The sequence below is a fragment of the Nipponia nippon genome, unplaced genomic scaffold (assembly GCF_047370975.1).
Source record: "Nipponia nippon isolate SJK-2023a ecotype South Korea unplaced genomic scaffold, ASM4737097v1 scaffold_11, whole genome shotgun sequence".
Taxonomy (NCBI): domain Eukaryota; kingdom Metazoa; phylum Chordata; class Aves; order Pelecaniformes; family Threskiornithidae; genus Nipponia; species Nipponia nippon.
Genome location: NW_028262302.1, coordinates 22,312,422 through 22,600,779, shown reverse-complemented (window position 1 = coordinate 22,600,779; position 288,358 = coordinate 22,312,422). Strand labels below are relative to the sequence as shown.

At 45.0% G+C, this 288,358-nt stretch overlaps 4 protein-coding genes across 19 annotated transcripts; 3 read left to right on the top strand and 1 right to left on the bottom strand.

Moving 5' to 3' along the window:
* The first annotated feature begins 63,834 nt into the window (after nucleotides 1-63,834).
* GPR132 (G protein-coupled receptor 132) lies at nucleotides 63,835-152,038 on the top strand. 2 transcript variants are annotated; one of them, XM_087747019.1, is made up of 2 exons: nucleotides 63,835-64,089; nucleotides 147,946-152,038. In XM_087747019.1, exon 2 carries the CDS (start codon nucleotides 147,970-147,972, stop codon nucleotides 149,068-149,070), a length of 1,101 nt encoding a protein of 366 aa, XP_087603145.1. In that variant the 5' UTR covers nucleotides 63,835-64,089; nucleotides 147,946-147,969; the 3' UTR covers nucleotides 149,071-152,038. The 2 variants fall into 2 exon arrangements, with proteins under 2 accessions (XP_087603145.1, XP_087603144.1); XM_087747018.1 differs by lacking the exon at nucleotides 63,835-64,089 and adding an exon at nucleotides 133,760-133,871.
* A 12,017-nt stretch (nucleotides 152,039-164,055) lies between these two features.
* CDCA4 (cell division cycle associated 4) lies at nucleotides 164,056-172,948 on the top strand. Of its 6 annotated transcripts, none has more exons than XM_087747889.1 (4): nucleotides 164,134-164,191; nucleotides 167,984-168,063; nucleotides 170,540-170,817; nucleotides 170,963-172,948. In XM_087747889.1, the coding sequence occupies exons 3-4, from the start codon at nucleotides 170,773-170,775 to the stop codon at nucleotides 171,716-171,718; spliced, it is 801 nt and encodes a 266-aa protein (XP_087604015.1). In that variant the 5' UTR covers nucleotides 164,134-164,191; nucleotides 167,984-168,063; nucleotides 170,540-170,772; the 3' UTR covers nucleotides 171,719-172,948. The 6 variants fall into 6 exon arrangements, 5 of the variants coding, with proteins under 5 accessions (XP_087604014.1, XP_087604013.1, XP_087604015.1 ...); XM_087747890.1 differs by having other exon boundaries at nucleotides 164,134-164,194; XM_087747891.1 differs by having other exon boundaries at nucleotides 164,166-164,191; nucleotides 170,637-170,817.
* Nucleotides 172,949-175,234: 2,286 nt separating this feature from the next.
* On the top strand, nucleotides 175,235-195,504 carry LOC104015832 (SERTA domain-containing protein 2-like). Of its 8 annotated transcripts, XM_087747896.1 has the most exons (5): nucleotides 180,422-180,620; nucleotides 182,585-182,683; nucleotides 183,708-183,826; nucleotides 186,101-186,192; nucleotides 191,858-195,504. In XM_087747896.1, the coding sequence occupies exon 5, from the start codon at nucleotides 191,862-191,864 to the stop codon at nucleotides 192,711-192,713; it is 852 nt and encodes a 283-aa protein (XP_087604022.1). In that variant the 5' UTR covers nucleotides 180,422-180,620; nucleotides 182,585-182,683; nucleotides 183,708-183,826; nucleotides 186,101-186,192; nucleotides 191,858-191,861; the 3' UTR covers nucleotides 192,714-195,504. The 8 variants fall into 8 exon arrangements, 7 of the variants coding, with proteins under 7 accessions (XP_087604025.1, XP_087604022.1, XP_087604018.1 ...); XM_087747892.1 differs by lacking the exon at nucleotides 186,101-186,192 and having other exon boundaries at nucleotides 180,428-180,620; XR_015702358.1 differs by lacking the exons at nucleotides 182,585-182,683; nucleotides 191,858-195,504 and adding an exon at nucleotides 187,283-190,311 and having other exon boundaries at nucleotides 180,600-180,620; nucleotides 186,098-186,192.
* On the bottom strand, nucleotides 194,265-211,341 carry CLBA1 (clathrin binding box of aftiphilin containing 1). 3 transcript variants are annotated; one of them, XM_087747886.1, is made up of 7 exons: nucleotides 211,248-211,300; nucleotides 210,508-210,596; nucleotides 209,467-210,135; nucleotides 205,347-205,495; nucleotides 203,730-203,859; nucleotides 202,315-202,428; nucleotides 194,265-200,852 (listed from the first exon to the last, which is right to left on the bottom strand). In XM_087747886.1, the coding sequence occupies exons 3-7, from the start codon at nucleotides 209,917-209,919 to the stop codon at nucleotides 200,685-200,687; spliced, it is 1,014 nt and encodes a 337-aa protein (XP_087604012.1). In that variant the 5' UTR covers nucleotides 209,920-210,135; nucleotides 210,508-210,596; nucleotides 211,248-211,300; the 3' UTR covers nucleotides 194,265-200,684. The 3 variants fall into 3 exon arrangements, with proteins under 3 accessions (XP_087604012.1, XP_087604010.1, XP_087604009.1); XM_087747884.1 differs by having other exon boundaries at nucleotides 210,508-210,620; nucleotides 211,248-211,285; XM_087747883.1 differs by lacking the exon at nucleotides 210,508-210,596 and having other exon boundaries at nucleotides 211,248-211,341.
* Nucleotides 211,342-288,358: the final 77,017 nt, after the last annotated feature.

Sequence of the window (288,358 nt, the reverse complement as noted above, 5' to 3'; positions counted from 1 at the left end):
GAGATTTCCCAAGGAAATGTTCTGGCAGGGCAGACCATCCTCACTGCATCAGGCTTGGAAGGGACAGGGAGAGGGGAGTTCAAAGGTACAGTGAAAAGAGAACAGGGTGTGAACCAATGCTGAAAATATGACAAAAAGCAACTAAGAGTGCAGAGAAACAGTCTCTCTTTGCCTAGCTGCGATTTGCAATTGAATGCTATAGGGGAGCTGAGGCTCACAGCAATGGAAATGTTCTTCACTCCATGAGCTCTTCCCAGCTCCACCATAGACGCCACAACTGCTCCAGTGTGGCAGTCCAGCACGCCCCAAGCTAGCCCCAAACCACCGTGGTCTTACCACCTTGTCCAGCAGAAATGTGCATGGAGAAGCTTTCTGTAGCTTTGCATGTGTGGCCTGGGCTTTGCTGGCTTGGCTGCAAGAGAAGAGCCTGACTGGCAGACTGGCTCAAGCCTTGTGGGTGCAGTCCCTACTGTTTCAGGACAAGCAAGGCTGAGGAACTCTCAGCAGTGTTTTCTTGTGGGACTGTTCATTCGTATGGGCATTGAGCTGGGAAAATGCTCACACCCAACATTAGGCACATCGTTGCCAGGCTGGTATTGGTATTTTAGGGTAGACCATGTGCTGACCCATGGTGGGGAGACTTTGCTGAATTGGGACCTCAGCCATGGGGTTTTGCCTGCCTGATTTCCCTAGCCATTGAGGGATTATCACTTTCCTTTTAAGTGAGCTATGGGCTTTCTGGTGCTTCAGTTTGTTTAGCTGCTGTCCCAACAGCAGACAAAAACAGAGAGCTCCAGATCCACTCAGGACTGTGCCTCTCCAATCTCTTCTCTACAGTTACTTGAAGGAAACACACCTGATTTTAGAAGCAGACATATTGCACCACAATTGTGTATTCAAGTCCTACATGTAGACACTTACCATGTGATTCTTACCCTGTTTATATGGCAGTGAAGTCATCGGGGTTATGCCAGTGGAAAACAAGGGCAAATGCAGCCCAAGCAAGGCCCATACCTGTGTGACTTGGTGTACAGCTGAAAGTGGTTTGTGAATCTCTTGTTTTTGCAAGCTCAATGCGTCTGCGCTCATTTAATTTTAGTGCCCAACCTGCAGTCTGGACAAACAGCATAACGTCATGCCAGGGTGTGCATTCAGCATGTACAGTCAGTACAAAGGAGCAAATAACGGCCCATTAGACCACAGTATTTAGCAAAGCCCACAAGAAAGAGCTTTCCAGCTATCTCAGAGGGCTCATTTGCATCAAGAGAGCCAGTTTGCTTCTCTGAACGCTTCCTGGCCTGCCTGAACAGTGCCACCCCAACGGCTCTCGAGAAACATTTTAATAGGTACCACTGGATAAAACTTTGTAGCTGCAAATCAGAAAGGTGACCAGAAAAATTACTCTGAAGTTCTTTTTTTCCCTATTAAGAGTTAATTTGCGTAAATACAGAGGGATCACCAGGAGGTTTTGCTGTTCTTCAAGCTAGTTCCTGCAAAGGACCCATGAGGCAGAGACGATCTCTTCCCCTCACAAGCAGAGAGAGTGCTCTGGTAAATACCTCTGCAGTTGTCCTGAGGTGCAATGGTTCAACATAGCCTTTTTCATGAATCTCCATGGGGCACTCAGTCCTGTGAAGACCTGCTGGGTGAGCTACCTCCTTTCATCCTGAGAGTCGTGTCAATGGTTGCGGTAGACCGTCTCCTGGTGTTTTGCCTCTTGGGAACTGCGTCTTGGCAATGGGCTGGGAGGTCAGACGAAAAGCAAATCACGTATGTCATTTGGCCAGCTCAGACCCAGGAGATGAGAAGGTGTGTGGAAACAAAACGCATTAATGATATACTCAGACGGTGGTAGTGATTTCTACTTTACAAAGGAACAACTGACCAAGTCTCCTGATTTCTACCACTGCTCATCAGATAGGCAACTCTAGTGTCAGAAGAATAGCAATGGTAATTTATCATGTTTAAGGTGCAATAGGTCTCTCTAGATGTAATTAGGTGCTCTCTAAAAGGAAGAGACTATAGCTAAGCCTTGCAGGCACGTTTACTTGACCACAGAGGGCCCTCATCAGAACATCCAGTACTAATATATTATCACTAATGATGACAACCAACAGTTTCTTCTCCACATGAATTACAATTACACATTCTCACTTGGCTGGAGAGTACAATTTTTCACCAGGAAAATTTTTCACTCATACAGGACAAGAAATATTAGCAATACCTACAGGTTGTTCTTTCCTACTTTTTTTTTTTTTTCTCTGTTTTTCACTGCTAATTTCTTTCAAATTATTTCCAACATTATTAGAGCGGTGTGAATGATCACCCACCACTTTTCTCTTTCACCAGCCCCCATGTGTCCTTAGATGCTCCACATTTTTACAGTTAGCCCGAAGGCAATATTTGATCTCTTAAACCAGCCATCACAAGAGGGTTTGCCAATCTTTATTTCACCACTAAACAGTTCTTCAGTATGGCATTTGACATCTGAGCTATATGTTCCTCTCACCTCAAGTTCACCTTTGCAAACGTTCCTTCTCTAACAAGCATATTTTAAGGACCACAGCCCTGATGTCCTATGCTACGTCCTACACTTAACATAACAAATTGCTCTGTAAAGATCATAGAAGGCTGAAGCAGCTTTGGAGGAAGACTGCCTACCTGAATGTAATCCAGTGGTCTGGAGGTGACTACTACCCATGTGTAGCAGTGATACCATGACAGAGCCTCCAAAAGCAGTGCACTTTAGGAGGCTCTGTGAAGCAAAGGTAACAGCATCAGCTCTTCTCACAGCTGGAGATTAAATGTGTTAAGAGGCACTAGCGTGAAGGGAGCCACAGAAGCATTTTGGATAGACCTCAAACCAGGTGAAATGACCCAAGAAGGAAGCATTAGGAAAGCCTGAAACTGTCTGAAGGAGAAAGTCATGGCAATCTCAGCAGCCTCTGCCAGACAACACTAATGGCCTGAGCTGCTGTGATGAGTGGGGAGGTATTGCATTATCCGGGCTGAAACCACTTCCCCAGCTCTGGGGAAGCACAGCGTCTCTGTGAATCATATCCTGAAGTGCACAGAGCAGAGCTCAGCGGTGTCTGCGGCCGCATCCTTCTGGCTGTCTGGCTGGACTGCTGCTGCAGGAGGACAGAGGGCTGGTACCGCCTAGGGAAAGCCCATCAGTACCCAGCACGGCAGCCAGCACCTAGTCCAACCTCACTGTCCCTGCTAATGAAATTCCTTCTAAACAAGATTTGTCTCACTGTATCTGCAAGACAGTCTCCAGGCATAGCAGGCTTGCTTTGGGGCACTGCTCCATCAATCATCTCTCCCCTGAGGGATGAAGACACCAGCCTTTCTCCCAGTGCCAAAGTCATCTGCTGGTGTGATGCAAAGCCTGCGTCTCAGGTTTACTCTCAGAAGTGAACCTGCTCTCAAGCTGTGTGGATGCTAATTCTAGGCCTCTTCTAGTAAACCTCCTCTTTTATTTTTATCTTCCCCACCATCCCCAAATTGTTACTTGGCCACAAAACTGCTTAATTAAAATAAAAAAAAAAAAAAAGGAAAGAAATGTGCCAGTGAGCTCAGGGAACACTTCTTTCTTTGAAATGTCTGGCTAATGACAGCTCTCCAGGCCCCAAGGTGCACACTGGAGAGACCAGGAGGTGCTAGCAGCAGCCAAGGTACTTGGCAATGGGGTCTGAGACCTTGTTCTGCCCCTTGTGTAACATGCTGGCTCCTGCCCAGGATGCCCAGAAATGAGCGGCCCATTTTAAGCAGCCTTTTCTCTGTGGGGCAGGAGGAGATGGCATTCAGTTGCTCTGTCTTGTTAGGTTGAGGGATTGTGCCTCGGGACTGCACATGTATATTCACCACTCAATCAAAGAGCAAGCTGCTGCCTTAACTGAGGCCCAGGACTGTGTCTTTCAGATTCAGGTGTCTGTCCTGTGGAAGAACTGGAGGGGAGCCAGCACTGGACCCATAGCTTGTTTTACCCCGCACCCTATTTTGATGTATTACAGAGAGCTCAGACTCAGCTCTCAGAGCAGACTGAGGTTTCTGAGCCCCCAACATCCCCAGCCATGGCTCCAGTCCTAGCTCCAACTGCAGAACAGTGTTATACTTCTCTACTCTGATGATTTTGCTGCATCCTGCTAAGTACCTGCCTTTCTAACACTTGCTTGATTAACAAACCTCTGCAGCCGCTCCCTACTGTCATTTGCTTTACTCCACTGAAACCTGCTGGTAGCCTGTCACCGATTTCAGCCAGGCAGCTGGATCTGACCCTCAGAAATCAGGGCATTGCAATTAGTAGGTTTCATTGCCTATAAAACGGAGCTGAACTTCACCCACATTTTTATTGGAGTCTTCGCTTGGCTCCAAGGTCCTGCTCCAGCCAGCCACGGAGCCTGTCCTGCACAGCGGTCACCTCCTTCCCGCCTGGAAGGGACGTGGCGCACTGGAATCTCATTCATGCATCTGCTGTTGCACCGCTGCTGCCAATCCAGCCCAGGCTTTAGGAGAGAACATGATCGCTTCGCAGGGCGCTGGTGGAGTCACTGCACAAGCAGAGAAGACCATCTAATCCTCGCATTCCTGCAGGAAAGAAAGCCCTCAGTGAGCTAAACATAAATGGCCAACGGTGTGTGTTATTTTTAAGTCCAAAAGCCTGAAGGCAAGGTTTAAAGGCGAGTCTAATGGCATTTTTTTCATGAGCTGTCTTAAGTCCCCTTGTCTCTTGCCTGGATTGCGTCAGCCAGCAGTGACATATTTTGGTGCGGGAGCTGTCTCTGTCCCTGTTCTCAAGGCGCTTTAAGCCTCTGTACACGGCTGGAGCGGGCAAACTGAGACACGGAGCAAATGCTGGCTTCCATCTACATATCTTGTCATCCGGGATTGACAGAGACCACAAAGTGGCCTCATGAAGGGATAAAGTCAAACGATACGCCTGCCTGATGTTTCACGTTATACCCTGCCTCTCCTCCCCGGAGCCAAGGGGAGGCTCGCCATGCCCCGCGGTGATTTCCCTGCCCGCCAGCTGTCCATCACTGACTGCCGGCGAGAGGCCCCGGGCAGCCCCACTGCGCTGCACCACCTCCTCCCTGCCGCCCTGAGTGGGAGCTGAGGATGCGAAAGCCCAGCGCGCATCCTCCTTCCCCTCGCTGCTCTGCTGGCCATGGAGGGCTGGGGCTGCACCAGCCCTCCTGAGTGCCCGGGAGCATCGTGACTCCTGCTCCTGCACGCTCTGCTCCCACAGCCAGCAGAGCACTGTGTGTGTCCCAGCTGAGACAAAAATCGACGACTTCACACTATGGTTATGTCTGAGTCCCATATTTAGCCACTTTGTTGCTGTGTGGGGCAGTGTCAGGAGATGAAATAAGGGTTGCAAACGCAGAAAGGGGAGCACAGCCTGTGCCCTCCAAGGAGCCCTGGGGAGGCAGCCTCTGGATCAGCACCAGCCAAGGGCACGTACCCAGTGTGCCCAGGCACAGGAACCAGCTCTCACTGTGCTTACTCTGCCATAACTGAGCATCCCGGGTACACACTGATATTGTATGGCATTAAGCAATGGGTTCCTGTTTAACACTTTCTGCATTGGAAGTAACTGTAGAGGCAGATGAATGGTCCCCAAAACTCCACAATATGTGTCACATCACTGATGTTTTCATATTCCAGCAATCATTTCTGACAGCAATATCATTTTTAAGACTGCTCCAGCCAGCTCTGCCATAACTGCAAAATATAACCAGCTTTGATTTTTGCAATGTTTCACACTCTAAAATGAAGATGAATATTTTTGTTACAGTACAGACAGCTCTTGCTGAAAAAGGCAGCCATTCAGTCTGGGATGAAATCCGGAAGGTAGGTAGGGTTTTTTTTTTGGAAGGAAAGATGACTCCTGGGGACAAAGCAGCCCAGGTCTTTCCCCATATAGAAAGGACTGGGGCCAAAGTTGGAAACCATCACACCACGATGCCGATGAATGCGAGAGGGGATAGGAGGCAGCCTCAGGGCTGAAGGCTGAGTGTGGATTGCAGTCCATCTTTCAGGATGGCCTCACCTGCGTACACACTAGCACAGGCTGACACTTGATCCTGGAATCCCGAAATCCCTGGCCTGTGCACCCTGCTGCTCCTATCTGTGCTTCTCAGTATAAAGAAGATACAGAGAGATATGACACAGAAAACCACCACTGTTGCTTTGTTTTCTGAACACAACCTGTTTAAATGAGTTCTCTTTTTTGTTTTGTTTTTTTTTTTTTTAGCTTTGGCTGAGACACCTTCTTGGTTGCTCCTCATTTCAGTGACTTCATGCATTTTTGTTCTTCCTAATCCAGGTTTTTCTGTCCCATCTTCTATCACTTGAAGACCCTAGCTCTCACAAACAACAGAGATAAGGGAAATAAGATATATATCCCTCTATCCACCAGACCAGCTTCCAAAATTCCTTTTCCTCCTCTGCTGTACCAGGCTGGCACCTATGAGGCATATGGCACAAATGGGACTGGTCTGAAAGCAAAGTCCCCTGCACGAACAGGGGAAGGGCCTTATCGTGTGGCCAGTCCCTGCGTCTCTAGAAGTGGGTATCTAGAAGCAGCAGGGGCTCGGGGGCGGCAGCGCAATGTTCATGCAGAAACACTCAGACCTGTAATCGCGGCCTCGTCACCGCTGGGTGAGGGAGTCTGGGCAGACCCCAGTGTCTGGGTATCTATCTTCTTCAGTGTCCCTTGGAACAAAGGACTTCTCCTGACTTGGTGCAGAGAAAACAGAGAGGAAACACCAGCATCAGTTTGGGGATGGAGGTGAGGGGACCTTGTTTCAGAATTTTCTAATTAGTTGGGTCATGACAGCGAAAACAAAATCAGTTTAAAGAAGCCAAACTGATTTTATTAGCAATACGATTATGAATGCATTGCCTTCCCAGGCAGATGAAAGGGTCTCATCTTCAACAGTTTCATTAAAATAATGACTTCTACCACCTCTCCCTCCCCCCAGCCCTCACCACAGGTCCTCCCTCTCCCATGCTGGCGACTGTGCTAGGATATGCCCCTGATAATCTTCTGCTATCCTGGGGGCCTGGGAGGCAGGAGGACCATGGAAAGAATCCCAGCATTTCCATCTGTCAAATTCCCAAGTGGCAGAAACCTGACCCTGCACGGAGCGGGTACGCGCTGCATTATTGCTGCTGTGGCAGAGCAAGCAGCCTGTGCTCCTTGTCATGCATTATTAAGTGAGCTCAGAGAGAGGGAAAGACACCAACGAGAGGGTGAGTGAACCTGAAAAGTGGAAAAGTCAAATCTATCCCCATAATAAAAAAAAAAAAAAAAAAATCCAACTCTGAGCATCCTCAGTAGCCGCTGCAGCAGCTGCTTTCATGGGCAGAGCTGACTGGACATGAGACAGAGACATGACAGCCATGCTGATGGTTTGCTGCAATAGCGTGGGGTTTTTCCATGATTTTAGCAACTTCCTAGAAAGGGAAGGAGCCTGTGTGAAAAACGAGGCAGTAAATGTTAAAGCCTGCAATGCACTTGTTTCTGTCCTAATTAGCTCAGGGCTAAGGGAGTGGGAATACTTTGCCATTGCATGAGCTGCCCCAGAGCCAAACCCCACAGAAGTGGTGCAATCCCATGCAGTGATGTACAGGCTGCAAGCCTGGCCAAGTGCTCCTGGGATGGCATTGCTGGCAGCTGAGGCTGGGGGACACCACGGCTGGTGCAAATCAGCTCAGCTTTGGCTCCCCAGGTAGCACATCCCCTTGGTCCCAAAGCATATTTGGGAGTGGTGGCAGGGCCCCCTGCCCCATGCAGGGCCCTGCCATGGGCACAGCACTCCTAAGCCATGAGCTGAGACTACCCTGGGACCCACATTTAGCTGTGCAAGTGCATCCCTGCAGCCATGCTCGCAGCCAAACTGCTGCACCGTGAAACTGCATGGCATGAAATACAGAGTAAGACAGTGGGTGCAGGGTTTGTCCTCTGGGACTCCATCACCCATAGAGGTGGATGGGATTTGATGCAGGGGGAAGGGGGACCCCAGAAGTCACCTGCCTCTGCCCAACTCACCACCATCACAGCAAGAGCAGGAAGGTTTCAACCAGTAAACAACATTGAGCTCACCTGTGGGGAAAGGCCACGCACCAGTGGAGGTCCTGGACCAGAGACGTAAACTTGACCAGGTATGCGATCCCTTTGCAGTCTTTTCCCGAGCCTCTTTAGAGATGCTTTTATGGATGCTTTTGCCAATTTTCCTGCCCAGTGACAACTATTCCTTATATGGAAAAACAAGACCATAGAGGAACTTAGCTGCTTTCAATGAAATTTAATAACTTTGGCAAGGAAGCAGAATCAGCCCAACTGATTCTTCATGAACCCAGAGACCATAACTAGAAAGCCTGTCTCAAGCAGAGCAAAAATGGCCACTCCTATTATTTGCAGAAGAGACAAAATTGCAAAGGGCCAAGTATTGCAAAACCCCAGGCTCTGCAGAAGGTGATTTATAGTTACCTGCAAAGACGTGACTAAGGAGCTCAGGAATCCCAAGCTGAACAACAGTCCATTGATAAGCCCCAAGACACTGCGGGCCAAACTCTTGGCTACCCCCCAGCTGACCCCTGGCAGTGTCCTGGGCTTGCCCAAAAGGTGAATGTGTGCAGGTGAGAGGCAGCTGGGAGCACAGGAGGGCACTGCTGCAGGCCAGAGGCTTCACGCACCAGGGCTGGCTTGCTTTTGTCAGCAGAGGATGGACCGAGTCCATCGCTTGAGGCAAGTGGCTTCATCGCTGTCAAGGGGCTGAGGGTCAGACCTCTGCTAGTAGGTTTTTTTTTTTCAGGGATGTTTTCTTTCCACTTGTGCTCCTAGAAATACAGAGGCACACAAATAGAAAAGGACAAATCAATAAGCATTTATGAGCCTTGAAAAAGCTTTCTTCTCGCTCAGGTAAAATCTTAGTTGTGCTCTTTATGTGGCTGGGGTGATTCATTATGCTGCCCTCTCCCCCACAGGCAAGCAGAAATAAACAGGAATACTTTCCAAACTCAGGAAGGACACCCTCCCTCCCTCCCTCCCTCCTTCCCTCTTTTCCCCAGTATTAGTATAATTTGCTCCAGACAGCGCAAATTGTTCTCTCTGAATATGTGTAAACTCCTGATCATGCTTGGTTTGCTGCAGCATAGCCTGGCATACAGGTGACTGGTCTTCCAGGCCATGGATATGTTCCCAATCAACAGCTCATTTCCCTGTGTGCCAAAACACTCCTTCTGTCCCCTGAGCTCTGCTTTTGCTGTCATTGGAGCCAGAGGCAAAACTTCCCCTGGCTCAAGCGGGAGCCGGAGCACGTTTCATCCAGCAAATCCACACGTATCGCCATATGTTGCTTTCTCTCCCTGTTCTGTTTTCCTTTCGGCCCTATCTGCTTCATCAAAGAAAGGGAGCTGATCACGGCAGCCACGCGGGGTGTTTGCACAAAGGCAGTAATTCAAGCCCCGGCGCGAGCTGTTTTGGCAGCGTAGCCTAGGCACCGCTTGTTGTTTCAGCTGACCTCTCCAGTGGCGCCTGCCCTGGCCTCCTTGCTGGATGCAGGTGGCTCTCACACCAGCCTTCCCCCTTGTGCATTTTTTAAAACCATTTTCTTGTGACTCTTGTGGATGAAGCAGCTCGTGTCCTGTTTAGCAGGAGACCTGAAGGTCCTCCCACCGGGCAGTTTGCACCCTGTGTTATTTTTAAGAGCCTATGGGGCCAAGAGGTGCTGGGCAAAGGCAACAAATTGATAACAACACTAAGAGTGGGTGCTGCCAGGGATTTGGCTGGTGTGGGTCTTTGCTTGGGCAGGAGAGCCATACGCTGCTCTCCCTCCTGCTGCACATGAGCACACACCATCACGCTCGCGGGACCCAGCTATCAGTGCCTCCACCATCTCATGCTGAGGACAGGCGTTGCAATTCAAAGGAAATCATGACTTTCTTTCATGTAACTGTCCTCTTTGTAGGTGAATCCTCGCATGGAGAGAGGCACCCAAGCCCTTCTGTTCATCCTTTGCAATGGCCTGGGACAGTGCTCTCAGTCTCTTCTTTTGTAGGGACTTTATTCCAAACCTGTTGCCATCATCCAAGGTCTTTGTAGTGAGTTTGCTGGCCCCTGACGGGTTTGGAGAAAGTGCAGGGTGAAATTTCCTTTCACTGCACGCTTCGGTTTGGTTTCTCCCCACTGTGAGAAATTCCAGGATGGAGAACAGTCAGATCAAAGAGAGACAATCCCAGCTGAAACATGCATGATTTGCATATTCCATTAAAAAAAATCAAAGGGGAGGGTGTGTAAAATATTTGCGCCCTGGAGCATATACAATGTATGCCCCAACAAGATGCTCCGTGTAGGGCTTATACTTATTTACTCTGATGCCTAATAACAAAAAAAAAAAAAAGAAAGAAAGAAAGAAAAAGAGGCTGTTGTAATTTTCTCATCCCAAAGGATTCTGGCTCATCTGATACACAGACCATCTCCTTGAAAGAAGTACAGATACCCCTAAAAAGCTTGGGTTGACTTTTGGCAAATTGCTTACTTTTGAAGGTCAAACTAAATACATTCCTTGTGCAGTGGGAGGTCCCCCCTTGATAGAAATCTTTATTGCTCTGGTTCTGCTGTTTCATTTAACATTTGATAGGCCCCAAACACAGGGGAGGTGAGTGGAGGATACATGCGCCTTTCTCTGCCAAATTTTAGAATGGTGCTGTGAAAAGTCAAAATGGCAAAGCTGAGTTTGTTTTAGGCTGAGAAAAGCACGGGTTGTGAATTTAATTCTGCTGCTGGCTCTGCTGCCAGCCAGCTGGATGACAGTGACAAGGTCACCGCTCTGTGCCACTGTTTCTCCATCTATAAAAAAATGTTATTGATCCCTTTTTGGAGTATTTTGAGATTGACTGGTGGAAAAAGAGCTGGCTGAACTGTACACCATTATTGTCAGCATTAATATTCTTATTGCTTTTTATTACTACTGTGGTGGCTATTAACACTGCTAGCCCATGTTGCACCACCCTGATGTCTGAGAAGAAGCACACCCTTTTGCAGAAGCGGGATGATACTATTTGAATGGGGAGATGTGACCTGTGCTGCTTATCCTGAGTCTAATGACTGTGTTCTTCTTTCTGCCTACCATTTTCAGGAGACAAAAAATAAAAGTCCAGCTGGTCTGTGTTCCCCGTGGAGCAGTGGGTGTCCGGTCTGCTCTGCCAACCCTCATCTCTGAAGTCTTTCTTCCAGCAGCAGGTCCGGTTCACACATCAGCAGACCCTGAGGGATGCAGCAAAGGCTGCAGGGCAGCACGCGGAGAGGAGAGGCAGGGGAAGACGATGGGCACACGCCCAGATGGGAAAACACCACTGGCAAGAGCAGAGCATCTCCTCCTGCCCGCGGCTGCCCCAGCCCTTCCCCTTGGGTGTTCTCTGCAGAGCTAAGGGATAGAGGAGCCTTTCTGCTCCTCTTCCCCACAGGGTTTTTCTCGTGGGTAAAGCCCTCCTGTGCCAACGCCCCATGCTCACCTGAAAACCCAACCTGCCGCGTGCCTCATCCCACAGTCCCACGGCCGCTGTGCCTCGCTCCAGCCATCCTCCCCTTCAAAGAGGCCAGGCACAGCAGCCGTGCATGGTAACGCCCTAAGAAAGACGCTGGCTTCTTCCCGTTGAGTTTTCCTGGCTATTGGCACACTGCAGCAGCACTGTATTGATTTGCTTAAAGGCAATGGTCTAGTCCCTCATAATTTATTGAAAACCATCCGGGTGGTTTTTGCTGACTCCCACACCTTATGCAGCTCACATTAATAGCAATTGGGTGCCAGCAACGAGTCGTTTTTGAGAATACAATCCCTCTCACAGAGCATTTTCCAAGAAAAAAATAACACTCAGGAAGAATGCACCTTGAGACATCAAGCGTTTTAGCGTTGGTTTGTTTGCTTTTTCCCAACAGCCTGCCTTTAAGGTACATCATTTCTGGCATCAGGTTTCCTCACGTAGAGACCATTTAAGTACTTAAGGTGCTCTCTATGTACTCAGCCAAATGTTTTGCCAAGAAACCTAGAATTTCTTTGCTTTAAAGGCATAAAGTCTTCCATCTGAGTCTTAATTATAGGGTTGAATACACAATGAAACTGCAGCTAAGCCCCTACATGTATGGAATGTAACACCACTTCACTGTGCCTCACCTGAAAGACAACTTGTAAAAAAGCCACAGATGAGTAATAAACTGGAAGGACACTAATAAGAAAAGAAAAAAGATTTTTTTAAAAAAAAGCCCTCCAGTAAATAATTAGCCTTTTTCAGATTACACTCCTCCTGATAAAAGACAGAGAGCTCTATCAGGAAGTGACTCCATCTGAGATCCTACTTCCAGAAAATATGGTTTTAGTGGTCTAGACCATCTGCTCATGGCCATGGGAAGGGTGGGTCTGAACCTGTCTGCAGTCGAACTGCTCCGACGTGGGCGTTGAAGCTCTCTTGAATCATGCTCTTGGGCTGGGTGTCCCAGGGGAGGCAGCAGGAGTGATGGAGTCCCAAACCACCCCTGGGAGAAGGAAGCCCAAAAGCCATCACTGCTGGGACTTGTCCTTGGTGCTATTAAAGATCCACAGTGCTGTAGTCAATGGGAAATTTGCCCAGGTTTCCGCAGGCTTGAGGTCAAGCCCATCTACAAGGCTTGGTTTGCACCTGGGCAGGGGCCGAGGTGGCTCTGGTGATGTGGCAAACCCGGCTGCTCCTTCAGGGCTGCCCTGGGGCTTTCCGGAGCACAGCAAAGCCATGGGCTGTGGTCTCATGGCCATGCTCAGGCTAGCTCAGACCTCAGCGGCACTGTACTCACTGGACTCTGGCTCCCCACCGCACCTTTTCTGCTGCCGGGGCTGTGCCACGGGGTCTTGGTGGGGCAAAACAGTGTGGATAAAAGGGATTGCCCAGCTCCGGGGAAGAGTAAGGGGTGTATGGGCTCTCCTTCCTGGGACAGAGAGGGGACAGGCTGAGCCGGGATGGTGCATGGGGTGGAAAGCCCTGGAGAGACAAGTTTGCTCTCCACGGCCACGGCAGCCAGCTTTGCCTTTCCCCTCCTCATGCGCGACGTGTCACATCATGCAAAGAGCTGAACACCGGAGCGAAACTCCCCAGATAAATCCCTGGCATGGCCGGGTCATCTGCTTGGGGACAGAGGCAGGAGGATAACAAACAATGAGACCAAGTTAGTGCTGTCTTTACTTTGAAAGAAATGTGCACTGCATTTCTTAGCAGGGGAAGAAGCCTCATCAAAGCATACCTGAAAGGAGGGAGCATGCTTCACCCAGAACACATAATCTTCATTTTTAACCTGTAATTTATTTTTTTTTCCATTGAAGGATCAAATTAGCTGCTTTAGCTCCATCCCTAATTAAATGTTTTTCTTTTTTCCTTTTTCCAAATGGCAAATTCCTGCAAATTCAAACAAGTTATATCACCTGGCAGAATTAATTTTTAGTCAGGACATGCCTGTCATTCCAAACAAATTAGATATCTGAAGGGGTGGGTTTAGCCGCATTTCTGTGCACTAACCAAACCAAGCGGTTATGATCCACACAGGGCCAAAAACGATGTTCTTCAGGCGACAGCAACCCCTATGCATACCAGCACCTCGTTGAATCAAAGAGTAAACACCCATTGTACCCAGGCATATGCCGCTGTGGGTCTCTGAACTGATGTTTAATGACCTTGTCAGGGAATGTGTGTGCTGTACTCTTACATTTTTAAGAAAGCATAATGGTGCTTTTGTCTTCTGTTTTTTCCTGTGTGGCAAGTTGCAGCTAGTCCTCAAACTTAGCTTAAAAACTTCACTTATTACTTCTGGACAGTTCTCTTGCCAATTCTGTGTTGGTTTTTTTTTTTTTTTCCCTCTTCAGCTGGGTGTCTCAGCAGATATCGAACTTTCTTTTTTAGTGCTGTAATTGATAGTTTGCAAACCAGTTGTGTGTCTGTGCATGTGTGTATCTGCAGACTCACAGTCTCCAGTTCATTGAACAACCATACGGCAAGAGCATAACTTCTGCCTGAAGACCTAAAATAAACACTAATGCTCTGTTCAAAGGGCTCTGGTGTTTAGTGTCTCTTTATTCAGGAGGGAAGTTCACTAGGTGGCTGCCTTTTGGCATGTGCCAAAGTCCCACTAAATTAAAGACTCTACAAGCTTTTATAGACACTGAGAACAGTGAAAATGCGGGATTCATGACCAAAGTGAAACTTTCTCTCCTCCCCACGTGGAGGCTTTCAGGAGAACTTAGGGCTCTTTTTGCCCATGTTTGTCTTGGTGTGGGCATGGGTGTGCAAAGCACATGTACAGCTCATCAGCCTGCTCTAAATTCACAGCTACAGAACTGGAAAGTTGCTGTTTCTGGCACCTAAACCTGCAGCTCAGCTACAGAAAGGGAAACTTCATTACATATAAGATAACTAATTGTGCACATACACCCAGAAAGCTGATATAGAAGCTTCATAAAAATTTCTTGGGGCCTCTCATTGGGATTGGAAGGTTCAAGAGGATGTTTGGGATTAGGAGTTAATAGGAACTATTCATCTGAAGCAATTAGAAAGAAGTCAGGACTTTTGATGATTTTCTCAGTGCAGCTGTGGATTTTTCATAATTCCTTACATTCTTCTTTTTAACCAACCTTAATTACTGGAGAACAATGTTTGTGGCACAAGAGTAGGATTCATCTCACAGCATTTTAGACATTTACAACACTGCTGTCTTATCAGAGCTCCCTTCACAGTCATGTAACACATTCTAGAGAAGGATGGATGTAATTGATTTTGGGCATCTATTTTAGCATGAAATAAATCCTGCTTGAAGCCATTGACTCTAAAGAGACAACAGCAGGCAGGATGGTAACCGGCTAGATGGAGGTACCTGGAGCTAGGGAGATGAATTTCACCCTAGGTACAATTTAAGTGTTGAACAGGTCTACCAGCCAACTGTTTTTGCTGCGAAATTTGTAGGAAAATTAGTCAGGGAGCTGGAGGAATCTGGCTCTAGGCAAGGAACATTATCATCTCCTGGCAGGAAGAAAAGGCACTGGGAAGTGAACAATTAGGAAAGTGTATGAATATTAAAATCCTAATGGCTCCTGAGGTGCCTGTTAACTCTGCTAATACCTGAATGCAATGGAAGACGCACATTGGGCCTTCTTAAAGAAGATGAGTATGAGGAGTAAGGGAGCCTTTGATAAGCTGATTTTACTTCATGCCCTCTAATGCCTCTCAGGAGCCAACATCCCTCTGGATAGTAGCTGAAGCAGGGAGACCCAGAGCTCTTAGTCTCAGCCATGGAGGATTGCTCTTCCGAAACCACCTGAGAGCATCATCAAGCATGCTGAAGTGAGGGGGAATCCTGGGAAATCTCCTTAAAGGTTATGAGATTTGGTGCAAGCAATTCTCAAAGAGTCAAGCTCAGATGATTTGCCAGAAGACAGACCCTCTTGCTTTTCCCCCCTTGCCTTAAGGACAGCTGTGCAGGAGACAGGGAGGAACCAGAAAGGTGGGCTGAAGGACCCCTTTCTCTCCTCATTGCTCTACCACATGGGTATTAAACACAACCAGCTCTGCAGGGTGGACACTGGAAGAAGATGAGATGAAGGATGAAGGACGGAAAGACAAACGTAAGGATGGGAGCAGGGCCCTGAAAGGGTGATTTACCCTATGACATGCTGGGAGGGGGGCTGAATTTCATCACTTATGCCTCAGCTGAGTGCTTCAGTCCCAAAGACCCTACTCTTCACTCTGGATCAGGAGCTGCTGACTCCATACACTGCATCCGCATGTTGCTCCATACTGCAAGCCTCCCAAGAGCCTGCTCAGGGGCACCATACCATGCTCCAGGGACGGACACACAACTTAACCCTCATAATAGCCAGGAGATGTTACTGGGGGCAGGATGCGTCCCTTCGCTCAACTGGGATGTGGGCGGTTCAGCAGCCCCAGCATCCAGCCCCATGCCTGTTGATCCCACCCCAACACTTCCCATGTGCTCATGCACCATCTTCCAGGGGTCATGAAATGCCACACCACGCAGTCCACACATGCATGTGAGCATGCACTTAAATATGTACTTACAGTCAGAGCTTTATATGTTTATGAATACGGAAAGCTCCTAAGTCTTTCCACAGTACTATAGGAGACCATTACATATAATGTCAGAGCATTAAGGCCGGCAGCTCGGGCCCTGCACAAGTGCCCCACATGAAGATAATGCTTCAGATAAAGGCTTACAATCGAAACATAAGAGCAGGGGCAACAGGTGGACACAGACAGCCAGGCTGGAGGGAAGCACATGGCAAAAAAGGAAACCAAGAAATGCATGCAGTGCTGATGAAGCTGCATGTCCCTTTTATTGAGATTGGTTTTGCCCATTTCTTACAAAGTATTGCATCAAAAAATTCACATGCTCCATTCTGGGTTCTACAGATAATGCTGGAGACAAAAATGGATCAGCCAATACCATACGCTCTAGTACGGGCAAACGCTGATAACTCATAAGGGCTTGTGTCCTGTACAGGAGATCCCAAATTAGATATTTTTGTTTAAATGACACTTCTGCCCTTACAGCTTTTCTCGCCAGCTGTCCTATGGAGGACTATGTTCTATATCTGTTTGTTTACCTACTCTGCTGTAGGAACCGTTCCTATGACAGCTCCTATTAGAGAGAACACCTGCAAGTCTGAAGCTCCTTGGTTCAGAAATTAATTGTTCATCTTGATGGGCTGAAGCCTGAATCATTTAAAAAAGGGGACAAGCGAGAGTTTCCAAAGAGCCGTTAGAACTGCATACAGGGAGTTGCATCTAGAAGATGGCAGCTTCAGATAACGATTTCCAAAATTCCCCTCTGCCAGCATGTTACATGATGGATTTGAGATGAAAATCTGCAGTTGCCTTCCTTTGTTAATCACCTGTCTGATGATAAGTCTCCAGGACCCCTGGACTTGCTGTAGCAGGCACTATGCAAACATATAGAAAGCACATAGCCCAGAGTTTACAGTAACATCACAGGATGGGCTTTTTATTCTATTCTGCTCATTGTTCTTTTTTATTTTGCTCATAAATTAGAGCTGGGAAAAGGTTACTTGCAGCTTCACACAGCTCAGAATCAGAGGGCAAGGCCAAATCCAGAAAAACAAATCTCCCACACGGACGTTCCTTCTGCATTGCTGAAATTAAACTGAGGTCCAACATGGAGTTCAAATTCTGGTAGCGTTAGATGCCAAACATCCAACAGCAGACATTGTAAAAGCTATCAAAGATTGCTACACCAGCAAACACTCCAGCAGTGGCATCTAATATTGGTGTAACCTTCTTTGGCCAACGGGCAAATGCCCGACTGCACCAAGGAGGCCAACCTGGACTACTGCACCTAGACTGGAAACATGCTGTTCAGCCCTCCTCTGGCAGAGAACTGTTCTTGTGCAACGCTTGTTAGAAGATTGGGCTAAGTGTCTAGCAAGGTTGTTCCTGTCACTTCCCCAAGAGACATTCCCATAATTTCCTAGAGTACAAAAAAGACTTTTTTAATAGGTTAAGTAATAACTTGCCTTATCTGTGGGTCTTTCCACACAGGATGAAGCATGACTGCTGCACTTTAGCACACTGCTAGCACATCTCGAGGAAGGACGCTGTGACACGAGCTTTATCAAGCACAAGTAACAGGAGAGCAAACCTGCTGGTGCCCTAAGTAACAGTCAGGTAAAATCAGGGCCATGGTGCTTTCATTGCCCCTTTCCTCTTGCTAGTTAGATGAAGACAGACTGGGCATGTGACAGTGACCACCTTGCTCTGCAGCCTCATCCAGGCTTTCATCTCTTGGCTAATAACTCCTCCTTACTGGGGCTTTCTGTGCTCCCCAATTTGAAGGCTCTCCTCCACCACCTTGCTTGTCACTCCCCAGGGCTCACAAGTCCCATGGTGGGAGTAAGTGGCAAAGAAAAATACCACTTGTTTAAAATTCTGATTTCTGCCCTTTGGCTCTACACTGGTAGGATTCATGACACGGCTCCTGAGGTTTGTGTCCATGCCCAGGGCTGACCTTCTGCACTTCATGCTGGTGGGTGATAGCAGGCTGAAGAGCAAATGAAACCACTATAAACAAACTCTTCTGTCTTAGAAGCACAAATCTAGGCACATTATTTAACATTTTGGCTCTGAAAGTGATACAGCTGAGTCTCAGGAGCATGAAACACCTTGACAGGGTCTTGTCCCAGAGGCCAGATTTCAAGAATGACCCGAGAGGTCCCTTGAACTCTACTCTTCCACTGCAAAAGCCAACTTGGGAAAATGAGACTCACGTATCAGAGTCAGAACCACCTATCTGGATGTATATGGTGCCCCAGCAAGCTGCTAAAGCAAACAATGCCAGCACTACCCCTTGACTCACCCTGTAACAGAATACAGAGCAGCTCTTAGGACTGATGCTTTGCAGTGCCATCACCCAAGGAACCACTGGACTCTGTTGGTAAACTAATCCTTGAGGTGAGGCTGGGGGGCAAAGGGGAGAGAGGCTCACTGAGAAGGAGAATCCCCATCTCCTTTAAAAATTAAAAGCTGTGTTCCACCACTTGAAGACCAGGTAGCACTTTGCTCTGTGAAACACTCACAAAAGCCAGGAATTTTAGGTGTGCGAGCTGCCCATCTCTAAGCTAGGTGTCACCTGAAGGGGCTTGCCTGGGTCCCTCTGCAGAGGCATAGAGCAGGCACCGTGGAAGTGCTAGCCTCAAAGGGGGCAAGAGAACCCCAGAGATGGAGAGACACCCAAAATTGTATCTCCTGCCCATGGACAGTAAGAGCCTGCTTTGCTCAGATAGCTCTGTATTTTCAATTTCCATTATTTCACTGGCACCTACTCCTTGAGAGACACTTCCCCATCAGGTCTGGGACTTTGAAGCCTGTGCAGCAAGCAGCACTGGAGATCTTTCAGCCCTGTGATGACAGCCAGGGCTCAGATGGGAGCAGAGTTGTATGTACATCCCGGGTAGCTGCACCTCTCCAGCCTTTCACAGGCTGCCACCTCACTGGGGTTATATTTAGTGAGGCATCTGCGGTGACAGTCATTTTTCCAGTATTTAGGAAATGCTAGTGCTGTCTTCTGGTTGGCTGCCAGGTGCTACTGGGAAACATGTGTTGGGATTATTTTCGGCTCTCCCACCACCAGAGTGCCCATCAATCACGCCTGTGGGGCTGCTTCAAGTCTGTCTGGACCACAGCAGCCTTGCAAAGTCCTCCTGCCTCCCTGGGGTGGGGGGCAGTGCAAGCACGAGGAGGCTCAAGGGAGGCATGCAGATCATTTTTTTAAGAAATTCCTGTCACGCCAGGCTCAGCTGAGCCCACCCAAGTCCACTGCAAACCCTGGGGAAAGGGGTGACGTTTCAAAGGAGTGGGCCCGGGCTGGGGGCATGCTCTGGCTGCATGATGAAGGCTTCCTCCGACATGGTTCCCAGGAGGAGAAGCTGAGCAAAACACTGTCCTTCTCCAATGTGCTGGCTCGCAGCAGGGGTTTCAACAATCGGGGTGTTGCTTCACTTCATATTGGCTTCTCCCAAGAAGCAGCTCCGAGTTTGCTTTCTGCAGAGGACTTCTTGCCACTTAGAAAGCAAAATGCACCAAGTAATTGCTCGTAACTAAGCGAGGCACCGAAGGCCAGCAGAGAGAGGAGGGTTTTATAAGTGTTGTTATTACCGAATAGATACGCTCTGTTAAACCCTTTATTTTCTTTTAAATGGGACTTTTTTTTTAAGTGTACTTTGGCCACAGCAGCATCAAAGAAGCGTGGCTTGAACAAACACTTCTGCCAGGTCTTAATGTGATTTTTCCTGGATTGCAACAGTCTTTCCCTGGTGGCGTTTGCAGGATCTGGACCTGCCTCTGCACCTCAGTCCCCACGAATTCCTGCTGGGGCTCTTCCTTCGGGCTCTTGGTGCTCCCAGATTTTCCTTCTCAGCCTCTCTCCTTCCTCACAGCTATGCTTCCCTTCCCTTTCTGCTCTCCGGCACACATCTCCTTACTGTGGGCCGACTGCATGCTGAGGTCAGCCCGGGAATGTACCTCAGGAAGGGCTTTTGCTGTGCTCAGGTCTGGTTTGCCCATGGGCTCAGCACTGCTGGTGGGTCCCTGCAGGCTGGGGCGAGGGGTGAGTGCTCGGTCCCAGACATGGGCAGCCCATTAGCTGGGGAAGGGCTGCAGCGGCGGTGGCTACCTCACCATCATTGCTCCATGGGCTTGCACCTTCCATGCAAACCCCCTGGGAGAATGGATTGCAGTCACAAAGGCTTGTTTCAGGAAAATCCACACCCAGGGAAAAAGAGAGGGTTTCCCAGCTGGCTGAAAACAGCAAAGCTCGTTTCCCAGCCTGGCATCCCCAGAAGGGACCACAGCCATGGACCTGAGCTTTTGCTCCAAAGCGGCCACTGACATTTCTCTCTTTCTCCCACCAAGACTTTCTTCCTTCTCTGTTGTGCCTCAATAGTCTTAAAATGACATTTTAATCTCCACACTTTGGTCTGCTGCTCATTTATTTTTTTCACTGGAATATATACATATATCAAGCTGCTGGTAACTGTAAAAATGTCTTGTAAATAATGTCATTAACAGTTACAAAGTGATGGCTGAGAATTAAAAATGATTTACAGAGGAAATCTGGACACTGTTTAGAACAACTGATAAGATACAGATTTTTGCAATAGGTGTGTGAGACAGAAAAAGACATGAAATTTCCCAAACACGTTGCTGGTGATTGATGGGTTTGTCACTGTGTTGTATCTCTTGCTTCAGCTTCTGGTGTGTGTGGACTCAGAGAAGCATCTTTTTATGAAATCGCTTATGGAAGTGTTTAGGTTTCCCTGATAGTGATGACTTGCTGATCTGCATTACATATTACAGCAACAGCAGATAGGGGATGGCTGATTTAGTTGCTGGGGGTGGGGAGGTCCTGTTTGTGCCAAGAAAGACATTAGATGCAAATCCCCTGCAGCTGATGTTTTTATGATTCAAGTGGGTTTGCGGAGGTCCCTTTAGCTACGTATGGTGTATGCCACTGTCACAAGCCAAACACACTATGCAGCTCCTGGCAGAAATCGCTGAACCACCCAGTTGCTCTCTTTAAAGCATCCATACAAGTGTTGGAGCAGTGTCCACATCACCTTTCCACACCTAACACTGATAAAAACTACCAGCCACCAGCTCTCCATGAAATGCTCCTTCTCCGGCCAGGCAAGCAGAGGTGCATTGCACAATCGGAGACAGCAAGATCAGTAAAAGGGTGAATTTTCTACCTGTCTGCCACATCAGAGCAGCACAAATGTCCATCCCTCAGCTTGCAGGTCAAAGCAGTGGTTCAAAGTAGAAGATACCACCCAACGCAGGATGGGAAGGCATTCGGGGCCATCCAGTCCAGCCCTCTCAGCCTTGTGAGCATCACTCAGCTCTCCAGCGCTGCCTTTCCATGCCCCAGCCATGCAGCACACCATCAGGGCTGTCTTCAACACCTAAAACATGTTTCCAGTGGAAGGCCAGAAACCCCAACATGCCAGAGGAAGGAAGCAAGAGGAAACAAGTTGTAACCTCTGTCCTCGGCCCAGAAAATAGGAGGGCTTTAATAGGTGGATATGTTCCTGCTGAGACATATCCCATTGCCAAACCTCAGACTGCCCAAGCCCCTCCCTAGTTATCATTCCCCCTGGGATCTTTGCTGAACTGGCAAGAAAGCAGTTTCTTATCAGTCTCTTGCTGCCCCTCCCCAAATGCAGAGTTTTAGCGATAGCCAGGTTTCTTCCCAGGGTTTCCAGAAATAGGTGAGAAGGACTCTGCAGCTCATGTGCACTCTCAGAGGCCCACAGCATGCTGACATAATCCCCAGATCCCACAGGCTGGTCTTGGTCACCTTAAAGCTGTCCATGCAGCACATGCTGAATACACTGAGTGCACCCTGGACACTTTGGACCAGCTGTGTACAAATGGTGGAGGAGATTTGTATATGGTCAGGAAGCTCCACGTGTGCTGAAGACATCAGATTTCCTGCACAGTGCTTGCTCCAGGAGCCTGATGCATCCAGAACAGCTGCTGTACCCTCCCTGCATTGCACAGTTTCTCTGCCCATACCCACCATGTCTTGCCCAAACTCCTGCATGTTCTCAGCTAGGGCAAACCTACTGCCCTGCCTGAGCTGCAGATCACCAGTAGACCCAGCTGCAGGACGTTCAAAGTGAATCTTTAAAAACACAAGAGATTTATCCTATTCTTGCAATAGAAGCACTGGCTAACCCAGGAGGGATGCTGAGGAGCTAATGCCTTCAATGTGTGGAAAGGACAGCAACACTCATTAATGCTGTTAAGCTTATCAGCCTTGTCCTTTGAGGACAGCAAAGAGTAAAAGGCCAATGCAGTTGCTAACTACACACCAGGGACTCTGGAGACTGGGGCTTGGCCTGGCTTCCCATGGAGCACAGGCTGGTGGCTGAGACCCATCTGAGCTTGAGCACTTCATGAGGCTCCTAGATGGGAATTTTGCCTCAGGAAACCTTGGAGCTCTGCAGCACGAAGTCCTGCTCAGTTGAGTTTTCCCTTGTCTGCGGAATAGGAGATGGCTCTGGGGTGCCTCCATGGGCCTGGGCACTGCCTCCCTGCTCCCACCCAGCACTGTGCCACAGCAGTCGCTGCACCTATGCTTGCCCCCAGCAATGGTTGCAGGAGGCATCCAGGGAAAATCAGCTTCAAGCAAAAGAAATTATATCTTGAGGATTATTAAAAGGTGACAGCCTTTTCTCCTGGAGCAGGAGCTCCCAACGTTGCATAGCTTACCCAGAGAGGGCTGCCTGCAATTAGGGTGTATTGCTGGTGTGTAGCTCATTCACTGGCAAAATCAGTTCCTGGAAACACTCATGGTGGGTTGAATTTAAGAATGGCGTTGCTCCTTCCCAGAATGGGAAGTATTTTTATTTTATTTTATTTTATTTTATTTTTAGGTTTTGGACATTTCTCAGAGAAACGTTTGAAGTTGACATATCATTTCAGAAATGAACATGACTGACTTTTTATTGGAGTAATAGAAACTGAAATATGACAATTAAACAAAATATTTTGGCTTATAGGGACTGCAATGTTACGTTTAAAGGAAAGTGTTCAGAGTGTCTTTAGAAGTCCTTTCTCAGCCAGGCACCCAGCTTACTCCTGCAGTCCTGGGGGAGGAAGGGGGGGCACAGGGACATGGCAGGCTCCAAACCCCTTTCTCTCAGCCATGGGGAGAGCATTGCCCTTTGCATCATCCCTGTGCAACATGTACATGGGGCTTGTTAGAGCTCATCTTGCAGCTGAGAAACTGGATCACAAATTTTCCTCTGAGCAGATTTTCACATGTCACTGACAAATCTCTCAGCATAAAGTCTATTATTGAAAATATTCAGAAAAAATGTAGAGTATCAGGGAGGAATTTCTTTGTCTTCCTGCATATGATCTCATTTGAATCATGGCTACTTGGTAAAGGCAAAACTTGTGGAGTTGCACAAGTTTCCCTACTCAGGGAAATCTCCCCATAGACTTCAGCACGATTTTCACATGGGTAAAAGTCCAGAATTCATCCATGATGGTGAAAGAGGTGATTCTTGTGTTTAGTTGTCCAGGTTCCATAAGGAAAAGGGGGAATCAAAAGCTGTTCTTTCACATTAAATGGTTTTTATGTGAAATCTACAGAGCTAATTTCAGGAAAACCTCTGTGTGTGTGTGTGTGTGTGTGTGTGTGTGTGTGTGTGTGTGTATGTGTGTATGTTGTGTGTAACCCTGGTGACTGACTGCTCTGGAGCCTATACATACGAAGACTTCAATCAAGATTAGTTAAAATGTAATAAATCTAAGTAGGCAGACGTGGTCTGCCCTGACTATTAATAGTAGGAGTGGGGAACTCAACAACTGCTGGTTGCTCAAAGGGCTTAAATGGATAAAATGAAACAGAATGTATATGTTTTATTATAGGGTGTCACAGTGTTATCAGATGCATGGAAATCATCCTTGCAATGCTACTGCACCACTAGATCTTGCATGCAGGCTGAATGAAGAGGATTATTTCCAATATCCTTTTGCTCATGCTGCTGTCACAGCTTTTCCATATTTGACTTTGGGAAAAGAAGAAAAGAGTTTGCAAACCGAAGAGTCATGGCAACACTGAGTGCTAGCACCAAATCAAATCACCATGTGCTGCTCTCATTGGTACATCAGAAGAAGTTACCAAGCCAGCAGAAATGGCTCAAGATCCTTTGCAGGGGTCCATTGGTATCTGGGTTTATATCCATTTCAAAGGGAAGAAGATGTAGATAAAGCACTTTATGGCAGACTGGCGTATAGCACATATGAATGTAAGGGAGTAGGCAACTTGTTCCAATATGCCAGAGGAAAAGTGCATTTAGACCTGGATTTTATTTTCATCTCTTTATATTGTCTGACTCCAGTTTGGGCACTGCTTCTTAATCCTTGCCCACCTTTAGACTCTCTTGGGCACTAGCACTGCCAGTTGTGTGACACAAGCGTTGTTTCTCAACATAGGCTTATTCAAGGGCTACCCCAATGTGCCCAATCTTATTGTCTGTAGGAGTTATCATAATGCTAATATAACCTGCGGGTTGGCTTGAAATATTTTAAAATATACTTCCAATATGGCTCTCTGTGTGGGTATGTAGCTGGGATTAGCTGGTTTTCTGCAGATATTACTAGAACTGCTAGAAATGAACAATGGAAAATAAAACCTAATCTCCATTACTTTCTCTTGCCTCTTCCAGAAAAATGACAAAATATATTAGAACATTGGAAGTAGGACACATTTGTTTGACTACAGCTATACCACTTCCAGTAATAGCTATTATTGACTTACAAAGTTCCCTATTTTTCTTTCAGCTTCTAAATTCATCGTACTATGAAGGATGGCAAGTCTTAACGCTGATGGGGGATTTTCCCTTTTGTTGGCACAACATGAAATCACATCCATCTTGCTCACATTTTTGCTATGGGCTTAGGAGTTTGCTTTCTACTTAGTCTTCCAGACTTGAATATAGATCTACAAGTTGAACCTTTGGTCCAGTGACCCTTTCAAATGGTGCAACTTCCTGAAAATCGACCACAACCTTAGGAAAACCAAGCAATGGGAACCAATGAAATAGTGGAAAACCCATAAAGGTTACCTTGGAAAATGGAGGTTGGTCTTGAAAAGCTATTTGTTCACTTGATGGGCTCTATTAGATGTGCTTACTCACATGATGGAGAACTCCTGGACTCCTAAGGGACTACGCAAAAAAAGATGTAGGTAAGCCACTGAGGTCCTGATGAACCATGGAGTACCAGTGGTATGGGCACTTCTCTGCAGTGCTATTGATTGTGTAGCCTGTTGCAGAGCAACCCTTACTAAGGCTGCTCCATTCCCATCTATCATGGTCCCTCACTTCTTGGATCAGGGGGAGTTTTCACATAAAGCCTTTGCTGCCCTCCCTCCAGCTACAACTGCTGTCCAGAGCTGCCCATTAAGCGAGGTCATGCAAGGATTAGTGGTTCTGCCTTGAGTTTCCCATCACACAGGAGGCTTAAAAACTAGTATATTGGTCTATAGATGCATGGGCAGATACTGCCACACAGTGCTGCTTCCCAAGGGGAAGCACGGGGCTGGTCCGAATGCACCGATACCTAAAACAGGACAGGGGACCTTTCTGGGACACCGAGTGATACAAATTGATTGTGTCCATGCTCCATAGCATTTAGGACTGGATCTCCTTTGGGCCCCATGTGATGACCCTCCAACACTAATATTTTTTACCTATTTTTTCATCTCAACCTTTCTGCTCTAGCTCTGGGGTCATGCTGTCACCAGTCAGAATGGTTGAAATGGAGGTTATGCATTGCATTCCCTGGCAAGAAGCTGTGGGAAGATGGAAGCATATGGGGCCACGCTCCATGTTGCAAGGACAGGGGATGGCAGAAATAAGGATTTGGACAGGTTTAGCCATATAATCCCTTGTATAAGTGCTGGTACCAGCTACACCATGCCACTGTGTCTTGCATGGTCAGGAAACATGTAACAGGATGATCCCAGAAAGGGAAAAATTGCTTGTCTCTTCTATAGACTGATGGGGATCTCCTGTAGTGCCTGCACTGTGTTGGCTGACTGTCTTCTCTCTGGCTGTCTGGAACTAGGAAAAGCAGCACATAGCATGCATGAAGGCAGATGATAACAGCTGAAGCTGGAAAAGAAAAGCAGAGAAAGACAGAGGAAGCTGTTTCTGTTGCCAGAATCTACTCTGCTAGATACAGAGGTTTCATTTATTTAGCAATAAATGTCAGAGATTGGAAAAAAACTAGAAATGGGCCCCAAAATGATGAAGATAGACCTATGAGAAATATTGAGTTTTGTATTGAAAAAAAAAAAAATCGATCATTTAAAATATTCATATTGATCTATTAAAATGCTTGGAATTACAATTTTCTTCCTTATTTTTCCCCTTTTACTCTTCATTCCAAGTCCCTTTGTTCCTCACTTGTCATTCAGTGTCACATAGATTTTATGATATCCGAGACTGCATTTTCTTTTCAGCTTTCTTACAATCATCTGTTTGCCCGTGTCTCATTTCTCTTCTAGTTGCTCTGGGTGCAAATCATCTGATGCAATTTTAGCCATTTGAGCGTTAGCTACTTACTCGAGATGGTCTTCTGGGCTCATTTTACAGTGGGCAGAGAGAGACCCAGCTGGCAGTTTATCCCATGCTCTCTAGGAAGGGGCAAAAGGCTTAGCTTAGCTTTCACTAGACATCTAACTCTAAGACAGTCAAGAAAGAGGGTGACAAGTCCTGTCATCTGTGACTTTCCAATAACTGCATAGTACTGGACTTAAAAGGACAAAAGGAAGACTAAAACAAAGATAAGCTATAATTTGAAAGAAAAAAAAGTAAACCCTAAATTCTTCACTTGTCAGAAAATGATTTTTTTTGAGAAATATTATATTTAGGAAAATCCAAAACTTATCACATAAATTCCAAATTTGGGGCAGAAAGGGCATTTTAAGCAAAAAAATACAAATCAGATTTAGTAAAATTATAAACTTTATTTCTCTAAAATTTGCCAGGATGTAGCTGAATACTTTATGAAAGGTAAGAGAATGTTTTAAGCAAGAACAACCTCTAAGCAGTTACGAGCGATTTTGTCGTAGACCATGGAGCAGATGTATTCTGTAATGTGGCAGATACAGCGTCACAGGCTGCGCTGCTGCAATGACAACAGGGGAACTGGAGACATGGATCAGAAACACATTTTATCTAGAAACCCAGTGCATTGGCTATAAAAAACAATAAAGTCAAACCAGGTATTAAATTTATCAGAATATTATCTAAAACTTGAAGAAAATTCCAGGTTTTTTTTTTTTTTTTCAAAGAAAAGCAAATCTGTATAACATCATGTGATATTTAAGTGCCTCTGTCTTCACTTCCCTGTCAGCCCCACACCATCACTTGACATCTTTTCATTTCTCCCTATTTGTCTCAATTAAAAGATCAAATGTAATTTTCCAGCTGATTTTCCTTCCTGGAATTTTTAATTGCCTTTTTCCAACATTCTATTAAATGTCTGTCTCTCTACACATGCATATATTACTTCAGAAAGTTGGAAAAAAAAAAAAACAACAACAAGGGAACATTGGGAAAAAACCCAAATAATTCACAAATAACGGCTAATGAATAAATGCTACTAATGCCATGTGCATTTTGATGCCATGGGGATGTTCTGCTACCTAAAACCTGTCCAGTTACTTTGCCTCTTCCAAGGACCTGGCTCCATCACCTCTTTGCACAGATGTTTGTGTATGCCATTGCAGGGAGGTGAAAACCCAGTTGTGCTCAGAGCATCCTGCTGCAGGGTGCTGCTGTGGCCATGAGATGTGGACTGCAGGTGGTTTGGTAAGGGTGTTCAAGCCAGGGTTTCAGGCCACACATCTTTCTGCTTTGTCCTGAGGAGATCTACCTGCAATAATCCTCAAAATTTCGAGAAGTGTCCCCTGAAGTGGTGCTCTGTATAACGCCACTTTGCAGATAGTGGCTCACCAGCGGAGTCCCAGCGTTAGTGTGCAATTGCACTGAATGGGAGCAACCTTCTTTCTTCTCCTTTTAGTAGTAATTTATTCAATTGGAAATTACCCCAGTGGAAAATCAACATGTCCCTGGCTTACAGGGGCATAGGAATGCGCAGCCCCTTCCGCAAACAGAGGTTTAATTTACTTCCCAATTGCTGTGAATTGCAGTGATATTAACTGTGCCAGTGTCCTGTATAATCATGGCTGAGGTCAGGCTTTAAAGTTTGCAAGCTCCTGTCCAACAAACGGGTCTTTTGTTAGTGAATTTGTTGGTAAGGCTGTCAAAAAGAAGCACTTTTTCTTCTAAAAGCACTATCCTTGTGATGTATCTGGGTCACCATTATTCCCTGGAATGTTGCCCCTTGTGAGTATTAACTGAGATGCTCAGGCAGAGTCTGTGAAGAGAGGAATTCTGCAGGTGGGGAAACAGAGGCACGGAGTAGCAGTGTGGCCCAACCCAAAGCCAATGGGGATTTTTCTCCTGGTTGTGCTGCCCTCACATCAGGGTTTGCCAGAATTGGCAGTCAAGCAGTAATTATGACTCCCAGGCCATGCTTTCATGATCCTTTCTCCTGCAAAGAATTCCCTTGGCACTGACGCTGGAGTTCAGGATCGCGTGCTGATGACCAGCAGATCCAGGCAGCAGTTCGGTGAAGCATGTTGGATCCTCCATGACTTCCTTGGTATTCTCAGCTGCCTCCAGCCACTTTGTCCCTCCCTGCTATCTACCCCCAGGTCTTTTTCCTCACCTCTAAGCTGGTAAATCAATGTCTTTCTGTCTCCAAGTGCCTTTGTGCTAAATTCATTGGTGTTCATAAACACACAAAGGCAACTATAAAAGTGCAAAAAAATTACTATATGTTAATGTATTCTGTGACCATAAAACCAGAAAAGGGAGAAAAGAAAGCAGTGGTTTTATCTCTGTAGAAAGAATAATTTAAGAAACATTAACAAACATAGCTATAGGACACGGCCAATGACTCTATTTCAGGTCTTAACCTCCATATCGACCTGCTCATAAATGAGGTATTTTTTCAACCTTATGTACTTCCCAAGCTGCAAATAATCTGCAACATCAGTGATTCCAGTCTCATTTATTTGCACCAATGCGACTTTATTTTTCAAATAAAAAGCACACTGCCACACATTTTGCCTACAGCTGGAATAACATGCAAGCTTGTTAGCTGTTAAATTCACCCAAGGGGAGCAGTTTAAGGTAAAGCAGCGTTAGCCTGGAGCACATGTCACAGCATGACAGAACCCCTTGAAAATGAAAATAAAAAATGCAAATCTGCCCTCTGTGTCATCTGTTACACCGTGTCACCAGTTGAGCCTAGTCTCTAGGCTTCAAATATTAAGAGAACAGCCCTGCTTGATTTTTTACTCCCAGGTTGGTTCTTTAGCTCAGTGCACAGATATTACTCTGACAAATAACTCCTGTGTAATTTGAACTACACTACAAGATTAATCCCTTCTTTTTTTTTAGAGGACAACCTGATGGAAAGAGCTGCAGTTAGTTAGCAGGTGGGCTTGTGGCAAAGAAAAGAGAGCAAGGATCAATTATAACCTTGAACATGGCTGCTCAACTATGTATCAGATAACCACCAATTCCCTTAAAATCTGTCACTACCCAGCAGTTGCTATGCAAGGGTGAGTGTGAGGCTGCTTAGTTCATGTTCACAATCAGGCCAGGTGGGTGATGCCTTTTAAGGAGAAGCGGCAGGAGGAATGCACTGGGACCGAGAATGAACAGCCCTGTCGTTTTTGCCAGAATAAAATGTACCTGATGGCTGGGGAGCTCCGGTTTTGCCTGCAAAGGGTTTTTGCAGGGGGATTACAGAGAAGCGGAGCCCCGTCAATCAGGTTGTGACGGTGCTGAGTAACGTGGCAATGGCCTGCAACAGACAGTGATTTCCTCTTTTAAATTTGTCCTTACACTGGCCTGGATCAAAGCTTTGATGGCATGGATATTTGGAGGACAAAGAATGGGTCTGATCTAAGAAGCGCTTGCTTTCTCCTGGACTCGGTCCCCTTCTGCATATCCTCAGGTTTTTCACTGTATCATATGTTTCCATACATTTCTAAGAAGCAGAAGTGATTTTTCTCCTCCTGCCAGCACAGTTGCATGGATATCCTCATTTCAATGCAGCCCTTAGGGGAGGCCACAAAAGCTGGTGGTTGGTTTAATTGGTCAGACAAGGTTATCGCAGGTAAATGCTTAAAATTGCTCCCTTATCTGTGGGGATACATGCAAAGCTCTTCAATGAGAGCAAGAGCATGCTGGTTCCTCATCTCACCTCTTCAAATGATCCCCTGAACCTGGTTAAACATCTGGCTGATCCAGCTGCCACACTTATCAGATCTTCATGTTCACCAAGACAAACCAAACTCACTGCTTTATACCACCTCCTGCTATCTCACCTGACAGCAGTTTTACTTGCACTGCTGAAACAGACAATGGAAAAGAGACCTGAGAGCATGAGCTAGAGACCCACCAACATTATCAGGTATGGAAATGGCTCTTGGCCACTTCAAACTCAAAGATCAGCTGTACATGCACAGTCTTTCCAACACACCCGGGCCTCATCCAACTTCTTATGATGTGCATTTGCCAGGATTGCCCAAGATTTTTCACTGGGCTATCAAAAAAGTTGATTAGCAGTCAAAGCTGTGCAAGGGTGGATGGGCTTGGAGGTGAGGAGACACATCCTCAGCTATATGAGTTCTCCTCTGTATGGGTCAGAAGTACTAAACCTGGCATGACTGTACCAGTTGGACCTCCTCTGAAGTACTGCAGAGCCAGATAATCTTGTAGAAAAATAAAGAGAAAGCAGCAGGTAGTTGAATGAATGAAGAAAGTTGAGCAACAGGTGAAGAAAGGAAGGGGCAATGGGACACACCCCTTACGAGGTGATCACAGATGAAGCTGTCCCCACAACTGGGTGTTTTTCAAGTGTACTGTAGACCAAAGCTGATTCATAGCTGTCCTCCAGCAAACCTTTTTAAATCATGAAACAAAACTGTAAAGAAGACAAAGTCTTGCTCAGAGGTCAGTAAAGAAGCAAGGCAAAAAAACCCACAACAAAATAAGTACATATTTTAAAGCCAAGAGACCAGTAAATTCTTCAAGAAATGAAGCTATGTTTTCAGAAGTGACTCAAAAGATTTAGATAATGGGAGCTCAGAGACTTGTGGTTGCCACTATATAATGGGATGGCTGAAGTCAGGGACTGCTCCCAGCTGTCCTCTTCATGTTCCCCATCCAAGAGAGGTGCCTCTGCTGCAGAGGGTGAGTAGGACATGTGCTGCCTCAGCCGTTGCGTTTTTAATTCTGCATGAGTCAAGACCCTTAGGTTCCTTCTTTTGAAGATGGGGTGTAGGTCCTTACATCTCTTAGTTGTGTATAAAAATACTTACCAAGAACCAGATGTGGAGTTACAGGGCAGTGACTCACAATTGTCTGTTATTTACTAAATATTTTTATGGTATACTAAGCACTTACTATGTTCTTCAGTGTCCTCCAAGGGGAATTGTTGCAAACACATTTTGAGAGGTGGTCTGTCCCAAAGCACTTGTAGTCTGGACAGACAAGACAGACAAAGTGTGGAAGGATAAACAGTGGGGCAGATAAGTGATTTGCCCAAGGTCATAGCATTAAAACTGGGACTGGCTCTCCTGATGGCCTGTTCCCTGTCTGATAACTTTGTTCACTCAGTTCTGATGTTCTGTTATTCCTGGCTATGGAAAAAGTTAACTGAAAAATATGGCAGAACAGAATATTACTGATGAATGACAGGGCCTTTTACCTGATGCCTATTTACAGGAATAATTATTACAGAGGAACTAATCCTCAGGGTTCTCTGCTCCATGAAAACAGGTTGTTTGTCTTTGATACCATTTTTATTTTCTCTCTTCTGCCACTGAGGAATGGTAGTCCACCTACACAGGATGGGACATTCATTGCAACAGTGCTTGATGTAGATCCTATTGCTGTCCCATAGGTACGAGCGATATATCCATGGTATTCCATCTCATCTGTGGCAGAGTGGAGGCCAGTGACACAGGGATGTCCTTTAACAGCTGAGCAGGGGAGGAAGAGTGAGTCCCCTGGCTGCTCTCCCCAGCAACCAGCTTTGCAATCCTACCCTTAGTTCAGCCAGTGGCTGGTTTTGGGGCAACCACTCATGCCATCCTATGAACTCGGGGTGCCCCGCATGCCTGTTGTGTCTCCATCCCTGCTCTCGTGTTGCAGAGGTGCCATTCGGATGTTTCCCGTTTTACCGGGAGGCGATGGCAATGCATGCTCAGAGCACCATGAGACCTGTGGACAGAAAGGGAAGCAGAAGGTTTCCATCTGCCGCCTGGAAATCTCGAAAGAGGCACTGGAAAAGCTGGAGCTATAAGCTAAATGTTAACACCTGCCTCTGAGAGCTCACTGCTTTATCTATAATTGGAATATTTGTCCTTGAAGCAGCTCAGCTATGCCCGTGAGGAGGAAGAACAGTGAGAGTATCTGAGGGCACTGTAAGAGCCAGAGAGCTCCAGGAAACAAAAATGTGTGTATCTTAGGCTTTTGTGGTTCTTGTGACATCCTGCTAGATGTTGGAAAGGTATTCAAGTTTTAAGAACAGCAAAGGAGCCAGCTACAAAACGAGTAAGAATTCAAGCCCTTTGCAAACCGCTTGCATTTTCATAACATTTATTCCTATAGACAGACAGCAAAGAGAGGAGGCACTGAGGGCTCAGAGATATTTTAGCCACGTGAACATGCTTCCTATGGCATTTACTCCTGATTTCCTAAACCCACAAATAAGTGTGGATGGGGAGAGGGGAGGGGACTTCTTGTGGGAAAGGTAGAAGAGGAGCACCTTCGCCTGGTGGTGATGTGCAACCAGATCTGGGAAAGGTTTCTCATCCTTGGTGCTACTTTGAGGGTATTTTGTGTGGATACAAGTATTTGTGCATGCAGCAGGCTGTGAGTTTAAGCTGTGGTATAGGAGAGGCATCAAACTTCAGAGGAGCTGGTCCTGGCTATGGAGGCCATGGGCAGGGAAGGGGTCTCCCCTGGGGGACTGGAGCCACAGTGTGTAAGGGTAGGACCTCTGCATGGGTAGCAGGTGGGTTCAGTTAAAGGGAAGAGGTGGATCTTGAGGCTTTTCTAAACCAAGGGGAGATGAGCTGAATCTCTCCAGTCAGTGCAGCGGTGGCGGTTGGATGAGCAAAAAGGCAAATCCCTCAAATGCTTTTACCCTCCACAACAACAGCCTGAACCTGCAACATCAAAAGTTGGCCATCCCTAAGGTGAAGAGAAAAATGGCAGCGGTGTCCCTTGGTGCAGAGCACAGTGGGCGTCCCAAACACATGTGCAAGCATCTAAGCAAAGATGCATTTAGAGAAACAGAGCTAAAACCATCATAGATGTTCAGCTGAGCTCTGGGCAAGGTTGGGACCTGAGCACTGAGTGAATCCCTCTCTGTCCCTGGAACATGAGCTCCTTCCCAAGACAGTGGGAGCAGGACCAATGTGAGCAGCAGAGGAGTGGGCACAAGCAGACCTTCCCTGGCTCGCACCTCGTGGTGGCAAGACACCAGCCGAGCTGATCGTCGAGCTGCCGCTGCCGCCAGCAGCATGCCAATGAGCCTGCCCGGCCTTGCAGCTGTTTTATCATTGTAATTAAGCTCTGCAAACCCAGAGCTGCTAGGACAGGATTCATGCCTCTGGTATTTGCTCTTGGCTCTGGTGGGAACATGCTCTCCGCAGCTTTCGAGTGCTGGGGAGGGGCCCTGCACACCACGGTGCTGGAGGGGCACTGGCGCATGCCCGGCAGCTCCGCCGATGTCCTGGTGCCTGATTGCTGCAGGGTTACTCAGCCCGCTGGAGTGCACGGGGCAGGAGGAATGGGGTCCCTCAGGGCACAGGTTTGGCTGCTCTGAGTCAGGTCCAAGCAATGCTGGTAGCAAACCCACACGCTGGTGTGGGGTGATGTGATGGCCAAGGGACGTCCCTTGGTGAGGCAGGGACATGGGCTGCCTCTGTTCTTCTCATTGCAATGGCTGCAATGCCTGGGCTCTGCCCCAGATTCACACTGAACCGGGCAAAAATTTGGGCTTTTGTAAATGGTCACAGCACCATGCAAAGCTGTTGAATGTCCCCCTCCAAGGAGATGTGGGGGTTGAATGTGGGGTTGCTTTGGTCCAGCCTGGTGTGATGTTGTAGCACTTCCTGTGGGGTTTCCCAGCCAGCCCCCGTGGCCCCTGGCGGGCCCCAGCCTGGCAGGGAGGCAGCGTGCCCAGGCCCAGCATGCCGGGCACCTTTCCAGCATCTTTCATGGGGGCCATGCCTTGCCCCCGTGCCGGCCCATGCTGCCTGCCCACGTGGTCTCAAGCACTTCCTGCAAGCACCAGCAATGGTGCCAAACAGAGGGTGCAAACCCCCAGGGGCTCCAGAAAGGTGCATGGTACGTCCCCGAGGAGGCTCGGAGGTATGTACCCAAGGGCAGCCCTCTTGGTGGACGTCTCAGAAGGCTGCAGCTCCAAGCTGTCTCTCCTTCATCCCAGGATGACATAAAGTCACCTCGTTAGTGCCAGAGCAGCCACTTCAGCATTGCCTCTGGGTTTGAATGGGAAGGGATCCTGCTCTGTGTTACAGCCTCCAGCAGATCTTCAGGAGCATATTTCTTTCTGTAGGTGAAAGAATAAGGATTTTGCTTTGTTTCTGCTTTTGAAAGCAAAAGGTGTCAGTGCAAACATTTTAGATCTAATAGCCTGACTGAACTTTGAATTCGTCTGGTCACAAAAAGTGATGTCTTATGAAATCCGTAAAAACTTCAGGCATTAAACAAGTGCAATTTTTCCCTTGCTTCTTTAGAGGCAGCAGGTGATGAGTTACAGCGACGCAGTATGTGCTTCTGCAAGGAAGGGGAAAGGCATGCCTGTGGGGTGGGCTCCAGGACAAAAGGAGCAAACTCTCACCATCCACATGCATGAGAAAATTTGGAGTAGCATTTCTAGCTGAAGTTAGTGGAGCTGCTCCAGCTGTGTGCCACTGTAACTGAGATCACACTTTAGCCTAACACATTTCCAAGCAGCCTCAATAGAAATGCCACAGTGCACCTTGGCACTGGGAAAGGATCATGCATGGCAAATGTGCCTTCTTCCCTCCGGTGTCATCTTCATTCCCCTGCGGCTAAGGGTCTGTTTAGCCTCTGTGGGTTTTCAAGATATTTTGTTTCATTTTTATTACCGATGAAGGATTTATATTGTACTTGATGGTGTGATTCGGCTTTTAATTGTTTTCTCTTCTAGGAAATTACTTCAAACATTTATTGTTGTTGTTTTAAAAGTTAAAACAGTTTCTTTCCCATTGTCTTTCCTCCCTTCCTCAAAAGAAATGTCATTTATAGGACACTGATGTCTGCACCCAAAGTTTTAACCGCCTGTAGAAACTTGTCTGTTTATGTGTGTGTGTCAACTGTTTTATACCAGAATCAGAAGTGTATTTAAAGGAAAAAAAAAAGATAAAAGAAAATGGAGTGTAATAAAAAGTATAGCTGAAGGGTTTTGAGCGGTATCTCCATATCAAGAAAAGTTACATCATCTGTGAAAACATCAGATATACTCTTACAGCTCTGCAGTCATTGCCCTTATTAGCAGTGGTGTTATTATTGCTGGAACAAGCATGAGCTCAGGGCCATGGAAGCAGGAGGGCTCAGGGCAATATCCTCCAGCATGTGCGATGGGGGGCCTGGCCTAGACCAGCAACAGTAAATAAACTCGTACAGAAGGGATGAAGGAGCATTTTTGGTAGCTGCATTTTTGGAAGAAGTGTTTTTTTGGGAAAGAGCATTTTAGAAAATCCTTTTGTTGTTTCTCTCACACGCTGTGCCTGGCCTCTTCTCGCTGCCACCTGTGTCATGGTGCCGGGGCTCAGCCTGGCACTTCTCTGCTCTGCTTCTGGGGACATGCGTCAGGAGGGCAAATCCTGCCCATTCACCTCAGAAATGACCCCAAACACAGTGGAGCAACTGGCATAAAAAATTGGGCAGGTTCCTAGAAAAGAGGGAAGTTTATTTATAAAGCTTTCCCCTAGACAGAAACTGCCTGTAGCCCGGCAGAGGTCTGCCCGCTAATGGGAGAGGCACACGCTGAGTCCACCTTCACCTTCAGCCACCAGCAACCCCCCAAAAATGCCACGCAATCTTCCCTCTCTTCCAGGGACCGTGAAAAACTTAAGTGCTTAGTTTAAAGGAGTTGCTTCGGTCCCATCTGTGGCAGAGGAGAGAGGTGGACACCTCCAGGAGATTTTCTCACCCTAAAGTGAATATTGAGAGGAAAGGGCTGCTTCTTTTCATAGGCTCGTAGCTTGACCCGTCAGTGATAAACAAAGACCAGTCTGACTCAACATGTTCCATTTAAAATGGACTACTCCAGGCAGGCTGGCAGAATTAAATCTGACCAAAGGTGGATATTTTCATAAACAAATTATATTAAAAAAAGCCAACCCTCTTTCCTAGGAAGCCACCCACTTTTTGCATGCCAGCTGCTCTGCTGCCTGGAAGCTTTCCAGACAAAGTGCAAAAAAGTTTCTGGATGGGCTGCAAATTAATTCAGCAGCAGTTCATTTGTTTCCCTTAGCTGCATGTACCAATTGCAAATAAGGTTAACAGATGATATTTGCTACTTAAAGTAGTTTATAAAACACTACAAGAATTATTTATAGCCTGCCTTCTCTGCAGGCATGGAGATTTGATTTGAGGTTCAAGAAATCAAGCTCTCTAGCACAAGTTAAACCCCCTCTTGTGAAAGTTTCATAAATTACCATCAAGGGAGAACACTTTACAGACTTATACCATGCCAGCTGGTATCCTGGAAGACAGGTTTGCCACTTCATCAGAGAGAGGAATCACACCAGTTTTCACAAAGAAACAAGAAAACAGAGGAATTGATGTTCATATTGTTCTGCTTGGGTTGAGTCCTCTGCTGATCTGTGTTGCTGGAACTCCATTGCAATCAGCAGTACCACTACAATCTGGGTGATCAGTACCACTACAGCTGGAGATCCAGATTACAAAAAACAAGAAGTGCATTTAATTTAAATGTCAGCATTTTACAAATAAGCCTTCAGATAACATTGCTGCACTCCTCAGTATGCACTATGTCTCATTCTTAGATAGTACCAACATCTCATTTACAGGCCAATTAGGAGATTAATATATATATGTATCCATAAGTCTGTGTATGAATGCGGATACAATTTTATGGATAGCATGTTGATGGAAGAGGAGTATCATAGGCTCAGACTGCACTACTGGCTCTATCAACTCATCATCAGAAATGTCTCTTCTCCAGATCAATCATGTCCTCTTAAAGCATGTTTAACCCCTCAGACTTCATGGTTATGGGAAAGTGTTGGATTGGATCACTCCAACTTAGCAGCTGGTAACATACAAATCTGTAAAAGTCCTTCTGCATGTACAGTTACCTATTTTGCATTTCAAAATGAGATGGACCACTTATGTGTAAAAATACACGTCTTGAGGTATATGTACAGCACCATAAGAGAGTAAAAAATCAGCCTTTCTTCAGCCTCAGAAAGAGCGTAATTCATGCCTCCAAAGACTGCTGAACAAGGTCTGTGCTGGAGAACCCCTCTGGAAAGAAAACAAAACATAAGTGCCTGTGCTAGCAAGACTGTGATTTTTTTTTCCATGGGGTCTACCAGCACTTGTGATACTGCTGCCAATTTAGCTCTGCTCCTATGAGGAGAACTTGCAAAGGTCTGGAGCTATTGAAGGTAAACCTGGTTCTCCTTTCTCCTCCATCATGCCTGTGAACAATGATGACTCACTTCTGCAGGAAAAGCTTTCAGATGACAGGTGAGGTGACCATGAGGCCTTCAGATAATAGGCTGGAGATGGCTGCAGACATTTCCAAAGGCGTAAGCATCATCTAGCAGTGAGCTCTGTGCAGTGAGCACCGAGTACAAGGCATCCAGTACATGTAAGTGCCAGGAAGTGCCTGGCATTTGAAGAATTTATGTACTCATTGTTCACATAAACATCGAGTCCCAGGGTGCCTGGAGACCCAGAGACAAGACAGGCACTGCCTGCGTTTGCAGACCAGCCATATCGCCATGCTGACTTTGTCAAAGTCAAATACCACTTGGTTTGAACTGAGGGTCTCTTCAACTTGCATGCAGAATCATAGCTTCTCTTTTCCTCAAGTCCTCTCTAGATTTGAACCGGGTGGAGTAATTGGAGGGATCAAGTGGGAGTTAGATATATGGCTATTGACTTCTTTCAAAGTCGGACAAAACAGTGCTTACTTCCTTGCATTCCTTCAGGGAGCTCCTGTCCAGCAGGAGGGATCTAATGACCTAGTCCATATGGAGCCATTGAGATACTGGTTTTGCTTCAAAGACTAAATGCAAATTTTGTGCTTGCACTTTGTGCAGTTGAAGGGCTTGGCATGAGTACAGAGGTGGGAGGTCTGAGGGATCAATAGCAAGTAATGTCAGTCCCTTGCCACAAAAAGGCTAGAAGACAAAAGTCTTGCTGGTTGCCATTCAGGATTTGTCGTTGTGGTGCAGGGGCTGCCTCAGACACTGCAGGGCCTGGAGTGTGGTCCAGAAGTGAGACCCCAAATTATTTTGAAAAAACAATTTTGTTTTCTACCACAAATTCAGAGACCCTCAACTCCTTCCAGGGCATCTTCTCACACTGCGAATCCTCTGCCTCTCCCAATACTCTGCCACTCAACCACTACCTCTTTGGGTGGCATCCTCACTCCTGGAGTGCACAAGGACTGGGCTGAGAGCCATGCCCTCCCTGTGAGCAGGTGGATGTGCTCCATGGCCATCCAGGCATGGGCTGCTAAGGTCACACCACTGAACACTGGTGTGGAGGCATGGAGGCAGAGAGGTGACTGAGAGGGTAAAGAAATTCCATGGGCTGCATCTTTTCCATTTAAAGTATCATCTCTCCCCTTCCCTTTCTGCCCAAGGCCACTGGCCTCCAGAATTTGTCGAAGCCTTAGTCTCAGTGGTGGCAGAGATGAGATGAGCCAGGGCATCCAATTTGTCTCAGCTTCCCCTCATCAAGGCCGTTTTCCTTCTGGTGTTTCTCCCATTTGTTGAGGTGCAGACACCTCTTCTCCTTCCCATCCCATTCATTGGTGGTCTGAAGTCACCACAGCTCTTGCAGGCTGTAGAGTTGAGCCCAGGCAATGGTGCTCAGCCCTGAAACAGGAATCAAATCAAAGGAGGACTCTGACCAAATGCAGTGTTAACTGGCAGTAGGCAGCAGCCCATTTCTGAAGGAAACCTTGCTTGGTGGGAATCAGTGCTAACACATCACCTTGAAAAGCCTCCTCTTGGTCAGAGCTTGCAGAAGTCATGCAGACTAGATGCAATTTCCAGACAAAGACTGCACAACGCCCAGACATTGAAGACTGTTGATGGCTTCTAGAAGGGGTTGAAAACATCATCAGCACAGCATAATTATTCGTAAGACGGGCCAATTTCAACGCTCAGCACAATACAGTTTAAACAATATTTGATGAAAATCAGTTTCCAAGTCTCTTGAGAGGCTGATAACATCCCTGGTTACGTTGCTAGTCCCACTGGCGTGCTCATTCTCAAGCAATCATATTAGAGGCAGATGTCACACAAGAATGTGACTATGCTAACCATTAAGAGACACTGAGCTCCTTTGTCTTCTGAAGCAAGTTTCCATGGGATTATACTGGGTAGAATAATTTAAGATTAAAAAACCAATAACAATCCTGAAATCATTTAATGGGATATTTCTTTAATCTTCCTTGTATGGAAGAATCCAAAGTAATCAGGGGTAAGTGGACACCCCTCCCCAGGGGTAAATCGCCATGAAATGCTAGCTCACATCCAATTTCTGCGGGACCAGGACATTTAGTGGTTGTTGCTATCTTTGCAAATCTCCCTCCTAGGTGAAATTGCACTCTCTCGTTCCCCTGCCAAAAAGCAGTAGTCATTTTTGGTTTTCAGGGGGGCTTTCTTTTCCTAGATGAGAATATACAGATATTCTCATCACTTTAGAGAGGCTTTCAAAACCCAGGTGCAGAGCTTTGGCATCAGCAACTTCCCTGGAGCACTGTACAGCACATAAATCTTGCTCCCGGTTAATCAAACAGTGCTGGAGTGAGCCAAGGAACCATGAGAACATAAACCCCTCTCCTCCTCCCTTCCCACTTATCAGAGGTTGCTGCTGCTTCTTCAGAGGCAGAGTGAGGGGTTTTTTTGCTTTAAATGTTACTTTAACACTGGTAAGGATGCAGACTTTGTTGGACATGGGCATTTTCTGTGCAAAGAAGTTTTTATTTTTTCATTTTTTCCAGAACTGCCCTTGGTGGGCCAGCTGCTCTTCTACCTTCACCCTACTCTGGAACAGGCCCTTCAACTCTCACCTTTGCAATGATTTACGCTGGCTTTAACCCCAGTCTTTAACCCCAGTTTGAGTTCTCAGCAAAGCTGGAACTGCTTTGCAATCGTGGTCAGGGACAATCACACCAAAGACTTAGCTGGGCATGTGGCTGCCTTCCTAACACTGAAGCAGAGCAAAATGCCAATTGTTGTAAATGGGATGATGTGACGACCCTTCTGTTGTGGGTGTTTTGGTCCTCCGTGCTCCCTGTATGCAAAAGGACAACTTAGGGTGCATTGCTTTTTGTTGATGAAGAGCTTTGTGAGGGTGGGAGAGGAGGTAAGACAGCTGAGACCATTCTTTTCCCATCAAAGGCATCTTGGAGCAACACCCCTTTTTGCTCGAAGTTAACACTGCAAGTGCCAGACCGGTTTACAACCAGTGATGTACAGACTCAAGCTGAGCCATGTAGAGCCAGAGGACAAGACTGCACCTCCAACTTGTTAGGAAATCAGGTTTAGCACCTGAAGCAGGGACTGCATTTAGAGGTTTGTTCAACCTTCTGCTTAACTAAAGTCCTTACTTTAATCTATAATGGCATCTTGTTTTGTCTTAATGAAGTTATGCAAAAAGTTCTTCACTGAAAAGGCCAACCCAGGATTTTCTTTCTTGCCTTCATGTTGAGATGAAAAGGACTGCCTGCAGCCTTAAAATTTGTTTCCTTAAGGAAACGGGAAGCAAAGAACTTATATTAATGCTTCATATCAAGCACCTTTGAATTTCAAGGTGTAAAAATTAGCCTCGACCCTACTGCTGTGTCTATGTTTTCATAACCTTTTTCCCACTCCGCTGGCTTCAAGGTCAGTCTGTTGCATTTCTGCTTCAGTCTGTTTTAATTCTGGTCTCTTAGCACTGATTTCTGTGTGCAAGACATGGAAGCCACACCCCAGTGTATGCTACTCCCAGGCATTAACAGCCTTGTGCTAAATAAACACACAAAGATACTTCTGCATCTGGTTTTATTGGCAGCAGAAAGAGACATTATATGTCTCTGGAAATCTGATAAAACACTGACATATAAATCCTGGATTGCAAACATTGCCAGTTTAACTCCACTGGACTAAATTTGCTGCAATGCTTAAGGCTAAGAATAAGATTTCTCACTTTTTCTAAGCACTGTAAACCAGACAATTTTAAAATTAGTATTTGGCAATATCTACAACTTTCTGCCAGCAAATAATAGCCTCTCAATTTCAGTTTCTGCAGTCTGACACGGTACTATAGGGTAATGACTTTTCATTTGTTCTGCCGTATTTGTGGATCATTGCACAAGCCTGTTTTTCTGCCATGAATATTTAAATATTTAAAAAAGCTGGACAGTTGCTTGGTAAAGGCCTGGGCTGGTGCCTGAGTATTGTGCAGCTTATACCATACTCTGCCACAAACTTCCTGCGTGACCTTGATAAGTGCCTGCATTTCTCAATTTTCCATCATTACAATGTGCATATCCTTTCTTCTATACTTTGTCTCTAAATTCCTTGAACTAGGAAATATCCCTCTATGTATGCATCTTTATGCAGGGCTTACCACAGATCTTGTTTAAGTTTTCAGATTCAGAAGCAATATGATTAAATTAAAAAAAAAAATCTACTGTTCGTTTTGTCGCTACAATATTTGAGATTATTTGCGCATGACAGATATATATTTGTTTAGCCCGTGTTTGCAAGAGCCATTCAACTAGCATCAAATATGGAGAAAATATCCAGTGATATGAACTAGTGCTTGGATGCAGGCAGGAGATGCAGCTGAGATGAGGGAAGAAGAGCAACACCCTTGAATCACTTGCAAGTGAGATTTAATACTTGGAACAGGAGAACCTTGCTACAGAAGAGGACTGCTAGACCTCGTCTCTGCTACAAGCTGTGTGTCCTTTCCCAGTGATAGACTGAAATGTGTCCAGTGCCCTATACAGGAGCCCTGAAATGTGCCGATCCCCACGCTCCCTAGCAGCAGCGTGAGCAGCCCCTCGCAGCTCAGCACACCCCATCCTACTGCCATCAAATCCTGTGGGCAATTTCCTGTTCTCCCTCCTCCCATCCCAACCCATCAGCTGTCACCCTTTGAAAGGAGGTGGACAGAAGGGCGTTAGGGAGGAGGTGGCTCTGACAGCATTTTTCACTGTAGAGCAAAGTGAACATGGTTTGGGGAAACCTGCAGCAGGGATGGGCTTTAAGGATGAGTTGACAGAAGAGCAAGAGGGCAGAGTTGGGATTGTATGGGAAAAGTGGAAGGAAACATGGTTAGTAGAGGACTAAGGACAGGGTAGATGCAGCGTTTGCCAAGAGTGGTGGAGGAAGATGGAAAGAGTGTGGACTGGGAGTGAAAACAGGGAGTTTAGCTTTGGCCATTGCTGCTAGTGAGTCCTTGTGAAGAAAAACATGAGCAACCAGCACATGAGAATTTCTTCAGACCCCGCGACCTTCCTGGCCTGGAGAACCCAGAAGTATTTCACAGTTGTTAACAGGGAAACAAAGTCTGCCTCTGTTTAAAATTCAGTCTCTTCCGCTGTAGTCCCTGTCCCTGCCCTTTTTAAGAATTACAAGTGTGAGAGTTCTGGCAAGAAACTTCCCTCCCTACTACCAAAACAGAGCCACCACCTTTCTCAGCAGACAGGGCAGTCTAGTGCAGCAGCAACGGAGAAAGCCATTGCTGAAATACTCAAGTTAGCATGTTTAAAGAGGCTTCATAAAATGTAATCAGAAAGAAGAACCTTGAAAGGGATAATCTTTCCATTTAAGCACACAAAATTCACATTATTAGTGGTATAGCCATTCTCAGTGCATGTATACGGGTTACATTTAAGGAATGTATTATCTATACATTAAAAAGTCACTCAGAGTGTTATGGAAAAAGAATATCTAGTGATAGCATTGACACAAATAAAGCTGTGAGTACTTAACTGCTTATCTTTGCTTAAGTGTCCTCTTAGAAACACACATCTTCATATGCAACTTAATTTACACAGCTTAGGTATGAATGAAATTTGCCCACCAGCTCTTCCATTTGATTATTTCAGAGACTAGACTAGATTCTTTTCTTAGCTCCTTGACTGAAGTGGGCGTGTCTGTCTGTCAAATCTGGACCTCTTCTGAAGAAATGTTGCTAGTGCTCTTGCCCATGTTTTGCTATAACTAAATAGTTTCTATGTTTTGCCTTGATGAAAGTATAGGATTTGTCCTTTGGGATCTATGTTGCATTTACAGTTTCTAAATGGGCCTTTGTAGTTAAATCCTAGAGATGTAATTCATTGTGGAGCAACGGTATACAATTAAGCTTTGTTAAGTACAAAAATATGTACTATAGGTGTGCATAACAAGAATTTGAGGGCAAAATTCTTCTGTCTGAGCCACACAATGGGGGCAGAAGATGTGCTGGAGATGTACCATGGCCAGCTGCTTGGGTGCAATTACGTGATATGTTTGCTTTGATGGTAAAGCTAGCTTCAGATGTTCCAATAAAATAGAAACATTCCAAACACTGTGTTTAATAATTTAATTTTCCACTAAAATATGTGTGTCCTTCAAAAATGCATTCTTGCTGAAACAACTTAATCAGTGACAGGTATTACGACAAGGTATAACATAGATCTTCCATGCACTCTGTGGCTCAGAGGAGAGTTTTGCCAAGCTGGATCGGCTGAGGGGCATGACATGTTCGCAAGAAAAAGATGAAAATAGCTGCAGTGTGTAATTGTCATCCCAGAGTTTGGTGGATTTGACACTTTACACCAGCAGCGCTTCAGAATCGGGGAGGGTTACTGAAGCTGAGTGTTAAGTACATGAACCTGAATAGCACAAATGTCACAGGAATAAGGCCCGTTTGAGAACTGGTGTTTTTTTCATAAACGAGTCTCCTGCCTTTGTTTATAGATGCAATTGATGTCCGTGTACTGGTATGTTCAGGCACTATCTTTTTCCCCTCTCTCTTTCCCTTTTCTTCAGATAAGAGCATAGCACAGGTTATTCTAAGCTTACAGGAAATGACAGTGATATTATCACTGATTAATCAGGATCTCTAACAAAGGCTCTGCTATTTTGAATATTCATATTGCCATGGCATTAGGAATGTCAGAATTGCCATTGTTCTGCTGATAGTGACACATCCCCGCTCTTCCCGCTCAGCATCTCCAGGATGCAGCTCCAACGAGAGTGAACCGTGCTGTTTCTTTTGAAGTGCTGCCCCTGTTCTTCAGATGGGAGGCAGAGGCACAGAGACATGAAATGACTTGGCCAGATCACATGCGATCCCAGGGAGAGCCAGGAAAGGAACGCAAGTCTTCTTAATCCTGGCTCAAGGAGAGAACTTTGTTTCTTATAAACAAAATAATTCGCATACCTGACACGAAAGGATGTATCAAGGTGATCAAAGTATGTGTGAGTAAATGTGCATGTAGATAATACGTATATAATGTGTGTGAGATATATAATATTAGATGTGTAATTCATTCAGACTTGGCCCGAAAGAGCTATTGTAGTGTTGGCTGAACAAATTTATGCAAATCATTCACTGATTAAATTAATAAACTTTACAATAGTCTTCAGGCAAATCAAATGCTTGTGGAACTCTTAGTCCCAGAGCCCCAACCTAGAAAACAGGTTATGATAAAAAAATGAGTCTTAACAGAGGGTGAAGGTGTATGAAGAGGGAGTTATCTGTTGTCCATCTCCCTGCCACCACCCCAAGGCCATTCTTGGCTTAAACCCCTAGGATTAGCCTTTGAGCCAGGACCTTTCTTGCACAGCTGATAGTCAGCTTGGAGAGTTTGTTGCTTTAGGAGGCTGTGGAGGCAAGGAGTGCTAGCAGGGCCAAGAGGGATTAGACAGATTCATAAACAAAAGGAGCAAGCAGGGATGTGCCCTCTGATGTCACAAGTTGGAACATGGAAAATTCCACTTAGATATAAGGCCAAAAAATTTTTTACCATGACGGTGGTCAAATATAGCACAAGTCACCCAGTGAGGCTGTGGGATTTCCCATCCTCAGAGGTATTCAAGGCTGGACTGGACAAGTCCCTGAGCAAGCTGATCTGTTTGGCTGTACTTTGGGTTGGACTGAGTGGTCTCTGGAGGTGCCTCCCAGCCTAAAATTCCTTGGTTCTCTAACTGAGTTACCAGCTCTTCCTTTTACTCCTCTATCTCTTTCCTCTCCTCCCCATTTAGCTTGCTTTCTCCCAAACATGGCTGGTCTTGCAGGAGGATGGGTTTGCTCTCCCCTCTTGCCCAGCCACCCTCAGGCTGTGGCCTTCAGGATTCCCATAATACTGTCAGGTCTCATGTCTTTTAGGGCTAATTTCTTTGCTCTTCTTCCTGGAGATTTTCCAGTCCCAGCTCCTTGAAACAGAAACACTGGTTTCCTCGGGTAGCAGGTCCACGGTGCTCTCACTCCAGTGGGACCCTCTGGGATTTAACTGGCCAGGGAAAGAGCTGGCCCAACCCTGCCACCAAACGGTGGTTTCCATGGTCATGGTACACCAATTTCCTAACATTCATCACACTCTGGCATTTTGCCTGGCCCGTGTCGCCACATTGCCAGCCCTAGTATGGGAAGCCTGCAAAGATCTGGTAGAAATTTTGGCTGAGCATCAAGTAAGCATTCACTCAGAAAAACATCAAACAATCTGGCCCATGGTCTAACACTTAAAAAAGTGGAGGATGTACCCAGCTTAAATTGGTTTTGGTCTCCACACAGCAAATGCCTTGCTCTGGCTGGCCTGTCAATGCTCATTTATGTCGATATGAAGAGGCAATGACAATGCGAAATTAACGGGAAAGAAGACACTGAATTTCAAGTGTCTGTACTAGAACTGGGAGACTGTTCTAACGTTTTGTGCGTCTTCTTGCCCTGAAGTATATCAAACACTCATGTCTTGTTTGCTGAACACTCTGAACAATACATGTGTAGTTACAGATTGATGTCATAAATCACCTAAAGAACAAGGCGATCTTTCAGAACAGAGAGGACAATTTTGAGGAAGTTTATTTTTTAAATGGTAGTATTTATCTGCTTAGTACTTTAGAAAGAAAAAAAATTCCCAGCTGTTGGGCCTGAAAACCACCTGGAAAATATTATGAAAGCCCTATATTCAGTCTTTGACATTGTATGTTTCTGTGTATGTGTGAATGCACATGTATATATGTGTACGTATATAAAAATTAAACAAAATAAAAGTGGCTAGGACCAAATTTCACAAGCCAAGTGAACTGCAAAGGTCAAATTTTATTTTAGATAAAATGCACGTTTTTGAGCCAACGTAGAGATATGAAGCTGAACAGGAACAGACTGGATAAGCAACGACGGTGGGTGAGTTTCTCCTTCAGAGGCTGTGCTGGAATGGCTGCATTGGCAGAGACCCCAGATGTAGATGTGTGTATACTAACGACAGAAGCTCTGTATCTGATACAGTTACGCCGTGTCTCCTGGTAATATCAGCTGGGTCAGCAAAAGAAATCTTGGAAGGTCCTACTGAATGTTGATGTTCTGTCTCAGAAAGATTTCCAGAGTTTGCTTTTGTTCTGAGTGGGGTTGAAAACCTGAAATTTCAAAATTACTATAAGGGAAAATTTTGGGAAAAAACAAACAAACAAACATGAGTTATGGTTGCTTGATTTTAATTCAATCTATTGATCTGATTAATTTTGATTTTTCAATGTTTCCATTTTGCAGTATATTCTATGAAGATTTTCTTACAGTATGATCCATCCTATAGTAGAATATCAAAATGTGAAGATGTTCTATGGTGAAAAATGCAAATTACTTCATTCTCAGAAAGGTAGAATAAGTTGTTTCAACAACTTTTCTGCTTGGTTTTACAAATTTTCCAGATTTTAATAGAACCAGTTAGTATTACTTCCATTGACATTTCTCTGCCTAGCCCAATTTTTAAATATTAAATAATTAGAGTAAAAGACATACCTGATGGCCAGCAGCTCCATGTAGACAAATCCTGCTTCTAAGTTAGGTACAGTTTTTCTCTTGATCAGAGAAGGCAATGTACCACTGTAGGAGGTTGCCTAGGGATGCGACAAACTCCCTTAACACTTGAATTCTGTAAATCAAGATCAGATAATTTTTGAAAGGCATACTTTACATCAGCTAGAAATTATAAGGGCAGCAGCAGGAACTGTGAAGTGAAATTCCATGCCTGCCTGCATGCTGTATTTTTCATTTACTCAGGTGTGTTATTTATATACATTTCTATGGGATCAACTCAATTACCCAAGGAGTGATAACTCCAAATTTTGCAAGTGGGGCTACTAAACACAGCAAGGGTTCAGCAGCTGGAATATGAGGTGGCTTCAACTTAAAGAGGTGTGTGACAGCTCATGCTGTTTCCACAGGCTATCCAGGGAAAGGTGATGTCCTCTCACTTCACACCAGCCTCTGTTTCTGTGCAAGTGGTAAATTGGTACCGTATGTTTGCTCTCTGTAGTGAAGTGAACAGAGGAAGCGATTACCATCGCCCTTCTGTTCCAAATAATAATGAACGCATCCCCTTCATTTTCATGGACTCTTCAGTATTTGATCACCTGCGCCTCTTGAGCAAAGTGTCCTCTTCCCAGGGGCACATGACGGGATCTGCCAGCCCTGTTGAGGGTTCGGCTTGGTTCCAGCTCTTCTGTGCATATGGACAAGTCTCTCTTTGGTACAAAGAGGTCCTGACTTGTGACGTCTCTGCTCTGAAAAGGTTTGTTGCAAAGCAGTTGTTCAGCAATCCCTCAGACACAGCAGAGAAATGATGATGCTCAGTATCCACTGTGGATTGCCACAATTCAGACCAGGAGCAAAAAACAAAAAGAAAGAAATAAAACTAATTGAGGCTGCTGCCTTTCTTAACACAGAAAATGAGAGAGAGAAGTCAGATTTCTCTTATTTTAGCCAGTCACATCTATCTTCACCTCTTTCCAGCCATTGTTAGTGGTCAGTGATGTTCTGAGCTTTTAAACTGGATCCAGCTGTGGTTCTCCTTCAAGCTGCTGGAGTTTTAGTACACAAAATCATGCATGGTTTGGACAGGATTTCTATGCTGATACTTTATAAGGGGACCAACCGCTGCACATGGTGTTTTCCTCAACCCTTTCTATACATCCCTTCATGATGGCTGATTACAACAGGGAAAAAAAAAAGTCAGAAACTGAGGATGGGGAACCACAGAGGTGAGTCCACACTCGTTCCCCCAAAATAACAGACCCCTGAAAATCAGTCTCCTTCCCATTTTTGTACAGAGGATGTACAGCACTGCACCTTGGAATTCATTTCTGTGAAGAGTTAAAGCACTTCTCTTGTATTTGTCTTCACCGCTATCCTGCCTTTTGGACCCTTTCCAGGCACGATATGTCATGACCCGGGTGCAGCAACGCCCTTCCACAACATGCACTTTGGATTAAGAGATTTCAGGACACTTTGGGAGAAGATATTTTCCAGCACAAGACCTGTGCCACTTCTCCGACCTCCACAGCAGGCAGAGCCCGGTCTCCTCAGCTTGCTCTGTGCCAGCAGACCCCCCGGCTGCGTCCTGCCTCTGAGTCACTGCCTGCTGCTGGTTCACACCAAGGGATTGCATCTCCAGCAATCTCCCTGCTTCCTGCCTTGCTCCTGTCATAATTTACTAGGGACCGATGCCAGGAGCAAATTGTCATCTGTCACCAACTCAGCTGCGCTGCTGAGTGGGTGCTGGATGGGAGAGGAGTGCAGCCCTACCACCCGCTCCATGCCCCTCTGTGTGGGGAGGGTACTCCCTGCCCTCTCCAAAAGGCTGTTTTCTGCTCCTGGGAGTTTCCCCAGCCTTTCGGAGGAGGAAGGGGCTCCCATTGCAATCTGGACCCAGGAAAAAATGAGAGGAGGCAAAGAACAACCTGAAAGAAGGAGGAATGAGAAGAGGGCTCAGAGCCACTGAACGGACCCTTGGCATCCAGGCATGCTGCACTTGTGTAGTTACAGCCCCGTGGCCAAATAGCCTTGGCTCTCCCAGGCCTTGGCTGTGATGGGGTTGGGGAAGAGAGGGAGGGGACAGAGGTAATAGTTTCACACGGACATACTGTTCTTGAGCAATTTCTGTGCAGGTATAAACATGATTTCCTGCGGCACTGATTGGTACATAAGTCTCCTTGCTCAAACAGGGCTGAATGCATTTGTTTACTACATCTGATGCAAGGAAAACTTCTGACATATGTTTTATTTATGAGGTGTCCTAATGTAGTGATACTTTTTGTGTGCATGAGGTAGGGAGGGAATTGGTTGCCTCTTCATGGCTTCTAATTTGAATGGCTAAGTACTGGGTTTATAGGCATGTGTGGAGGGATGACTTAAAAGCTATACAGACCTTGGCTGTGTAAGATGATCAGTAAAAGTAAAGTGCCTATTACTGGGTATGTTCACAGACCCTGCAGCTTTCCCTAGGGCTTAGCTGCTTCTTTAGATATGCTGAAAAGAAACCAAAGGTAGTCCTGAAACCAGGAGGAGTGAGTTCAAAAGACATCAATCTTTTCGAGCTGCTGCTGTGGGAAATTTGCAGCAGATGTAAAGACCAGCGTGAGGGGAAATGCCAGTGACCTCCAAAACTAGGAGAGCACAAGGAAAGGAACAGCAGCATGGACAGAACAAGCCCCATGCTCACACTGGTGCTTGGGACAGACTGAGTGCTGGGGGTTGAGAGCTCACTCTGGAAGGGGAGATGTGAAGGAGAAGTTCATGAAAACATAAGAAGGGTTGTACTTATTCAATCAGACCCACCTTGCCCAGAAACCGCTCTCTTGGCCTTGACTTACTGGTCATGGTGCTTGTAAAAAGATAAAAATATGGCAGATATGTATGTTGCTAGAATATTGCTGGAGTATTGTTAGCCTCTGGGTCTATAGGGAACTCTTATTTCCCAGGCCATGTAGCCCACAATAATTTCTTCTGTTGTGATCTTGCATCGACTTCATGAAAATGTCTGACCTCTCCAATACCCTGCAGCAAGGATTTCCAGGAACTGCGTGAGGAGAGGACTGATGTTGCACTGGTAGAGAGACAGGGAGCCCCTGGCAGAGGGAGTTGGAGGACATTTGTCCTGGCTGGGCAAAGGTGCTCTTTCTAGAGGCTGAGGAGCGGTCAAGGAAGCTGGAACAGGCAGTGAAATGGCAGCAGGGGGTGAAGAGGCAAAGCAGGTCTGAAGAAGAGCCCTGGTACAAGGTGGAAGCCAGCAAGACTGACTGTGACCACAAGGTAAGAAAAATACAGAGCCTGGGCAAAGACTCCAAGAAGAATGAAACTCAGACTCATTGTGGACTGGGTCAGGAAATAATGGAAAAGACGTGGAAGAGAGAAGCCATCCAGATGGAGAGCTGGGAGAAGAGCAGCTGGGACTGTTTGGCCAGAGTGCAGGCAAGAACTCGAGACAATGGGATGAGCTTCAAAAAATAGTGTGCATTGAGCAACATGCTGCCCAAAAGTGAGTCATTTAAAGGCAGTTTGGGTGCATCTGCCCTGCAGTTACTTCTGTGAATGCAGTGAATTATTAGATTTGCTGGCATGGGCCGTTCTGCACAGGGCAGGTTACTATAGCAGTGTTTACTTTTATGGCAAACAAACTTATCCAGTGTGAGTTACCTTGGGGACAAGCCTCCCCGCTGAGCAATAGTGATGTTACAGCTCAGCCCATATTTGAGCCTTTCCTTAGGCTCTACTCCCAGGAGGATTTGATGAAAAAAAGAAAGAAAAATAGACCTTTTCTTTCTTGGGAAAGAAAAATGTACCTATAGCTTCCTGCTGACTTAACTGTTAGAGCTGGATGGGGTTTCTGTGCAAACCAGTCCATTTAACAAACTCACAAACAGAGTTTTGAAGAAATGGACCATGACCTGTCATGAAAACAGGTGGAATTTAGCAAGAGTTTTGGCCTAGCCAAATACAAACATGTGCTGTGTAGGGGTGTGGTGTAGGGGAAGGATGCAAGGGGTTGAAGAAGATGATGAAATGGTCAAATAAGATTACAAAAATTTGAATTTTCTTTGGTTTAGCATTTTGTTTGGAAACACCATCTTTTCATACCATTCTCCTCCTCTTTTCATAGTCCCCTCCTTCCAAGTTTTTCTTAAGGGCTTCGGTACCTTGCAAAGAAATTGAACACTTTCTTTTCAGAAGGTCTAAGTGGTCTGGGGTTTCCAAAGTTGTTTTCTCCTCCATCTCACAAAAAAGTAGTAACAAGGAATATCCTATATAATGTAAGTGGTGGAAATTAAGCCTGGTGCATGGTAGTCAGCCTGGAGCTGAGTCCTTGGGGAGTGCTGCCTGGAGTGAGAAATGGTCGTGCTCTTTAGGAAGGAGAAGGAGCAATATATGTACATGCCACTACGGGGGCAGGGTGGGGAAGGAAGAATCTGAGGATCTGGTCCCTCCCTCAGTCACACACAGGTCCATTGTATTACAACTCTTACGTGTTTGAGCGTAATATCCACCCTGACCTGGCCATGAGCATAAAGCATGAGGCACTGGCTGGTCTATATATACTTGCCTGCAGGAAACATCAAAGTCACTTCCCCTGCAGTGTTTCTTCACCGACTTAACTGAAGAAATGTCTGTGGTGACGTGGTGAGGAGGAGAAGCGTCTGGCTGCCACCACAGCCAAGTGCAGGCTACCCAGGCTCCCTAACGGCAAGGGCTAATTGCACCAGCTTCCTTATTGCAAAGACCTTCCTTCTCCCAGCAAGCACACAGCCCACTTTCTTTTCACCCTGAAATATCCCAGTCTCTGAGTCATCCTATCCACAGAATTCAGGGCAAAATTCAGCCCGTCATATCCTGCTTTTTATTTGAAGAAAACAATAAGTGAAAAGTCTGCCAACAGGATCCTAACGCACCGGGGGCTACTGTGGGCCCCAAATGAAGTCCAAGGGCATGTGGCCAACATCTGTCCAGGAATCAAGACAGCTTCTTTGGTCCACATATCTGGATGTATCAGAGGACACAAAGATGCACTTGAGTTTCCAGACAGGCCTCTTGCTTGTAACAGGTCTACTGGTGGTGGTGGGAGTTTGCAAGGCCATTGCAACCAACTTAGGGTATGACGATTCCCCTGGACTTCAGCAGGATGCACTGCAGCTTGCTTTTGGCGTCCAGCTCACGCACTTTGGCTTCCAAATAACTTCTAACTGCCGGGTTTGGATGAGGAGTGGCTGAAGAAACTGGGGTTGTTTAGCCTGGAGAAAAGGACGCTCAGGAGAGACATTATCGCTCTCTGTAACTACCTGAAAGGAGATTGTAGCAAGGTGGGGGTTGGTCTTTTCTGCTAAGTAACAAGCAATAGGACAAGAAGAAGTGGCCCCAAGTTGCACCAGGGGAAGTTTAGATTGGATACTAGTAAAAATTTCTTCACTGAAAGGGTTGTCAAGTACTGGAATGATCTGTGCAGGGAAGTGGTTGAGTCCCCATCCCTGGAGGCATTTAAAAGATGGGTAGATGTGGTGCTCAGGGACATGGTTTAGTGGTTCACTTGACAGTGCTATGTTAACGGTTGGACTTGATGATGTTAAAGGCCTTTTCCAACCTAAACAATTCCATGATTCCATGATTCTATGTTTCTTCAGAACGAGTCACAAGAAAATGTTCTTTGCAGTTATAATCCAAAGCTATTCTCTTTTTACATGCAGAAAGTCCAAGGTAAGGCTGTTTTTCTATGGGTTTGTTTGTTTTTTTTTTTCCCAAAGCACAGTTTGACTCTCGAGAGGGTATGTGAGCCATAGCTAAAATCTCTTTGAGTTGGGTATTGGAGACTGTGGCTCCAGTAGCTGCTCAGGGATTTTGCAGCTGTTCTCCAGCAGAGATGTGCAATAACTGTGCACAATAACGTACACGTATTTTCTTTCATAGTGGATGTTAATTTATGAGCTCGCTTAGAACTTTAACACTTGGTTGGTTTACGCTGCACCTTTTTTGTTACACATAGACAGCATTTCCTGAACCAGGATGGCAATTGGATATGGGATTGCCTCAAACCCTCAGCGAGGTCTGCTGCTCAGAAATTCCACTCTAAACCCAGCCAGGTCTTTTTTCACAGAATATTATTAGTTACCTCTGAAAGGTCCTGAGAGTAATCAAGTACTTCTGTTTTTTTAAAATCCAAACTTAAATGGGAGGGAGAAAAGGCAATGGGAGGCTTATTTCTGATGAGAAGATGCAGACAGAGCATAGGATGCTTTTCTCTGATGTTCTTGTAATATATGTCACGTGCAGGTCTGAAAAGAAGCCTTCTTCCCGTTATATATGGCTCAGCATTACTAACATAAGAAACAACTTATTTGCTTTAGGGTGGAGGTCACATCACATAGATTTCCGACAGTCCCCTTGCAAGCTACAGCCTTCTGAGAGGGACCCTAAAAAACAGGTTTCATGCAAACAGTGCTCTGCAAATGGGTGCTTGGGGCACTCACCCAGAGGGAAGGAAGGAAGAGCCAAGGTTTACGTGGTGCTAAAGTGCAGCAAAAGGGGATTCCCATGCAGTAGGTAGCCATCCTACTCACTGGGCTGCAGCATGCAGGTAGCATCCAGTCATTGCTTCTCTACCCTATGCACACTTCCAAAGACCTCTGTGACTCTGGCCCTTTTCCCCACAGATTATCCTTTTGCTTTCCTGTAAAAGAAGTCTTCAAGTCACCCAGGTGAAATGGATTATTAGGGCTGAAAGAAATGTTTTATTTGATCTGCTTTTTTTGAAGCTTTATTGGTTTTCTCAAACTCCCAGCAAACCAAAAAAAATCAGGTTATTTCAAGCATGGTTTAAGCATGTGGTTAACTTCTGGTTTCTAAAGGTACTTTCTACAGTACTTGGAGGTAAACACATGCCCGAGTGCTTCACTGAATGAATTCTCCCTGTTCTTCAAATGTGGGGAACAGAAAACCATTATAGCACAGTATTGCAGAGACGTGCGAAAGGACCTCTTCTAGAGCTTCAGTTTAGAGCAGCCTTTCAGAGCTTCATGTCTAAACCCAGACAAATCTCTGGAAGTTGTTCTGACATGTATTATAACAATAAATAAATAATCGCATGGCATTTTATTACACCATCAGAAATCTCTTTGCATGGGATACCAGTGGATCTAGATGAAGCCAATTCTAATTACAGATAAAAGGTTTGATGCATGAAAAGAAGCTGGTATTTACACCCAATTATCTGAGGGAGGAGAGATAGGGATGCGCTTCCTTTTATCATTTTCATTAAACTTCTTTTGAAATTAAAAGACTCCTTGAGTTTCTGAAGATTCAACAGTCTTTTCAACTTGCCGTCAGTGAGATACAGGTTGTTTTCCATGATGTGTTGCGTAAGTTCAGACACTGGGATCTCTCCCCCCTCCCCCGACTCCAGTAGAGCATTGCACGGTGCTTGTTCACCCAGTCGTTCTTTATATCCCTTTACTGAAGTTTAATCTCCTGGATTTGCATTTCATGTATTTCAGGTCTGAGGCCAGGCACCCTGTATTTGTAAACTGCTTCTGCCTTAGCATCGCCTAAAGTAAATCACTTTGAATGAATGAAACCTCCATGCCTTTGGGCCTGGTCACAACGGGTCCAGCAGCCTGGGATTGTTAGGCAGGGGTAACACTGGTCCATTGCATGCTAACAGAGGGCAGCTAGACCTACAAATGCCATTTTACCCCAGAGAACCTTCTGAGGGAACACAGAGAGGGGATGAGAAGCAGCCAGGTGGTCGTGTTATCCCAAAGAAAGAAGCTCTCAGGGATGGGGGAGAGCACGACCTTATCAGCTCCATGTGCTGCTCACAGTCTAGAAGACCTGGTCTTTGCCGCTATTCTCCTCCCTCCCTCCTGGGTGCTCTGAGCCCAGCCTCTTTTCTTGATCTCAGAATGAGTTGCTTACTTCTTCTCTTCTTCGTTTCTCCATCTGCAAGTTGGGGATGATATGCGTAAAGCTCCCTGAAATCCTCTGCAGGGAGGTGCCACAGAAGTGGAAAGTATTAGCTATCAGTATCCTTGTTAATATTCTGCTCGACTCTGAGTGAAGTCACATAATCCTGTGTTTGGGTCATCACTGTTTGTTGCTATGGAAATGTGTGTTATCAGATATTACAAATTCAGTGTCTGAGGACATCTGAGGAGGGGGAAAATCCTTTGTTTGAAGAGATACTTGTGTCAGTGGCAGGAAACTTTGCCAAAAAGAAGAGAATTCACCTATTTTTCTTTCGTTCTCTGAAATTTGCTGGAATGAGTCATTATGAGCTCCCCCTGCTCACCCCCCGAAAGCCGGTGTCTCTTACTCGATGCACTATTCCAAAATGACTGCACATGCTGGGTGAATTTCCTGCAGTCATATGTGAATGCATCTGGTAGGATCATTAACACTAGAGCAGAAGACAAATGCAAAGTATGTGCTTGACCATATGGGTGAACGTGAGCTGCTTAAGAGTGTGCACCGTAATAGAGATGGAAAGTCTTACGAGAGAAGATCAGTATCCCGCCATCTCTTTGGTAAGGGATTAAGGCAGTTGGTCTTGCAGGAGTATTCATAGAGCGTAAGGCCAAAGGGGACAGTTAGGTCACCTAGACTGACCTCCTGCATGTTACAGGTCATGGTATTTCATCCAATGACCCCTGAGCTGAGCCCTGTAACTTGCGTTGAGGCTGCAGTAAAGCTTCCAGATAGACCAAAGAGGCAGATGCTAACAACTCCCTGCTCAGTTTGTTCCAGTGAATAAGCACTCTCACTGGTAAGGCACAACTGATAAGGGTGGGTGCAGATTGAATCAAGCTTGCTGCAGTGGGGTCAAACCCAGAAATGAATGTGCTGACCCAGTGCAGGTTCCAGATCCGAACTGGTGGGGTTGCATCACCCTGTGCCTCAGTGCCTTCTGGCTCCAAACCTCTGCCTGAATATACCTTTTCCCTGGGAACATGCAGTCTTCCTTGAGTGAAACAACAGGTTTTTTGGGCAGCTTGCTGCTCATTTCTATGGTTCTCTATTGCACCTGTGTAAAATCTGACAATATTTTTTAAATCTATAGATGCCCAACACGTGTAGGTGCTCACTGTTAGTCCTGTGCATTGACTCCACAGATATAAAAATCCCCTTCTGGTATATATTCAGCATCATTCTCATTTCTAGACCTTAGTCAGGTTCCCTGAACAAAGGCTGCTGTAAGAGAAAACATGGTTCAGGTTTTGATAATGTCTCTATTTGAGGTATTTCATGGCCATGCTCTTATCTCATGCTTAAAGATGAAACACAAGCCACACCTTTATATCCCTTTGGATCTCTGTATTGAGTGCATTCCTCATCCTTTACCGGTTTCTCATTGGGATTTTCCTCCCTGCTTCATAGAAAGATGATTTCAGACTGAAAGCAGGGAGAAAGATGTCTAAGACCAAGCTGCCCAGCTTGAGTTTTCTTAATTAAGGTCTTTATTTTCAGCTGTTCAGGCAGGCAATACTCAGTAATACTTGGGGGGATGCAGCCACTGGCAGGCAGGGCTGATAAGAACTGTTGCCTGAACATCATGCATACACTATTTTTAGCACGCGAACACCTGCACCCAGCACTAACAGAAAGCTCTTGCAGTGAGAAATGTACAACTCATGAAAATACATATGTGTGTTTTTATGTATGTATATATGTGTGCATGTAGAGATATATGCATATGTATTTGCCAAGATTTTTTTCTGTGACAAATATTTAATCCATTTAAACTAGATTTTCCATATCTAATGGAAAGTTCTAGTGAAAGAATTTACTCTTCCTAAAGGAAGAAATATATGTTGTAGGGTAATTGTATATTGTGCTCTATAAATTCCCTGTCTGCTAAGAAAGATGATACAGCTTTTATTTTGCACAAGTTTCAGGTTTACAACTCAGACAGTAAAGATCAGGCTGGCAATCTGAACAGCGGCTTACTATTCCTGCATCTCTACTACCACGGTGATTTTTGCCATTAGAACTGAAACCACCAATTACGGGGCTGAATCATGAAATGAGACAGGATATACTTTGCTTTTCCATCCAAATCAGCAGAACCTGCAAAGCTCTTGGTACTTGTAATTAATATTAACACTCTCCAAATAACATTTAAAAATCAAGAAGACATGCAGAACTGCCTAAGGTGCTGCTCGTCAAGAGCAGATATGGGGAATTTAGATCTTGTTTGGACAAAGCCATTTTTGGAGATTTTCTGTTGCCAGCTCCATGTTATTACAAATTACTCCAGTACCTGGGACATTGTCACTTCCTCTCACAGACTGCCAGTATTCAGAACAGGTATTGCAGACACTCTTAGGAAAAATGCTGGTGTGAAAAAACGGTACCTGTTCTCTCATGTGTGATGGGAGAACGCAGGTGCCACATGTTTTCCAGTCTGACAAGTTGTTCTTCGCAGACCTCAGCTCTTCTCTTCGCTGAAGCACAGACCACAATTCTGACCTTGCAGGACAGTTTAGCAAGAATTACACAGACTTAATTGTTAGAGCTGTTGCAGGTAAAAGCCCCAAATAGACATATAATAACACACAACAGAGTGCCATATAATTTTAGAAATATTTAATACATCCAAATTCTGTGCATGATAACCACAATACACACCACTCCTTAGTAAAACTCTACTTAATTAAAAAAAAGTTACAGTTTTGTAGCTTAGTTTCATGCAGTTTCTCTAGTCAGGATTTGCAAGCGTGTTTGTAATATTCTTTTTCCCTCCAGGTCAACTTTTGATCATTTTGGCCACTTGCAACAAACATTTGGCAGAAGGGGAGGGCTCTCAGATATGCTACACTCCTAATATTTTTGTGAATACTTGTCTCTGCTTTAAGGAGAGAGAAACCTCATTAGCTTGAAGGGAAAAGCTGCAAAATGACCTCAACCACAGCAGGCACAAAGGGTGTCTACAGAAGATGTTGTAATGGCCCAGCCACAGCCGCATCTCATGTTTTATTAGACACCGGAGTCTCCAGTCACAAGACACATAGCCCTGGGCAGCTCGGCTCTGCTTCTTTGGCTGTTCTTGGAGCTACTTGTTTTAAAACCTCACTGGGCACACACGACATGCCAATATGAGAAACTCAGCCCGCAAGCCCACAATTTACAAACCACATCAGCAAGACACGCTTCTTCACTTACACATCCTTTTGCTGAACCCCAGCCAGTCTGAGCCAAACATAGCATTTCTGCAGATCCATCCTGACACTGATGAGCTTTAGCATCAGTCATCTCCCACCTCTGTTTCTGCAAACCCCTTGATGGCAGTGAGTGCCAGGGACCAAGCAGAATAAACCAATAAACCACACATTGGAGAGCAAAGACCCTGGATGCAGCCAGCTGCACTGTAGGCTGTTGCTAAAAGTTGTGCTGCCCTTGGATAAGAACTTTACTCAATCAGTAGTTGATTAGGGTATCTCTAGGATATATTCAAAAGTATATAGGTGTTAGGACCCAACAACAGACAGTTTTGAGTCCTGGGCTGGGCTGGGCAGGAAGCATTTGGGTCTGGTTTAGCAGAAGTGACTACTAAAACCCATACCCAGAAAGCACCATTTTCTGACCCTTTTTTTGGGAGCTATTCTGTGTGGCTACAACATAGCAGTCCTCTTCTCCGGCCCCAGCTCCCTAGAAATCCTGCCCTGGCATTGCCCCATGGCTAGTTGCCAGGATGCCTCTCAGCTCACACGCATTTCAGCCTGGGCCTTTATGGCAGCACTGAATGATGACTTTCAGTCAATAGTCCCTCTCTCCTAGTCCACTTGGTTTTTACCCTTCAGTTCCAGCCACCATTTCCTGCCTTGTTGTCCACTTGGAAGCAGTTCTCCACCTCTCCCAGCTGTGTCTGCCCGACATGTCCCTGCTCCTTCCACTCTCTCCAGCTTGAAACCTCAGCCCTTTCTCCCACATCTCACAAAAGCTGTGTCCTCCTCTCTGTAGGGACAAGCTGTAGGCACAAGCTCCTTTTCCAGCCCTCTCCTCCGCATCTACATCAGCAGTGCACTTTCCAAGCCTCTTCCTTCCGTGCTCTTTTCTTAGGCTGGGCTCCCTTCTCCGGCTCCCCCGCTGCCACCTCCTCTCCTCTGCGGGAAAAACCAGTGCTCGCCCTGCCTCCAGCCTTGGGACGCCAACTTCCTCCTCCGCAAGCAGCCGCAGCGGCTTCCTCTGACCGCGGCTGTCCCAGACACTCTGGCTCCGCGGCACACCCTCCACGTGCACAAAAACACCACAGCAGGGCTTTGCTTTCTTCTTCAAAAATTTGGCTGAGCCGGAGCAGTTGCACCATTGAGGAAACACCTGTAATGCATGCCGGCCACCAAGCCGCCGCCAGCATGGACATCCCGACAGCCATCGTGACCCACCGCCACAGGTGCCACTGGGGACTGCAGCATTAGCTCATGTTGTTATGCATCCATATGTCCTGTAGGACCATCTTGATAGTCCAAAGAAGGATTTTTTTTGGAAACAGGATCTGTTGTTTTACTGCAATGCAGATGCCCTGTGGCTTGCAGAGGGCACGAACATTTTAAGTTGATCTGTAGAAAAGCACCATTCTTGGGAGGAAGTTTGCACAAGAGATGGAGAACATTCAGCTGGGGTTAGTGCCCATGGACAAGATTGACCCAAGGGGCTGCAGGGAACAGGCACGGAGACAGAGAGGTGCATCTCTCCCGGGGGAACCCTGTTTGCTCAGATGCCCTCCCAGGTGTCGTGACTCTCTATCCTGCACCGTCAGCTTGTGTAACAGAGGGCAAATCCCTCCCTGTGAGCTGCTCCTGTTGGAGCTTGCTTGAAGGTAGGCTGCTCTGCATGTGCAGCCACCCTGGGCAAAGCTGTCAGGGATGGAGACAGGACCTGGCCATCTCCATGCAACCTTGCCATTGCTACACAGTGGTGGGGCTGCTATGATGAGTGAAGCCTGGACCATCCCCGGCGGCCTGTGCCTGGTGTGTGCAGATGCCCATGTGGTTGCTGGCAAATCGATAACCGAGCTCTTAGCACAGTTCTTTCCTTTGATGCTGCCAGCTCTCAGCCAGCTGTCTGTTTTGAGGTCTCATGAACTCAGCAGGCTTGGAACAAGCTGCAACTTGGCAGAGACATCCAAAGAAAATCCAGATGTTGCAGGAAATGCTGTCAGGCTGGGTCAACCTAGGACTAATTCAGTGCTAAGTAGGGGCCACGGTGCTGCTGGCCTCCAGCCTCCCAAACAGAAAGCTACTTTTAATTTCCTGGTGGCTTGTGGCCACTAGAACCACCATGATCTCCCATTCCCAGATGTTGAAGTCTGAGTGTCATTGGCCAAGCCCAGTTTTAACCTACTTAATTTTCTGCTGCAATTGAAACCAGAGAAGTTTTGTTGATTTCCTCCTTTCTAGGCAATGGTTGTGTAACACTTCTGGCTTGGGATAGCTGCTGTGTTCCAGTCCAAAGCAGCTGTGTTGCTGCGGTGGATTTTAGTGATCCATATTACTTAGATATAGCGTTTGTAATCTGTCTGAACACCCTTCAGTCTGGGGGGAACTGTATGATGATGAGTTAAATGCCTTGACCTCGTTTGGGAATTTTACTGGGGAACATGTGCAGAACTTGGCTAGCAAAGGGTAGGGATAGTCAGCCTGTTCTTTACATTTCTGTTTGCTTAAACTACTTATGCTCTGACAAATGCTATCTGGAAAGCCTGGCACAGCTGCAAGCTCTCCAACTCAAGTAAACCCCGGGTCTACCTACAGGATGGGAGACTGCTTTGGGAAGCGGTGCCAATGACCGCATCAAGAGATGCCCTCCATGCAGTGGAGTGACAAGAAAAGTCTAGTTCTTTCACAGAGGGATGGAAGGTGGAGTGGCGTGCAATCAGGAAAGCAATCTTACATCTGTTACAAGAATGGCTTGTGCCAGGGCAGCAAAAGGACATGAAGACACTGGAGGGTGTAAAGAAGGATCAGTGAAGTGAGGCTGCAGCTGGAAAATGAGCTTTGTGGACTGAGGACCAGGATGCTTTTTGCTTGTCAGACGACAGGTTAAGAAGTGACTTAATGACTGCAGGTGTGTGATTCCACCTAGAAGAGATGTGACAGGGGGAAACTGGAGGGGCTTTTCAGTCTTGCTAGTGAAGGTTCAACACGATCAAACAACGTGAAGCCTGGCAAACCCAGCCTTGCAGTAAGGAGTCCACTGACATCTCACCTTCCCACTTTGTTGTGGCAAGAAAGGATGTTTTTCTGCATGATGTGCTTTGATCCAGCTACTAGGAATACTCCTCAGTGAAGCGAGTATGTACAATAGGGCAAGATTGCATGGTGTTTGGGGTTACTCTTTTCTCTGCATCCAGCTCCTATTCTCCCTCTTCCTGAACATTATGGAAAAGAGGGCCAGTTGCGATTGTCCTCAATGTGGTTATCACATATGCAGCTCTGCCTTCAGAATATGGCAGTAATACAAGCTCGTGGCTCCTACAGGAGCAAATGCATTCTAAGAGTATATTTTTTGTTCATTTACCACTTTCCTCTGAAGGCTCAGGATGCTTCCAATTCCCAATATGACAGCAAAAGGGACAGACCTGCAGATTGAAGTGTTCCTGAAAATACTCTTCTGTCTGGCTGATACCTGGCTGATTGGCCTTGCCAGCATACCTCACATGCTCTAAGAGGGTGCACAACAGATATTGGTTTCTCCAGAGACAAACAGTAGGAAATGCGTGTACGTCTGCAGAGGGTTGGGTGATTCAGCTGGGAGTTCCCAGAAGCAGCCAGTGAAAGGATGCAGTGCTTACTGGAAATGCTCAGGTGTCATTTCCCCAGGACAGAGTGTTAGCGTAGGCAGCTGAGCTGGCAGGTCACACTCAGTCACACTCACCAAACCAGGGTGCAGAGAGAGAGGATTGTGTTTAGCATTTCTGTCTTGTGGACTCCGTTTGAGCAAGCTGTCCCCCAGGGAAGCTGGACTTCATGGCATGTGTGGGAGGCAAGTAGGGGCCTTTGCCAGCAGCTGAGGGGCAAGGGGAAAGAGGAAAGGAAAGGAAAGGAAAGGAAAGGAAAGGAAAGGAAAGGAAAGGAAAGGAAAGGAAAGGAAAGGAAAGGAAAGGAAAGGAAAGGAAAGGAAAGGAAAGGAAAGGAAAGGAAAGGAAAGGAAAGGAAAGGAAAGGAAAGGAAAGGAAAGGAAAGGAAAGGAAAGGAAAGGAAAGGAAAGGAAAGGAAAGGAAAGGAAAGGAAAGGAAAGGAAAGGAAAGGAAAGGAAAGGAAAGGAAAGGAAAGGAAAGGAAAGGAAAGGAAAGGAAAGGAAAGGAAAGGAAAGGAAAGGAAAGGAAAGGAAAGGAAAGGAAAGGAAAGGAAAGGAAAGGAAAGGAAAGGAAAGGAAAGGAAAGGAAAGGAAAGGAAAGGAAAGGAAAGGAAAGGAAAGGAAAGGAAAGGAAAGGAAAGGAAAGGAAAGGAAAGGAAAGGAAAGGAAAGGAAAGGAAAGGAAAGGAAAGGAAAGGAAAGGAAAGGAAAGGAAAGGAAAGGAAAGGAAAGGAAAGGAAAGGAAAGGAAAGGAAAGGAAAGGAAAGGAAAGGAAAGGAAAGGAAAGGAAAGGAAAGGAAAGGAAAGGAAAGGTAAAAGGGCCCTCCTCTGGACACATTCAAGTACCTTAACATCTTTCTTAAACTGCACGTTGTACTCAAAGTGAGGCTGCACCAATGCTAAATACAGTGGGATAATCACCTCTATTGATTGATTAATTGCTTGTTGGGGAGAGGCTAAGGTGCTGCCATTCCCTCACTCTTGTAAGATGAGGACACTACAGATGGGCTTCATCTCTGAAAGATCTGGAAGGGAATGTGTGTTTACGTACATACATGACAGCAAATCCCCCTCTGAGACTTTATAGTATGCAACAGCATGAAAGCGCCATATAAACGAGTAACACAGAAGAATTTATTGTCTAGGACTCCTAGATTTACTACCTGATAATTGATTTTCTTATAAGCTATTTATAGTATTCAAATGGCATGCACAAGTTTTTGTGTGCATCAAGTCTTTCATTAAGAAATTATGTTCGTTTTACACGTTGTCTGGGAGCTTTTAACAGTTACTAATAAGGATGTTATACACTATCATTCTGAACTTTTAGTCAATATAACACTGGCAAATGCTGGCCGGAAGGGCAGTAAGCCATGCTTGAGCAATAAGTGGAAGTGCAACAAGAAAAGTGGTGCAACAGTTGTACATGGCAGTGTTGCCACATCCCCTTTTGACTCTTGACTCTAACTTGCTGAGGGTCAAAGTGATTACTGTGTTTGAGGTTCAAAACTGTTTTTTCCTCAGATCAGAAAGCAAGGACCTGGATTCTTTTTGCCTTCCTCTACAGTAGTGAGTTGCTGGTTGCCTGCTGGTATCACGGAGGCACAGCTCACCTAAGCCCTTCTCTACCATTGACGAGGCATCAGACAATAGGAGAATCAGTCTATCTCATTCCCAGACTTTTGACCAAGACCCTGTAGTCTTGAGAGGACCAAGATATTTTGCCTAATCAAGTCACCGGACCCAGTACTCGGGTGAAATCTGATGGTCTGTGATTGCCGAGCCAGGTAAGACAAACTAACGGCCCCTCCTGACTTACAGCTGCATCATGTGTTGGGTCCGTTTTGCTGTGTGTGCACAGTGCCCCATGGGGCCTGGAGCATGGTCACTTTTGGGGTGTATGGAGGGGCACCCAGCACTGGGACACTCGGAGGTGGCACAGCCAAGGGGACATGTCTCTGCTGGGGAGGCTGTGGGAAGGCTTGTCACAAGGGGAAGGTGCTGGGCGCAGCTGGAGCGAGTGCCCCGATGCACCTCCAGGAGGGATCCCAAGAGCCTGAGGATGCTGTGCTTTGAAATCTCACCTGAGGTTTCCCCTGGGTGAGCATGACTGGGTTGCAGAGCTGTTCTCAAACTGCTCAAGCGCTCATGTATCTGCAAGGTATGTGATGTACTCTCTCCATGTCTAACTCCTACCAACACCTTTGGTGTTTTTTTATGCAGTTCCTTTTTCCAATGCTGCCTCTCCCTTCTGCCTCCTCTCCCCCACTGCAGCCATGGACCCGGCCCCACCACCCAGCTCCTGCAACGGGCTCCAGCTGAGCTGGTATGGAAGGGGAAGCAGCCCCCCAGGGGCAGCTCTGGGTGTTAGGTAGCGCCCTCCTCAGACATTAGCATGACTGCTGATGTGTATTGCTCGCAGAGCACCACTCACAAGGGAAACTTCTCACGTGTTCTCTTTGGCTCCTCTTTATTCCCAGTCACAGCAATTACCCAGCTGCTTTTGGCCTTCATTTGTCCTAAGCTGTTGTGCCTCAAGTGAGCTCTTATTAGCACTTCCTTCTCTGTAAAGGAGTGACTGCAAAATAAGCCAAGGGTCATTTCCCTTCCCTTGAGACCAGGAGACGTCCTGGCTTTTAAATCAGGCTCCATAAATTTTAAGCCTTAGCATCTCATGCGTTTTGCCTAGAGAGGGGTGGAGGTTCCCCCAGAGAGAGTGAGGAAAAGAAACTCCTTCTGATATGACAGTGCATTGCTTGGGCAAGTGTTTTTAAGACATTTGAGAAAAATGACAGCACAGACCAGTGAAAAAAGCAATCATTAATATATACTAACTGTGTGAAATCAGTCAGAAGAAGAAGTGGAAGAAGAAAGTGACCATTTTCTATTTCTTGCACCATCTTTACTTGCATATCATCCTGCAGGGTTGGGCATCAACAGGTGGAGTTGCTAAACATCAGCCAGCAAAAAAAAACACTGCCGGTAAATAACACGCTGTCATTGAAAATGAACAAGAATAGACCATGCTATGTGTCATGAATATAAATTTTTAAACTGCAATACTCCTGATATCTGCAATGCTCACTATATGCTTGGAAACAAGGATTTGGTCTCACATTAGAAGCTTGAAACTTCTACAGGTCCATAGAAATCTGAAATTTCCCAGCACATAAACGGCCTTCTCAACACTACTCATGGGTTTCTCTAACCCATGCTGATTCTCTCTGCAAGGGATTCCAGCGGGAAAAGCCATCGAGGACAAGGTGGCCCCTAACAAGTGATATCAGGAGTATGTGTTAGTGCAGAAATGCGACAGGGAGGTCAAGAGCTGCAATGGCTGGCTGCTTTCAGTGGTAAGCATATTTGTACCTCAACGTGTTTTGGTCCTTTGCAGGAGTATTCCTCTAATGCCTGTGTTTATATCCTGAGAGCAGAAACAAGGCTGCATCAAGGAGTTCCTCTCTGCCCCTTCCCTTTTAGGATGAGGGTCAGTACTGGTAGCTGGCGGTATTCACCCCCAGGGTGAACACCCTTAACAAGGCAGCACACTGGGCCCAGAAACAACCAGAGGTTGAGTCCCAGGCTCAGCACTGTTTCTTGGTTAAAATCAATAGGTTCCCCATGTCCCCTCACTAACAAGTCCCATGGATGCTAGTACTCACTTTGCTTTTCCCCATGAAGCCAGTACCTTCTCTTGGGCCTCAGTTTTAATTTCTTTTCTACATACACAAAGGTGATATTGTTATAAGTTGCATATTCAGGAGGACTCATGGCCCAAAGAAGTCCAACTTTTCTAAACCCACAAGCTGTTTAGTGCAATTTTCACACAGCCCAGAGCTGCAATACAACCCACCTCCCCCAGAGAAGCAGCTCATGGGTAGGATACAAGTGCGTGTCAAGGGCTCTTTCACTCCATCCCAGGAATGGATGTCCTGCATGACCATGGCAGGACAGTAGCCTGATGGTTTCATCCTCAGGTAGGGATTAGACCACTAACACCCCATCCACCAGTGCAACCCACAAGGTGTGTATGTGGGACGGTCCTAGCATAGGAGCCACACCTGAACACAAGCTGTGTGTGGCATACAAGCCCACTTCTGCCTGAAAATCTAAGCATTGCTCAGGGTATGGAGCAACCTACATATGAAGGAAACCTGTTGTCATCTTCTCTGGCAACTGACAGGGCTATGGGTGAGGGTGCACCAGAGAGAGGGAGAAGGCAGGGAATCAGAAGAATATTATTTCTTGATTTCTATGCTGCAATTAAGAAAGGGTTGTGTTTTTTATTTTCACGTGCCTCAACTCCCACCAGCTGCAGGCACCCACCCACAGCATGTGTGCTGTGTTTTTATTACGGCTGTAGCCTCAGGTAGCATGGAATCGGGGCCAAGCATACATTAGTAAAATTAGAAGAAATATCATCTGACAGGTCTGGACGGTGCTGTGGGCAGAGCATATTTGGCAAGACTCTGCTTCCTTCGCAATCCAGCCCAGAGACATTCCCTGATCGTATCTGAACAGGGACTGAACTTGTAAAACGAGTTGCAGCTTGTGAGCTGTGAGTCAGGGATGTCTTAAACACTGCCTCAGCATCCAACACCAACAAGCTCTTTTTATCTTGTTCATCCTGCTTAAATAAATGCAGCAAGTCCTCATGTTAATAGAGCAACCTTGAGGGCTGCAAGGCATGGGTCTGTTTTTTTCACACCCTCCAGCATTTTTCCCTTTGTATTTGGCCATTTTTGACCCATTATTCTCCTCTTCTCTAGCTCAGCTAACGGGACTCTCAACTGCACTGCTCACAGAGTGGTTTGAAGCTTGCATCTGCTCCATATGGCCATGTTCATGTTCCTCACTGGTGAGCCATGAGGATATTCTCAGTTCAATGGGTTTCTCTATGTAGCAGCCCTTGAAGGATGTGTGTCTGTGCTTAAAATCAAGTATATTTTCTAAATTCCTTCGAGTACCATCCTATAAAAGAAAGCCTCCTTCACAACTCAAGAGATTTCATAAATTGTCTGTCAAGACAGGCAGGAGTCTGTGGAATACCCTTGTGGCATCCCTCCATGATATCTGAGAAAGACTAATTAGAAATGTTGCATTTGGGAATCATTTGCCAAAAAATGGTGATGAAAAACATCAGATCAGAGGAAGACAGGACTTATACCAGTCTCTTCCAGAAAATCCCACCTGGCAATGCTATTGCAATGGCTTGAGCTACCCTTGCCCAAGCTTCTGGAGCTCAGTGAGAAATGCACTAAGGAATAATGACTGCAAAGCTGCATTTGCCTTATTACTAGAAGATGAAAAAAGAAAACATTCACTTGTGAAGCAAAGGAATTTAAGGCAGAAATTTGTAGTGACAGAGAGTAGAAAGCATAGTGTTTTGTTCAAATACAGAGCAATAGACACAAAAGGCTGATATGAAGGGACTACATGAGTTGTGTCTGATGTTTTCATAGTCTTGATTTATCTTACTTCAAAAATGGGCAAAAGTCAGAGAGAATAAATGAGTCCTGGATGATAATAAACAAATTGCAGTACTATATGAAAGAGAGAGGGTCGTGCTCCTGTGTACCACAGATATACCAAGATATACCCACTCTCATGTACCAAGAAAGACGTATTCAAATCTAAATTTCTAAGAAGGGAAGAGAAGGATCAGAGCAGAAGAGAAAATAAAGGCAGCTTGAAACTGGCTTTTATCTTAAATATATGTTGCTCTTCTTCCACATACAGTGCAATGCAGTCTTCATGCCCCTTTTCTCATCTTCCTTTTGTTTTGCAGTATCGTTCATTGCTCTTTAAATGTCAGTACTTCCCACTATCAGCACAACACACATTCCTTCAACAAATAACACCGTTCCCCTCTCGTGGGCTTAGGATGAATTATTTCAGAGATATCATTCAAGGGCCTTAAATATATGGGCTTTAGAGCTATTTTTACTTGCAAGTGCTCGAGCCAGACCTTTGATGTTTCATTTGGGTTCAGGGGAAAGTAGAGAACACATTAAAATAAGCAAGAGCTGGTGGTTTTGTACTAAGAGTTACCAGAAGACAGGGTGAGACCCAGAAGAGGAAGGGAAGGGGATTGCCAAAGATTTCAGTTGGATACTTATTCTCTCCAGGGTTTGTAAATCTGTCCTGTAACACTCTTAATCCCTCCTCCTGCAGGGGAGTACGATATCGCTGAAATCTTCACAATCATCTCCTGCAAACTGAGGTTTTAATGCAGCTCTTTGTTTATTGTCTCTGCAATTCTTTCATTTTTCAGGAGAAAAAAGGGGTCAGTTCTTCTCTGGAGCCTGAAGGCTCAGGGAAGTTGTCCAGCATCCTCTTGTGCTCTGCCTCCCATCCAGCATTTTGACAAGCATGGACTAGTCCATATCCAGACACTGCCTTGCTGGATGTGCCAAGGGAATGGAGTGCTGGAGACCATGGCATAACAATTTTCCAAAGTCAGGGTGAAGGGAAGGCAACCACAACTACTGGGCTTGAAGTTGATGTCCGTATGGCACTGAAAGAAGCCTCTGGAGAGGTCTGAAGGCCATCCAAGCTGTCCGCTGCCCAAGGGTCCCCTCACTAATGTTGTGTACAGGGCCTGGGGGCTCCACGCATCTTTGCCAGGACCCTAAATGTTGGGGCTGAAGAGGTATGCAGGGCTAGTGTGTCCCTCCATGGCACTTCATGGCTATGCTCAGGGTGTGTGCCATGCAGATGGGAGGCAAGCCTGATGCTGACAGCAGCCTTGGGAATATCCTTAGCCAACAGTACCGATGTCGTCAAAGGTGGCAGGGTTCAGGAGGCTGAACTGATCTGCTCCTGCCTCCCCACCCATGCAGGAGCTGAGGAAAGTCAGAAGTGCAGAGCAGGTCCAGCATAGTCCTTTTGGCGAGTCTGACCTGAGACAAGATAGGAGCTTTCTAATCTAGTGCCACCTAAAAGCAAGAAGTAAGGAAACTGTCTCCCTCCTTCCTCAGGGGATTGTACAGGGAATGATTCACATCCAAACTGAAACCATCCTGGGAGCATGCCCTGGTAGATGTGCTGCCTACTTACTGTTTCATCTAGTGAATTTTACTTACCTTTTACTACATCTTTCAGCATGTGGGTAGACCCATCATTGTCTGTAGCTATTTCAAGGAGACCACGTATTAGAGGTAGCCCAGTATAAACCTGTTATGTCTGACATGCATATGTAGAAAGGAGAAATTTTTTGTTTTTTTAAGGAAAGGGAAACCCTACAGAAGTCATTTTAAAGGAAAAATATTCTGGGAAGAATATAGGAGAACAGGAAGTAAAGGTTGGAGAAAAATGAAAGCAAGTCACATATAAGTAAGCAGGGGAAATGCACAGTACAGCAAGATGGTGTTGCTGCTAAAATGGGAGGAGTTTTGAATGTTATTGAACAGAGACATTACCCTGTGGCACCTACAGAGATTAGCAATGTGGCCAGGAAATAACGTAATGAAACTGCAATAATGTAAGCTACAAGCACTCAGGAAAAAATACCCGCAAAGGACACTCAGAAGCAGCCATGTAAGGAAAGTCTGGGAGGTGATATAGGAGGGCAAGCTACATGTCACTTTTGGCAGCCAGCTTGCATTGCAGAAGACCCATGCCATTCTCAGTGGGGATCACACTAACCGGCCTGGCCCAGATACAGCTGGAAGGTTGCTGTTAATTTCTTGGCATCCCAATACCAAACACTGTAAAATCAGAGGCCTCAAAGAAGAGTAGAGACATGATCAGATCATTTGGTGTGGGTTTGATTTATGAAGATTTAGTAATGCTTAGATATAAGTTGGTGAAGAGATAAGAAAATAGCAGACATGAGTCTACAAGTATCTGAAGGATGTAGGCAGGGTCACATAAATGTGCACATAAATGTGAGAGAGAAAATAGGACATGATAGGAAGAAGGGAAAATTACCCACCAGTATTGAGGAGACAAGACTTGGATATAGGGTCTTAGACTAAGAGAAAATTCTCTTGCATGGGATCTTCCAAATAGCAGAAAATGTTCTGTAGATGCAGCCTTGCTTGGATAGGGTAAAAGATAATAGTTGCAGCTCAGACTTTTAAGAGTCGATGCTTCTTGATGAAAGGTGAATTTTAAAAGTGAGTTCATTTCTGCCATGGATACAATGGGCTGAAAAAATCATCATCTATTTCAGTTTTCTAAATTTCCTTTAAAAACATTATGTGCAATGAGCAATCAAAGGAAAGCCAAGAAGCTGAGAGCTAAAAGTTAGCAAAATCATTAAAGAAACAGCAAAGAAATATTAAGAGCATAATGCATTCACATCGGCACAGAGGGCCAGATGGTACATACCCAAGGGTATTAAAGGAATTAGTTGAAAAACTCTTAGGCCCATTATCCATTACATTCAAGTGCTCCTGAAGAACTGAGGAAGCCCTGATGACTGGCAGAGGGAAAACATCACACTTCTTTTCCAAAATGGGAATTACAGATCAATTAACTTAACATCCTTTGCAGGTGAAATTTGGTCTCTAATAATCAGAAACTATTAGTACATGTTCTGCAGGAAGAACAAAACAGAAATGTGTTACACACAAAGACAGGTCACACTGAGAAAAGCAGTTACATTCAAGTGACAGACTCTACAGCCAGATTATACTCACAGCGTTGATGGGAGGAGGGAACCACAGGGTGTGTGTGTGTTGGGTGGGGAGAGTGAAGAATAAGCAGTTGCTTATCCATCATGTGGGATGGAGTATACACCATAGTGGGCCATGATGGTGGGAGGGGAAGGGGGATACAGTCCCTTGAGTTGCTCAGTAAATTTGCCCTTAAGGGTTTCACTCATTGACAAGACAACTGGTTGTACAGAGAGCTCTCCTGCAGCGAGCCCCTCGATTTCAGTAAGTTATTTTATTCAGTTTCTTCAGATACAATATTCCTGTAGATCCTGATCCATCCCTAAAGGATTCCATGCAGACACAGTTGACGTTAACAGTGGTTGGACTGGGCCCAAAGCAGAACAAGAAAGATGTAGGGTGGTTATGGAGAATAACAATGAAAGAGATTAAAATCTGCCCCTACAATAGAAAGTGGAGTATGCTTGTAAATATTGCCATGTTCAGTTGGGCTCCTCAGGGACTCTTGCTGTGTTGGACATTATATTCATCTGCAGTAGCATCGAGGCAGGAGAAGAAAAATACATCAATCAAATTCAAAGATAACACCCAGCTGGAGTGTGAATTGCAAATCATTTATCAGAAGCACCATCCTAAAGGGATTTCAATAAATGAAGAGTGGGACGTAATGGGAATAGCAAGAAATTGAACAAACCTAAGTGCAGAAACATCGACAGGGTAACAATGCTCACTGAAGAGAGGTCAAAACAGTAAGCCAGAGGCTGTGGAGAGCAGTAATCCAGAAAAGACTCTTGGATGCAGATGTTGATAGAAAACTACCACTGATAATTCATTATAAAACCCCAGATCAATCCACTTTTGAAGTGCTAACAGGAATACCACTTGGGGCAGGGCCTACTGAAAAGAGTGTGGGCAAACAGGTAATGTTATAGATTAGCTGGTATAGATAAGAGGGTGGAAGGAATGACCTATTTACTAGGAACATCAAAGGAAATAAACATATACATAGCCTGAAAAAAAAGGGAGGCAGCAAGGTATAGTCTGATATAGAGACAAACCTTACCATGAAAGAATGCTGCTGAGCGGGAGGGAGAACCGGGGCTCATCAGCAGGATTGGCTTGGAAAGGTCTCCATTGTCCAGAAGAACAGGGTTTAAAACCGCCACACACACTGGTCCTGTGTTTGGTTCTCCACCTACATGGAGTCACCAGTTGGCTGCCTCAGAGTTCATAGCATGTTTACAGACAAATTTTCAGCAATGTTCCTTGGACCAGTACCTGTGAAAATGGAAGAAAAATCAACAGAGCGTGAATACTGCGGGAAAAGTGTTATGGCGAATGGAAGAAAAGTCGCTGCAGAAGTGGAAAATCCCAGCTGCATGGGGTTAGATCACTCCCGGTATGTACAGCCAGGAATCGGCAAGGCAAACGTATGGTAGGTAAAGGACAGGACATGAATTATCACATGGAGAAGCCCTGTCCCAGCACGAGGATTGCAGATGTCCTTTGCAGTGGTGCTATTTATTCCCCTTTCTTGGAGACTAATCAACATGGGCCAGAGGAGAGATAAATCTCACCTCCTTCTTGATATCCCTGTGGTAGTACCATGGCTCTCCAATGTGGGAACTAGGAGAAAGCTACGCTACACTACCATACGTCAAGGACTTGACTTAACTCCTGTTAGCTCACAACCTCAACCAGACTTTCACCACAGACAGGAGATTAATGCTACACTTGAATCCTAGTTTTGTCCATCATCTCTCAGTGTCTCTGCTTCCTCTGTGGACAACACCACTCAATATGGGAGAAGATGAGAGGACCTATTAGGAATTTCAGTGGTTACCTTACAAAGCTGCTCAATCACTCATTCCACCAGTGCCCCCATTTCTCTGTGTTGGCTGCCCACCGGCTTCTGGCTGGGATTCACAGTGCCAGTTATGATCCAGAAACTTCAAAACGTGCATGGTCAGCTAGCCGATTCTTCTTCGTTTTCACACATGTCATCTCTGAGCCTTTATTAACATGGGGCTTTCAGGAGCCTACGGCAGGAGGTTTCTGCAGCAGGCCCTCTGCTCTTGAATTTTCACCCAGTAGACACTCCTCATATACTTATCTGATCTTCACCAGAAGTGGCAGCTCTTCACCCCTCTGCTCAGGCAGTGTTGCTCACAGTAGGCTAAGGAATTCCTGGCAATTCTTCTCGGTGGAAAGGCTTTCGCTATACGTAAGCGATATGAAATCCGCCTACATGTTTGGGAGGGTGACAGCATGTTATAATCATACAGCATCACTCGAGTGCCCATAACAGTGACTGTAGCAACACTAACGGAAGCTCTGAAGGAAGGGAATGAGAAATTCACTCCCACCACTTGACTCATGTGGGCTGCTGCTTAGATACAGGTTGAAGCAGCCACTGAAGTCATGGGTGTCTGTGGGCTGCTGAGTTTCTAACTTGATGTTTTATGGGGCTCTGCCTATCAAAATATTTGGGATCTGCTCATCTCTGGTTACCGTGCCGGTTTCAGAAGCATGTTTTGGCTGCACAGAAGCCATAGTAAGGTACCACCTTGCTCAAATGCTGGCTGAGTTAGCTGCATTTTGAGCATGGTTGTCAGTGAAAGGCCATGCGTGTACAGTAACTATGAGCTGTTGAAAATAGTTTTTAAGGGGCTCTAGGCTGCTATTCTGACTGGACAATGTGGTGCTTACATAAGTATTGTTTCAGAGAAACAATCACAAAGGGAATATGCAGATATGTGAACAATTGTTGGATTTGGGACTAGTAATCAAGGACTCAAAATTAATATTATATTTTCAAAGGAAATGTTACATTGTCTAATCTTCAAATAGCACACCACTTTGGTGTTACTAAATGAGAGGAAGTGCAGGCTCGTGGTTGAGACAGTGGGACGAGCGGTCCAGGGTCAGTTCCTAGTTCTAACCCAGACTTCCTGAACCCTAGTTATTTAATCCTCCTACTCTTATGTCCAGCAGTTCCCTAGCAGGAGATAAGGATAATACTACTTTTCTCCATGCTTTTTCTATTTTATCTATTAAAAAATGGGGGGAGATGGAGAGAAGATTTAATATAAAGATTCACAACCCCCCTGCACAGTGGAACACCTCATCTTGATTGAGGACATAGACATTATTGTTATTTATATTAATTTCAGCCGTCCCACCATATTCCCTTATATAAAGGAAGACTATTACAGAAAACAACTGTTATAGAGCATGGCTAACTAGATATTACATGGGTCTGTCTCTCTGGTTTAAGGAGGCATATATACCTGTCTAGGTGTGGGCAATGTGTTAGAGGCTGAGTGGTTGGCAAAAGGGCCAAGTCTTGTGATGGAGAGTTTATTGTGACTAAAAGGCTGAAGACTAACTCTTTATTTGCATGGAATGGCTCCCAAAACTAGCTATTACTCACGATATGTCTATGCCGTGAAAGGGTAACATGTATAATTAAAACTAATATAAGTATTTGATCAGTTTGGGTACAAATTAGGATGCAAGTCTATTTTAATTCATAGTATAATATCTATTCTATGTTTTTCAAGCAAGAGTAAAAGTGTAAGGTATACTGTTTTCCAAATCATGGCAAGTCAATGATAGACTATTTAAAACTTCCTATTCAGGTGAGCGGTTATCCCCTTGTCTTCTTTCAAATTTATGATCTTCCTTCCTGCCTTTAATTGTCCTAGTTTTCCTGAGGAAATCAAAACATAATGGTATAAACCAGTCATTTCTACATAATGCATATGATTTGGCTTTTAGCTTTAATGTTTTTTACCCGTCTAAGGCTAAGAGCGCAGCATTTGTATGCTGTGAGCCTGAGTCAGTGCTGTGATGGTGGTGAGCACGTTCTGCTGCCTGCTTGGGTTTGTTTGGCTTGTTCTCCAAAGTGTCTGAGGACACTCAGGGCCACATCTAGGCCTGAAATCATCTCATACAATCTCAGATGCTTGAAAGTCAGGAGCTTAATCTATGTTAGGCACCATAGTCATTGGACAGAAAATTCTGCAGAGCAGTTCTTCATATGGCTCTTCTATGGTCATTATAAGAGCACAAAGAATCACAGGTGTTGCCAACCAGGCAGGGTAATTAACCCTTCTTGCTGGAGAACTTATCACAACGTGACAATCTGGTAAGAAAAAAAGCTCTGCCAGGGTGCAAAAGGGTTCACACATAACTGCCTCTGCAGCCATCGGGTTCAGGGTGATCAACTGCCCTGGAATTTATACAGTTACAAGGAAACAGCCTGATAGTGATCTAGGTCCTTCCACCCAAACCATCCTCACAAAATCATATACTGCTTCAAGTCCGTAAACAGAAGCCTAAAGTACCTGCTTTGGTATCTGCTGTATTCAGCCTTCTGCAGGGACTGAGTTGTAGACATCTCTCAGATTAATTCTCCTCCATCCCCTCTTGCCAGCTAATAGGGAAGGAAAGTTTAAAATTTCAGTTTCAATGTTTCTTACCCATGCTTGCATGAATTTATTTTAATAAATGGTATGGAAGGGGAGGTGTCAGTGTTTGCAAATCAGGAGTTCTTGGCAGTATTGATGTGCCACTTCCGATTTACATTCAATACATTTCACTTTCTGCTTCTGTTCTTAACAGTTGTAAGTGACTGACACAGAGCACACTGAAATCTGTGGGCTTCAGAGCAGGTCTGTGATGGGCTCAATGTGTAGAAATGCTGAGTATATGGATAAAGCATGAGATTTTCAGTCAAGCTGGGGAAGCTGTGCCAACCTTTGAACTGCCTCAACATTACTTCCATTGATGAAATACCTTTTAACACTATTCCCCATCTGAATTTTTCACCGGGACTAACTTAATCTTCCTTCATAAACCCTGTAGCAATAGCAGGCTCATATTTTATAACAAAAAAACACAGTTTTACTTTGCATTTATAGATGAGACCAAATCTTTACTATAAGGCTTTCATCTCTGCAGCTGCTTTAAAGAAGTAAAAGGACATAAGGGAAACCGAGTTGGAAATATTGATTTATTTTTTTTAGGTAGTCAAATGCTGAATCACTACAAAATATGCACTGTGCTCTTAAACCTGCTGCCAAGGAAGAGTGAGAAAACAGATGCTTTTCCCATGTTTGTCTGTGTCATCCTCTCATAGTGTCTGTTCTACAAACAGCACCGTTTGTGCATTTGAGCATTGACAAGCTTGCAGATTGAACTCTTATGTAAACCAAAGGTGAGACAGACCAGGTTATATTGATGTTCTCTTGAGGTTACTTTGCTGAATATGGGTGTGCTGAACACATTCATAACTTCACTCCCACAGGTAGATGGGACAATTCACAGTGACCAGTCTATTTGCCAAGCATAACCTCCATGGCCATTGAATACTAGTTTCTTCAAATTTGGTAGCTATCTGAATCTCTACATTTTGTACATATTCTTTATGAGCAGTAGCATTTGAGTTGCAAAAGCAAGTCCTGCCAGGGCAAGCATTTCTGTTGGCTCATTTAAAATTTGTTTTCCCTCAACACACATGTGGCAATGCAACATTCACTTTCCACTCATTTGCCCCAAAAGGCCACGACAATGAGAGTTAAGTGAGATGTGAAGTGATATTAATAAGATTTAAATTATAATTACTGTCCATAGGACACAGATAGAAGTTAATACACCTTCTTCCACATTACAGTAGGATATATTTTGTTTTCAAAATATCCTAAATGGAGTGTCTTCCTAGAGTCTCTGCTGCTCCCGTATGTTGCTTTTAAATATCAGATGAGTTTTTCCAATTGGTTTCAACATCTTATGCTGTGGCCAGCTGATGTAAATTGGCATAGGTCCATTATAGCATTGGAAATATGTCAGTCTATACCAGTTGAGATTACAGCACAGTTCTAGATTAAAATATACTTAACATCTTTTTAATGCTTTCTTGAGCAATGCTAGTAAAGTCACCTGTTTTATCTCAGTTTCTGTCCTCAGTAAAGCCTATGGGTAAAAGTTAACATCTTGGGGAAGATGAAAGAGAACAGGACCTGTCCCCACTCAGTCTTTAAGGCAAATATCCTTTACAAAGTCATGATGGGAGGGACTGAGTTTCTGTAAGACCAGTGGGATAGAACATAATTTACCATTTTAAGTGGTTCTGAAAACAGTGCTAAATTCAAAGCACTGAAACAAATCTTTTTGGCTTCAACTCTGGTGCTGCTTAAATTATTCACTGTAAACATATGACCATACTGATTTAACACTTTCACTGTTCTTTGTGATTTTGTTGAATGAGATGACCTTGATTTGCTGCCTGTTCAAAGCACAGTTTTGCCTAATAAATAACCTTCAAATGTCCACCTTGGGCTGCCTAAAGATATTACTGATACGTTCACATAATTCCTCCCCTTGAAGTGCCAGTCTCGTTATATCAAAAAGAAGTACACACACATTGATCTCATGCCCCCATATAAAGTACTGTTTCAGCAGAGCTTTGTACTTGCCTGGAGTCACCACATGCTGGTGGTCCCTTGTGTGGTCTCTCATCTCCGCACCCTGATGTTCCTCATGGGATGTGGCTGGGGGGCCTGTCAGGGTTTAATGATGTTTTGGGATGGAGTGGCTAACTCCTATGTGTTTTCCCCCACCCTGGGTTCATTTTGCCCAAGTGTCTTTGGAATGGATGCTGGTACCATGAGTGAAACCGAGCATCATGAGCAGGGCTCTCAATGGGGACTGCAAGCTGGCCTAAGCAGAGGCTGAAACAGAGCTTTCCTGAATGTGTGCCAGCTGCAGGAGTGGCATTCCAGTACAGCAAAAGCCACTTTCCCAACTGAGGTCACCCCAGCACTAGGCAGTGCAGTGTAAACCCACGGTGAGGTCTATCCTGACATGCCACCAAGCTTGGCACTGCAGAGATTTCCTGTTGCTTTGAAGGGAGAGCCCAGCTCAGCTGTATGGGAGCTGTTCTCATGTGCTGTGGGAGCCTACAGGTATCCATTGCTGCTCTTTGGCCATACAGCCAGCCACAGCCTATATTATAGGGAACATGCTCAGCTGAGTTGTTCCTTAATGTATTTATTGAGTTAACAGGAAACATGGATAGTAACTAGCTACCTCAATAAAACCAGAAGGACTGAACAAGAGCATAAAGCAAATGTGGGGTGATGAAGCTGAAGCATGGATAAAGATGGTGTTGTCAAAGTGGAAAGTGATTTACTTGACTAAATGTACCTCCTCCTGCAAGTTCAGTCATCGCAAGAAGACTGTCGTTTAGGTTGACTGTAATGGATGTCCCTGGGTGGTGTGGTCCCTGAGGTATAGAGCTTTAGCTGTGCAACAGAAGGGATTTATCACAGCTATTGTCCTCCCAGGGTCAACACTGGCTCCTTTCCTGAGGAAAAAGTGCCCCTTTTGGATGTTTTCAGAGAGCTTCAGGAAACTGTGTCTGTCATAGACCCCTCCTCGTGCACCCAGGCATCACCCCAACCTTTCTTGGAGCATCTTGCTTCTTCCTTCTCCCATCTGGAGAAGTGCCTGCCACTTTGGGGCTTTCCTTGCCTTCAGAAGGGAAAATCTGGATTTTTTTTTACGCATTTTTCTTAAGTCAGAAACCTTTAAATCTCTGCCCCATTCTTGATATCTTTAGAAGCCTGTTTTGGACCATTCAGCTCAAGTGTGGGGTTTGTGAGAGTTAACTGTACAACTGAAAGAGAGCTGATACACATTTCTGTCTCTATCTTTCTATACCCTCAGCTTGTCTGCCAGGCAGTGCACTTGCTGCTTTTCAGATTCTCTGGTGATATCTGAAATCCGCTGAAGTGTGAGTGGGAAAGCAAGAAGGATGCCATTTGAGAACTGGTGATTTCAACATGAGCATGTTACTGTGCTGCTTTTATGCAGCAACAAAATAAAGCTTAAAGGTCACCTCTGTGCATGCCATTTTCAGTATGTTGCGGAAAATATATTTTTACATATATAAAGCAAAGCAAGCTCTGGGAGGCTGCCAGCTCCCTCCAGATGATACAAAAAATGCTAGTACCTGGAAAGAATAAGTTAAAACCCCAGAGCTGTGTGAAATAGTAAAATGCAGGGCACGGACTTGAGTAGTAAAACTCTTCTCCAAAGAAGTTTGAGGATGCCTATGTGCAAGGTCATGCTGCTTTTAGCTGCCCCTCTTGTCAGAGTCTACAACATAAAAAAAGTTTTAGTAAGTTTGGGCTGATTGCCATGTCCAGAGGGCATTTAAATATCCCCCTTTTGACCTGAAGGAAGCATTGCTTGCCAAGGGAAGCTAAATGTCAATCCAAACTCAAATGTGAGTGGTAGCATTGGTATCCGTAACCCTGAACACCAATGAAACTTCCAGCACTCACTGCATAAAATGCTCCTCCTCAAGGTCCAAGTCGAGTCCATGAGATGTTTGAACTTGATCCTGTTCTGGTTTAAGACAGTTTGGTTGTGTTGCAGCCCTTGGCAATTCTGCCAGTCTACGCCAGCCGGACACATCTCCCTGGCCATCGGTCTTTGCAGTGTGTTGCACCCAGCAACTGGCAAATATTCAGTGGTTTTTCTGTTGCTTGTGTTTCTCCTAATGGAACTCCTAAGTAACCTAATTGGTAATTCACATTTTAATGAGCTCCTTATTATGGGGTTAATAACCTGCATTATTTTGTTTGGTTCTAACCATTAGCAGCTTGATGTTAAATGGGTTTAATTTGTTTTGATGCACATCTGTTGACTTAGCACCTCAAAAAGTAAATAGTTCAGTGCAGATTTGATCAGGAACGAATTTGGGATATGCCCTTGAGGTCCTAAATGCAAGCAGGAACCCTCCCACTATCTGCTCTCTTTCAATTCACCTTATTAAGACTTTCCCAAGACCCAGCAGGATGCTTTTTTCCAATATGATGCTCCACAAAGTTGTCCCGCCACTGCAGTAATTGGTGGCATGCTATCGTAACCCGATGGACTGTTTTCAAAGCATCTCCCTAGGTGTTCAGCTCAAGGAATGAATTGATACTGGCACCTTGGGAAAAAAAGGAGAGAAAGCTGAAAAGGGACCTGAATGGGTGGGGGAGGAGGAGGAGGACCAGTTCCCAGGGATTTCACACATAACTTCTGTTGCTATGGCAATTGCTCTGTCTGTCTGTACTTGCTCAGAGCAACAGCTTCATGCGGAGCCAGGCAGTCAGGCAATTTAGATAGTTGTCATTTGGGAGTGTGGGGGACAAGCAATGGGGACGTCTTCTCCAAAAAAAGTGGGGTGTGGGGCGGTGATATAGAGAGAAGAAGAGTTTGCAAATATGCATTAGCCTGATCCCTGCTCTCGCCAGAGTGTTATCTGGGGCATATTTGTGTATGGCACCCAGCACAACCACCACCTGAGTTTCAGCTGGAGCTTCTAGGCAGATCCACACTACAGGCAAGCAAAAAGGTTTGGGTCAGGGAAGTGAGAATTCAGCAATCACACCTTCCAGCATGTGGAGGAACTACTAAACGTGTCTTGTATCCAAACGTCTCTTTTACATGCTCTCAAACTAGCAGGATGGGAGAAAGTGTTGAATCACAGATATGGTCCTTGGTAAAACACCGTCTCACCCACAAATTGCTTATAACACTAATAGAAACATGGCACAGACAAGAATCTGTGGGAAGAGTGAATCACTGGAAATGACATATTTATATAGCACCTCTCAGCATCGTATTATGGCAACTCTACTTCCGTGGGATCTGATCCTAGAGGTCTTGCCCCGCTGCAGACCTTGAGGATGTACTCAGCCTTCAAGCTCTGCTTAATCATGGCCTTTCCAAATATAGGAGCCAGTCAAAATGTTCCCTCCAACAGGCTACCAGGTGGCTCACTTCCATTGACCTTGAGACAGGCCAAATTTTAGCTGTGCTTCATGATGCCACGTGCCCACAAGAGGGGTGCAGCATAAGTCTAACCTGCAAGCAAGTAATCTTGCTTCTGCAGAAGGTATGTTTACCAGGGTAGAACTGAAGAAAAACTCTGTACCTTCCCTCACCCTTTTCACCATGTGATTTCAGGAAACTCCTCCCTCGTGATGAAAAGTTCTTGCAATAATGCACCCTGAGGTGTTGGTTTTTAAGTTTTTCCAGCGAACAAGACATGTCCTGCTTAGCGAAGTGTACTCACCAGGGCGCAGCTTGCCAAGTGCTAGGATTCAGACTTAGAGGATTGATTTTTTTTTTTCCCCTACATTGAGCTGGATCAAGCCTGTAAGAAAAGAGTATCTTGGCACAGCCTGGATAGAAAACAGAGATAATGCCAGTTGCGTGTTAACTTTTCAACTGGCATGTATTTTGTTGTTTAGAGGTGGTATTAGTGTGATGTGATCTTCTCTCCGGTGCCAGAGAGGTTAATGTAACTGTCACTACAAGCATTTGAGTTAGGCAACGCATATCTCAGTTTAAATCATGCTTCACATGTGGACTTAGCGTCTTGAAAGCATTTAGGATTTCAATCCACACTTCCTCTTTCAAGTCAAGGCTTCTTTCAGTTTCTCCGAATACTTTTTAATGACTTTTTAAAGAAACTCAACTAAATTGACAGAGTGCTTGATAAAATTCCCAGCATATAGAGCAGTGCAAACTCTGTGCCACGAGCATCACACCCAGCAAGCCTTGCTCTGAGTGTGGACTGCATGGCAGCACCTGCTGTCCTTTCCTGAACCTTCATTGCCACCAGTGATGGTCCAGAGGAGCTTCTGCTCCATTTCCCTGCATCTTCTAGACATGATTCCTGGCCCCATGTGCCCTGGAGTCTACTTTCATCTGGAAAAAAATGTGAGGTGTCCTCTCGTGTTGTGGTTGCTGTTGTGTGTAGCACCACCAGGAAGGGAGCATCTGATCAGGGAAAAGCCCTATCAGAAAGCCTTGCTCAGAATAAACACCAGGCAATGCAGAGAAGGGTCTGTTTTGTTGGGCCACATGGCTCCCCTGGTTTCTGCTGGCTGGAGTCATGTGAATCTCCCACACTTCCAGCAGCAGGATGGGTTTTTTCCCAGCTGTTGAAGTATTCCACTTAAATAAATGGGCTCCTAAGGGGGTTGCCTCTCCACTACAAGAGTGAGAAGTAGTAGGGCCTATCTGAAGTGAACTGCCTGCAATCATGTTTCTCTTTGAGAAAAATCTCACTTTTTCCAGAGGGCTCCCCCAGCCTGGAAGCCTGGAGATAAGGAGGCAAAGATAAAGGCTGTGCTGTGGGGCTGTTTGCATTGGAAGAGACAATAAAGTTGATGATAGTAAATGCTGAGTGTATGAGACTGAACGGATGGATGGAAAATTACTGAGATATTATATGCTGTTTTATCTTGGGAACTCAGCAAGCAAATGTGATTTCTAGCCCAGCATGATATGATACTAGCTGAGCTGCATCCTAAGATACACAGGAGAACGGCTGGCCTCTCCCGCATGCCAGCCTCTGCTCTTCTCAAGGGTCTTTTCCGAGTGCTTCACACCATGGACAGAGGGTGGCATGGGGACCGGCACATCCACCAGGGACCACCAGGCTGTTGGGAGTCATGTCCTACCTGTGCCACCCCTGGGAAAGTCACACAGCCCTGTTCCTTACATCCTTTTGATTTTTATCTAAGTCCTTTTGGGGTTCGGAGCCTTAATCTGCCTGTCAGTCGCTCTACATTAATTTATTTTTTTAAGGGCTAACAGCACTTCCCTTCCCACATCCATGTTGTGTAGATAAATAGGAGGTGTCTGAGGGTGTACACTCCAAGCCTTTCTGACAGAGTAAACCTGAGGCCGGCACTGGGAGTTGGCTGCTGGGGCAGAAAACAAGAGACCGTACTGCTCTTAAAACAACATCCAAACCAACAAACAAATGAGACACTTCCTTACCATCTGAAGCCTTCCTAATCCTTACCCAGTGCTCACATCTGCCACAGAAAGTCTTCGTGGAGCGCTGAGCCAACTGAATGGAGGCACAAGGAGACTTTCTTTCCTCCAGACTGTGGATTGCTGTGTTGCACCAGAAACCTCCACGACAGTGGAAAGAACTCTTAAATTCAAGATCCATAAAAACAGAAGGCTGCTGACATAGCTGAAGTGGAAGTAGGCTCGAGCCCTCATCATTCCTTTATATTTTTCCCTTCCTCCTCCTCTTCCACCCCCACCCCATTTCAGCAAGTCAAAGCAAGGCTGGAGGGCAGGAGTGGGACCAGGCTGCATGTGAGGAAGCATGTGCAAAGTCCAAAGGATGCGCCTGGGACCTTCCCAGAGAACTGACTGCAGCCTGTGGGTCATCTGTACCCAACAACCCAGTTAGCCCCCACGCGAGATCCAGCCTCGTGTATCCAGATCCGAAATGGAGGAATGGTCTGTGACCAGCTCAACAGCAACCTGCACCCTTCTCCTTTCCCAATTTCCTGCAGAAACACACTGGGCACTGCAGGAACTACAGCTTTGTTTTGCTTTACACATTGTGTTTCTAAAGTAAAGATATTAGCCCTTGAAGCACGTAGAGAATGGGAAGGGTGGAAATAAATGCATGGGCTACATTCCTCTTAGATATAAAGCAACTGGGGCCACCAGGAATTAACTTGTCCCATTGCCTTCTAATTTGAATCGCAATCCTTTTTTTTTTTTTTTCTTCACAGAAAGGCACATCCTTTCCAGAGGTAGGTGCAGAGGTTTTCAGATGTGAGCTTCAGAGTTTCAGGTAGGGTTCCCAGTTTAACCTCTGGGGTCTGAGAAGAGAGGCCCTGTTTCCAGGCTGCACTGAGAAATGGAGACAATTTAGCATCTCCCAGCAGCATGCTGGTCCTCTCTTTGCTTTGGTCTATGGTGCAGAGCTTTCCTGCCCAACATGCTGTTTCTTCACAAGCCTGGGATCTGACAGTGCTTTAAAAAGGACAAAAATGATACAGATGTGCATTCCAGGCACCATTCCCACATGAACTGATGAGGCCCAAATTAGCCTGGATTTACACCAGTGCAGTAGGTCAGCCCAAATGTGAGAACTGAGCTCAGTGTACACCCAGGACGCCGGCCCCACTGCGCCAATGTCTCTGCATCTCTTGGGCCAACTCAGTATGAAAGGGATAGGAAAGGGTCCTGGGCAGACCCCGTTGCCATGGTCTTCTCTGCAGCAGCTGCTGCCTCAGTTTCCCCATTCCCAGGGTGGTTTGGAAGGAGGCATTGGCAAAGGTTGGTTAGTCCTGTGATATCTCCATGGGGAGGAGGTTATCCTGTATTTCCACATTTGACAGGTAACTGGAAGGCTGGGAGAGGGTTCCAAAGCCTCAGCTAGTATCCAAGGGGCAGCAGTTGTACTCTAACGTCTCACACCACCATTTCATGACCTACGTGAGGGTGCTTCTCATTATGGGCTGTCCTGCCCTGCAAACTAGAAATCTTCCTAGTAACTTTGTGATTGATATTCATGTACATATATATATATATCTCTTACAGAGATTAGTGACCAGAACCTTAGCTGGCATACATATGTGCAGGTCCAATAGGACCAGCTGGTGTATGCCAGAAAATATGGCTCTGTGTGACTGAGTCTGAAAAATCTGACTGGGAAGGAATTGTCTGTGACATTTTGTCACATGTCACATTGTTAGTAAAGCGGAGCAAATAATTCAAAGTCATCCAGTCAATGAATGCATCCACATTGTTCCTCACAAAGTCAATGTGGGACCGATGCGCCCTCTCCTCCTGAGCCCTAAATCTGTGCCGGGACAAGGGCTAGCCATGCACGATTTCCTCTTCCCTCTCCCCAGTTCACCGGGGGGAAGGACCCCCTCCATGAACCCGGAGAGGAGACAAGCTCTGCCTTGGAGTTCACATCCCTCCTAGTCTGGGCATGGCCAAATTATCCAGGAGCAATGTCCAGCACTCACCGATTAATTTCCCATGACTCACGATATAATAATTCCTGTTGTAATTCGTGGTATGACTCCTAGCGTTGTGCTTCTAGGATCACCATCTGAAATTTGAGGAGAACTGTGAGAGCTTGATTGGATGTGCGGATTACAGGGCATCTCCCAGGGATCTCATGGCCCGAGCGTAGAAAACACACGGTTCTCAGCTACAAATGTTTCCAGCCCAGCAGTGCGGTGGATTTCCTGTTTGCAGAGATCCCAGATGTTTTCTTTAAAATTCACTCCAGCCCAAATGTTCACACTGGTGAACTTGTTCGCTGGACTGTTTCCAGAAAATGAATGCAAAAATGGGGCTGGAATGCCGGGAGGGCACGACATGCGATGGTTTATTAGTTCGCCATGGGTGAACCAAATGCACACAGACACTGTCTGGGATCTGACCAGCCATGATTGGAAAACTCGTAGCAATCAAGTAATGGAGATGGTAGAGGAAATCCTGTCATTCTTTGTTTTAGTCTTACTGATGTCACTTTTATGTCCCTTTTATCCCTTGTCTCATCCAAGGCTTCCAGAGGGAAAGTTGTGACTGACAGTTTTGGTCAGACAACCAGACATGACGTGCAAGAGGTCAATTCATTCTCTGTTTGTCAGAGAGGAAGAGATTTATTTGCTGTAGGTACATCCGGCTTTGACTTCTTTGCGATGCTTTTTTGTTTATGCAAACCAGTCGGCTGGGGGCATGGAGGTCAAGATCTACATCCCAAGTAGGAAATCAGTGCTCAGAAATAGCAGCCCTGGGAGTTCACGAGATGAAGGTCCTTCCAGGCTCCCTCTCAAATGTGCCCTGTGGACGGGAAAACAAAAGCCCTGTATTTCTACAGGAGGGCATATTTAGGGCTTTAAATTGCAAAGCCAAGCTTTATCACAATGTAACCAGATTATTTCAGGGCAGATACACAGAGGAGGTAATCGGGAGCTATTAGCTACCCACATTTTTCAAGTGGAAATTCCAAGTGCTTTAGAACATGTTGTGTTTTGGTAAATTTTGCCATACCAGCCCCTCTTGCAAAAACATTTGGGGATCAAGACGACGAGTCCCTCTTTGCTATTTAAACACAGAATAAAGGTTAGATTTGTGCCCAAAAGAACACAGACTCTTAATAAATCTATTCAGGTGGCTTTCTTCTCTTGATCTGAAGTTATGTGGTAACCATTGGGGTTTTTATGAGCTGAAGGCTATCTCTACATGACACAGGACCTCTCTTTCTTTGCAAGTTACTTTTACTACTTGTTTGCAGCTGTGGCTTCTTTCTTGTTTTCCTAACTCATTGCTGTTAAAAATTGAAAGTGGTTCAAGTCTCAGGTGAAATAACTCCCTCCACTGACCCTGTTAATGACAGACCTATGTACTTGCCTTGCACTGAGTTCACAAAGTTGATTGGTTTCCTTGTGCTGCCATCTACAGAGCAAGCAACAGGTAGTGCCTGGGGATTATTAACAGCTGGATTATTAACAGCCAGATAATTCCAAATCCTCCTCTTTAAATCTTTATGATCGTTACCTTTTCCAGCTCTGATAAGCAGTGGTGGCAGCTGGGAGTGCTGGTTTTCTCTCCCAAGATTGTCCTTGAAGTCATCGCCATAAGACCAGCAATCCACATGGCTTTGCTGCAGGTCTGTGTCATGGGCTGCTGCAATACCAGGAAGATTCAAGTCTCCAACCCTCTGACCAGAGATCAAGAGCCAGGTCTCAGCTCTAGGAGTTTCTGGGCCATTCAGCAAGTGATCTCTTCCCGCCTCATTCTCACTTCATGCTTTGATTCTTCATCCTCATCTGCACAAGACTTTTGTCTCTCCTTCAGCCACGTGAGGCTCTGAAATATTCTTGGGGCATCAGTGGTGACCTGTCTGGGGGAATTTTTCTGCACACCAGTGTTCCCAGTGTGGCACAAGAGAACTGGAGTGTCTGCCACCAAGCTGCTGCATGCCCTTAGTCACATCGCTTCACCCCAGTGGCCCTCTGAGACAGGGCAGAGCTGTGGCATTCTCCCATAAAGAAGGAAAAGATTGCCTGGGGTGAACCTTAATCTTTCTATTTATTTCAGTAGTTCCAGAGTTAGGTGTCCATTGCTCATGCCAGATTGAGTGTTCTCTGTGCACAGGTACACAACGATGAACCTGCAGGGCCCAAGAAGCGGACAAGAAACCCCATGAGACAAGCAGGCTGATGGGAACCCATTTACTTCTGGTGTTTTAGACATTGCAAAAATGTCCTTTAGCAAATCCTGATGGTACTTAAACTGTGTCTGGAACCTCAAGGCGCTGGATGGACCTTGTCTTCTAACAGAAGTGAAGAAAGCAGATGGGGAATGTACTGATTTACAATGTGCTAACATCTTTAAAAATCTGATCCAGCCTGAATGCTCCGAGGGTCTCTGTATGAAACCCTACCCTGGGTGACTCCCTTTAGGTTAAAAATAATGCTGCATTTCTGTATGTGGTGCAAGTGACTACAGTCAGAAAGTCTGGATGCAAAGTGTATGGACAGGCCTGCAGAAGGGATTGCAGTGCAGGGAAGTTTGTCACTGGGATGGGGCTGGTGCTGGGTGTTCCCCTGCAGCAGCAAGAAGGAAGCACTCCAGCATGATGGCCTTCTCTTTCCTGTTGTGTTTGCTCCCTGGGATGGCAGCGGGCAGGAAAGACCAAGGTCTGCTGCAAGGTTATGGGTTCAGCGTGCAGACCAGCGGCAGGGCATACAGTAAAGATGTTTGCAGACGCGGAAAAGTCAGACTCTTGGGAGGCTGCAGCAAGCACGGCCCGTGATTTCTTCAGCCCCATGGGAAATGGGGGAGTTAACAAGTGCCAGCCCTCCTCGGGGTTTGCCTGGGTCTGGAGAGCAACCAGGCACCACAGAGGCAAGGGAAACAAGGTGCTCCCACCAATTTGCTCTGTGCTGGAGGCTCCTGTCCCCCTTCATGACTCTTTCTCCTGCACAAAGTGGCAGCCAGCAGCCTCCCCACACCATGGCCTTGCAGGAACCAAGGAGGGGCGGGGATGAGCTGCGGCTCATGGAGCTGCGTTGGAAAACAAGCCCACACGCTGGCATACACAGACGACCAGGCACTACCTGGGCCAGCTGTAGCTCCCGGGACCTGCTGTGGGGCAGAGCTTTCACCCAGCTAATGGCTGAGCTGAGCTTGCCAAAGCAGGTAAAGATATAACCTGCAGCTCCCTCAACGTGTTTGTGCAGCTCTTTGACTGTGTCTCAGAGAGGAAGGAGGGCACTAGGCAGTAACTCACATACCTGCATTGGATTGTGTAAAATGTGGCTGTGAGCACCCGCCTGCCATGTTGCTGCATGTGCATTGGTTTTATTACTCTCTGCCCCAACAGCGTATACGCTGGTATTTTCAGGGTGGGGTTCATCACAGGTTTCCATGATTTATTTCCCTTCTCTTTGCTCAGGTTTCTGAAGACTCTGAAGAGGCTTTTGAGACTGATAGAGGGAATCATATTTTTGTGCCTCTGCTTGTTTTTCTAGATGAGGCTGTTTCCTAACTGTCTTTGGCTTCAGGGTCACTCTGTAGTATCCACAAGGAAGAGGACTGTAAATAGGGTTTTTTAATGTTGCTAAGGCAAGGTCTGGGTGCTCTGTACTAGATCAGAAACTACCCTTGAATAGGATAGGAATTGTTTTTCTTTCCAAAGACTGACATGCAGGACTCTGCAGAAGCCAGCACTAGCCGAGGACTTATGGTTTTGCTGAAAGCCTTACCTGCACTGTGTAGACAGCCCACTGGCCTCTCATGTGGGATCCAAATCCATTGCAAAGGAGAGCCTAACGAGCGACAACAGCCAGTCTGACTCTTCAGTCTCAGTTCCCAGGATGCTTGCTCCACCCTACACATCCCACACGGTACCTTAATTTCCCCGTGCCACCTCCACCTCCCAGGCTGACGGGGAGGCACCAAGTCACCTGCGGCAGTGAGTCAGCTGCGTGCACCCATTGCTGCCCGTGGGTGCCTTGCAAGAGGCTGGGGGCACAGGCAAGCACTCCTCCTTTCCTGCAGAGGATATTCAGGTTTATTTAAAAAGGCATGATTGATGTTAATAGCATGCGCAACTACCTGGAGGCTGCAAAAATCTGTAGGAAAAGCTGCCGTGAGATGAAAAGAAGTAGTCTGCGGTGGAGGAAGCATCACGTTGAGCTACTGCCCTCTGCTGCTGCGCGGCCCGGACCAAGGCAGATAGTCGGGGTGTGCATCCCTTTCCAGCAAAACTTCTCCCTGGGAGGTTCCTGAGTCTGCCATCCTGACTTGCCTAAGAACTGGGAAGCTTCTCCAGATTTTTGTTCAGGATCAAAATAAACAGATTTGTTCAGCTTTTCCTGAACACTCATTGTCAACGTAGGTAGCCTATAAGGAAGTAACTGTCATTTACCAAGATAAAAGGTTGCAATTTAATCACTAATTATCTCTTATCATGCTTTGCTGGCCTGACATGAGCCAAAATGAATGCAGCGCTGCCAATAGGCGCTGCACTGGTGCCTGGGGAGAGGGAGCCTCTGGGCTCCTCTGCAGAGCACAGACAGACAGGGTCTGGGGTTCAGTGTCCTCTGAGCCTTGTCATATACCTGGAACCCCCTGCACATTACCTGCCATCCCCATCAATCATATATTAATATAACACTACTTTTTAAACAGCTCTTTGATCTACTCTGCTGTACTGATCAGTGTCTCAATGCTGCTTAAAAGCCAGGAGCAGGAGGTAGCTGGGAGAGATAATAGGACAAGGAATGAACTGCTTGATGGGACACACAAAACAGGCACATGAGCTCCTGCTGGGGTGTCTTCAGGCCAAACTATGGTCAAACACATAGGGACAGATGACATCGGGAAGCCATTTCAGGGAGGGCTGCAGGCAGTCCTGAATAATGGCAGGGTCTAGGCAGCAGTATTAAAAGCAAAAGTTTTGGAGGCACCTGAAGCACAATCTGCCTCCTGATTTTGTCCCCTATGATGGTAGGAAGTAGCCTTTGCTGGATCTGGATGCAGGTTATACCCACTTCCAGCTGGGCTGGTTGGCACACAGAAAACAATATCATAAAGTAGGTGGCAATTAGATGTCACATCCCTGCTGCCACAGCTTGTCCTACTGCTGCCCATACCACAAGGTGCGATGGCACTTTATACCCTTCCCTCCCTGAGTGAGTAAACAACATAGGCCATGAGAGCAGCTCAAGAACATAAAGTTAATGCAATCTCTCATATTTGCCAATGTGCATTAAAAGAAACGGTCTCTGCTTTGCTCTGTTCTAAACCCCACATCCACCTCTACAGACAAAAAGGTTTTCAACATGGCTTAGAGTAATCTATAACCCTAGGTTCACCTTTTCTTCTCTTTTTTCAAAGAAATACTTAGGAATTTTAAAAGCCATCTGGAAAAATGTGTCATCTTCTATGAGAATAACCTATTGAATTAGCAAATTGTTTTTGTAGAAAAGAATAGTTCAGTTGGAAGGGACCTACAACAAACATCTAGTCCAACTGCATGTTAGATAAATAAGCAAGTATTTTTACAGAGTTGTGTATAAATTAGACAAAATTTCATAAAATGGGATGGTTCTTTAGTAATACTGGGTGAAATGTCTGTCACTTCATCTTGAGTGGAGTGTATGAAGAACAGCACCCAAAACAAAGATCACAGACTACATCCCTGATGCTGCTGTTCTTTTCACTCCAGAAACACTATGTCCTAGATATACCATAATATTTTTTCAGCAAATTAGCAAAAAAAAGTCTGTTTTAGTTAGCATATGAAATGCATTCTGTGCACTGCTACTGTCAAAATTGTAACTGACTGCATAATGAAATATAATTTGGGATGTAAAAATGGCATTTTAATACGCTCTACTCAGGGAGCAGAATTTGATATGTCATGCTGTCTTACTCGTAATGTACATTTCCCATCGGGCAAACTAAGAGACATGTAGTTTTGCTATCCAGAAAGGTGTCAAGTCATACCCAGTCAAGAATAAATTTTTCTAGGCCATACAGGAAAATGTAAAATTTTGCAATATATATCTTAATTCAGAGAAGATAACTGGAGTCACATGCTTTAGACCAAAATTACAGTAGTCAGGTGATTGCTAGAGGAGGTAGTCACAATCACACCAAACTGGAAATAAGCAGAAATGATCTGGCGTCACACAGCCTAAATCTTGCTCTGCTCTGCTGCTTGGGGTGCTGCAATTCAGGGGTTAGGCTTGGCCCAGGGCTGATGTTGGAGTTGGGTACGATAACTGGAGTTGCCCAGGGTGCAAGGCATTTGGAGCTGCAGTTCTTGACGGATAGCTTTAACCAGTTTTTCCTTTTGGCTAAAAGCTGGGGAAATGGTTTCTCAGATGTCTGACTTAAAACCAGAATTTCTGTTGACCATCACACAGAGGAACTCACCAGTTACATCTCAGAGTAGTTGCCAGAAAAGACCAAGAGACCCGAGCTTGTGACTAAACACCTATTTCCATTAAGAATAGCCTAGTTTCTGTATCATGACCCTACTGCTTTAGAAAAGAGAGACACTGTGCATGGTGGCGGGCATGCAGAGGAGTCTGCAGACCCAGCCACTGCCACCACCATCCATAACAACAGGCTGCAGGGAAGGGGTTTTGTCCCTGGACAGCAGGAATCTCTGAAACTGGGGCTGTTCTGTACCCAAAGGTGCCCCTTCACCTCCTGCAGCGACCCCGAGCCCAGTGGCAGGCTGCCTGAGCCTCCCATCGGCCAAACACTCGGGAAGGTTGAGGTGTGAGTGGGGACTTGTCCACCCCAACAGCAACCACTACAAACCCTGCACCCTGGGCACGGGGAGATGTCCCCTACCCACAGCGCTGGGCGCCTTCTCTGATGGCGTTTCCAACGCCAAAATGCACTGCAGTGCTTGATCCCGACTGTTCCTTGGCCAATTAGTGAGCTTCCTAACAGGATGTCATGTCACATTATCTTTATTTGCACAGTGCTTCAAATGCCAGAGAGCTGGCTGGGCAGCCTGGCAAAGCTGGATGCTGACTTAAAGGAATATTGTCCAGTTTATCATCTGCTCCCTTTATTTCTGATTGCTTGACAGGGAATCCTCTGACCTCTCTCCTCAGACTCAGAGCCTCGCCTCACAGGCAACCCCTCCATGCCTCTGTTTTGGGGGTTTTTTTGTTGTTTTGTTTTGCCTTATTTCTGATTTATTTTGGGGGTGAAGGACAAGAAAAGCTTGGTCCCTCCTACAGCTCTGCGTCAGGCCAAGCTCATCCTGAAGGTCCAAGCAGAAGCACTTCCCAGGCTCTGGGACCCACCCTTCTGCGAGCTGCAGTAGCAGAGGAGACTTCTGCCAAGGGAAAGGAGCTTTCAAATCCCATTGGAACACCTTGCCCAGGAAAAATGAGTCTCTGAGTCACCACAGCTCCTGCTTCCCCTTTGCACAATATCCCACTGAAAACGTTGGTTCTCGCTGCTTGCGCCAAGCAGGGTTGGAGCAGGGGATGGGGAAGGCATAGGAGGCATAAGTACTGCAGTGACCAGCTCCCACCAGTACAAAGCTCTCGGCTGGCAAGTGGGGCTTCTCCATCAACTGTTCACAGAGCCCAGTGTCCAGTGCTGTATGTCCAGTTGGCGTTGAGTGGACCAGGACACCTACTCCCAGGATGAGCCCACCTTGCCTTTGACTTACCCTAGCTACAAACAGACAGTTGCAATAACTTATGAAATAGTATACAACCCACCTTTCGGAAACCGCATGTTAACAGTCAGCCGCTTATTATCCTGATTGGTTTAGCATTGCATTTTGGCTGATGCGCAAAAGCCTTACAGTTGCACAAAGGAGCCAGTGTCACACTAGCTGCAGCTGAACAGTAACATTATATAAGGCTAACGAAGGTAGAAGAAAGCACAGATCCCCACAAAGGCTGTGGCTGTCATGCCAGGGAATCTGTTAATGCTGCAGCTTCGCTTTAGCATTGTGAAGGATTTAGGATCACTTTTTTGGCCCAACAGCCTTCACAAACTAGAGTGTCTGCTGCAGGATGGTCCACACGACTGACAGGGGGTTACAAGCATGGGGAAATGGCATGCACACCAAGTATGTAATGAAATGTGTGTGTGCACGTTCATGTGAGCAAATGATTGAACATGCAGAAATGGAGGTTAGACTCAGAAGTGAGACTAAAATGGAGGAGAGACTCTTGGGACTGGTGACCCTTGGCCACCTATTTCTGCACTGCAGTAGAGTAGAACTACTGCCATAGCCACCTCCAGCTCCATCAGCATCTGAATTACCTGAGATTCCCTGGTGTACCATCTCCACTAAAGCCTTTCCTTATTCTTCCTGCTCCCACTGGCTCGACCTTTTCAAGTCCAATTTAACTGATGACATGTTGAACTTTATCTGCTCCAACAGGACCAGAAACATTATGTTTAGGTGCAGGAAATATGAAGCAGCAGTTTATATTATGTTATTTAGCTCTGCTGGAGAAAGGGACCTGGCTGGTGATTACATGGGGCAAAACCAGGCAGATGAGGCTCTCTAAGATTGCCTCAAGGAGTATAATTTCAGGGAAACTAATTCTGGGCTTGAGTTGGTGTCCAGAGGTGGGAGAAGCAGAGAAGCAGCTTGCAGGCAGCCTGCGCTCCTCTTCCAGGCTCTCTGCAGAGCAGGAGGCTCAGGGTTTCTGTGCAGTTTTCCTGGAGACCAGGTTTGAGCCAACGCATCGGTGCTCAGTGGGAGGATTCCTTCATGAGCATTTGTCTTTGTCCATACTGCAGTTCCTGTGACCTGGCAGGGAATTATGAAACAACTGCATATAAAACAGGTCACCTCTGGGAAGAGGAGGGGAAATGAACTGTCACAAAAGATATGTGAGAAAGGGAAGTCATTGCTCGTAGAAAATGGGGTATGTTGTCCCTCTGCAAGCCCAAATGTGTCCTTTCCAGTTAAGGCACTTTAATAGCAATGGGGAATTGTCCTGTCCCATCTGCAGAGCAGCACCTTTGGACTTCTCCTTTGTTAATGGAGCTGAGATTTCGCCATCCCCCAGTGATGACTGGAGTAGGTGGCCTGAGGAAAAATTCTTTATTCATGTGAAGGCAACCCATCAGGTTCATTAAACTGCAGATTACATAGGCTGATGACAGAAAGAAATTAAATAAGGTTTTGTCTCTTTACTTCCTTATTTTTAATTGAATAATAGACAATTAATTTGATTGAAGCTAGCCATGTTAAACAGTTTCCTAGGATATCATATTGAGAAATGTCTGATCCTGCAGGTTGCTCTTTGACTTGGTTACTTCTTTGGCAGTGATTTTGTGGCAGTGATTTTGAGATGCCCACTGAGGTGTTGCTCCTAGATTGCTACGCCTTTCCTTTTTTTTGAGGGGGTGGTTGAAGGTAGGGTTATTATCATTATTTCATATTTAAACCAGACCCAGGAGTCGTGGAAAAGCAAGCTGCTGTGAAAGTGGGAAAACTCCAGTGAGAACTAGGAGGGAAGAGGGCAAAAGACCCAGGCTGCTGAAATGGAGAAGGTCCAGGCTGGACGTTGGCTGGACAGACACCCCACTCCTGTTCCTTGCGCTTGTGCATCCAGCGGGAAGTTTGCCTGGACACGTGAAAGACCGCTTGAAGGAAAACAGGCTGAGTGCTTTCCAGCCCACATCTGCAAAGCCCACAGGGGTGGGCAGATCCTCAAGGAAGGCTGCCCGATGGTTTATGGACAGGCAAGCCGCTTCTTCACCTCAGTGCTTCTGCCAGCACCCGTGCTGTTGCCCAGGCTGATCAAATCCAGTGTGGAAACGAAGCACAAGCTCGGTGGAGAAGGAGCGTGGTGAGGTAGCTGCCCCTCCACAAGGCTGGCTCCCTCCCCGCCACAGAATGTGGAATACTGTTTTGCTCCGAGCACGCATAGTTTGTGTGGGTGTAGATTTACATTTCGTTAAGGAAAATGAAATAAGGGGCCGGTTTCAACTAGCCTGCAGTTTTATTATTTGCAAGAGCCCTTTCCTTCATGTGATGCTTTACGTAACAGCCTTACACATCTGCAAAGTATGTAAAGCATTTCCACTGTTGGGAAAAAGAAAAAAGGGGAGGAAATTTCTGAAAGGTACTGTATCTCCTGGGAGGACTTTACAAGGAATGTTTAGCTCCCAGCAGGCAAGAAAACAGCAAGGATCGTGAGTCTGCTCTCTAGGGCCAACTTTCCCTAGCTTTATGGGATAGTAGACCACATTTCCAGGGATGATTACAAAGCATGCTTGAGAACATATCCAATAACGGCTTCAGTTCAGAAATAAAATGCTAAAATGAGACAGGCTGAGTGAGAACAAAAGCATCAGGCAACTGGGACGTGCATCCTGATCTCAGGGAGAAACAATGGTACCAGAAAGAACATGAAATTAAGAAATGGACACAGCTTGGGAAGCAGGAGAGATGTTGCTGCGGGCAGTCTCTGAGTGGCTGCAGAGCTAGAGAGCTGAGCTGTGGGCTACATTTCTGTCTTACATCACCTAGAAGACGTGAACAAGCACACTCCTTCTTTAATAGTTATTATTACCCTATCTGATAGTGCAATGTATATACATGTAAGGCTGTGGAAAAAAATAGCAAAAATGTTACGAATGCCTCCAAGGAGGATTGGAATGAATGAAAAATGTCTGAAGCCGTTCAAGTGCAAAGTCTAGTGAATCAGCCCATCCACTTTTCTTTGGCTTCTGAGTCTGGGTGGACCCAAACCACAAAGAAAAGAGGAAACAAAGGTGGAGTAGACATCGAGAAAGATCTTTCTGAAACTTGGCATTAAAATGTAAGAGCTCCCAATCACTTCTCAGCCCACGCAATGTGAAGCAATTGGAAAGGACTGGAAAATCACTGCACAGTGCCCTGAGATGCAGGGGGTGTTTTGTTTGTTTCTTTTCCCCAGGAGCTGCTTAAGAGCTATATGACTTCTGAGGAATTGTCACCAAGTTCGTCTTCCGCTGACGTCTCCCTTAAATGACGTGAAAAAACAGAGGAAATGTGAATGTTCAGTTCGCTTCAGTAGTTCTGCTTCTGCATTGCACTTAGCTGTCCTCAGTTAGAGGTATGTCACCAATTCTAACAGTCTTCCCCATTTTTATAGTCAGGAATAAGTCTCAGGTGGTGACCCTCCTTCAAATATAGAGTTTCTAAGTGCCCATCTTTTGGAGATAATCCTGCAGGTACTGCAGGTACTTCTTATCATCAGCATGGCTTACTCCTGAAAGCAGATCCCCAGCCCAAAGCACCATGGAGTCAGTCTTGGTTCATCAGGTCTCAGGAGCATAAGACCATCCATCTCCTTTCTGCCAGTTCCTAAAATCATACTATAAATGCTAAAAAAACCAGCATTTCTCATGCAATGTATCACATGCACCCACAATCCCACATGCAGCTCAGCCTAGAAAAGTAAGGTAGATGAATATGAAGTCGTAGAGTAGCTTAGACATATTCATGCCTTCAAAAAAGAGTTGAATTGAGTATTGTCCTAGCCCCTTTACCAAATCAACAGAAAGGCAAGAAAAATTGGTACACTATTTCATGTGGGCCCTATGCCTTGGCTCTGCTCCGGTCCCACAAGCCTGTTGTGCACAAGCCAGGAGAGGGGCAAAGGAACCCTGCTCCAGGAGACAGGGGGACAGCCACCAGCCTCTGAAATCCCGACTGGGGTGACCATAAACCCCTCAGACATGGTGCAGATGGAAGAGTTAATTCCCTTGCTCCCTGCCAGGGCTGTAGCCATCTGAGGAGGACAGACATCATATTTTCCAGCAAATTAAGAGGGTGATGATACTTCCTCTGTGGATTTCTTTTGATCTCTAATTCTGTCATATAAAATGCACCTTGAAACACCTTTCACTTTTGCCTGCGTGACCACACATCACTCTCCTCCTTTCTTTGCCTGAATGTTTTCTTGGCTGGGAGCCATTTACCAGGAGCTTTTCCTTCTCCCAGTTGTGTGCTTGATTTGTACTCCTGTTTTATCCTCTCCTCCTTCCTTCTGAAGCATTTACCACTCCGTAGAAATATCTGCATTACTAATTTATCTCAGGTCTTTTTACTGTTGCCCATCTCCACAGCATCTGATCCTCTTCCTTACCAGTTTTCATTACTTATTCATATGTTTATACAATATAGGACTTGGAAATCACTACCAGAAACATGCCTCGATTGTGCCAGGCCCACAAGGAGAAACAGCCCATCATCTGGGGACTTTATACTTGAAATGGCTGAGGCAGATGGAGACCTGGGGTGCAGAGGGACTGACCACCATGCTTGCACCCCTCATCTGGACCACACGAGTGTCCTCCTTGCCCCTGACTGTGGTTTCCTCTGCCTGCCACATTGTAGTGAAGTGTGACATGAACAATGTCTCTTGCTTCACAAGCAAGCACCAAGAAGCTGGAGTCCTCCTCTCCCTCCCCTGACCCACCCCGCAGTGCTGTCCTCCTGGCCTGGAGCTGGGTCAGGTCCTTCTGCATGGGAGCTGCATCCCAGCATGAGCACGGTGCAACTTATTCAGCTTTCAAAAATGATTTGCAGGGCACAGTTTTTACCGTTTGACCCCTGAGTCGCAGCCTTTCCCCATTGTGCACATATACTATTCTTTTGCCAAGCAAACGGCAATTTTTCTTCACTGAAGGGATAAAAGCAAAAATTTGCTCCCAGAGAGAAAGGGGAACTTTTCCTGTCCTTTTTTTTCACCCCTTTTTGTAATACTGGCACCAAGCCAACTCGCTGCGTTTTACTTTCTTTCCTCTGTATGTGTGAATATTTTTTTTTTTGCACAGCTCCAGAGGAAAAGGATTTCTCAGTCTTAACATCCTGTTCACTTCTGCATACTTTTGAATGCTCGTTATTAAAAGCTAGCTATTTATACACAGGAACAAAGTACATTCCACTAACCCCTTGTGGCATAACTCTGCGTGCTGACTGCTAAGCTCTAGAAAGGTGAATCGAATGTATGACAGAGAGCTTTTTATAGGGATTGAATACCCACTGTACATCAACACAGTAATACCCTTTTAAAATTCTCTTTGCAATCATGTCTTTGGAAATACGAAAGGAAAACCTTTCAACAACCTCATTCCTTCTGACTCTTAATCTTGATTGTGTTGAGAGGGATAGGTGCCAGATAACTGTATCGGTGGAAACAAAGATAAGAAGGCTGTGCATACCATGAACAGTTATATTGCTTGAATTATGTTCTTGGACAGCTGCAGTGACAATAACAGGACAGCATTAATAGTGTGAGTGGTTAATTTACCTGCCTGGTATCTTTCAAAGAGATCAAGTTGCATTTCATTACTGGAAAATTCCTAAGGACCTAAAATGAATCAAGAACAAGTGCATTATCTCAAAATCACCCGTCTGACAATACAACACAGTGGGCATCTCACAAGGAGAGGTTAATTTAAGTGATGCCTTTGTGCAGCTCACAAAAGGGACTGGGGTTGAAAACAAGACATTGAAGCAATCTGTCGGCTGAAGAATACAAGGATCCTTCAGAGAGGATTTGGACATTTTGTGTCTTTCTACTCTTGGAATATCTTTAAGACAAAAGACTGGTGTCCAAGGTGTAATTCAACATTTTTGCTTTGATTTTCACCTTTTTTATATTCCCATCAAAGGATACATGATGCCCCCTCCAATTCACAGCTTGTACATCGGTTTCAAAACCCACTGAATTACACTTTTAATTTTGATGGAAGCTTCTTCCACCTGCCTTCTCCAAAAGTGCTTTACTGTATGTGCAGCTGTGACTGCAGTTCCACCTGGCATTCACCCACTTGATTGTTTGTTCTGGGCCTCCAGAAAAAAAAAAAATCTGCCCACACAACAGTGTCTCCACAGAGCACCGTGCCCCAGGTCTCCAGGAGGGGATTCTGGTGAGACCACATCATGACTTCCACCAGTACATTGTGGGAACAGAGCAAGTACAGCACTTCATTCAAAGTCCCAGACTCCCAAGAGGACAGAGGCTGTAATGTCATCCCACCTCATTTGTAGAGGCTCTCTGATCAATGCATCTCCCAGTTTTCGTAGGTCCTCATTCTTCACTGTGCTGGTACAAACTGTTTCAGAAAGCCTTGGCAAAAGAGAGCAGAAAAAGTAGCCCTTCTTAACCCAGTTTACTTGACAGTTTCCATAACAACTTGACATAGCTATTTATATAGCAGGAGAATATCATTTGCGTTTCATCATTTTTAGAACCTTTGTTGCCATATCAACCTCAGCGCCATCTAGCAGAGCACAGCCCCATTCAGTTCTCTCGTTTGCTCAGAAAGAAACTTCTCTCTCAATGAATTGAAATTCAGTTGGTCTCAGAAGGACCCTTGAGAGGCCTACATGTCACTTAAAGTATTGTTCAAGCCCTAATTTAAACGGGCTTGTGCCTATGTGACCTATCTGCACCAGACTGGTGAGACCATCTGCAATGGGAAGCAAAGATGAGGACAGGGTGGACAAGAAGACCAGCAGTGCCAGTAGACTGCTTATCTTTCTTGAGAAGCAAATAATCAGAGGGATATGGCAGCTACTGACTTTCTCTGTGATGGGTGGGGAGGGAAAAACTAATTTTGAAATATCAGGGTGTCAAAGGCTTGGTGTTGGTATTCCTGAGTCAGCGTTTTGGGAGGGAGATTGGGTGTCAAGGAGTTCCAGCAAAGAACAAAGTCAGGACGCAGTGAAAGTCAAGATGGATCGAAAAGTGGCAGAAGACAACTGCCAGGGAAGAGACCTTGTTCCCAGAGGAGGAGGAGAGGAACGGTTCTGGTGTGGGCTCAGGTGCTGCTCAGTCCTAGATTTATTCCCCACAATGCCAAGCACCAAAAGGCAACCCAGAAGGAAACAAACACCCCCAAAGCACAACTTAGGTGGGGATTAGGTGTCTCCCAATACCTCTCTTTAGAGGAAGCTGTGGTGCTTAAGTTCTTACAGCCAGGTGAAATGAATCTGGGCCTCAGGCTTTTTTTCTGGTTCCTATTGGATGCTCCAGCAAGTGCTCATCACTCACATATCTACGGTCTGTCTGGGGAAGTTCAGCCTTGCAGACTATCCAAATCTTCCCTTCCAGGTCAGAATATAATTAATTTTAAAACATTCGTACAACATGCAATCACAAGTATCTGTAATCCACCTGACACCTTCGGCTGACCAAGAGCGTTCAAATAATCCTTTGGCTGTGCTGCATTTTGTCACTCACACTTCCTCCTCCTGTTGGGAGATGGCAGGTCTGTTGTCCATGCCCTGACACCCCACTGTCTCAATCTGCTGTGGTTGCTACTTTCCCAAGACACTCCTGTTCAAAATAGGTGTCCCCCATCTCCCTTCCTTCTGAGATCAGAAGGTGTCTGTGTATTCCCTGGAGCAGGCATCTATTTGGCATAGCAAATTTCATATAAATAAAGCAATCAGTTGACATAGTGCCAGTGATTTAGCCTTCCTTCCACCAGCAGAAACGCACACAACAGCATTTCTAAGAAGCAGTGTCAGCTCCTGGTTTGCATTAGTCATATTGTTCTGTCTTGTCTTAATCGTCTCAGTATTTCTACAGGGTCTCCACTGAGACTGAGAAGCATGTTAGCAGCTCTGGCATGGCTGGGTTTAGCTGTCTGTGTCAGCAGATGAGAACCTCTGCCTCACGGATGTGTTTTGTCATGTAGCGGTGATGAATACAGACTCTGACGGCTTTATTAATAGCAGCCCTATTATTTTAACATGATGTTCCACCAGCCCCTTGGACTGGGGACAATAGGAAACGGCAATTACATGTTTAAATCTGCGGCACACTGAACTGTTTGAATCTGTATGATTCATTGTCAGACAGCACTATGTCAGGCACTGCAGGCAAAACAATAAATAGACTGCATATGCATGATCTATATGCGTTCTACACGTAAGTCGTATGAAATGCATCCTGCCCAACTTCTGCTTGCAGAAGCCATAAATGAATTCCCTGTGTCCTTTAAAGCATTCTTGGTAGGATCTTGGTAAGATCTTGGGAACTGCCAACCTGGTGCTTTTAACCATAACCCCAGATGGTGCTAGGAGCTCACTCTTGTCTTGTCTGCAGGCGCTTGGACGATGTCTGGCTGGCTACTGGAAGAAAATAGCTTTAGGTATGTCCTGGAAGAGATAATTTGATTGCTAAACCCAGCAGTTACTGCCCACACTTCATTCAAAAAACAGAAAGTTTTGGAGTTTTGGGGTGGGGTTTTTTCATACTGACTAGTATCAGTTTAGCCCTGAGAAATGTGGGAAGCCCTGAAAGTTTGAAACTTGCACTGCTCATATTCCTCCAGCATCTGCCTTGACTGATTGGTATTCCTGGATTTTGTTTCTCTCCCCTCTCCCCGTAGCCCCTGCTTGATTTGCAGCATAACTGATGCTATTTAAAGTCACTGAATTAAAGGAGAAATTTCACATTTGAAAAAGTGTATCCTGAAAACACTAGTCTTTGCACCAAAATAATAATTTTGAAAGCTGTGACATAGCCTGAAAGCTTATGGCTCACCATACAAATATGGACCAATGTAACACTTTTCTAGAATTGTTTGCTTTATTCAAACTGCATCTCCAGTCCTGGAACAGAAATGGTCCTAAGCAACATGTATGTGATTCTTCCTTTAGGATCCTCAGCCCAAACACAAATGCCTCTTTCTTGAGAGCAACCTGTCCTAGGAGAAGACTGAGGCAGAGACAAACTACGCAGCTGCTAACACCTCTTTGAAAGACTGAAATTCTCATATCCAAATTAGGATTTCTTCAAAAACTGAACAATGTCTGCAAAATAAAAAAAAGAGATCTGCTAAAACCTTTAAGAGTGTTCCCTGGTAATTCCCAGCCCAGCAACATGCTCGATCTCTATTGCTATTAAAATAGTGTCTTGTTCTCTGCTAGTTGCTTTCAGTATGAAATTAGACCTTACACACAGTACCTCTTTTTGTACTTGTCTGCAGAAAATAATTCTCAATTTACATTCATACGACAGTGATAGTCACCATTTTAAAGAGGAGTCCATTTGTCTGAAAGCTGCTGCAAAATCACTGCCTTTCCCCCATCCCTCAAAGACAGACAGGTTTCTGCTCTGAGCATCTGCATGGTCACCATTTAATCCAGCTTTTCCCTTCTCCCAGCCCTGCTCCAGAAACTGTGTCCAACCTGGCCTGCCTGGCCCTGCTAGGAACTAAAAGACATCCCAGACAGGCTTTTCTCTGGAAAGCAGCAGGGAAATCTAGCAGAACCGTAGCCCTTGTAGCACCACAGACATACACAGCAAGTGGTGTGCCTTCCCTGCTATGATGGTCCACCATGTAGGACCTTCGAGAGACATCAAGCCCTCCACCTGTTGCTGATCAAAAATCTTGTGCATAAACCTCCCAGATCTTGTAACAACCAAGACAATTTCCTCATTGTCCTCCTTGGCCCTTTGGTGTTTGCCCTCCTGCTGCACATCATCCCTGGCTCAGCAATGATTTCAGCAATTGGCAGAGATCTGCAGACATGAGCTCCCAGCGAGAGCTGCACAACACCCCACCTGCCAAAAGCATAACCTGCTCTTTGCCCTTCGTACGTCAGGTGGACTCTGTATCTTTGGTTTTTCTACACCTAAAACAAGGAAAGGGGAAAAAAAAATCCATACTCCAAATGCTAAGCCAGGATCTCGTACACTATAATGTGATCCATCCCATTTATTTTATAGCACTTTAATGCCTCTCTCAGTTGTCTCACTACACAGACTTCAGGCAGAGTGGAGCCATGTTACTTAGCAACTCGCAGTACACATGACAAAATTAACCCAAACAGTTTTGTTTATTAACTCTTAACAAGGAGCAAACAAAACAGCAACCTGAGAGTTTCACAAGAAGAATCTTTTCCATTTTGGGTGCGTTACTAATATTACAGATGACAATGGGTGTTCTGTGGGATATTTCTTTAGCCCTTTTGTGAAGACCTATTTGAAGCACAAAAGTATTCCCCACCCTCCCCAATGTCTGATGTTTCTATAATGGAAAAAGTATATGTAATAATAGAAAAATTAAAAGACTACTGAAGCTAATGAGCTCTAGCTGTTGCCTGCTTTGCCCTGTGAAATCCACGTTTGGAGGCTGGAGTTGTGCATGTTACCCCTAGACTCTCAGAGTTTGGACAAATTGCAGGGGTGGGGTTTTCAAGCTGCTGTTATTTACTCCAGGCTCTTCAGAAAACGTGACCATCAGTTACTCTGTCCCTGTACCCCAACCCTTGAAATACAGTCCTGCTTCATAGAGATTTTATGAGGATACATGTATTAACACATGCAAGGCCGCACAGGCTTGATTTGAAAAGGTATTTAAGCAGCTAACTAAATCACACTGATTTCAGCAACAATTAGGCATCTAAAGATCTGGTCTTCAGGTGCTCTGGAGATGTGAGCCAGACCTGTTCCTAAGAAGAATATCGAGGATGCCACTTGTGGAATATGTTGTTTTATGTCCATCATAAAAAGTGACTAGATGTACTCTTTCTATGGTTCCTGTCATATGGAGTTTAAAAAAAAAATTAATTGCTTTTCAAAAATACCAAAAACTTGCCAGGCTTTACCAAAGGGCAAGACTCTATTCCCTTGCCGTCTCAGGGGATTTGGATGAAAGGTTCCTGCCAGGAATTTCAGCCCTAGGAGAGACTTCTGCAAGATTGTTTCCAGATATTAAACCCTTTTCCTGCTGTGCTGCTGAGCCCTCCCTGTCCAACACTTCATGGCGACTGCTGATAATGAAAGCACAGAGGCCTCCCTCCCAAGCATTAACCACAGCAGCTGATCCAGGCAGTCTTTTCCGGCTTTTATGGAGAAGAATGAGTGACTTGTGCGTTTTTTGTGAGAAACTACTTAGACACCAGATACAGCATCTATAAGTTTTTATGGAAGCAGAATGCAGATTCTTATCAGCCTCCATTTATTTAGCAAGAAATGACAAATGAATTCCTTGGAAACTTACTCCCAGTAATCCCGGAGCAGCGAGTGCTCGGCATTGAAATGGCTCGGAGGCAGGGTGGTCAGAGGCACGTACTCCAAGGGTCATGCTCTGGCTGGTGCCAGCTGGTGGAATGGGTGGCAGGGAGGCAAGAGAAGGAGAGGGACTGGAAGGGGAGCAGGAGGTGAGGGAGAAGGTCCACTTGCACTCTCAGCTCTGCAGCTGGGCTCAGTGTCTTTGATGGGTTTCTGCCCAGATGCAAGTGAGTAGGTACAGGCTGGAAGGATGCCAATATACCCTTGCTCGATGGAACATGGTGTAAGAAAACAGATAGGTTCTGAGAGCCTGACAAGATCACTTATCTTATCCAGGCCATCCTCTGTCCTACACAAGAATTTTTCCTTTTTGTACATTTTCCAGTATGCTAAACCTCAGTGGATGTAAGCATTTCCCTTAGGAAGTCTTTCACAAGTGACTTGCTTTCCCTGCCAGGAGGTCTTGCACAGACTGCAGCTAGAGCCCTGTGGCCAGGTGTTCTCAACAGGAAAAGAAAAGGGGGTAGGTTCAAATATATAGGGGATTCCTGCTAAAACTAGCCTGCAGCCTTGCTCACCTCCCCACCCAAAATTTTGGCTAACATCTTCCAAGGCTCCCTGAGCATAGAATATTTCCCCTTTCGTGAGCACTCAATGTGGAGGACAAACAGTCAGTCTGGGAAGGCACAAAGGCAGTAAGTCAGCCTATTCATGCATACCAAGTGTAAGGCAGATTCCCCTCCTATACTGCCTGCTCAGGTTCATTTCCTACACAGCCCATGGGCTCTTCACGCTCTGTCCCAGCCCTTTCCATGCACCCCCTTATAATCTTATTACTGGCAGCTGTGACATCCCAGAGCATATCAGGAAAAATGGTCCTATCCTGCCACACAGAGTAGGCAAGGGCCTCCCTGTTTCCCTCCAGATTTGCCATCTCTGTACCACTATGGCCTTGGCAGTCTTGTGCTGTGCTTTTTCCTCCATGGAAAGCCAGACCAGCTTTATTCCTACATCTCAGGTAAGAGCCCAACCCTCCTTTCCTGTTGTCTTCTCCTATCCAAGCTCCACAGCCTCTGTGGTCCTTGACATTTGAATGAGGACATCTCTGGGGCACACTAGGGTCAGGTCTGCTGCCTTTCAATAATAAAAAGTTGGTGAAATTGAAGGAACCTCAAAATCAAAACTGAAGAGAATTTCAGCTTCTTCTGTCTAGGACTGACATGACCATGTTGGCACAACATAGCACTGGCCACAATCAAAGGGTACACACTGACTTAGCACATCTACAACTGCAGCATCAAGCAGGTTGAAGTTTTGACTCTTTGCTGAGGACAGCAAGAAATATGACCTGCTCTCCCTGGCCCAGGCTGGCTGCAGCTCTCTTAGCTCAGCTGGATGATTGTCTCAACTGGTAGCTAGTGGGTGTTGATGCTATACGACATAGCAAGAGCATCAAATCCTAGAGCATATGGACCAAAACTGGGATTGACATTTAACCTCTCCTGGCCTCTGCAACATGTAAATGAGACCAACTGAGCCTTGTGGAGCTATTCATACATCCATCACTAGAGTCTGCTGTTAACTGTGGCTCTGGGAACAAGGAAGGGGCAGGCATGTGGGTCGGGACCTCAGCCCTGAGATCTGCTTCTGCTGGCTCCAGCGTGGACAGGCTTCGAGAAGTGAGAGCTGAGTGGATAATTCATACCTGGTCCCCCTTAGGATGCCCAGTCTGTTTTCTTGCTCAGCTCCCTCACCATCCCCAGCAGAGAGGAGGAGGAACAAAATATCCAGCCACTGTTCTACCCCCAAGTCAGCATCTGAGAAAAGGAAAGGCAAGCTTTATCTAAAGTGTTGCTGAAGAAAAGGACAGGATACCCTGGGGAAAGGAGAGGGCTTTCATCACGGTCCAAAATGCCTTCATCCCATCCACTCACCAAGGTTTCTTTTCCTTCTATTTTTAATTTTTTCCCTTTTCTCTGTGCACATTCTCCAAGAGGAAAATCAGAAAGCTGACATTGCCTCAGAACCTTGTTTTAAGCCTTCCCTGTTCCCCATTTCTACTTTTTTTTCATCCACAGCTCCCTCAGTCACACCTATCTAACTCTGTGCCTTGCAGCCAGAAGACCTGGATACACATGAAGGTAGATTTGAACTATTGCCTTTGATAGTTGCAGGGTCTGCCTGTGCAAACCAGGCTTAATACAAAAGTTTCTAATGAAAGTTTATACCACCCAGGTCTCTCCTGGATTGGACAGCAGCTACGGATGTCCTGCTCAGCCCAGCTTTGAGAGACAAGTTTAAGTCATGCTCTTCTGTCAAACCCATCTTGTAGAGTTTGGGGAGTGCTCAGATGCTCAAGCTGCCCTGGGCCCCTTTATGCTCTGTTCATCGCAAAAACTGTTCAGGTGAAAATGCTCTAGACCAGTGAAAAATGTTCCCCGGGAGACTGGGTAGATTATTCTTCTCCACCCCTTTCCCTTCTTTTCCTTTCTTTGTTCCAGGGCACTGGTCAGCCCCTGGCTCACCACCCTCAGACACGTGCACACGCAGCCGGGCCAAGAGGGGAAATGAATCATTTGCAGTGGGAGATCACGATTGCAGGATTCTTATCTTGAAAATGAACGTGCACATCTTCAGGAGCCTGGTGGGGCAAATCGTGGCCAACTCAGGGACTTGAAAACAAGATTTCCTAGGGGTCAGGAACAAGTCTAGTTTCTTATTCTTATTTCTTCACCCAAAAAAAAACAACCAACCCAAACAACCTATATACCAACCTTTTCAACTGCAAAATATGCACAGTGGGAATAGGGAGATGGGAAAATCCCTACCAGATCAGTAGCTCCAGGCAGGATATCCTCTGTGTTGTGAGCTTCAAGGGTCTTTCAGATTCCCAAAAGCTGGCTGGCTGCAGCCATTGTATCAAATTGGATTACATGGGTAAGAATTCCTGATCTGAATGTCATTTGGCTGAGGCTGCTGCATACGAGCCAACGCTATGTAGACAACGCTCTGAAAATCCAACAGGTCCTCTGAGAACTTAGAGCTTCTCAAGGCAAAATTAATTAAGAAGTAATGAACTGAGCTTTTGATACCACAGTGGAAGTGTTGCTGCAGGCGCAAACACTAAGAGAAGGGTGCTTTTGACTGATTTTTAATTAGAATTTAATAGTGCCCTGAAGTTACATCTCTCATTAAAAAAAAAAAAAAAGGTTACCTAGTTCTATATGTGATGAACAACTCAAATTAGATTTTAACATATGCATATAACTGGTCTGAAAGATCTGCGTGGGAGTAATAGAGATAGGACAGGTTAAATCCTTGACCCTTTACAGTTGATTTTTCTTTAACTGTTCCATCAGTCAGTTTGTTTGCAATTAAACATTAGAATTAATAGAGTTTAAAGGAAGCACTGAAAAGCCATGTGAAATGCAGACATAGGGCTTCAGCTGAGGTAAATTAGCACAGCCCATTGATTTTAACTGCATTAACTGCATTAACTATCTCACTAGAGTGTGCAGATCTTAACTGTATGCAACATTTTCAAGTCACAGCCAGTCCTGAGTCCCTGCTTACACTGAACAGTCTCTTACTCTCCAAGATGTCCCATTAGTTAAATACAGCTCAGCATGTATAAGCCTGAGGAAATCTGCCTGTAAAGTCATCCAGATTTCTCAAAAAGCCCTAGCTGGAAAACAGTGTGTGTTAGGGTAACTCCAAGGGCTCCTGGGGTGGCTTAGCCAAGGAGGTTTGTATCTCTAAGACCTTTGCAGGAATGTTGCCGCTACTGATAGCATCAAGAAACGTTGCTGAGCAAGAGCCCACAGGGTCTGGCCCAGGATGAGTTGCCATGACAGGAGGCCAGCAAAATGCTTTAGTTCATCCTGAGCAAACAGCTCCTTTCACTGCACTGTATGTAATAGAATATTTATATCATGTAAATATAACTGACCCTCTCTGTCTGGTGTGCTGCGCTTTTGCTGCGCTTCTCTCAATAAATCTCTGCCTCAAGATGAACAACATCATGCGATGCTAAATAGTAAAATTAAATAATAAATGTGGTTCCTCTCAAATGATCCTGCCTAGCAGAGATTACCTCTTAGCTGCTTTTCAAATGCATCTCAAACTCATCTCATTCAGAGGCATGATACAGCTGCTTAGCTATTTAAAATCGAAGACAAAACTCCATCCTCATCTTACAACGTTTGGTGGAAATGGAGCTTTTCACACAGCTAAGCAGAAGGGAGAGGAGCTGACAAGACACACATAATCACACCTCCTGCTTGAGAAAAAGGCCATTTGGGTACCTAATGTAAGTGCCACAGTTGTTTTTCTCCACTCACTGTACCAAAGCCTTGCAGTCCTGGATAATAAGTGACCTGAACCGCTTACAGATCTCTTGCAGTCGTATGCTATGGCAGCTGGCTGTGTGCAGTGCAAGCAGCAGACTGGATACAGCCCATAAGCTCTGGTCTGCCATGCTCAGGAGTCTTGTCTGTACAGTTCTCTAGTCTTTAGGACTTCATTAAGCATAGGGGGAACAATAAAAAGTGGTGCTTGTTGTGGTTTGGGGTTTTTTCCTTGCTTCTTTTTAATTACACAAGAATTTAAAGGTAGCGTAGAAAGGCCCTGCCAAGAAACTGTATCTTTCCTCACCAGTTCCATGGTAGTTAAGCACTGATTCTGCAACTACTGAAAAGCAAATTTGCACCTTCTCTTTGATGGGACAATGATCTGCCAGGAAGGTTTCAGGAGGAAACATCCTATTGTCATCCTACCTGTCTATGGGACATAGCATGGGGACAGTTGTTGATATAGCTTAAATGTCTAGGCCATAATAATCTCTTCATGTGACCCATGGCAGGTTGTGTTCCTAAAGACAGAGGCTATCAAGGGGTGAGGGAATGGGCAGGATGAGAGTTTCAGGTCATGGGCAGGTAATCCATGCAGCACTGGGCAAGTGGCTGAAGGTTCACTGTGTTTGATGGGATGCTGTGCATCTGGTTTGCTTCTGAAGCAGTGTGGCGGTAGGGGATCATGCTTCATCTAGCCACATGATACAAACAGTCTTTCCCCACTTTGAATCATGTTATATCATTATCAGTCACCATCTGTGGTGAACTCCCTACAAATACATTTCTAGACACATGTTTTGCTTTTGCAGCCATGGGACTTTTCCACTCTGCATTCAGATTTGGTGCCAAAATAGAGGCACTGACTTACCTTCAGACCAACTCTGTCATCTCAGTGCTTAAATCGACCCATATCAGCACCAAACTTTGCTTGGTTGGCTGTTTATTTTAATCTTCAGGATCACTCCTCCAATATTTCTCGCAGCAGTCCTCTTTTGCTCCTTATTCATGACAGCCTCACAAACCCTGCTATTTACCAAGGAAATATGGGGCATCCCAGCAAGCAGCGCTGAGAGCAGCAGCATCTAAATGCTCAGGGTAGCTGAACTATCAACATGAGTCCTTTGGGTATGGAGAAGGACACAGGTATAAATTTGGGCTTGGGATGCTTTTGTGTGGCAAGAATAGCTGGGAAAGCTCATGGGTAAATCGTTCTCTTCTGTTGTTCATTGGGACCTCTCATCACTTGTTCGTACTTTCTCCTTAGCTCAGACACGAGCCTGGGGAGAATGTATGGGGGCTTGACAGGTAGACAATGATAACAGCTCCTTGGCAATTACTCTGCGTCACCCCCAGCATGATGTGTTTAGAGAGTGTCTAAAGTGGGTGTTGTTTCAAAGGCACAAAGCAGCTCCTCAAGCAGTTTTATGGCTTTGTAATTTATTTACCAAGGCAAGCTCAGGTCAGTCACACTATCTATTTCTTTTTTAATGAGGTGCTGTTTATTTTTCACTCTCATGTTCTGGATGGATTGAGACAGAAGGAGGTCAAACGACTTCTCCCTGAAGTCTCCAGGGCTTCCAAAGCTAAGTCATTCCACCTTTTAATGGGTTAAGCGCAGAGGTTGACTTGAAGTCAGGGGAACTGCAAACACACTTAAAGGTGCTTAAAAACCTTCCTAACGAGGAGCCTACATGAGAGCCTTGCTCTTCTGTGTACTATTGAGTTTTAACACCTGTGCAGCATCACTCACTTCAGCTGAGTCTCACAAGCTGAGGTGATCTAAGGATATCCTTTGGGAAAGGTCTGCAAAGGTGTATTTGTCATTAGCTCAACCACTGATCTGGACAAATTCAGGTAGTCCCGCTGTTTTTCAGGTCTGAAGTAGAAGATCCTAAACTTACCTCGGATTTTTCTCTTTCAGACTAGTTAAGGCCTGAACGCTTGCCTTTCTGTCCAAATATACCAGAGGGATTTATTAAAGATACTGACTCCCTTTCCACACATTGCCTCCACTTTAAAATTGGTGCAACAGACCAGGGAATTAAGAGATCCTTTGACGGTGCATGGAAGTTAGCTACTAAATGTTGAGAGCTTTTCTAAAAAGAAGTGCTTTTTATTTTCCCCTTTGCTTTTGCAAAATAAGCAAACCCAATCTGAGACTAAAAAAAATCATCCTAGATGCTCTTGCACAACCAGGTCATTAAAGAAAAGCATCAGGTGAAAAGTAATAGAGGCTGGTGTCACTTACGGAGGTTAAACACAGAACCAGCGCTCAGGTCTGTGCTATGGTGATGCCTGTGGGCTTCAGACACACACGGTGCTTGGTGCTGCACAGCAGTAAAGCTGCAGACAAGTTGCTGTGCTCACCTCTGAGGCCACACAGACACCCCAGGGATCTCCCAGCTCAGATTTGGGTGTCCAGCCCTCTGCCATAGGGTATAAGAAAAATAAATGGCTCAAGGCCATAAGAAATGAGCTAACTGGGTAAGGTGCAAGAATAACCCATGGGGAACCCAGAAGAGGTGACCAGGTGTTTATATCCACTTGGGAAAGATATCACTTATGGTGGCCCAGTGTGTGTCCTGGGGAGGTATTGTTAAGGATTTACCCTGTGGTTTTGCTCTTTCACCAGCACCTGCCTTCAGCCAAGGCTGGAGACAGACACGGAGCCAGATGGACCCTTCTGAACCAGCTCATGTTTCGAGTTTTATATGAGGTAGCTTGGGTTCTTCCCACAGAGGCATCTCAGCTCTTATATCAGCAGTTAAGGTGCTTGCAGATTTTGCAGGTGGCTCTTGATGTCCTTTCTCCTCTGTTTCAGGGGAATGCCCAAATGAGCAGGTCCTGGATGGTCTTGTGAAGGGGGGTCAGTCTCAGCCTCTCCTGTTGGAGCTGATCCAGTTTGTGCCGCTAGTTAGCTGTTCACTGGAGCAGGAACCTATAACTTGACTTTCCCACGTCACAGACATGAGTGTCCTGACTATGGGGCTGGAGAGTCCATCTTCCACTTCTTCTCTCTGGTCCAGTGAATGATTAATTGTTTATACAACACGGAACAGCTTCAGCAGGAGACTTTGAGACCAGACCCCAGAGGATCTATCAGCTGGATGCTCACAGCACTTTTTCAGGATGTGGAAGTCTCTGCATAAATCATAGGAGATGGAGGTTCTGTCTGGGTTTCCAACCCAGGAGAGGGCTTAAGCCAGTGGCATCTGTTTTCGGTGCAGATTACTGGTACACTGAGAAAGTTTATGGGATTTAACCATTATAGATCTTCTTGTGCCCTGTAAATTGAGAGGATGAAATCTTAGTCAAACTGTGAGAGAGGACGAACTTCCCATTTGTTTCTGTGGGCCGGGAAGTCATCAAGCAGGATTTAGGCATGATCATTTCAGCCAAGCCAAGATTTATGCAGGTTTGCATATATCAGCATGTCAGAAATGTAAGCACTACAGGTAGGAGGGGCAGATGCCCCTGTGTTACAGTCAGGCTCAAGGCGGCAATTAGATACCTACCTACCTTTACGGAGTTAGTCTGCAATAACTCCACAACATAAAGCTGCAGAAATGCTATGTAAGTGATTGGGAATATACAGCTAAAACAAAGAGGAGGGAAAGATGTAAAGGCATACACAAATGCAACCTTCCTGCAGCATAGCCTTTGCTTAGATTGTATATCACAGGGAGAGATTTTATTAGAGCTCATTAAATTTTAAAGCCTTAATGGTACCTTCTGTACTGTGTGATTGGTACAAAAAGGAGAGCTTGACAAAGCATTAATGCAAGGAGGATGAAAGGTATCATCCACTGCAGTGTTTGTGGCTGGGAGACAAGCTCCCAGCTGCAGAGCATCCATGGGATTAGCGTGACATCGTCTGGTGAAAGCCGGTACAAGTCATTCAGCTCAAGGCTGGAGCATCCCTGGGCTGGCAGGAGACGATCAGAGAAGCAGAAGAGATTTGCAAGGTGAATGAACTGCTCCTGATGCCTTTCAGGAGAGCATGGGAGTGTGACAGTCAGGAGCATAGACAGGACTGCAGCAAATAAAGCAACCGCGTACAGCAAACTTGGTGTAACAAAACTGTAAGCAACTCAAAAGTCCAGATTCTCACTTCATATTAATTGGTTCTGCTGTGGCTAAACCTGTCCACTGGGTCTACTGGCTTTCCCTTTCTTTCTTTTCCCTCATTTTCCCCACTCTTGGCTTTTTTTAAACTTCAAAACTTTAGCAACTAGTTGACATATTTTCTCTTTCCACCTGTCTGCCACCTCCAGCCACACTTTGCAGGGGAGGTGAAACATGCAGTCATGGGACAGTGCTGCGGGCTGTAGCAGGAATGGCCTGCGGGAGGAGTGACTCCCAGCAGAGCAATGAAGTTACTCTTAGGTGGATGCTCTGTGCGTGACTCGAACCTTTGCCTTTAGAAACCAAGAATCCACCTGTAAGGCCAGTATATTTTAGGGCACCAGGGCTGAAATTTAAAAAAAAATCCCTAAGGATGTTGCACATCTGAAACTCACTCTCCTTGGCTGTCAAAGGCTTAAACGCACTTCGGTCTCTCCCTCTCTGAGCCGTACACCCACAGCAGTAATCTGAAACTGTGTGTGTTTGTATCCAGGTCAGGGAAACAGCATAAGAGCTCATTTGCCTGACTCACCAACTTCCTTGCCAAGTGAGCATGAAATTTTCATGATGCTGCAAAGTAGCTCATCCACAGCCTCCTAAATGTCACTGCTCCAGAGATTTTATACCCAGGAAGCACCCTGAATAATTGATTTGCTTTTGGGATGCAGGATTATTTATTTATTTATTTATTTATTTATTTATTTGTGGTGGTGGTAGTGCTGGTGGTTTAGGAAAAATATATTGACTGAGTTGGGGAAAACGAAATCTCTATAAAATCTTGGGTGGGACGAGACCACCTACCAGCTCTCTATAGAAAAACCTAGGGCAACATGGGAAGATGATGCATGGTTACGATTTTAAGCTTGTCCCTGGGCCAGGGGAACAGTCTCCAGTCTTGGAGACGAGTCCCCACCAGTCCACTCTTTTAATACGACCAGGGTCAATCACTCAGATGAAGCTACTGTTCTCCATGGATGCTGAACATCTGTCCAAAAACCTTTAATGGCAGCTGAAAGTGACCTCCTAGAATCCTTTGCAGCTTTCTGGGTTTTTTTTAAGTTGCTGTCCATTATGTTTTGGTATTCTCCAAAATGCTAATGAAAAAAATGAATGGCCCAAGCAGTGTATCTGAGTGTTATCCATCGTTTTCAAAGCTTCTGGGGAGAATGACAAATACCCTCAAAATCTAAATGCTGGTAGGGCTCTTCCCAACTTTCTTCTCATCATTGGCTCAAGTGACAGCCACAGAGGCACATGAAACCTTTCTCTGTACCCCACTTCTGTGATCTAATGCTCAGAAGGGCCTCCCTGGCTTTGCCCATTGTACCCATGGTGTCTCAGACATTTCCCCTGCCAAGACTGAGCAGTTGCCAAGACTAGGTCATCCAGCCAGGTACGGCCAAGAGAAGCTATAGCTGTAGGGAGCGGAGCAGGGGGACAGACTGACGCCTCAGTGAGAACAGAGAGTTGTGCCCCATGCCCTGAGGATGACATCCCTTCTGCAGGACCAGTATTTGTAGAGTCAGCCTGGCACATTCCTGAATTCCTCTGGTTTGAGAGGTTCAGACAAAAATCATCTGTCAGTTAGAGGTACAAGATCCTTCGAAGCCACATGTTACAAGCTGAGTCTTGCTTTTAACACTCCATGGGGCCCAGACTGGGTTGCTTTATTATTCAAACGCACTACGGTAGTCACATTATTTTTTCAACATGGAAACAGCTACATTCCTTCTATGAGCAAAGAGGTTGGATGTGCAGTCTGCACAGCCGAGGCATGTCTGAATTTGCATCTTTTAAACCCTTTGATAATTTTCTCTACCCCTGAGTAACTCAAATAGTTTTACAATGAGTGACCCAGGGAAAAAAAAAAGAAGCTATCCCTGACTGCATAAGCTTTGAAAGGTTCCCTTCAGATTACTAAATTGTGACCACTTTTCTGTGCCACCTCTGAGTCCTCTGCGTGAAAGTGTGCAAGCTCCCTTCAGTCACGCAAGAACAAGAAGACCTCTGCACATGCAGCGGGCATTTGAGGATATTTATCGAGGCAGCCAGCCTAACACAACACAGGCAAAATGTAAATGAGCACCATCTAAGTGCTCACACACCGAGAGCGTGCACGGGCTCCTCACCACCGCTGCAGGGTCTCTTTAATAAATAGCCAAGTAGAAAATTAAAAACAGCTTGGTATCAGCAGCAGGTAGCTCTGTTGAGCTGCTTCTGGCCCAGCATGAGGCTTCCTCCCCAGTGGCTTCCCGGGCAGAGTCGTGCTCCTCCACCTGTGGGGGTCCAGGCTCTGTCCTTCAGACACATGGCACCAAATACGTGCCCATGAAGAAAAAGGCAGCTACATCTGAGAGGGGCTGCAGCTGTTATCCATGAGCAGTAAAGGAGTAAATTAGCAAAGCAATAAAGAAGGAAAATTTTTACTTTTAAGAATTAAAAATTATCTTTCCTATCAAAACCAGGGCTGCATTCAGGCCATCTCTCATGTAGCCTTTTGGACCTGGACTTGTAACCCTGGCGAGGTGGTCAGATGGTGACAGCCCCAGCTGTAGCAGTTATGATTCTGCACTTCTAGCCAGCTGTCTAACCATCCAGGAGGTCCTGCCTGGGGACAGACAATCAGAGAGACAGGCAGACAGACAGGCAACCCAGTTCTCCTCTGACACGTGCTTTCCCAGTGACTTACTCTATTTCCCAGTCAGAGAGGAGCTAGAAAGCTTCATTTGCATTTTGACACCTTCTCCTAAAAAAAACAACCCAAAACCACTTTTGATGCATGCAGAGAGAGGACTCTCAGCACAGCCTCAGGAAATTTTCTGAGTCAGTGGGAAGGCACCGCCGTGCCACCAGCCCGAGGGATGGAGGGAAAGCCCCGCAGTGCTCCCGGCCATCACTAGATGTCCTCCTCACTCGCTCCTGGAGGGAGCTCCTGGGTTCTCTTCCTTAGGTCCTTGGAGTAGCTCTCCAGTCCCTTTCCCCATTCTGGGCAGCTGTTCTCAGCTCTCTTGTAGCCAGGTCTCATTTCAGAAGACTGGTGGTTTCGTGCTTCACCTTTCAGGACAACTGATACTGCCTGCTCTTCTTCCCACTCTCTGCTCCTGAGCTTCTCCTTACTGCTTTCATCTCCGAGGAGAAGCTAACCAACCTGGTGGTGGGTACAGCTGGCTCCATTCAGGTCCTCCCTGGTGAACCTTCAGCCCTGTCTGCTCCAGGAGCTGGACTTTGATCCCTCGGTGTCTATTCCACAAGTCATCTCTGCAGGCCTTGCCAGTGACGGCATCATCACTGTTTGCCAGTGCCTCCCCTGGCAAACTTGTCCATATTCCTTATCACAGTAACCATTTTTCTGAGAAGGATATTTTCATCCGTATTGTTAGTCCGACCTCTCTGTAACTGTGAACTCTTACATGTCCCACCACCAGCTCAAAGACTGCTCTTCCTACAATAAACCTTTCTTTTAGACCCATTCCCATTCCTGCCTTCTTATTCTCTCCCTACAGTCAGATTTGGTAACTTCTGTCTTTGCTTACAGCATCACCAAACTCTGGGGCTTTTCTCATCTTGTTCACAGTAAAATCTCCTGCCCACACCTTCTTCACCATCCCCCACGTTCAGTAGCACAAATTCCTCTCCCCTGACATCCTATCCCACTCTTCCTGTCTTTTCTTTCTGTGCCTACTCTAATACCTTCAAGTCTTGTGCTGACTTTCTGGACCTGATGCAATGACGATTCTTTTCCATCCTAACATTCCTTACTGCTCTCAGGAGGCTCCGTCCAACCTTCTTCACACTACATGATGCAGCATCCATGCTGTGGGTCATGGGATCGTAGCAGCTATCTGCCTCAGTAGCCCTCTGCCTTTATGCAGGAGATGCCTTCCTCTGGGTGAAGATTTCCATTATGTTCCTCCAGCCCATTCTAGGCTCTGTGTCGTGGTTTAACCCCAGCCAGCAACTAAGCACCACACAGCCGCTCACTCACTCCCCCGCGGTGGGATGGGGGAGAGAATCGGAAGAGTAAAAGTGAGAAAACTCATGGGTTGAGATAAAGACAGTTTAATGGGTAAAGCAAAAGCCACGCGCGCAAGCAAAGCAAAGCAAGGAATTCATTCACTACTTCCCATCGGCAGGCAGGTGTTCAGCCATCCTCAGGAAAGCAGGGCTCCATCACGCGTAACGGTTGCTTGGGAAGACAAACGCCATCACGCCGAACATCCCCCCCTTCCTTCTTCTTCCCCCAGCTTATATACTGAGCATGACGTCATATGGTATGGAATAGCCCTTTGGCCGGTCTGGGTCAGCTGTCCTAGCTATGCTCCCTCCCAGCTTCTTGTGCACCTGGCAGAGCACAAGAAGCTGAAAAGTCCTTGACTAGTGTAAACTCTGCTCAGCAAGAACCAAAACATCAGTGCGTTATCAACATTATTCTCATCCTAAATCCAAAACACAGCGCTCTACCAGCTACTAAGAAGAAAACTAACTCTATCCCAGCTGAAACCAAGACACTCTGCAACCAGCAGCCAGGTCATCTCTTCCACCTGGGCAAGTCCTGGGTGGACTTGGCCACCCTGCTATGGCGTGGGAACTGGGAGCTGGGAGCCAGGAGCTGGGACTGTGCTGCTGGGCACTGTGTTGCCCTGCCACGCACTGCAGCAGCTCTCAAAGTGGGAGGCTGTCTGGCTCATGATATTTCCCACTTTCTCAGATGCACGCTCACTTGCTGTTACTGTCTCACACTTTGTTCCTTTCCTTCTTCTTGAAAGATACTCCCACCACAACAGCTTGTCTCACAAGCACCTTCCCTTGACCTAGATATTATAGATGATATTTCGTTTTTTATTACTGTAACAGCAGTTTAGAGTCAGTCTCACTTCTCAATGTTCATGTGAATATTGACAGAACAGAAAAAACTGATCTTGAAACCACCTAAAGATAAATATTTTCTCATGAGCATTCAGGTCTTTCTTGTTTTCATCCAGCTAGAGCTGATATGAAATAATAGCCTGAACACAAAAAGGAAGATTTGTATTTGACTGAGATTCTAGCATATCAAGGCAAAACAGAGCAACTTTGGGAATAAGCTGTAGGTGGCTAGCACAACGGGTATGAGGCAACCAGGTTTGCTTTTGCTTGTCTCCTATTCTTGAGGAAGACGGGGTAACAGCAGGAACAGAAAAAAAATGACTGTCACATGTAGGTTCTCCATATTTTTACAGGGGGACATACAGGGCTGGTTAGACCAGCAACACTAAAAACAGTGCTGAGAAAGTGAGTGTAATGCAACTCCGCATGCAGACAACAGCTCAGCAAGACTGAATGAGAAAAAATGAGAACTTGTAGCCGTTTATATTGGTGCTAGAAAGGAGAGTAACAAATGAGAGAAACAGGAAGATAGTTGTGAAGGAATTTGACATAACTGATGCCACGGAAGCCTGGTGAGATGACTTTCCTGATTACTGTAATAAAACGGTTGATTAGGAAGGGCAGATTAGGGGTGGTTCTCTACATCATCACGATCAGCTTGTGAGTTGCTATGTCAGATTTACAAGATGCTGCACAGAAGAGGAAGAACATAGAATCACAGAATGCTTTGGGATGGAAGGGACCTTTAAAGATCATCTAGCCCAACCCCCCTGCAATTGGCAGGGACATCTTCAACTAGATCAGGTTGCTCAGAGCCCCATCCAGCCTGGCCTTGAATGTTTCCAGGGATGGGGCATCTACCACCTCTCTGGGCAACCTGTGCCTGTGTTTCACCACCCTCATCGTAAAAATTTCTTCCTTATATCTAGTCTGAATCTACCCTCTATTAGTTTAAAACCATTACCCCTTGTCCTATCACTACAGGCCCTGCTAAAAAGTCTGTCCCCATCTTTCTTATAAGCCCCCTTTAAGTATTGAAAGGCCGCAATAAGGTCTCCCTGCAGCCTTCTCTTCTCCAGGCTGAACAACCCCAGCTCTTTCAGCCTTTCCTCATAGCAGAGGTGTTCCACCCCTCTGATCATTTTTGTGGCCCTCCTCTGGACCTGCTCCAAGAGGTCCATGTCTTTCCTGTGCTGAGGGCTCCACAGCTGGATGCAGTGCTCCAGGTCTCACCAGAGCAGAGTAGAGGGGCAGAATCACCTCCTTCGCCCTGCTGGCCACGCTCCTTTTGATGCAGCCCAGGATATGGTTGGCTTTCTGGGCTGCGAGAGCACATTGCCGGCTCATGTCCAGCTTTTCATCTATCAGTACCCCCAAGTCCTTCTCCTCAGGGCTGCTCTCAATCCCTTCATCCCCCAGCCTGTATTGATACTGGGGATTGCCCCAACCCAGGTGCAGGACCTTGCACTTGGTCTTGTTGAACCTCATGAGGTTCACACAGGCCCAGCTCTCCAGCTTGTCCAGGTTTGTCTGCATGGCATGCTGTCCCTCAGGTGTGTCAACTGCACCGCTCAGCTTGGTGTCATCTGCAGATTTGCTGAGGGTGCACTTGATCCTGCTATGTCATTGATGAAGATATTGAACAGCACTGGCCCCAGTGCGGACCCCTGAGGGACACCACTTATCACTGATCTCCATCTGGACATCAAGCCATTGACCACTACCCTCTGGATGCGACCATCCAACCAATTAGCTATCCACCTAACAGTCCGCTCATCAAATCCGTATCCTTCCAATTTAGAGAGAAGGATATTGGGGGGGGGGGGGGGGGGGGGGTGTGCCAAAGGCCTTACAGAAGTCTAGATAGATGACATCCATAGCTCTTCCCTTGTCCACTGATGTAGTCACTCCATCATAGAAGGCCACTAGGTTGGTCAGGCAGGACTTGCCCTTGGTGAAGCCATGCTGGCTGTCTCAAATCACCTCTCTGTCCTTCATGTGCCTTAGCATAGCTTCTAGGAGGATCTGCTCCATGATCTTCCCAGGCACACAGGTGAGGCTGACAGGTCGGTAGTTCCCAGGGTCCTCGTTTTTACCCTTTTTCCAGTCCCCAGGCGCTTCACCTGACTGCCATGACTTTTCAAATTTCATGGAGAGTGGCTTGGCAACTACATCAGCCAAGTCCCTCAGGACTCTCGGATGCAGCTCATCGGGACCCATAGACTTATGTACATTCAGGTTCCTCAGGTGGAGACGAACCTGATCTTCTCTTATGGTGGGAGGACCTCTGCCCCCCCAATCACCATCAAAAGGCCCACTGACTCGGGAAGTGTGAGGAGAGAGGTTGCCAGTGAAGACGGAGGCAAAGAAGTTGTTAAGTACCTCAGCCTTCTCGTCTGTTGTTACCAGCTTGCCACTTTTGCTCATCAGAGGGGGTACACTTTCTTTAACCTTCCTTTTCTGGTTGACTTACCTGTAGAAGCCTTTCTTATTATTCTTTGCATCCCTCACCAGGTTCAGCTCCAGCTGAGCCTTGGCCTTCCTGATCCCATCCTTACACAACCGGGCAGTGTCCCTGTACTCTTCCCACGATACCAGTTCCTTCTTCCACTGCCTGTGCATTCTCTTCTTGCCCTTTAGTTTAACCAACAGGTCATGGCTCAGCCATGCTGGCCTCTTCGCTTCCTTACCTGATTTCTTGCACCTGGGGATCAAGAGCTCTTGTGCCCTATGGAAAGCATCCTTGAAGACTTGCCAGCTCTGTTCTGCTTCCTTGTCCCTGAGGGCCATTTCCCAGGGGGTCTTGTTGACTAACTCCTTGAACAGCTGGAAGTTTGCTTTCCTAAATTTCAGAGTCCTGACTATACTCTTCACCTGACCCTTATCTTTCTGGACTGTGAACTCTACCAGTGCGTGATCACTGCAGCCGAGGCTGCCTCCAATCCTGACATCACCAATGAGCTCACTTACATTAGTGACAACCAGGTCCAATACTGCATCCCCTCTGGTAGGGCTATCTATTACCTGGCTTAAGAAGTTGTCCTCCATGCATTCCAGGAGTCTCCTAGATTGCCTACCGCCTGCCGTGTTACTTTCCCAGCAGATGTCGGGGTGGTTGAAATCCCCCAGCAGGACAAGAGCGTGTGAGCGCAAAGCTTCCTGTAGTTGGAGAAAAAAGGCTTCATCAATAGGCTTCCCTTGATCAGGCAGCCTGTAATAGACACCAACTACAAGGTTTCCTTTGTTGCCTTAGTCTCTAATTCTTACCCTTAAACTTTCAACCTGTTCATGGCTATTCTTCAGGGACAGTTCTTCACATTCTATCCATTTCTTGAAGTAGAGGGCAATGCCTCCACCCCTCCTACCTTGCCTGTCCCTTCTGAACAGCCTGTAGCCTTCAATAGCTGAACTCCAGTCATGGGATTCATCCCACCAAATTTCAGTGATGGCAACTAGGTCATAACTTTCTAGCAACACAGTAGCTTCCAGCTCCTCCTGTTTGTTGCCCATGCTGCATGCATTGGTGTAGAGGCACTTCAGCTGGGCTGTCGTTCGTGTCACCTTCTTGGAGGAACACCCCTCAGTTCACTTGAGGAATTTCTCTGATATTTCCCTGTTGGCTCCCATTACCTCAAGAGCTCACTGCTCATCCCCATAAGACTTCGACTGTGCTGCAGTGTCTCCAGCACGCGTCAGATCAACAGGCTGAGGGCCTCTGCTAGCATCCCATCCCCCACTAGTACCCCATCCCTCTAACCATGGCATGCCATCCCACCCCTTATCACAGGCAAACCTGATATCTGCAGAATGGTCTGCTACAGACCATCAGACAAAGTCAGAAAGCCAAAAAGCGGGATGAGTCATTCCTTAAACCTGTTATTCATTAAACCCTCCGCCAATTTGTGGAAAGAAAAGTTCTGTATGGATGGAAGACTTCAGAGTGGGAGACGTGTGCTGGAGATGTATGCAGAAAAATAGCATTTAGGTGATACAGGTGAATTCTCTAACCCAGCAAGTACTGCACCCAAGATCATTCATTATTACATACACTGGCGAACTAATTGCTGGGCAGAAAGTTTGTTGCTCTCTGAAGACCAGCCATTATGATTGTGACTTGATTATTTGTAGCGTTGACTGCTCTAAACACTCAGCTTTAAAAAGGTAAGTTCTCTAACTCAAGGATTAAGTTACTATCCAGATTCATAGGTAGAAAAAATGTGGGTAGAAAAAGCTGAATGAAAGTTGAGTCCTTTGATGAAGAGTTTATCAGATGGTCAAAAAAATCAGGATTTCCAAGTCAAGAGTGCAAACAGATCATGCTAAAAATCTCATCCTGGTTCAGTGGCAAAGTGAAGGAATCAATGTGAAATAGAAAAGCAATCTATCACAGATGTGAAAGGAGGAAATGGCTGCCAATTAATATAAAATAGAAGTAACTAAGTGTGAGAAATGAGTAAGTGAAATTAGAACCATCTGGAAACACCTCAGAACAGAGCAAAGACAGTACTTTAACATCTACTAAGAACAAAAGTAGCTTAACAATAGTGCATGAATATCACTACAGAGAGGTAGTAAAACTAATAGTAATGTAAAAAAGGAGAGTACTTAATAAATATTTGTCTGTATTGAGAAAGAAGTCAGATCGTGTACATGTATAACATGGGGCTGCTGATGGACATTTTTGCTCAGTCATACACAAGGATGATAAACAAGGTCTACTAAGGAAAAATATTTAAAATGAGCACTCTGGCTAATTAGCATTCCTGAAAAAGATGACATGATCTCTCTCATGCTTCCATTTGAAGAAGTGCTCATAGTGTATCAATACTCCAAAAGGGTAAAGAGGATGAACTGGGTAACTACAGTCAAATACAAGTGACAGATGCAAACAACTGTGAGCTAAGGGTGGGAATGTAGCAAGTGCTAATAAGCATCTTTCAAAGAACAACAAGATTTATTTGCCAAACTGAGTTCCAGCTTTTATAAGTCTGGCCCAGACATGATGGATTCAGAGTTTTCCAAGGCATTGGATGCTGTTCCAGGAAGCAAAACTGTGTCCTGTAAAACACTAAAAGTTATCCCATAACTGATATAAGAGCTGGAGAAGTGAGAGATTTCAAATACAAATGAAGGAACACAGTGTGGGCTCCCAGTACAGCACTATAACATAAGGAAATAAAGCAACTGTGAGTGCATATATGATGTTACATGTAGACAGAGATGCAGGGGAATGATTTTGTCTTTGCACATTCATGCATAGCAGTAGAAGGATCAATGCTGAAATAGTCCCTGACCTGCAGACTCGTGGAGTCAGGGAAAGGCTGTGGGGAGAGGACACTGTGTGCTGCCTCTGTTACACTGCTTTTCGCCAGGGAAAGGTAGCTTTTAGCCACTGCTGGAGACCAGATCTTGAGCTAGACAGACTTTGGTCCCCCAGTAAAGCCACTCTTATTGTCTTATACTGTCTGCACACCTCCCATGTGTGAATTCTTCAAAGCAATCTGAAAAAAGGAAACCATGAACTACCTGCAACAGCTCAAAGACCAGAGCAAACACCATCCTGTGTGAGGTTCAGGGCTCGCTCTGCTCTTCAGTCTTTTATTTGCTTTAGTCCTTATTCATCATGTTAAATCACTTCTCAGTCTCCTGTGACCATGTGCAGGCTAATTGCACAAGCATTTGCACAAAAAAAGACTTGGTTCTTGAGTTCCTAGCTATCACCACAGCCTTTTAGCCTTTCCAGCACAGGTCTGGCTTTGAGCATGACCTTTGGCAGGGTGCATGGGCAGCAGTCGTGTTTTGGGCCCAGCTGTCAGGACTGTTTCTCTGTTTGATCTACTACGGCTGTCTGTTAAAAGACAAAAATAGCCCTGGCACCAGGGACTGGGACTTCCTTCTGAGAGCCGAGTTCCCCAGTTGCCAGGCCAGTTCCCCAATTGCTTTCCTTCTGAAATATAAATGTATTTTCCATATACTTGGCCTGCTTTTGGTGGAAGAGGTACAGACCTCACCCTCTTCCACCCCTCCTCTCTTTGTCACATCTTTTCTGCAGAGCAACCAGTATCTGCATAGGAACTGACAGGCACAGACCGGTACCTTCCACCATCTCGGGAGTCAAGGACTACAGCTGCTGGATTGCCATATACTAAAGAAAAAGATAACAACAGGATTTAAAAAATAAATCCTTGGTGCAGCAGCATTTTCTGGAAGGACCTGTTGATGTGAGGTGGTTGTCCCCAGTGCAGATCTGCTGTACTGACACTCCTGGGGAGAGGGACCATGATTTCACCACATTTTTGAATACACACCAGGATTAGGTGCTGTGTTGCTCAGCACCAGGCACGTGGGAGGACTCAGCTGCAGGTATCTAGGGACCACAGATGATAAAAAGCTTGATTTCTAAGGAGAGGAAACAGATTGTGGGTTAGATGCGAGCTAAACAGAAAGGGGGGTTCATGTTCAGTGTCTGTTGTTCTACTAAGAATAGCTTCCGGAGTTATGCCTTTTTTTGTACCTTGAATTTACATGGAAGAAAATACCAGGAACTAAAGACTGCTTTCCTTTAGCTGAGAAGGCTGAACTAGGTGTGTTCCTTATGTATAAAACAGGTGTATTCCTTATACATAAATGATGCGCTGGCTTTTGCTGAGTCCAGACACACCAATCCTGGAAGAAAGGAAATAATTTTCAGCAGTGCTCTTTGATAACTGGGACAAAATACCATGGAAAGCAACCAAACACAGCTGAAGACTGGTGGGGTCTCCGTTCTTTGCATCTCCAGAGCAAGGCTGTGCATCTCCGCAGGAGATGCTTTAACCCAGCATGACCTCTTCAGACTCAGTGCAGAGCAACAGGGTGAAACGGGGGTGAGACTCAGAGTCCAGACTCAGTGACCATACACCAATGCCGGCAAAAACCTCCCCAGCCAAGGACCTGGCCCACTATTATGCATACTGGAAATCTAGGGGAGGTTTTGGGAGAAGGGGACTGTTTGGGCTGGTTTTTCTTTTGAACCTTATAATAACAATACTCATGTCTAGTTGCGCACGCTCTTTAAAGAGCTGGGATTCCCCCTTCTGATAGAAGTTACATAGCAGTCACGCTTCCTTTAATCTCCATCAAACTATTATTTCAACAAGCCACCTACACAGCCAGATGAAAAAGCACCAGTAAAAGGGAACTGTTGTTGTTTTGATTTTTCCTTCTCAGAAAAAAGACAAGGCTTAGAAGAAAAGCTCAGAGTCCGGCTTTGTACGTACTAACTCCTCCTTTCCATCTGGAAATTCCCCTTAGTTATACCATAAACAAACTCCCCTCAAATACACTAAAATAAAGTGAACTGAAATTCAGTAGCAGACATGGAAGTAGGGACTATTTGTAATCTGGTGGTTACCAAAAAAGAGTCCAAGAGCAGATAGAATCTGATTTTTCATTTTAGACTATTTAGAATTTCTTATTCAATGAAGTAATAATTCACCTTATAAAGTACGTTGGGTTTTAATACAGCTTTTCATTTGATTTTGTGATTGAGCTTGATAAGGTTTTTAACTACAAGACATTGCTTCTCTGCATTCCCAAATAATGGATTAGACTTTGAAGAGTAAATACAATCATGCTGCCAGCATTTTTCAGCAGGATTTTGGCACCATAAGATGGTTATTTATTGTTTTGTTGTCCTACCACTGATGCTTCTAGTAAGACCCCCTCTGACAGGGAGATAAAAGATGGTCTCCTAACAGAAAACATTGTTGCTAGGAATAGATGCACAAATTTTAGATCACCATGATACACTCATCATCTGCTACAACAAACCACTATAGGGGAACCACAGAACAATCACAGAGACCACCAGAAGATGTCCTTTTCATAAATATGCCAGCCTTTATTCTCGCCTGTTTCTATGCCTTTGGATTGCTAAGAAGCTTTTTAGGAAAATAGGCCTGGTATCCACTGTGTCCATTTTATTTTTTTTTTTTTTAATAAAATTTAAAAGCAACAGAATTAGCTGACACATCCCTGGCTGTCATTCCATCAACCAGCAGACAGAAGCAAAGGATTTTTAAAATTGTGCTGCCATGTGCTAGCAGGAACAGCCACTGGGAGCCTGATGCTGTTCTAATAAAGATCCACTTACTAAAGCGGACCAGATATAACTGCATAGCTCTGGTCCAGTAATAAGACCTCAATTCATAAAGCATTTTAAGCACATGCTTCAGACTGATATAAGCTGCAGTTCTGCAGGCAGCTGAGCCAACATAGCAATTTGCTGCCAACCGCCTTTGGACCATCTCTGGCATTTGTCAGAGCCTTGCTTGGGCCAATTCTTCTCACTAAAATGGCAGAAAACTATCCTACTGTTTGTTTTTCAAAGAGAGCTGGACCTTCCCCTTTGGATAGAGGTGGACTGTGATGTTGGCTTACCCTGCCTCCTGGAGCTGTGCCTTCAAGCAGTTATTTAGATGCTATGTTAAATTGCAGCTTACAGCATTCTGGTTTCCCTTCACTTTGCTGTTTTTGCGCAGTGCCTGTAAGAAAGGGGGTCTGGTCCATACAGCAGGGTGTCAACTGCAACAGTACAAATAAAAAATATTGCAATATGGACTCAGTAGAAAGTGCAGGCCTAGGTGGCTGTTTCAGGAGGTCTGCTGGGGAGCAGACTGAGAGCATAAGTGGCTGTTTTCATACAAAGCAAAATGTATGAAACATGAATCATCTGAGGTGGGTAACAGGTGGCTGACGACCAACACTTCTGCTGTGGCTGCTGCTTTCCTGGTCTTTAAAGAATTCCTGACCAAAGGGACTGCTTGATTGTAGAAATACAATGTGAGGTTTCTCCAGGGCACCCAAAAACATCCGTAGGGTATCAGTGGCTGCTCCTACAGCTACCTACAGATACTCATGTTAATCTGTCCACAGAAGAAATGAACTTGTGTATCATAGCCCAGATCCCTCACTGACATCTAGGTATCTCAAGCATCTTGAAACCAAGCAGAGCAAAGACACTGCATCCTTTCTGGACCATCTTCTTTCTTCTGTCCTCACAGCACTTTCTTTCTGCTCCCAAAAGTGTCGGGATGTCACCTGAGGTGATGGGACAAGAAAGGGTCATTGTTGCGAAATGAAAGTCAGACTTCACAGGTTTACTTGTATTAGTGTTTTCTTGGGTATCTGGCACTTGGGAGCCTAACAAGACATGCTTTGTTTTGACCCACATATCTGCTCTATGTATTCCATAAGCTGCAGCTGCAGGATGCAACTGGACTGCAACCTGCCTTTCTCCTGCCAGACTGGGTTCTGTTTGCCTGGGATCTGAGCAGCGATGTTGGCACAGCACACCATGACACTTTCGCCCAGTCAGGTCAGCAGGAGTCTTGGCAACTAGTTCTGTAGAATTCTGTGAATTTCATGCATGTTCATTACATGTAGATATCTATGTATTTTTTAATTTGCAATAATACCTTGGTCTCGTGCAGTATCTTTTTGCTACTTCATCTCAAAATCTCTTCAAAGGAAGTAGACATCACAGCTGTCTTTTTAAACAGAGAAAAGGAAGACTCAGACAGATGAGATTAATGAAAAGAGCCCACAAGAGCAGTCCAGAACTGAGTTGCATCTGTTTCCTTCCCATTATTTGGCCACATACTCTACCAAAGCTGGTGGAAAATTATCAGATATTTGCATTTCTTAAAATGTTGAAGCCTGCAGATTTGTCTGCACTGAAGTTTCATGCAAAAACACCCCACATCTGGGTAACCTGGAGTACACAGAGCTTTGTGGCATCATGGTCCACATGCTTCCACTCTGCAAACTCACTCTAGAAAAGCTAACTCAGGTATCTCTCTCATGCACCACAGACTGCAGGGCAGACAGCCTTCCTGTCTCTGGTCTCGCATGTTAAAATATGTCTGTACTACACCAGCACCAGGTGAAGCTACACCATTTATCTTTCCATGGGTAGCTTTATTTACAAAATGACACAAGCTGCTATAGCGTCAGGAGAAAAGACGATGGCAGGGACGTCTTTTAATGTTAAAGAATATTTCCAATTAATATGGTTGCTTCACAAATACATCTTCAAAAAACACACTCCTGGCACCAAGTAGGGCATGGAAATAGTGTTTGGAAAATGAGGCTGTAAATTCATTGTTTAAGTGAATTGACACTGCTGAACACAAGCCAAAATCCCAGGTACCTACAGGAAGACCAGTTTATAGGAAGATCTATTTATACCGAGAAAATTGTGCCAGAGCTCAGAAGTCAGCATTTTCAAGGGTGATTTCCAGTAGATTTTTCTGTTGTCTGTTCCATCTTTATGATGGATTAAGAGGATCTGAAAAACTGGTGGTAAAGGAGGGGGAAAAGCTTGGGGTTTTTCCCCTTGGTTTGTATATGTAGAATCATAGAATCATAGAATGGTTGGAAGGGACCTTAAAGATCATGCTCAAAGCCCCATCCAGCCTGGCCTTGAACACTTCCAGGGATGGGGCATCCACAACTTCTCCAGGCAACCTGTTCCAGTGCCTCACCACCCTCATCGTAAAGAACTTCTTCCTTATATCTAATCTAAATCTACCCTCTTTCAGTTTAAAGCCATTACCCCTTGTCCTATCACTACTGGCCCTGCTAAAAAGTCCCTCTCCAGCTTTCTTATAGGCCCCCTTCAGGTACTGGAAGGCTGCTATAAGGTCCCCCTGCGAGCCTTCTCTTCTCCAGGCTGAACAACCCCAATTTTCTCAGCCTTTCTTCATAGGAGAGGTGCTCCAGCCCTCTGATCATCTTCGTGGCCCTCCTCTGGACTCGCTCCAACAGATCCATGTCCTTCTTATGCTGGGGGCCCCAGAGCTGAACGCAGCACTGTGGGTGGGCCCTCACGAGGGCAGAATCACCTCCCTTGACCTGCTGGCCACACCTGTTTCGATGCAGCCCAGGATACGGTTGGCTTTCTGGGCTGCAAGCGCACATTGCCGGGTCACACTGAGTTGCTCACCAACCAACACCCCCAAGTCCTTCTCCTCAGGGCTGCTCTCAATCCATTCTCCGCCCAGTCTGTATTTGTGCTTGGGATTGCCCCGACCCATGTGTATGTATACCTAGAAATCTCAAGGAAGACCATACTTATTTTTTCAGACTGTATCAGGGAATTTATTTGAGAAAAAGTGAAGCGAATATCTCAAGATATGTGCCCCACTAAATCTCTCACTTTAATTGAAGCCTGAATGTCATGTCTTCATCAGGCACTTTCCTTTCTCCAAAACATTAAGTTGCTCATGACAATACAGCAGCAGACACTGGAAGGGCCTTTCACATGTACCAGCATCCCTCAAGACTCAGAGAAGATCACTCAATAGAGGCGTCAGATGTAACCATCTAACTTTGCAGGAGGTGCTTTCATGGCCTGGCCACGGCAGAGTGGTATCATCATCCAGATCCTCACCCATGTGCGTGCCTCAGTTTCCCCACTGAAGGCCAGTGGAGCAAAAGGAAGAAACAATTGTGAAGTAGAGCCTGGGCAACTCTGTGAGCTCGTCTACTATCCGATTCTATTTATAGTTTTCAGTTGCCTTTTATTCCAGCAGTTCGAGATAAACAAAAGAACAACGTGGACGAGTTAGGATGTTTGGGGACATGCATGTTCAGAGATGGAGTTCAAAGTATGGAGCCAAATCTGTTGTTGCTGCAGCACACTCACTCATCTCAGCTTCGGCTGCGTGTGCGTCGCTGGCAGCAGGCTCTCACAAAGATGCTGTTAGATATAACACAGCTGCGTACCCCACCTCCTCCCAAGGACCCCAACATACAGACTGGCACCTCCTTACTCTTACAATACAGAAGACAAATCTGTCATTGCCCCAGAGAAGTCAGTAGAGTTAAAGGTCTCTAAGATGCAACCGTGTGACAACCAGCTGCACTATGCCAGGGAGCTCTTGCCAAGGTACATATCAATCCCAGTGCATGAAGAGGTAGGACTGTCAAATATGACAGTGCTTTTTTTTTCAGGGTGAGAGACCTTTCCTTGATGAGGGCATGACCAGTCACATATTTGACTTAACGGATTTCCACCCCTGAGGCACACAGTACATCACTGCACCAGTGAAAACTGAGGACGACCGAATTTCTACACACCATTCACAAAAATGGGCAAATCAAAAGCAGGACTTTCAAGTGCAGACATGAGATGCAGGCATTTATGTAGCCTGACAAACCAGAAGCAATCTGCCTGTGTCATCCCGCCCCGTGATAGCACAGCATGCATCACATGTAGAAAAGCCAGTGCATCAAAACCCTCAGCAGCTGACATTCTGCGTTTCATTTCCAGCAGCAGAACAGGAAGGTTTCTGCATTCCATGCAGACTGCATGCTATGAATTGGACATGCATGGGAAGCCAGAAAGCCGTGTACACTCTGTGCTGGGCTCAGCTCAATGGTTTTGCCACTCAGTGGGCCAGGGTGGAGCAGACCTACACTGCATGTGTAAGGGGAAGACTCTGCAGGTAGGCAGTTGCTGGGAGGAAGCTGAGCTTTAGTTTTAGCACAGAGTTCATCGCACACTATCTGGCTTGAGGGATCCAACCTGCGGTTGATCCTGATATCAACTGCAAAAAACACCACAGCTGTTTTTTGTCCCTGTCCAGCATCACAGCCACTGTCACAGACAAATCAAGTTTGAATCACAAGCTACTGAGACTCTTTATTAGGCACAGTTGTATATCATACCAGTGCAGGGGGACTTGTACAGTGCTTGGCCAGAGGAACACAGAGCTGAGTAAACTTCAGTCCTCAATGCTTCTTAGCCCCTGGCCATTGCTGTCCTAGAGAGACTCTTGAGCACTTTTCTGCCTTGCTTTTCTCATTAAGAAAGTCCTTTTTGCCATCCTGTACATCCCAGACAGGTCTGCAGCTCAGTCCCCATTCAGTCTGCTGTCTGGTAACAAGAGCAGAACCACACATTTGGCTTTTTCCTACCAAGACCCATACTTCAAGGAGCTGTTTTCATTTCCTCATTTTCCATACTGCAAAATTTAAAGCCGCATTCCATCATTTTCCAAGAAAAATGAGCCTCAGTTGCTTACAAAAAAGATGCACAACTGTACAAAAATTGCCTTCTTGGGTAATCTTTTGCAGAGCTGTTACGTGAGTGTGACTCTGTGTTCATTTGTATGTGGAGTTAGAAGAGGCAGATGATCTCAGGTTTCCTCCATAGGTTCTTGTTGGTCACAACCAGGGGAAGATAACACTAGCACAGAGCATTTTCATGTGCGGTGGAACAGAGAAATGCCAAATATCCTACCTGCTTTTCTCTTGATATTTTCATGAAAAAGAAGAGTGAAAAACTCAGTCTGAAAGTCTTTCAAAGACACTGGACCCCATCAGTGTTCCACAGTTATTTCTGTTTACTGGTCAATGGTTCACAAGCATTTTCTCTATCATAGTACTGTGAAAATCCCCAAAAAAAGGTCTGTGTTATGCAGCAGTGAGCTAAAACAAAGCTGGACTCTTTTCTCCCTTATTCTTTGGATAGTCACTGTACCCCAGTAGGAAAGTGATGAAGAGTGTAGAGCAGGCATCTCATATGCAGCTTAACTTGCTTAAATATGCTACCTTGAAGGCAACTATCTAAATAGCACCCAGCAATTAAAAGGTAGAAAGAAATATGGTCAAAATGCCCAACCTAAACTCATTGAGGCTCAAAGAAACAATTCCATTTTACTTCAATTGGATTTAGACAGAGGCCAGAGGGTTTCTGCCTTCTGCTATAAATGGCTCTTTACCTGAACTTTTTTCTCTCTGGATATGACATGACTATGACACAACTCAGGCCAAAATTTATATTGCTGTACTGCTTGTATTATCTCTACTGAATACAGACTAACCTTACTTGAAATGTTCGGTTTGTTTTTGCCACCCATGGAAGCACTAGCTCTGTTTCCATCTCCAGTCACAGAAGATCTTGTCAAAAGTTTTTGAAAGCATCTTCCAATGTGAAATCTTGGCATCAGTCTTCAGCTTGCTAGGACAATGATTGTGGGTGATGTTGATTGGAGCCATGTTACTGAGAGAAGCATGAAGCAGCAGTGAGTAAATAGTAATGTTTTTCAGGTCCATTTGGAAGGTTCAAGGGCACATAGACATGTTGTCTGCCACTTCTCTATGGAGGACCACACAATTTTCAATGTTTCACCATAAAATCTAGTTGGCAAATTCATATGTGTCTCTGAATATCCCAAACCCTACATCAGTGTGTGCAAATAAGCATCACAGAGAGCATAATCAGGCAGGTATTTGACTGCACAGTTGACTGCACCCAAAGGGGAACTGTGATCTGGTACATAAAAAATACCACAGAGGAGCCCACTGGTCTCTACAAAAACTCCAGTTCTTCAGGACAGAGAGAACACTCTCCTCTTTTCTGTCCCACATCTCGGAATGAAGAATGGTCATCTACACAGAGAAATCAGTCCTAGCCATCTCAGAAACATTATTGTCACCTTTCTTCGTGGTTTCCTTTGGGTTTGACATCTATGCAGAGGAGGACAAAGATGAAATCATGGGTTTGGAGCAGTGCACAGACTAGGTCCAGCACCATGTCCAGCCAGGCTGAGCTGGTATAGACAGAAATTTCACCTGTTCTCCTCCGCAGATGGGGGCTACCAAGCTGGCTTCAGCCTCTTCTTCCCCAGTTCCTTCTGGGTCCCAAGAATGAATTGCTCTTCACAGAAAGACTCCTCCCAGAAACCCTCTTCAGCAGAACTGAACCAAAGTAACTTCTTCACCCCAGAATGAAAATACATGCCAAGCATTTCTTCAGTTTTCCAGAAGAAATGTTTCACTTTCAATACAGCTGTCAAAAGTAAATTCAGTTATCTGCTTGCCGTAGGTTGCCACCCAGTTCCTCCCTGTCCTACTTTAGCCTCCAGCAGTCTGCAAGCACTGGCAGACCCTCACGGGGTGCTGTAACCACCTCACCACAGGTGGAACTCGTAGAAGTTGATCAGGAAGTTGCCTGAAAACTTAATAAATCTGGTCATAACTGACTTTCGCAGGGTCACACAGAGCGTCTGCAATAACACATGGAACAGGTCTCACAAACAAGGTCTAGGCTGGCAACAAAACATTGGGATCTTCCTCCTTCGCTTAGAGCCTGAGCTAGGGCACTTGGTAAAGCTCATATGCTTCTTCGTATCAATGCTCTTTACCATTAAGGAACTCCGGCAAATGAACTCTTCTTCTCAAAGCTGCTCAAACCAACATCTCATCTTCTTTAGCATTCTCAGCCTTTTCTAGCATGACTGGCACCAGAGTGGTCTTTCCCTCATATCACCACCCCCTTCTATTGGGCTCTAATATTGTTCCTCATCCATTTAAATACCTAGCCATTTCATACATATTCGAGTGAATATATGTGTAGCACCCAGAGTGGGTATTACCTCCACTGTACAAATAAGGAACAAGCACCTACTGCAGGTACCCTGTTCCTGACAGAGCCTGGCAGCCCAAGCCAGTTGGGTCTGGAGCAGTTCATTGGTCTCTGGTCCCTCCAGGGCATGTTAGCACAATGATTAAGGTGCACTCCCAGAACAGGAGTCCAAGAGGTGAAACTTCTGGTCACAAAGGGAGTCTGGCAGTTACATGAGCTGAACCTACATCTTCTCACCCCTGTACAAGTGACAGAATTTGAAAGCAATCACTTCCCTTGTTAAGGCTTTCTTTTCTCTTAGCTGCTCTTCTGACCGCACTGGTCAGTCTCCGCTTCCTCCATCAGCCAGCCATAGCAGCTCATTGTGCTACAGCTACACATGCCCAGCAAAGAGCCCAAGCATACCTATACATGTCTCACAGCCCTGCTCGCACAGCAAGAGGGATAGATTAAATGGAGGCTACAGTCAAACAGCAACAGCCCAAACTCCCCCAAATTGGGCTGTGCTGCCTGGTTTGGCACACGGAGGCAGGAAGCATGGCTTTTCTCACAGGCCCTCTCCTAAAATGCAGCTGTCGTTGCTGAGCCACTGACTTGCCAAAGGCAGCAGCCACGTGTGGCTGATCTCAAGTCCACTGTGCAAGAGTGTGGGCACTATTTCGTATCTGAAAGTAATACAGGGGACAGCAATGATAACAGGCTGTTTCAGAAGACTTTTTGAAACCTTTGACTTCGCAGTGATGTTGCAGAAACTCTTATATCCTGCATGCTCTGCTCGGTAGAAACATCATAGACCTCAGTCCCTGGGCTGCACTTACACACAGACCCACCAGCAGAATGCTCTTTATTCCTTCTGTCTTCCTGCTAATTCCACATTTTCTTGTCCTGACCTTTTTTTTTTTTTTTTTTGCGCCTGATTATCCTCTACTTACAGTAACTAGCAAATAGTTTCTTCTGCCTCTTCTCACTCTTTCAGTATATTTTCAGGATTGGATCTTCCTCAAAGAAATCCCTTGCCATAGATGTCTTTTTACAATGACTTTCTCAAGTGATGACAGGACTAAGATTTTCAAGGCTGGGGTATTCCAGTCACCTTCCTATCTATAAGTGTACGTCTAACTACAAGTGACACACTTTGGGAGCCTGATGAAGTCATGAGCAATCTACTTTCTTCTAGCTCACGCCACCTATGACTGTACACAGTATCGTTAGCAACTTCCTGCAGTTTTTACAGAGCAGCCTGTGAGTACGGCACGAGTTGGAGCACTTCATCGTCTCCTCTGCAAAAGCCAGAGAAAAAAAGAAGTAAGTGATTTCTGTCCTTGAGGCAAGGCATTACTTCTACTTAGCAGTATTTTGCTTTGTTCTGCTTTGATTACTGCTTCTCCATACTGTGCGTTTGTGCTTCAGAAATGCAGACTCTGTTGATGTTTCACCGTAGTCTAAATCTCCTTGTGACTGATATAACAGACATAAAGCGTTGTTGGGTCTGTATTAATTAGAGCTCATTGCAGCTGATGGAGTCTTTGTTACCTGTCTTCCCTACAAATTCCCTTTCCTATAAAAAACATATTTCTCTTTTACAAAACAATTTTAGTTCCAGTCAGGGATAGAAGATAATTAGGATTGAAGGATTTTGGCAGGATACAGGTCGCTGTGAGGTTAGATTTAACTATCACTGCCGATCATGAGGCATGAATATGTATTTGTATTACAAACAGGAATGCTGGGCTTCATTTGGTAGACCATAAGGAGAATTCACATCCAGCCTTTCCTCTCATCCTTACTTTGCTGGAAAAGCAAGACAGGCATTTTATTGTGATGTTTACCTGCTGGTCTAAGGTGACTGATTGGATACACTACATTTCTTCTTTTTCACCATCTTTTATTCACACAGTACTGCTGATCTCTGGCACTCAGAAATTTGGAGAATGAGCTAAGATAATTTTTTTTGTCAAATATTTTGGGAGTTGACCTGTTTCTCTGAGACTTCAAAAATACTGGGACCATGCTTAATGCTCTCCTCAGCAAACCAAAGACCTTGCTTTTAAATGAAAGCTGATACTCCTTTGCATTTAGCCTAGCCATTATTTTGCGTAGTAGCTGCAGCTTTATGTGGACCACAAGTCTTGTGATAAAGTCACAGGTTGGTAATAGCAGTCGCACCACACTGGTAGATGGGCAGAATGAATCAGTTTGCATTCCTTCCTTGGAGACTTTAAAGGATCCTACTTTTGCTTTGAGAGATTCTGAGATCAGAGAGGATCTTTCCTACGCCAAATACGATTTAGCAAAGGGTAAACATCTTACCAGAGCTGGGCTGACCAACAGTTTGACTTGATCAAACTGAATTGTTTCCTGAATTTAGTTTCTCATAGGGTCTTCTTGGTTAGTTTTCTTCTCCCTGTTACCTCCCCCATTTGTCTATGTTTATGTTGCAATTGAAGGCACTAGAGATTATAGCTTTTGGCTTCTCTTGAAATTTTAACATAAAGTTTGCTATTCTGCCAAAGACCAAGGAGCATCTGGGCTTAGTTTTAACTTGCCCTTCCCAGAATCCCATTTAGATCAGCTGCCTCAAAAACAGCAGTTCCTTAACTTTGAGTAACCTCATTTAGGGCTGGGGAAGAGGGAAAAAAACCCATTTATTCAGCCCTTTAGCACTCTGTGGGCAAGGCTGATTTTCTTCTGAGGACTTTTCCACAGATCTGTTCACAGGACACTACATTTAAACAAATACTCTCAGTGTGAATGGAGCACCGCCTGTACAGATTTCTGCCTGAAACTGCAGACGACTCTTTCAGGTTCAGCACTTCCCATGCCTCTTGGGGAGATATTGATCTTACAGCCTCATCATGATCACACAAATAGCATTGCTGTCAAAGTAGAAGTGCCTGAGGGCAGCGTTTCAACTATCTCAGCTGCCTTGACAAAGCTCAGTCCCACTTCAGAGCTGAAATGCAAATTTCACAGCTTTGTGCAGAATGATTTTGCCCTCCCAGCCAGGTTCTTTTATTTTTGTATCCAAGAGGCTACAACAGTGCATATAAGTCAGTGGTTCCCACACCAGAAAGAGTTGGGAGTGGGGAAGCGGAGAGCAGTATTGCTGCAGTTGCAAAGAGGGTCATGCCACTGCTCACATTAGCTGTTGTGGTCCAAATGCAACGGGAACATGGCTGGAGTGGCAGCTGCAGTGACTGCTGCACCAGATAACATGAAGACAGGTTTCTGTGGCTGCTCTCCATGACTTAGTGCCTGTACATCTGGCCTGAGCTCAGCACAAGCTCAGGTTTTGCTTGCCTTTTTTTGATACTTAGTGCAAACCTGTTGTGTTTTCAGTGAGCCATGGGGTGTAATTAGCAATGAGCAGTTCAGTGCAGTTCCATCTGAGGTTGTTTTTCTCTGCTTTGACCCCTTTTCACTCCCTGCACAGACTCAGCTGCCTGTCCAAAAGCATCTGGATATCTCCCCACTGCTCCTGGCTCCAGGGTTGCTGTGCATGTCTCATGCATGGAGCCAGGACAGGTCTGGCAGGGTTTAGCAGATAGGACACCTTATGTCCCTCTGCCACATGTTATTGCCTCCTGAGTGGGGTGTGCCTCACTGTCTGAAAATCACTGCTTTAAACTGAACCCTTTGGGGGCCAGTGTATATGGGGAAATGCTTTTTTTGCTTAGCCCTGCCTCCTATGCTGGGGCTATAACAGAGCAGTGGAGGAGGAGGTAATCAAGGATCCCACCATACTAACAGAAATCCCATCATCGTTACAGCTGCTTTCTGTAGAGCACGTCAGGCTTGACAGAATCTGTCTTTTAGACTACCGCTGCTTTGATCTTATCTGCCTTCATGAATCAAGGCTATTTTTAAAGCAGGGTATTTAGTGCAGATAGATACTACCACACACATATAAGGTTCAGAGCTGGCTGCTGCTGTTGGAGGAGCAGAGCATGTAATAAAAACGTTCTCCAAGAACCAGATATCCTGCTGTGGAAACAATGTATGATTTTGATATAGGAAGGACACTTTGGGGAATATCTAGTAGCTGGGATTTTTACATTAATATCTTCCAGCGTAGACTCTAAGAGTTGCAGCGAAGAATGAGATGCTCATTGTGGTAGATGTACAAACAGCCGGAAGAGAGGGCAGCTGAGTATTTGGACAAGACACTACGGGGGATTTAGCAGACGTGAGTGGGCTTACAAAGACGTCAGAGAAATGTGTAGGAGCAAAGAGGAACCTTTAAGTATCACAGGTTTTGCTGATATAACTAAGGTCTTCAGGGGAAAATCCTACTGCTGGTATGTGAACTAGCTAGCTATAGGAGGTGACCCAGATGGCAAAAAAGGAAAACCGTAGTTCTCCAATTAGTTGAGAGTGAATCACAGGACAAGAAGGAACAAAGAAATTGAGTTTCATGGTAAATGGAAAAGGAGGAAATATTGGTGTCTGAGTTCAGAGCACTTGTAAATATCACCTTTAACTGCTCTGTTAGAAATAGGATTGTTTCAAGTATAGAAGGCACTGTGGTTTCCAAAAGGCTTTGCAGATCCCATCTGCTGAGACGCATTCACTTTAGACAAAAGTAAAACAATTTTGAGGGGAAACTAGCTAGACTTCTCAGTGAGAAGCAATATGTCAGCGAGCCCAAGTCTGGCAAGTCACGAAATTATTTTGGGCATCTTTTTGCTCTGGTTTTCCCCAGCAACTTCTTCAGTACTGATGATGCTACCAGCAGCAGCGCAGCTCCCACATCACAGCACCTCCCACACAGATGCACAAGGGCAGTGCCAAGACCTGTAAGTCCCCCATGGGAGAGAGTTAATTTACTGTAACAAGGTCAAAGCTCAACACCACCTTTGCATTTTCCTACTATTGGCAGAGAGCGGCCATCCTGTCTGTGCTCACTCTTTTCAGTACAGCTAAGCCACACTCTGACTGGGGGATTTCAGAGGGATGAAAGGGACAACCATATTTTGAGGATGTAGGAAAAGCCTGTGATCCCTGTCACTGTCGCTATTGCAACAGAGGTGTCAGTGCAGGAAGGGGGGAAGCTCGTGAATTTGGGATTTTGATCAGGAGATGTGTCTGGTTATGAATAAATATCCTCTGCAAGTGTCACTGCCTGGTGGCAGTCCTGCCTGGACACTTGTCCCCTGAGCCAGCATCCTCTGGCTTCTGTGGGAACTTGAGCGACAAAAGAGTTATGAGTTACTATTTGTGGATCTCCTGGGACAGCAGTGGTTTGAAAGCCATGGATTGACTTGGGACGGAGGCAGGGAAAGCTGCAGCGGGATGGTGAAAGGCAGGAATGAACCATGGCAATGCAGAGACCACATATAGGGAAAGACAAACCCAGGCGACGACAGGCTGGCAGGATGCGATCAGGTCAGCAATAGAGGACAGAGCCTGGGCAGGGCTCAGCAGCGACAGGCCAACAGCATGCAGGACCAAGCTGCGGTCGGACACAACCCTTGGCCATTAATAAAAACAAACAAATGTAGGGAAACAAACAGAGCCATTGGCCAGCCATAATCCACAGCCAACTTACAGACAAGCAAAGCAGCTTACCACAAGGTAGGATAACTGCATGGTCACTAAAACGCGTGCCTCTATCCAGCTCTGCTACAACAACATTGCTCTGTTCATGTGTGGCAGCAATAGAGCCTGAGGTCCCCAAAGCCTCTGTGGGTCCAGGAGCACGGAGGTGCTGGGTGCCAACTAAGGGCTACCACAAGCCATAGGCATGGCTATGCCATTTCCACGCTGATCACCCTGCCTGCCTGAGAGGTAATGAGATCGAATGGTCACACCTCTGGACATGATGCTCCTCCAAGCGGGGACAAGTCTCTCTCTTGGCCACAGGGTGGCTGTGATTGTCCTTCACTTGTTCATGCACGGACTTGAAGATCTTTACTTAGGCATTAGTCCAGGTGCCACATGTGTCCACCTGCTGACATTCACTGAAGGGTGAAAAGATGTACGGCCTTAGTCCAGAAATCTCCAGCAACTGCAGGTGAACAGTTGCTGCCCCAGAGATGATTTTGACCATGACAGTTTGGGGTGAACACAGCTCTAGTACAGGCCTTTCTGTGGCTCCTCGTGTGTTTCTAACTGGAGGTGCCAGAGGTTTGGCAGGAGTCTCCTGTTTGAAGGCTTGGATGACTGAGGTCCAGAAGAAGGGGGAAGGTGTCCATAAGTAGCTGCTGGGGAGATCCTAAAGTCTAAAGGATGACAGAGCACCCCTTTTTAAGGGGTACACCTGTGGGTTTGAACACTGGTCTTGGTGCTTCTTTGTTCAGCTGCTTGAAGTCGGATTTTCCCTAAACCTGTCAATTAGACACACTCAGCTCTAACAGTGTGACAGCATGGCCAGATCTCCTTGCCTTGTTAAAACAGCCTGCTCCCTGATACCCCAGCCTGCTCTTTTGGGAGTCCAGCGCAGTATTCACCCACGTGTAAGCCTTCAGTGACGAATCTGCCAGCACTTGGCTGTGTTTTGACATCCAGGAGCACCCCGGGGCAGGTCAGAGAAGCTGTGCATGGGAATCCCCCCCTCTCATCTCCTTCTTCCAAGACTTCATAGTTCCAACACGAGCCAGCAAGAAAGTCTGGCCAGTTAGGTTTCCAAATGAGCCACTCGAGTAACAGAAGCCTTATTTAAATAGCCCCCACAGCCAAAGATATCAATTAGGCTGCGATAGCTTTAGGGAGGCATTGAGCACGAGTGCCTGCTGGTTTGGTGTGTGAAGGTGTGTGAAGAAGAGGGTATGAATCAACAGCACAAAACTCACCAGTCTCGGGGCTGCTTTCAGCTCTTCACTTTCGTGGCCACTGCTCCAAAATCTATGCTTTCCTCAGCCTTTTTACTTGAGGGGCTTTATAGTTTAGCCTCAAATTTATGATGGCATTTCTGGGGTTCCTGATGGCTCTCCTGGCCATGAAGCCATTCCTCTGGCTGTGGGACCTTTTCTAGACAAGCCGGTAGGTACCGATCTGCCCTGCAACAGCCACTCTCTGATGCTTTCAGGGAGGACTGAGAAACTTTGCCAGGTCCAAAAGTCCCAAAATCATGAGTCATGGCCTCTGAATCATGAGACTGGGGAAAAGAGTCTACTGGTACCGGGGGATTTTGGGTTCTGTTTTTCACTTGTGAACATCCCCTGTCTACTCCATATGACACATATGTAGTTTTACCTACTTTTAGATGTGTTGAATAAGGTGGTTTGAAACCCTGAAGCAGCAGGTTTCCTTTACACATTTCTCTCTTGCCTGGCATTCTTCTCTCCTCTGCAGTCCCTCACCAGGTAGTGTAACATGGCACTGAGACACCCAGTTTATGGAAGGATCACAATTTTAAGCTGGGTCCTTTTTCAGCCCTGAATTATGTGATAGTTCACTCATACCTGCTTATTTTAGCAGAATAGTATGGTTAGCTGTAGACTGCGGGAAGGGGGAAGTGGATGTCTGGATCTACATAAACGCCCACACACAGGTATTTAAAATCTCTAGTTGCTGAGAGTTCACATCTATGAATTGTGTATCATGAGACAAATCAAACACCTTCTTCTCATCAGAAATGATTGCTGAGTTCCCCTCCTCAACGGCAGATGATTAATATCTTCTGTCTTCTGATAAAAATCTTTTTTTAATAAAATTGCTTATATCTGCAGTATGCAGTTAAATATTAAGGCTGTATAACTAATTTCAAGGTCCTGTTGCTTCCTTACAGCAACTATTTTCAGCCTACAAATGCTCCATTACTTGTTTTAACCAGCACTAGTCAACAGCGGGATTATCTGCTTTCACCACAGTGCTCTCTGTCCAGTGTCTTGCAGTTGGAGATTAGCATAAACACTGACGCAGAAGTGGTTGCTTCTAGCAAAAAACCTACCTGAACTTCAGGTGACTACACTTAGTGACCAGACCAAAGCATATGCCATGCCTCAGTTCAGCAGAACACTGCTTAGAGGTCTGTCTTGTTTTTTGAGTCTTCTCCACAGCTGCAGCAGCCAGGGAGCATTCAGAAGAAGATAAAACTCAAACAGAAATCTAGCAAATACAAGAAATTTGCCACTTTCATCTTTCAGGAATCACGTGGAGATTTTTTTCCTGACTAGGCATTAAAGCTGCTTCGTATGGTGTTTATTTGTTTCTGCATTCAAATCCCATCGGTGGTTTGCTTCTGATCAAGCTAGGATGGAGGCAGATATTTTAAGATGGAGTTGTGCTCAGGCTGGATTCACAGTGTAGTCCTGTAGCATTAAAACACCCTTTTTTCTCTACAGAGCTTTGAAATGATATAGTTTCAAAATTACATATTCATATATTATATTCAAATTTGAAACTATATAGTTTCAAATCCCACTATCTTGTGTGTGTCAGTAAAAGTGATTGGTGTGCTGGGTAACTAAGTGGAGCCATTGCTACTTTTCCTTTGTATGCTGAGACTTGCTTATAGGAGTGACTTCATCTACTAATTTGTTTATTACTAATGGAAAAAAAAAAAAACCACCCAACAAAAAATAAACCAGTTCACTGACTTGCTGGGCTAATGGGTCATAATCTATTTTTATCCATAAAGATATCACAAACATTTTTCCTACTTTCAAGAACAGCAGAGCAAATAATCCACAGCAATTTCTTATTTTCTGTTAAAGTTAACAGACACAAAAGCTAGTGGCTGGAAAGTTTAATAGTTCATAAAGTTTACAGATAGGTAATGTAGGTTCTGCATGAGAAAAAGAAGCCCAGGTTCAGAAGAGCAGTGATATTGCTGGTGATGAGCATTGTAGGTGGCCTATCTGTCATATCTGGGAATTGATGTCTTATGATGCTAGATCTGAGTGGTCAGACTGACATCATGTTAGTACGCTTGTGTCAAATAATTACAGTACCACATGCTATGAAGGAAAGGACACAAAACCCTCAGGAGAAACTCAGGTCCTGTTTCACTGAAGGTTGATTTATGCTTTAAAACTTGCAGGTTGTCAACCTTTCCAAATATTTGGGGCAGGAAGGAAGGTGTGAAGGGATGGTTTGTTTTTATCTTAACCACTATGACTTTTTTTTTTTATTATTCTTAATATCCACAAAAACTCCCCAAAATTTTCAGCTCTAACAATAATCCTCAGCATAGAAGGATGATCAGAAAATTATTAGAAAATGAAAAATATATAAATAATGTGCTCTGATGATCTAATTGTACTCATGTTACGGATTTCACTGTGTCTTTTTTCTCTTCCATCCCTCTGTATCTCAGGTGAATTAATCCAAAGACTTTCAACCAGTGATTTGTTCAACTATTGTGCTTTTTTTGACTTCTCCCTCTCTTCCCTGTAACTATCCGCAGTTTTCTTTTTCACCTTTCTTAATAGGGGTTATTTTTATTACTCCAACTTCTCTGTTGGAAATTGAAACAGTTTTACATGAGTAGCTCATAGACAAATAAAACAAAAAAAGGCAAAATAAAGCTTTTTGCTTTCCCCCTTGTTTTCACTTCCCTCTTTACACCTCAGTGTTAGCAAGAACACTTCAGTCTCTTGAGGGAAGACCAAATATTAATGCAACTGGCCTGAATGAGCAGCAAGAGCCCCTAGTCAAGTTTCTGCACCTCTCAGGACCCTTTTCTGCTTCATTCAGACTCCAGTGAAGATCTTAACATTCACTCTGAAGCGATAAGCTCTAAGCCGACAGGCTCACAAAAGTCCACATGCTTTTCAGGGCTTAGCAGTGGCATTTTCAAGGCAAAAGAACTGAAGAGAGTGATGTGGGTAGAGCTGCTGTCCACCTCCATGTGACTCCAATGGCCAGAGGCACTGCTTATCCAAAGCGCTCTGCTTAGTACTTGCAGCATCCACAGAGAAGGTGCCTGGCTGGGTAACTTGGCTGCAAAGACCCCTAAATAGCAGAGATGGCCAGTGCCTCTGGAGACTGATGGAGGGTGCAGCTCACACTACGGCCGAGCTGCTGTCAGTACAACCCCTACCTCCTCCTGCGTCCAGCTGCTCCACTCCTGGCCATGTGCTACTTACTACTAATTCCCTTGTGCCAGCCCTGGTGCTGCTTTGACCCTAGTGAGCCGCTTCAGAAAGGTCAACTGGTGGGCAACTGACCCAGATGATAGAAGAAGGGGACAAGTTTTCTGCTAGCTTCCCACTCTGTGCATGTTCACTGCAGGGCCAGGTGACCTACTGGTCAGGGACAAGGCAGAGAGAAAAAAAGGCAACAGCCGGGCTGTAATTCTGGCCTGGCTGTGATGTGAAATCCTCATAGCATCCCAGGCTCATGATTTCATCTTCCATGAGCTGTGTAGGGCACCTCTGTAGGATAGTTCCATGCTCTCTGATGCTGGGTAAGGAGAGAGGACAGATGACCACGGCACAAGCTCTCCTGCACAACAAAGAAGTGTTTTGGCCCCTGTCCACAAGATGGAAGATTTGATTTCTAGACCAGACACCAGTTTGGTATTTGAAATCTGCCACTTTCTAGGAAAGCCTGAGAAAGAGTACCTTTCCACCCCTCCTGGTAAATCTGGGCCACTTGCCATGAGGAATGCAAGGTGCACTGGATCAAAGAGAAGGTGAGGACAGGGCAGTCAATCTCAGTCTGGTTTCACAGCCCTGCTTGGTGGGTCTGCAGCAAGGAATTTCTGCTGCTTTCTCACCACACTCCAAGAAAATGGGATTTCACACCCGTCATGCCTCTTCCGTCCACAGTCCTTTCTACTTGGCCATCTCCAGGTGCCCTGACCTTTTCCAGGGTTTTCTCTCCATAAGGTCTCAATATATTAGAGCACGTAGGCACTCCATTTTAGGAGTAAGAAATGTAATTATCTATTTGTCTAGCAGTCTGAACATAACAACATTAGAAATGTTAGGCCTACCTACCCCAATATTGTGGCTATAACCTAGGCCAAGAGCAGATGTCCACGGAAGAGGGTGAATACAAAGCAGGCACACAGCAGATCTTCCTTAGTGGATTACCCCATCTTCCAGTGGTTTTTGCTCAAGCGCTTCCTGAGCCAGAGCTGATGTCTCTGTCCTGGAAGATGAGGTGTTTTGCACGTCTTGAAGGTGAGAAACATGCATGTGCTGACTGCGGTTTGTTGTGTACAGTGAGTCTCACGGAGCAAGAAGCCTCAGAGTGCTGCTAAATATACGTTGAGCTGTTGATGCAAAACACAGCCGGGACATGATGTAGCATCTAGTAATGGTTGGTGAGCCCAGTGGAACAGAATAGGTCACAGAAAGGTGAAAACAGCTACTTTAGACAGGCTTTGCTCAACTAAAAGCTACAGGACAGCTAAGAAACCTAACGCATTGAAACAGCTTGTCTCTCACAAATGCATTCTTGGATATCGCTCATCCTTGGCATCACAGCTACGTTTGACCCTTTATAAATGCTTGAAAATTGCTAGAGGTGGCAAATCTCTTAAGTTCTGCTGTTCCAACCAACATTTCTATCACTAAAACTGCTCATCACAAATATTAGTGGAAAATGAACCCTGAAATGGTGTATGTTTTTTTCAGCGGTGGAATTATTATTATTTTTTATTTGAATGAACATCTGAGATGCAGGTTAGCCTGCTCCAGTCCTGCACCAGTGTGGGACAACAACAAAGTCCTCACAGGTAACCAGCTGCCTCTTTAGATAAAGCAGTACAGGTATGAATGCTACATTCAAGAGATGTGGAAATACATCAATCACAGCCCAGCCACCACAGAACAAGACAGAACTGGGAATCTTCTGGGCTGAGCCAAGTATCAAAACAGCAAACTCTAAAGGCCTGACAACAGGATGAAAATATGCGTTCAGTTGCAGAGGGGCGATGTCACAGGGAGAAATTTCATCAATTGTCTGCTGAGTGTTGCTTTCTGATCTTCAGTTTAAGGAGGAAACCCCTCTGCAGGCCTGGAGAGCTAAGCAGAGACAAGTGAGGCTCAGAACTGGGGGCCAGGGCCAGAAGACGCTTCCCTGGACAGGACAGAGAGCCAGGAGAAAGTGAGGGAGGGAAGCAGATGGATGTCCTCCTCTCCTCCTTCCTGATATGGGGCTGAGACATAAAGCATTACTGCTGGGAAGGATCCAGGCTCCTGAGATGACAGGCCAGACCTTCAGGAAAGGCATTCAGCATGTGGTTTTTCTCTACAAGTGTAAATTCACATCTATGGCTGCACTTTGCCAGTTAAGGCTTTGCGCTTGGCAGCTGACAGTCATTTAAGGGTGAAGGTCTCTTCAGCTCAGTCTCAGCCCTGTGGCTTATACCATATGCCAAAAGTCAAGAAAAAAAAAGCATAGCCCGTGCAGGCAGCTTAAAAAAAGTCACAGGCATCTCCTTCCTGAGGCTCACTCACGGGTGCTAAGCACGGGAAGGAGACTTGAAGCAGAGCAGGAAGGGTGGAGGCAAAGGAAGGAGTCAAGAGAGAGAAGCGTTGGGAACCACGTGTCTACGGAATAACTCTTCTACCACTTCCTTCCTGCCCTGCACCATCGCTGGCTGCTTGCTGGTGAGACAGGTACCGCCGGGGGAAGCATGCCTTTGTACAACCTGCGGCGAACAGCAGGTGTAAGCAGTGCAGAAAGGAGAATATTCAGACAAACACAGAGTCAAGAGAAGTATGCAAGGCCCAGGGGGAGGGGAGGAGAGTGCACCTTCAACCACTCTTGAAGGTTTTTTTGCTAAGGTGCGAGAGGTAGACAGCCGCTGAGTAACCAAGATGGCGTGCGACTGTGCCATGTCCCCACCTCGGCTGCTCCCATCTCCCTTATGTATGAGTTGTATTCACCTGCTGTTCTTCACCTTAGAAGGGAAGGTCTCCAAGACTGCTCTGTGGTGTGCAGGTGTACAGTAGCTCTCACATCGGTCAGACGTGTCTGAGTTGAGGACAAGCTCTCGTATGCCAGGTCCCAGGTGAGGTCTCGGTGGAGAACCGCTGCTGACCCTGAAACCGAGCACTGTTTTTATCCCCTCTAGACAGAGGTTTGGTAGGTGGCCCAGAGAAGACCCCACCTCATTCACCAAGGGTGGCAGATGCCCAGAGGCAGCAAAAAACTCAAGTCACCACCAGCCCTTATCGCAACTATCATTTTTCTAATGTAACACCAGCTATTGGTACACTTTCACTGCTAGGAAAGAAGGGAAGTAATTTTACATCCTCCCACACAGAAATCTTGCAGCAGGCCTGCTGAGTACTGTGTCGTCTTCCCCCCATGCAGTGAGGATCCTCTTCTCCCGTTGTTCTTAAGATGGGACATTTGAAACTACAGGAAACTTCAGATCCCCCTTGAGAGGGCTTGAACATACCCACCAGGCTCCAGACGGTCTGACTCTGAGACGTGGAGGGATGTGGCCCTCTGGCAAGACGCTTTGGCCCAATTAGCGTGGTGACCACTGCCTGCTAACCCTCATCAACGTGTCAGCACGCAAGTGGAGCATGGTTTGCCACAGGGGGAAGTGGAAGGTAGTCGCAGAGTGCGGTCGCACCCTCTGGTGTACTTACACGCACACACACACACACATCTCCTCAGTTCCTCTGTCTGTGGAGGCCCCTTCCAAACGTCCTCACCCCAGGAAACAGCTTACACTGCGGTCGGGGATGGGGATGGCTGGTACTGCTGCCTGTGCCCCCGCCTGCTTGTTTGCCAGGACATCTTCACGCAGAAGCTGCTGTCATTGAGCAGGCTCTGACTGCGTTGGGGTACTTGCTGGAAATGAACACCTCTTGGCATGGGCCAGGAGAACCTCTCTTGGTGTTTAGGGCTGTGAGGGTCTCACAGGCTAAGGCAACCCGTGTCCATTTCCTCATACCATTCTCATCATCTGGTAACCAAACTAAGTCAGGGGACCTGACTGCCCTTCAAGCTCTAGGGATCTTGCATGGCAGGTGCTCTTTAGGCATTCAGGGTGGAGCTGCTTACGCCACCCCAGGGACTGCTCTTGCCCACGTGGAGGGGAAGGAAGGTCCCCACCAGCTTGTCCACCCTTCCAGAGATGCAGGAGACAATCCTACTGCACTGGGAGCAGACTGCTTCCCCTTGGTTTGCTTGAGACGGGCCCAAACAAGCAACAAATAAATGTTCTGAGGCTGCTAAAAGCTACCTTCTCCCCTGCATGAACTCAGGGTTAAAGAAATTGCTCATACACAGTGTGAACCAAGAAAGCTCATGCCCCTCCTCTGCCTGAAGGGACTCAATCTCTGTCAACATATCTCCTCCTTCTGGAGTTAGCTGACTGTTGCCTGGAGCAGGTGTCCATCCCATAAGAGAATGCCCAAAAGATTAAGCCAAACAACACCTTTTTTTATCAAGGTTGTTATACAGGGGACACCTGCAACTCATAAATACAGAAAAGTACAATTTTTAAGGGCACACAACACCGTTATGGCACACCCACCTCCGTATTCCTCTCTTCGCTTGGAGAATACTTCTGCATAGAAATCATCATGTGACTTTGCAAGAAATGCTTCTCCTAGCTCTACTTAACACTAACCAAATACCAAGTCTGCTTTTGTGTATGGTTATCTTGGAAATGTGGAGTTTTTTGTAACCACACCTCTTCAAAGAGCATTAAGTTTCTTCACCTCCATATCTTAAATGTGTGTCTGTTCTTCTCTTTTGTCTTGCTGACTTCCTCTAACTGCCCATATTTCCTGTTGTTTCCCAGAGGCATCATGTGGTAGGCAGTTTCACTGGTTTACTATGGTGGGTGTTATATAGCACTACAAGTTTATGTTCTTCAGCTGCAGTTATTCATTAAGAAGAGGGAGGAGGGAAGTATGAATTAGCTAGATCTGAATGACTATGTTGTAACACATTGTGGAGGTACACACCAGTGGCCAGATTCTGGTTCCTGTATGCTATGTAGTCTCTGACACAGCAACTACCACCACCCACTTCAGACAGTTCCCCCATATGACTAACCGTAAATGATAGCTTCTTTTGGAAGTCTGCCTCTGAAATCTCTACCGTTTCCATATTTTGTTACTCAGTTCGAAAAAAAAAAGAATTGAAGACTAATACCCTTCATTTCCTGTGGGAAGTGACTTTAGTAACTGATCAGCAGCTCTGTCTTATTTATGAGGCAGCCTGGTTTAGGAACAGTCCCCAATACCCCATTTTAGTGAACAGGCATGCTGTAGTCAAGAAATTCCTTGTGAAAAAAGGCACTTTCTCCTGGAAGTAAATCAGACCTGATTCTCAGGAGACACTACAGGAGACCAGCAGGTCTTGGAAAACTTGCCTGTCTTAGATGCCTCCCCAAGACAAGCATCCCACTTGTTGCCTTGACATGTCCTGTTGGCACCTATGGGACCATAATCTTTACTGATGCATTTTTAAGTGATGCAAATGCTAACTTTCCACCTTGTCTTCTGATTCTCAGGAAACACCAGCTGGAAAAAGAATAATGGAAAATTGTACAGACACAACCAATAACTCCTCTTGCCCAGGAATTCCCTATGAACACAGCAAGACACTCCTGGTTGCTGTTTACAGCATCGTTTTTGCCATAGGCCTTCCAGCAAATTGCTTAACTTCCCTGCTTACATTAGTACAAATCCAAAGGAAGAAAGTAATTGCCATCTACATTTTCAGTTTATCATTATGTGAGCTGATGTATTTAAGTACCTTGCCTCTCTGGATTATCTACGTGAAAAATGGACACTGGTGGAATATGGGTGAAAATGCTTGCAGAGTAACAGGATTCATCTTTTTCTGCAACATATACATCAGCATTCTGCTTTTGTGCTGCATTTCTGTGGATCGTTATGTGGCACTGGTGTATGCTCTGGAGTCAAGGGGGAGAAGAGGACAAAAAAAGGCAATCATAATAGTGTGTATTCTCTTTGCTGTGGTTGCAATAATCCACACTCCTGTATTTCACATGGAACATGATATGACAGGTAATAACAACACCTGCTTTGAGACTTTGCCCCTCAACATAAAATTGGCTTCTTTCAGCTTTGCCAGATTCCTATTTGGATTTGTCGTACCTTTCACAATCCTCATTTTCACAAACTACAAAATTTTCCGAAGTACAAAAACAAGCAGCAGCTTGACTTGTCGCCAAAAAGCCAAAGTGAAGTATCTGGCTATTGCCATTATTGTCATTTTCCTGATCTGCTTTGCTCCGTACCATGTGGTACTCATAATAAGAGCCATATACTTTATGTTTCATCAGAATTGCTCATGTCCATTTGAAAAAGATATATATTCCATTTTTACAGTGTTTCTGTGTTTAGCCACTGCAAACAGCATTGCTGATCCAATCATCTACGTGCTGGTTAGTGAAAACGTCAGAAAAGATTTTTATAGGACTCTGAGAAGATGGAGATTGAACTCATCCAGGATGAATTCATCCATTAATCATAAGACGGACAGCATAAAATTGAAAATGTCAAAAGAATCACAGGAAGCAGGGCTAAAAGAAGAAAACAAAGAAATACCAGATTCATCGGACTTTCAAAAGACCTGTAATAGTGGCAAAGACCAAGAAGGTGGCAGCTAGCAGTTAGCTGCTGACACAAATAAGAAGTTCCCAACACCAGCTGTGGGCAGCAGACAGCAGCACACGAGTATTTACATGCTGACGTCTGTAGGAAGTTTTGCCACAGTGCATGGACCAGCAACTCCTTGAGGACACTATGGGAACAATACTTCTTATTTCTGTTTGTCTCCTACGATAAAGTTTGCCCACCAGCATCATCGGTGAAAATATTGCTTTGCTAAGGACATGTGGAATAAACTAAGTAATTTACTTTGACTCAAATTGAAACCTTAAAAGCTTATTTTTTGGACTGGCTCTTTTCCTCATAGAAATTCAGAACCAGTTTTATCTTCTGAGATGGACAAAAAAAATCCCTGCTGAGGAGAACAATGTAGGGCCCATTCTTATGGTTGAAATTTTTAGTTCTTGAGGAGGTACATGTTCAGATTCTCATACACGTACTCTGTTGTCAACGTTTGTGGTTAACCAGTGGAAAATATTAAAAATGAGGAAGTCTTTCAACAAGAGCCTTGAAAATGTTCCTAATACTTCAGTGTGCAGCTTTATCTTCCTTGCACATTCTGGGGAGAACTAAACGGCAAAACAGTGGCCTGAAAACACAGACCAACAGTACTTCTATCGTGTTAGTCAAGATCCCGCACTGTCCTGAAATTCTTAAAATGTACCATTCTAATGCTTGATATTTTACAATTAGTAGATTTTACTTACTTTGCAGTTAAATCTGGAATGCACTGAAGTATACAGAAAATTTATACATTTCTGAGTGGTGTCATGGACTGTTTTTATGCCATCTCCAAATGTTTGTTGAACTTGTGTTTCATTTCTGTCTAAGCTAACACTTCCCTTTTGGTATTGATCCAACTTTTAGTGTGTTGGAGTCTATACGAGTGTTAAGTGCCCTACTGGCAAGGAAGGGATGGCGGTATGGAGAACACAGTCCCTTCTCCCCATAGATGGGAACTCCCTCGGACACGCCGGTGGTGCATACACGAGACTATGCTGGGGCAGATTTCATTGTTGCTGCTGCTGCTTTCGCTATGAATAAATTATTGATGGTAGTTTCCTGTGCCTTCAAACTAGAAATTAAAAAATAAGAATGATGCAAATCTGGCAAGATTTATCTAAACAGCTTCTTCATATTTTTATGTGATCAAAGTAAAACAAAGATCATGAATCAGTTGGATGCTTATTTGAGTACGAGTTTGTAAAGTGTTTCACAGCGTCATTCTGCTTCATCTGTAATGTTGTATGTCTGTAATATTTTTAAATTGTCATTAATGTTGACATTTCTGAATTGAACTAGCATTAGCCAATGTTCACATAAATACAATATTTGTTAATGTTTTAAAATTGTCATAGGTGTTTCTGTATATTATGCTTTATTTTTATACACTTTTCCAAAGAAGCATTGTGCCAAAATGGCATTTCCTCAATTTATTGTATTTATGATATATTTACTTTTCGTATTATTTAGTGATTCCTCTGGCATCCACCTATGAAAGGCTTGGGTCCTCAAAAGTAGTTCACATAATACTGAATTGAATAGGAGATTGTTTCCTGGAAAAATGTGAAATTCTGTTGTGATGCTAATTAACAAACTGTATTTTTGTATTTTCATATGCATCCCAGAGATCAAACTCTCCAAGGTATCAAGGAGAGATCTGCAAAGTGCTGAATATCTGAAACATTGCTGAAAATCAAATTTTCCATTACTAAAAAAATCAGCAGCAGGCGTTGCTCATAACAGCCCCATCAGCCAGGGCATTGATGATTAATCTCTGAAGACACATATGCAAAATGTCCCAACCTCAGGATTTTCATAGTCTAAATGTAAAACTCTGATGAATAATAGCAGTGAACTGAGAAGAAACCAACTGATTGAAATGGATGCGAATTAGATATTCAGAGAGATTTTGAAATCTCTCTGATGTTTCTCCTCTGATAAAACATGAATGTCTTTAGAGCAACAAGTATTGGAGCCCAGTGCTGTAGGTGCAAGGACAGGGATTAGCAAGATCTGATGGTCTGATAGGTCTGATCTCTAATTCTTTTGCCGTGCCTAATTTACATGCTGTTCTAAATTACTACATTGTTATGCATCTTCTTTTAATGAAAATCCTTGGAGCTTCTTTGTTCAGGTGCACTCGGAAATAAAAGCCTCAGGGGTGACAAGGCCCTGTACATCCTGATCCCACTTTGAAGATGACCTAGATGATCTCCAGAGGTGTTTTCCAAACTAAAATATTCCCTGACAGGGATTAGGGGCCAGGTACCAAGCAACGTATCCACATGGGAAAACTGAAAATCCTGACTTCTTTGGATAACTGGAAGAGCAGCTTTATGTCTGAGTGAAGACATCAAGAAATGCTATTTCCACGTTGTTAAACTATCCCATCAGATAAGCCGACAGTTTCTCATGTGATAAATTGAAGCATGCGATCCGTTTTGTCACACAGTATGTGACTATGCCATACAGGCAAAGGAAGGGTCTCAGCACTGGGACACTTGCTAGAGACACAGCAAAGGACACTACTCAGGTCAGAGCAGATCTGAAGGATGGATTGATTGTGTGGATCCTTCCATCCTTCCCTCCTGCAGGGACAGTACCAGTGAGCCTGCAGGGACTGCTTCGTCCTGTGAAGAAAGGTTCACCCACTACATCAGATCTGCAGTTCTCAGCCCAGCTATCTGGATTTGTCCCTCGACTTCCTCAACTCAGCTTAAGCTATAAGATGCCTTGGAGAGTGTACAGAGCCAAACCTAGGCCGTGCTTCCCAATTTGACCTTTAGACAGCCAGGTCTCCACATGTATGGCTCACAGCGAGCAAGTTGTTCGCCAGTGTAACGGGGGTGAGATTCAAAAATTTCACTCTCTTTTATCTTCAGCATTTACTCAAGTATAACTTCCATAATTTGATTTAAAGAAGAGTGGGCTACCAAATAAATAAAACATTATTTTATTTTTACATGTGTCTCAGACATTCATATGTACCTGGGAGATAAATGGATTGCTGATTACTTAAACAAGTTTGCATACTTAAAAAAGTATGACTGTGAAGCATGAAGTGAATAATTTCTGGCTATGAACTAGAGCTGGGCAAACTAGTTTTTGCAGACAATATATCTGATTTGTTTGTTTATTCATCAATTTTACGTTATTTCTAAAGACTGCATTTTTTAAGCAATTATTTGGGGTAACTCACTTATAAAATACTATTCCTGTTTAAGAAATGCTTTCACATTCATTTTGCTTCAAGAGGATAGTTATACAAAACAGGCAAAAACAGATACGAATGAACTCAGACTCTCTATGCGTGACAAAGTTTCATCTGTATTTGGTGACCCTGTAGCTGGTCTGATTCTGTCCCTGCTATCACATACAACCCAATGTCGAATTACTGTTGGGTAGTGAGTGATGAAACCAGACTCAGAACCAGGCTTTCAAAAATGTCCACAATCTAACAGCTTGTCTTCATGAGCATATTGTCATCCTACAGGTCACGCTGTGCAACTGGTCTTTTAGGAAATGTCCTCTATATAGCGAAATGACACCCAAGCTGCCTCACAGGTTGGAATACCCGTCTTATTTTCAAAGCAGCACAAACTAAAGGTAGCAAATAAGGGTCAGGGGATTGCATCAGAGAGATGCAATCAGTTTTTTAACCTCTTTTGTGTGTAGAGAAGCATCCAGGTGGCAGCATCCCCAAAACTGCATCTCCCAGCATGTCTTCTGCAACTAGTGTCTAGAGACAAGGATGTGATACCTACCAGTCCTCTCCATCTCTTCTAGTCCCTCCTGGGGTGCTTTGCATCCCGCTGCACGCCCTCTTTCCCCTGCACAATCAACCTTTGCACAGGAGAGGGCGTTTCTCATACCCTATTTGCGCCAGGGATGCAGCATGGCCTCATCATGCAATCTTCAAGTGAAAGGAATGTGAACCATAAAAAGAGAAATCTGTTACCCCAAATTAGACTAATACTAATATCCTGGTAATAGATGTTAGTTTCTGCCATCATGAGCTATTGGTAAGAAAAAGTAGGACTCTAAACTCATATATCTCATCACTGTAATTCAGATCACTGCTAACTTCTAGGGTTTTACTCTCTTACTCCATCCTGTAAGAAACGCTCAGAGATAATGAAGGAAAAACCAGCCTTGCAGACAGATGGGAAGTCTGCTGATGAGAGATGATAAGCTACGTGGTAAGAATTTCACAAAAAATCACGTGAATATCATCTACACAAGCAAGCTCAAAATAAGCCTTCTCAGTACGCCATGAGATGATCCATCCTGTTTGGCAGCCTCAGTCTGTGACAGGGCCCATGCATTTCAGCCCGTGATCATAGCACATCCCCTGTATGTTCAAAGGTCTGTCTTGAAATATTTTCTTGAGGGAGATGAAGAATCAAAGGGAAGAGAGATACTGTGGGAAAAGGGTGTTGTACGATATACAAAGTCCTGAAAAGCTTTGTAAACCTGAAGTTGCAGATGTTCTGATGAACAAGTATGCAAATACCCGAGTGTTCAGAAAGCTACTTAGTATCATAGTTCCCCATTTGTAAAATGGGACACTTCTTCCCTTGAGCATTGTCTGTCTTCTCAGTTTAAAATACAAGCCCTTGCAGGAGATACTAGAAAGAGTGAGCAGGTGCATCGTATGCATATTCAGAGCTTTCTGCAACAGAGCCGTGAATGGCGTGGAGGCAAATATAAGGTACTAAAGCACAAAATCTAATGAGTCAGCACTTTCAGGGTCAGATTCAAAGCACTTTATTTGCTTCTATTTATGCTGGGGCATCAGAAAAAAAAAAAAAAAAAAAAAACCAAAACATGCAGACTTTCATTTTAACTTTGGCTCTCTTTCTAGGTAACATGTGCACTAGACCCTTGGGGACTTCACTGGGATTCTTCCTCACTGGGATATTTTGGTGTGTGGAGGTATTTTGTTGCTTCCAAAAGGCAGGAGTAATACCAATCCACAGAGTTGACTTCCAGACTGGAAAAACTCAGGGCCAAGCACTCACAAGGCTCATAGTACCTCTCCAGGTACAGGACTGAAAACAATCAGTAACGCTAATAGCATTTGTGGTTGCAACTTCTGTACACAGTAGGCCACCAGTAATAATCTCTAAAATTCTTAGTGATTTGAGATCTATCCATGTTGACACTGCCTCTCAAGCTCTTCCCTTCCTGACACTGTTTTCGTGGGCTGGGAAGCACTTTCTCAGGACCAGATTTCTGGAATGGGTCTCTGACAGTGTGAGCCTGATGTGCTTGAGGCAACTACTGCTTACCTATTTGATTAATTTAGGGGGTTTTTTTTGCCTTTCTTAAATCTAGTTGAGAAGACTAGGCCCACACTACCCACTACAGGTAGTTTTTATTCTTGTATGCTTGACATTTATAGGTGCTGACCTGACAATAGGTTGCATAAAAGGTATTAAAAAAAGTCCTGTAATTTTCCATTTAGCTGCTTGTACGGTTCCTGTCTACCTCTAATTCTTTTCTTCAAATCTTTCCTAAAATAAGGCTTATGAAAATGGACAGTCCATAGCTCTCAATGGAATGGTGCACTTAACTGTATTAACAGTAATAGCTGTGACCCAAAGATAATAAATGCACAAGCCTCAAACTAAACCCAGGACTGGATGCAGCAGTACGCAAAAGGGAAGAAAAAATGTACATTAAATAACAAGGGAACTCAGGAGTATGACTGACTTCTTGCTTTCTTGACTGTTACTGTGGGAATGGCCCGTCAACAAAAGGCAGGAGATTCTAGCCAGGCCAAGTACAAATCTGAAGTTTCTATCAGAAACCAGAGAAAGGGGTTGAATGGGGAACTTCCTTTGTACACAGGGGTGTGAAGCAGCTACAGACAGACTGTAACTAATAACAGAAAAGATTTGATGGGAAACGAAAGGTCAGCAGGTAACTTCAGTATTCTACAAAAGCAGAATTCAAAGGCTTGTGTGATGTTATAACTCAGCAAGGGGCTTTCCCTAATGAGAGGCTGAGCGGACCCTGCTTGCTTTATTCAAGGATGAGTCACTCCCTCTTCCAACCAGAAACGTTCCCCTCTCATGAGAGGGAAGAAGCTGGAAATCATATTAAATATTTTGTCTTTTCATTTTCTTAGCATTCAGTTTCAGATACTAGAACCACTTCTTAGTCAAATTCCAAGATGAGAAATAACACTGTACAAGGAAAAATCACAGAAAATAATCTTTTTTCTCTGGAGGTACTGAAAATCATTACAAATAAATCAATGTGAAATTAAACCAAAGCTGTGAAACCAGCCCTCCTCCCCTGAAGGCTGTGGAAAATTGAATGTGAATCTGAACTTTTTTTGCTGGCCTATAGTTTCAGATCATAAGGACTTTAAACCTTCAGAATTTGGAGAAAATATTATTTTTTTATGTAGAAATGTAGTTTGAACATATCCTTCCATGATATAAAACAATATGAATGTAAAATCCTGACTTGTCAGTGCTTCAGCATCATACGTCTCATTGACCAACGTGAAGAAAAGCTTTTATGAAAGCAACGTACCATTCAAACATTCAACACATCAGCCAACTATGAGTCGTGAGTCTACTGCCTCTGTTCTGAACCACGCAGGAGAAGTTTCACTTCAGAAATGACACTGAGAAGTTAATCCCCCTTTTCTATACTTCCAGCTTTTGTTTTGGATACATTTCTTTGTGTTTGCCAGTGTAATTCAAGCCCTGATCCCTTTTAAGACACGGGATGATGCTTTTCCAGGAGGTTAAGGTAGTCACAAGAGGGCAGCAGACTCTAGCCTATTTCTCCTGCTGGCCATGGTGAACTTCACCATAGAAGAAAAAAAATTACTCTCTCTTATATCTCTTAAGTTCGCAGCCTGTAATCGTAAATTTGTAAGACTTCGTGCTGCTAGGTAAAACGGTCCGTACAGACACGTGTGTCTGTGCTCATGCTTACCATACAGATAGCTGTTGAGGCAGGCACAAGATTGGGTTATAACATTTATCCAGCTATGGCAAAAACATGCAACCTTTTACAAATGATGGCTACGAACAGGCGGAAAAACAAGAAGCAAAAAAACCAGAACTGAAAACAAGCAAGGAAAATCATGGGGAGAAAAAGAGAGAATCAATTCCCTTGCATCACACAATAAAAAACAGAGGATGATGGAACTTGCCAGGATCTGTCCATGATTCCCTGGAGAGAATGCAAGTGGCAAGAGGCAAAAATACCATCTAAGGCTTTCAGCTGAGCCAGCCCCTGCAGTATCTAAACACCCAGCAAATTCTAACAACTCTTTCAGGAGCCCCCTCTGCCTCCCTGCCTCGGCAAACCACTCCACATCGTCCTGCACCACTGCTCACTGCAGCTCCCCTGACTTTATCCCAAGTCTATTGGCATTTGGTGCTATTTGTTAGTCAGATTAAGTAAGGCCAATTAAAGATTTATTAATCTGTTAACATTAGACTTGTTGAAATGATTGCTGGGAAACCACTGGCTACCGACAGAGCACCAGAAGACATCAGTTAACATTCCCTTATTGCTACAAAAGTCAAAGCTGTCAGTCCTGTCAGGGCACAGGACCGGAGCAGAGAACAAGACTAGCTCACAGCCTGTTATCTGTGTTCATACTCACACTTCTAATTGGGTTAACCCTTTAACCAGATAAGGCAGACAGGCATTAGCAATCATTCTCTTGGGAAAAAATAGGGTAAAAAAATACATTTTTAATATGCCTTTTCATGCCCTAGCTTACCTACTTCTTATACTCATTTTTGGATACCCTCCCTAAACTATAATTGCTATGTTCTTACTATAATTTTTGACATATTTTTTCTTATAGACTGTGTAATTCAGATAACTCGCCATCAAATCAACATTGGCAATAATTTGTGGATACAGTACATTTTCCAGTTTAACCTATCAATTCACCAGACTCTAAAACAAAATTTGGAAATGATCCAAACACTCCAACAAGCCACCACAGCCTTCGTCTACTCTTCCAAGGAGCACAGGGTCAATTTAACTTGCAGATAAAAGTGTTAACTTCTCTACCAGCATATTTCTCTTACAGATGCTTAATTTTATTCTCCTTGGGTCTAATGATGGGTCTAAGGAAAATCATATTTCACTAATATTGTCAACAGTTTGTTACTAAAGTCTCAAACCACTAGAATTAAGTTACTGCCTAAGAAACTCAGTGTCCTTATTTTTCTACTTTTTTCCTCTGGTTTTCATGGTCCAAATGCTTAATGACTTTAAGGCAAACTTAAAAATAAACAACTGACCTACATATTCTTAAAAGTTTTGTTAGCTTTAACTGTGCTTTTGAATTATAACTCTCCAGTTTGCCACTACTGCAGAAATCAGTTTCCCACCAGTATTGTAATTTTCAGGGACACAACTTCTAGAAACAGCACAGTGCCTTCCACAAGGCTGGTTTCAAGAGCTGTAATATCAAAAGATGCAGAACAGCAAAGGTGTAAGCCTCAAATCTGGCCTAAAAGATCTGAAAGCCATACTCTAATGTATGTTCGAGGATATATGAAAAAGGAATTATTCATTAACTTCTTTGGCTTGCAACCGCTTCAGGCTATTTTGTTCTTACAGTATCTGGAGTGTTCAAAGGAAGGTAGAGCTAGTGGGGGAAAAAAGATCTTCATATGCACAGCACAAACATGTTCATCAGAAACAGACTAACTTCCAAGATGAAAATATGGTACTTAGCTTGCTGCAAAGAAAGGAATACCTTGTGTAGTGACGGGCTGCACATGTTTTTTGAGCTTGTGGATGCTGTTTAATAGTAGATGCTTAGTTACTATAGCAACTGTCATACCCTGTGGTATTTATGCTTAGATATGGAACACATATTTTAAGCAGCACCAGACAACATGGCATTCAAGTGTCCAAAATGTATGTTTAAAAGAAAATCCCTGTTATGAAGGAAGTAGGTGCATTCCTCTAGTTATTAGAAAACCTTTATAACGCAACACTTTTGCAGCAACAAAACAATCTTGTCCCTTACAAACATAAGACAGAACTACCATGATGATCCAGAAGAGGGCTTAGAAGCTTTAAAATAAAACCCCAAACAACATTCAGCACTTTAAAATCCATCTTTGCTGACTGCTACTGCATAATCTGGAGACTTTTGCTGTTTGGAACAGTGCACGGTGCCTCGCCACCAGAGGTTTCGATTGTAGTTTTAGTATCTCACTAGGCACTGCTTTGAAAGTCTTAACTTCGTGTCGTCTGGGCTTTGTCCCTACCACAGATGTCCACTATCAACACAAAGCCACGTACTGGCTGTTGGCCCCTGCCTGCCAGTGCGCATGTGTGTTATTTGTGGTTTCATGGCTGGAATTTCTCAAGCGTGCTTTGTAGCCCCTTTCGCTTTTGTAGTTTTGCATATCGCCTGCCACAGAGAACAATTCCTCTGAATTGGCTGTCAACGGTAAATCTTGCTGAAAACACTTCTTTTATTTTTATTTCGTCACATCCTGGTGGTTATGGAGCATAAACAAGTATTGTAATATGAAGGCACTCTTTCTTTCAGGTCCTTTCCACCATGAGAGGAAACTGATGGTCAGTAACTTCTACAGCTGCCCGTGAAGGGCCCTTAGCTCCAACACGACCACCTTAGCCAGGCAAGCTAAAAGAGTTTGCAGACTAGTACGAGCCTAACAGCTTTCACGTGTCCTGTTTCCACTGTATTTCCTGCAGTCAAGACATATTAATACCACTTCTTACCAACTTATTTTCGGTTCCAAAAAGTTACTAGCTGACCTGGATAAACACAGTGGTGCTGGTTTTAGCTCATAGGGTTTCTTAGTCTGAACAAGTTCTTTTTAGCTCAGTCTTTGCTTGTTCCCTAGCTCATGTCCTCCCTAATGGCCCTGGCCTCCTAGCAGGTAGATCAGATACCCACAGCCATAAAACCTAAGGCTTGAGGCTGGCGGCCTGAGGCAGACAGATGTCTGCCTAGGAACGGATTTGCTTTGCTACCGTTGTACTGACAGCCACATACCCTCTTTCCCATCACCTCTCTACTACTGCTCTTCAGTTTTTCACCAGCACAAACACCCAGCTGAGCCAATACAGCCAGCCAATTGTTGCCATATTCAGACATGTATTAGCGGGTGCACAGATTAGTTGGTGTGATGAGTGCTCTGACTATGCTATTCTCATTTTGTAAGCCACTAGCGTTTGACGCCAGCATCATTCTCATCCAACATCAAGCTGCAGTTAGCCCACAAATGCTCACTCACTCCCTGTGAATGCTTTGGTTGTTTTACAGGCACCGGACGCCCGCTGTTCTTTCTCCAGTCCCCTCCTACAGGTAGAGCAACAGCCTTTCCAGGCTCAGAGCAGTGAGGGAGATGCTTACCCTCACTGAAGGCTGAGCAGAACTTTCAGCCATCTTTGGTGGTCCGCACATTAACACACTGTAACGATACAAAAACACTTTCTCTTAAATTCAGTGCGCTGTGACTGCAGACCGCACGCAATGAAGTTGTATCCTGTACCTGGCTTATGGGGCCCAGCTGAGCTGCTACAACAGGCTTACTTCTTAGGGAACAGCCACATTTAATTACCCTCCTTAGCCTTTCTTCCATCTGCTCCTGGATTTTTTAGGCTAGCCTTGCTGCAGGAATGTGCTCGTCTGCAGAAGCACTCAGGACTGTTTCATAACGCTGCCTATCTCAGAGGTAATCTGAATTTGCCAGGTTGGGCTTAAAGGAAACAGTACATTACAAGTGGGCCTCCTGCCCTACTCTGGAGCCAAATTAAAAAGACAAACATATCCTAAATGCTTTAATCAAACAGTAATTATGAGAGAAACAATACAGACTCAGAGCAAGTCCACGTTGTCTTTAGCAGGCAGAGGCAAGCAAGCTCTGTCCCCGTTCTGAACCGGCAGGATCACAGCCAAAACTCCTCCAAACCTAAGGCAGCCGTGCCGGCACAGCACAGAGCTTGAGCTAACGCACCTAGCCTCTCAGTAAGACTCGCTAGCCAGAGCACAGCACTGCGCTGACGACAGCTCACGGATTCCAGCTCAGGGCTGAGTCATGTCTGGTTGGCTCCAAGCACCAGCAGTGAGAGCAGACCTTCTCCTGCCTCCGACTGCGCCTCCGTACACTGAACCATTCGCCCAGCTACACAAACCCCAGGGCCCTCGGAGCAGAGACAGAAAACACTGCAGCCACACAGGAGTGCAGAGTGGAAAACCCTTCATTGTCGGCGCAGTATTGGTATTGAGACAGGACTTCTTCCTATCTCGCTGAAACTATTCGTTTCAAAGCTTAAGCAACCTCCTGACTAATTTTCCTACCCTCTTTATCTCGGGGCTTGCAAGCCACCGGTTGTGAAACACTGTGCTAAGCCTCAAACAAACACTGAGTAAGAGACAGTGCCTGTCAGAGCCCAAGAAACACTCCCTCCGAGAGACCTTTCCACAGGCTAGCAATAATGTCAGTGCAGTGACCCAGTGGAAAGTGAGGAACTCCATTGTCCACGTATTTCTGTTTCCTAGTCACCTACATAAAGATTATCTGCATTAGCCCTTTAAAACTATTAAACCCAACTATTATTATAATCATTTGTAATGTGTAAATGTCATGGACTGAGATCTTTTGTGCAGCTTGAAATTGCACAAATAAACTAGAAATTTCATCTTTTTTTTTTTTTTGTCTTTTAAAAGCGCAGTTTCAGCCCTGCTCCCGGCCACTGAGTTCCTATTAATTTCTGCGGTTTTATAAACACTGTTCAACTCTAAACCAGCCTTCGCATTGCCGCCAATGTGCGAAAGTCTGGCCAGCTCAGCAGGGGCTGAGCAGCTCTGAGAAAGAAGCAGCAAAGCTCCCGAGGCATCAAGCACAGCCCAGCACAGGCTTGCTCCAGAAGGGAAGGAAGGAGGCTGGGAGGGAGGGGGTAGTGGCTGCTTTCCAACGAGCGTGGCACGCAGGTCACGCCACCCTGTACCAGCCGCCGCCAGAGGAAGACGCAGGCTGGGGCTGCGGGATGGGAGAGCCGGAGCTGGCTGCCAGCTCGGCTCCTGCAGCCGCTGCTGCTCAGCCGCGGGGCAGGCGGCACGGTCGGAGCCCGTGCGCACATGCAGCTCTTGCAGACTGAAGCCGGGCCCGTCCTTCATCCCCGCCGAGCACAGGCTAACCGCTGCCCAGCCAAGGGAAAGGGCTCAGGGTAGCAGCTCCCCTTAACTCAGCCCTCCTGCTCTGGTGCAGGAGCTCCAGCTCGAGTAAGCCCCAACCCGTACTAAGGATGGATCTGCACCTTGGGCCCGCTCAGAGAGGTGGAGGCAATGCCTGCTCCTCTTAAACCAGCCCTGCACCTCCTGTTGGCAAACAAAAAGGCCATCCCATTCAGTGATCACCTCTTTGGCGATCGCACTTTTATACAGGCTGCCAGCGCTTTTAAATCCCCTCCGGACTGCCACTCGCTCTGAAGATTTTGCTGGGTGCCAGTGGTGACCTGTCTTCCTAGGAGAGATCTGCTGCGCTGGTTTGCACCATTTTCTCCCCTCTCCCCCGTGTTTGTCATTGCATCAGCAAGCTGGTTGCTCTGCAGTCTCACCAGCTGCGATGCTGCTCAATTGCCTGGAAGCTTTGAGTACGTAGTCTGAATCACCTTTCGATTTACAAGTCTCCTGCCGTTTCTGACCTGTAAATTCCTCCCCCCCCCCCCCGCGTTTTTTCTTTTTTTTGTGTGCAGTTACTGTCTTCATTTCAATTTCCCCTGTCAGGTTGCTTTGCAGACATTTCTTTCCAGTTCTGCTCTGTGTTTCGTCTCTAGAACTTTAGCTTAGGCATCAGTTCTGCTTTTGCATGCAGATTATCTTCGCTGCCAAAGTTTCATGGGCTGAGATAGCTTTCTCAATATATAAATACCTGTTTAGGAAATTACCAATTTTTCACCTGTTCTTCTTCACTCTGGTGTTAAAATTTCATTTACTGAAATCAGTAGGAGGACAAGAAACTTTAGTGTGTAGCTAAAATTTGATCATTCTCTTTATCACATTGTGGTTACAATTCAATTAAATTCTTTATAAAAACATTTTAGTCCTATCAGAGATTGTTTGCTTTCTAGTAAATACTTCAGGCTGTATTGTTTTGCATAGGCCTGTCCAGATTTTTCCATTTTGACTTTTCAAGTTTTGTTTCTCACATATGTGAGATGTGAGAGTTGTTTTCTCCAGAGAATAATCAAATCTTGTCATACCTCAATGAGACATCGTTTCTCAGCTTTTCACAGAAGACGGAGTGCTGAGAACCTTTCACAATTTTTCTTTCAGTGAATTAATCAGAAACATAGATGATGCAGTTTGTAAGCTATCAGACATCCTCTTGTTTCACTGGAGAATTTATTGGGGAAAAAAAAAACCACAAAGATGTCAAGACCCTCTCATTGTTTCTAAAAGGAAAAAAAAAAAAAACCAACAAGATAAGGAGAGAGGACTTATGTACCTTACTATATAGATGACGCTATCACTAGGAAGAGCAATACCAATGAACTCTTCTAGCAGTAATCCTGCGGGAACAGCACCCACGCTGCCTTGAAAGGGAAGTCGAGAGAGGCTCAAAGGTTCTTGCAGGATTTATTGTGGGATTACCTATTTGAATTCTTTGCAGCGAAACTAGAAGGGAACGTCAAGCTGAATAGAGCATGAGAACATCTCTCTTTGTGGTATTGTTCTTTCAAAGTTTTGACTCGTATTTGTGCACCGTGACGTCATAAGCGCGATGCAAGAAACTGTAAAAAACCAAGGGGAAATACTGCACTTTGTACCCTGTCTTGTCCCAAAAGCTGGTCTTGCTTTGCTAAAGAAACGTTATTTCCTCCTGCTTTCTCGTAACAAGCTACAGCTCTGCTGTTCCACAGCCCTTCCTACCGGACGGCAGCCCCGAGCCCAGCCGCTGCCCCCTCCCCACCCCACCCCACCCCTTCTCCCACTTCTGCCCCCGCCCCCGCTCCAGCCCGGAGCCCGCCGCTGCCGAGCGCCCGCCGTCCCTCCCGGCAGCCGCGGCCAGGACGAGCCTGGCTCCCCCCGCCCCGCTCGCCCGGCTGCTGTGCAGACAGCCGGCACGTAGCTGCAAGACCGGGAAAGCGACCGAGAGACGCTGGCTCGGCCTAAGCACTTGCAGATGTGCAGCAGCATCGAGCTGGAAGTCATACCAGCGTTCAAAGCGTTCTGTTTTGTTTTTATTTTTTTTTCCTTTTCCCCCACACAGCGGGGCGGTTGGAGCTTTTGGGACGGCGGCTTCCTGAGGGGTGCGAAGCTTCACCCCTTCCCGCCGCCCCAAGGAAGCGGCTTCCCCGTCCTCTGCCTCCGAGCCCCGGGCCGGGCGTAAGCAGGAAATGCCACAGGCCTTGCTAATGGAGTCATGCGGCCTGGCACCCCCCGCGGGGCGGCAGCACCGGGGAGGCGGCGGGGGAGCGGCTGCGAGGGCGGGCGGGCCGGCAGCGGCTGGCGCCGGGGGCTCCCCAGCCCTGAGGGAAGCGGCGCCCGACGGCGGAGAGCGGCCGGGCCCAGCGGGGGAGGCGGCGCGCCGCCGCCTGAAGGTGGCCGCCCCCCCGCCTCCCTCCTTGCGGCTCCCTGGGCGCCCGGCGGGCTGCAGCGGGGCCGGGTCTGAACCTGTTCCCGCCGGAGCCCGTGGCCCGGAGCCCAGGCGCGCCGCGGGGCCTCTGGCTGCCGTTTGAAATGGGGGCCCCGCCTCCCGGCCGCCTCCCGGGCCGAGGGGAAGCACTCGGGCGCCATGGCAACCCCGCCGCCTCCCGTGGGCGGTGCCTGGGGGGGCAGGAGAGGCCGGGCGCCATGGCAACCGTGCCGCCAATCGCAGCGGCGAGCGGCGTTGCGTAGTTGGCAGCAGCCAATAGCAGCCGCCGCCCCTTGTGGGCGTGGCTGAGGGGAAGGCCCGCCCCCCGGCGGGGAGGAAGGGAGTTCCTTTGTGGGCTCTCACAATAAGATGGCGGGCGGGGGGAGGGCGGGGCTAACCGTAGAGAGCGGCCCCGCCCCCTCCCTCAAGCGCGGAGCGGTCGGTGAGGCGGGAGCGGTGGCTTCTCCGCTGGCAGGCGGCGGCGACGACGACAGCGGCGGCGGTGGTGAGTAGGACGGGCTGGGCTGGGACGGGCGCGGCGCGGGGCCCCAGGCCCGCCCGCCTTCCCCGGGGCTCCGCGTGGGGAGGGCGCGGGTGGCGAGCCGGTGCCGGCGGAGCCCGCGGAGGAGGGCAGCCGATCCAAAATGGCGGCGGGCCGTTTGCCGGGAGCGCGGGACGATGAGTAACCGCCGCCCGGGGCCGTTGGCAGCCGCGGCCGCGCCCCTGGAGCGGTGAGGAGGCCCGGGGCGGGCGGGCCAAGGCGGCCCGTTTCCCCGTCGGCGCTGGGCGCCCCTCTCCCCGGCTCGGTCCCTTCCGCGGCCGCGCACCCTCATCGCCCGCGCCGCCACCCCCGGGCACCCATCCGGCGGCGCCGCACGCCGTGGCGCCGCTGCCCTCCCGCCGCCGCGCCGTGGCAGGGGACCTCCCCCGGCTCCCCAAGCGCACGCATCGCGGCTCAACCCCCGCCCCGGCCCCCGCCGCGCTCCCTCCCCGGCCTGCGTGCGGCGGGGCTCGCTCCCCGCCCCGGCCGCGCCCGCCGGTCACGCCTCTCTCCGCCGCCTCTGGCGGGCCGCCCCCCCGCTCAGCCGCCCCGGCCTCCGTCCTCGGCGGTTCCATGAGCTTTCTGCTCCTCGCACCGCCTGCCGTCGCCCCTGCCCCGGGCGTGCGGTTGCCCCCGCTTCCCAGCCTTGCCCTTCCTCGGGAGCTAGTGCCCCTGCCCGAAGCCTGGAGTCTTCTGGAGAGGCGCCTGCCAGCCCCCTCCGCCCGGGGCTGGGCCAAACCCCAGTGCTTTATACGTGCCTTTGTCCCGGACCGAATTAGGGATGTTTCTGGCTCTATCAACCCTCTGCTGTGTCTGCAGCCCGCCTTATAACTCAACACCACCATACACACACATAAGCATGCCTAAAGAGGAGTACCTGGCTTTCCATCTTCTTCTCACCATTACACATAGCTTTGATTTCTTCCCACAGTTGTTATAAAGAACAATTGGGGGGGGGGGGGATTAGAGTGGTAGAGGGGGGAGATACAATACCGTCTTACCTTCCCATGCTGACCATCATCACTATACTTATGGCTGTACAGAAAGAAAAAGTACCTTGCTTAAGTGAACCTCTGCTTTCTCCTAAAGATGAACAGTGTTAAAATCTTCTATTTTCTTTCTTACCCCAACTCTTCGGAAGCAACTTTTTCACTTAAGTACTTAAGTATATTTTTGGCAGCATATTACTACATGAATCTGAGTTAAGCATGAATCTGGAATGTGTAAGTTGATGCTCTAGTAAGAACTGGATCAAATTTCAAGCACCTTATTTGTAAAGCAGACTGGGAATTTGTCAATCCCAAAAGCAAAACTTTTAATGAATTGTATAATACTGTGCTCCCTGTGCTACTATTAAAAAAAAAAAAAAAAACAGCCACCAAAACTCACAAAAACTCCTTTTTTTGTATTGTATTATGCTACAGATAGCTGTTGTCTCCTTGACAGCTTTTTTTGTACAGCTATTTCAAACAGCAGTTAAGTTTAACACACTAAGTTTGGGCTCTTCACACTTGGGTAGCAGTGGAAGAAGGGAGATGATCTAGCTAGTCTAGATATTGCCTCCTGGACAGAGACAGATGCTGCATGAAATTATCGGGGAGTTTTGAACACCTTGCTTCTCAAGCAGCAGCAATCTTGCTGTCATGTACCAAGAGGTTTTACACAGTGGCTAATACCTTTTTCAGTATGTTAATATGTAAATCAATAGAGAAGAATACTTACATTTTAATTAATTAGGTTTTAAATTTAGTATTCTCTTGAGATGGTGCTTGTTGGAGATAGTGCAGGGAGATCTGGGGAAGGTTGTTTATTTGCAAGGTTTTAATTGCATCTGATAATGGCTATGAAGTTAATAATTATTTTTTTTAATTGAGAAATTAGGTTCTGAGGCATGCTCGTATGCCAGTTAATAGAATCTGAAGAAATAATTGCTGTGATGGGCAGCTAACAGAGGTCCACGTGGTTTCTTTATTGCTCTAGGGAAGAACCTGGAATCACATGCAGCAGATCTTACGCATTATTATATCGCATGGGAAAACTCTTTCCTTCTTTAAGGTGTTAATAGATTACAGACTAGACTGGTCTGCCAACATCCCCTATGTCTTTTAGTTTGTGGACATGATAATGGCTCTTTTACCAAGAAAAAAAAAGGGGGGATCTCATGCGTTCCCATCAGCTGTATCAGTCTGCTATTTTGGGAGGCAAACAGCCAAAGCCTCTTCCTCTAAAATTGTAAGATAACCAAAATAGCACCAGAAAATATTTTCATTTATTGTTCTCCTGACTGCATCATATTTATTTGTAGTTGTTGTGGGTTTTTTTTGTGGGTTTTTGTTTGGTTGGGTTTTTTTAAACAAAGTTTAGGCCCTTGTCACCTACCCTAAACTAAAAGCATATCTAGTAGTAATTTGGGGATTCAAATAGTTCCCATATACGGGCTTTCAAAGAGATTGCCCTTCATTTATAGAGTGTTTTGAAAGCATACCCGGGGAGCAAAAACTTGTGAACTTTTATAGCATCATAAAGTGTTTGACAGAAATAAGAAATACTTTATTGACTTTATATTATGGTGTCTCACTGGAGTTGTATTTCATATGCCTCATGACCCTGTCTTGACTGTTGCTGTGACCTCAGTCTGTAAAAGAGAATGAAACTGAGAGGTGGTTGAAACACAGTTTCCATGCCGTAACAGCATTTTAGTCTGAATACTTTGGGATCAAGTCAAAGTTGTGGTATTTTAACAAGTATGCAGCTTCTTGAGAAAAACATGTTTTCTGCCCCCCCCCCCCAAGTCCTTTGTCAACCATCTCGTCCCACCCCCCAATTTTGAGACCAAGCACTCTTCAAAAATTTTTTATTGCCAGCCACAACAGAAAACAAAAATAGATGTCCATATGCATCCTCTTTACTTTTTTTTTCTGCGTATGTACTTCAGTTGCAGACACTGAGCTGTCTTGTAGTGTACAGACATGTCTAGAAAAGTATCTGAATTGTTTTCATATTTGATCATGTAAGTTTTTGTAGCCTGTTGAAACAGAGTGTTCTTGTAGGTTTCAGTAGTTGAAGGAATTGTTGCATGTGTATGGTAGCTGTATTTGGTATATCAAATCTTATTTTGCCTTAAATGTGTTTTAAAAACTCAGCCTTTATAATTAAAACACTTTAATTACTGTTATTGCTTTCATTATTGTCATCTTGCAAAGTAAATCTTAGTCATAAAGTTTCTGCGCTGGTAAAGGAAAATTCTCTCTGGTTTTGCTATGTTTCAGTTCTGTATTTGTGCATGCTTGCTCTTTTTCTCTAGATGCTACAGAGATACGTGGTTTTGTACAACAAAGGCAGAAACTGTGTAGTTTTGTGATAAGAGTAATGAAGACTTGCTTTCAGTATGCTTTTGTGCACGTTTAAATTTTTCAGATGATCGCTAAAGATTTTGTTTGCTCTTTAAATTGCAAAGGTGTAGGGATAAGGGAGAGACTGGTCCAAAGGTCAGGGTAATAGCCTAGGACTTGGACTTAAACTGGCAGTGTCCTTCTCCTGCCACAGAGGTTTGTGTGTATTGTTGGGCAAATCACCTTTGTGCTCTAGCTGTTAATTGGGTTTAATAGTAATATTCAAGTTTGTAGGAGTGTCGTGAGGATAGAGATACTAAAGCAATTGACAAAAAGAGGTGTGTAAGTTTCTGAAATGGGAAACTATTTTGTTCTGCATCTCCTGTACTTGGCTGACATCTTGCTTCCCTGTACTTGGTAGGTGGTGCTCTAATTTTACTGTATGGACTCTTGCTCAGTAGCATGGGAGAAGAGGAAGGACTACATCAAACACAATTACTGGTATGTAATGTTTTGCTTCTTAAATGAAACCATAATCTAGTGTTTTGTGCAGTCTCAGGAACAGGGCGACAAAAAACTGTTTTTATGATATAAGATGCTAATTGGAAGTAAGTGTGTGCTCATTTTGGCTGGGATAGAGTTAATGTTCTTCACAGTAGCTAGTATGGGGCTATGTTTTGGATTTGTGCTGAAAGCAGTGTTGATAACACAGGGATGTTTTCGTTACTGCTGAGCAGTGGCTCGCACAGAGTCAAGGCCTTTTCTGCTTCTCACCCCACCCCACCAGCGAGCAGGCTGGGGGTGCACAAGAAGCTGGGAGGGGACACAGCCGGCACAGCTGACCCCAGCTGACCAAAGGGATGTCCCACACCATGTGGCGTCATGCTCAGCATATAAAGCTGGGGGAAGAAGAAGGAATGGGGGGACGTTTGGAGTGATGGTGTTTGTCTTCCCACATAATGATTACTTGTGATGGAGCCCTGCTTTCCTGGAGATGGCTGAACACCTGTCTGCCCATGGGAAGTAGTACATGAATTCCTTGTTTTGCTCTGCTTGTGTGCGTGGCTTTTGCTTTACCTATTAAACTGTCTTTATCTCAACCACGACTTTTCTCGCTTGTACCCTTCTGATTCTGTCCCCCATCCTGCTGGGGGGTAGTGAGCGAGTGGCTGTGTGGTGCTTGGTTGCTGGCTGGACTTAAACCACAACACAGTGTTAGAGAAAAAAAAATCCAGCGAATGCTGTGAAAGGTTTACCTTTAAGAATCCATAAACATTTTTTCCTCTGCTTCTGCACACCCAAGTCTGTTTGATGTACTGAGGTTTTCAAGTTTTCTGCTGCGTTCTGTTCTTCTGTTGGTGTGCCTTAGAATAGTAGATGTATGAAAACCATGTCAACGTTCAATTGAAGTTTTAATTATTCTGCACAAAAACATAAGTTGAAATAAAAGAAGCTTCAAACTCTGCACAGTGTGTTTGATGTTTGACATAATCGTACATGGTTGATTAGTAGTTCCAAAAGATGTCTCTAGAGGTCAAGTTTCACATGGGGGAGTGTGTGTGTTTAGAAATTACTGTACATACAACTTTGTAGGAAAAATTAAATGGGATATCCTCTGATAGGAAGTTGCAGGAATATCTAAAAATCTGGAAAAGGCACTATCAAGCAAAAACTTGGGTTGTATTTAATGGGAATAATGCAAATATGTTAGGTTACACAAGTAAATTTTAAAAGAAACTTCCAAAGCATTTAATATACTGGTAATCCATGGATAGCTTTTAAGAAGTCTATGAAAAATGACCATAAGACCAAGTTCATATATTCTATATTGTAGTCTTTGCATATTATGATTTCTAGAGAGTTTTGTACCTTCAGTAGAAAGAAATCTTTAAGAGTTGGCAAATCCAAAAAAAGGTTATTTCATGGATACATACAGCAAGGTAAAAAGTGTTGTACAGAGTCAGACCAAATGTTTATCTAGCTCCTGTGCTATCCCCAGGTTTTTAGAGTAGATAAGTATGTAATGCACTTTGAAAGGAACAATGTTGTTGCACTTCGGTGGATTTTTAGTGACTCTGAAAAAGCTGAGAGCTCGCTCTCTGAAAATATGTGGAACATACTGTAGCAACCAGAAAAGCAAGGCAGAGGTTAGGACTTGCTAAGGGAAATGGAAAATGACACAGAAAGACACTGCAGTAGTATTTTGGTTTTACCACGTTTTAGTTGAAAAACTTTGTTTTGTTTGGGTCACTAAATTTTAAAAAATCCCCAAATATTGGGCAAACAGGAATTCTAAGGACAGAATACTTAAACGGGATTTAACAAAGGTGTGTAAATATAAAGATCAGGTACTAGCTTTCATTTGCAGCATAATTTTTATAAGACTAAAAGAAGTGACATCTGCTGCATTTTAAAAAAAAAAAAGTTACTTTGTATTTCAGGAGATCAGCTGCAATATTTGCATGGGGCACTGTTGTCAAAATTAGTGCAATTCAGAAGAAGATCTGGAGGCTAGTGCTTGAAATTCATACCTTGGAAAATTCAGCAGTGATTTTTAGATGTAAATAATGAGAAGCCTGGATGCACCCCACTTGTTTTTAGCTGGTGGACCTAAACTAGGAATACGGGAATTTTGCTTTCTTATAGTCAACTGGGAAAGAAGTACAGAAGCCCATACAGGGGATGACTTTGCCTATCCTTACTGGACTTGCACAATTCATATTGGAATTGCACAGTTCAGTTACTCATCTGAGTTAGGGAACCAGAAGGACTGCTTTAGGCACCTCAGTTGAATGTCTCAAGTTGTATGGAACAGATCTAGATCTTGCTCTCTGTGTAGCCAAAATAAGCTAACCTTTTTCAAGTATGCTGCCCATGGTATTTTTTTCATGTCACTCTGTTAGTCATGTTGATGTTCTGGAGGGATCAAATCTTTTAAAGATGGTGTGCCAGGTTGTATTTTTATTTCCACAATTAGAGGTTAAGCATGCCAGTAGAAACTCGGGAGGAGCGAGGAGAAACTGCCTCTCCAATAGGTGAAATACAGCCGTTGAGATGTTTGCTTCTGTGTGAAGCAGCGGCTCCTGACTTCCATCAAGTGTGGAGCTTAATGGGAGTCAGGAGCTGGGCGCCCCTGCCTCTCTCCGATGCCATGACTTGTGGACCTGCTCACCCCTGGTTCCCGAGTGCCGTCTTCGGGACCCAGCCCATATGCTCCTGACCCCTGTTGTACCACCCTGGCCATTCTGTAACCTGGTATGACAATTCTGATGTTTCTATCTTAAAAGAATCTCCTGTTTAAAATTAAGATTTAAGTTTTCCGTTTTGTTTTTTAGTCTTTTTTTTTTCCCTTCCCTCTTCAGCTGTTTGTTGTACAAGAAATTTTTTTTTTTTTTAACAGGACACAATGTTTGTGCGAGGATTAAAGAGAAAATGTTTTGATGGCGAAGAAGATATTGAAGGAACTCTGGCTGGTATTAAGGCTATTCCTTCATATAATCTTCAGCGGCAGTCACTTTTAGATATGTCCTTGGTTAAACTTCAGCTGTGTCACATGCTGGTTGAACCTAACCTTTGTCGTTCGGTACTTATAGCCAACACGGTACGGCAGATCCAAGAGGAAATGACTCAAGATGGGACTTGGCAGATGATAAATACCCAGAGTACAGGGCAGGCGTCCCTGGATCGTCTTGTTTCAACAGATATCCTCTGTCGTTCATCTAGGGAACAAGCTGAGGGAAAGCATGTTCCAGGCTATAGTACTTTCAGTAAAGACTTTGAGGGTGCCCAGGCACAAGATAGTTCAGAAACTATGTCAACAGCCTCTTCAGTGCAAGCTTCGAGAAACCTGCAGAGCAATGTGTGGGAAATGGAGACTCCACAAGAAAATAAAGGAAACTTTCAAAAATCATTAGATCAAATATTTGAGACACTGGAGAACAAAAGTCCTAATTCTGTTGAAGATCTTTTTTCAGAAGTTGACAATTCTTACTATGATCTTGATACTATGTTAACAGGCATGATGAGCAACACAAAAATGGGACACTGTGATGGGCTTGAAACGTTTTCTTCTCCAACAACTACAACTTCTAACTCTAATTGTAAATCTGATCTTAATGAGCTTGATCATATTGTGGAAATCCTTGTTGAATCCTGAAACTCCTTGTGTAGGAGACAGAGATCTGTTAATGGGAAAAAGAGACTCGAGAAAGCTATTTCCACAGTTTGTTCTATCAAATCTGCACGTGTATTTTACAAATATCTATATATTATATAGATATATATATTAAAAAGCACTTCATATTGCAAAATAGTGTTAACTCTTAAAGTTAACCTGCAACTTGTAGTGTAATAATCTGATTTATTGTCCATTGAACTGTAAGTACATACGGTAAATGTTTTTAAGTTTGGGGTCCAAGGCTCTTGAAATTGGGTTTCTTTTACCAATTTGTTTTAGCCTTTGATGGAGGACATGCTCAGTGAGAGGGAGGCTCTCATCTTTTTCTTATACTTCTCCCAGTAAAAATGGTAATAAACATAAAGAGAAGTTGGATAACTGGCTTCCTATTTTCCTCCGGTTTCCACTTTGTTACACCACATAACTCCTACTATATCTGCTGCTTCTGTTCCAAGTCGCTACATGGCTCTTAAAGAGCAGTATGCAATAGTTCCTGTTATCCTAGCTAGCTTATTCTGTTTTTTGCTACAATTTTTACTTCAAAAATAGTTTTAAAGTGTTTATTGGTGTTTAGATTTTTCCAGGTATTTTCCTAAAATATATTTTTACTACAGATGTTATGTCAGCTGCTAACTTAGTAACTTTTGATCATATCTGCAGTTGATGTATTTTTTGAAAGATTTTCAAAAAGGGATGTTTTTTTTTACTGTGAGCTACCCAATGTAGTTCAGTAAAGTGTATGTAAATGTAAATATACGATTTTATACTTTACATTAAAATGTAAGAGCTGGTTTCATGATTGTGTTTTATAGAGTAGTACTTTACTAAATTGAGAATTGTACAATTACGCTTTTCATACCCCGTACGCTTGAGTATCATTAGAGGAAGAGCTTTGATCCAGCTAGATACAATTACATTTAATGCATTTCAGACCATATTTTTTGTTAACTACAAGCCTAAATTATGTAGGTTTTTATTTATGTGTATTTATATGTAAATGTCATCAAGTGAATTGTTTATCACTGAAGTCTACCATCAAATATTTGTTTATATGGGATAACTATCTTGCACTAATTACTACAAAAAGTGTTATTAGTGGCCTTTAAATCTCAACTGGTATGTCATGATCTCTTGTCATAATTAATATGCTCCACTCTTACCAAGGGTTTCCTCTTGGCTTTTTTTAATAACAAAAGATAATACAACATGGGATGGTGTTCTTTTCTTCAAGTACTCATATTCATTTTAGAGTATGTATAATTAAGCTTATTCCTATGAGACTTTTTCAGGAGAAAGGGATAGATCAAGTACAGTGTCTGATTTTGTTATAAAATGACAAATGTTTACCTTCACAAGCAGGTACTGGGGAAGAGGTCTGAACCAGCAGGGAGGCAGAGGAAGGGGATTGGTTTCTGGAATGTGTTAGCATTGGTTGTGTTTGGGGAAGACCTCTACCAGTAACTCAGTTGTTTTCTGTAGACCTGAACCAGGCAAGTTGCTGAACATGAAGAGGGTACACTTCTGCGTCTGACAGACTCTGCCTTCTCACAAGCGACCTTACCTGCTATGCTCTATCCTTTTCAGAGTCTCAAACCCCTAAAAAAGGGGGGGGGGGCAGGGAATGTTGAGGACATTACAGTGTCACCTCCACAAAAGGAGACCACTGAGCTTATAATTTCAACAGGTGCTTTAGAAGCATCTGGTTTGGGGAAAAGTGACGTCACTTTGCTAAAGTTTTCAAACTTGAGAGTTGAATGCGTATTAACTCGGTCACATGAAACCATGCACTTGGTGTGAGTCTTCAGTGAGTTTGAAAATGGTTTTTGTATGAAACTTGGACATGAGATAATCCATAGTTACTACGGTAGTTAAACATTGATTCCTCAGTTAAAGCTTGATTCATAAGTTTGTATTAAATTATGAAATACCATATAGATACTTTCCAGTTCATTCCATATAATACAGCTGGACCAAAGAAACAAGCCAATACTACATCTCTTAATCAATAGAGACGTCACTCATAACTGAAAGGCGTTGCAGTAATATATCCTGCTTCAGGGGGATACAAATATTGATGTGAACTGTCATAGCTCACGGTGCTGTAACAGTCTTTTATTTGGCAGTGTTTGCTGCCGCATCAGAGATTCTTCCTTCAAAATTTTAAATCCGCAAGAAATTTTTCTTGATGCTTTTCTGTGTATGAATAGATCCACTGAACTGGACAGCAGATGCCTTAGGGTAAAGTAGAAAGCCAGGCACTTTCAAAGTTTTATAAAGGGAACGTTAGCATCGAGTTGAAAAACTAAGTATCTTCTGTCCCCCTGGGAAAGTTCCCCAAAACTGCTATGAACTGTGTGGTTCAACTGTGGGTGTTCCCCTCTGCCCCCCTCGCCCTCCATTTTCATTAAATGAGCAATTGCATGTTAAGATATTTAAAAAGGTGCTCTTCCCTGCCTCCTTAGTGTGCATCAGTCTCCATGTTACAGGTGGGAATTAGTATAATTTGTTCATAACTCTGAATCTGTGTACATCAAGTGCATGTGTGTGTATACATGTATCTATATCTCGCTGTACAAAGCATCTAGCTGGGTGCATTCCTTTATTGAGGAAGCTATGCCTAGGTAGAGGAATTTGTAGAGACTATTTGGCTTAACAGGAAAGGTATTAGGTAAGTATGCGTTTATGTAGTTAAGCATTTAAACAAAAATATATATCCTGTTCCATTGCGTTCTTAAAACTTATGCCAAATCTTACGTGCTTTTACATGCCTGATATCTTGGCTCAAGTCTTCAGCGGGTAGAAGAATTTGTATTGCTGAAACTTGCACAGTCACTGTACAGAACTGATGTGTGCCGAGAACTGGTCTGACTTTGCAAGGACCAGCCAGTGTAAAATCAGCTTGTCTCTCTGCTGCTCTATTGGTGCATCTCAGTCTAATTCAGCTCCTCTTTCTGGGTAGCTCCACTTCTCCTGTTTTTTTTTTTAAAAAAAAGCTTTATTTTCTAACTTGCATTGTCATCTCTTTGCTAGTCCAAAGAGGTCTTAGTTAAATATGCGTTGCTTAAAGGTTAATACAGTGTATTTCCCCTCTATGTAGTCCTCTGAGATACTAAGAGACATCAGAAATGATAGGGTGCCTGTCAGACGGTGAATTTTAAATTACTTACTTTGTGAACTGTTACTACAAATGGCAAGAGATGATACTTGCTGATGGTGATTTTCTTAATTTCTACATATAAATGGGAAATAATTTAACCACTGTTAAATTAGGAAAGGCTTCTGTAAGATTTTGCTACCACTTCTAGCAACCCTTTTTCTTTTATGTGTTCCTAGGGAAGAGTCATGAAACTTGCATGGCAGTCAACGCCGTGTCTGAAACAAGGCTGTGGGTCTGAATGACATAACCCAGCTTTAGACTTGCACAAAAAGAAGTACTTTCAAGCAAATGGCTAACATGAAATCTGCTTCCTTCTCAGGTAACCTTGAGTATCTGTCCCCTTCTGCCTCTGTGCCTGTGGTTTTACTTCTTCTCCCTTGCCAGAAAATCTAGAACACATGGAGCTTCTGGAGCTCGGGCATTCAGCAAAGGCAAGAAGCGTGAGGATCCAGGGTGCATTAACAACGGCTTGTGTGCCTGAAAGCTTCCCTGTTCATGTGGCGTTTGGTGGTTTTTATTTTTTCAATCCCCCTCTCTCTTCTGCAGGTCTGTGAGTTTATCTAGCAAAAGATGTTGCCTGTCTCTATGAATATAGCCGTATTTGCCTAAAGGACGAATCTGGTAAACGAAGAGGGAATCGTTTCTTTGGCTGAAAAGCACCTTTCCAGACTGCCTCAGAGGTGCCGCAGTGAGGGGTTTCAGCCTTCAGCAGGTTAGGGATTCACATGCCAGTCTTCACGCTCACCAGGAATTACATTTTCAAAGCTGTCCTTAGACTGTTTTTGAAGTCTCGGGTATGTCTGGACTGCTTCAGTAGGCATTTTAAAAAGCATTATTGTAAGTTCACTGATACTATAGTTTATATTGTAATTATCAGACCATTATGAATGTCTCGTGCCTCAGAATATTGAGTGCATGACTGCTTTACCATTCTGCAACTTATTGCATATTCCCATATAACGAAAACTCTGTCAAAAGCTAGGATGAAAAAAATACCCATTTATTTGCTGACACCTAGGATAAGACAAATAAAAATGCTTTCAAAAGTGACTTCTGTTCAAAATGAAAGTATGTTTATGTCTCAGGCCTAGGATGTATAGTCCCTTATGCAAAAAAACCATGACTGATCATGACAAATTTTGATTGCTCATCAACTCTTAAATGAGTGTGATTTCACACTAGGTGACTAATACTAAAAGTACAAAAACACCAAGTTCCAAAGAAATGAAATAATACATCTTAGGAAAATATGTATTTTTGTCAATTTGGCTTCTTCAACTATAAGCTTTCACAAGGATTGTCTAAACTCCTTTTGGTATCTCTTGCAAAGTTGACAGTTAAGATAAATTTTTCCTATTTTTTCAAGGAAGTTCTAGAAAGAGATGAAATCCCGCTGAATAATTCAAGTTGTCAGGAGATTTATTTCAGATGTCTGTAGAGACTTGACTTTTTTTTTTTTAAGAGACAATGAAAAATACTAAAATTTCATTATCTGACATGATTTTCGTAAGTTTGTGTGGTAGCTTTTTTTGAAAAACAATTACTCCTTTTTTTAACCAAGATTTCTCCAAAATGAGTGTTTTACGACCTGAAGAATTATTGTGGTAAATGTTGATGCACGACCAACCTGTCAACAGGAAAATATAAAGCTAGAGGCAACTTTCCATTGCAAGGAAAACATTCAGTAATTTCAACTGTCATCTTTTTAGGGAAGAATAATTGAAGATACAGGTGATTACATGACTTCTTCCAAAAATGGAATTAAAAAGAAATTGTATCCACATGTCTGCTGTATTTGGAAGTCCCCTAGGAGCATGTGGGAAGTGGCAAGTACGTACTGCAATAGTAAAATGCTACAACAAAGCAACAGTATATCATATTTTTCACATGCCAATTCCAGAAAAGTTTTGGAGATCAAGAAAATGTAATGTAACATCAACCTCAGGTTGTGGAAGCTTCCAAAACAGGACTGCTAAAGTGAAGAGCAGGTATGTTGCTAAAAAAAACAAACACACCAGAAGAGTTTAATACTCGGAGGAGAAAAACAGTACTTATAAAAAATTCACTTTTCTGTGTTTGAGATCATTACTGAGAGAAATGCTAGATATGGAAAGTTGTGGTGTTGGGATTTTTTTTTTTTTTTTTTTTGTCCAGTGACCTGACTGAAGTTTAAGATAAAATTGTTGAATGGTTATTTGTTTTAATTGAAGCCCAGGAATGTGGCTTGCTTTTGTGTCTCTGCTTTGTTTGAAAGGTATAGGGAGAAAGTGGTTTTTCTTGTAAATTGTGATTCTTTTGACAAAATAGAATAATGGCTTATTTAGTACTCTGACAAATATTCAATAATGTATTGTTTGGGTTTTTTTTAAATTACCATCTTGAGTCATGGCACTTTTTTTTTGTATAAACTTGAGTAAGTGTAGGATTAGTTAGTAGTTCCCAGAGGCTTTACCACCAAAAAGAGATGGTAAAACTAACCAGGCTTTAGTGCAGCAGGCACTACCCTTTCTCCCTTTCCTATGGAAGTATGGCATACATGATCGTTCCGTCATTCGGTTTCAGAATAGCTAATTAATTTCAGCCAAATCTGGCACATCTCACCGTCACTACGTTTTCAGAATTTATTTTTTTTCTAAGTGTGGAGGTGAAAGAGAGATCAGAAGAAAACTGCGTTCTGTACCGATATCCAGTAATCCAGATAAGGAAGAGACATTTATAAGTTTCCAGGCATGAGACCAGCTTCAATTAGAGCTTGTACCTTAGACACAGAGGAAATTAATCACAGGCATAAATCCATAGGAAAGCAGTCTTCGTTAGTTCCTGTGTTCCTGGAACCGTGTTTTTGAATAGATGCCTAGCACGAAGGTAAGTAGAAGTAGCAGACCTCCAACAATCCTTTCAGATGAGTTATATAGAAACCCTGATTGGTTTGGGGGTTGGGGTTTTTTTTCTGGTTCATGTGAAATTTGCTGCAAAAGCAAAAATGCTGCTTGTGAGAATGGTATCCTGGCCTGCTGCGGTGAATATAGTCATACTGAAAGACCATGTTTAAATCATAAAAAAATCATATTGTTAAGTCCTCTGTTTGCCTCGAGGTTAGTTTAAGGCAAAATGGGAGAGCATTAAAGACTCCTAAAACATTACCTCATTTGAGAAAGTAAGGGCTTTTTAAAGAAAGTTTTTTTGTCAAGAAAGACCTTATATGCAAGCTCAGACCTCTGAATTCTGACGCCTGTGAGAGAAGCACGGCTCCTCTAGCTTAAGGTGCGAGTTGTACGGGACATAAACACCGCTAAGCTGAACTAGGTTCCAGTTCTCTTATGTGAATCCCACTGTTGAAACCTGACACAAGTGAAAAAGTGACAAAAACCTTTGCAAATAATCAGTGTATTTTGTGTAATTTCTATTAACGTCTCCAAATGCTAGGCCATAAATCCAAAGTTCTGCTGTGTGTGTTTAAACAACTCCTTGGTCACTTTTTTTTCATAGATCTTGTCAGAGCACGTATGAAACAGAACTGACCTTTCTAAAAACTCGGGCTGTAGAAGGCACACGCGGCGCCCTTTTCTGTTAAACAAAACAAAAATTGGTTACAAAACAGCTGACCGCATTATGTTAATAACTTAAGAAAGAGTGGGGAAGGCAGGGTGACTGGTGTTGGCGTCTTTCTGAGCGGCCTGCTGAACGGGAGGAGAAGGGCAGGGTGGCTCCGGTGTTGCATTAACTGGCTGTAGCCCTGGAGAGGAACGAATTGTCCGCTGGACCAGTGCTATGGGGTTGCCCAGAGAACGTATAGTTTTGGCTGATGGGAGTCAAGTCTAGAAAACCTAATTTTTGCTCAAGTTATTAAAACATTTTGGTGGTGCTGCTCGTTTAAATTACCCCTTTATATGCTGCATTAGACATCGTCCTTCCAGATCTGTCCCTTCTACACCAGCTACCTTTGTACGCCTATCCTATAGCTATTCCTCGGAGATAATCCCTAGCATATGGCAGGGGTTGGTCCCGGTGCGATGCCCCTGGTTGTCCCTGGTTGACTTGAGCAGGCAGAAGAACCCTGAACATCTTAGAGCTACTCTTCGGCTTAAGCCACGGTGCGTGGTGTGCAGGGAGGGGGCACGGCGGGGTACGGATGGGGGTGTCACCCCTCAGTGGTTTGGGGAGGCAGCCTCCTCGCCGGTGCTGCCGGGGTCGAAGGGGATTCCCGAGCGCTTCTCGCAGCAGCCCTCGCTCCCCTTCCGTGCTCCGCGGCCCCCGGCAGTGAGGTGGGAGCACAGCGGCGGCCCAGAAACGGGGGAGCGGTGGCCCGGAGGGACGGAGCCCTCGCCTCCACCCGTGGGTCCCGGCGGCCGCGGCCCCGTCTCCCTGCCCTTCGCCCCTTCCTTCGTCCCTTCCCCATCGCAAATGCCCATCGGCAGACACAAGGGTTAAAATCTGTGGGACCTGAGGGGTTTCATAAAACCATCAGTTTTCTTTAGCTGAATAATCACAAAAAGCAACTCTTGTTTCATCAGAGTTGTAGTTTATCTCCGCCAGACGACTGCAGCCGTTTCTGTGGTATTTATTAGACCCGCGTACGATCCCTGTGCGTGAATTTGGTCTGCGCGCACACGTTTGATGTAGGAGGAACCTGTCTGTGCAAACGTGCTTGCTTTTTGTTTCTTTTTACTGTCCTAGGGATTAATCTAAGCCCCTCTCCGAGGGAGCCGAGCAGCTTTTTGGGGATTCATCAGGTAACCCACGGCAGGGTTCGAGAAAGGCTCAAAATCAATCCTGACCAATACTTGAATGTCGGATTTTGAAATCTGGTTTGCACAAACGCTTGTGCCAATGTAACTTGATTACGCAAAGGCCCGTGGAAAGCAAATAGAAGAGGTTTGAGCATGGCCAAAACCACCTCATTTAAAAAAAAGGAAAAAAAAAAAAAGTATTTATGGAAGAATTGTGCAATGTTTGATGTAGCTTTATCGCCGCTCGAGAGACGTGTGCGCCTCCTTTCCCAACTGCCCTGGAGACGGGAGTTGTAGGCGCGCTGCTGCGGGCGGCCCTTGCGCGTCCCCTTCTTTAAATTCGGGAATTTCGGTCACAGACGGAGTTCAAACCCCCCCAAAAAGCGGGGGGGGGGCGGCGCTGAGGCGAGGCCGCCCGGGGCCTGGGCCCGGCCCTGCCCGCGGGCGGCGGCGCGTGCGGCCCCGCCGCGTGCCGCCGCGTGCCTGCCCGCCCCCCCCGCTCCGAGCCCTCGTCAGCGGCACCCGCGCGGCGCGGGTGGGGCCGCCTCCCGGAGCGCCGCGTCGGGGGAGGGGGGGACTCGGCGGCGCCCGTCTTCCGATTGGGTGAAGCCGGCGCGCGGCCCCGCCTGCCTTAGCTCCCCCAGCTTTCTCATTGGATGGTGCCGCGGGGCCGGTGGGAGCCCACCCCCCCCGGCTCGCCGGCCAGTGAGAAAATGGTTGCTGGGCAGCTTGAAAGGGCCGCTGGCCAATGGGAAGGCGGGCAGCTGGCGGGTGCGGTGCACGCAGCGCCCCCAATTCCCCCCCCCAGCTGCCGCTGTGGGTGCCGCGGGCGGAGGGAAGGGCGGAGCGGAGGCTGCCGGGGCCCGGCGGGGGTGGCGCTCGCCTCCGCCTCCTCCCGGTCGGAGTCCCAGCCCCGCCGAAGGGAGCCGGGCCGGCTGGCTAGGGAGGGCACGGCAGGCTGCGAAGGAACGGGGGGGGTTTCCTCCGCTCCCAGGTAGGGCGCCGGGCAGGGCCGGGCGGCGGGTCTGAGGGAGGCGCCGTGAGGGGGCAGGGGGCGGGAGGGCAGCCCCCACCCTCCGCGGGCGTGGGGCTGGCGAGCCTGGGGGCAGGGAGCCGGCACGGCGCGGGGGGAGGGCAGCAGCGGCCGCGGAGGGACGGCTGGGCTGGGCAGGGCGGCCGGCCGAGGCGGGGGCGGTGGAAGCCCGCTGAGGGGGCAGGGGGCCCCGCCGGGGGGGTGGGGGCAGGGCACGGAGGCCGGGCGAGGGGAGGGGGGGGGTCCGGTGGGGCCGGGGTAGCGGGGACAGGTGGGGAGGGACGGCGGCGGGGGGGGGGGGCGGGGGGAGTGTGGGCACGGCGGGCCCCGAGGAGTTACGGCGGGGTGCGGGGGCGGGGGAAAGCGCGGCCGGGGCCGGGGAGGCCGCCGACCGGGGCGCCAGGAGCGGGGACTGCGGTGGAAGTTGTTAGCGCAGTTATAATTAGCTTGGCCGGGGTCTCGGGTAAGCCGGGGAGGAGGAAGGGGGAGGAGTGTAACTTTTCGCAGCTCGGGAAGCCCAAGGTTGTCTCTGGTTACTGCTGCCCGCCGCGGCGGGGGGAGGCGCGGGCGGCCGCCGCAGGAAGCACCAACCGGGCTCCTTCCACAAAGGCCAAATGGTGGCAGGCTCCCTCGGGTTTTATTAGCACTTGTGCACTCGCAGGGGCGGCTGCAGGGAGGGCGGCAGGGAAGAGGCTTTCCCTGAATCGCAGCTTTTTAATTCCGGCAGGCGTGATCGCTGCTTCGTGATAGTTGCGACTCGTGTATTTGCTGCGGTTACGTTTTTAATAGCAGGTTTTGTTTGTCTCGATAAACGCGTATGTTAGTCTGAACTACAAGTAGGTGGATAAGCCTGGAGGAGCATAAGCGTGGTCTCTTCTATGCACATCGTAAATTCATCTCGCTAATAGACGCAGTTAATAATTTTTGCCCTAGATAGGCCTGGAATTTTTCAAACTATGTTGGAACGGTTAATTTCTAAAAACATAGGTAGGAGCCCTGCGCAGTAGTTTTCTACTTTGTTTTTGATTCAGCTAAGATTCTTTAGTTCAGGCAGTTAATTGCAATGTGGAAAACGACATTAACATTGAAATTAATGCTATCATCTCAAATTTCTAAAGTGACCCGTAAACAGGTACGAGGAAACTGCAAGGGAAGGCAGTGAAAGAAAATGAAAGAAAAAATAATGCGCTGCACATATAATTCATAGTGATTTACAGCTGCTGTGTGTCTTCTGTATTTTTTTTTTTAACTGACTGTAAAAACTAAACCTAGTAACCTTACCTCTGTACTTCTTCCTGTACTTCTTCCTGACACTCAGCCCAGTGTGAGATCATACAGGGGAAAAATCATAACCTCAACAGTCAGTTTTGCCTAAGTCCTTTAAAGTGTATAATAAAGGAATTAAATTTGATAACTTCTTGGATTTCAGCTCCTTCTAGCAAACGGTTGTACTTCTGAAATACAATTAACAGCATTAATTTTTTTATCAAATGCTAAAAGCTTTTTTTTTTAACTAGGGTGCTGAAGTCTAAAACTTCAACATTTTAGTACGCTTGTTAGCTTTTTTAGGATTCTTTAATGCTAAAAAGACTTAACAGTCTGACACATTTGCTCTTTTACGTGCATTGTGTAGAAAATGCAATGAATGTACGCCTCCCCCTGTGACCCAACAGGTACACTTTAATAAACCTCAATAGTGACCTTCTGAAGTCCTGCTGTTTCAAAGCAAATAGATTATGAATCTTCATTTGTCTATTTGGTGGGTTTTTTTTAAATTTATTTACAAATAGGATGCATCTCCTTATGATAGGAAAGAAGTCAGCTTCTAGAATGAGGAGGGAGATATTAATGTGTTTATTGCCATGGGTTAGGTTTGGCGTTCTAGGTCACGGGCATTTTACTGCTGTTTTACTGCATCTTTACAGTTCCGAGATTCTGTAAACGGAGGAGCCCTTTGCTAGCATCAGGCTATCAGTTGCTATGTAAGATGAACTGTATTCGTTTACTTGTCCATCTGTCTAAACGTAAGACTGCCTTTCACTACGTATTATTTTAAGATTTGTAAAATAACGTATGAACTCTTGATCCTTGATCACGAAGGACTGTATTTATCTCTATAAGTACAGATCCTTGCTCTTGTGGTAAATTTGTGAAGTAATTGATTTGCTGTAGTTGGGGAGCAGGTGTCTGTGTGTGTATGTTTGTATATTGTACACACGCAAACATGTTAAATACAATCCAGACGGTAGGCTGTTAGCCTGTATAAGGGCTTTAATTCTTGGAATTAAAAAACTTTGATTCTTCAGGTGGAGTTGACACCTCAAGAGCATGGATCATGCAATTCCTTCCACATCTCCTAGCCTAGTCCATAGTTACTGTCACTTCAGCCTTTTCACATTTCCCAGAGTTTCCGGTGCCTTGATCTAATCCATGATTTAATCCATGTGGTCTCTAGCCAAACTGCAGATGTTGCTTTATCAGGGTTTTGATGAAAATGGTGCCACACTGAATATTATATGCAGTCATAGGACATCCTGCCAACTGTCTTCTCATATTGGTTTTGTGTATGCTGAAAATGAGGAAAGTTAGGGAATTTCATAAAAATCTAACTCCTTTTGCAGCCTGTAAATGTTAGGGGATAATTCTGAAATGTACTTCTTTACAGTTCGTGGTATTGTTTCTCCTGATACGTGATTTCTGAGATTATTACAGCTGTAAATCAATGTTGAGTAACCTGAAGAAGTACCAATGCAAGTTCTTATCCTAAAGCCTAACACTTAGAGGATCAGCATTCTATTCTGTAGTATTTGTTTATGAAAGAGAATTTCCACTTTTTATGTGTTCATAGGTGAAACTGTTAGGCCCTCTGATTTCAGTGTACTCATGAACTTCTGTTTTTCTTTTTCAGTTTAACTGTTTTAATAGGATTTAGCACAAATTGTTTAAAAAGTTGTATTGAATTGTGTGCTTAATACTTCTGTTTTTTTTAAAAAATTCACATAGTAATGAAACACTGTGGTTTGGTTTTGTTTTGTTTTTCCCCTTAAGTCACATCATCCTACCTCGGTGGATGGCTTGGCCTCTTGAATAGTTCAAGACTCTTGGATGACCACACTTTATGCAAAATCTGGAATCTTCCTGCCTGGACTCCTTTCTCTTTTCTAAGGGTAACTACTTGTATGTTTTTATGAAATCATCTCTTATGTGCATAGCGCATGTTCTGATAATCAGCTGTAGATGTTATTTTTGTGGGTTAGAATGGTAAACTGTAAAATAATTTTTAAAAACAGGGTACATAATATTAAGTGAAGGGCTTTAGGCTTACTGAATAGTATAAGCCCTTTGGTTTGAATATTCGGAATTTGCATTACTTTTTTTTCCCCTTTATAATGAGGAAGTAATATAATTAATAAAGAATATAATATTGCCATAAGATCACATTTCTTCTAAATTTGTTAACTAAGGCCTCAATCTTACAGCGAGGTCCACTGTTCAGTTGCTGAAATTGATGTTACAGTCTTGTCTCGTGAGAAGGAGGCACTTTGGATACTGAAGAGAAGTTGTTCTGTGCTACTCTTCTAAAGAAAATTTTAAGTGATTTCTGATTTGGTTATTGAAAATTATTTACCTAAATATCCCATACAGAGAGCTAGAGTAAGTGCATGGTCCTCTATCATGAAGAGGGAGCTGCCTTTTTTTCCCCTTGGTTGCTTTTACTGTTAATGGTCCGATTTTTCTGTTAAACTATGGGCATGCCAATTTGATATAGTTAATAAGCTATAACTTTTTGTTACTAATGGATCTTTATTTGGATCACTGTAACCCTAAAATACATGTCAGTGTTATGTAGGTGAATACATCCAGTATCTCTGTATTTGAAATAAATAGATACCGTAAAGAAAAGAGATTGAGAACTGTTGAAGCTGTGAAGAGGTATGTCATCACATTTGCAGTTCTAATTCTAATTTGTCTCTCCAGTGAGATACTTTGGTGGGACCCTGGTGGTTTGGTTCTTGTTGTTTGGATTCCTTTATGTTCTCATTTAATTACAGTTTAGTTTTACTATGGGAGTTTCTAGATTTGGTAAGTCTTGATCATGTGTCAGCTTTAGCTAACTACTATTGATCCTTAGTTTAAATGATTCCAGGCCCTTCTTCTGCTAAAAAAAAGAAATCTACCCAAAATTCCTGAAAAAAAACCCTGCTAAACACACTCTCATTAAAAATATACACCTGTGAGCTTTGTTTGTAAATGTGGAACTAAATGTGGAGTGGAGGGAGAAGAGTGACAGTGGTTTAGTTTGTTTACTTTTAAGGGTGGACGTTTTGCTCTACCTAGTGCTGCTAGTGCCTCAGCAGCTTTCTATATTAACATCTAGTGAGAGAGATCAGCTGCTGAGAATACAGTTCAATTATTGTCACAAACAGCCCAGATCCGCTTGTTTTCACTTGTGGAAGTACACATCCTAACAGAGGAGTTTCTTCTCCAGAGTGAAATGTTGTGCTCTGAAACTTAGCTGCAGTAGTTTGTAAAGCAAAGCTCTTACCAGTGCTTTATGAAATAAATAAAATGGAAGTAAGGAACTTGGGAAGATGTCCTTTAAGTGCAGGAATTTTCCAGATCCCATTAGACATAACATAAACAGATTGTCTGGGGGGGGTTCAAACTAACTTTTAAATCAAGGTAAAACTTACTCCCAAGTGCTTTCTAAACATCATTTCATCTCCTAAAAAATTAGTGTATGATACATATTTATTCTCTACTTCCACAAATAGTGAAGTGACAGTGGGAAGGTTATGAATTTCAGACTAATTCTGTGCTAGAGTCAGTCTTCCTCTCATTCCTTTCCTCTGCTTAATGAATGCTATTCAACCTACTCTTATTTTCAAAATATGGGAAGGTATGTTGGCTACATCCATAGGTGTGGGGTTTTTTTCTGTGTGGTTTGGGGGTTTGGTTTGGGGGGTGTGTGTATGTGTTTGGTTTTGTTTTCTTGTTTTTTTTGTGGCTTTTTTTCTTTTTAAAGTCTGAACATTAGTATATCTTGGTTCTGTGTTCCAGTTGCTTTAGTAGTAACAGCCTTAGGTGTGTTACAGGTCAGGATTTGGTGACCAAAAAGTTGACATTAAGTATCTCTTTTTTGAGTGGCTATTTTCTGGTCATTTCTAACTCCTGTAAAGAAGTTGTTACATAGGAGTTTAGGTATGGGAGTAAGCTGGCAGGACTGCACTCCTCCCTGTATGCACACTTTTAGCCACTTGGAGCCTTCTCCAGCAGTTACTCATCTTGGCTAAACTGGGGCAGGGCTGGCGGGGGGGTGGGGAGGCAATGTGTATTTTGTGTATTTTAAAGTGTCTTCAGGTCCAAATTACTTTTAGCTTTGGTGTTTTCTAAGGTGTTTAATCCTCCTTCCCTCACTTCCTCTTAATTTTTGCTAGCAGCCAAGATGTGATGTTATGGGGAGCTCCAACACTTGCTGAGGACACCAGATCAGATACACTGTTCTGTGTAGTCTGACAGCTTACTGTGTTACGTAAGTCATGTTTAAGTGATCAGTGTTAAGTCCGGATGGGAGGAAAGGATTTATACTGTGTCTGTGAACTGTACCTTCAGCCTTACCTTTTTCTTGTGCAGCTTATACTTGGAATACTAGTCAAGAGCCAGTCCACCACTTAAGTAAAACTGTTAATGAAGTTGTGTTGCGTAAGTTAATATGTATGTTGGGTAGGGGAAAGAGTATAATTTAAAATAGTATGCAGCATACATAGAATAATTCTGGGAAATAACCGTAACTGTGGGGATGTTTGTCTTCCTTTGCACTTCCTGCAGATCGATGTGTGCTTGTGAAATGTGTGTCCGTGGAAGAGACAGGAGAGCAGGAAATCGGGCTGTCAGTCAGCTTCAGTCAGTCACTAACACAAGTTTACAATCCAAAGAGACTCCTCTCTGTTTTTACTGTTACATGCTTTCTACAGTTACGGCCAAAGGAGACTTTGAAAGGGAATTACCCAAATTACAATAGCAAGGAGTCTCTAATTTTGATTTTAATACTTAAGTTGCATTACTGAAAACTAGACAGGCAGCTTTCACTCATGAGGTGCTTACACCTATTCAAATCTTCTATTTCTGTCCTACAAGAAGAAGTAATTTATCACTTTGAGACAGTCTTAGGCTGAAAAGTGCAATGCTATGGCCGTATGAAAAGGATCGAGCAGGTCTGAATTTAATAATATCCGAAGAAGAAAAGCCAGAAGGGACCACTATCAATGAAATGGTTTTGACCTGCGTAGTGCAGGCCAAGTACTTTATTAGTGATCTTGATATTTAAACATATTCTTTAATGGTAAATGAATAACTCTTGTGTAGTTGACTGTAGTGCTTGTTTTGTGCATGAGAAGTTTGTGTTCAGACAATACTAACTGTGACAGTCATGATTTATATACTCATGTTTTTTGAAGCTTTACTGAAAACTAAAGCTGTGTGCGATTCTGAGTTCTAAACATTGTTTAACTTGCTCTTAAAACCTTTTTTGGAAGGTGAGGAAGAGGAAATTAAGAAGTAGTTTGTCCAGATAGAAGTAATTGAGGGTTTTCACATGCTTTATTCTTTGTGACTCTTTCCAGCTGTACTTCCTAACCATGTGTCAGTGGCAGCTGCACTGCACTATCAGACCCTGTGACAGATGGAGCTGTGTTTTTCCTCTGAAATGGTGGCACGAGTCCTGTATTGTCCACAGCGCATCGCAATGTGAATTTTTCTTGGTAGCCTGGAATGTTTCTTCTGAGTAGCTGCACGCTCTGACCAGGCCTGTTTGTTTGGTATTCTGTGTGGATTTGCCAACCAGGGACGTGCCTCTTCCCTCCAAGTTTTTTTTCAAACCCTGGTATGGTGTAGGATTACAGTGCATGGTTGCTTCTTCCCCTCTTAGCAGGGAGGAGTTTCTGTGAAATGTCCTCCATGGAACTGGAAGGAACTGAGGAAGGTGGTGTCAGGGGCAGAATTTCTATGTACAGACTCCTTTGTAGTTCAGTGACACGGATGAAGAGTTTGGCACTCCTAAACGTTGAGTTTACTTTGCTTCCTTTTCTCTATGTCTGCAAAATAATTTTAATTAAAAAAGCATTCTGCCGTAAGTGACCTGGCGCTCAATTTGCATTACTATAATGAGAGAAGATGAGAAAATGCCAGAAAATTATTGAGATGTGGTGTTCCTCATTGTTCTTTGTTTTTTCATGACAAAAGATTCTAAAATAGAGCATCTGAACTCCAAAAAAATGTGGTTGCTGAACTTTAAGTTCAAGAGAAGGGTGACTTAGAGCTTGCTGCTTTTATTATTGAACAGCTGTGTATAGACCTCACATTTGAAGTTGGCATAAAGTTTAATTTTTGTTCAGTTTATTTACTTACAAATTATGGAGTTATCAGATTGGCACGTTCTAAAATCCTGTTACTTGATCCAATTTTTTGAGATCTGAGTAGATTCCTGGAATTAGGCTGGAGTAAGGAGAGCGCAGTTTCTAGACACTCTTTGTGTTTTAGCATGCCCAACTTGTGCTTCTTTGAACTGGCTGTGCCGTTCTGTCAGCTGGTTGAAAGGACTGACAGCTGTGCAGCAGTCGCTCCGTAATACAGGATTGTCTGGGCATGGTAGTATGGATTTTTGTTTCTTGTCCGTAGTACCAAAAATTGAAGTGGGGGGAGCACTGCATAATTAAATAATGTGATCAACATCTTATATTGCAAAGTAATGCTACCAAAAGAGAGCATTTGATTGGTGTGTCAATTGTGGGTTTGGGATGCGTGTGTTAATGCGCAATGCTACAAGAGGACAAGTTACTGAGAAAATATGGAGTAGTTCGTTAACGATATGACCCTGTCAGAAACTCTTGTGCTAGAAAGTAAAGCAAAAGGCCTGATAAAATGTAGATTAGCTGGTAACAAAGGGGCTTTGTATCTTTTGTAGGTCAGCAGCTAAGTGTGTTTGACAAGAACTGAAATTTAATGTCTCCTGTAGCAACCATGACACTAGTCATTTTTAAATCCACTGTACCAGTGGTACTCTGGTTTTCATTAGCCTTTTCCAAATTTTTACGTAACGTCTGAAGTCATCTAGCTCCTGGAGGGAGACTTAGGGATCCTTGCAATTAGGCAAAAGTCATGCTAAACAGGCAGAATTTCTGAAACATAAGATAGGACTATGTTTGTGTATTAAAAAAAAAAAAAAATCTTTGACGAGAGTAGGGAGTTGGTTAAGTAGAAACATTTGAAGTTGGACCAAGTAATGTTTCTTGCACTTCATTTTTATAGTTTAGAATGCTGTCATGCTCAAGCTTTGTTACATATTTCTAGAATGCTCTGGGACAAATTTTAGGAAGGAAATTTGAGGAATGAGAAGAAGGGTGTTTGCATATATGAGCATGAAATATTTAGTCTAATTAGACTACTGTATGAATTTAAAAGTTAAACATTTCATTTTAAGTTGGTTTTGTGAAATTATATATCCTTGCATATGATAGTTTGCTCTTTAAGCTTGCTTAGAGAGTTTAAATACTAGCACATTTTTGAGATGTTAGAAATGAACATTATTAATGCCATTCAAATAGATAAGTCTAGTATTTTCTGCGTCTGATGAAGTGTAAATATATGTTTTAAAACATATAGCAGTAAATTGTCAAAACCAAGCATTCTGAATGTATAAAATATCAAAATTACTGTTCCCTGTATGGTCTTAATTTCATTCCCTTGTAAGTGTGAATTTTGGTCCGCTTTAATTAGCGGAGAGGGGAGAAGAAAAACAAAACAAAAAAACCCCCAAAAAACCAACACAAACTAGTGTGCAGTGTATGGGAGGGATAGTGCTTAGTGAACAAACAGCCATTTTGATGTATATTTTTATTCTTTATAGTAATGGTATGGGGTAATGCCTTGGGTAGGAAACAAGATTTAAATGGTACTTAAAATGGAAAGTTAATAATTTTATTGTGAGTTTTCTATGATTTGTAGACATTAATTGTCTTCATGAAATGCTATGAGTTAGTATATTTAGTCACAGTTTTACTGTAAAGTTCTGCATAATCATGATTTTCCATAGATTTTGTCTAAAATTATTGGTTGCTCACAGCGTTGTTGGTAGTTTGACTGAGGATGCCTGACACACACACACTGCTCCCCTGCGTATCCAGATTTCTGCAGATTTTATTTGTAATTGAGTGCTCAGGACTGTCTGGTTCCGTTTGCTCTAAATGGCTGCTGGGATGGGGGAGTGATCACCTAGGTGAATAGGCACACCGCATGCAGACACCTTACGTTTTTTTAAAGAGATTCAGCTGGTGCTGTGGGAGTTCAGCAGAAAACTTTGGAGTAAAACAGAGTTCCAAAGTTAAAAAGTTGCAGCACTGGTAAAATCAGAAGTAATTGAAGCTTTTTTGTTGTTTCTTTAATAGTGAACATGTTAGTAAACTGAACCATAGGCCAAACTACTACCTCTTACATAAAAATGCATTCTTATGACAAATTTGATTTCATCCAGGTATGTCCCTAAAAGAAAAAGTGGGTATGATCAAGAAGTCTTAAACTTAAACTCCTTTACCAACTGTCTGGTTTTTGCTGTGTGTCTTACTGAGAAGTATGCACTGCTTGCTTGCTTTCTGTTCCTCCAGAGGAGCTGAGCTCTCCAGCGGTCTTGTCTAGGCAGATGGATGTAGCCATGGAGCCCTGCAACGCTTCCTGCAAATCTGGAGAAATCCCAAAAGTAAAAGAGGCTTTATCCTGCTGCCTTCTCCTTGTCCCCAAAAGTCTAGCAACAGGCTAGCAGCTGGCAGCTGCGGCAATCAGCTGAGCTATTGCTGGCAGTGTCCAGTGCTCACGTGAAAAGGAAGTTGGGAGGCCCTCTGCAGCACGCAGGGTCTGGGTCATTGTGTATGACGGATCTGCCCTTAATCTGCCATTGGGTGTCTAATTTATGATTGTTTAATTTTTTTTAATTGTGTGGGAGTGAGGTGTCTGTATTCCATGGACACATCAAGATGTGTGTAATCAGGATTTTACCAGTGTTTCCTGTGCATGCTATACTCCTTTTCTGGGTTTATACAAGCGATTGCGTAGTGCTTGCTGTCCCTGATAAAACACTTTGTGTTTTGAATGGTAATTGCAAAGTATCCAAGCATGTATTTGTTTGGATCACGTGAATTTTAGGTGTGTGTGCGTGCAGTTTTTTGTACCACAGTGCTCTAGACCTACCATATTTCAATGCAGAAGCACACAAAGAGACTAAAGGCAACTAAATTCTATTCCTTTTCTTATAGCTATTTCCCCAAATTGGTTACTTTCAAAATGCCATTTGATAGCCTCCTGCTGGATGTCCGTAGTGTTAAGTCAGCAGCAGGTTGTGAACGAGCAGCCACGAGCACCGATCATCACTCTGTGAGCTCTGTGGCCCAGCCAAATTTCCTCCCACTGTTTAGCTAAACTACTAAGCCATGGAATGGATATAAGGATCCCATGGGAGGCCTTGTTGTTGGTCTTGCTGGGTCGTTCAATTGTAGTAAAACAACTTTAAGTCACCAAAGAAAAGGGAGAGAAAGGAGTTCTATAGAGAGTTTTCAGAGACACTGAGCAAGACATTAAGAATACCTTAACGAGATAAAAATGAGCGTTGAAACCAGCTTTAAAGTCTTATCTGCTGTACCTAGGAACGAATGTTAAAATGAAAATGTTGAAATATTCTGTATAGTTATTATAATCCTTAGTATAAACACCTATTTTATTTCATGTGGACATTCAGATATTTCTCATTAATGATTTTTTGTATGCTATATAATTCAAATGGATAAGAGGCTAAAAAGCTCACCTATTAAAGATTTTAAATAATTAAATTCATATTCTCAGAGTTAAAAGTAAACCTTAAAACCAAAACTTAGAAGTATACAGCTTTTTTAGAAAACAGTTACTATATTTCTTTCATGTTGTCTGTTTAAAAAAAAATAAAGTTGGTGTGAAACAATAGAGCTGGAAGGTGCATCTTCTCAATGACAGTAGTATGTTGTGTAGGACTATTCTGTCTTTCAGCGTTCTGTGGTATTAGAGTCTTAAGTTAACCAATACGTTGTATGCTACAGACTTTTCAAAAGTGTCTGTTGAGATCTTGCAGAAGAAGCGATAGTCTTGCCCAAGCTTAATTCTTAATTTCTCTCTTCCAGGTTCATGTTGGGGAGAGGTCTAAAACGCAAGTTGAGTGACTATGAGGAGAACATGGCTGGTCTCTCGAGTGCCTTTGATTCCAGTCGAAATCTGCCATATCCGCTTAAGAGGCAGTTGGTGCTTAATATGTGCCTCACCAAGTTACAGACGTACAAAATGCTGGTGGAACCGAACTTGCACCGCTCTGTCCTCATAGCCAACACAGTACGGCAAATTCAAGAGGAAATGAGACAAGAGAGTAATCAGCAGCCAATTAATGTCTGCCCTGGCATTACTCCTAGTTCTCACAGCTACACAGGGATGGAGTCATCTGGGATTTCTCTTCAGTTGCCTTCAGGTATTAGTCAGCAAGAGTCTAACTGTTGTGACTTGCGGTCTGTAGAAGACCCAATTGAAAATAGCCTGCTGATAGTGTCAGATGATGATATGTCATCTGCTATTTCGTCTATTCTGAAGGATTTAGACTTTGTAGAAGATATAAGCCCACCTACTTGTCTGGTTCCTACTGGAGATGACCAGCCAAAGTTTCCAGAAAATACCGGCCTAAAACTAGAAGATGATAGACAGGATTTGAAGGGAGCTGAATGTGTGTTTGGTTCCTTTGAGATTTCAAATTCAACTAGTTATTTGAAGGATTTGGCAATAGATGACATTTTTGAAGATATTGACACTTCAATGTATGATTCAGACTTTTGTTGCCCTCCACTAATGCCGCCCAGACCACCATCTCTTGCTACAGAAGAACCATTGAAAACCTTTCCATCTTGTAATTCTTCTTCAGCAAGCAACATTCAGATATGTAGAACAGATCTAAGTGAGTTGGACCACATCATGGAAATTCTCGTTGGATCCTGATACTTGTTTTACCCAAAGATACTTTTTAACTGCCACTTTGATTTGGTTTCAGGATAAAAGCCACTGGAAAAGTTGTAAAGAATTCTTTAGAACACAAACTAAAAATAATTTGTCCGTAGTGGGATTTTCTAAATAATTCCAAAACTTATAAACCATAAAAAGTGGCAGATTTTTTTAAAAAAAGAAATATTTATTTATCAGAACTGTGCAATCATCTTTTTCCTTCCAGGGTGTATGTGGAACAATAGGCACATACCCTTACCACCTCTCATGCCTCTTTCAATAAACTTTTTTATGTGCAATTTTTAATTTGTCAGAAGAATTTACATGCAAAACAAATTTCATATGAGATGATCTTTTACAAAGCCTCCACTTTATTTTTAATATCAGAGTCTATGCCAAGTTGGCATACGTCAAGTTGCATAGTTGGATTGCGTGGATTGCAGATGCATTACTAGAGATGGGTATATTTTAAAAATGAGACACGCTTTGCTTTCTTTTGGTCAGAAAAGCAGATCAGGACACTTATCAACGAAGTCTCTTGCATTTTCTAAAGCATTCAGAACTATTTATTTTTGTAAATTTTATAGTCTTTCTACATTTTACTACGTTATTTCATCATAGTTCAAATATAATGGACTTCTAGTTGGATGTGTTTAGCACTACCTCTGAGCTGAAATGCTTTAACTCTTTCCAGTGCTTCGTCTAAGACTGCAGATCTCTTTGTTTCTATTTTTTTCTGGGGGAAAGTACTTCTAACTCATTAAGCTGATCCTTTGACAGTGACCTAGCTGATTTGTGAAATCAAGGGTATTCAATGTTTAAAAACTTTTAAGTATTTACAGATGTAATTTATATGTAGATTGTGCAATTTAACATTTTTCTGTCAGTATTACGTGCTTAGATTTTGAATAATCTTGGCGTTCTTTAAATTAAAACTTACTGTGTACAGGTAGCTTTTTAATCTGTTTTGGAAAACACTGTCCTTCAACCCTGCTTTCACTACAAAGTTTAAGATGATTTTTATGTGCAATATTATTTAAAAATATACACATTTGTATACCCGGCATTGTGGAAAGAAACGCTTCAAACTTAAAACTTCTAGCACCTTTGGAGGATACTCAAGAGAGTCAGCATTTCTGTATCCTTTAAGAAACAAAGCTGAGAACGCTTCTTACTACACCAGTGCTTACTGCTTTGAATACTCCTGAAGGACTCGTTGGTATGTGGCGAGTCAGTGCTGATGACTAAGGACCCTCCGGCAGCCCTGTCCCTGAGAGCTGGGGGTCTGACGGCTCGGGGCTGGGGCCTGGGGGGCTTCGGCAGCATCGCGGCGGGGTGGTTGCTGCTGACGGTGCCGCAGATCGTGCAGGGGAAGGAGGGGTGCGTGCGCGTGGCAGGTGTGTATGCAAGTATATATCAGCACACTCGGTACCTGAAGATGAGATTTGCAGTGAGAACTATTTCTGTGAGACAGTTTGGATACTGTGTTTCAGCTTGAACTGAGGTCTGCATTGATCCTTGCTGTCTTCTGAACTACACACTTGCACATTAGTTTTGTTTTGTTTTTTAATTTTATTTTTTAATTATAAAACTTTGTTCTTGAAAGCTGCAGCACCTGTCTTGTAAGAAAATTTGCAGTTGTAAAAGCTTTGCTTTGGTTTGTTGTTTTGGGGTTTTTTTTGTTGTTGTTGTTCTGCTGAGACTTTTCACGAATGGGGCATCGGCAGAGGAAAAAAATGTTGCCGGAGTGTTGCATCACACAGAAGTTGAAATCCCGGCCCTGTTGAAGGGGCCAGGGTGTCACCTGGTGTTTCTAGCCTTGACTGATGCTGTGGCACACCTACCCTGTGCAAAGATCTTCATTTTTTACTGTGACTGTTTTGGTTAACAGTTAGCTGCCGATACAATTTGGTATCCCAAACCAACGGAGAACCAGTTCAGGTCACGTCCTTGCAGCCATCTGGGTTGTTCAGCAACCGAAGGGTATAAATGTATTTATATGCATATAATGTATTGATTCTAATATAAAACTTCTGATCTAAAGTATTTTGAATTGCTGGATAAAGGGATTTGTTTGAAGAGTGTATAAATAGTTCTTGAAGAGGTACAGCTTCAGAATGTACACAGATTGTGCATTGTGTATAGACTACTCTGGCTTTTCCTCAGCCTCTACTTTTGTATTAAAGATATGACTGAATAAATCCTTGAAATACTAAGGGCCTTCTGCACTGTGATGAAGCAGAGTTGTGGTTAAAAATGTCTTTAAATTCAGTGATGAGGAATAAAATAAAAAGACTGCGTCTAATTTCTTTTTGCATTTGAAAATATGGAATGTTACTATGCAGTAAAGATATTTTGGTATGAAAATTGTATCATGTAGCAAATAGGGAATACTTAAGAAACCCACTTACTCACCTTGCAGCCCCTGCAGAAACATCAGACAACTTGCTTTTCAGCATTGACATGCTAAAGTTTTTTATATACTTCAGAAATAGATTAAATTGTTGGTAGGTGTTTTATCAATAATTCAAAATGCAGTTTTTGTTCAAGTGCTTGCTACAAAGCTCTGTTTCTAATTGGTTGCTTGCATCACAGTGCCAAGACCATACCTGGTATGTAATGCAGTTCGGTTATGTATGGAATTACGTGCAAAGGGAAGTTTAATTTTTAAATATGCACAACCTAATTTTGAAATCCTTCCATGTAAAATGAAGTTAGAGGCTAGTTGTGGTGGACCTATTTATTGTATGTTTGGAAATAAAAGCCACAGTTTTGCAGTTTAACCATTTATATTTTGAAGCCTTCAATATTTGCCTGTTCTAAAAACAAAGCAAGGAACCGCGGTGCCTTGCCACTCTTCATATGGTCTTTTACTCACAAAGATTTCCCTGGGTGATTGCTTTTATACCTTTTTTTTCTTTTTTTTCCCCTTCCTTTCTCCCCAAAAATACTAAATACCACACACAGCTTCGCCTCCCCTTTGTGTGCATTTTTCCCAGCCAGCGGGGCGGGGGGTTGCTGTTGTGCACAGGTGACGGTGTGGGTGTTGGTGCTCACGTTGTGGGTGTTGGCGCTCACAGTGTGGGTGTTGGTGTTCAGCTGGCTTTTGTCTCGACTGCCCCAGGTCGCCCTCCCGGCCCGTGCAGCTCTTCGTGTTGCTTCAGGGCTCGCCGTGCTTGAAAGCACGTGTCGGGTTTGAGTGTCCTTGATGCACGCACTGTTGATGCTTCAGGCTTGCGTGCTTGTCAGTCTGGGACAAAAATACTGCCGCTCGCTGCTAGTGGAAGGTTGTTCGCTAGGCTGCGCTAACACAAATTACACCAGCGACTTCAGGTTTAAAGGTTTCCGTCCTCTTCCTGTTGTGGACCTCTCAAATGAGATCCTGACTCTTCTGCAGTGAACTTCATTTTATCGCTGAGGCCGCGCTGGCTGCTACTGACAGAGCAGGAATTGCTCCTGCCTGTTGTCCTGGAGCCTGCTGACCGCAGCCTGAAAAGCACAGGTCTGTAGTAACTTCTTCACAGAAATGGACCTGTTGGAGCGGGTCCGGAGGAGGCCACAAAGATGATCAGAGGGCTGGAGTACCTCTGCTGTGAGGACAGGCTGAGAGCGGTGGGGTGGTTCAGCCTGGAGAGGAGAAGGCTGCGGGGAGACACGATTGCGGCCTTTCAGTGCTTAATGGGGGCTTATAAGAAAGATGGGGACAGACTTTTTAGCAGGGCCTGTTGCGACAGGACAAGGGGCAATGGTTTTAAACTAATAGAGGGCAGATTTAGACTAAACACAAGGAAAAAATTTGTCACGATGAGGGTGGTGAAACACTGGGACGGGTTGCCCAGAGGGGTGGTGGGTGCCCCATCCTTGGTAATGTTCAAGGTCAGGTTGGACAGGGCTCTGAGCAACCCGATCGGGTTGTAGATGTCCCTGCCCATTGCAGGGGCGTTGGACTCGATGGCCTTTAAAGGTCCCTTCCATCCCAAAGCATTCTGTGATTATTCTATAAATCTGGTTTTGGCTGTGAGGTGGTTACCAGCGTGGCGTTAGCCCTGCGACTGCCGATGTCGCAGGACAGACCTGCTCCTGTGCTGATGGGTCTTGAAATTCGGCAATAGCAAACGCTGCCTTATGGAGTTATGCTGCAGTTTAGTTTTTTAATAAAATATTCTCAAAGTATTGCTTTCAGGTCATGTTGAGACTCTTTAAAGGTGGTGTAGGGTTTCGTATGCTGTCATTGATTTTAGCCACGCTAAAAAAAACTGAAAAAAGTATGCTGAGCAGCAGAGCTCCGTGCAATGCTGGTTGAAAACGGGGCTAGCAGAGGGGTGCAGGCACTACCCGGAGCGCTCTGTTGAGCTCGGTGTTCCTATACTGCAAGCGAGACTTAGAAAGACTTAACTTTCCCACTCAAGCAAGAGTGAAATACACAAAAGAAAATAACCTATCCATTAGTTCTGTGAGGAAGAGGAGTTATAATTAGTTGCAAAGCTAGTTTTGTGCTGTTAAAAACCAATATTAGGAGTGAAGAGTTAAGCTATTAAGACGCAGAAGTGTGTCTATAAAAGTATGTATTATTAAAGCAGATGTTGAGGGAAGCTGGAAGATTTTTGGCATTGAAGGATTTGCCCAGCATTCATGGGCATCTTGCCCTTATTGAAAGAAAAAAAAAAAAAAGTTGCAACTTCATTCCATACATTTTTCCCTCATTTGGACTCGTTCATCCACAGAGAAGTCTGGGGTTTAACAATTAATTTGAACGCAGCTCATTTTTAGCCAGATTCCCTCTGCCATCTTAACTGGAGTAGGAATACTGATTTTAAAGCTGATCTTCACTATTAAAAAGACCAGAGTGCTTTTAAATCCTGTAATGACCCTGTACTTCGAAAAGAACTTTTAAGCTTTTACAAGATTTTGTTTGTTTGTTTTTTACCGCAAGTCTTCTGCATATGTCCAACCGGTGGTGGGCTTATGGTATGCTTAGAAATCACCCTAGGGTCTGGAATGCCCACCCCCCTTTTTTTGTTTGTTAATCAAATTCTGCATATTATTTGGACTTTTAAAAATAACCTACAAATATTAACAATATGCTGTTTCTAAACCAAAGCTTCCCAAAACTTCGCCCTCCTACTCTGCTCCGTTTTAAGGGTTGGTTGTTGAAATAAGTTCCCTAAAATTTTGCTTCTGTTACACCTTTGAACAGAAGATGCATTGAAATATTTTCAGTCTTTCCCGACGTAGTTGTTCCTTTTTTGCAAAGCTGTTTACAGTGTTCCTTCGAAAGGAAACACTTCAGCAATTACATTGCTGATTGGAACTTTTAAAAACTGTATTCTATGGGTATATTTTTGCTCTAATCTCAGTGGAAGAAAAAGGCATTTCTGTCTAGCTCTGCTGTCTAAAACTCTTACCTTGCTTTAGCTTTCACCTTTTCAAAACCCTAAGCAAATGTCAGAAGTCTCTGGTATTTGCTTTCCGCAAACAGAGAGTACAGTAACATGTTTAGTTCATCAAAACTCAGTATTCACAGCTGAGAGCTCACACCTAAGATGAGAAACGATTAAACTTGTAGCTTAAAACGTACAAAGATACAAAGTTTTGTGTCCTCCGTGCACCGTTTCCACGGACGGAGCACCGGCTGCTGCTGAGCAGAGCGGTGGGCTGGCAGCGGGCGCAGCCGGCGCCGGGGAAGGCAGGGGCGAGGAGACCGGCGGCGATCTGTGCCAAGCACACCGGGGGGCTCCCGGCACCCCTCGTTTCCCTGGATAACGACAGAGGGCAAGGCTACTTGATGCTACGCGATACGCCTGAAAATGGTGGGCTGAAATTTGGGTTGTCTCCCCGAGTGTGCGCTCTGGTCAGTTAAGAGGAAGAGAGTGCAACTTTCTCTTTGCAAATACCCCCAAACCAGGCAGATTGAGTCCAAATTGTGATAAGGGCTGGAGGGCTGCCAGGGCTCCACAGCCTTGAAGCCGAATTGAATTACTTCGTAATTTCAAATCTGCTAGTCTTTTTCTTTGAAGAGATAAACTTGTTCATCTCAGACTGCAGGCAGGAGTCAAAGGTCTCTCCGCTCTCTGTGCGGCCAGTGTTTACAGGCAGTAAGGGCACTGGCAGCCCAAAGCATCTGGCCAAGAAAGAAAAACCTGAAACGTGGAACCCATCACCTTTGGAACCCCAGTAGTTTTTTTCCCCACTGAACCATAAAGGGCTGAAACCATTTTTTTCTCCAATCTGTACCTTGGAGAGGGCTGTAAAACCTCCTACTGTGCAGGTATTCACCCTTCTCCTGGGGTAACCGTGCAAAACATTCCTCGGTGCTTTCGTCTGATGATAGCCAAAGCACAGGCGAACTTGCGAGCCCAGAAAAGAGAGGGCCTCAGGGTCTGGTGCACCAGCTGGTATCGTACACACTGCAGATCGCCCCCTCACGCCCCTCTGCAGGGCCCTGCTTGTCTGAAAGCATAAAAATGGGATTTTATTCTTATAATTGATTTCAATAATGTTTATTGCCAACCTCACCTATCCATTCATCATCTATTGGCAATTTGCTGTTTTGTGAGTTTGACTACAACCTATTTAATACATGTTTAAGTGCTCTGAGAGACTTACAAGGGAAACTGAAAATAAATTCAAATCCAGCGTTAAGTGAAAAAGTTAACCCTGCTCGTGTATCCGCATGGAGATTTCGGTCTGAGGCCAGGGAGGCTGCGGAGCCGCTTCCAAAGAGTGCTGCTCCAAGCGGCCTGTTAGCGTTTACTGAGTAACCAGCACACGGGTCATCCCATGCTAATAGCACAGGGGTATCATAAACATTGCTGAAGTTACACGTTATTATAGCAATTGTAATTTCACTTCTCAACAGTTTACTAGATTAAGGGTTAGAGTCTGCCAGTGCTTTATAGTAGGCTTAATTCTAACAAAATGGGCACATAAATAATTAACTGGCTTAGTTTGGGAGTATCCAAGTTTGTTCCCTGCTTTTAACACATAAAATGTCAGTTGCAGTGCTGAGCAACTCTTTAAAATAAAGAGCCATATAAAATTCTCATATTCAGAATGGCCCAAGCAATAAATAGATTAGTAACTTGCTTAAAAGTTATTACCAATGAATAAATAAAGCTGTTGCGGCTGGCAAGGAAGAACCATGGGTTATACGGATGATAGCGAGGTGCATCCCCCTCTGGCACGCAGGAGGATGGGCACCATAGCTGATAGTTACTGCAAAATTCTAAAAGGGCAGCGATTTACAGCGTTGGGCAGCGCAAGTCCGGAACTGCCCCTCAGTTAAGCTTTTAACAAGCGTGGTTATGCGTGGCGTGAGTGTTCGATAGCTGAATGAATCCAAGAAGCCCTGTTACAATCAGCTTCAGAAAGGTGATTTATTTCAGTTCAAAACCAATGCCAGAACAAAACGTTGCACTGACTCTACCCATATTGCCACAGTAGGCTTCATCAGACAGAAGTTAAAAGAGTTTTCTTTTCTAAAACCCCAGTGAAAGCCACCAGATGTAGAAGCCTCCTCTCATTACGTTCAGCAGTGGCAAACTAAGAGACCTCAGCTCATCCAAACTGGACCAAACATGAGGAGAGACGGTGACAAGGCACACTCGACGGCACACCTGAGGCGTGTTTAGATTTTGGCAGGGAAACAAGGTTTTTGATCGAAGAGGCATTAAGGCCTGAAAGGTCAGCACTTCAGGAGAGCAGTCCACCAGAGTATCTTCAAAGTGTGATTGCAGCTGGATTTACTGTAAGAGGCATGACTCTGCAGCAAAACTTAGCAACTTGACTTCACAACTAAACAGGATATCTTCTAATAATGTGGCTTTAGGTACTTCATATACAGTAATACGTCACTTCCCTAAGAACATATGTAGTCTATAGTACCAAGCCAGTAACAAAATGAAGGTAAACTGCATCCAGTTTAAAAAAAAAAAAGAAAAAAAAAAAAGATTTAAAAGTGCATTTGGTTCAACAAATATCACTACTGAAAAATTTCATTTTTAGGTTGTGTGTAGCGAAAATGTGCTTCTTCCTTGGGATTGTTATATATTGCATGTTTCCATTTGATGATGTGGTTTTCAAAAAGAGGTTACAAGTGAAAAGATGACCATGTCTGGAATCCGGTGATACAGAAAGCTGAGTGAAAAAGAAAAACTAAATTATTTTTTTCCACCCTACAGTAAGTTAATCACTTAGCATATTTCAATCTGATTTTTACACAGATTTCCTAAAAATAAAATCAGCAGAAGAAAAAAAAATAATTGACACAACTAGGAAGATAAATGGAAAACATCCCACTATATCATTTAACTTACAAATTACAAATGGCAACATACATTTCCTAACGAGCTTTACTTTGAGACACCAAGCTGCAGGGTTCGTCCTTTCCCTTCAGAGGCTGCTCCAGAAAAATACGGTCCATTTACCTTAACTCTGTATCATGATTCTTTTTACTTTTACTCCATCTACTTTGAACCACTTCTCCTTTGCCTAAACCCCGTCTCCGTCTTGTACATGTTTCCAAGTGCCTGTCAGCTACTGTGATCCCACCCCCACATACTCACTGAAGAAAGCAGAACTGAATTATGAAGGAATAAGCCGGACAGCCTCTTTTCCTTTTCTTTCTGAATTCTCCAGCCTAACAGCTCTTATGGACGAGGTTCTCAGCACGGCGTACATCTTCAGCGCCCAATGCAGTAAATAGAATAAAACATAGCAATGGAAGCGTGCCTCAAACTATGCATCTCCACAGCAACAACAGTTGCTCAAGTTTGTTCTCCGCTGAGGAAGGGACCTTGTGTTAAGAATATTCACCCACAATACTTGGATAAAAACAGAACATGACTGATTTTTTTTAAAGCAATGGGGAATGACAGAATTTTCCTTCCAACTCGCATTGCTTTAGCAAGAAAGAAACGGCCTGTTTGACCAAAGACATAAATGCACTAACAACAAAGTATTTCAATTTCATTTCTCTATATGTTTTGTAACACAGCTTAAAAATAGTAATGTTCTCAAATCCTTGTAATTATAACATCAATTCTGCCTTCCTCCTTAAGTAGATCCTGTTTTTTCCTCAAGTGAACAAGCCAAATCTGGATCATTCTCAACACCTGAAACGCCAAGTTTCAATGCAGTTTCTTCTCTACCAGCTTTGCTTCTAATGTCTCCCTTACCATATATTTTAGGAGCGAGTTACAATCATCATTCTCAGTGATTAACATGTTGATCCTTCTACACACACACACACAAATTTTCCTTTGTCATCAGAGCATCCTGACTCGATTCTATATATTGCTGCTCTCTCTTAACTAATAAGTAATTTGGCCTAAAGTCCGGCTTATGTAATGAATAACCTTACATTCCAGTATCCCCCATATTATGTTGCTTTGCATTTGGTACCTTATATTGTACCTTTTCTAAAGCTGTCAGACAGGTTTGAAAGAGCAAAAAAACAACTCCACATCCAAACAATCCTATCAGAACCAAACAACTGCGTCAGGGCACCCGCTAGAACAGCTGGCTACAGCACAGAGGAACAGGTAAAAGACACTCTGTGGTTCTCTGAAGCACTTCCTTTCAGAGCAGCAATTCTTACCTTGGTCTGGATCAGTGCTTTGCAGTCATTAATACTGAATCCATCAAATCTGAAGTCCTCATTATCTTTAACATTTGATTCCTCAAAAATGTCATCCTGGCTCTCTGTAAAGTCCTAGTAAAACATAATTTACATTTTCTCTACAAATTTGTATCTGATCTCAAGGCATATAACCTAAAGAGAATTTTCCCTCAAATAACAATAACCACTAAATTTTACCTTCTGAAGCTGTATTTTGATTTATCATGTGCCCCCTTTGCATTAAAACAATTTTATGCCAAAACAAGTTCTGCACACATGAATCTAATTGTGACTTAAATAAATACAAAAGCCATTTCCAATTAAATGTAGCCTTAACCTACACCAGAAAATAGCTGAGAAATATGGCAGCAACGTTGTTAAAAGCCATACAATTTTCCAGTAACAGAAAAGAAGCAATGACATAAGTTTAAGCTGCTTGTGCATCAATTTAATGCCGGTGTATCTATGGGCAAGAAAGGAACAGAATGGAAGCTTAACTATGTTGGAGAAATGTCTCCCATTCTCTCCTGTTAAGGGACAGTTCTATAAAAGTGACTTTCAAGTGCAGGAATAGGTCCTCTATCTTCAGCACTGTCATTCTGTTTGTATATAACTTGCATGAAAGGTCAAATATGTCCATAAAATCAAAACTGAACGCAGTACCCCCCCCAGCCTTGCTTCAGCAATCAAATTATCAATTGAAACAGTCACTTCTGAAAACCACATGTGACTAATTCATCCCAACTAAATAATCAGGTTGAATACTAAAACACCTCTGATACCTTTATCTTCTCAAAACAAGAGATTAAACAGAGACATTTCTTTCTGAGATCTTTCAATACTGTTGGTTTGGTCTCAATTCAATTTAAAACACGTTCTCCCTCAAGCCTTGCAAAACCAGATAGAATAATCTGAGCAAAAGGGAAGTGGAACACACTTTCAGTTCGTATACAGTAAAAACATCCAGTAATTGCTTTAACAGCCTCTCTGATTCAAATCTGATTTTCACTTAACGGAAAGATATTAGAGGCTAACAATATTCTCATGCTCTGTGCAAAGAAGAAAACCATCTTACTGCACACACATCTGAAAGCTAATTCTACATCCATACTGAAGCGGAAGGTACCACCTAATGCAACAGGGCGCTACATAATGGAGACTTCGATGTAAAGACGATCAAAATTTGATCCTACACAATTTCATAGTCATTTACACACAACGATGAGAAAACACTAGACTATCATTTTAAAAGGCTGTAAAAAAACCTCTCTGTAAAAAAGCTTATGACTCACCCAGATCTAGTCTCCTCATGCATCTGTGCATACGGCTTACAGAAAATCAGATTGATAACTAAGTGTTTACACTGGCATACTAGCAAACCATTGTTCAATTACCTTTTGATTTGCATCTATTCCAAGAACACTCAAGAGGTTTTCTTGGCAATGAGATTTACTCCAGGGATGTCTTAAGCTGGGGGTATTATCAAAGTCCCTAAGTGTTCTCCATATGTTTCCAGAATCAGTGCTAGGAAAGAAAACACGATCTGAGGTTATAAGGTGTACAAAGTTTCCAGTAGATGTATATAACTTAGTTATTTTCACTACATATAGTCATGTACTAGCCTACCTTGATCTAAAAAGCAATTTATCGTAAAACTATTCTACATTCGTTCAACTATCAACCCAGTGTACTAATAAGCTTGCATGACAATTAACGGAAACAGTAAGTCAACATAACTGTATGTTTGGGCTTCTCAGATAAGAAGTGCATTAGAAGCATATTTCAGAGATTGTTATATGCCAACAGCTCGGATTATTCAATTGCTTCTGTGAAATGTGGGTAGGGTTCAGCCCTGTTAATTCTGCACTTTGCATTTTCTGACTCTCAAACCTTTCTCCTTCCTATCAATCAGTCGTGCTCCTCCACTGCAGCAGCCTGCTGCTCAGGTGAGGGACCTGCATCTGCTCTGGACACGTAGGTACTACAAAACAAGCCAAAGGCACATGCTGCTGAAACAGTGAGAATCAGAGAGTTCCCTCCACATAGTACTTTGGGTTCTTCCACTGCATTCATCCTATATAAATCCAGTTGCTTTCTGCTTAGTACATGATGCAATTATCATTGATATTAGTTATTCACCACAGTAGATCAGGGCTTTTTTGTCTGTAGTTCGTACTCTGCTATAATATTGCAGTCCCTTTTACATATATATCATATTTCTCCACAAGTTTGAGGCTGATTAAAATATAATGCATATACAAGGAACTTGCTGAAAGGATGCCCACATTAAATGTTTTAACTGCATTTCTTGCGATTCTTATGACATTTCCGAAGTATGATCTGACCCAGCTTTCTAGATACAAAGCCTCAGGTGTATGCAAAAATAACTACAATACTGCTCAGAAGCTGCTGATCCTTCAAAAACATGTAACAAATCTAAAAGCGTTCCAGCTGTCTTAAGAGAAAGCTAAGTTAATGATACTAATTGCTATTAACATAACCCCAGGAAAGAAGGCAGATGCACCACAAATTCTGAAGCACATCTGGTTAAACATGAGGAGAAGTTACCACTTGGGAAAACTGGGGAGGGAGGAAAAAAAAAAGCAAGTGGCTGTCAGTAGAAGCAGCAGCAATGCTCCTGCTTCAGACGATGGAGAAATAAGTTGGACGTGTCGTAAAGAAAGGACAAGCGAACAGGAAGAACAGGCTGCCTGTTGGGTGTTCTGGCATTCCAGAGGCTTAGTCATAAGAAGGCACACCAACAGCAGGAAAAACCTCAAACAGGAATTTGTAATTTTGATATATTCTCTTCCTTGTTTTCCAATGGCTAAAACACAATCCATTTCCTTTAACAACACAATACAAAATTGGTAAGATCTATATGCTGAAGAGCACAGTGATTAAAAAGATTTTTAAGTTCACCTGCAAGTACCACTGATTTTTAAATTATGAAATAAACAGTGTAATTGCTGAGGAACTTTTTTTTTAAACTGTTGATCTGAACTCATTACCAAAGTTGGTTCTTCTTAAGTTCAGGAATCCCAACATCTTCATTATTTGTATCAAGGACTTGATCTAAGCTTCTTATGCTCTCTCTGGACTGTGATACAAAGACTTCTGGAAAGCCCAACTTAAATATATCCTCATAGCTGTGGTTTGCCTAGAAAAAACAGAGTTTTATTATGTATGTTACACAGGCCATCCCCACAGTTCACGAAGCACGTAGTCCAAAGACTACAATGTTTCTAGAGATTGTATTATTGATTGTTTTAAAAATTTGTATTAATGGCACAGAGGGACTGAGCTCATAGTTCAGTGTTTTGAGTATTTACCTAGAATTAGAGGAGGAGAAGCAAGAGTCCAAGAGTTTCTCATAGAATCATAGAATACCAGGTTGGAAGGGACCTCAAGGATCATCTGGTCCAACCTTTCTAGCACAGTCTAGACGAGATGCCCCAGCACCACGTCCAGCTGAGTCGTAAACGTGTTCAGCATAGCGGAGTCAACCACTTCCCTGGGGAGATTATTCCAATGATTGGCTGTTCTCATTGTGAAAAATTTACCTCTCGTGTCCAATCGGAATCTCCCTGGGAGTAACTTGTACCCATTTCCCCTTGTCCTCACCATGGGACTCCTTGTAAAAAGGGAGTCTCCCTCCTCTTTGTAGCTCCCCTTTAAGTGCTGGTACATGGTGATGAGATCACCTCTAAGCCTCCTTTTCTCAAGGGTGAACAGGCCCAGCTCTCTCAGCCTGTCCTCATACAGCAGGCTTCCCAGACCCTTGCTCATCTTGGTGGCCCTTCTCTGGACCTCCTCCAGCCTGTCCACATCTTTTCTGTATTAAAAAAAAAGTTTCTGATGTTTCATCAGTTTCTGATGAACCTTAGTCTCTAGCTTCCCAGCTACTAAGTAACAGACTGGTTTGCCTATTAGCACTTAAGACTCCTTCTTCTGCTCAGCTAATTCAGTCCAAGCCACAACTGATGTATACATCAATTCAAAAGCTCATTTTGCTAACTTTGTATTTGAACACACCTAATTCAGCCAAATATAACATAACTACTAAATGCTACAGGTACCAATAAATACTTGCACTGTGTAAGTCTGCATAAAAGCTGCGGTCAGTATGTCTCTATATCCTTGCATTTGCACCAAACTTTTTCCAGCCTATGTTAAAAATCAGAGCCAGATTTCAATACTTGCTCCTCCAGCAGTGATAAGGAAGAGGTTTCAAGGACTGAACATAGCCACATGAGTGATCCAGACAGGCCTACTGGAAGTAACAGGGTTATCTGAAGACTAAGAAATACATATACAAGGAAAAATGTGCGTAATTTATATCCTATCCTAAAGGGATGTTATCATGCCATCTGGTCCACAAGCTTTGTCCTTTTATTCCTTCAAAGAAGGAATTACTGCAATTTTCTAAATCAAAGCAATTAATTGACTTCAACACCCTGCAGAGGGACTGCAATCCAGGAGCAGCAGTGTCGTGTGAAAACTAGAGAATGAAACCAGTCTGTTTGTTTTCTTTACCTAGCAATCAACAAATGAAAAACGGAAGTATGGATACTCCATATTTTGACAGTTTCATTTAATTGTAATTAAAACAGCTGAAATAAATTGAGATATTTCCACAGTTTCATTATATTTAACTCAGACGAATGCAGTGAATACTGTGAGAGAACGGATTTAATCTAATGAGGAGTTGGCAAAATCACCAGAGCTGGTACACAGCTTCTGTACTTCTGAGCATCCTTCTAGAAATAGAATTTATGCCCCACGCTGCTCCCTCTTCAAGTAAGGCCTTGCTAAACTGCCTATCCTGAAGGGCAACTGCTGGGACATTCAAAGATTCCTGGGTAAAATCCTTTGAATCTTGCCCAAAGTGTCATAAAACTTTCAATGGACTTGTTTCAGTAGACTTAACTTACAACAGGGATACTATAAGGAGGAGAAAGATGTCTGAGAAGCAGAATTCTATGAAAGCACATTTACTAAAGCATACGTGAAGAGTCACAGTCAAGGAAAAAAAACAAACAAACAAACAAACAAACAAACTTTCAAGTAGGTACCAAAACCTAAATGGGAGGGAAGCTAAGGAAAAGTCAGGCAGCTGCTCTTGGCTTTGGGGTGGGGGGAAATTACAGCCACAGAAGTGCGTATCGGGGGAAGCACAGGTCTGCCTCATTTGCCTGGGATGTTACTCCGACATGCATACAAGTCACTGGCTTACAGTTTAGCCAAGCCAGATGAAAAATGCAAGATTTTTTTTTTTATTACCTTTATTACTGTCTACTTCGGTGGGTGTTTCTAAAACAAAATTTGGCTATATTTCCATTTACCTTGTAGCTTGGTACTCATCATAAAAATACGAATGCACAAATTTCCCATGCGTGCTTTTTGACTAAATCCTCTATATCCTATTATATCAAAATACTCCAGTGCTTAAGCAAGTGCACTAGTACCTCTCACAAAGGCCGGCATTTAAAGAACACACGAAAAATCATTATTCAATCATGTAGGTAAAATATCCAGCTGCTGCAAGGAAATTAGTGATTGTGTTCATCTTAAAACACATGGTTCTGCTCCAGACTGACATCGTTTAATTAACTGAAGCATTAGATATTGAAGGTCAGACCTCTGATGATCTCTAGAGGTCCCTTCCCACCTACCTGCATTTTTTTCTATTGACCATACAGAAGACAGAGCCCCAACCTGAAGAGTTTATGATCTCAAACAAACAATACAAAAAGCACAGGGATGAAGGACAAACTACACATATATTCTACACCCAAAGAAATCTCCCAACAGCTCTGCAGCTGTTTCTCTACCCTGAGACAAGAAAAGACAACTTGAAACTCTAGGCATGGTTAACTTATTTAGCTCGTACTGGACATTTCCTTTTGCTGTTAATAAATGCAAAAATAAAGCAAAAGCTTCAGTAAGATTAAGATCTACTGCTTTTGGAAAGAAACCAAACAATCTGCTATATTTTATTTCACCTCCGGTCATTACACACTCTCTTTTTTCAACATAAGACTTCTTGTCCCCAATTTCCAGCATTACGAACAATTTAATTTCTCTGTTTATGCATACCAATAACCAGGTATCTTGCGATCTCTGCTCTATCAGTGCTGGACAACTTACCCCACGTGCTTCTTTCTGCTTTACCTCTGCAACAGGTAAAGTTCCCAGGCAAGGGCAAGAAAGCTGTCTGCAGAAAACCCTCAGTTCCCTATGCATACTAAAACTCATCTAACAGACTACAAGCAGTAAGCTATTACTGCTACTGCTTAACCCTGTGGAAGTCTTAGTCAATTGCTCTCTTTTTTTCAAATGTTTTAATTTAGGACAAAAGTCATAAGAATGAGGGCGCTTTGTTTTGTATTTGTACATTCTTATTTTCCTTTTGTTACTTTGCTTGGCTTTGGTGATCCATGTTTGGTAAACATGAAGACACATTAATTGCAACAAGGTATAACCCTTAACCTGAACCTTTTTTTGTGCTGATAAGGACACGTTATATTATTTATTCAGATTATTAGTTCTAACATTGTATGAGCGAATGTAACATCCTATGCTAAAAAATGAATGATACAAAATCATTTCTATTCTTTTTTTTTGTCATTAACTTCCACCCACCATCAGTCTAAAATTGCAGAAAGATTGTTGGATTATTCAGGCAGTATATTAAATAACAGTTATTCTTTTTGCCAATTTCTAAATCAGCGTTATGTTGGTTTACTTCAATAAGCTTGCAGGCAACTCACAGAATTTTTTACCCACCTTCCTGATTTTTTGTTTCCTATGCTCATTCTTGTCTAGCTTTGAAATTGCATGTGCTTCAGGGCAAGGTTCATTGGTTCTACCCGCTTACTTATTCCTAGCGTCTAGAAGCAAAGTAGCGCATTACATTCTTTAAAGCTCTCCAGCAGGATAACCTAAGTATTTGTCAAACACTGTAAAGAAGGTGCTTTTGTTCCACTTGAGCTAGCCACAAAGTAGCTTGACAGTTTCTCTCCCTGTACAGCATTATCCTCTATAGAGAATACATTCAGATACAAATCTTGAGATGTAGGAAGCAGCAACACAAACATTTCTGGTCTTTGGTTTACTATTAACACGTACCTCCTTTAGAGAGCTCGAAGCCTCCTGTGTCCCACTGCGTGGAGATGGCTCAGAACAAAAATGACCAGCAGAAGTGCTACAATGTTCGTTGCTTAAGTCCGCATCAACTCTAGAAGTTTTTGTTGACTTCACCAAAACTTCAAGATTATGACTGAATCTCTCTGATTTGTCTAAGGACTCTCTGAAGCCTTCAAAATCACCCCAGGAACCGCTGGGTTCTGAGGTACTATAACCGCTCTTAGAAAACCCCTCACAAGTTCTCCCTTTGCTATTCACTACAGGGAGACTTTGCTGCATTACTTCAAGATTAATAATTTCTTCATTATTTGTCCTTTCATTCGAGTTACAGTCACTTTCATCGAGAGACATACCACCTGCTTCAAGGTCTTTTAGAGGCATCTGGTGCGCTATATCTGTATTAGTAAGACCTTCTACCAGTGACAGGTTCTGCATCTTTGTTTAAGAAAAATTCATTTGTTGAAATCTGTACTGCAAAAAGGCTACTGAAGTTCAGTTGCATTAGAAATCTGAATATTTCCAAAACAGAACCAAATTCTTCATTTCACCCCATAGAATAACAACACTGTTAAATCAAAACAGGATGTCCTTCAGCCTCTCCTCCAGTAATCAGCATGTTATTCAGTCTCACTTTTTGTGTGGGATATGAGCCTGCAAAGAAAGAATTGTAAATAAATACTTCTGTGATAAGGGCTGTGTAGGAATAAAGAAAGATAGCTGATAAGGTAGGAGAAAGAACGCTCAGGTTAAAATAAACACATTCCAGTATTCTACAACTGAAAATCACCAAAGGCAAAACTATTTAAAATTTACACTTAACTATCTGCCCACACCACAAGCAAGCCATTCAATTAGTGAACAATATTCCAAAAACACTTAACGAAGCTGTTGGATATTAATTGAGTACTGATTCAATATACAGAGGACAAGCCGAAATAATTACGGACAACATCCAACACGTACTAAATATTTTCTATAACTGTTTCATCCATCTCGTGCATACTCAAACAGTTCGAAACTCACACTTTTTGTTTGCATGGGCTTTCCCTGTCCGAAAAATTACTGACGAGGTGACTGGGACTTGCAGCAACACAGGAACTGGCCGTTTAATCCTGTGAAAAATACACTGCTTCCAACTATTTAAGCAATTAGGACGGATTTAATAAGTTCAGTTTGGCATCTGTAAGTTATACAGGCAACACCGCATTTATCATTTTAGATTAATCGCATCTCCTCAAGCATTTTTCTGTCAAGCTGCTCCGGGGCGTGGGTTAGGAGCTATGCTAAAACCACTCCTGAAAGACCGGCCGCTAACAGACATTTTCTGGGCTTAACAGCCAGAACAAATCCTGGGGTTTTCCCCCCAGGCTCACCCCCGAGGTGGCGCAGGAGGGGCGGGCCGGGACACGGGGACACGGCGGGGCCGCCCGCCGCCGGGGCCTCCCCCGGGACCCCCTCACCCGCGGCCGGAGCAGGGCAGGGGGAGCCCCGGCCGGGAGCCCGTCCCCGAGCCGGAGCCGCCGGCGCTTTACCCGAGGGGGGAGGCTCCTCCACCCGCGTTCCCCCCCGGCGGTGACCGGGCAGCCCGGGCTGGGCTCGGCACCGGCCCGCCGCGGGGGAGCCGCGCTCCCGGGGAGGCGGAGGCAGGCGGGGGGGACACGGCGAGCCGCCTCGGCCCGCAGCCCCCGGGGAGCAGCGGCGCCGGCCCTGCCGGCCGTTGAGGGCAGCTCGGGGCCCCGCCACCCGTGAGGAAACCGCCTTACCGCCGCTCCAGGGCCCGCCGCCGCCGCCCGGCGACCGCGCACGGCAGGCCGCCCGGGGCCGGGCCTAGGTGTGCGGGGCGGGGCTGCGGGGCCGCCGGGGGCCGCTGCCGGCAGGGGGCGGGGCCTGCGGGCCGGTACCGGACCCTCTCAGCCCGGGCGCTGCTTCCCCCGGCGGGCGGGAAGGGGCGCTCCGCGCACGGTCCCCCGCCTGCTCCTCCTGTCAGGCCTGCGCCCCGCCCAGGGCAGCAGCGAGGGGCAGAGCAGCCTCAGCCCTTCCTCAGCCCGGCCCGGCCGTGGCCCCGACCCGGTCCCCGTCCTCTCCCGTGTCTGGTCGGACAAGCGCGTCCCCCGTCCTCCAGCCCTGCCCGTGGGCCGCCGTCACGGCGGGTGCCTTCACCTGCGTCTCCCTTGGGTTCAAACCGCTCTGCTGTCTTCCAGCCAGAAGCCAACTCCCCCCCCCCCAAGGAAGAGATTGATTTGAAAATCGTGATGTGAAAAAGTATTCACATTTTTCCAGCTTTTTCTGCACTCTGGCAGGCTGGGGATGTACCGTTTGGTGGTGGCGGTTTGTGTTTGCGTTTGAGAATAGCTAAAATCCTCACACAAAATCCCAGGATACGTACTTGAGTAACCATCAGTCCACCCACCGATACAACCTCATGATAAAACGTTTGGAATAGGCCATCTCCTCTTCCCCTCTCCCTCCCTTTGCCCCGTCAGGAGGTGTTCGGCTGTCCCCCCTCTCTGCTGGGGCTGGGACTCATCCACGCCTTGTATCGGATGAAGCCAGGAGCCGTGGGCCCGGTCGCCGTGGAGGGGTCACCCCGCAGCCTGGGGCGGCCATCTCTGGGGGGGGCTGGCTGGCAGAGCGCAAAGAAAACTCCTCAGCCTCCCTTGTCCTCGGGGCCAGGTTTAACAGCTGGGCAGTCCCAAGCAACAGGGGACAGTTGTAAAAGCAAGGAAAAAGGTTTTCTGGAGCAAGGCCCAAAGTAAAAAGCATTTTCTAGGCATTACAGTACATATGTTTTCCAGCCCAGGCACAGATACGTGCACTCCCCTCCCACGCATCTGACTCTCATTCCAGGCTGTAGTGCTTTATCTGAGGGTGAGAGGCTGAATTTGGGAACAATGCCCAGATGCACAGCCAAAGAAACTTCACAGGCAAGTCTCTGAAAGATTTTTTTAGTTTGTTTTCTTTCTGCTTTGGAGCAGTTTCTTACCCTCCGTGGCCATCCCATGGCAGCCTGCAGCTCTGAGGATATCGGACCAGCTCCACAGGACTGTGATTCAGCCCCAAAGCGCTTGACGCTTGTTAGGATAGCATCATCACCCTGCACTGCAGTAAGTTTGTGCTGCAGGAACCTCTGGGGTTCCAGCTCTCTTTTCAGTTTTGAAGGGAGCTCAGCTTTTTTCAGCTACCAAGATTGTTTTGCACGACTTTACATTTTCACCTTCATCTTCTCAAAGGAAAAAGGCTACAAACAGACTGCGCAAAGGCTGAGACGCTCCTCTCCGTGCCACGCTTTGCATCTGGAGGGGAAGGGGTGCGTGGATTTTGAAAACCTGACTCTGCCTTGCTAAGCTCAAGCTGTCTTTGCAGTTGTGTGGAGCAGTGGGAGAGCTGGTGAGCATCAGAAACTGCCCCAGACCTCAGAAACTTCAGCATAGGAACAGAAGAAACTGTGATGCCTTCTTCCCAGAGTAACCTCAGTAACTTCATTAAGGACTTGCCACATAACGGTGCTGTTTATTTCTCTCTCCAGCACACCTTATAACCCACCTTTGGAAAACCAGTTGCTAACCCCAAGTCCCTGCAGAGGAAGCAATCGGCTGCACCATCTGCTGGATGTACCTACTGCTGCCTCTGCTTTCAGGCAAACACAGCTGAAAACCCACAGAATCACCCCAAGAAAAATCTGCACTGGTGTATTTTGGGTAGCTTTTAAAATCAGGAGTCAGCATGAGTTACAGCTGCCCCACAAAGTGGCTTTCACCTGCCCTCCTCTCAATTCACTTCTCTTGACTCAGCCCAGCTGAGTGAGAGCATGACACCTGCTGATGAGATCCCTAATTCAAGTTTTAAACTAAACCCTCTCATAGACTGACTAGTTTAAATTAAAAGCGTTATCTCAGTTGGATTAAGAGTTTTCTCCTCCGAAGGATATTGGGCACAAAAATCATGTTATCTGTTTGGGGGATAAGTCTTATGATTTTGTCTGACATATACCAGACCTTGGCATTTACTCCATAATTCCTGCATTGAATCAATAATTTCTTTCTGAACTACCACTTTTTTTTTTTTTTTTAAATAATCCAGTCTTTATTTACAGGGTCAATATGCCAAAAGCTTCAAACATAGACTATAACCTTATCTTTAGACACTTAAATGTATGCATCTACAAAAGCAGAACCTCACTACTCAAAAACTCACAAACACAAACAACTGAATCGACTGAACACTGTAGCTGCTATTGCTGCTCCTGCCACCATTCCCACTGGAAAATTTTTTGAGTTTAGTACACATACGCTAGAATTATTCTTTTTTTCATTTTGGCCTTTGGAAAAATACCAATTTGCAATGAAAAAAACAGAATAACTTAAAAGTATTTACTTTCAGAGCAAATCAGGACCACACTGCTGTAATATAAATTTTTATTCGTTTGTGAAAGATCTGGTCTTGAATTATTGAATTGTGTGGTTTCTCTGTAAATGACTAAGGTGATATGGATGGCTTTTTTTTCCATTCATTTTCTCTCTTGGTAAGAAAGATAAACAAGCAGTACCTTTGTATGTAGAATTTTCAGTGGGTTTTTTCTTAATTGAAGCATTAAACAAGATTAACTTGCTATTTAAATGACTGAAATATTTTCTTTTATTCGTATTAAATATTTGGATGTCTTTTCTTGTAAAAAAGAATAAGTTACATTTAGCTAAACTGGCTTAAAATGTCATTTAGAAAGTAAGAGTAAACATGTTTTCAGAAGTCGATAAATAATTTTGATTGACTCAAAGCGACTTTTCATTAAATGAGCTGCCTTTTCAGTAGATGATTAAAAATCTTTTTCTCATCCTAAGTATCCAGATTATAGAAGTGTAGGACGTCAGCAGTTCTTTCATTTCGATAGTAACAGGGAGTGCTCAGCTTTTGGAAAAACATTGCAGATATCAGGTCTAAACATTGATTTAATTGACTAGCTATGTCTTACAGTTAAAAACGTGGTTCATAATGCTATTAAACTCCCTCCTGGGGAGGCACGGTGGGTTTTGCTGTACCTTCCAGCTTTGTATTGCTGTTGGTGTCTCAGCATGGAAGTTTCAAAATGTCAGCAAAATCCTTTGGCTTTTTCCTGAGTTAGAAACACGAACAGCAGCACTTCAGGGCAAACTTTACTTCTCCCCAGTGCCCCTTGTGAAATACCGCTCTGTGTGCTAAAGCAGCGGGATGGGAGTCACTGGCATTAACGAGTCACCTGCAGCAGTTAGTGCTTGGGCTAAAAGATGAACCAGAATCTTTCCAACAGCAGATGGCAGCTCTCCCTTGTCTCTCTTGTGTGCACACAACAGTGCTGTTCGTCCTCTTGAGCAGGGGAAGTAATTCATCCCTTCTACACGCTACATTAAAAAGCTATCGGACCACCTGCTGCATGTGCTGACCACAGAAAAGCCATTTCCCAGGACCCCTACACTGATGGGCTGTCAGTGTAGAAAGACTTACCCCTAAAAAAGGCAACATCCTTTCCCAGGAGATGTAAGGTATACTTTAGGTCCCTCTCTTCTTCTGTCAGGTGTGGAAGATAAGGGAGCTGTGATCCATCTCTCAAAAAAGCTAGGTGTGCAAGAGACGTACGTGCCCTGGGTTCAGTGGCTGCCTTTAGCGTTTTTGTCTAGCCCGGTAGTGTGGTTTCAAAGCAAAGCTTGTATTTGCTTCTATGGCTAATCTGGTTCTCGGAGTGATTTTGAGGAGCACAAACTAGGTATCTTCTGGGGAAAGGCAGTGAAATGCCATTCCCCTCTGGTACTTCATGGAAACACTGTCTTCCAAACCCATACGTTAAGGTCCTCCAGCATGTTACCTAGCACATGTGCCAAAAGAAGACTCTCAAACCCTTCAGAGCTCCTGCAAGATCCTGAAGCGGTTCTTGCGCTATACGTAAAGGGCCAAGCGCCATAGGCACCTTCCTGTTTGCCAGCATCTGCCAGCCTCCAACTCTTTGCCACTGCTCCGTCATCCACTGACACTTCTAGTTTGAAATCCTTTCCTGTCTTCAGCTGCTTTCCCTTCTGTTGTCAATCCCACTTGCCGAACCCCTCATTGCTTTTATCAGGTCTTTTTCTTACTATCCATTTGCCACCTGTTCTCTCTTCTTCCTTTAGCCTCCTGAAAACTCAGAGTTGCGACTTGGGCCCCTTATGGAAGTGGTAGTGCTTGTTATTCCATGTGAGGGACACGAGAGGGACAAGGTTTCCTGGGTAGCAGAATAATTTGGTAGCAGAAGCAGGAGGTTGCTAACCTCATGACTGCTCCTTCTATGGAAGCACTGGCAAGCAATAGTCCACAGATTTCAGGAGAATAAAGGTGATCCTCCTGAAGTCCCATTACACTTCACTGAGAGCATGGCAGACACGCACCTGCTATGTGAGCACAACATGGCAGCAGCTGCTCACATGGACTCTGTCACCATGGTGGAGAACCTGGAGAAACGATAGTGCTTTGATATGGCTCCAGGGTTCTTATGCCTGGATCCCACAGAAGATCTCTGAGGTCATTCTGTAAAATATCTTTTTTACCTCCTCCCCACCATAACTGGTATCAGCACCCCCATACGCATGCTCCTGTTTCCAACACAGTAAGCGTACTGCTTTTCTATACATGTTGCTTGGCAGGGGGCACAAAGCTTCAGATGGAATTACAGCTTTGGGCTCAGGTCTGCAGGGCAGTGATAAATATCACCAGACTGCCCAAGAGAGCCGGCACACCTTTAAAAGCAGTTCCCCAGGGGCTATGAGCTGCAGGAGAAATTATTCACACAGCAGCTACGTGAAACTATGAGCAGCGATCGGAAACTGCCTGCCCAGCCCTGACCCAGTGTGGATGACTTCGTCTCAGCCACACAACAAACATTGTAGTGTATGCGTATAAGAAATATGGTAGAACGTCTCCTTCCTTCATTCAGCAGGGCTGACCACAGCGTCTCCCTCCAGAGCCACCAGACTGCCCTCTGAACACGTGTCCTGCAGGCAGGCCTGCAGCAGGAGCCGGAGGAGGGGGTTCAGCACCTTCCAGTGAGTGATGTGCGAGGCGGGTCCTCCGAGAGACAGTCTTATTGAACCAAATTATTTGCTACTGTAGGCATAGCCAAAGGCCATCTAAGGCTCTTGCTTCTCATGATCCACCCAGCCAAGGAAAGGATCCTCAAGGCAGGCAATTACACATCTCTTGAGCTCTGAAACCTCCAACTCCTCCTTCGCTTACTGCTGTTTTCTTCTCCTACTTAAATCTCTCCTTGCCCCGAGTGTAGTCAAAGCAGAAAAACTAGGAGCATATCTTCTCCTTATGGTACCCCTTCTGAACACAGGTGAAAGTGGGCCCTACGCTCCCTGGACCTGCTAGAGCTTGTAGAAGGATGCTACATATCCCACGTCTTCAAAAAGGTAGTTGTTTAAATGTATGGCAGTAGCGTGTGGTACCACAGTTGAATTGTATTCTGTGCTTCACAGTCACCTACCTATACCTGCTCCTTGCTCTATTATCATTTCCCATTAAGCTACTGTTCTGTGTTGCTTTTCCTGCTGATCATTCAAAATTGTCATGTACATATATTAAGTCCAACAGTCTCTGCTGCCCACGTGGGTTTTTCAGATACGTAGACATTAATTTACTGAAAGCATGCCTTGTAATTTTTGCCAGTCCCCTGCAAGCACTGTAAACCGAGTTGTGATCGCTGCAGTTTGCAGCTCACTAATCTTCTGTTTTAATGCCTGATTAGGTCCCAAATCCATTATTGTTAGTGAGACGTGGGTGTGGGAAGGGTAGGAGGATTTCATCCTCTTGGCTGAGAGTTAAGCTGCTAGAGGTACACCCGACTGGTGCTGTACCAGTGTATTAATTAGCTGGCCTGGAAATTTCGTCGGTGCTGTTCAGTGAGGTTGTTGAAAGGTCAGGCTCTCCATTAGAAGTGTTGTGCTTCAACTTGAAGTCACAGCACTTGACACTTAACAAATCTCTAGGAAAAAAAAATCAGATAAAGCATTAGCATAAAAATATTTTGAAAAACTCATCTCCGCTTCGAGCAGCATTTGAAAGAACGCTGAATCATAATAATTAGCATCTTTGTAGCTCCTTAATTACAAGGATCTCACTTCTTCATTCTCCAAGTGAGCTTCACAAGGGCTCCAATGTAGGTGGAGTAGTGGTCGCCACTGCACTTTGCACAGGGGGAAACATCACCACTCCACCTTGCACAGGGGGAAACAGAATTAAAGATAGTTTAAGTTCTCTGCCCCCAAAAGAAGACACCAAGTCCCTAGTGGATGTCTCCATGTCCCAAACCTTGTGAAATGAAATTAATTATCAGTAAAGATGTCATTTTATTGCTTAAAGTGTAGCACTGCAGAATGAATGAAAAATACATGCCGTCCTTGCAAGAAAATAAAAACATGGAATTAAATGGCAAAAAGGCAGAATTTGTGTGAGTTTTGCATATGCGTGTAAGGCAGTCATCTGCCTTTCCTGCCAGACAGTGCCACCGCTCTGGTAAAGCAGTATGACTGTGGTACAGACAACAGGCAAGGGCTTAGCTGTCAAATAAAATAGGTGATAATTTCTGAAGCTGAAGTAAACTGCCAGCTGAACTTCCAAACCCTTGCTGTGCCCGCTCGTACCCCTGGGAGGTGGGAACGTGCTGTCTCAGACCTCTCACTCAGCGTTAAGATGGGACACGCGTGTCTCACAGCCGGGCGAGCCGCGAATCTGTCTGAGGTGTTAGGGCAGCGCGGGGGACAGCTGGCCGCTTGTGAAGCTGCCGTAACTGAGTCGCGCTGGGCTGCGGGTGAGCCGGGAGCAGCGGGGCAGGCTGTCAGCTGGGGGGTCTGCGGGAACAAGCCCTTCTCTCCCATCTTCGCTGCGAACATCCTACGTGCGCTCTCGGCTTGTCTCTCCCCATCACAGCTGAAAATACAGCGTGTACCACGCTCCCAACAAATGTTTTAAAAGCGTGCATATGGCATACGCGCTGCATTTAAGCCCTATTCAACCATCTCTTCTGCTCTTTGCAGCATGCAGTTCTATAAGAAGGCAGGCTTTAACCTCATTTTGTCTGTATTGCAAGTGGTAAACTAAATACAGCTGAATGGATCACAACGTAGGCGTTTTTGAAAAGAGAAAACTGTTAAAACCCACAAGGTCAGAGCTAGCAGTCAGGGGCTGTGATGGGGAAAGGAGGCTGCTCTCCTGCTCCCTGTGTGTCACACCATACACATAAGGCCGGACAATTTACAGAAAGATCAAAAGAGGGCAGGCGAGAGTACACAACCAATTCCTCCTGTGCTACCGACGCTATCACAGCTAAAGCTGGAAGAGGGCAGCATGTGTTTTATGTAATGGATTATATTGCTGAGGTCACATTTCTGAGAGCAAAACAAATCAGCCGTAAAAGCAGGGAAACCTCTGTTGCAGCAACAGGGTCTGGCCTGGAAATTCAAAGTTTGGGTTTAGATCCAAACTCTCCCCAAATGCCCAAGGACTTGCATTTTAAGATTTAGATTGTGTTCGTTTCTATTTATGGTAAAAAAAAACAGAAAAAGCTTAGCATGCATCTATTAGCAGCTGGCCTAGGCTTCTAACACTAATTGTAAATGAGGTTAGCAGGACCCCTGCAGAATATTATCATAAGGTTGCAATTAGCAATGAGAATTATGCCACACACATTTTACATTAAAGGAAAAGCTTGCAGTAAAAGGCTGTTCAATTCAGACAACATCAAAGCACGCAGTTCATGTAAATTAATAATACAGCAAAATACAAACTTTAGATGCACAGACACACCAATAGTTTATTTGCTCTTGTTGAGAAGTTTGGTCACACTTTATATTCATTTTCCATTTTTTAATATTTTATAAAAGGGCACTAATTTATTAGCTTGAATACAGACATGATTTATATGGGTATGAATGTGTCAGGGAAAAACACGAGTTATATGGATATGAACATGTCAAGGAAAGGCATTTTGTTAACTAAAACCCTCTTTAAAAGTAACTTTACCGAGCTATTAAATTTTATAAAATATGTAACCATATACTAGCCTGTCTGTCTATTCACCAGTGGCTCTCTACAGAAGCTATTGATGCTTTATACGCTGTTTAGGAGTAGAACCTTGCAGAATAAGGTAACTTGAAAACTTCAGCTTTTTGAGTTTATGGCTAACACCTGGATGTTGTTCTCTCTACAGTCAGTGAGATCGGTTCATTAGCTATAATTGGAAAAAAGATTGGGCCCTCTCTTTTGAAATAATGACACCAAGGTTTCTATATTTAAATCAATTTATATAGAAAGGTTGGTTGGCAAAAATATTCTGAATACAGAGAGGACTGAACTGAATATAGTGGGTAACTTTAGTATTTTAGATCTTTGCCTTCTTTAATTCTTAATGTATTAATTTTGCATTTCTATACAGCATCTTTCAACATAGAAGTACTGGGCTAAATTTAGTTCCAGTTAATGCAAAGTCCACTAAGTAAGTAAGGGCCATGAATGCATTTGACAACATCCTCATGAAGGACAGTAACAGCACAAAGCACCTTCTTGCAGAGAATCCCAAATGCAGACTCGCAAGTCAATGACATGAGGTGGCAAATGCACGCAGTCAGCGCATCTGGATCAGTGCATCATGACAGCATTTGCAGCGAGGGGTCCTTCTAAGCCACAGTCAGGTTCAAGCTGCTCTTTTCCAGGCAGAAGCCTCATGGAGGACAGCAATGTAATTTTCCTAGACCCTCAGTTGAGGCTCCTGGTGTACTCTGTGTGTTTTGCAGTATCCTCTTTTCCATACTCCTCCAATGGGGCAAGTTATGTCTAGAAAATCTCATTGCAGGACTGCTGAGTATTTGAAATGCCATTAGTGAAGTGGGAAGAGAAAAAGAGAAAATGATCTTCAGACATAGTGCTGGCAAGGGAAATGTCAGCTTAGCTGGAGAGCCACTGCAGTAGGAGCTCTCTGACCGGCAGTGGCTGTGGCTGAGCCATTGCTATGCTCCGGCAGCTCTTGGGCTGCACTGCGGCTTTGCTGTGAACGCTTTGTCCCATGGCCATGACAGGTGATAAGGCTGTCTGCTGCTCCTCTTGCAGCAGGGATGAGGAACGGGCCCTCCGGACAGCACGCTCTACACCCACGTGGTTGATTGGGCTCCTACTGTCCACCCTGTAAGTCTTAGGATGTTTGCTGATGACAATGACATTAATTTTGTCCACTCCTGGTAGTGGTTAGGCATGATCAGAAGTGCAGGCTCAGATCTGTGCTCCGCTGGCAGTGTAGGTGAGAGAGGCTAACCCTCTTGTCCTGGGAGCCACATGCCAAAATTTGCCAGTCTTATGACACAGGCATCCAAAGAGCTGGGGGAACTCCAGCAGCCATCCCTCCATCCTACTGATTGATAGACAGAACAAGGCTTGGGTTGGTACCTGGGCAGCCTGGCTAGTTCAATTTAAGCATGCATATTTTATTTGCCTCCCCAAACTAGGGATTTGGCTAACCCAGCAGAACATGAGCTATAGGTCTGGAGAGGATCTGTGCTTCATCTGCTTGGAAGCAGCACGTGGCTGCTGGTTGACCACCCCTTGCGCAGAGAGTTGCAATCTGCTGCCCAGTTTTCATCCAGCCCTGTGCGAGGACACCACATGCTTCAACCACGTGTTGGTACACTGCGGGCGGGCTGCTGAAGGTTCTTCTCTTTCTCACCCATGGGCCTGAGGATAAAAATATGATTGCCCGTCACTTGCTCCTCTTCTCAAGCTGAACTATCTGTGAGATGGTGGTTCAACCAAGGGACTAAAGGGACGATTTGCACCTCATTCCCCAGACAGCCACGCCAGCAGTCTGCAATTCAGAGCACTCTATGTAAGAGGGTTGTCTGTTCTATCATGGGTTTGCTGTTATTTTTATCCTTTTCTTTTGCTACATCTCCAAAAAATCTGCAGAGTCTTAGCTAATTTGGCTTCGTTTACTGCAAAGATTTCAACATTCAATGAAACAGACCAAATTACTGATTTCAGATGTCTGATCTATAGCATGGATAGGGTCTTGAATCAATTACAGTTAGCAGAAATGACGTGTGTGCAGAAGTGCAGACTGGTTCTAGCACCATACCCCTTTCCATCTCTACGCTTTTGCCAGGAACTGAAGAGACTTTTTCAATAAAACCTGGAGTCCATGATATTACAACAGTGCTTTCTAGAGATCAGTTTGCTGGCTGAGGGTTTTGGCTTTTACGACAATGAGGCATTCTTCGATCACTATAACATGCTAGGGAGGGGTGGAATCCACCTGTCTAGAAGGGGCAAGGCAATCTTCAGCAACAGGCTGGCTAACTTGGTGAGGCAGGCTTTAAACTGAAGGACTCGGGGGGGTGGGGTCCAAAACAGAAATGTTCATGCCACCACATCCAACTGGGGAGTAAGTCAGGCCAACCAGAGCGACGACGGGTGTTCCTTAGCTGTCTCCCAAGGTGTGTACCAGAGAAGCAACCACCTCAAGTGTATGTATACAAATGCACACAGTCTGGGAAACAAACAGGAGGAACTGGAGCTCCGTGCCCAGTCAGAAGGTTACGATATCATAGGAGTAACTGAGGCATGGCGGGACAACTCACATGACTGGGAAATCGCGATGGACGGTTACGGGCTGTTTCACAAAGACAGGCAGGGAAAAAGAGGTGGAGGAGTCGCACTCTATATTAAGGAAAACCTCGAATGTATCAAAGTCAACTACAGTGATTCTGAGTGCTCTATTGAATGCCTCTGGGTTAAAATCAGACGGGTTGTCTCCAAGCAGGACCTTACAGTGGGCATCTGCTACTGACCCCCAAACCACGATGATAAAGCCAATGAAGCAATATTTGTGCCACTAAGGCAACCTTCTGGACAGCAGAACCTGGTTCTCATGGGTGACTTCAACTACCCAGACATTTGCTGGAAGAACAATACAGCAGCTCGCATGTCATCCATCAAGTTCCCGGAATGCCTAGAGGACTGTTTCCTCTTACAAATGTTAGATGTGCCAACCAGGAAGGAGGCACTACTGGACCTGCTATTCACAAACCAAGAAAACCTGCTTTGTAATATCTCGGTCAGTAACAACCTTGGCTGCAGTGATCACAATATTGTGGAGCTCGGGATCCAGCTGAGCATGCTGAAGGTTAGCACCAAGACAAGGGTTCTAGATTTTAGAAGAGCAAACTTCAGCTTACTCAGAGCTCAGATGGGAGGGATTCCGTGGGAAGTTTCCATGGAGGATAAAGGAGCCAGTGAGTGCTGGGAGTTCTTCAAGAATGCTCTCTTGGAAGCACAAAACCAGTTTATCCCCTATAAAAGAAAAGGAAGTAAGCGGAGCAAGAGGCCCCCTTGGCTCAACCACGAGCTCCTGGGTCTGCTTAAAACCAAGAGACATGCATACCGGAGATGGAGAAGTGGAAGACTGTCCACTGAGAACTACAAGGGCATTGCCAGAGTGTGCAGAGACGCAGTTAGAAAGGCAAAAGCTCAACTTGAATTGGAACTGGCCAGAGACGTCAAAAATAACAAGAAAGGGCTCTTCTGGTATGTAAGTTGCAAGCAGAAACAGAAGGAAAACAGAAGGCTCGCTGTTAAACAGTAGAGGTGAATCAGTCACCAACAATGCTGAAAAGGCAGAAGTTCTCAACACCTTCTTCACCTCTGTCTTTACCAACACTGTTGGATCCCAGGCGATCCAACAGTTTTGGGAACAAAAATCCACGAAGATCCAAACATAGACCCACCATCAGTGATGAAGGAGTTAGTATGTGAATTATTACAGGAGCTTGACCCCTACAAATCGATGGGCCCTGACACCATCCACCCGAGGGTGTTGAGAGAGCTGGCTGATGTCATTGCAGGGCCACTCTCTATAATCTTCGAGAAGTTGTGGAGATCAGGGGTTGTCCCAGAGGACTGGAGGAAGGCAAATGTTACCCCTATCTACAAGAAGGGCTCAAGGGAGGATCCAGGTAATTATAGGCCCATCAGTCTTACTTCATTCCCCGGGAAAGTCATGGAACGGATCCTCCTGGGGGGCATCACGAGTCAAATGAAGCACATGATTGGGAAAAGCCAACACGGCTTCACAAAAGGCAGATCGTGCCTGAAAAATCTGGTGGCCTTCTATGATAAAGTGACCTGCTCGGTTGACATGGGGTGAGCGGTCGATGTTGTCTACTTGGACTTCTCCAAGGCCTTTGATACGGTTTCCTGGAGAAACTAATGCATTATGGCCTGGACAAGTGGAGTCCAGCCAATCCAGGAGTGCAGCTCAGACTGGGATCCACCTGGCTAGAAAGCAGCTCCGTGGAAAGGGACCTGAGGGTCCTGGTGGACAGGAAGCTCAACATGAGTGAACAGTGTGCTGCTGCGGCCAAGAAGGCCAATAGGATGCTGGGCTGCATCAAAAAGGGCATCACCAGCAGAGATAAAGAAGTCATTATCCCACTCTACTCAGCGCTTGTCAGGCCACACCTGGAATACTGTGTACAGTTCTGGCCCCTATTATACAGAAAAGATGTGGACAGGCTGGAGGGGGTCCAGAGAAGAGCCATCAAGATGAGCAAGAGTCTGGGAAGCCTGCTGTATGAGGATAGGCTGAGAGAGCTGGGCTTGTTCACCCTTGAGAAAAGGAGGCTTAGAGGTGATCTCATCACCATGTACCGGTACTTAAAGGGGAGCTACAAAGAAGAGGGAGACTCCCTTTTTACAAGGAGTCCCATGGTGAGGACAAGGGGAAATGGGTACAAGTTACTCCCAGGGAGATTCCGATTGGACACGAGAGGTAAATTTTTCACAATGAGAACAGTCAATCATTGGAATAATCTCCCCAGGGAAGTGGTTGACTCCGCTACGCTGAACACATTTAAGACTCAGCTGGACATGGTGCTGGGGCATCTCGTCTAGACTGTGCTAGAAAAGTTGGACCAGATGATCCTTGAGGTCCCTTCCAACCTGGTATTCTATGACTTTATGCTCTGAAGTCCCTGACACTCTAAGAAACAAGGCTCAGCAAGAAATTTGAGAACAGTGTGTCTGACTGGAGCATACATCTTGTACGAGGAGACACCTGGGGATACTGTTTTCCTAAATTTTCTTTGTGAACAGGCAGTTACCTTCCCAGCTGTTGTATACTCTAGAACCACTATGAATAAAACCACACAAAGCATAACTGGCCACTGCTATTGTAATTTAAAGCAGTTTCAGCCATTAATGGATCACACCGCAAAGCATGGGTTTTCTTAGAGCTCTTCCATGAGCAAGGGGGACCGTCATGGCTGAAGGAGCTACCTCCCTTCAGCTGAGCCCTGGCAGCTGGCCCCATATGCATTTCCCATGGAGTTAACAAGTGTGTTTTGTTCCTTGGGTGAAGCAGATGGAAAGCACACAAGAAACTGTTATCAGGGTTGTGGCACCTTAATAGCTTTTGATGGTTGTCCACACCTTTCCCGTAACTGTGAGTTAGCAAGGTTGACCTGCCCATCCCAGTCACAAGGGCTGCATTTATAACAAATATGTTTTGTGCCTCCAGAGCTCTTCCCTAAGGTCTCAGCTGCTGGTGCAGAGGAATAAGCCTGTCTGCATGTTTCACTACCAACTAACACTAACACCTACTCCTTCCTTTGCCCAGATTTTCTACCAACTTTATCACAATTTTGTAAAAACTAAGCTCAGGAAACAGATTTGTAAAGTCCATACTAAAAGCTTCTTCTCTCTTCTTAAATACCAGTTTACCCTAACATCATATGTGAAATAATTGTATGATATGATAAATTCACACCAAGCTTTGTTTTTTCCAACTGATCCAACAGTTTTCCCCAATTAATGACAACAATTTTTCTGTAATATAAAAATTAATCAGGTCATTTTATAGACTTGCAAGCTGAGCTTTTGAATGAATTCATCCAGAATTTTACATTTCTTAGGTGGATTCATAGTGCTAAAAGAGTAGGTGTATATGCAGCAGTTTAAATAATCAGACTAAATGATTCACAGTGTATATATAAAGTGGCAAAATAGTCATCTTAAGGAAAACATATGTTTGAAGAACACTTAATATTTATTTTCCCATTATTTGAGTAATTTTGAAAGGCACTTTTAATGGATACAGAGTGTTAAGTAAGAAATATGACAATATTTTGCCTTAGGGGAATTGTGTTCTTATCTTCTGGCTTGCGAGAGGCATGGGGTGAAATGTCCAAGCTGTTCTAGCTGTCATAGCTACATAATACCACTTTGAAGTATGTTAATGTTCCTTCTGAGCTGTTCCACTGCTCTCCACTGAAACCCTCCCATTACAAGTTGTCTTCAAATAACAGAAGCAGCTCAAAGAACCCTTAATCTGCAGGGCCATGCAATGCTGCTTTAGGCATGTTGCAAAAGGGGACAAAAAAAGACAAGAAATTAAAACTAACTGATGTGGTTAAACTGTGGAAATTCATGCGTCTTGAATTCCATGGACTTACTTTAATCAGTTCTGCGATCTGTTTAGTTAAGCTGTTGTAAATCCTCGTGTAAGCACTATGAGGGATATTTAGTAAGGCTAAGACAAGGAAGACTTGTTTCCCTAGGCTCTTTCCACAGTCACAGGAGAGAGTAAAAGGCTTTGCCAGGAGAACAGCTGGGGTTGTGGATCCACTGAACTGATTTCATGAAAAGATGCTGAAAGAGCGATGTCCCTTCCTCCAGTCTGTCTGCTCCCTCCAGCTAGCTCTTGTACTCGCTGGGCTTTCCCATCACCCAGATCAGCTCTCTAATACAGAAGAAAACGATGCCATGTTTTTCTGCCGGGTTAGTCTGCTGCCAGGCTGGTGGCTGAACTGGCCCGCGGGGTGATCTGCTCTTCTCTAGGTATGGATTCCCCTCACAAGGTGATGAGCCGTACTTTGAATTGTTGAGCATCTTCACAGAACTCTGTGCCTTATAGGGCCTTATTATGCCTTATTCTGCATTAAGGATACGTACAGATATATATGCACACAGATACATACATGGACATACATTAGATATGTATATAAACCTATTTAAATACTAACTATAGAGACATACATACCCTTACACTTGCCTAAGAAGGGGTTACATCAATGTATAAAAGCTACGTTGAGGAGCAGTTTGTTTAAAAAAGCGTTGCTATGGCTGCAGTGGCTTTTGTGTATGGTTATTTAAAAGTGGGCTTATGCAGAACGACGTGACAGACAGATGTGTAACTTTGTGTGGTCAAATTGTCACTGGTTGTTGTTTCAGTCCTGCTTGCTAGTTACGACAAAGAACAGCATCTCTCTGGCGTCCTGGGCGAGCAAGTCCGGAGCTAACTACTCATAGCCATCTTCGGTCAGCTGTAACTCAACCAAGCACTCTGAAAGTGTTTGCTTGCTTGAGAAAGGAGATAGATGTTTGTCATTTCCATGCATAGACATATAAGAATCGTTTTCCTTTCTCTTTTTTTTTTTTTTTCTGTTTTGGGTTTTTTTAAAATGAGATGGCAAATCACTTGGGACCTACAATGCAGTGCAGACTGCATGGGAAGGCCAAGGCTTCTGAGGATGAAAAGACTGAAGGATCTGAATTTTTTAATGGGTCTGCATTTGAACTCCTAAAAAATCCAAGAGGCACCTGAAATGACAAGGCACTTAAAACTGTTGTCCTTGGATTACACAGGGGAAAAGCAGTCAGTCAGCCTATCAAACAAGTCATGAAACTTAACCTGAAAGGCATGGGAGGGAAATGTGGCATGGAGTCTGGGCTGAAGGGACCGCAGCAGAAGTGATTTTTTAAGGAAAAGCAAGTGAGTGCTTGGCAGACATAAAAGGAATACTTATTCATCTCTGTGGGATAGTCCAGCTTCCCAGAAAGAAATATTTCAACGGTCTGATATTGGGGATTATTTTTGTCCTTCTTGTTTGTTGTCTTCTGAGGAATTAAATCAGTTAGTGGCATAATCACAGATTTGAACAGTATGGTGTGTATCTGATGGGCCATAACAGTATTTCTGTTCATTGCTCTGTTGCTTTCCATTTTAATTTACCTTCTTAAAAAAGCACATGCAAGAAAAAGGCAAAAATATAACAATGAGAAAGGAGAGCAGACATTCAGACTTCAATGATCTTAACACAATTGATAAAGCCCTGCGTGTAAATACTGAAATGAATGTAATTCCTTTCTTCCCCCAGTCTTGAAAACATTTATGATCAGTATGCCCTTTTTCACTTGCTTGGAAAGTCCAAGTCCAAGAACTGTGTCATCAGTGAGGTGCGGACAGTGCAGATCCCCGTAGCATGTTAGCAGAAGTCTGCACACTTGCTCATTTGTAGGTCACAGTTTGGCTTTTGCCTGTGGAAAGGGTAGGTGAAGTTTTGAGGCTCATGCTCTGCGTAGGATGCCAAAAAGTTTAATTCCTTTGGAGGAGGAAGACTAAATAACAGGTTGATCCCAAGCCACCTATCTTTGTGGGTCAGTAGTGATCTGGTGCTCAGACCCTTGGCTTCCCCAGGAGTCGATGGACAAATGTTGTGTGCAGCAAACGGATCCAGATCCCATGAGACCCTCTCTGCTATTTCAGATCAACTCTGCCAAAAAAGCCTGCCAAAAGTCAATTTGCAATTGTTTCCATAGCTGTGTCTTCATAACAGGGTCGTTAATTATCCTCCATGTTATTTATGAAACAGTTCTAGTGATTTTCAGACTAGGCCTTTCCCAGCTGACATCTGTGCTCCAGAGATGTATTGACCAAGGTCCTGATGCCCCATGAGCTCTACACAGGCAGACTTCTGCTCAGGTGACCTCTCTGGAGATGCAGACCCTCCGCCAAGCAATCACAATGGATCAGGGCCCAAATGTTTTGCTTCCAGGACTGCCAGAAGTGAAATGAGCTAGAGCTGGGCAGAGAGGAATGCCAGGAGAGCTGCTCTCTGTCTGCAGAATTGTGAGAAAATGAGTGGACTTGATTTTATGAATGAAATGCTTGGATGTAACTTGTATGGTGCATCCCTAGTGCATATTATGTATATACATATGCCACCATATGCATGGAATATATCATGCTATGATATATATCATGCATGGAATATATCATACTATGTGCTGAAATTGAAATACCTGCACGAGCTGAAAGTATTAGATACTTTTTAGAGTTTCTCATCTTCATGATGACAATCAGTAGTTGCATTTCCCATTCAAAACTTTGGAAGAATGTCAATTCTCTTCACTTCTAGCAATGACATTATCTGTTGGATTCATCTGTTTTTTCCTGTCTGAGATGTACCTCAGCAGGATTTCAAGTAGCAAGGATTTGTTCAAACCACCCACTTTTTGGCAATGGATGTAGAAGCACAAGTATGAATATATTCCCTAGCAACTCCTAACTTAAGATACATGGATAGATAGAAGGATAGTACTTAGTTGGTGAGGGTTCAGACTGGTTTGGCTAGAAGGTACCTTTCTATCCACAAGAAAGATAATGTCTCGCATCAAAGACTTTATAACCTGATATACCGATTACATTTGTGTGGGTGATAGTCTGTGCTCATAGCTGCGCCAGCATTGGTATACCTGTTATTCACCATCAGGTGTAAATACTAAAAGGAAATTAAAAAAATCTGTCAATCCTTATCTGGGAGGAAGTGTAGCAGAAACAGAACATCTCCCAAGGGATGCTGGTACACTGTGAAGTAAACCCGGCACCTCCATAAATAGAAGTATGGGCCTCCATAGTCACAGCTAAAAGTTCATTCTCTGTGAATAAACAGGGGAAGACCTGGGTCTGAGCACTGCATATGATCATCCTCATTACTAAGCTGCCAGTGGGCACCATGGCATGACTTTCTCCCCATGTTCAGAGTTAGCAGAGTCAACATTGCTTCTTCAGGCTGCTTGGCCATAGCCACCATGTCCTGGGCAGTAAGAAAGGTGAGCTGTATGGACACAAACTGTGGCACACCATGACCAGGAAACAGCCTGTGCACCATTTTATCTTCTAGCTTGGATGCAGCCAAAAATCTAGTGCCCAAGCTGAGCAGTGTGGCCAGTTCTTGGCCTCCGTGTATTGGGTACCACCTGGGAGATGGAGCAGACGCTGGCATCCATCACACACTCAACATACTGGGCCAAGTACATCAGTGAAACTGCAGAGCCTATGTAAGGATTAGGTACCTAAAATCCTCACTGGATGGGGGTCTTAGTCACCCAATAGGGTACTGATTAAGCATTGAAATGGGTAACTGTGGCTCTGAAAATCCTCCTTCAGTAGACACCAAGGTCCAGAGTATCTAAACATCAAAGGTCCTTAATTTCCTGACATTAAAGTTCCTCTGACTTTTGACCATTGTGCTCTGGGCCTGCAGATCTACAAACAAGGCACTTGTCCATGTACATCTCATGAGCTTGATACAGGAGGCTACACTGAGGAGACTCCAACAGAAAGGGGCTCCCACCAAGTGCAGGCACCTGCGGCTGCCTGAGAATAGCAAACCAAGCGTTGTGTCCCTAGAAGAGAAGACCTCATCAGCAAAGCACTCATGGAGACTGTAGGAAAGCCAGGTTCATTACCCACCTATGCCTACAGGGATGCACATTCCCACTTCCTAGCACACCACTCTAACCACCAAGTCTCAAAAAGAAGGCTTCTCTCAGCTTCCACTTGAAAGGTATTCAAGATACATTTTGTCAGAAAAAGAGCAAATACAAATGTTAAGGTAATCTCTTGAGGGTCAGCAATCCTGTCGTATAAACTTTCTTCCTGGATCTGCTCATGCAGACGATTTTCACATGTAGTGGATAGTCCCAGGAACAGAGGTTGAATGTCAGGTTGAAAGTCTAAGTGATTGTCCCAGCCACTAGTTGGAGACTGATACTGGGTGCCCCATGTCTTAAATGCTCTGAGTGCCCCTCAGGGAAGAGTGTGCATACAACACCTTCCTCAGTAGGATGCTATATATCTCCCACATTTTGAAAGAAAAGAGTGGATTTTATTCCTATGAAAGAAAGTGCTGAGGTCCCTCTCTTGGTGGGCTGCAGAATATGGATCCCAAGTGGATGGGCGCCCAGGTTGGCAGCTCTAGGAAGGAACCTCATCACTGCATGTGGGTGAGGTTTATACAATTATTTCTGTTCTTCCCCCAGCAACGTGGTGATCCTGAATTACACATTGAGGGCCTGCTCCTTGCATAAGGAGCCCAAGGACCCAGCACTGATGGTGGATTTCTCTGTGAGCTATGGGTGCACATTGCTGTGATAATGAGACACTTCCATCAGCTCCTGAGCTCGTAGTCCTGCAGGAATGCTGGAATGTGTTGACTGAATGCAGCCAATACAAACCACAGGTCTACAGCCCAAACCAAATTGTGCTGTGCAACCTTAATAGGGAATTATATAATTTATTCATAAAGCACTGAATGAGCACTAGGAGGAGTTGTTAGTCATTGGATTGAGCAAACACATTACTGTTGACTTGTCTCTTTGGCCAATCAGTTCCTCTGTTGGTTATTGAAATGTTAAATGCCCAGTAGAACCAGTTGAGGTTCCTGAATATTACCTTTGCTCCCCTGAAGTCAGGGTAGGAAGGACAGATGGCTGGACCATATGCAGCACTTGCTCTGTATATGTTCGTGTCTGTATGTGTGCATACGCGCCTGGACTAACAAATACAGACCATGTTCTGGTTTATATTGCAAGTACATGTTGCAATACTGTACCACTTAGAGAGTGACATTACAGTATTCCAACCAGGCAGTATTTTACAAGAGTAATTAATAATGGCTAAAACCTCTACAGACTTGTTTTCCAAGGATATCAAAGTACTTGGCAAACATGAGACTAATTCATGCTCCTATATCATCGTATTGACTTTATTGGAAATGTTTGTGTAGAAAAAGGTATAGGAACATTTGCCTATTTCATACCAATGAAAGCAGGGTGAGTGAATCTTGTGTGGTTTCTTTTCGGAAAGGACCTGGCATTCCTGGCTTGACAGGATGCAATATTGGCAGTCGCTTTTATTTTCTTCTTTGCTCTAACTTCTGTGATACAAGGCTCCTCCTCAGGTCTACCTTTCAGTGCTTTTGATATTCTGCTGGACTAGACTGCTGGTTTTACTAAGTCAAGAGAAACGATTCATGATCCCCATCTTCACATTTGGCAGTGTGCTGGAGCAATCGAAAGGAAGAACTATACTACCATAGAAAGAAGTCCCTGTATGAAGGCTTAATTAATGAAACTGCTCTGCGCATCTTCTACTAGTGTGTAACACTGTCTCCTTTCCTCTTACCAACCTATGTAACACCCAACCATAAGAATTTTTTTTTTGCTTCTGTGGTATCAAAACAGAAGTTCTTAGAGATTGGAAGGTCAATGAAACAAGCAAGCCATGATTTATAAATGAGACATTTATGAAGGTGAAAGAGTGACCACTTTTCCTGGATCCCAAAATTGTCATTTAGTAGCTCCTCAAATCTGGGCCAGTCAAAATTGTTTCTCATGCAGGTTTCAGAGCAAATTACTGGGCACAGCCACACAAAGTCACTAGCACAGAAGAAAATGAAAATGAATAATACATGAGAAATCATAGAAACATTGCAAAATTCAGGTTGGAAGGGACCTCTAGCTGTCACCTAATCCAGATCTTCACTCCAAGCAGGGCCAACTACATGGGTTGCTCTGGGCCCCATCTAGGTTTTTACTGTCTTCCGGGATGGTGATTTCCCATCTTCTGGGCAGCCTGCTTGCCCAGTGCTTGCCTGTCCTCATAGTAAATTTTTTTTTCCTTAGTAGGAGAGTTTCTCACTCTCCTACTTGTGTCCATTGTTTTTTGTCCTATTGCTGTGCACCTCCAAGAAGAGTCTGGCTGCGTCTTCCAATACCCTCCCATAAGGTAGCTGAAGAAAGCAGTAAGATTTTACTCGCCCTCAGCCTTCTCTTTTTAAGGCTAAACAAGCCCAGTTCCCCCAGTCCCTCCCTGTACATCGTGTGCTCCAGACCCCCACCTATCCTATCTGCTAAATCCTCTCTCTTCTCAGACCTTTTTGAATCAAGGATAGGTCAGTGCAATTGAGAGGGACAGTGACCCACTGTCCAAATCGTGCCCTACTAGAGCAAGGAGCAACTGCACTGAGGTTATTGGGGCATTGTCAGAGCTTTCTGGGCTCTGAAACATTCCTAACCCAGCAATTTTTAAAATGCAGCAGTCTCTGGATCAAAAGTGCTCATGAGTGTTGCTGCCAAGGTAGTTCTAAATTTCTGCTCATTGCAGTTATTGCTACGGGAACATTGCTGGCATAATGTTTTCTCCTGGAGTCTTTCTAGAGCACCTGCTTCATTCACCACGTGTGCAGACATAAGCCAGGACAGATGCTCAGGGAAAGAGCTGAAACCCCAAAGCTCACAGGGCTTACGCCCTTTATCAGAAAAGAGGCCACCCAAGTTCTTGATTTAAGGAGGGAGGCAGGAAAAAGTTTTTGGAGAAGAAGCAGCTTCCTCAAAGTGTTTAAGGAAACCCTTTCCAGAGGCAATATTAAAAATGCCTGGGTGGGGTGAGAGAGAAGGAATTCTTATTTATGTATAAAGTTACACATGGAGACAATGTCCAAAATCAGTGAAAAAAAGAGTCTGTGTGTCTCTCTTTTCCTGAGTTATGATAGCATGTGTTTAGTATTACGGCTAATCCCTTTTAGGAGCCAAAGTTAACATCTTCCAAAGCATAAGGGTTTTTTTTTTTTAAAGCTCAGTTAAATTCTAGCGCTTCAAAACCTACTTAAACATAGCAAAAAAACCCCTCTGGAAACTCTTTATTTAGCTTTCTGTAGTTGAAACAATTATGTAATTGTATAAACAATCAGGCCAGTTCAAATAGGTGAAATTTTGCATTACAGAGCAGAACAAATTATATTTGAACCTGGAGAAAATAGTAATATGAGAAATGTAGTGCTTTTTTTCCATTAAGAAAGGACAGCCACATAGATCTGGTCTAAAGGGGTCTTATTGTAGCTTAAGGAAACAAACCTGAAGACTTCATGGGATGACATATTGTGCACATCCCACAGCACAGAGGTGTCACAGGACAGTGGGATGCAATGAAAGATGGCTAGAGAGGGCGTCTTTGGAGGCTTCGCACAGTTCTTGCATCCCAGCATATGACATTCCAGTTGCTGAGGTTGTTGTCTGTCATTTTTATGTGCTCAGTATGTTGAAGTGAGCGGACTCTGGAGGGAGCGAGTCGCAAAGGCGAGGTAGGAGCAGTTCGCGACTCCCCATCCTGTCTTTTCAAGCAGCACAGCCATCAGATCAACAAGATGGCAAAGCACATATGTGTTTCCCAAATGGCTTAAGTCATTTGTCTTTAACTCAAATCTCTTTTTGGTTACGGAATAAGGGATTTCACTTTTAACAACATCATCTCAAACAAAACTGCTGGGACCTGTGAGTGTGTATACTTTGTTAGGGGCTTTCTGTGGAGTTGCTGGTAGGAACAGCGTAAAAAGGAAGGTTGGAGAACTGGTCCATTAGGAGGATTTCTTATGTAGGAGAGGGCATAAAGCTAAAAGGGATGTTCCTTTCCCCAGAATCAGTTCTCCCTCATCCTCCCCCCTTCAGTGGCCTTCAACTCCAATCTGGCTGGTAGTGACAGCGTCCTTGCTGTGGTGCCAAGCTGTTGGGGGCTGGATGTGAAGCACTATGGCAGCAGGAGCACATGGGCAGGACAGGCCCAGTCTCCCTGGTTGGTTCTGCCAGGACCAGGTCTTCTGCCATGGTCTTCAGTTCAGGACTAACAGAAAGCAGGTTTCCTTTTTCAGATATGAATTGCCTAAGAAAATATAGTACTTCTACTTATTGTTGACACAGGCGTTTTCTTTAATGATTTTGTTGTTTTAAGGACTTAAAGGCTAGAACTCAGTGCAGCACTTAATAGTGCCTGGAGAAGGGGACCGCTGACAGCAAGAGCCGTGATCCCTTTCAGGAGTCAGCTCTGGCAAGACAAGGAAAGCACAAAGCTGGTGGAGTTTCTGCACCTCATCCCTCCCTTGTCCAAGAACAGTTAATTCCATGTGGTTTAAAGCAGGGAAAATGAATGAGAAGCAAAAAGACCCCTTAATTAAAACCTGAGGCATTCAGTACAGACTCAGTGCCACCCAGTGTCAGCCAGAGTTACCATCCATCCAAGCTCGATTTCCTGCAATTTGTTTCATCTCACCAAAATACTGCATAACAAATCACCTTCTCAGATAGCACGGGGAGATAAGCCATAATTCCACAACACAGCACTTGCAAACAAAACGTTAGCGAGGTCTCCTTGGGCAAAGAGCAACCCAAGTACTGAGAAGATGACTTCTGGTGGTTTCCTTCATGAGCAGAGTAATTCGATATTTTCATTAATCTAGCAGAATGAGCAAAGCACCAAACTGTTAACTTGATTGATACTAGCACTGTCCAGGCTGCCAAACATTTAGCAGCTGATAGCAAATTTGTACAACTGCTTTCATCTGACTGATCCAGTAACTTTTCCAGACTTTTAGGGGGGAACATGACCAGATCCAATTTCTATAATATTTTCAGAGACTTGACAGGAGAAACAAGCCAGATCAAACATGGGCATATCCCTTTTCTACACATAAGGCAGGAGAGAGCGAACCACAGGAAAAAACATGAATTTTCCATGGTTTTAGAACTGGATGGTTCAGCTAATCTCCATCCATTGCGCCAAGGCAAAGAGAGAGGAGCAAATGTTTTACTACAGATCACCACTACAATGGCGAAGACTTACTTCTGTGGGAGAAGAGCCACCACGCTGTGGTATTTGCTCATCTTCTCAAGCTTGGCCCCTGGGTTTTACCTGTTCACACTTTCCTTGACATTCAGATCTTTCCACCTCACTCTCTATCTGAAACTCATAAAGAAAATACTTTTCACAGCTGAAGGCCCCTCTGCTTTGCAGGGATGTTTGTGTTTTGTACCATATTAGAGGCTTGCTCTCTTCTGTGGTTATAATATTATCTACCCTGCACTTACCCAGCCACCATTCCCTGGTGTTATGTACTCAGACTTTGCAGCAGGGACTTGAATACACTTAGATGAAGTTGCTTTAGGAGAATAAAAGCAGCAGTTTTGTAATTCTCACTGTTTCTCAAGCCCAGTTGTGAATCTCCCCATTCCTCCTATGCAGGCAGAGCCATCTTCAGACGTAAAAGCTTTACAAGGACTTACGGATTTGATTAGGTAGATAAAATAGACACAAAGATGAAATTTACAGCGATATTCCGGAAAGACTGAGCAGTGGATGGGAACAAGAGCCTCCTTACCAATTTGAGGTCTAATCACTTTAACCCCTCTGTGTTTTAGAGGTCCAGCCAGCAGACAGAGATGCTAGAGAAAAAACAGGCTATCCAAAACTGTTCTGAGGGTCTGGCGAGTGCTTTGCCCAGTCTTCAGACATTTCTGAGGTCACTGGTGGGCCATAGACTTAGGAGTCACAGCAAGGATTAACCATGGTGTGAGAGACCCACATGAGTTGCTACAAGCTGGGGAGCAGAAACTTTTAAGGTCACATCTAGGCTGTTTGCTGCCCTACAAGGGATGGGTGCAGGTGTGGGAGCTATTCACACCACCTACTGCTGGGACTGTCAGACCATGGCTTTCCTACAGTGAGATGTCAACCCTGTATTTAGGCAGTCCATTATAGATGACTTATTTAAATAGCCTTTTGCATTTTCTTTCCTTCACTCACCTCTTAGAAGAACACCAAGCAGCAAAACTAGCTGGACCCTGGTCCTTGGCTGAGCCCTTCACCTTCACAGTAAAATCTCGAGTATGTGACAAAAGCCCCACTTGTCAGTTGTGATTTTGCTCGCAACCACCTATCGCACATCCTGGAAGCAAAGCAAATGAGTAATGGCACTCCCACACTGAGATGTATAATTGACCATCGATTTATTCCATACCAGAGGCATGCGCACACATCCCACACACAGAGCAGAACCCCTCAAAGCAATCTTCCCCATAGGCATGTCATCATCAACCACAATTTGTTTCACAAATAAGCTTGTGTTGCAAAACATAAATGCCTGCTAAATCAGAAAGTCATCTAGCACGGTTTTCTCTTTGACACCAACAAGAAGCAGATTCCTGGGAGAAGAGGTAGGAAACACGGCAAGTATTGAGTTACCTGTTCCCTGCTTATCCCATCCCAGCCTAGTTCCCAGCAACGAGTGCTTTAGGGACTGTGAGCTATAGGTAGCATCTGAACTATCTTATTTAATAGCTCTCAATGGACTTCTTTTCCCTGAGTTTGTCTAAACCTGTGTAGGCTTTTGGCCTCCACAACATCCTGCAGCAGTGAGTCACAATTCAGTTATGCATTGTGTGAACAAGTACTTCCCCTTGTTTATTTTAAAATAACTCTGTCACTTGCTCTTTTCACTGAGCACCCTTCAGTTCAGTATAACAAATAATGCCCTGTTGTTCCTCAGCCACCTTCTCCCCGCCATTTGTGACTGTAAAATCCTCTTTATTACCCCCCTTTAATCATTCCTCATTGTGCTGGTTTTGGCTAGGATAGAGTTAATTTTCTTCACAGTAGCTAGTATGAGGCTAGGTTTTGGATTTGTGCTGAAAACAGTGTTGATAATACAGGGATGGTTTTGTTATTGCTGAGCAGCGCTTACACAGAGTCAAGGCCTTTTCTGCTTCTCACCCCACCCCACCAGCGAGGGGGCTGGGGGCGCACAAGAAGTTGGGAGGGGACACAGCTGGCACAGCTGACCCCAACTGACCAAAGGGATATCCCACTTTCACTTTATGACCCAAAGATAAAAATATGCATGAAAAGATGAAAAAAATACTCAAGCATATCAGTTCAGGATGGTGAAATGTGCAGGAAGACATGCCTCATCTGCTTGTAAACGCATCGGCTCTCATACTCCATTTTGCTACAATAAGTTTAACCAAGCAAAACTGAGCTCAACAGGGCTAATCATCTGAACACTGTGGACAGAACTGTGTTTCCTGGCTAAAACAAACCCACTTTGACTTTGTTTTGTTTGGTAACGAATCCTTGGACAAATTAGTCCGAAGTAAAGCTCAACAGAATTCAAAGGAGGACATTGATGCCCTGTTATCACCAACACAGCTCTGCTTTTCTTTAAGTCACATAAATGTAAGATTTTGGAAGATTAAGACATGGAAATGCTATTGAAACCACACATCCCTTTGGGTTGTAACTGGAGCATCCTTTGGCTCAAGGGTTTTGTAAAAGAACGGACTGGACCTCAAACAACACCAGAAATTGTTTAGCATTATAGAAAATTAGCTAATTATCTAACACGGGGTGAGGATTTGTTCATTAGAACAAGCAAATACTTGGCATGTTTGTTGGTATCTCATGACCAGTTAGCAAGCTGTAACACTCTTCTTTCAAAACAGTTTGACAATGCAATGCGAAATGAGTATGAGTCATGGGACTGACCCCATCGGACTGGTGTAAGATAAGATTATACCAAAGGAATCTGACAGAAGTGCAGAAAAAATGTCTGCCCACTATGACCACTGTGTGTGTACCCTTATGAGGCAGCCATTTTAACAAACCTGGTATTTTTTCTCACTCATTAATATTACAGCCAGGCAGATGAAAGCACAAGTAGAAAAATATGAAAATATTACGAAGTTATAAATGCCGGTAGCTGTAGATGAGCCCTTAAAATTGTGTCAGAGGTCAGGTAGCATAAAGTAATCGCCTAACCCCGATGGCCAGGGACTGAAAGACTGCAGGCCTGCAGTTTGGTAAAGGAATTTATTCTTCAGAAATGATGGATTGAGGTTACATTTCAGCAGCAAGGTCACAGCAATGAGATAAGGAAATACAAGGGAATCTGTTACTCATCATACTTTTATCTCACTGGACCGCAGTGTTGCCACTCCTAATTTGCACCAGCGCAAAGGTTAGCTGAAGGAGTTCACCGCTGCATGAGTGGTTGTGTAAATAAAATGCAACGTGTTTCACCAGCTATGCCAACACTGAACTCCTCTTCTGTCAGGTCAGGGATTCCCCGCAGGGGAAGGCTGGGCACAAGGTCAGAAGGGATCTGTGGTGCCCAAACAGGTCTCCTGCTCCAAACAACATGGGCTGTGATAGTGAAGAGCCACAGACCAACCTATGGCACAGCCTGGGCACAGCCCCAGTCCCAGAGCTGTATCCCAGCCCTGGTCTCTGAGAAGCCGTCACCATACCACAACTACAGCCTGCTGGTGGTTTTTACCTGGGCTGGCAAGCCACTGATGAAATCCTCACTGAAGAGCTGCTCCTGGCACCTGCGGCCAGTGGCACCTAATGACCCCATTCATGATGAACTGGGTGCTTGGGCAAGGGTGGGATTTTCCCTGTGGCTTCCTGGAAGGGACCAAGTGAGTTCAGATGCTGTAGTGATGGGGCAGCTAGAGATTCTTGTCTTGCTTCACTCAGAGGGAAACAGAGTGACTGGGGACAGAAAGGGGACCTAGAAGCAGAGCTCAGGTGGTTTCTTCTATGGGATGAAGAGACTGTCCCCAGAAGTGCATTGATTTCTGCACTTTGTGCTCCCCAGCCTTCTCAGTTTTTCTCCACCTCTCTATGCGCTGTTAGCCTGTGGCTCTGGGCAGAGGGAGAGGAACTTCTTTGATTTTCCAAAACAGGAAGAACCGCCTCTGCCCAGTGCTGGGAACTGAGCGTATTGACCCTAATCCTGTTCCTGGTGAAGCTGGAGCAGAGTTAAGGCCCATAAAGCAAGGCATATCCAACAAAAGCAAGGATGACTGAAATAGCCTCTACTCTGGACTGAACTAGAAGTGGCAGAGATAAAAATTGTGGCTCTGCAGCTTGAGCTGTGAGGCTGGCTATGGGAAATCTGTGATGGTGTCACAGCTCCTACTCTAGCAATGGAGAAAGATGCCATGCTGGTGTTAACACATAGAAAGATCCCTTATTTCACTGCTCTGGCAAACTGCTGCCAGCAGGGGGTTTTGCTGGATTTGTGTGTTGGTTTTTTCCCCCTCCGCTTTCTTTGGTAGAGAAAATAATTTTTCTCCTTTCTGAGTTTGGAAGTTTCTGGCCTTTGACCCCTGCCTGCACATGGAGCAGTTCAGGGTCAGATCCTGGGTGAGGAAGGGGTGAAAGCGAGTGATATCAGAAGGATGGCTCTGGAGAGCATCACTGCGAACATTTTTGAAGGACACTGAAAAACTGTTCCTGCTGAGTCTGGTGTGGAGACATCGCAGCCAACGAAGACAAGCTCTCCTGCTAGAGCTGAGGGTATGGCAGGGGGCTGTCAGATAACTCTGCTCTCTAGATGCAAGCCCTTGTACTATCAGAGAAGAAAAAAGGGCCTTTCCCTTTATTCCTCCTTTCCACTCTCCTTGGCTGTATCCTCATTCACCAAGATTATGTGCTGGAGAGAGAGGATGTACTGGATTTGGCTGGTATAGAGTTAATTTTCTTCATAGTAGCTTGTAAGCTTGCTGCCTGACAGGGTTAAACCACGACAGAGGGAAAAGCGGCAGTTCCTCTCTCCTCCCCCTGTACTCCCACAGCCCCTCCAGCTCCTCCGGGAGGTCCCAATGTCTCCGTCTCACTGCTGGAGGAAGCTCCCCCTGGCAGCACTGTGGGGTGGGATTAAGCACCTCATGCCTCCAACTCACTGGGGCTGAGAGCAGCCGTGCATGAAGAAGGCTTGGAGACACTTATTTTTAAGTCTCCTCTGGGATCTTTACTCCTCTCACCTAAATAAAGCAAATGCTGGCAGAGAGCCCTGCTCTGCCTGCGAGCTGAGACCCCGTGCTAGATGGGATGGAAAAGCCTCCATCGGTCTACACTAAGAGTATTTTCTTTGCTTGTGAACAGCCAATGACTCACACAGTCATGTTGATGGGGCTATGGGAAGAACAACTCTCCAGGAGGAGAAAGCTCTGACAAACTGGCCCTGAACGGTCAGCACAGGCTGCTGTTCAGCTGAAGAGAAGCCCAATAGGGGTTTTGGACCCCCCACAAGTACACAGACCCACGTGTAGCGTGGATGGTGTCACTGCGGGGTGGTAGGGTGATGACCAAGCAGAGGTGCTTCGGGAGGCATGTTTTGCCTTGTGGTCACACTTGGGCAGCATCTATAGCAGTAGCTATACCCAAACGACCACGGAGTTGCATTGGCCTGAGCATGAAGGCTGGTGAGTACAGTCAGGATGTGAACATGCAGGCAGTCCTTCATCCACTTGGGGATTTGAGGGCTGTAGATTCAGATCTGCCAGGACTTAGATGCATACTGGGTGCTCTGGATATTGCCAGTAGTGCTGCCAGAATATTTGCTGTTGTTGCCAGCTATGACTGACAGCTTCACAGGGGGGTTCCTCAGACCCACATGTGGTGAGGAGCTCTCTGTACATGCAGCAGCAGCAGAAGGACTAAGCATTATGATTTTGCACACCTCCACAGGTAACTGGCAATGCCAGAGGGATGGAGCGTTGCAGAGCTCACTGCTGGGGCTGAGGTTTCTGGGGGACACCAGGGCATGGATGTGCCAGAGGGACTTGGTACACCTCCCCAGCGAGCACCTGCATCCAGGCCAGGCCAGGGAGAAGTAGGATGCTACCAAACCTCCAGCCAGGTCTGTGCAGACAAGCTGGCCCCAGCAAGCAGCCCCAGCGCTACCCACAGAAATTGTGGTGCCTTCCCACAAGATCAGAATCAATCCCTTCAGCCTTACACTGTCATTTGGTTTTCTTGCTTGGCCCTTCCCTATATATCCCATAGACAGTGCAGGGAAACGTGTTTTTTTCTGGTATGGCCATGCCCATGTGCATCTGAGTAAGCTGACATTGTCTCAGCCTGAGCTTTCGCCATTCTAATGGCTTCAGGTTTAATCATAAAGCACTGTTATAAATAATGAATTGTGAGAGACAACGTCTTCCAGTAAATCCCGCTGTGTCTGCTTATGTTTGGATCACTGCATTATGCTAAAGTCAGCTGCTCAGAATCTATTAATGTGGGGAGGCACGGAGCGGATGAGGGAGAAAGGGAGAGAGGCATTAATCTGCTTTGCTGGGTGATGATTAAGGGGCAGTGCTGGGGTGACTAGTTTGATGCTCAGAGTGGCCTGACTCTGCTCCATGACAAACCATGGGCAAAACCAAGGCTAAGTCCAGCAGGAGCTGGATCAGACAGCTGTGTGTTTGATTCACGGTGTAAGGGGGATTTAAGTTAATGGACTCACCTGGGAACTCTGGCAAAGGGGTCATTTGACTACCAGGTGAGGGACAGATAAGCAACCAGGGAAGTGGGGAAATGGCAAGGGACTTCAGACAGGGATCAAGAGAATATCCCCTCCCACTTTTACAATGGATCCATAGCAATTTCAGGTGGGATCTGCTAACCCCACAGTGAAAATATTCATATTGCTTGTACAGCTGGAACACACCAGTGCTCAGGACCAGGGTACACAGGATAAGCAGTAGCAGCTTGTCCTTGCTAGGAAATGTCTTACATTCCACTGACTTTTCTCTGAAAACAATGTCATGGTCAGACAAGTCCTGAATCGAATTAAACACAATTCAGAAAATATAGATGGGACTTACATGGCCTCCTTTGAGCAGTACCCTGAGTTTTGATGGATTTAACCTCAAAACTCCCCTGCAAAGTACATGCCCTACAGTTCTCTGTTTACTACTGAAAAGCTGAAACACAAGGAGCTCAGGCACTGCTCAGCTCAGCTTTGCAAGTCCTGCATGATGCTGGCGACCAAGAGCGGACCCATCCATGTGACAGATGCTGTGCAGAGGCCCTGAATGAGCACAGGCTTTGCAGGCTATAGGATCAGAAGCTGTATAGCCGGGTTGTGGCACTGCTGTACCCGAGGGCAGCATCTCCCAGTGGAGGTGGACCGTGCAGACCCAGCCAAAGGAAGCGCATGTCTCAGGGCTCCCTGTTCCTCTCTCTGCGCAGTATGTGCTGTGCTGTATCATGCTACCAGCCCGCCAGAATCACTCACATCTCACTGCACACAAATACCCTGAATCTCCTCTTCAAAAGCGGCTCAGTGCACATCCCCACCTCCAAAGGTTTGCTTTTATAACACGTCCGCAGAGCTGGCCATGGCTAATTAATGCCGATGGAAACAAACGACTTCACAAGCCTACTCAGAAATGGACTGATTGGAAAGTCCTGCTGCTCACCAACCTGTTTTAATGAAAGTAAACCACTCTAATGAAATATTGTGCTGTGAGCAATCGCATGCTGGTTCCAGACTGATTCAGCACAATTCCCAGGGCGCTCTCTGCCCTGCGTGGCCGAAGACTGGAGGTCCAGTTCACAGAGGTTTTCTTCTGGGATGTGCACCTTCGGCTGGGCCATCCTGCTGCTCAGCCACTGCCACCGAGGGGTCACTGTCCAGACTGGGGCTGGAACCACTGGTAATGCTCCAGTCATGCAAAGCAAGGAACATCTTGTGTTTTCAAATATCTCATATCCCATCTCCCTGACTTTGACTCAGCCTGCCCTCAGGGACCTTATGTGTTATAGGAATCTGGATGGCAAATTTTGGGAAGAACCTGAAATATTGTCAGTGAGCAGTGCTTTTGAAATAAGAGATTACTTTTTAAATAGCACGAGAGCTCTGGCTATTTATTTACTTGTTCGGCACACTCAATTTTTAATCAAAACTTAATATTTAGTTTTGAGATAGAATGAAACATTTCCTGGTGTTTCAAGATCATTCACATTTTTCACTCATTTAGGTTTTGTGTGGCTGCTTCTCCCTCTCTGCTTTTCCATCCTGAGTCCTCCTATCTGGCAATAATGGAACTTGGAGAAGAGGAAAAGGAGGAAAAAAATAAAGAAAACCATTCCCTTTTCTGTGTTTTAAATCACATATTGAGCCAAAATGAGAAACATGATTTTACTGCAGATTGGAAGAATTCCATGGAGCGGGGCAGGGGGAAGAGAAACATAAATTGTTCTAATCATCTTCTGAACAAGGATTGCTCCTATTTCCACCAGCTTCCAGTTCCCAAAGCCCTTGCTGAGCACGCAGTCCCCATGCCTGCCGAGGGCTGCTGCAGAGTGCTTGTCTTACACTCCTGCCTGCAGCATTTCAGCCTCCAGCCAAGACAGAGAGTGCTGCAGACCCTGGCATTTAACCTTTCAAAGGGCTCGTCTCTCTCAGAGACACAGCGTGCAAACCTTCTCTACTTAATGTGAGTTCTTGGCCTGGCCTGAAATATTGAGTGGTTATGGCAGAGAAAGAGTCTGTGATGGGTGATCAATTTAAGATGGTAAACAGGCTGTCAAGGACTGTTCCAGGAAATACATTTTTTTTTGAGTCATTTCTATGCAAGAACATGAGCAGGGTAAGTAGAGAAAGCTAACAAGTGTATTCACTTGGAATTAATAACATCTGAGTGAGATACACAGGCTTCCCATTAGCTAGCAGTAGCACAGAGACATCCTGGAACCTAGATTTTAGGAATGGATGAAGAATAACAAATGCAAGTGACGTAACTACTGCAGAAAAATCAGATTTTTCAAGACAGCATTCACCTGTTAGGCTGGTCATCTCCTTCCAGTTCATCGAGGCACGCTGCTGTTTGGCATGGTGTTTTATTCTCAGGTCAAACCATTCTGGGCTCAGAGAAGCTAGAGCCTCAGCTGGTTCAAATCAGCAATATCCCCGTCACCACCCAAAGCAGGGGAGTTAAGGCATTTACACCTGTGGAGTCTTCCTCAGGAGATTTGCCGACTGATCATAGGGAGGGCAGAAAGCCAAGAAAGGGCTGGGCAACAGCAAAGAGTTTCTGACCTCCTGTCCTGATCCTGAAAGTTGCTCCTACTTTAGGAAAAACTGTTAATTTTGTTTCTCTGTATCTTTTTTTTTTCCTTCCTATTTCCCAGCACCAAGCAAATAAGGGTCCACAATGGGCCTCTGAGCCCCCCCCTCCACGTCCCAGGGATGCCTGTAGCTTCCCTCATCCAGTTTCATGGGACTCAGCCCTTTCCTTAGGGCACAGCCCATCTCCTGGATACACTTCAGGGTCTCTCCACTGCTTTTAACAGTGCTTTCTGGTTTATCCTGGGTGAGAATTTAGCTCTTTGACTTCCACGGGAGTTGTGTGGCCCCTGGGTTATGCCTTAGAGCTCCTGGACCTCTCTGGTCTTGCTATGGATTGGCTTAGGGTGGGCAAGCTGGCAACGCCACTCCTCTCACAGGCTTTGGCTAAATCCTGAAGACCTAAACCAGCTCCTAATACCTCTCCCATGCTTGTTCTCTTTGTTTCCCATGTTATTTCTTCTCTTTCCTTTTGCTGTGATGCAGTCTGGTGAGCCTGGGATGAAAGCAGCATCTACCAGCAATGATGGGAGTGGGACAGCACTGCTACGGTTCGCTTGGTCCCAGGGCTGGTGATAAAATTGTGCTTGGACCAAAGGCTCCCCAGAGCCCATTAACCCAGGGATGACTGCAAGTGAGAATTGCCCCAGGGCTGCAAGCTGACATGGTCTTTGTAGGCTGCTCCTTTCTGTATCTGCGTGTGTTTAATAAGTTGAGGGGTTTGTTCAGTAATTGCTACAGTGAAAGCAAGCCAGCAATAATGCAATGCAACGTTTGGACTTATTTAATATTATAACAGGGAGATTTTCTCTTCTGTTTGCTCTTGAACTCTCTTGCTCTTATCCTGTTCTTTACTCTGTTTCTGGATTTTTCTCTTGTCTTTAGGTCATGTATTCCCTTTAGTCCTACACTGCCTCATGCACCCAAGTGTACTGCCTATCTCCTTCACCCTGACCTTGCTTTGTACCATCTTCCACGCTGTCCCCTCCACCGGGAACATCATCTCCAAGGTGTGCTGGTAGCTCTTCCATGCAACATCATCACAATGGACCGACACGTTGTTCCTCACTCTTCTTGCTGGTTTGTCCTGTGTTTCTCCTGTACCTTCCCCCCTCTATTTCCCCTCCTGTGCCCTTGGATGAGGTGAGCGCACAAGCCAACCTTTTCGAACTCTTCACCACAATTAGGCAGCAACAGAGCTCCAGACAGAAGGAAGCCCTGGACCTCTTTGGTGAGAACCGGGGTGCCTGTGGGCAGGAGCACAGGAAAAGCTGAGGGAGCCGCAGAGCAGTTCCAGGTGGGAGTGGGGCTGTGAGTGGTATAACAGGGGGGCTTACTGCATAGGGTCTTGACTGTATAGTGTGCTTTACTCATCCTCTCAGTTCCAGGCACTGCTATCTTTGGCTATGAAGTAGTTGTGATAATCTTTTTTCTCTTCTCTTCTCTTCTCAATTCTCTTCTCAATTCTCTTCTTCTCTTCTCAATTCTCTTCTCTTAGTTCTATTCTATTCATGTCATGCTGCCATGCTCATAACTTAAATATACTCATCTTGGATAAGAGCGTGCTGTCTGCAGGGCATGACCCACCCATTGCACATACTCAGAAGTGCTCAAGAAAGGTAGTAACGACATATATGTCTCTTCATCAATGGATCTTGGAGTGTTCCATGACAGATACCTGGATGGTCTCCTTAGCATGAGGGTGAAGCTGAGGCTGTTAAGGGACTTGTCTGAAGTCACTCAGCAAGCTGATAAAAGAGCTGGGATTCAACTCTAGGGATCCTACACTTCAGTGCAATGCTCCGTGTCATAGGTCTTTAAACAAAATGGCACAAAATACCTCTTCCTCAATTCTCACCTTCCTGGAATAACAAAAATTACTTTGAAGTCCCAGGTCACGTTTCATACGTTGTCTGCTGTGATGGTGTGTCTGCATCCACCTTCCTCTCTGGACCAGGAGGATTGTTGAAAGCAGCAGAAGAGAATATTGCATGGAGAAAAGCCCCTGGCATGAACACACAAGAGTTACTGCAGGTTCAAAAGCCATGCGTGAGTTCTGCTGGCACAATCTGGGCAGGAAATTTTACAAACATGCCAACTTTCCTGTGTAACTTCATCTCTCCCAGCAGTATATGCATGATTCGTTCAGACATATCTTTACCCCATACTTTTCCCATTCGTTTTCAATTTATTTGAACTATGTCTCTCTCTTCCAGAGAATGCACTATCATTTCACCAGTGCAGAGAAAAAATGTGAGTTTTTTAAAAGTAAAGAAAGAAATAATTGTATTTCAATGTCTTCTGTGAGTATTATGATGACAGAAATCATCATCAAGACCCCACAAGTCAGGAAGATCAGTCAAGCCCTTTACCTCTTATTTTTATTTTTCTTTTTTATATCCTTATTTATTCTTATAAATCCTTCCTTTTACAGCCTTCTTTTCTTTATACGCACACCTTTTTTACACCTTTTGGATCAAATTGTGGTTTAGGTATGTATTTCTGCTTTCTTAAGTTCTGAAACTGTGTACAGGCTAATGCTTGGTATGGAGTTATGTCACAGCTAGGGGGTTATTAGCAGCAAATTAAGCAAGGATTAATTCTTTGCCCACACATTTATTGCAGCAATCCAGATCTGCTTATCTGTTTGGTACGATGATCTGGCAAAAAATACCGTGAGCTTTCGGTGTGTCTGTCTGTACAGGTATGCAGCAGCTGTAGCAAAAGGGCTGGAAAGGATCACAAGAGGTGGCCCAATAGCAAAAGGCTTGCAAGTGGGACATTGGTTTGTACAAGTGAAGCCTCAAGAGGTCTAAACAGGGTTAGTCACTTCAAAGGTATTTTTTAAGGAAATGACAATGTCTTGTTTGACTGATTGATAGAAAGTTTTGCCACAATAATAATTACCATGCATTGCCTAATGGTTTTTTTGGAGGTGGATAATGTCTAGGACTTTGCAGGGGAGAGGCAGGGAGAAGAGGGTTTGAGACAAGAAGTTACAGATCCCAAATACACAGCTTAGCTTATGCTGCCAGAAAGATGCCAGAGCATCCAGCTGAACCTGGGGCCTGTGTGTGGAGCTGGACTCAGAGGACAGAGGTGCAGTACCTGGTGCTAACCTTTTGCCTTCTTCTGGCCAAGCCAGCTCCTGCCTCAGTTTCCCCATTTGTAAAACAGTGCTAATTATATGTTTACTCCCTTTGTGAAATGCTTTGAAGCCTACTCATAGTAAATGTTACCTACAGGACTGGTAATGGCTATTATAATGAAATTATAATCAAATTATATATATACATATATAATTTGTATATACATAATAATTAAATTATAATTAAAAATGCTATTAAAATTTAATTTTTGCCTGACTTGAGACAACGTATACAACAGTTCCCAGTGAGCCAGAAGATCACAAGTTCTTTTAGCATAGAGCAAAACTGCTATTAATTTCAAGCTGGAGTTTTAGTGTAAGCAAACCAACAAAGGAAAGCCTAAATTAAAGAAAAGTATCAAGGCATTCCAGGATTGTTAGTATTCTACTGAGCATTTAAGTTATTTAAGCAGAGGTGCTTTTCAACATTGTTTTGACAAACACATAAAAGTAGGAGTAACAGAGTTCAGTCCTTTGCATCAAAAGTGAAGATCCAGATCTGGTTTTGTCCATATTTTTGGTCTAAGCTCAGAATCCCTAATTCATAATTCAGACAGGTGTGTTGACTTTTTCAAAACTGGCAAAAGGTTTGATTCGTCCTTAATTTAAGTGGCTGTTGGCTGCCAGTCAGAGGAACTTTACTCCTTCCCCCTGGTTTGCAGTATAAGAATAATTCAAGCTTTGCATTAATTTGAAAGCTCTCTCTCCTAAAACTCTAACTTCCAGTAGTTGTTCAACTTAATAAAAAAAATTGAAATGTAAGCCAGGTTGATTTATATATGACTCAAATTCCCTGGGAGCATGATCTTCAAAAAAGAAAAAGTAAAACAATAATATAATGCAACCAATGTCAGATGCAGGACATATAGTTCTCTAACTGAAGATGGAGTGAATTGCATTTCCAATTTACCAACACATCAGTCACCTTCTTTTCAGAGGCTCTGTAACGTTTAATGAGTTTGTCTTCTTAATGGGGCACTGGGCGCATTACAGAATTAGGGTTAGAGCCAGAAATGCATTTAGCTGCTTAATGCCTAATTCCCATTAATTTCAGTAAGAATGAGGTGCAAAAGTACAGCCGTGGGGTCCCTTTGCATTTAGCCGTGATGGCTTTATATGTTAGAGGAACGAGGAACAAAATGCAGCCTTTTGCTTACAGTGCTCCACTCCCCTTTCATTGCATTTCTCTGGCAAATGCACTAAATCCCCCCCAGAAGTCCCCTCGAGTGGATGACTTCCCTTCAGACCCCTGGGCTCCCCAGCTCCCCACCAAGCCTGTGAAGGGCAGGGATGAGGACCACAGTCGGTACGTGACAGGTTGTGGGACTCCCTTACCAAGATGTTCCTCCAGCTTGCAAGCCTGGGATTTGTGCAGAAATCAGGCACAGTGAATGGGAGAATGATGATCATGCTCTGGTCTTGCTTTGACATGAGAAGTCTGTAGTTTGTACCATGGACCACCCAGACCCCACGGGTGAGCCCATCCTTTCCATTGGATGTTACCTAAAGCATCTGAGCAGCAGGCACAGTGCACATGAAGCCTTCTCCAATGGCAGGCAGCAAAGAGAGCTCAGTTGGATTTGGCTGCAGCTCTCAGGAGCTATTTGTAACACACTTGGCTTGTTCAGAAACATGCCCTCGGCTTGCCTGTCTTCAAAAGCCTCTCATTTTATGTACAAGTAGTGCTGTGAAATCACGCCAGTTCTCCTGAATTGTCAATGATGGCAACATGGTTCCCACAGCCACAGCCCAAGCGTTGCTCCTACTTCAGGAGGAACTCTTGACATGTTTATTTCTTTGTGCTGAGACAGCTATCAACATGGCTGTGCTCTATGGCTACATGATCAGATAAATTACTGTTTTGTGGAAACTATGCCTGGTGCACACTTCTAGCTCAATATGTGGAGGAAAAGTAAGGCTTTATTTAGGTTATCTGCTGCGAGGAGATAGAGTGCTCCATGCAGTTCTTGCTTAGACATGAAAACTTTGCCACCATCTGTAGTTTATGGCTACTGTGTTGTGGTTGAAGAAGTGTTAGAGCCCCAAATCGAAACTGGAACTTTGGTGGACGCTGCAGAGGAGACAGGTTCTGCCACCCAGTCCCAACATATCTAAATATGCAAGTCATCAGGAGAAAGGGAGAACTGTACAGGCTGGGCCCTGAGGGAAAGCGTGACTACTGCAGAGGTCCTTAGTGCATACTGACCTAACTCAGTGGGAATTAGGAACTTGGGTATTCGAGAGGAAGTTTAGTCTAAGGGACCTGCTGAAGGTCACACAGGGAACCTGGGATACAGTTAGGAACTGAAAGAAAATGCCAATTTGTTGGTCAGTGCCTGGACCACAAGGAAATTATCTGATGATGTTCTTTATTGTGCTTTTAGAACAATTGCACAGTTGCCCGAGAAAGACAGGCAGAGGGCTCGATCTGGCATAACTCAACCCCTGCCAGTTTTGCTCTGTAAGAATTTACCCTTTAGAACTTATAGGCTCCCTTCTTTCTCTTATCTCTGTGGGCATCTTGGCTGCCAAGAGCTTCCAAGCTGTAATTGCTAGAAATATAGGTGATTATTTTTGCCTTGTGTTGCTTTTGTCAACAACAGGTGCTATTGGAGAGTTTTACAATGGCTTGGGTGGGAGAGGTTTTGATGGGGTAGAAGGCAAGGAGGCTCCTGGGAGGTCTGAGGGTCTCTGGGTTGAGAGAGGAGTTTTGAAGAAGGAGAAGAGAAGACTTTCTCCATAGGGAGAGTGTGAGCAGGCAGGAGCCATACTGCAGCAAGAGACTGTGTGTAACAACAGTGGATAAAGGCGCTTCATTCTGTTGAAACCTGGTTTACTTTGCTGAAACCCACTCAGAAGGAAACATCACTTTGGATCTGAGTTTCTTGTTCTCCTGTAAAACTCTAAGTGAGCTCTTCACAGTGCCACTAGGTTAAAGATGAATGTTTTCAAGGCTCATGGATACATCAGGTGTACCTTTAAAATTGAGAGAGATTTTGTAAGAACTAGGAGAAATCAAGATTTAGCATGTGAGATAAAGGTGGAAGCTGCTTTAATTATAGATTCAGTGCACATTGCATTAAGGATTACTCAATAATGAGATGACCACTCAGTCCTCATGTAACCTCATTAAAGACTGATACACTTGTCTTTTAAACATTTGCTCTTCACTGTGCCAGATCTTAAATGGTTCTCTCCCAGTAATGCAGCTGTACCTATTCAGCAGACCTAGCTTTTTTTAGGTTATTGAAGACGCATAAAAAAATGAATCTGCAATGCTTCAAATCTGGGATCTTAAATGCTGACTGCTTAGCCTCTCAGGGGACCTGTGGAGCAGCCGCTGGACTTCTAAAGGTTAAATTCTGCAATCAAATTCCATTATGTTTTTAGCAACATCATCCGAGTCTGGCTGGCTCAGTTGAGTGCTGCATTGGCAGCCCTGCATGGTCAAAGGTTTGGATCATGCCTCATGTCTGCCTCTCAGTTTGCAGTTGCTTTCCCTGGATCTCCCAAGATCTACAGAATCTGTCTTGGTGGTTGTGAAAGGACCACAGGGGATGCAAACCCACCAGGACACTAGTGAAAACTCCAAGGGGGTGGAGGAAAAGTCTTGGAGACCCACCACCAAGCAATACCTGAGTGTTTCTGGCAAATTCTCACTCATCTTGAAACGAGCTTAGCCAGTTTCTTATAGGAGGAAAAAAGGCTTATGCATCTAAGACACTGTATCTGGAGTCAATGCCACCTTTTCCATAGGTTACTCCTGTGACTTCAGACAAGTAACTTACCTTTTCCTTGCCCCATTCTCAGATAAAATAAGAGTAACAAAATTTGCCTGTGATTTGTCTCTATCCAAAGTTGAGGTAAGTCAAGAGCATCTCAACTGGAGTCAATGGATTTGCAAGCATGTAAAAACAGGTGAAATAAACAGTGATCGGTTACAAGTCTACTTAGAGTTAAGGTGTCCCTGGCTGTGTTTACACCTCACTGCACGATGTGTACATAATACTTGGCACACTATGTCATGATCTCAGCTGGAGTCATTAGATGATCCTATCCTATAATTAATAAACATGGCTGCGTTCACTGTTGTCTAAATATGACATGCAAAACTTCTAACAGCAGAGTATTTTTCATTTGATAGTCTCAAAACAATCTCAGAATAATACTCTCATTTCTACTTAAAAAATCTGTGCTTTTCACTGGCCTCATGGAAAGAAAACAGCCCTCCCCCTTGTCTCTCAGTCTAGAGAATGAAGGGAAAAAAAGCATTTATATGTCTTTGCATTCCTGCCAAAGTTATTATCAAAGTCTTTAACATTTACAGCATTTTTAAGTGAATCACCAGCCTACATCTCATCTGAGCATCTATTTTTTCCCCATAATCTGCTTTTAGAGGGGCTTTTAACTGCATCAGACTTTTCTTTCCCATTAAAATGCTGTCTGGATGATTGGAAAATAGAATAGCCAGTCCTCATTGCTTAGTTTCCATAGTGAATGTCTGGAGCAAAGGTCTGTGGGATTATTCAATTACTGCAATAATGGCCTTTGACCTGGTAAAAACAATCCAAAAGACAGAATTAATCTATTGGATTATTTTTAACATTAATCATATTCTATTTAGAAATCACAGTAGAACAGCTAGGGTTCAAGATCAGACTGCAAACTATTTGTGTGTATTTTATTGAAGTGGCTTAAATTTTTATGTATATAGTTACACAAATGATGCCTTTAGGGAATTTTCCCCTCCCGTCACATTTATATACTTTGCTAAATGTGCTTCAGACTGCAAAGCCTCCTCTCTCAGCAGCACATTACCAGCACTAAATACAATGACCAGTGTGATCTGAGCGCTCTGTGTAGATATTAAATTGCAAAAAACCAAATGTTCTCGATCCTGAAACTGCAGAATTGAGGGAAAGCAACACCTTGCGCTTGAGGCTGAACTCTTTGTTTCCATGGATTAAACCAAGAGCGAACAGACTCAAACAGCTGTGCCCCCTTAACATTGCCTGATGTCCACACGTCATAACCTTCCCCATGACTCCACTTTTTGCAAGACATGACTTCGGAAAAGAGTCGATCCCTGCTGAGAAACGACTTGTCCCTGGACAAACTCCAGGGAAAGATTCCTGGGATCACCAACACATGCGTCATCTAGATGCGCTCCCCTAACGTCCCCTGAGCCGCCAACTGCAGCCGGGGGCAGGCAGTGCTGCAGCAGAGCCATGCCACCACTCCCAATGCACAGTGCTTACCGACTCAAAGCCCAGGTCCTCCCAGGGAAGGAGGAAAGATACAGGGCTAGCAAAGGACGGCTGGGGGGGCTGTAAATCATGATTAGGTTTTAAGTTCAAGTACCAGTTGAAAAACACTCACTGTTCTTGCAAACTAATATAGGATCAGATGCCCTCGCTGAAATTTCTGGAGGTTTTTGTTGGCATGATGCTACACCCATCGCAAAGATGCATTAAGGACACTGGCAAAACAAATAAATGTCTGAAAAAGGAATTCACACAGCAGTAGCACTGGCAACACACAGCTTCCCAGCAGCCATTTTAGAAACTACAGAACACATCTGCTTGGAAACCTGGTGACTGTAAGGAAGATGCACACCTGATCAGGAGCATGGTGTCCTGCTTGAAACTCCTTCATCCTACTGTGGGAATAAAAATAGATCTATGCTTTGACATCAGAGGTAGTGGTACCATGGGCACCAAATTCTCCATGCAGGGCCCCACGGGGGAAACAACCACCCGGCTGCTCACGGCAGGTTTGCTGGATGCCCACCGGACTTGCTTGGTACGTCTTGCTGGTGGTATAACCGTGTAGCATGTTGATTGCTGAAAAGAGTGTGTTCTTGCTGGGCTGATTGAGATGAATGGATGGGAGCATCCTTCCCTCTGGTGAGACCTCCCTTGTGCCACATCCACTCATCCAGCAATCTCCGTTGGCCAAACACCGTATGTGCGTGCTGCTCCTGCACCTCTGGGACCACCAGGACTCTGCATGTGCTTTAAGTGGATGTTTCTTTTGTGTTGTCTCATGCCAACGCACTCATTTCCAGGGAAAACCTCCCTATCAGGAGTATATTTGAAGGAGATGTGTTTGCTCTCAGACATACCTCCACAGTAAAATAACACTTTCACTGGTACAAAGGGATAGAGGTCTGCCCTGGAGCTTCTGAAATACTAGGTGAGATGAATCCTGCAAATTGCCTACTACACAGCAATCGTTATGCTGCAATGTTGTGACGGTGTGGCTGTGCCCTTACACCGGGGTCAAGTAGAGTCCAACGGGATTTAGATGCTCAGTCTGTCCTGGCTCTGGCCCAGGGCTGGATGACTTTCAGAAGTCCCTTTCAGCCCTTATTTTTGATGATGTTGTGATAAAATTTGGGAGAATGAAGAAAAAGTATAACTTTTTTTCCCCTGAATGAAAATGAGTAATTTCTTAACAGAGGCATAGCCAATAAATCATCAGTGCTCACTCTGACAGCAGGATATATCGCATCCTGTGATAGGTCAGTTATAAATGGTCCAGCAGAAAAATTTGTTTTACGCTGGGTGAAATCAGAAGTAATCAAATCAGAGCAGGTGACATGGCTTTGCTGAGGGGAAAATCAGATGCTAGAAACGTGCTGCTACCTGGAGGAAAAGGCTGAATGCAAAGGGGTTTCTAAAAGCCCAGTTCTTCCCTGAGAGCCCTCCAGGTCCCTCTCAGCTCACTGGCAGCTTCACTGCTGCCTCCTGCTTGGCAGGAGTGTGTGTGTGTGTGTGTGCATGCACGTGTGTTTTTGTGTGCATGGCCAAAAATTCATGTAACACAGCCTCCAATGGTGTTGCCCTGGTTTATCAGTTAGCCTTGCCACTGATAAGGCTCAGTGTTGAGAGCAGGGAGAGAGTGCTGGTGGTGCTCGGCAGCATCCCTCCAGCCAGTGGAGCGCTGCAGGAGGACTTTGCCACACCGAGGTTTTGCAACATCGGTGCCACTGGCACAGGAAAGTGATTACAGCAAGCAAGGAGTGAATAGGGACCCACCACACAGATGGCCATCACTGCAAGGAGCACCATGGGCATATCTGCTGCCCTGAGAGCTCACAACGCATGGGAGGTGCGAGAGCAAGGTGCAGCCCAGTGCGTGGCAGTCTCAAAGAGGTGGCAGGGGGAGATTCACATGATCCAATGGGATCCATGCACAGAGCACGGCTTTGAAAAATGTGTTTGTTCTTTACCCCTTCAAAACGTAATGAGAAGGAAAAAGCAAAGCAAATAAACTGGAAGCCCACCGCAGAGCGCTGCAGGCACAAACTCCAGGGCAGAAAGGGTGAAAACAAGCCTGCAATATCACGTCCCTGCCTAAGGAAATGACCTACAGCCTTATGTGGTGCAAGGAGTGAGAAAAGCAGTGAATGCACAGCGCTGGCGACGGCTGGTGCAAATGAAGTGCTGCCAGATTCCAGGCTGAGCATCCCTGGGATGAACCCCTTGCTCAGCCGGGGATGGTCTTCAAAAACCTGCCCCTGTACAAGGGTTGTGTTGGTCGCTGCAAACCAGGGCTGTGCCCAGACCCATGGGGTGCAGGCAACTCCCACAAGTGGGATGTGCCAGCCCCCCCAAAAAACTCTGGACCCCAGGACAGTAGCCACATGCCCTCCCTCCACCTGTAGGCTGCTTTCCAAACCCAGCGCTGAAAATGAGACTTCTGTCCTCAGATTGACACAGGTAAAAACTCTTCATCTTCGGACAAGGAATTTCCAGTGCCCTGTCTTGGAGCAATGACTTTGCAGCATCTCTGCCCAATCACCCGGCACCACACCCAGCGCTTTTGGCCATCCAACTGTTTGAAGCGGTATGCAGGTAGCTGGAAAGAGATCAATGACTTCAAGACAGGAGATGTACAGACAGATTATAAAAAAGCCAAGCAAGCACACACTAGCACAGGCTTCTGTAAGAGCAGTGAGAGCTAATACATCTCGCTGTGTAAGCGCTGCTTTTGATAGAGCTCTAATTGGAAATTTTTATTCAGCCTTGACTCTCTTTTATCAAGTCCTTGTCTGCACAAGATTCTTCTAGGCACAGTAAAATGAGATTCATATTACCACATTTTTGCTCCTCCAGGCATTTTCACTTCGCTTTTCCCCTCTGCAGATGAAAAGCAACACAGTAATAAGCGGCATTTCTGTAGAATATACTGCCTCCAGACACAAACTGCATTCACAATTATTTCTCCCTATGGGGAAAATAAGGTGACTGAAGACGTAATGATAACAGCACCTTACCTTTGCTATGCTGCTTTGATCCTGGAGGATCTCACAGAGTTCCAGAAAATCCGATCCTGAAGCAATAAATCATGTGAACTGGGCCCAGCATTTCCAGGATTGTATTTTTTAAAGACAAACAACAGTCATACATAGACAAACCCCAAGAGGTTCTGACTGTCACATATCTCCCATGACAGCTTTGCATAAAAAGGATGAGAGAGTATGAAAAAATACCCATGGATTACCATACACCCAAACATTCTGGATTTTCCTTACGAACTGAGTCCCTTACTTGCATTTCCTAAATCATGGCAATCTGCTGTGGACTAGCAAGAGATGTGCAGGTAGAGAGCGTGGCCATTACATGGGTGCAGTTGTGATTCAAGCAGAGTAAGTGGGGCTGATCATAGCCCAGAGATCTGGAATAAAACCATTTTGTTTTCTCTGTGGCTGCAAGGGACTGGAGTTACACCAATCTAGCTGTGGGGAGACCTGAGTGCCCATCTCTGCTCCTGGAAAACCCTTATCCCAAGTATCCTATAGCATGGAGGTTAAGGAATTACCCAGCTACAGAGTTGTTTGCCTTGTACCATGTGGAGAAGGGCTTTGGGTATGTGCCTTCTATATCTATAAATACAAGCTCTCTGAGAGCAGCTGGAGCCCCATCCCTCTCACTTCTTGTTTTCAGGACACAGGCAGTCCTGCACAAACCCAGAGAAAAAATGTATGTGACTGTGGGGAACGGAGTAGGCAAGAGCTGAATGTCAGCGGCACTACACTTTTGAATGTAAGAGTCTCCATTTCCTTTATTAGCCTAGCTTAAAGACAGGTGATATCAAACAGGTGCTTTGCAGTCAAATAACACAAGCTTAGTGCCTGGGATAGTAGTTTTAGTTGTAGTAATTCAGAAAACATCTTAGCCTGAACTACTCACCCAAGACATTGACCATGTCTAGCATTTTTAAGAGTGAGCTGTAAAGCACAGTAGGGTGTTTTAAGAAAAACTTAGGGGGTCTGGCTCTCCTTATGTAATAAAATAAATACAGAGAGCCCGTGTGTGAACAATATACTTCACACTCAATAGGAGCTTCTGACCACTGACTGAGTCACAAAAGGACACACTAGCAGAGATGCAGATGCTGCATAGAAATTCTGGCATCGGCAGAGCCACAGGCCCTGGGAGCTTTCTTTGCTCTCACACTGCATTGGTGGAAAATTTTACTTCCAGTGCCTAGCTCTCAGCCAGATTTCTTTTTGACTTGGTTTTAAACAGCCTCACTAGACCATTCCTTACGTGGCTTCAGCTGCTGCAGCTTGGCTTCCTCAGCTGCCCAGCTCAGGGATGGAAACTGAAGTGAAAAGGAAAAAACAAAAAGGAAGGTAGGATGGTTTTGCTTATTAGCTGCAAGAAGATGGGTTCACAGACCTGACTAAGAAAGTCTTCCCAAAATCTGCTTTCATAAGCTCTCCAATCTGCCCTCCACTGGCTGGCTCACATACACTTTGCTGGCTCGGTAATGAGCTGTTATAAGTGAGACTCCTGTAAATCAGATGACTCTCTAGTCATTTGATGTTTATATTCGGCATGCTGAGTCATAAGGACGGAGGTTACATCATGTCAAGTTAACCATGCAAAATGGATTAGAGACAGAACAGCCAGCACCAGGGTGCACACTGGGAAGGTGCGTTCATGCTGCACGGGTGGCCTCGAAGAGCAGGAGCTGGGCAGCCATGGTCCTGCCCTTACCCCAGCCATGCCTCACCGCAACTGGGGTTTTGTCCCCCACCCTTACTCCTGGCACAAGTCGTCTTCTTCTGGTAATAGTCCCCTACAAACACTATCTACGACAGACTGCTACAAGGCCTCAGATAATGGCTCGTCACACACCCAGGTTCAAAGCAGGGTCAGACAGGGCGTCCCAGCATGGACTTACACTATTTTTCTTTAAAACAAAAAAAGCCAAATTGTGTTATTTTCCAACACAATGTTCCCTCTTAACAGCCTGTCCCTGACCCTGCCTGTTGGCTGTACACTTCGCTCCTGGAGCTATGGCTTCATCCCTGTGGTTCCTCCTTTTCTGCACCTTCTTTCTCCCTGAGTCGTCCCCAGCCCTGTGCCCTCTGTCTCTTTGTCTTCGTACCCATGTGCTGACTCTTACTCTGTGATAAATGTTAGGCAACCTTTAGACTTCCTAAAGATATCAATCTTCATTTAAGGGCTTAATGCAGTAGAGAAGCCATGGCAGCCTCTCTCAGCAACCCCTTTGGATAATTACAGTCTCTGTTAAATACTGCCCTGTGCTTCAGTTGGATGTACCCACTTCTCGTATCGAGCCGTGGTATCTCTTTGTGCCTTTGGATGCTCAGAGTTCACAGCAAAACCATGTAGACATGCAGAGTGGAAAACAGCCATTTTATCACCTTTATTTTTCATAGGGGTAGGGCAGCTTAGAAGAAAGAGCATTTCAGTCCATTTGCCTTAGAGTAGTCTTGCACCGTAAAACAACTCAAAGGCCTGCAAGCTGAAGCCAGGGCAAAAATCCCATAACCTCACCAAGAAGCAGTGTTTGGATAATGTTATTCTGGTATTCCCCAGTGAAATATTTTGCAAGTTGCCTCTGACAGGACACAGTTTTTCCTTCAGATTGCAGAAGGCAAAGAAACCTCAACACATCTGCAGCAGAGGAAAAATGATGACTTTGATGGTTTAGCAGTCAAGCCACTCACCTAGGAGAAGGGGCACTCTGCTCCAGAAAACCATTTCCTTATTTTATCTGCTAAATATTTAATGCAAAATGCACAACAAGGTTTGGCAGCCACCTACACACCCTGACCACTAAGGCTCAGTCATATTTGCAGTGGTGCCCTCTCTATCTGATAAGAGTCTAAGCTCCTTGCTGCACAGCAGACCCATTTTCAGCAAGCGTGATGGGAAGTCCTACCAGCCCCTACTGGACTAACTGGTTAGGAAGCATGGATTTTAATCCCTTCACTCACCAAACCTGGCTCCTCCACTTCTTGGACCAAAGCTCCAGACTCTGTATAATCACTGAAAAGCAAGAATGGGAATTCATTTGGAAAGAAAAGCAGCAGCCCTGGTGAGGTCTGTGAAAGGTGTTGTGTCTACACCTGCCTTCAGTAAAGTGTCCTGGGTGGTGGATCCCAGCTGGGTGCAGGTGTGTCCTCACAATGCTGAAAAGCATGCCGGTTCCATAGAGGGACAAGTTTTCAGGTAAACCCTGTGCTGGGTAGTAATACCCCTGTGGCAATGTCAGCCACTGACAACCAGTGTGAAGAAATGCAGTGTTTAATGGGCCACTGCAGGCGGAAACCAGAAGGGCAGAGGCCATGTGGCCAGCAGACCCTCGGCGGCTGCTGGAGAGGGCTCTGTTCAAGCACACAGTTACGGAGTCTCTGCTTGAATGCTCAGAATCTCTGCAAGGCACAATGCTGTGCTGAGATGCCCTCACTTTCCATAGAGTAGGAGGGGGTTATTTCTTAGGAAGTCCCATTGCCTCTGATGGTACAGGAGTTACCTTCCCTCCCTCCTCCAGCCATATACATATTTCGGTTATGCGACCACTTTTGTGTTTGGGATCATCTTGTTGTTCACAAGCAGAGTATTTTCCTAGGGAGACTGGTACAAGACTATCACACATTTGATTTTGATCCCTATCCTGCCCAGCAGTGTCAGGCCAACCAAGGAGGAGAAAACCCATCTCTGCGAGCCCTCCCAGCTGCCTTGCGGCCAGAGATGGTGCTGTGCACGGCGATGGCTCCTGTTACCAGCAGTGCGAGAACCGGTCCCAAACTTCTACGGCAGGCAGTGAGCAGTGGCTGCAGCTGCTGGCGCATCCATGTGCGCTGGCAGTGCAGCCGTCCCTCCCCGTGTGCCTGGCTGCAGCTGTAAATCCCTTGTGGAGGCAGCTGAGTCACTCTCACGCTTTCCCTTCACAGAGGTACGGCACATATGAAATAAATAAATAGCAGCAGCCCTGCTGAAAGGCTCCTGCCTTGCTGGGGACCAGGTTGAAACCCCAGCAGGCAGCAGGATCACCTTTTCTGTGCCTCTCCCTCCTCTGAGCTTGTTCTCCCTGCTCTCCTCTGTGAACAAAGAGGGGCAAAAATCCCATGGCTACGGACAGTCCCCGTCTGGGTGGGAGAGGGGACGCCTGGGCTTGGAGCAGCACAGGAAGAGGTGTGAAAGCAGAGTAAGGGCTGCATGAAACCTCCTTCAGGGCTTCAGGCTTTGGCCTCTGTACTTTTAAGTAGGAAGAAAAACTCTCTCCCCTGGTCCCTGGGAGAGCCCCCGGGGTGGGAAGGGGTTTGCAAACACACAAAATACGGCAGCCCCACCCAGAGAGATCAGCTGATGTCGGCCCCAGTGCCAGCCCGAGGTTGGTCTACAGCATGAGCGAGCAGAAAGGTGAAATCCCTTGCACACAGGGAGCAGCCGCAGCGCTTGCTGCAGACCGGACCCTGGCCTCCAGGAAACTGAGCACACGCCGTGCTCTGAATATCCGATCCCGTGTGAGTCACGGCTCTGCCTGCTGCGATAGTGCCTCAACAGCAAACAGCTCAGTCAGATGCTACGGAGGTTGCAATGCTGAAACGATCCTGCAGCACTTCTCTGTATCTGGGTCTAACAACAGCCCCAGGCACCGTCCCTCCTCTCTCCCCAAGCAGAGCTACTGTGCAATATGAAAGTGCTCAGGTTTTTGGAGAAGAACACCATGTGCAACTTGATCTCCCGAGGGTAAGTAATTATAACATTGTCTGCTGGTGCCTGTGGGGACCAGCAATGCATTTCTTGGCAGCCCTCACATGTTGTTCAAGGCAGATTTCCTGCGTAGATCCAGGCGCTGGCTGTCAGCCACAAGTAGGATGGAGACGAATGCGCCCGCTCAGGAAATGATAAAGGAACTGAGAGAATGCTTTTGTTTATGAAGCAGTGTCATTTGGAGAGCCGTGAGACCCCCTTCCAGAGGCAGAGGCAAAGGCAAAGCGTGGAAATCACAAGCAGCTCCTAACCCCATGCCATGCCTTGGGTCTCGCTGGGTGAGCAACATGCACAAGCCGGCGGCTGCCACAGTGGTAGCAGCATCCTGGAGCTGGCCATGGGGCAGAGCAGCCTCCTGCCCCTCTGCCACTCCCAGCCCTGCCGGAGGTCCTGTCCCAGCCTGGCCACCAGTGGGAATTTGGTATCAGCACCGTGAGCCACCCCCATGGAGTCACAGAGGGATGCCACCGCTGTGGTGTTGTGTGTTCGGTGATCCCCAGTGGGAAGGACTGACCCCAGGTCTGTATTGGTTGAGGTCCCAGTGCCGAGAGTTCTTGTCACCTCAGCAGAGGAGTCCTGAGCAGGAATGAATTTTCTTCCCAATACCGTAACCATTAGACTGTTTTATCCTAGCACTTTCCCTGGAAGCCATTGGCTTAAGCTGTAACAAAGACTTACTTGAGGTGTTGCAGATATTTGTATAATCCTCAGTCACTGAGGATGGCTTCTAATTAACTCAGATGTTAACTTTCACCAGCTTTTTGTTCATTAGTGCACTTCTCTTCTGGCTTACTGGGTGCTTCTTGCCACCTGATAGGCACAAGCTGAGCATAAAGTGCACACCCAGCAAAACAAACCCATCAGCCTTCCCTGCCTGGTCACTGAGGAATTACTGTGGCTGCATGAACTGTGCATGCAGGGAGCCAGCACAAGAGTGTGGCAGTCACCTAACACTCAAAAGGGCCTTAATGCATTGTCATCTCCTGAATGGTGCCTTTGGGAAGTCCACTGATGGGGAAGGGAGATGGCCAGAAGGATGGTGATCAACTTGTTATGAACTCATCTCTGTAAAAGTAAAAGATTTTTCTTTACAAAGTCAACCTTGGGAAATCAGGGGAATGATCTTGGCATGGATGAAACTGAGAGAAAAGAGAGAGCAGATGCAAGGAAGGCTAATGGAGTGGCAAGCATTACACAAGTGCCACAGAAGTCTACAGTAGATAGACAAGACCTATTAGCAAAGACGGACTGGGCGGATTTCAGCACTGGGGCAACACATGAAACCCTGAGGTTAAAAGGCCTTTTTCATGTGGGAGATTACTTTGACATGAGTCATGGATGAGCTTTACAAACCAGGCATCCTCCAAGCCAGCAAGCTCTGGAGCAGGGCCTCTGGCAACACAGAAGGAAGAGGTGCTCACCAGCCAAAGCATTTTCCCAGACGTGCAAGAGCCCAGTTCAAACACTTTCCCTGCTGGGTCGAGGGACGTTTTAATGTAGGGCACAGTGCCTCTTTTCTACTGCAGCAGTTCTCCATGGTGTAGCCAATACTCACAAAAGACTCTTGTACAGTGAGAGGTCACCATCAGGCACCCTTCTCGAGGCAATGGAGGGCATTGCTTTTCAGCTTCTCACCTACCAGAAGAGTCCTCCAAACACTGAGCTATTGCATGCAAAGGGAGATGAGCATCTCCCCAGCTGTGTTTTGTGACAAAAGGGTGGCTTGGACATGATCTCCAGGAAAGAGTCCATGGTTACAAATCCAAGATGTGAGCTAACCTCTACAGCTCAGAGCTAAGTGTCTATATCTCTTTGCAGGCACCTGCTACTCTCCTTGCCATTTTCTGCAGTCTAACTTAGGTGATTGCTCCTTGTTGGCTTTGGTGAATCCCACTCGTACATGTCCAGCTCTTCCAGGATCTGCACAAGACTCAAATCAGAGCTGGATAGGGAAACATATGAGGTAAAGCCCTGAAATACTCAGCCCTGCAGCATCTGAGTCCTTTCACAGTCCTACATCTGTATCTATCTGGGTAATATATGTCACCCTGTGTTGTGGTTTAACCCCAGACAGCAACTAAGCACCACACAGCCACTTGCTCACTCCCCCCCGAGCAGGATGAGGGAGAGAATCGGAAGAGTAAAAGTGAGAAAACTTGTGGGTTAAGATAAAGACAGTTTAATAGGTAAAGCCACGCACACAAGCAAAGCAAAACAAGGAATTCACTCACTACTTCCCATGGGCAGGCAGGTGTTCAGCCATCTCCAGGAAAGCAGGGCTCCATCACGCGTAACGGTTATTTGGGAAGACAAATGCCATCACTCCAAATGTCCCCCCCTTCCTTCTTCTTCCCCCAGCTTTATATGCCGAGCATGACGCCATATGGTGTGAGATATCCCTTTGGTCAGTTGGGGTTCAGCTGTCCCGGCTATGTCCCAGCTTCTTGTGCACCCCCAGCCTGCTTGCTGCTGGGGTGAGAAGCAGAAAAGGCCTTGACTCTGTGTAAGCACTGCTCAGCAGTAACGAAAACATCCCTGTATTATCAACACTGTTTTCAGCACAAATCCAAAACATAGCCTCATACTAGCTACTGTGAAGAAAATTAACCCTATCCCAGCCAAAATCAGCACACCCAGGTAGCTAATAGATCATTACTTTTTGGCTGGTTAATGGAGGAGCACTGATCTAACCGCTGTGGAGGAAGAGGTCGTTCTGCACTGATGTTTTCTCATCGGCTGGCAATAGGAGACTGGGAAACAGAGCTACAGAAAACTAGCAGGTTTTAGACAACCAATGGGCATTTTTCCAGTCTCACAGTACCTCTTCATAGACGAAGGAAAATAACAATGAAAAATGTGTCCTTGGGGGGACTCTTGTAAAAGGCACGAAGAGCAATTGTAGAAGTACTCAAAAAAAAAAAAACCCTGAGGCACAGAGGGCCCAGTTATATGAGCAGCAAAAGCCAATGTGTTTACAAATAATAACCATGGAGGGGGTCAGTCTCTGCAGGTCTTGCCCAGTCCTCTGTCAGCCTAAGTCAGATGCTGAACTGTATTGAGAAGTCCCGTATCTAAATGGCTTTGAACAGCTGCTCAGTGGAGCTTGGCCTAAGGAATGACTGAGTCAGGACATCAAAACATGACCCTACAGAGACTCACTGGACACTGCATATTTTCCTCCTCCCTTGCCCCATGGATGTGCCAATACATGCTCACATGCATGTGCCAAATACATACACAGAAAAAAACCCCAATTTTACAAGATCCTTAAAAATCAGGACCCATATTCTGGAGTCTTCGCTCAGTCCAGCAAAGCAGTATGCCCCAAGTAACTAAGGCCTGGAAAAGATCTCAGGCTAGAGAGAAAACAGCAGTGTAAACAGCTGGCCCAAATTTTCTTAGGAAAGGTCCATATTTTTGATGCATCTGGACTGTGCAGGCTAAAGGCCAGTGCACCTGGGCTCTTTTGGCATCAGAGGGGCTGCAGCAGAAACCATGGGGTGTCTCGCATGTTTGCTTTGGATACTGCATCTGCACAGCTCCAGCAACTGAGCAAATCACAGACATATTTAAAAAGGAGGGATGGGGCAGGAAGGGGAAAGTTGAGAAGGCCTTTTTTTTATTTCAGGCAAAATATTTTAATGTTTTGTATCTATTTTTTCCATGCACAATTATGAGCTTTGCTTGCTTGTAGGAACAGTTTCAGGCAACTTCTAAACTTGCTTCTAAGTAAGTTCTCAGTTCTGTTCTCGCAGTGCTGCTTAAAGTAGCAAGACATGGCAGAAATGAATGACACCCATTTGGCACCAGTGAACTTTGTTGCCTTACTTTCACATTGCATCTGTGCCAGAAAAGGTTTGTGCATCTGAGATGAGAGCAGGTCCCTAAGCAGATTTTTACCTTGGGGAAGTGACTAGCTGGATGTTACCAGCAGAGCAGATTGTATAACTCAGCAGATACCAAATCACAAAAGTCAGGTGGAAAAAGTCGCTGGAACTTGTCCATGCCATGTAGACTAAAACACCTGATCATCTAGAAAGTTAAGTAAAACATCCTAGAAAAAAAGCACAGAGGCAGATATAACTAATAAGACAACAGGTAATTCAGGAAAAGTTTCAGGATTTTGCAGGATCTCAAATAGCTGAACTGGCCAGAGCATAAACCTAAGCAGAAGACATCTAGCGAATAAGAATGGGCACGCTTCAGGAGGCCATTGAAGGGGAAGAGGGAGGCTGGGGAGGGGGTAGCTGGACCTTCTGTTGGACATGGCAGTGTGAATGTGTTTCCCAGGACAATGCAGCAACCTCCTGGCCCCAGTAGACCTCAGTGGAAAAATCTCCTGCCACTCATTTTCCATATTTGCCCATGAAGTGGCAGCACCATCTGACCAGTAATCAGCAACTGAGGATCAATGGTAAAGAATAGAGGGACCCCTGCTTTGAGAGTGAGGAAGAAGGGAAGGAGGAGAGAGGGATCAGGGTCTTTACAAGAGCAAGGATATTAATTTGGCTGCTAGAGTGCAAATGCGGAGAGGAATGTAGGAATCGAGGCTGGGAGATAGCTGTGCAACCTGGGGAGTTAAAACGCAGAGTGACAGTGACACCCGGTCCTGTGGAAAGGAAGGAGCTTCCCCCACTTCAGAAATGTACTGTTGCAGAGCAGCTGGAGGGCAAGAGAAGACACTGCAAGTCTCACGCAGCCGGCCCCACTGAGAACAGATGCCGCTGGCTGATCCGCCTTCCTCCAGCTCTAAGTTTCAAAGGCACTAGCTATGTTCCCCGTGTTTCGCCCATGTATTTGAGGATCAGGGAGGCATTCGGCCCCATTAACCTTTCAGTGGTATGAAAGCCTCAAAGCAAGAGGACAGCTGGAATTCTTCCTCCCGTACGTACTGTTGCTGACCTATGGCAAAGTCATCTGAATGCACTGGTGTGTGGAGATATGGTGAGGGCTGACCCAGCTGACACTTGGAGAAATTGCTCAGGATACCTCCAGGAAGCAGATTTCTAGCCCCTGCTTTTTGGTAGTATTTATATTTTTGGGAGACTATGATGTTATTGCGCAAATTGACCAGCTGGGGGAAGAGATCAGGTGTGCTGCAGCCAACACCAGCCGGCGGCCGGTCTGCACCCTGCTCTCGCCCTGCCATCATGCTCCTGTGCAGGCTGCCCTCCTCCACAAATGGGGAGGGAACATGGTGTGCCAGGCCAGAGCCATAAATCCCACTGGAAGAGCCTTACCTGTGAAACGAACTAGATCACACACCCAGAGAAAGAAGTTTTCTAACAAGAAGCCCAATTACTGTTGCTATCTGGTAGGCACAGACAGACAGAACAGAAACAGAAGCTCCCTTGAGGAGCTGTCTTCGCAGGTGCTTCAGTGTTTGGAAAAGTTGAACTGCAAGGGAAGGAGGAAATCAAACAAAGAAGTAGGAATAAATTCACAGCTCAGAACAATTCCAATCTACCCATTATTCAAATTGTGAAGATCCAGAACAGATGTGTTGACCCAGCTTTAACAATGTAAAAGTTAAACCGCCTTGGCTAGGTTCAGTTGTCCAAACGTAGGCAAGTGGTGCTCTCTGAGACAACCAGGGTATCCTGCCTTGCCTTGGCTGGCCTCTCTGGAAGGGGACAGGTTTATCCCGGGTCCTGTGTCGGATCTGCCAGCCCCATGCAGATGTCTAGGGGCCCTAAGGTGGCTGGATGGGCACTATGCACCCGTGCACACGCAAGGAAATGGAGAAACTGGACTGAACCCAGCCTCCAGGCCCCCTGTGCAGTAACAGAGAGATGTGTGTGTCTTCAACACCTGGCGCCGGAGATGGGGGAGGAATCTCCTCTCGGAGGTGCATTTCTCTTTCCAGGAACTGTAAAAATTTAACTTACAGTGTACAAGTCCCTCTTAGAAAACTAAAGACGCTTCAGTTATTCCCTTCCTTAGTCATGCAAACATACTCCCACCCCAATACCTCACTTTTGCGTCTCACTTGTGGGAAACAAAGGGTCCAGAAATAGCACACCACCACCTACTTCTGATAGGTAATGACTTTGCCTCCCTCTGGCACATTGCTCAGTTGGTGGCCTGGTCAGGCCTTGCAGCTCTGCCATCCCCTGGCCAACTCAGCCTGGTCTAGGGGACTAAAGTCGTGACAAGCAGTGAAGGGATACACAGCAGCATGGCTGCACAGCAGATGGAAAAAGGCCCCCGGACAGGCAGTTTTCCCAAACCACAACCTGCTGGGGCACTTGCACCAGGGGCTGCTCTTCCCCTGCCACAACCCTTCTGGGGTACAAAATGTCACAAGAAAGGTCTGGTATTGTCTTTTTTATCTTATTCTTGTTCGCAGTCCCCAAGGGAGCGTTAGCACATTGCAATTGCTTTTCCCTGTTCTTCTGTCCTCTGTCAATGTTTCCATGACACACTTGCCCTGAGGCCATCAGACCCAGCTGCCAGCCCTGAGGGCACCTCCACCTGGCTAAACATAATGAGCAATGGAGAGAGGTCATTTTCAGAGGATGAGACATTTGGATTTTACAGAGAAAGGGCGTGCTCAGAAAACTGTAGCATTAGCTCTATTCACAGGTTGAAAATGCTTGCAGAGAGCAGCAAGGAAGGCTGGGAAGAGCCTAGGAAGGACAGGCTGAGCTTTGGCCCTGCAGAGGTTGGCCAGCAGGTCTTTCTCTGTGGTTGTGCAGCTACAACAAACCAGCAGCCCCATTCCACATAGCCAGCACGTGCAAATGAAATTTGCAGCTGTGTACATGCAAATGAAATTGCAGCTGTGTACATGCTGTGCCATTTCCAAGTCTCAGTCCCTACCATCAGCAGCTCAGACAACCCCATGTTTCAGCAGCAACTGCCACTGTTGTGACTTCTGGTCCAAAGGCAAGGAGCTGCTGATTTCTTGCCATTTCCTTCATGAAGGGGCTGTCACTTTCCCTTCATCTGCATTCAGGAAGACTCTTGTCTGATGGAGTACATTCAGCAAGCAAGAGGCACAGAGCTTTCATAATGACCTCAAGAGAAAATGCTTTCCGGAACCACTGCTGCTCTTTATTCATGTCTCTGGTTCTGCTGAGATAAGGAAGATGTGGATCCAAAGCCTCACCCTCTAAAAAACAGACTGAGAACTGAACCCAGACCATCAGCATGCCAAGAGAGTGCTCCATGGACTGGAGTGTTATGATAAAAGTGGGTACCACCCTAAACCACTGCAGGTGGAGAAACCCAAACCTGCTAGTGTGGATAATGCATGCTCCAAAGACACCAAATAAAACAACTCTGGAGATCCAGCGGCTCATCAGGCTCAGGAGTCCACGTGGACTGAACTTCTCCCACAGGACAGCTGTGGGCACATGCGGGAGCAGATCCAATCTCTTGGGCAACAGAAATGAGGTACCTCCAGAGCGTATTTGTGTTCAGCATTAGACAGCAGCCCAAGCAGAGAGCTGGGGTGCTTGGCAGTACAGTGCTGGACTAATTTCTGCACGCATCATGCCTCAAGCTCCAAAACCTCATTTGAATCTAGGCTCCAACCATGGATCTCTTCCAGGTCCTGCCCTGCTGCTTCATGTGCTGGATGGTGACATATTGGTGCATTCTTTATCCTGCACACTTTCTGCAATCTACAGGAATTCACTACCGGTATCAGAAGCAAAAATAAAGCTAACAAAAAAAAGATCTGCTACAAGAAGTATTTTGGCTTTGTAGGTGCAAACACGTGGCTGAAATGAGTAAATAAGGGGAATCTTCCAGCTGAGCTGTTCTCCCGTGTGTGTGTGTGCGTGTGCTTGCATCTGCATTTTTACTCAAACTGTTGTCGTCTTCACTAAATATTTTACTGTGTTCAAAAGCATAATTTTTAAAGGGCTGTCAACAGTAGGAAACAACACATGGATTTTTATTCCTCTGCTGCACTAAGAATAATTTACTTGTCAGATCCCACACTGCTCTCCTGATCAGCTGGTTCTGCAAATAGAGAGAAACCACATCCTATGCGCACAGAGAATCCCTGAGTCACCTCTCTATCTTCTGATTCATCTTCTCCGTGTTCAAGCAGTGACAAGCTGGGGGCCTTGGACAGGCTCTGCTGTTCAAGGATTTATGCCACATAGGTAGCAGAATATAAAGTTCAGGAATATAATACTGTAGCAAAATGTTTATCAACTGCCACTACTGCTCCTACCCAAGTGGTGCCTCGGTAGACTGTGCTGAGATGGTGAAGATTCTCTTTTCAAGCCCTGTTGAGGTCCAGGTGGGTGTAAGGGACTCACACAAGCAGAGCAGTCTTACACTGCCATCCTATAGTGAAGACTGTGTCTGTCACGGGCATTGGCCCAGCACTGGTTAATATGGGCTGGTGTATTTAACACAAACTTTGGTCTCATCTCTTGATCCTCTGCAGTAGTTCACCTCATCACAGGCATCTATAGTCCCACAGCACCTATGGTGCCATTCCTCTCACCAACTGTAGGTAACTGAAGTGTAGGTCTCTACACCTAAGGTTGGTATCTGGGCTCCCAGGGCAGTTCAAGGGGTCAAGGGTCTACAGTCAAGACTCTAGGTTGCATGGTCCATACGGACAGTGGAGTCAAGAGCACAGTCTCTTAACAGCCACATATGGTTGGATGACTGTAGTCCTTTGACTACAATGGGACACAGAGTGTAAACTTTTATTCTGTAGACATCTGAAGCCATGGGAGTTGAACCCTAGCCTCAGAAGTCCACAGACCCTAATTCTGGTGGGAATCAGCTCTCCTATGCTCTTTGAGGCACCAAATCCCCGCAGTCCTGACTGGCCCAGCTAACTGGTGTAATGGGGTTATGCTCATTAAGATGAAGTAAGGGCTAGGTATGATCTAAGCTGGGTGCCAGAAGCAGTACAGCCACACGTGTTGCCTTCCTTGCCATAAATGCCAAGGAAGCCAACTCGAGCATGAAGCCTTGAAGTCCCTTCCTGCCCTTTGCTCCTTACTAATACCACTGCAATACACACAATCAGAAAACAGGGGTGACAGTATGGGCAAATTCCCTGCCTTTAGCAGCGCTTACCTCCTGGCTTACACTGGTTGCTCTTGTTCTCTCCTCAGCTCCCGCTAGTATCAGGGAAACTTGTCCCGTTGATCTCAGTGGGCGCTGGATCGGACGTAATGTGCATTCTTGCACAGCAGCTGGTTTTGGCCCCAGGCTGGCTGCATGCGGAACAGGCATCATGATTTCCATGTTTTGTAAAAATTACTAATGAAAGGCATAGAGGGGCTTTGGGATTTCTTTGTGTGATGTGCATTACATAAATGTCTGAGCATTATCATAAGTACAATATGGAAAATCTACATATAATTTATATCTTTCTCTTTTTCATCCTTGATGGTGGTAAGTAGCTGGCCATGAACCAAAGTTCATTTCCAGGATGTGTCCCAAGCCCCTTCCTTTGTTGGGTGTCCAGGGTTTAAGTATGTGATTTTAAGCACTGACAGATGAGCGGGATTGCTTCTGCTGGCTTCAGGGGGGCTTGGATCAGGCCCTGCCTCACAAGGAAGGGAAAATCTCAGGGTCTGCTCCCCCTTCTTGCATGCCTCCCTGCGTTCTCCCAGTGAAGCATGCAGAAACCTGCATTGCCATTTCTCCGTCCCGTTCCCCCCAGGGCTCTCCTGGCTCTCTCCATCACTGGGAGGCTGCTGCGCTCTCCGTGTCAGCTTGCCCTCTCAACTGGAGCTCGGGGAGCGCAGCAGCCAATCGGGCAGCTGGGCAGCCCGGGTATCCTTCATCAATCTCCCTAAGTGTCTTCAGGCTCTGCTAGGAACATCCACATCACTCCTTTTCTCTCTCTGCAATGACCTGAAGCTCCAGCTCTGCAAGCAGTGATCAGTCAGGCATAATGCAATGCAGGGCAGCCCGGAATAATCTGGTTGGCATCCAAGGATGTATATTCACCGAGAGGCTAAGGAGTGTGTCAGCATTTAGTTTCAGTCTAGCTGCACTTTTCCTACAGCACAGAATCACAAAGTCTCCGTCTCCTCCTCTGGATTGGGACTGATTCTGCACTGGGATCCTCTGAAAAGACAAAGTTTTCCTCTCTTGTTTTTGCTGTACCACCATAATCTACCAAGATGTGTGACTGCTTTCATCTAGTTCTTCCTAACTGGCCAGGATCTCCAGCCAGTGGTGGGCTTACATTTTCTATACTTTTCTGTATTCTGCTTCTGCTTTTCTGTGCTCTGCTAGCTGCGAATCAACCTCCGAGGCAAACCCTGCAGCTTCTAGGGTGTGGCTTTCTCTGATGCTGCATGAATCAGATAAGGAAAAATAGAGTTAAGAAAATCCTGTCCTTACCTCCTCTAAACTTTCCTCGGTGCCTGCATTATGTTGAAGCTAAGCTTAAGGAAGCTTTTGACTTTGTAAACAAATTAAATTCAGTCGTGTCTAAATTAACTGTTTTGGGTTGCATGCCTTAATTCACACGCTTGCCCTTCATTTCTCGTAGCGATTAGGAAGCAACTAGCAGGATACAGTGCATGATACAATCGACCTGGCATTTACAATAGCTAAAAGCTGCGCTGTGTAGTGTATGTTTGCAAATCCAACGTGTCCTATGCTCTGTATTCAATCTGTTGGCTGAACAATACAGCACTCTGGAAGAAGGGCTTTTTTTCCTGTGTTTCCCTACTGCAGAGCAGAAGGAAAATAACAATTTAACCTCTTTTTTAAAGGGGAAAATATACACATTTTAATATAAAATATTGCTGAAACAGAACAGTGATGATTGGAGGAATGAGTCAAAAGAGTAATGACAAACAGTTCTTAGCTGGCAGAAGCATATCAATAAATTACAAATCTGCTCTTTAGTTTATGCACAGATTAGTCTGTTTTAAAATAAGCAATTAGTAGTCTTAAGGTTGTGTCTACAAAAATGCCAAGCATCTGAAATTTCTACAGTATCTTTTTTTTCCCCTAAAATACACAAAATCTATGTTTATCTGCATTCTGCAATAAACTTCCTCACTATTTATTCTGGTAGAAGAAGTTATAACCTACAAAACACAGTCTGTAAACATTTTGATAACCTAAAAAGGGAGAGTTTTTTTTTTTAAAATATGCCTGATTATTTCTGCTTTTCTTTTGTAAATAGTTTAGGATTAGATTTTCCACAACAATGGAAAGTCAGAAATTGCTTGTCAGACTCCCAGTCATAAAAAGTAGCATCTTGTTGCTTAAGTTGCCTTGTTAAAATCAAGGAGAAGACTCAAGGAATAAGTCATTTCTCTCCACCCAATGAAAAGATATAGTCCAACCCTCTGCTCATTACCTGGTGTTTAGATTAATTAATTGAATTGCTATAAGGTTATGGCAAATATTTTAGGACTGCACCCAGTAATTGAATATGATTTACTCAAAATATAGTTGATATAAGTTTTAGAGGAAAAATTTTCTTTTATAAATGTGACTTTTTCAGTAGTATCATTTTCTTAATGCTTGCCTGCCTGCACAGATTTACTTATTTAGCAAACAAACTAGTTTTGTGGCTTTTACTATTTACCACATCAGAGATGTTGTTGTGACTTCTAGGAGCAACCTAATAGAAACAAATAACAACATAACACTACCAGAGCGCTCCTCATAACCACCCTCCAGGCTTCCCCCACTGATTAGCAAAAAGGTTTTGTTGGGGTTTTTTTTGCTGAGGAAACAAAATCCTCCCATGTCACGAACATGGGTTGTTATCTCTCCAGTACCAGTTTTCTGGTGGTGTGAAAGGATGCTGCGGTGGGTCATGCTCAGGGGGAGCATCTCCTGGACCGCGCTATGCCACAGCACCAGCCGGACCCCAGAGCCTGGCCCGGGGGGTGCAGAGCAGGAGTGGGGCCATGGCACAGACAACAAGGTCTCTGCTGGGAAAGGACGTGGTGGGGAAAGCCAGTTGGATGTGAAACTTGACAGGCGTCTGTTTTCCAAACAGTTATTGCTGATGTTTCTTGACAACGGGTTATCATCCTCAGAGGTCAGGGTGTGGCAGGGAAAAGCAGGTCTGTTTTTCTCAGACAGGTAGGCTGGCTGGCTGCCCAGGGCATGTGATATTGTGTTTGAGAAAGCTTGCCAAGCCCAGGAGAAAGAGAGAAGGCATATCGGCATGGTGATGAGGCAGGCTCATCTGAACAAGGGTGGGGAAACCACACGATGAATCCCACATCAAGAAGCTCATATGAAATCCCTTGTTTCCTCCACAGCATGGAGGGAAGGCTTGTTAAAAATAGACTCATTTCGTAAGCTGCTGTCTCGGCTGGCTATATTCATCTGCCCTTGCTTTAGCTGACTGTCATGATGACACAGGTGAGAAACAGATAAACAAAAATTTGCCAGTTTTCTTTATTAGCCAGGCAAGCACAAGCATGCACTCAGATCTGACATCTGGAGAATGCCAGGAGCATTTTGCAGTTGTTGATGAAGACTGAGGCAATGTTTTTCATGGATAATTTTTAAGTCAGAACAACAAAAAAGTAGGATAAGAGAACATCTGCATCAGCAAACTGTGGCAATCGGCCAGATCCCAAAATATAAAGGTCTTTCTAGCACAAATGTTTTCTAAACCTATTTTTCACCTTGTTTGAAGCATGATCTAAATCCCCAGAAATTAATGGTAGTCTTTAAAAGACCCAGTTCAGTAAGACACTTGAGGAAGTTTGTGTGGCCTCCTGATTGCCACAGGATTGGAGCGCAGGGTCAAAGCATAATGTATTTTAGGACTTTGCACTCAAACTGTGGTGTTGCTGCTTCTCACGTGCTGGGTTCATCTTTGCACCGTGTGAGAATAGCATACAAGCGGGTTCCTGAGATCAGCCAGAGCTGTGAAGGTCCCTGGGCAGGACTCCATTGCAAGCTGTGACATCCAAAAAATGCTAAAAGCACAGTGACATCCCTTCTCCTCTGTTCTCATCTGCGGTGCCAAAGGCATGGCGAGAGCTGGGTGTCCATTGTGTCTTACGAGCTGCTGAATACGGTCCACAAATTTGGAGAATCTAAAACAAAATACCAGCTGAGCTGCATTTTTTCTTAGAAATATTTTCACAAGATGTTTGTCTCCGAGCTGCAACAGTGTCTATTCCAGACCCATTACAAGACAGAGATAAACAAAACCTGTAGGAGCCAGACTCCCAGCTCGGGTGAGAAACACCCTCCCCAGCTCTCAGGAGAGGCTCTGACCTGACATGCCAGCATATTTCGTTTTCCTTCCTTTTATTTCTTTCAGTGAGTATAACATCAAAATGACACAAGCCATTTCAGTTTCAGCAGACACGTCAGAGTATCAAACTCACTGTCCGGTAATGCTTCCCAAATATATGCTCCTTGTACCCATGGTGGCACCAAAATAATTGTGGTGCCAGCACAGACTGAAAGGGAGTCTGATTCATCTGGTTCTGGCAGAGAGCTCCCCGCCAGCACTGTGAATCAGGCTCAGTAAATTGCATCCCTCTGGCTTCTCTCTGTTCTCCCCCCCTCCAGAGTCATCTCCCTCCCTCCAGAGTATTTATTTTTGGTTATTAGTTTCACACTTCTATTTCCAATGGGTACGCACGGGCCCTTTGGTGACATACGAGCACCAAGTGGAAAAGAAACCTCAGCATGACAGAGTCTCACAGGCAACAAGGCTTTCTTTGTCCATCCACTGTGCAATAAAGTGCATTGCTGTTCTCCATCTAACTGCAAGAAATTAGGATGGTATGTACCCGTTAGAGGCATAGCACATTGTGTTTGCCACAGTTTCTGATTCATGAGAGGAATGGACATGCCCTAGGAGCAAACCAAAACCAGCTGAAAAATGTTGATTTTTCTTTACTGCTGCGTTTCAAAACTTCAAGGAGGAGGAAGAATTAAGAGATCTCAAGTCAGCTTTGGTAGACCACTCCTCCCTGAGCAATTTGGACTTGTGATGCATTTGCCCAGTGGTTCGTGCACCGTCTGTTTCTGTCCAAGCCACTCTGGCTGCAACAACCTCTTTTTCAGGGCCCTTGTTACTGGGCGAGAGGTGGAGGAATGCAAAGCAAAGGCCAGAGAGAGCCCCTGCCAGTGAGTGCCTCTGGGGCTGCTGCTATTGCTGCTCACCCTGGTGAGGGCTGCTGCTGCTGGAGATAAATGACACCTTCGGTTCGATGCCGGGACTCACTGCCAAGACAAGCAGTCAAACAAACAGCTAGGCTGGGCTTGTCCATACAGGCGAGCGGCTGCAAAATAAGCCTGGATCCAAGCTTGCAGCACACATGGTCACTCAGTGCTGGTGTCCCATGCAGAAGGACCTTGCATTTCCTGGGAGCACAGTGCTGTGCACCCTCATCCCGATCACCAGCCCATCCCCAGTGCATCTTTCCCATAGCATTGGCCAGCACAGATGCCATGGGTAACCTGAATCCATGGGATGCTCAGGGATGCATTATTTAGCCGTGAGATATCCCCATGGGTTTTTGGTTGGCAGTAAGGTTGCAGGAGGGCTATTTTCACCGTGGTCTGACTTAGAGTGCACCTTTGGAGATGATATGCCAGTGAGAAGGTGCAGGAGAGGGGATAACAAGGAGCTCCTAAGGCCAGTGCTGCTGTCAAAGAAAAGGCACGTGGAGCTGGTCTTCTGCATGAGGGAGCTTCCTCCACTCTGGCTGGCTAGAGCCTGTTCATCCTCGAAAATGAAGGCCACCAATCTATCAGACACCAAAGGAATAGCCATATCTCAAGGATAAATCCCTGTCTCTGTGTCAACACAGACAATTACATAATTTTATTCAGTTACGAGACACAGACGAGTTTTAAAATGCCTACAAGGTCCTTAACCCTGTGTGCTTACTAGCAGTAGATACTACTACTAAACAGTAGTATCTATGTACCAAAACTTACTGGCGTAACACTGTCATTTTGTGTCGAAGTATCTTTGAGGCCACAAGGGTTGCACAAGTGTAACCTTTCATACCTGTTTCTCTATTAGTTTGTTCCTCTACTAACCCTGCTAGCCCATGGGCTTGCACAGAGCCTCGCCGTGCAGACAGCAGCCAGGACTGCGGTTAGAGTAATTAGTACTGGCTGGGCTTGCAGGGTTTTCTTTGGTACAATTGCACCATTAGATTTCTATCAGTGTGAGTTCCTCTGTCAGAACAGGCTGGAAAAAATGTGTCCAGCTAGTAAAATCACTGTGGGAGAAATATTAGTAAATTTATGCTGGTAAATTAATTGTAAATTATAGCATGCACACTTTTACCTGCATTTAATGCTGCATTCATAAAACGCGTAAGAGAAAAGAAACGAAACTGCTTCATCTGTCCTTCACTGCCACAGGGCTTTCCAACTCACCTCAACACAAACTTTTTCTAATGAAACACACAGCTGGGATGGACCAGCGGATTAGCCCAGTGTAAGAGCACGAGGCACATCTATGCACCAAGAAAAGAAGAGGAAACAGCCCTATCACCTTCACCATTTTCTTAGGGCACAGAAAGCAGATGCACTCCATAGTCTGGGAGGTTTTCCAGACTCACTCTCTATTTTTTTTAAAGTTCATGGCGCACAGCATGAAGCAGAATGCTTTAAGCTACCGTGGCATCACATGTTCAGGAGAGGTGCTGTGAATGAGGATGAATACAGAACAGATCAGGTTCCCCACCCTTTTGTTTTCGAGGTCTGGCAGTACCAAAGCAGTACTCAGCTTGGACTGATGATCAACATCAGTAAATCCCTTTGGACTGAGCAGTAGCACGAAAGGGGTAAATCCACCCCAGACTCCTGGGAGACTGGGAACCCTGCTGCCTTGGGCCAGAAGAGGAAATGTGATAGTTCCCAGTGAAGCCAATGCTACATGGGGTGGTTTGTCCCAGACATTCATATTTGTGTTTCCATTCTGTAAAGGATGGCATTATTTAACATATAACACTATTTAACATAACAACATAACAACAAAAAAGGATTCTTTCACTAATCCCAGATTTGATACAGCTGTGCCATGGAAAAGACCCAGCACTTCTGTGGCACCCATTTTCCCAGTGGGATCAATGTTCTGGTAGGACAGGGACAAGAGGTGGGGACTCTTCTATCTCTCCTATCGCTGACTGTGAGCTAATAAAATCAATGGGGGATTTCACCACAAAGCCAGGTCGGACCCTTGATATGTGCCTTTGAGAACATTGCTGCCTTCTTAGTGCCTCACCCTGAAAATGAATACCCTCATCTTTATTGGGCTCCTATATTTAATTAATGGCTGTAAAGCATCTGGAGAAGGTCGAAGTAGGCAAATTATGCAACTTAACTCCAAGGCTGATGATCAGTATCACCATTCCCAGACTACAGTCCCTCTTTGATATTTGGAACAACAGTGAGAAAGATGCTGATGATGGTGACATTGGTTTTGGCTCTAGCTGATGGAACATATAGTCATCTCATATCTTATAATCCCAATTACACCCGCAGATTTACTCTAGATTCACACTAGTGTAACTGGAAGAGGTAGTTGGACCACAAAAAGCTTTAGTAAATGGGGGTTAAAGCAATGATTAGGAAAACAGAAAGGATTAAAACAGAAAGTATGGGAAAAGATGAAAAAGGTGAGTCTCAGCAGCAAGGTGTGAAGGAGCTGGATTTCAGGCTGTTGTGAAGGATAGATCAAGTGGTGATCTGGCCCAACAGTCAGAGTTTCCAAGTCTTTGACAGCTGTTCTCTGTATTACAGAGAAGTGCCAACAACCTGATGAGAAGAGAGAATCAGGGTTGGGCTCCAGTTCCTACACAGATGAGGAGGAGCAGGAGAAAATATGAGACTTGGAGAGCCACACAGATCCTGCATCACCAGAAAGGCAGCAGTAGCATTAAAGGAAGGAGGAAGAAAACATCCTAGGAAAGCTTTGCCATGAATGATCATGAAATTATCTGTCAAGCAACCTATAAACAGTCTCAGGGAGAAGCTAAATAACAAGGCTTTTCTTGTCTCCCTTCCTCCCCCTTTGTGTCCTCTCTTAATCCAGAGTGACCTTAGCAAAGAATCGTTGGGCTCCACCTAATTCAGTCTAAGGATAACTTACCTCCTCCCTACACTGTTTCCATTTCTTTGCTTGACTTGTGCCATACTTGTGTCTTACACTCTGATCTCTGTCCTGTCCCACAGCAGGAGTGAGTAGGGAAAGGAGAAATGTTAACCTTTTCCTTGATAAGCAGAACATGACTGGTATGAGGGGGAGCACAGTGCCTTTGCTTGGCCACTGAATTAGGCAAGCAGAGGAAAAGCTGCCATTTGCATGTCACTATCCTGATTTCCAAAGGGGGGAAAAATCATAAAGGAGAATCTGCTCCTCACCGCCATCAATCCTGCAATTTAACTGAACTTTAGCAAAATATTTGCTGGGTTATGTAATAGGGATGGATTACAACAGCCTGCCACATGGCTGAAAACTGCAGTTTTAACCCCTGGACGGACGGACTGCCTTCTGATAGGTAAAGATAAGCAACCTCATGGGGTTGTGAGAATAGTCCAGCTCAGACAAACCTCTAACACACAGTTTGAGGGTCCATCTGGTAGAACTGCTCCAAGTATTTGAGGCCATTTTTCTTCCTGATCTTCTTGGCTATGCACAGCCTTTCTGTTTTTCTCTTCAGCTCTCCTCCTGAGCAGTCTCAGAGGGGTTCCTCCCATTCCCAAGGTGCCTCTTTCTCTGGCTGCCCACCCTTCCTGGCTGCCAAGGACCCCTTGGAGATGTCATCCTCTCTTTTTGTGTCCCAGCCACCCCTCCTGCAACGGCAAGTGTTTCTAATTACCTTAGTATTACCTTAATTCAGTGAACAGTGCCAGGACTAGGAGCAGAGATGTGGTAGTCTGGGCTGCAGGGCACTGCAGAAACCAAGGCATGAACCCTACTATGGTCATAAACCCCAAGCCACTATGTCTTCTCTGGTGTTGTTATGTGCATCAGCTGGACGAATCTGCCACACTCGTGCTGGGATAGGAAGAGTGGCACCTTCATTTTTCAGCATAGCTACAGCCGAGGCTTTAAAGTCTCTCTACATCTGATCAGTTATTATTTGGGCAGCACTTAAAAACTGGAGAAGCTGAGTATTGTAGCTAATTAACTGAGCCAGCAAGACACAAAGAACATTTGAAACAGAAGAGAAAACAAACAAAGTCCTGGCGAGCATTCAAAGGCAAGGCAGACTGGCTGCAATTTGCCGCTCAACACGCAGAGAAGCTCATGAAGCCTTACAGAAACATGGGTGAAGGGAGTTGGCTTTGGGAAGACCTAGCTGTGAAGGGCCCACATGATGCAAGGCGGGGTTTGGAGCCCAAGCCGTCCCATCTGCCCCGCCCTGGGACCTGGGCCCGTGAACGACCAAAAGCACATCATTCATCACGGCAGGGACAGCTGTCAGCCAGGAGACTGAGACCAAGACCTGACCACAGCTTCCAGGTAGGAGCTCACTTCTTGCAGCACATCTGCATTGCCTTGCCTTGCCTGCTGTCTTGCAGTCACTCCTGCAGATGTGCAGGAGGAGAGGTGCCTGGTGCCCTCAAGAAGATGCAGTTTCTTGCTTCTCTGTGCCCATATCACATCAAGAGCTTCTGCCTGTGTGTTAGGTCTTCTCTCTCTTTTCCCCAGATGCTGGGGTTTGAAAATCTTCCTGGATGTGTGCTAAGGTGATAAACTGGTTTTATTTCCCTTCTCCTGGTATTGCTGTCATGACAAACAGAGGAAAGTGGGCTCCCCTCATCCTGACAGGGCAACCTACGTGCTGCTGTGGCATGTACATTTGCATTCTTTACAAATGCCTGCAAAATAGAGAGTGGCAAGGAGCTTCTTGAAATGGTTATGAATCATTGAACTTAACTGGCACCCACCCAGGCCCCCACATGGGAGAAGAGGAGCTTTTTCTAAGCCCTTCCCACATTCTTGTGCAAATAGAAAGGATGAATGATCACCATCCCCAATGCCAGACAGTTTTCTGGGCCAAATTCACACACAAGTCTAAGAAAGCCAAGGGGAACTGAAACTGGTGTAGCTCTCCCTTCCTTCCGCTTCTTGCAATGACTGTATTTCATATGTTCAAATCCTTCTGGGATTGCTCAGACTGACTTTGTGTAATTATTTTCATCCTTGGATTAAACAGGCCAAATATGTAAGCTGGATCTCAGCTTGCTGAGATCTTATTTTACACCATATTTTGTTCCTCTGGCATATACATTCCACAGCAGCAGATTGGATTTAAGCAGTTTTTTCAGAATAAAATTCTGTTTTGCTTGAGGGTGTCAGTTTTCTAGTAATTCTTGCTGCTCTGTCTTGTATGGATACTTCAAAGGACCATGGAGGAGTCCTAAACCAGGCATCTACCCACACTACCTCTCAGTAAACATTGTCTGACACCCCTCCAGACTCAGAGCATGCACAGATTTCTCAGCCTAGAGGTTAGGGGAAAGGTGTGACTTGGTGCAAAAGCCTGTAACTACAACCTTATTTCTGCCAACTGTTCTTGTCCTTCATTGCTTGTGATCACTGATGAGAAGAGCAGATTCATGGATGTGCCTAAACCTGGGGGATATCCCTATTCTCAAATTAAATAGAGAATGGTGCTGATTGAAATTAAAGACAAAAGGATACAAATGCTGTGGGACCCCCAGAAAGGAGCAGGGGGGTTGAAATCAGCTTTTAGTTGCCTTGTTAGATGTGTGGGGCCAGTAGGTATAGGAGAAAGGATGGCCTTTCGGTGTATCATGCTATGGGAAGTCCTGAGTCCATCCTGTGTGGAGTGGCGCAGTATTTATGCATTATGAAATGTTTAATATGTTCCATCTGCCACTGAGTCAGGGTCAACAGGTGCAGTCAAAATTAACAACAATATTTTTGATGTGCACTGCCTTTCTTTCTGCTGGCAAAGTGCCACCTAAAAGCTTAAATTTTTCATGATTGAAAATTATTTGCTGAGCAGCTTCTATGAGCAGCCAGAGATTTCCAAGCTTTCCAGGGAAATAACAATAGTTTTGAAATCTCCAGCTGTGGCTCCTCTGTACGTTAATCTTTCTTAATTTTTGCTGTGAGTGCTCAGTCTAAAATTGGAATTGTGTTGTTTGGCCATCACTGGAGACACCTCAGCTAAAGAAATCTTACCATCCAATTTCTACGTCTACTATATAACACATGCTCAAAGTCTTCCTCTAGGCACTTCCCTATTAACTTGTGTGGATCTGTGAAATGCAGTTGTGATGGGTAGAAAATGCACAGGGGGCAAATCCTAGCTACACACCTGAGAGGACTCTTTCCCACCAGACCCATCTCTCCAAGTCTCCCTTCCTCCTTGCTCCACACAATAAATTCCAGCTTCTTCTGCACTGCTGGCATCTGTCTCCAAGGGCTCAGGAGGTTTCCACCATGTTCCTCATTCAGTTCAGGTGAAGATGTGCTCTCCTTGGCCAAGCCTTGACTAGGTCCAACCTGTACCTGAGCCTCATCACTCCAGCAGCTAATGCCTGACATAGTTTTTGTCCACCATCTCCTCTCTCCGGCTCTGCAATCTGCAGGATTGTCCCAAGCAGGGGCTGACCTGCTGCCAACCTGTCCTGCCCCAGGAGATTGGGGGTCCCTGTAGGACATGTTCTGCCCAGAAGCAAGAATTTTTAAGGGGGGGAAAACAGGGCCACTGAACTGAGTTAAGTAGCTAAGAAAGTCTTGCAGTGGTTGGGAAGGAGGGGCTGCTTCACACTCCTGTCTGTCTCATGTTGGCTTTATCAGGAGCCCATAGCCAATGGTCTCATCAACCTGGCTCTGGCACTGTTCTCTTGCTCTGTCTGTTGCCTGATCAGTTTGGTCTTCATAAAGTGACTGTTTCTTAAAATTCATGGGCTGTCTTGCTGGTAAGGCTCTAGGTAACTTCTGGCAGGACTACTTTTTCCTTTTAGCAGATCACTGGATGATGATTGTGGGCCTTGTGCTGCTGATTCCCAAACCTGTTCTGGTTTGTAGGCCCCCCAGGGGCTGTTCTGCACTGCTGCTCTGTTATAACTTGTTCCCTTCTTAAAAGTCAAAAACTCCCCCAGATTAAAAAAAGTATAAACTAAGAAAATGAAAGATTAATGCTGTACCAGAAACTAATCTCTTTTCCAAGCTGTTTTTTAATGTCTCACTAAGTCTTTTCTTCCATGCAGCTATCCAGTACCAGTTCATCCATGCCATTGCTCCTCTCTCTCACAACCCTTGGTCCTCCTCTGTCCAAGTTTACTGGAAAGTTAGGTGGGTGCTACAGAGTGCAAATAAATCTTCAAAGCCTTTGCTGGCAACTGCACCCTCCCTCCTTCCTCCAAACCAGTGCAGGGAGTTAAATTTGCAGCTTGGTTGAGATTTAGGCATTTGAGAGGCTGTAAATAAAACATTGTTCAAACTTGTCTGCAATATCTATGGTCGTCTGGATTTGCTGATTTTGCACTAGGTTCACGCTCCTGTTTAAAAGTGAATTGACTGCCCTCTCTCATCTCTTCCTGGATAGCATGACTCACATTAGAAACTGCCTCATGGGTTTCTAATAACTTTGTTATGGAGTGTGCACATACAACAACTTTTTGATGGTCTCAGGGTTTGTGAGATGTTGCTAGGTTTTCACAGACCACACATGATATCGTAATAAAACTGACTAATTGTGTGTTTGGGATGTTTCACTCCTTCATTCCTTTGCCAGTTTTAACATTTCAGGTTGTTGCTTGGGGCCTTCCCGTTACCTCCAAGGGCTTCTGGTTTTCTGTGGTGCGTGATCAGTTTGGAAATGGAGATGGTTAGTGGGTCCTTTCTCACTGAAGGATCCTTAAGGTGGGAATAAAGTTCAAAATCCAGGAGAGGAAATTCATTATTTTCCCCAGAGAACAAGAATCCATTTCTCTTTGAGTGATAATTTTATATCTGAATATAAACCGTGTTTCATTTGCTTTTCCCTGTTGAAATTTCACTGTTCAGCAGAAGGATGAGAGAGTCTTTTCAGCAAGGAGTGAGAGGATATTCAGGAAAGACAATCTGCAGCCTTTCTGCTGTGATTCCTTGGCAAAATGGACTATAGAAATAGTCTAAAGCAGGGAAAGAATAGTCCTAGGCCACAGCACTGTGGATGTGTTTCCAGAATTAGTCTTGGAGCTGAAAATGCTGAAAGCAAGGCAAGCAGAAGGCTGTCTCTGAGGGGGTTGTGCTGGAAACACTGAGCACCCGATGCGAGGTGCTCAGTCCCTCCAGCTCTCATCTGCAGCTCAGCAGGAGGCAAGGTGGTGATATTCGTGGTTCTTACTGCACCCCTCTGATGAGAAGGGCTCAGAAAAGAGTGAATGAGAAACCCTCTGAACCCAGCATAACTGAAGATGAGAGGAGGATGGAACACAAGACAGACAGATCAAATCTGGTTAATTGTGGTTGTTATGTTGTTATTTTTACATGCTAGGCAAAATCTGCTCTACCATCTTATCCCCATGTTCACAGGGGCAGAACATAATTGCACCTCCCTCTGCCATCAGAGAGAGCTGAAAGGCACCTGGGGAAACAGATCTAGTGAATGAAGTCTCACCCATTTGACACATGGCATGTACCATTTTTACTCATGCATTTTTCAGGACTGAGAGAAAGACAAATATTGTTGTTAATGATGAGCTAAATTATTAGCCTCTGTAGTTGTTCTTAATTCTACCGAACTACAGACCTACACCCAGTGAGGCCTATTTTCCACACGGTATGAATCACTTGCTCGTTTTTTGTGCTCACTAGTTTCACATTTTAATTTTCCATTCCTCTGGCTTTCCTCATGTGGATGAATAATGGACCATTTATAATACATCAACAATATTAGAGCATACGATTATGGCTTCAGTCCGTGTAATCCCTTCGGACAGTTCACAGAGCACGAACGCACTTTCTTTGTTCCGCAGATAAAACGCTTGTCGTGCGAAGCCACATCCTATTTCCACAAAGAAAACAGAAGGGGATGCCAGCCTGGCAGCTTCTCCCCTCTGCCACTCAAAATAGCTCTCAGGAGCTGAGTCATAAGTGGAGCCCAGAATAACGGGTGATTCCTTTAACCCAGGGACAATAATCAGCTGTGTTAACAATTACAGATGGAAATAGGCTTCAGGGCTCCAGGCAGCAGTTTATCATAAGACACGCTGAGCCCTTCTATTGCTGTAAATAAATGCCTGGGTAAACTTTCTTCGAATCCAACTAAATAAGGCTGCGTAATCGAGCTTTATGCTGTTGCATTAGGGGCTGAGCCTGCTCCTGCTGCACGTAGCTGTGATGACTCCAGTGGGTCTTTGTGCGGAGGCAGAGGCAGCCCTGAGGACCAAGCCCACGCTGCTTGCCCATGGCTCTGCGTGACCCGTGCAGGATACTGGCACATTTAGCATCCTCATCTTTCATGGATACTGCTTTAAGGATAACATTCTTCTCTTCAGGCATCCAAAGACCTTCATTAAGGACTAACAGATCAGACTAAAGCATGTGACAGATGCTAATTGCAGTTCTCTTCTATTTCCTTATCACACATTTTCCTCTGTCATCTATTTGTTGAATATTTGGAAAAGGAATAGTTTCCTGAAACCAGGATTTGGAGTTTGGAAATCTGTAGGGTCAGTGCTGCTTAACTGAATCACTCCATACATAGGATCCAGTCAGCAGAAGAAGGTGATGAATCGTGTCTATTCAGTGTAAAATGGGAAGCCTTCACAGAGCTGCTTGTGAGCTGTCACATGCATTTGTTGCCTGAGTCACTTCAATTACTCAGAAACCAAGGCTGGGATGCAGCACATGGGTCTGCCTGGGCAGGAGCCTGGTCCATGTGGGATCCTGCAACTGCCAGTGGGGCTTGGAGGGAGCTCAGGACCATGGGAGCAGGAAGGATCGCATAAGCAATGCCATAAGGAGCACTACAGGCATCCATTTTAGTTCCTTGAGCAAGAACTTAGCGGCTAAAAAATACATTTGAAAAATTCCCCAATAAATTCTGTCTTACCCATTTATCCATAGGAATACTCATTTTAGATAACTTCTTATTTGAAAAAAATTAAAGAAAAAGCTAAACTATCAGTACTTCTTGATTTAGCTTTCCAAATACTTTAATGAACATTGTGGAAAAATCTTTAAAATTCAGTTCTCCTCTTACTCCCCAAATATGTCCAAAACACCCTTTTTTAGGAAAAGGAAAACTAAAATATTTTTCTTTACAAGCAAAGAAAGACTGAAAACACAGGCACTCGTGTGAGATGACAGATTATGGAAGAGTAGGACTCACTGCTGACAGTGTTCAGTCTGCTGTGCTCCCAGGGAGAGTGCTCTGCTCTGCTCCCAGCCCCCTGGCCATTTCGGGCTCTGCACTCTTCTCAGCCTGCATTCATGGAGTTTGCGTCAGAAACTGAGAGCACTTCTGCTGTCAAAACTCCACAATATATATAATGTCTCCTCTTAAAAAAATGTGAGTTACTTGCTCTCATTTCATTGATTCCTATCTATGGGCAAATGCAGCCAGAACCAGTACAGCACCGTGTGCTGTGCAAGACTGAACAGCAACTTTGTTTATCATTAGCATCATTATCAAATTAGGAGGAATTAATTATTACACATTGGGTTCGTTCATTCGTTCAACCAGGTGGTTGGCAGCTGAACTCCAAGACATTAGCGCAGTGGTGGGGGAAAGTTTCTTTCAGTGTGCCACTGGTACCAGGGCTCCTTCCTTCTCTCCACTTCATGCACAAATGCTGCCTTGCTACTGAGGACTTCATTAGAACCTGAAGAAATTCTATTCATGCTGATCAAGCTGATTTTCTCTGCCAGCAGCACCAAATACAGTTTAGATAAAGTTTCTGGATGTCTGTTGAGGAGCTGGGCAGCTTCAGTGCTAGCCATCAGTAATATTTTACTCTTCTCTAGCACCAGCCTGCTGAAAGGCAACATGAAGTATTTCTCACCCCTGACTGATGTCAGTTCCTGTTGTTCCCTCTCCTGTTCAGAGGGAGAGAGTCAGCAACGAAGCATTAAAGGGCTCAACTTTATTCCCATTAAAGTGGAAGGCAAAACTCCAGCTGATTTCAGTGCCAGAAACGGGATGAAAAGGCCTGAATCTACAAAGCACCAAGATGCTAAGGTGCACGTGCCAAGACCCTTAATGCCCAAAGATTTCATTGCAACTTTGAGGATGCTGAGAACTGCACAGGATGAAGCCAACATTGCACCACAAATGCGTTGTGGAAGGAGCAGTCTTTTTCTTACTCCCTCTTGGCTGCCATTTCCCACAGGTTTCCTTTCTGGGGCACCAGTGAGCCAGTTCAGCCAAGTAAGCTGAAGTGCCTAAGTCAGATAACTGTGCAGATTACCTGATTTTATTTACCCTGTACTTCTGGCTTTTCCCGTTCCAAGGGAAGGTTTATGTGTAATGGGATGTAGGGCTTTGAGGTGAATTTCGTGTCATTGGAAAATCAGTCTCAGCTCTGTAAGGAAGCAAGATACCTCACAGCCCCAGATGGAATTATCCAAATATATTTCCATCTCTCACGGATGTTGTTTACACAGCACAAGCCAATCCAAAGTGGTGAATGGTATATTTAAAACAAGGTCCTCTAACATTTGCATCCACCCTGTCACTCGACTTAATAGATACTTGATACTGATCAAGTGACTCACTTCATTAAGAAATAAACCCTGCTGTGTTGCCGACCTCCAACAGCAAACAGTGAGCCCCATTGTCATCTGCTGAGTCCTCTCTCTGTCCCAGCCCACACGCCCCAAAGATGCACACCGAGTCACGGGCACAGCAGCAGCACTGACCCTGTTTTTCCATGGTGGTGTGTGCCAGCCACGGGCACACAGCAAACCCCTGTGCGCCTGCAATACCCTCATTTAATCCCCGGATGCCCTGCATGCCTGCCATGGAGGGGCAAAACAGGGTGAACATTCATGATCTGGAGGTAGACAGTTTATTAGCAAGGCAGGAGCTAGTGTTTGGTTGTTCCCAGTTTGAAGACGTTCCTCCTGGTTTTCCCATTCACCTGGGCTTCTTGCTTGTGCTTGACAGCAGCATCTGCCAGCTGTGCCCACAGAGCAGGGCACAATATCAGCTGCAGGTAATCCAATAACAGGTGGGATTAAAAATGCATGTAAGGGTCTACGTTAAAACAGTCTCAAAAAGAAGTAACTGTAAGAAATGTACCCCTGTGCTCAGAGCCATTGCCAGCAAACAGCACTTTCCTGAGCGAGATTGAATGGTTACAGCCAGGTCCCCATGTGAATATTTACACCCCTTCCACCACTGAGGGCAGGTTTCACTGGCACCCTGGAGCCAGAGGAAAGGGATTATTTCAATGCAGTTCCCAATTACTCTATCTGCTCCACTTCAATAAATGTACTAATCACTGGTGGTTCACTAAATGCCATGGAAACCCCAGGGCACATAGTGAGATCATCTGCCAGTACTTTTTTATTTTAAGATTTTTGTTTAAGAACTGTTTTTAAGGCTTTGGGAAGAAAAAAAAAAAAAAAAAAAACCCAACAACACAAAACAAGGGAGGGTTGACTGAGAATCATTTCCAGAGCTGGAAATAGACTTTGTAATAAGCCCTGACCATACGAGCCCCCACAAAAAGCAAGTGTTTATACCCCTCCATACAGTGACTGGTAAAAAGGAAAAGAGCCAAAAAAAATCATAGTGAAGCAACCGAAATGTGTTTTGTTATAACAACTGAAAACTTGCTTTTTCCAATGGCATCTGAGCGACTACATGAAATGTTTATACTTGCCTTTTATCCGTGTCTGCTTTTTATGAGACCTAGAAACATCAGTGACAACATCCTTTAAGTTTCAACTTGATAGAAAAAAAGTGTCTTGATCAAATATAACAAATATCCCACAAAGATTCTTAAAAATATTGTTCTCTTCAGAAATATCCGACTCAGTAGGCAGTCACTCGAAAATACAGAGCGTGTGAATGTTGTATTCACAGTTTGGCCAGCTTTAGGGTTTTTTTGCCTGGATTTCCAAACTGAAGAAAAATGACCGACTTGGTGATAACTAGAAGTACCAAAACTGTGGCAAGAAAAGGGCTTAAGGCAGCATAATGACATTGCAGAAAGAGAAATAATATGGTCCAAATCATTAATTTTTCAGATACTTGAGCATTACCACCTAGTACAATCAGGTTATTCATGGGTAATTAACACCTGTATTTCCAGCTTGAAAAGGTGCTTTTGTTCTCATGGTGTTGGCTATTTGTCACAAATATTCACTTTTCAGGGAGGAGCCTGGTTCTGCTTTCTATCTGATATCATAGGTTGTGAAATAGTAAAATAATAAAGGTCCAGGGTCAGCCAACTCTGAACTCCAGTTGAGTGGGGGGCTAAAAACAACAGAGAGAAGGGAATGAGATGGTTGAGGGGAACATGGAGTAAATATTAACTTTTAATTAAAGCCCTCCACAGCACACAGTCCGGAGATGGATCTCCAGCAGCAGAGGAGAAGGATGTTGCTGGTGAGGTGACCCATCAGGCCAGGGTGTGTGAGGAGTTCTGCAGGTGATGGCTCAGCTCCACTCCGCTCTGAATGAGCTAATACGCAGCTGACGGGGCAGGAAGGCAGCAGCTCCACGAGGACCATGGTTTTCTGCAATTCCTGTATGGGCCTTGCTAATTATAACAGTTTTTCCCCAGGTCTGTGGCCGTGGCTGCAGTGCCCCTTGGTCTGGCTGGCTCCTTTTTTCTGGTTCATTCTGTCTGGGCTGTTTTGGCTGCAGAAGGTCAATGGCAGCACTGTCAGGGCCAGTGGAAATGCATTTGGGGGACAAAGGGAGATGGAACATACGCCCCAGGGCAAAGTA

Excerpts from the sequence above, each read along its gene's own strand:
- GPR132 (XM_087747019.1), top strand. The coding sequence starts at position 147,970 with ATGGAAAATTGTACAGACACAACCAATAACTCCTCTTGCCCAGGAATT.
- CDCA4 (XM_087747888.1), top strand. The coding sequence starts at position 164,059 with ATGGCGGGCGGGGGGAGGGCGGGGCTAACCGTAGAGAGCGGCCCCGCC. Across the intron at positions 164,192-167,983 it reads CGACGACGACAGCGGCGGCG|GTGGTGCTCTAATTTTACTG; the intron begins GTGGTGAGTAGG and ends TGTACTTGGTAG. Across the intron at positions 168,064-170,962 it reads TACATCAAACACAATTACTG|GACACAATGTTTGTGCGAGG; the intron begins GTATGTAATGTT and ends TTTTTTTAACAG.
- LOC104015832 (XM_087747899.1), top strand. The coding sequence starts at position 183,778 with ATGCAAAATCTGGAATCTTCCTGCCTGGACTCCTTTCTCTTTTCTAAG. Across the intron at positions 183,837-191,857 it reads TTTTCTAAGGGTAACTACTT|GTTCATGTTGGGGAGAGGTC; the intron begins GTATGTTTTTAT and ends TCTCTCTTCCAG.
- CLBA1 (XM_087747883.1), bottom strand. The coding sequence starts at position 209,919 with ATGCAGAACCTGTCACTGGTAGAAGGTCTTACTAATACAGATATAGCG. Across the intron at positions 205,496-209,466 it reads CTTCGAGCTCTCTAAAGGAG|GCAAACCACAGCTATGAGGA; the intron begins GTACGTGTTAAT and ends TGTTTTTTCTAG. Across the intron at positions 203,860-205,346 it reads CTTAAGAAGAACCAACTTTG|CACTGATTCTGGAAACATAT; the intron begins GTAATGAGTTCA and ends TTTCTTTCCTAG.